At 42.1% G+C, this 243,793-nt stretch overlaps 1 protein-coding gene across 1 annotated transcript; it reads left to right on the top strand.

Moving 5' to 3' along the window:
- Positions 1 to 461: 461 nt before the first annotated feature.
- On the top strand, positions 462 to 132,278 carry fhit (fragile histidine triad diadenosine triphosphatase). Its single transcript, NM_001141592.2, is given in 5 exon segments — positions 462 to 473; positions 4,644 to 4,729; positions 15,759 to 15,849; positions 112,976 to 113,204; positions 131,817 to 132,278. A coding segment is annotated over 1 exon segment (129 nt). The 5' UTR covers positions 462 to 473; positions 4,644 to 4,729; positions 15,759 to 15,849; positions 112,976 to 112,991; the 3' UTR covers positions 113,121 to 113,204; positions 131,817 to 132,278.
- Positions 132,279 to 243,793: the final 111,515 nt, after the last annotated feature.

Below are 243,793 nucleotides of genomic sequence, written 5' to 3'. Positions count from 1 at the left end.
CCTTCCGACACACCCACTCCCCAATACTCCGGTCGCCATATTGGGCTGCAGCTACCCATACTTGTGATTGGTTGACAATAGAGCTTCACACATTGCAGGCGATGGCTGTAGGATGAAGTTGGTGAAGAGCAACAGCAGAACTTGCAGTCAAAACTTCATGACCTTTGATCACATTAATTTTGTAAAGGTCATGCAGTCGACATGTAGGCGCAAGTCGGACATTTTTTCCCCCATAATGCTACCCTCTTTGAAAGGTTGGTCACCGACTTGACAAAAGGGATCCGCTCAAACGTGCCCAATGTATGACGTTTTAGGGATTCAGAACGTACATACAAGCGCATGTGGCTACACTCATTGTGGAACTTGTAGTCACATTAACATGTTAGAGAGGCACTTCCAGCACCATTGTGCATCACCAGAACTACACTACCCATAGATCATTCGGGTTATCAAGACTGTCTCAGACACGGAAGGTGAGTGCTCCTGTCATTTTCATTTCATGCAACGAGGACGAAATAAAGCAGCTATATTGTTATACGTTTTAGCTGTATTGGTTGAATGTATTGATTTAAGAATTTTAAGCGAATGAAGATGATTAGCTAAAATATTTTATTTTTCTCGACGTTTATAATGTTTATTTGATAGGAAACATGTCAATGAATGTGCATTAGGCTACAGTCACCAGTCAGTTCAAAGATCCGACAACCTAATTGCGGAAAATAGACCTACATAATATTTCGCTGTGAGCGAAAGCAAACTACTTGCGTTCAAAACACGGATGCGTTTTTATCTAGTTAAACCTAATAGAATGGAGCTTTGCCTTGTCCACGCTACGCGGTGGTCTCTTTAACATTGTTTCATTACGGAACTGTTCATTTTAGACACATTTTTAGCGCGAAATAATGTGCCAAACAGTTTTTCAGAGAGTTACGTTTCATGGGCATGTCGTGTTATGTAAAGATCCAACATGAAATTGCAGACGGGGATTATACAACGGAAATTAATAGACAATAAGTAGGTCTATTAGATATTGCCGTTTTTTTGTATTTAACTCAACTTCATGAATTATTCTTATTTTAACCTAATAATAGTCTGATGCTGTTACCATTGTCATTACTGTCTTTTTTTGTTTAATTTTTACACTGGGGCTTGTGTCTCCTTCAACTATGCTGGTGACTGACAGCTGCAATAAGGGCCTTTTAATCATAAAGATCCACCAGAACTATGCCTGCTTTTAGTCTATCAGCATGTATGGTTATATAATGTTCCAATATGGATGATTGAAGATCTGTTCTGGCCATATTAGCCTATACTTTTCCCATGATGAATAACCAGAAAAACACTAAATCCCTCTCATCTTCTTCACTTTCAGTCTAAACTCCTCAAAAAGGCCCAGTTGGCTTCTCACTCTCGTTCAGCGTCAAACCCTGGGGATGTACACATTTTAACGATCGTGAAAACAAAGTGACAGTGTAACAGCGGCACAGTCCCACCATTCAGTGTATGGGAAGAGTCAAGAGATAATTCTGAAGTCTACACGCTTGGACATTAATGATTGTATTGTATTTTACTGGGTGTGACTGACTGATGTAGACGTTGTGTTGTGAGGCGGTGTCATTCGTAAATAAAGCTTAGTCTTTACAAAAGAAACCCAATGAACTTAGTGACCTAGGCATGGCCTATCCCTACATAACATACTGTATCCTGTCCTTACAAAGTATTTTTCATTTAACCTTTAACTATGCAAGTCATTTAAGAACAAATTATTATTTACAATGATGGCCTACACCGGCCAAACCCGGACGACGCTGGGCCATTTGTGCGCCGCCCTATGGGACTCCCAATCACGGCCGGTTGTGATACAGCTTGGATATAGACCATATATGTATAGTTCTAACACAGTACAAGTAGGCCTAGTTATTACAACTGAAACCTGTTTTCAGTTTGTCTGTACAAATGTATATTTAGTGCAAACATTAGATTTGCAATAAAGCTCGATTAAGTATGTTGAATCCTGCTCTCACTCTGGAATTACTGTTTGATGAAATTAGTCAGAAATACTGGGCTTATGAATTTGTTTACAAATGACCTTATACAACTCAGGAACAGCTATAACAGAATATATAACAGCAGCCATAACAGTGCTATAACAGCTTTAATGTAAACTCTTTTTAGCCAATTTATACCTATTTGCATGGTACACTACAAATCTATAGTGTATTCGGAAAGTAATCAGACCCCTTGAATTGTTTCACATTTTGTTACATTGCAGCCTTATTATAACGTGGATTAAATAGATTAATAGTTTTCCCCCTCATCAATCTGCACACAATACTTCATAATGACAAAGCTGAAACAGATTTTTTGATTTTTTTGCTCATTTATTAACAAATAAAAAACAGAAATATCACATTTACATAAGTATTCAGACCCTTTACTCAGGACTTTGTTGAAACACTTTTGACGGCAATTACAGCCTTGAGTCTTCTTGGGTATGACGCTACAAGCTTGGCACACCTGTATTTTGGGAGTTTCTCTCATTCTCTGCAGATCCTCTCAAGCTCTGTTAGGTTGGATGAGGAGAGTTGCTGCACAGCTTTTTCAGGTCTCTCCAGAATTGTTAGATCGGGTTCATGTCCGGGCTCTGACTGGGCCACTCAAGGACATTCAGAGACTTGTCCCAAAACCACTCCTGCATTGTATTGGCTGTGTGCTAATTTAATCAATTTTAGAATAAGACTGTAATGTAACAAAATGAATACTTTCCAAATGCACTGTATGTAATTGCTTGAACTATGCTTTAACCTTAACTAAGTTTCAACTACATTGACTACATCTGATGTACTAGACACTTCAGACACTTCACACCCTCTGACCCTCCGTTAGTCTTCTCAGACCATCCAGAGGTGGAGGTTGTGGGAACAGTGGGAGTCCAGAAGTGACCAGATGGATTTTTTAATATGCCGAATTTGATTAAATACATTTTAATGATCTGGTTCTCAGTGGTGCTGTTTAGGGATGTCACATGGCTCCTCCTTGTAATGTGGACCATCTGTCTCCTCTGCAAAAATAAATAATGAAATAAACAGAGAAATCTTCTTGTCTAACACTCACAGGACACCTACTCCTATGAACCCCTGCTGAACTAAGCAGTACACCTACTCCTATGAACCCCTGCTGAACTAAACAGTACACCTACTTGGAGCTGCAAGTTATTTGAACCCTAACCTGAAACCGATGCAAAAGAAAGGGTCCATGGCAGTATGTGCCAGGTGCTCTCCCAGATTTGGATGTGCTTGGTTTGAATTATTCTTGATGAATCATACACACACTTCGCCCACCTTAATCACAAGACAGTGCAATAATTATACATGCTACTGCATGCAGCCTTCTACTGTATATCTTCAATACTTCCTACTTAAAGGAAAAGTCATTATGATACAACATGTTGGTGACACTTTGCTTCTTGAAAGTCCAATATCTTGAGAACTTGACTGCTGACATGCAAAACATTTTTGGACTGTATCAACAGTGGACTAATGAAAAAATATATAGTTTTTGAGTTGAGCTTTCCTTTAAGCATCCTTTTGATGTTCCTGGCTCTCCATACATCCCTCTAGTTTGTCTTCACAATAGCACTTTAACATACAATAAAACCAGTGTGGATGAATATATCAGTGATACTTGTCCGCAGCTTTCCCTGGTTCCAAACTTCATTTGGAGATTTGTGGACAGGGATGCATAATGCAAGAGAACTGGCTTCAATGATACACTGTTTATTCATACCACAGCAATACTTCATTGATTGGATTCTCTTTGCTTAATGTTGAATTAAACAGCCATAGACCTGTGTTAATTTCTCTATCCTGTATTTCCCCAGCATGTCCACCGTGTATCGTGTTGTTCAGTGTGTTGTGTGCATCATTAATTGTGCCCATCTAACACACACAGAGGCTATTGTATCATGTAGAGAATGCACAGGACTATATCTATTTAGCAAGTTCTAATTAGGATTTGAAAATCACTTAAAAAAGCATTTAGGTAAAGTACTGTATATAACAGCCATGCTCCAGGATGTATTCCTGTCCTCATTGACATTCATTTAGTGTTATATAGCAGTGTTACACAATGTAGTTCTGGAAGTGGGATATGAATACAAGCATGACTCTCACTTCCTAAAGTCATAACAAAATTACATGTTCACATTGTCTTATAAAGCAACCTTGTACTGTATTCAGGTCAGTGTTCTCCCACATTGAAAGTCAAGTGACCTACAAAAACACACCGAGTTCATCCAGTCATCTCTGACTGTTCCTTGAGTCCTTGATACTTTCCTAAAAGAAGAGCAGGAGGAATAGAGAGAGTGGTGATGCTGACAGAACCAATGGCTCCTCAGGTGTGTGTGTGTGTGTGTGTGTGTGTGCGCGTGTGTGCGTGTGTGCACTCTGAGGTCAGGCTGTGTGTGTGAGGGCTGCAGAGAGAAGACCTGCCGAATGATTTTCAAAGAGAGGTCGTAAAGGTCACCACCATAGTGCGGTGGAAGGTGCCCAGACCCTCAGCAGAATATCAACTCTCCACTTCTCTTTGCATTTCTCTTCGATTTACATGGAGCCTCATGTCCGTACTGATCTCTGCCCCTGCAGGTAAAGAAAAGTGAGGTACCGTAGAAGATCAGAGAGGAGTTCACACTGCATCAAGTCTAAAAGTTGTGATCTGCTCTGCAGTCCAGGTACATTTATAGACAGGTAAGTATGATTAAACAAGACAAGCACACAGTGTACAGTATCTGACTAAACTCTTGGACAGTCTGCAGTGCAGAGGGAAAGGACAGCTGTTATGTAAAATGGCAATACATTTTGTTGTGTCTATAAATACATGAATTAAGATGGTGACATGCTATAGGGGATGACCTCACTACTGTAGCTAGGTTTCCATCCAATTAGTGACAGATTTTCATGCGAATATTCAAAAATCTGCATAAAAACAAAATCTGCATTTTGCCAGAGATGGGTTTCCATCAAATTGACCTGTTGTGAATAAAAGGCTGTGCGTAATGACAGTGTACATAAAAAATATATATATATACAGTGGGGGAAAAAAGTATTTGATCCCCTGCTGATTTTGTACGTTTGCCCACTGACAAAGAAAGGATCAGTCTATAATTGTAATGGTAGGTTTATTTGAACAGTGAGAGACAGAATAACAACAAAAATATCCAGAAAAAAAGCATGTCAGAAATGTTATAAATTGATTTGCATTTTAATGAGGGAAATAAGTATTTGACCCCCTCTCAATCAGAAAGATTTCTGGCTCCCAGGTGTCTTTTATACAGGTAATGAGCTGAGATTAGGAGCACACTCTTAAAGGGAGTGCTCCTAACCGCAGCTTGTTACCTGTAAAAAAGACACCTGTCCACAGAAGCAATCAATCAGATTCCAAACTCTCCACCATGGCCAAGACCAAAGAGCTCTCCAAGGATGTCAGGGACAAAATTGTAGACCTACACAAGGCTGGAATGGGCTTCAAGACCATCGCCAAGCAGCTTGGTGAGAAGGTGACAGCAGCTGGTGCGATTATTCGCAAATGGAAGAAACACAAAAGAACTGTCAATATCCCTCGGCCTGGGGCTCCATGCAGATCTCACCTCATGGAGTTGCAATGATCATGAGAACGGTGAGAAATCAGCCCAGAACTACACGGGAGGATCTTGTCAATGATCTCAAGACAGCTGGGACCATAGTCACCAAGAAAACAATTGGTAACACACTACGCCGTGAAGGACTGAAATCCTGCAGCGCCCGCAAGGTCCCCCTGCTCAAGAATACATATACATGCCCGTCTGAAGTTTGCCAATGAACATCTGAATGACTCAACTGGTGAAAGTGTTGTGGTCAGATGAGACCAAAATGGAGCTCTTTGACATCAACTCAACTCGCTGTGTTTTGAGGAGGAGGAATGCTGCCTATGACCCCAAGAACACCATCTCCACCGTCAAACATAGAGGTGGAAACATTATACTTTGGGGGTGTTTTTCTGCTAAGGGGACAGGACAACTTCACTGCATCAAAGGGACGATTTACGGGGCCATGTACCGTCAAATCTTGGGTGAGAACCTCCTTCCCTCAGCCAGGGCATTGAAAATGGGTCGTGGATGGGTATTCCAGCATGACAATGACCCAAAACACACGGCAAAGGCAACAAAGGAGTGGCTCAAGAAGAAGCACATTAAGGTCCTGGAGTGGCCTAGCCAGTCTCCAGACCTTAATCCCATAGAAAATCTGTGGAGGGAGCTGAAGGTTTGAGTAGCCAAACGTCAACCTCGAAACCTTAATGACTTGGAGAAGATCTGCAAAGAGGAGTGGGACAAAATACCTCCTGAGATATGTGCAAACCTGGTGGCCAACTACAAGAAACGTCTGACCTCTGTGATTGCCAACAAGGGTTTTGCCACCAAGTACTAAGTCATGTTTTGTAGAGGGGTCAAATACTTATTTCCCTCATTAAAATGCAAATCATTTGATAACATTTTTGACATGCGTTTTTCTGGAGTTTTTTGTTGTTATTCTGTCTCTCACTGTTCAAATAAACCTACTATTAAAATTATAGACTGATCATTTCTTTGTAAGTGGGCAAACATACAAAATCAGCAGGGGATCAAATACTTTTCCCCCCACTGTATGTACTTTTTACCCCTTTTTCTCCCCAATTTTGTGATATCCAATTGGTAGTTACAGTCTTGTCCCATCGCTGCAACTCCCGTACGGACTCGGGAGAGGGGAAGGTCGAGAGCCATGCGTCCACTGAAACATGACGCCGCCAAGCCGCACTGCTTCTTGACACACTGCTCGCTTAACCTGGAAGCCAGCCGCACCAATGTGTTAGAGGAAACACCGTACAGCTGGGAATCGAAGTCAACCTGCATGCGCCCGTCAGCCACAAGGAGTCGCTAGAGTGCGATGGGACAAGGACATCCCAGCCGGCCAAACCCTCCCCCTAACCCGGACGACACTGGGCCAATTGTGCATCGCCTCATGGGTCTCCCGTTCGCGACACAGCCCGGGATCGAACCTGGATCTGTAGTGACGACTCTAGCACTGCGATGCAGTGCCTTAGACCGCTGTGCCACTCAGAAGACCCACAAAATACCTTTTGCGGTTAAATTCCCATGTACCGAATAAAACATTTTTTAATGGGTTTCCATCGCATTTCCAACTCTACTGATGGTTTTGTCAACAAAAAAATGGTGCGTTATATTGCGCATGTGCCCACTCTGGTCTTGGCATGTGCGCTCTAGCCAACAGCTTGACATACAGTGTGCGTAAAAAAGCCTACGTGATGAGATTATTTTGGACAGAAGAGCGAGATTATTTGTCAAAAGGCAGCCAAGCATCGATCATCATGTCTCCATAATAAGAATCTTGATATTTATTGGAGAGGAGCATCAATCACCGCGTGCACTTTCACAACCTTGTAAAGTTCATCATAACTTATCTGTAGCCTAATAAACTGCATTATTTCCCAATGAGTCGTACTGGGTGGACCACACAACATATCATCATGTGACTCCAAGTTTACTTCCATATGATTGTTATTATATCAATATTTGTGCAGAATTGTGCAATTAATGTTACAGACACAAAAAGATCCCACCTAGCGTATTTGTTTTATAGACATTTGGAAAGTTTGCTGACAAATTTGCTGAAATTTTTTATGCAATGTGTACATTACTCGCTTAAAAAGGTTGGATGGAAACCTGGTTAATGACAGCAAAAATGTAATGAGCATAAATCAAGTCATTCATGACCTTTTGATTATTGTAAGTCAATATATGTGCTGTTGCATGGTAGAAGCCTTTAAATGTATCATCCCCTATGCTTATTGTGATGCCCTTCAACACTGCCTATCCTGTTAGTGTTGTTTCTGGTCATGTCTCAACATGGGGCTTAGTGTACGTCAACGTCAATGGCAGAGCAACAAAGGAGCGGAGCTCCAACGCATGGTGCCCAGTGGATGACATTTATCCCCACTCTGTATTTCTGCTGTTAATCCGATTGGAGACAAAGGCCTTCATTCCCAATCACATTAACCAGTTGGCATCTCTTCAGTCTCTTTCACTCTTAATCCCATTCAATGCGAGCAAAAATGTTACTTGATCTGATTGGGCACAACAGCAATCTGATACTGTAAGATAATTGGTCATATCTGATTTGGGGAAGCGGGGGAAAAGAAAACATTTAGAGGTGGGGGAAGGGGGATGGGGAAAAATAAGTGAGGGAAGTGGGTGGGTGGGAAAAGAGATAGATAGTAGGATGAGCAAAAGGAGAGTTGAGCAATGATCTGTCTGAGCAATGATGGGGCTCCTTGTTTTTTTGTTAGTCATCTTGCCTGGGGATATGAACGATTGTTGGTCAATCCTTTAAACCAGGTAGGCCTACAACTGAACTGAATTCTGGAGATGTGTGTCAGCCACTTTTAGATATATTCTTTGCCTTACCACTAAGTAAAAGGATCACCCTTCCAGAAATGAGATATGTGTTCAATTTCACCTTCTAATTTCACCTTTCAATCTCCTTTATCCTCTCTGGAAATGTGCTGCTTCAATCCTTTGACAAAGAGCTTAGCCACCCAAAGCCACCAGTGATGGGAATTGGCGTCTCTACTGTGTTACTACACACTACCCCTAGGGATCTCTTATGTGTCTCATTACCATTCACAGAAACACTATGAGAAATTGACACAGATGTGCTTACAAGTGTTAATGTCTGCCTGCATTGTTTTTATTTTGTCTCTCACTTACACTCTGTGCTGTAGACCTATAGCCTACATAATTACAAATGTTTAGGCACTGTAGGCCCCGAAAATTAAACTCTGGACCATGGTTACCAAATCATTCTTCACCTCTAATTAGGGACTGTTTTAAACCTGGGACACCAGGTGGGTGCAATTAATTATCAGGTAGAACAGAACCAGCAGTAATCCGGACCTTGTTGGGTAAGATTGGAATACCCCTGCTCAAGGCTATGCATTACTGTATATTCCAATAATTACATGTTTTGAATAATTCTCAAATTAAAGCAGTCACAGCAATGCAGAAACATTACATTCTGTGTGGCTACTGCATGATTATAGGAGTAGGAGTGCCTGTGGCACTCCAAGAACAGGGTTGTTTATACCCCTGCCATATATCCTACGGCTACTTAGAAAAAGGTGCCTACACAATAGTTGCCTACATTATTAGAAAAAGGGATCCAAAAGGTTTTTTGGCCCACATATGCTGAGCACTTGTTGGCTGCTTTTCCTTCACTCTGCGGTCCAACTCATCCCAAACCATTTCAATTGGGTTGAGGTTGGGTGCTTGTGGAGGCCAGGTCATCTGATGCAGCACTCCACCACTCTCATTCTTGGTCAAATAGCCCTTACACAGCCTGGAGGTGTGTTGGGTCATTGTCCTGTTAAAAAACAAATGATAGTCCCACTAAGCGTAAACCAGATGGGATGGTGTCGCTGCAGAATGCTGTGTTAGCCATGCTGGTTAAGTGTGCCTTGAATTCTAAATAAATCCCTGACAGTGTCACCAGCAAAGTGCCATCACACCTCCTCCTCCATACTTCACAGTGAGAACCACACATGCGGAGATCATCCGCATGGACTCATCAGACCAAAGGCCAGATTTTCACCGGTCTAATGTCAATTGCTTGTGTTTCTTTCCCCAAGCAAGTCTCTTCTTACTATTGGTGTCCTTTAGTTGTTGTCACTTTGCAGCAATTCGACAATGAAGGCCTGTTTCACGCAGTCTCCTCTGAACAGTTGATGTTGAGATGTGTCTGTTACTTGAACTCTGTGAAGCATTTATTTGGGCTGCAATCTATGGTGCAGTTAACTCTAATGAAATTATCCTCCTTTCCTTTAGCGGTCCTCATGAGAGCCAGTTTCATCATAGAGCTTGATGGTTTTTGTGACTGCACTTGAAGAAACTTTCAAAGTTCTTGAAAATGTCCGTATTGACTGACCTTCATGTCTTAAAGTAATGATGGACTGTCGTTTCTCTTTGCTTATTTGAGCTGTTCTTGCCATAATATGGACTTGGTCTTTTACCAAATGGGGCTATCTTCTGTATACCACCACTACCTTGTCACAACACAACTGATTGGCTCAAATGCATCAATATGGAAAGAAATTCCACAAATTTAATTTTAACAAAGCACACCTGTTAATTGAAATGCATTCCAGGTGACTACCTCATGAAGCTGGTTGAGAGAATGCCAAGAGTGTGCAAAGCTGTTATCAAGGCAAAGGGTGGCTACTTTGAAGAATCTCAAATCTCAAATATATATTGATTTGCGTAACACTTTTTTTGGTTACTACATAATTCCATATGTGTTATTTCATAGTGTTGATGTCTTAACTATTATTCTACAATGTAGAAAATAGTAAAAATAAAGAAAAACCCTTGAATGAGTAAGTAAGTGTGTCCAAACCTTTGACCTGGACCAGCGCTAGTGCGGACTACAGCTAGTCGGAAGTTTACAAACACATTAGCCAAATACATTTAAACTCAGTTTTTCACAATTCCTGACATTTAATCCTATAAAATTCCATGTTTTAGGTCAGTTAGGATTACCACTTAATTTCTTTCATCACAGTTCCAGTGAGTCAGAAGTTTACATACACTCAATTCGTATTTGGTAACATTGACTTTAAATTGTTTAACTTGGGTCAAATGATTTGGGTAGCCTTCCACAAGCTTCCCACAATAAGTTGGGTGAATTTTGGCCGATTCCTCCTGACAGAGCTGGTGTAACTGAGTCAAGTTTGTAGGCCTCCTTGCTCGCACACGCTTTTTGAGTTCTGCCCACAAATTTTCTATAGGATCGAGATCAGGGCTTTGTGATGGCCACCCAATACCTTGACTTTGTTGTCCTTAAGCCATTTTTCTACATTTTTACATTTTTTACATTTTATCATTTAGCAGACGCCCTTATCCATAGCGACTTACAGTAGTGAATGCATACATTTCATACATTTTTTTTCTTTTTTTTCTCCGTACTGGTCCCCCGTGGGAAGTATGCTTGGGGTCATTGTCCATTTGGAAGACCCATTTGTGACCAAGCTTTAACTTCCGGACTGATGTCTTAAGATGTTGCTATTATGTGAAGTGCACCAGTCCCTCCTGCAGCAAAGCACCCCCACAACATGATGCTGCCACCCCCGTGCTTCGGCTTGCAAGCATCCCTCTTTTTCCTCCAAACATAACGATGGTCTTTATGGCCAAACAGTTCTATTTTTGTTTCATCAGACCAGAGGACTTTTCTCTGACATTTCTCTGACACGTGCAGTTTCAAACCATAGTCTGGATTTTTTTATGGTGGTTTTGGAGCAATGGCTTCTTCCTTGCTGAGCGGCCTTTCAGGTTATGTCGATATAGGACTTGTTTTACTGTGGATTTAGATACTTTTGTACCGGTTTCCTCCACCATCTTCACAAGGTCCTTTGCTATTGTTCTGTGATTGATTTGCACTTTTAGCACCAAAGTACGTTCATCTCTAGGAGACAGAATGCATCTCCTTCCTGAGCGGTATGACGGCTGTGTGGTCCCATGGTGTTTATACTTGCGTACTATTGTTTGTACAGATGAACGTGGTACCTTCAGGCATTTGGAAATTGCTCCCAAGGATGAACCAGACTTGTGGAGGTCTACAATTATTTTCTGAGGTCTTGGCTGATTTCCTTTTCATTTTCCCATGATGTTAAGCAAAGAGGCACTGAGTTTGAAGGTAGGCCTTGAAATACATCCACAGGTACACCTCCAATTGACTCAAATTATGTCAATTAGCCTATCAGAAGCTTCTAAAGCCATGATTTTCGTTCCACATATTTATGTAATCCGTGAAAACTATGCAATACATCAAATAACTGAAATCTATGAAATAACAAACCGTGATGCAGAGGAGAAACAAACACTACTCACAAATAATCACCCACAAAATATACATATTATACCTCTGGCCCAGCGTGTTAGAGCGCGTGCGCTTTGACATTAGCAGACTAGGTGCCCTCAAAACACAACATTTGCAGCTGGATGCTTCTCACCCGCTTTGACATGAAGTGACTTAAATTGACAATAGTCTGCATTTTCAATATGTAGCCTACTATCCCAGGTTTCCAAGTAGGCTTAAAAGCCCTATAGCTCAAATGTCAGTGTTGGTTCACAGACAGCGAGAGCAGAATACCAATTGTCATTCATTAGGAAAGAAATAATGACATTTATGACGGCCAATTTTGAAACTATTAGGCTTTTTAATGCTCTTCGCATTGTTCTCACTCTGCCTCTCCTACCTCAATTATGTTATGTGTGTTGGTGTCTCAGTCCATTGCAACTTCCTAGCTCAGGCCGTCCGTCCCTTGGGAATTTATGGCGGGGAATTGATCTGTTATCATATTTGTGCATTATCTCCAGCAGCTGGTGGATATGCATGGTGCCGTGAGCAATGATAGAAAAATATTAGCCCCAGTAAATACCACGTCTTTATATCGCGTCAGAAACACCTAACCAGAAGCTATAAATACAATGGAGCCTGTCTAGCATGTACACATGTGCACATTACTTATATTTGGTCACAAGGAAAAAAGCGAGAACATCGTTATTAATTAGATGAATTGGATTATAATGCAAGTAGATTCTGGGGGGCTACTTTCTGAATCTACAGCTTTTCTACAGTAGTTTTGAAGTAAAGGACACACAACACATTAGACTGTCTGTCCTCAGTCTTGTGCTCTGATTCTTGGGTGCGAATGTGTGGATTCCCATTCACAGCTAGTATAGGAACAAGGTTTTAATCAACTGAGATGTTTACGAAACAACCTTCATCATTCATGTGACTGGAAGTTGGATCAACGTGATCCACTATCCAACGTGACTCATGCTGCCTTGGGTTGTGTTCTGTTGGTTCAAATCAAAAAGTTATCCTGCTGTTACTTCTCCTTCCATCTGTCAAAACCTTGTCATGTACAAATGGTTAAATGCTGTTGTCTTTCTGTCGTGCTACCATTGTGTATGCTAGGGCATATGTACAGAGAGATAAATATGGAAATGCATCATAATGCTTTGTGTGCCAAGAGGAATCTCACAAAGCACTTACTGTCATTGTAGAAATATACAGCAACTGGCAGTTCCTTTTATCTAATGTATTTACTACAAGCAGTAGAATCAACAAAATATTTTAATTTTGAGTTATCACATTAGCTGCTCTGTATGAATTTAATGAATGTCAGTTTGTATTTGGACGTAAAGAACACAATGTCAAATTAACTTCACTCTAAGATCTGTCCAGTGTGTCTCCCTCATTAAAAGTGATGTGTTTGTTTTTGGCTTCAGTTTTCGGATGCTATTGCAATTGAAGTTCAGGTCTTTGAGTTGTTACCCCCTCTGGGCAAGCCCGAATTAGACGAGTGGTACTAGACGGCTAGACTAATGTATAAAAGTGCTGGATTTTGTAGAGTGAGGCTTCCTCAGGTCACTGCATGTGTGAGGCCAGGGGTTTAAGTTGAAAAACCTCCAGGAGTTCATTTAGTTTTCCCTGCAGGTTTGGCTGTGAAGTGATCATCTGGTTCTGATGTCTCTTTGGGAAGTATTGGCCAGTGGTAATAAACAAGATATCTGGGCAGCGAACACCAGGACTTCTCTTTACCGATAGCCTATTTGTCCCTAGATCCAGTTGTGCTCTTTGTTGCTTTTGCATTTTCATCTACACATTTGAACTTAAATTGAGTTATTAGACTGCTGGTAGTGACTGTTTGTGAAAGTCAAATGCAATAGACAAACTTCACCTTCAAATATTCAGATTTAGATTGTTACTTCCAGCTTTACCTCTTGGGCATTGAATCGAATGGGCAACCATCATTCCCGCAGAATTACAGTTTTCCAGGTTTTCTATGATGGCAGCCCTCTAGAGATTTTGCCCCAATTGAAGTGACTTGCGGAGAAAGGTATTTATCTGGCTCTCCTGTTAACTCGAGAAGTGATCTAACATGATTCCTGTTCTACCGCTCTCGCTCCCTCTCTCTCCTGAACCTTGTTTTCTCCCTGGATGTCTGCCTTCCGTCACTTTAATCAACCCTTTTAATTACCGTCACTATCAGTCGCCCTGCGCCTCATTGTCACCTCTGGGACATTCTGCCTGCGAAGGCAAAGCAGGGGGAAACTCCTAAGGGAGTCAGAGGCTTGTGCTTGGATAATAGCAGGAGGCCTTTGCCAGTCCGTCAGCTGTATTGCCAGCTCCCATCTCTCCCTGCCCGCCGGGCAGCTCCAGAGATGTCGTGATAAATTGATGTTCGCTTCAGCTCAACTGTGCCCTCTTAAGTAGAGGAGAGACTGAGGGTATTTGGGCTTCTGTTCAATCAACACTTCCCCAATAGAATTAATCTTTTACAAGGAAAAACAAAGTTCAAGCTTGAGCCGTCTCTTTCATTAAAAATGTACGCCGAGTTGAGAGACAAAGAGAAATAGGGTCCAGGCATCCAGGGAAAGGTTACACCATCTAACAATTTATTTTGCGCATCAATTACATGTCTTTTACTCACAGGTCTTTTTATAATCTTTGTTTCTTTCCATCCCCTCTCATCACTGTTCCAGGTAGATATGAGCTATTGTTCTTGTCTCTTATTACGTCTTTAACTACCCCCTTGTAACGATGGACGTTGTGGGTGTGGAGTCAGGCGCAGGAAACAAGAGCGTTTACTATAGTGCTTTATTAGACGCACCACCAAAAAGAGTATACACCCAAAAATACAACAGGGCGTAATCAAAATACAGAGTCTCATACAAAAACACGTTCCACTACACAACACACAGTGTGAAAGAACGAAACAAGCCCGCACACAGAACAGGTGGGGAAACGGGCTTAAATACCCAACTAATTACTAAATAGAACACAGGTGCACTAAATAAAGCCAAAACCAACAGAAAAGGAAAAAGGGATCGGTGGCAGCTAGTAGACCGGTGACGACGACCGCCGAGCGCCACCCGAACAGGGAGAGGAGTGACCCTCGGCAGGAGTCGTGACACCCCTGCCTAGTCATTAACATGTTAAACAAACAGTGATATTCCAAGGTTATCTTTGCATTCCTACACATGTCCTTTCCAACATGCTTAGCTTTTTATCCAATGCCCTTATGCTTTGATCTGTCATAGAACCTCAACACAATACATACATCTTGATGCAATTTGAATTATAGAAACACTTAAGGTAGCTGAAACTAAATATTTAATCTGCCCCACTGCTGAACCAAATCCAATGTTAATTGTTTATGGCATTCATTCGGCATACCACTTGAACATTGCGACATGAGATGTCAAAAAATAGCTATACGTTACAGTTTTTGGTTTAAAATTGTCATAATGGCAATGTTTCAATTTACTTTGAAACATCTTTATTTAGAGGTATTGCAATCAATGTCAGACACCTTAAGATACATTGACAGTAAAGCATACATTCATAAACCCAAGTCCTATATCCCTTATTGAAAATAAGCATTATTATAACAGTATTATAACAGACCTCCATACAGACCAACAACCTCTGTGTTTTTTCTCACATACAGTATCTATATTCAGATCTGCAGTATCCCAATCCACGGCCAATGTGTTTACTTACAGGCATCTTTGAGTTAGTGTTTTGAGTGACAGAGGAGTATCATTAGACCGAGGCTGTCTGCAATGAAACTCATCATCTTGTAATCTTCTCCTCCTTGTGTTCCAGCCTCCATCTGTCCTTCTATCCCTCCCTCCTTCCATCCCTCCCTTCTCTAATTACCAGACCCTGGGACCGTGAGAAGCAAGCGAGGTTGAAGGTAAGTGTATTTATTGCTTCTCTTTGACAATAAAGTTGGCCTGGATCATTGATTTCCCTCCCCTGCCGTTTTTCAGGGGATGTAAGCATGTTGATTACAGATAAAGCCAACAGCAACATTTGTGTTGCTACTGTTGACTTGTTTTCTTGCTGCTGACTGTATGTAGAGAACACTGGGCTAGATAAGTTCAGCCAAGAGGTTGTTTGCTCTGCTCAATGTGTTTCTGGTCATCCTCTCTGCCTCAGCTGCCTCCTACGTAGAGTTACACAGCACTTACACAGGAGGGAGAATAATGCTTTATTTTTCTTTATTGAATCACATGTTTTAAACTAAACCAGTTTCAGTTTGTTTTGAATTACTTTTATTTGCTGATGTGAATGCTGGCGACAGCGCTGCTTTGCAAAGCCCTGTATCTTAATAGCAGGCTCTAATAGAACGTGCTCTCTCTCCCCTCACAGGAGAAATGGGAGAGATGTGGATGCATATCTGATGTTGGGGATAACAGGGAATGGAAGTTATTAATGAATAGTGTCATAGGGTGGGTGCTATAGCATGTTAAATCATCATCTGAATGGTGTGTGTTGGTGGTGCTATATGCCACTCTCCATGGCCTGTGCTAACTACTGCACAGCTGGTCTTCAATCCCCTGCCTGTCCAGAGGGAGCCATTTCTTAAACTAGCTCTGGTGGATCCAGGCCTAGCCGTGGCGCTGGGGTAGGCCCAGTTAACAGATGTTTGATTTGGACATCTGCCCCTTGCAGCAGTGTATCTTAACCTCCCTCAATGTTTTATTTGCCTAGGCCTGCAAATGAACACATCTGGCTGCAAGGCTGTTACCCTCAGGACAACTACAGATTAAAATGTACTACTTAGTCCATGAGAAACTTTAAGCAAATCAACCATTGTCATTAATGTAGTCAGAGTTATGTGCACAAGATTAGGTCTTGTACGTTGTGTTTTGCACAGCAGAACTGATTAAAAATGGGCAATAATAGCCTGTTTTACTAATCACTGATTGCTGTGGTACATTGGAGGGCTCTTGAAATGTTTACTGCAAGGGCCCTAACTGGGGTAATTATCACTCATTTAGTGCATTTTGAAATCATAATGGGCATAATAATTTTCATGCAGGAATGCCTTTCTAGGAAACATTTAACTATCACTGTAATATTTAGGGGTTTTATAGCCATAAATTACGCCTGCCCAGATTGAAAACCATCACTGCTTGATTCATATAGGCTGTAGTTTATTATTATTAGCAGAATGTGCAGCTTGGGTTAACATAGAGAGTTGGATTAAGATATGTTTGCCAATACTGTATGTGTTGGAATGTCTGTAGAAATCTCTTTCCTTTCTCCCATTCAGGAGCTCAAATAATCCTAGGGTGTTATTTTCTTTACCCAGGGACCACCAATGCTGCCTGACTAATTTTGATTAGTCTATAGTACATCCCCCTTTGGAGAGCTGCGCTCTGTCTATTGACATTAACTTGTATTGAGAAAGATGACATTGTCCAAAGCTATTATTTACCCATGCAATACATGTCAGAGACTAAGGCTAAGGATTTGTTATTATACCTCTGTTAGCGTCAGAATGTTAACTGATTATTGGTTGTGTGTGTGTTTTGCATCTGTGTTTCCGTGTGTGTTGACTGGAATGGACTGCTCCCACCTTTATTCTTGAGATGATGGGGATAATCATTTCCCCTCTGCTATGTCTGGGTAATTGCTCATGCCTGGGTGATGGGCCGGACTAATGCAACACCAACATCTGGGAATCGAGGGGGACTTTTACCCACTTGAATAACCTCTTAGACGGCAGCCTCAGTGCACCACAGTTCTGTTTGATCGCTCCAACAGGTCATGTTGACACAACCTGCCATTTCTTTATTCCTGGATTGTACTTCAAGTATATGTTTAAGAGCATGTCATGTCAGTAATAGTAGTAGATGTCCCAAAATCTAAATTCAATTTGTTATTTTTTGTAATTTAGGTAAGGACAAATTGTTCTAACGTAATGCTGCATGGAAACAGGATTCCAAGGCTCATCTATAGATCTACTCAGGCCCCAAGTACAATCTGTTATGAGAGCACTAGACATTCAACACCACTGAGAAATGGCAGTATTCCATGAATGCACCATGTTGGGTGTTTTTGATGTGGCAGAAAGTGTGTTTAGAGGTACTGTAGTGCAATGGCCGTAACAGGCATTTGAGAATATGATCAGATTCAAAATCACTTTCCGTTGTGTTATTTATCACTATAGCTTTTTGGAGTGGTAATAGATCATCTATAGACATTATTCTGTGTCATGATACATTCAGGAAAGAGATAAAGAATATCCTTGGGGACAGTCAATGGCTCTTTTTACTTCACTCAGATGTTATTATTTCAAAGTTAGTTTGGACTCTTAAGATTAGAATGCTTGACAGCTTTATGGCCGGTAATTCCACACTTATTTCAAATGGATCTCTGAAGGCTTCACTTTTATCTATTTTTTTTCTCCATTAAACCTCCCTTATAATACATTGAAAGCACATCCAAGTCATTATGTAAAACAGGAGTATGTCTTAAAGTGTAGTTATTAAAATCACCACTTTTAAGTAAAAGGAGATTAAACTTGGTTCTGGTGTCAAATAGGTGGTTTATGCATTAACGGCTGCAGCACTTAAATTACGACTAAAAGCTTTCTCCAACTCCAGCAGAAATTCAGATTTTCTATAGAAATGTCCATCGCCTAGTGAAAACAACATTTTTAACACTCTTCCAGCACATGAAATTAGAGCTGGGGGATTTAGTTTAGGTAGAGGATTTTCCAAAGAGGTTTCAGTATTTGCAGATGAGTGAACGGATAATACTGTATGTATTCAGCAATTTTGTTTTAAACTAAACCATGTGTAACTAGTAGGCTTTTACACGTGGATACTTTCAGTTTTCATTTGAAGTTCAGGGAGGCAGCCTTTACTTTCAGAGAACACCCATCTGTTCAAAAACAAGCCTACAAGTAGTCTCTTTCTGTCATGTTCTGTAACCGAGGACACCATCACATTTCTCTGCTTTCCCACTGCGAGTGCAGTTACAGTAATGCTCCTGTTCTCTGCCCAAAATACAATTATTTGTATTGGGAATAATTGTATTGAGAATGTCCAATCTGTGGCCTTTATCCTATTAACTCTGTCAATAATCCAACAGACACAGACAGAGTGTCAGGCCGAGTCAGGGAAGGACAGCGAGAAGGAGCGGGAGAGGAGAGGATGGGACATTACAGGATAATATGGCCTTGACACAGCCTTCTCACATACACACAAGTCATCTGGAGTGACTCACCAAGACTCCAGGAAGAGAAATGTCTGGCATGCAACATGAAAGCCAAGTGATACTGTACAAACACAATGACCAACCTTTGTTGGCCAGATCTGGGAAATATCAATTATTTTCAGTCAGTTCCCCTAAGCACTATTACTATGAGCAGAAGGGGTCTGGGAAAAGCACTGTACATAGACAGATTGGCTTTAGAGATAACCTTGGTTTCATGCATGTTAACATTAGAAGCCTCCTCCCTAAGTTTGTTTTATTCACTGCTTTAGCACACTCCGCCAACCCGGATGTCCTAGCTGTGTCTGAATCTTGGCTTAGGAAGTCCACCAAAAACTCTGAAATCTTCATCCCTAACTACAACGTTTTCAGACAAGATAGAACGACCAAAGGGGGCGGTGTTGCAATCTACTGCAGAGATAGCCTGCAGAGTTCTGTCCTGCTATCCAGGTCTGTACCCAAACAATTTGAACTTCTAATTTTAAAAATCCACCTCTCCAAAAACAAGTCTCTCACCGTTGCCGCCTGCTATAGACCCCCCTCGGCCCCTAGTTGTGCTCTGGACACCATATGTGAACTGATTGCCCCCCATCTATCTTCAGAGCTCGTGCTACTAGGTGACCTAAACTGGGACATGCTTAACACCCCAGCCATCCTACAATCCAAGCTTGATGCCCTCAATCTCACACAAATTATTAATGAACCCACCAGGTACAACCCCAAAGCCGCAAACAGTGGCACCCTCATAGATATCATCCTAACCAACGTGCCCTCTAAATACACCTCTGCTGTTTTCAACCAAGATCTCAGCGATCACTGCCTCATTGCCTGCACCCGTAATGGGTCAGCGGTCAAACGACCTCCACTCATCACTGTCAAACGCTCCCTGAAACATTTCAACGAGCAAGCCTTTCTAATCGACCTGGCCCTGGTATCCTGGAAGGATATTGACCTCATCCCGTCAGTAGAGGATGCCTGGTTATTTTTTAAAAATGCCTTCCTCACCATCTTAAATAAGCATGCCCCTTTCAAGAAATTTAGAACCAGGAACAGATATAGCCCTTGGTTCTCCCCAGACCTGACTGCCCTTAACCAACACAAAAATATCCTGTGGCGTTCTGCATTAGCATCGAACTGCCCCCGCGATATGCAACTTTTTAGGGAAGTTAGAAACCAATACACACAGGCAGTTAGAAACGCCAAGGCTAGCTTTTTCAAACAGAAATTCGCTTCGTGCAACTCCAACTCTAAAAAGTTCTGGGACATTGTAAAGTCCATGGAGAATAAGAACACCTCCTCCCAACTGCCCACTGCACTGAGGATAGGAAACTCTGTCACCACCGATAAGCCCACTATAATTGAGAATTTCAATAAGCATTTTTCTACGGCTGGCCATGCTTTCCACCTAACTACCCCTACTGCATTCAACAGCACTGCACCCCCCACAGCAACTCGCCCAAGCCTCCCCCATTTCTCCTTCTCCCAAATCCATTCAGCTGATGTTCTGAAAGAGCTGCAAAATCTGGACCCCTACAAATCAGCTGGGCTTGACAATCTGGACCCTTTCTTTCTAAAATTATCTGCCGAAATTATTGCAACCCCTATTACTAGCCTGTTCAACCTCTCTTTCGTGTCGTCTGAGATTCCCATAGATTGGAAAGCAGCTGCTGTCATCCCCCTCTTCAAAGGAGGTGACACTCTTGACCCAAATTGCTACAGACCTATATCCATCCTACCCTGCCTTTCTAAGGTCTTCGAAAGCCAAGTCAACAAACAGATTACCGACCATTTCGAATCCCACCGCACCCTCTCCGCTATGCAATCTGGTTTCAGAGCTGGTCATGGGTGCACCTCAGCCACGCTCAAGGTCCTAAACGACATCGTAACCGCCATCGATAAGAAACATTACTGTGCTGCCGTATTCATTGACCTGGCCAAAGCTTTTGACTCTGTTAATCACCACATCCTCATCGGCAGACTCAGTAGCCTTGGTTTCTCAAACGATTGCGTCGCCTGGTTCACCAACTACTTCTCTGACAGAGTTCAGTGTGTCAAATCGGAGGGCCTACTGTCTGGACCTCTGGCAGTCTCTATGGGGGTACCACAGGGTTCAATTCTTGGGCCAACTCTTTTCTCTGTATACATAAATGATGTCGCTCTTGCTGCTGGTGAATCTCTGATCCACCTCTACGCAGACGACACCATTCTGTACACTTCTGGCCCTTCTTTGGACACTGTGTTAACAACCCTCCAGACGAGCTTCAATGCCATTCAACTCTCCTTCCGTGGTCTCCAACTGCTCCTAAACACAAATAAAACTAAATGCATGCTCTTCAACCGATCGCTGCCTGCACCTGCCCGCCTGTCCAGCATCACTTCTCTGGACGGTTCTAACTTAGAATTTGTGGACAACTACAAATACCTAGGTGTCTGGTTAGACTGTAAACTCTCCTTCCAGACTCACATCAATCATCTCCAATCCAAAGTGAAATCTCGAATTGGCTTCCTATTTCGCAACAAAGCATCCTTCACTCATGCTGCCAAACATACCCTCGTAAAACTGACCATCCTACCAATCCTCGACTTCGGCGATGTCATTTACAAAATAGCTTCCAATACCCTACTCAACAAGCTGGATGCAGTCTATCACAGTGCCATCCGTTTTGTCACCAAAGCCCCATATACTACCCACCACTGCGACCTGTACGCTCTCGTTGGCTGGCCTTCGCTTCATAATCGTCGCCAAACACATTGGCTCCAGGTCATCTACAAGACTCTGCTAGGTAAAGTCCCCCCTTATCTCCGCTCACTGGTCACCATAGCAGCACCCACCTGTAGCACGCGCTCCAGCAGGTATATCTCTCTGGTCACCCCTAAAGCCAACTCCTCCTTTGGTCGTCTCTCCTTCCAGTTCTCTGCTGCCAATGACTGGAACGAACTACAAAAATCTCTGAAACTGGAAACACTTATCTCCCTCACTAGCTTTAAGCACCAGCTGTCAGAGCAGCTCACAGATCACTGCACCTGCACATAGCCCATCTATAATTTAGCCCAAACTACTACCTCTTCCCCTACTGTATTTATTTATTTTATTTATTTTGCTCCTTTGCACCATATTATTTATATTTTATCTCTGGACTTTCTTCAAACTACAAATCTACCATTCCAGTGTTTTTCTTGCTATACTTTATTTACTTTGCCACCATGGCATTTTTTTGCCTTTACCTCCCTTATCTCACATCATTTGCTCACATTGTATATAGTCTTATTTTTTTATTATTTTTTTTTATTCTACTGCATCATTGATTGTATGTTGTTTTACTCCATGTGTAACTCTGTGTTTTTGTATGTTGTCGAACTGCTTTGCTTTATCTTGGCCAGGTCGCAATTGTAAATGAGAACTTGTTCTCAACTTGCCTACCTGGTTAAATAAAGGTGAAATAAATAAATAAAAAATAATTGTGTCTGCTGTGAAAGGATGGTGGCTGGTTTTAAGAGTGCCTCGCATTTGGAAAACACTGATTGTCACACAAGGAGGGGAGGAGTTTTCAGAGTGTGATGAAATTAGAATGGATGGCTCTTCCTGTTCAAGGAAGTTAGATGACTGTCACTAGCTTCCCTGGTGCGTTTCTACCTCAGCTTCATATGGGGCATTCTGGAGAGCTGAATGGAGTCTGAATATCATTACATAGAAAAAGCTCACGCCGTTTCTGCATTGTATTTTTTAAGGCATTTGATCTGAGGCGAACTTCAACATACCATTTCATATGCCTTACATGCATGCATATTTTTGCGGGTGTCACTTTGAAATCTTGCTTGGTTACACATTATTCACAACATACCTGTATAATTAGTAGTGAAGACATCAAAACTATGAAATAATACATATGGAATCATGTAGTATCCAAAAAAGTATTAACTTCTATGGGGACCTGCGGGACACAGCCAGTGAAATATCAGGGCGGCAAATTCAAAAACAACAAAATGTCATAATTCAACTTTCTCAAACATACAACTATTTTACACCATTTTAAAGATACACGTCTCCTTGATGTAACCACATTGTCTGATTTCAAAAAGGCTTTACAGCGAAAGCAAAACATTAGATTATGTTAGGAGAGTACATAGACAAAAATAATCACACAGCCATTTTCCAAGCAAGGACATGTGTCAATAAAACCCAAAACACAGCGAAATGAAGCACTAACCTTTGACGATCTTCATCAGATGACACTCCTAGGACATTATGTTACACAACACATGTATGTTTTGTTCGATAAAGTTCATATTTATATCTAAAAACAGCATTTTACATTGGCGCGTGACGTTCAGAAAATATTTTGCCTCCAATACTGCCGGTGAATCAGCACAACAATTTACAAAAATACTCATCATAAACGTTGATAAAATATTCAACTGTTATTCAAAGAATTATAGATGAACATCTCCTTTATGCAACCGCTGTGACAGATTTAAAAAAAGCTTCACGGGGAAAGCACACTTTGCAATAATCTGAGTACTGCGCTCAGAAAAATACACTAGGCAATACAGATACCCGCCATTTTGGAGTCATCTAAAATCATAAATAGCATTAGAAATATTCACTTACCTTTGATGATCTTCATCAGAAGGCACTTCCAGAAATCCCAGGTCCACAATAAATGTTGTTTTGTTCGATAAAGTCCATAATTTATGTCCAAATAACTCCTTGTTGTTTGTGTGTTCACTAAGCTACTCCAAATGTAGGAAGCGCGCCGAAAATTTCACGACAAAAAGTTTTATTTACGTTCGTTGAAACATGTCAAACGTTGTAAAACATCGATCTTTAGGGCCTTTTTAACATAAAACTTAATATTTCAACCGGACGATTCCAATGTCTTGAAAAACGTTATGGAACACAGCTACCTCCTCACGTGAATGCGCGTAATTGTGGCCTGTCATTCTCTCGGTCATCAGACTCCAGGAGGTCTTGTTCGCTCTCTGTTGACTGCAAAAGCCTGAAACACGTTCTAAAGACTGTTGACATCTAGTGGAAGCCTTAGGAAGTGCAAATTGAACCCTAAGTCACTATATACTGAATAGGCCCAGTCTTGAAAAACTACAATCCACTTCCTGGTTGGATTTTTTTCTCAGGTTTTTGCCTGCCATATGAGTTCTGTTATACTCACAGACACCATTGAAACAGTTTTAGAAACTTCAGAGTGTTTTCTATCCAAATCTACTAATAATATGCATATTCTAGTTTCTGAGCCAGAGTAGTAACCTGTTTAAATTGGGTACGTTTTTCATCCGGCCGTGAAAATACTGCCCCCTAGCCCAGACAGGTTAAACAAATCAAAATATATTTTAGAATCTTTAAAGTAGCCACCCTTTGCCTTGATGACAGCTTTGCACACTCCTGGCATTCTCTCAACCAGCTTCATGAGGAATGCTTTTCCAACATTCTTGAAGGAGTTCCCACTTATGCTGAGCATTTGTTGGCAGCTTTTCCTTCACTCTGTGATCCAACTCAACCCAAACCATCTCAATTGGTTTGAGGTTGGGTGATTGTGGAGGCCAGGTCATCTGATGCAGCACCCCGTCACTCTCCTTCTTGGTCAATTAGCCTTTACACAGCTTGGAGGTGTGTTGGGTCATTTTCCTGTTGAAAAACAAATGATAGTCCCACTAAGCGCAAACGAGATGGGATGGCATATCACTGCAGAATGCTGTGTTAGCCATGCTGGTTAAGTGTGCCTTGAATTCTAAATAAATCACCAACAGTGTCACCAGCAAAGCACCATCACATCTTCTCCTCCATGCTTCAAGGTGTGGAACCACACATGCGGAGATCATCCGTTCACCTATTCTGCATCTCACAAAGCCACAGCGGTTGGAACCAGAAATCTCAAATTTGGACTCATCAGACCAAAGAACAGATTTCCACTGGTCTAAGGTCCATTACTTGTGCTTCTGGCCCAAGCAAGTCCCCCCCCCCCCCCCTTTTGTTGCTGGACTCTGGCGCGTTGGCTCATAAACAGAGGGAAGTATCCTCTCTTGACCACGGCTTAAGTGAAATCACTGTCTTCCCTTTCATGAGCGGCCACATTGTTTTCTGCTTTGCCTTTGATGCGGGTGCTCTTTGTGGAGGATGCAAGCGCAGCCCCACCTGTAGAGCTGTCCAGATAAATGGCAAGAGCCAGGAGTGGGCGTGCGTCCTCTCGCCATCAGCGTGTTATCTGTGAGGACACCCCTCTGCTGCGGGGCATTGTCCGTACCATCTCCCTCAAGGAGCTGAGCCAGGCGGACTCCACCGAGCCTCAGGTGCTATTCACACTACTACCAAATATTTTTGTAAGTAAACCAAGATAAACCACAGCCTGTTGTTTCAAATGGGAACAGATTAGTCATAGTGCGCAGAACAAGCAAGTAGGTGGGCAGAGCCAGTCACGAGCTAGGGAGATCCTATTGGCACATTCTAGCAAACATTTGCATATTTCCGTTAGGGAACGCCTACTCTGAAGTGTGCGTGGGCAATAACTCAATTCGCCTTTGCACTCCTTCCAAACAATGCTTCTTTTTTTTTACTTTGGCAAAGGGTAAAGTTTGCAAAACTAGTCCACTCTGTTCATAACAGATTCTAGTTTTGTGAACAGAACTTTGAGATCAAATGTTTCATTGAGGAGAAAATGTGCAGAATGTCGGCCAAAATCCATCTAAGTTCCATCTTCCCCACTGTCGGCCACTGGGCTACTGTGTTCTGTATTCGGAGGGGATGTAGGCTTATAAACATATGGATGGATCACTCACTGTGAGAAGTAGTCTGCACATGAATTGCAGTTAAATAAAGAGAGCAGTTGTGCATCATTCCATGTCAGCTCATTAGAAGATGGTATGAAACCATACAGTCCTATACACCACAATTTTGGACATGCATATGATGTGAGTTTATATTCAGTCACTTTCTCTTTCTCAGTGGCATAGATGAAATGTAGATGTGTAGAATTGTGAAAACTGTGACTCAGTTAAAAAAGAGTTGTCCTGGGTGTGTTTTATTGTCCCACTGTTGTTATTTGTAGGAGAGGACTATGCAAAAGATAATCAACGAGAGGCTATGCGTTCTATGGAAAATAATGAACAGGTGGAAGCCGTATTCCACAATGTGCTAGCGGAGTGAAACTCATTTTCCAGAGAACGCATAGAGCCACGAGTTGAATATCCCTTTTATACCATGGCTATAATTTAACACATGTGCCACTAGAAATATGTTCATTGGCAGGTAGAAATGTGTTCAACATCCACTGAAGTAGCTAGCAAGTTTACTAAATAGCTATAGTAGTTGCCTTGGTAACTAAACAAACAGACTTGCTAGTTAGCTAAGCAAACTTTTTTGGGGGGAGGGTTGTGTCTTTTTTTGGGAGAGTAGTGCATTTTTCCCTGGTTTACATTTGCTCTGCTGCTCATATTTTCCCTATAAACACAGGGCAGCCAACTTTTGAAAGCTTTGAGTGAGATTTGCTATGTGAATGTCATTGCCCCCTAGCACAACACCTAGACGGGGGAAAATTTGACTATTTTTTTAAAGCTAATTTCCTGCAATTCTACGTATCTTTACATGGCTTAGGCCTATGACCAGGATGGACATTTTTTTTAAGTAAAAACCACAGGTCAGGTGTATTCAGGATGCTTTGAACATTAAATTAACACTCAAAATTGGACAACTTTGTTACTTTGCGATTTTCGGGAATGAAATTTAAAGTATGCAAAAAAAGTAAACTTTTTTTTTTAGGTGGTTTAACAATTTATTCAGACAGTAATGAAATGAGATGGAGATACCGGCAAATGCTAGAAACAGTGGGAGGGTTGGAAGCAGGGATTGATCCCTGTTCTCAGGTGGAAAGTTGTGGAAAGTGCGGGGAGTGTTACCACTACACCAAGGCTTTGCACAGGAAATATTAATAGTTGATGGCAGCGCGTCACCAAATCATAGATTGCAATCTCCTTGTCCATAGACTGATTTCAAGGTAAGGACACAACATTTTGTATTTATTAATTTGGGTGAACTATCTCTTTAAAATAGGTCTGGAAGAAATTGCTGCTTGCTCTCCAGGAGGGTTGGCCACCCCTGGTCTATGTTTACCAAGTGCTGGGTGTTTGAAAATGTTCTTGTTATAACAATGAATTTCTCAAAATCACCAAACCTTCAAGAAAAATCGAATGGATCAATGTTCCGGTGGTTTATGCCTACTAGTTAAAGATCCTTGACATTATCTTACTCTACAAAGACAAAATATGATGCATTTAGGAGTTGCATGCTAGGAGTCTAGCATGTGCACAATACTAAAATGTCCAAAATTATGTTTGATTCCTGGAGCATTTAATATCCAATGCCTATGTGTATGACATATTCAAAACTGTCCACGAAGGCCTGCAAAAATACATAGCCTCATATAATTCATTTTCAAAGACACAAGTAGGCATATGAGATTTCAAATATGTGATTACACTGGCAAAATTGGAAAGAAGTGGAATAATAAGTGTGGGGAATAACATTAGTGTTCTTGCTGACAAGCACAGTAATTACCATATATTTTAGCCCATTAAGAATGAGAATTGTTCCACTGATCAGACTAAATAAGGTAAATAGATAATACCATCTCCAGAAGACAAGATTACATACATCTGCCCCTACACCCTAACCAAATAAATGTTATATTTATTATATAGAATCAAACTTACATTTTTGGGTTCACAATCTATTTGATTAAATCATTTTAAATCATTCTGTATGTTGTTACCTGTATAGCAGACGCAGTATCCATCTGACATGAAGAAATGCATGTTGGTGTTGCAGCATGCCACCGGCATATCTCTGGGGTTAGGCCTTCCCATATATAGGCTATATATACAGTGCATTCAGAAAGTATTCAGACCCCTTTACCTTTTCCACATTTTGTTTAGTTACAGTCTTATTCTAAAATGGATTAAATCAAACGTCAATCGACACACAATACCCAATAATGACAAAGCAAAAATGTTGATCTGTCCCTAACTATAGCCATTGAATTCTACCGTGCTGATATACCGTGTGATATAGGGAAATAATGTACGCTCTAGAATGCCCTTCAAGGCAATCAGAAATGAGTATTCAACAATGCCATGGTATAATTCTACATTGAGTGCTAGCATCAAATGTCAAGGCTGTCAGCGTTGTCCTTCCTCTTTTGCTAGTCAGGGCCTTAAGTTATGAAGATGAAAAGCACAGTTGGCAGAGGAGCGCAGTTGTAGCTGTCAGACTGGCTGCGGTTAAAATAGGACTGGCTTTATGAATATTAAACAACAGCTTTCAGCAGATAACTATACAATGTGTTACTTCCTCAGCACTAGAGCTCCTCGTTACAGAACAGACGAGGACGTGGCTGTTGTTTCAATGCAACACATTTGAGCAGGGCCTTTTCCCATTGTTGTGAGTTCCACTCTACAGAAGATGTCACTTTTCCTTTAAGGAATACAGTATTGTTATAAGTTGCACTTAAACAATGTTTAGGCATTAACTGGATGGACTAAAGACATACAGACCCAGTTCCAGTGTTCATTGTTGAGGATTGATGGGTTGAGACAATCCCTCACTATTCTCAAATGTACTGTAGTTATGTTTGGTTGGACTCTTGGTGCACTTGGTACTTCTGTGTTACATTACACGTGTTTTAATTAAACAGTGATATTTTCCTATGTGAAATAATGGAGTGCACATCTTTACATTTCAGACAGTGTCTGCTAGTCTCTCTTGCACTGTGTGACTCCCATCCACTTTTTTTATTTGCTGAACAAATTTGCTTTAAAACTCTGCATTAATGGTCAAATATGGATCCTTTCAGTCTAATATCCAAACTGCTCCTCCAATTAGGGTGAATGGGTAATTATATAAAGTGTAAAGAGAGTGGTCTGCTCCACAGATGCAGCTCAGGTCAAATCAATAGGCTTTGTCTGATGGTGATGTGTGCCTTTAGTAACATGACTCAGCCAATGGATTGATTACCACTCAATGTGTATCAGCCTATGGACTGCAGTCAGACAGAATGTTGTTATATTCGGAATGCGCTTTTCCCTACAATTTACACTACAGTAATGTCTGGACAACAATGTAAGCAAGTTATTTTTATTAGAAAAAAATCAACATTCCAGACTTAGTAACTTGAGAGAGAAGGAGAGCAGCGGTGATAGTTGAGCACCAACTTGTCCTCTTCTCAACGGGAAAGGACACAGAGGGCAGGCGGGAATGTTCCCCAGGGTCTCCTCCCACAGAGTTGTGGGTATCACAGGCACACAGTCAAGGCGCTTGGCCTCTCACTTGTAATAGGTTGCATCTATATAATGGATTGCATTTATATAGCCCTTTTCACATGGTCTCAAAGCGCTTTATAGTATATTGTGAGGGGAAAAGTGGCCTCAACAACAATGTGTAACACCCACCCTTAGACCCACGGTGGTTTCCTGCCCTTTCCTCAGATGGAGAATTCTGAGAATAGAAACTCAGAGGGAAAGAGATAATCACAGAAAATAACATTCAAACATTAAGCTTCCCCTTTGCCATGGATTGATTTCAGTGCACTGTTTACATTAGACTAAGCATTTCAATAGGATTCTAAAACACTTAGTTGTCTAGTCCTTTAGGGGGAAAGGTGTGATTGACCAGTTGACTTGATCTCCACAACACACCTGTGGAGATCAAGTTCAACATTTATTGCAGACAGGTCGCTAATATGGTGTAATTGTGGCTCTGTTGAGGCCCAGTTCCCTACGGCATCACTGTATCACCACACTACACTGTTTATTACAGTCTGTACAGGCTAGGCTGCACACATTTCATACCGTCTCTTCACACACAAAGGAAATGGATCTCAAAATGCATCACCTTTATGGTTACGTTTTGCTTTCTCTATTTGTAAGACAATGGTTTTATTCTTCATAGAGAAAAAAGTACTGTGATCGAATTACTGTTGTGTATAAAGTAAACAACCGTATATTATGGCAGAGGGTTTCCATGCCCCCTATCAAGCACCCTCAGGCCTTTTAGCAGCATACAGACAGGTCTTATTGAACTGATGTTGTTTATGTATTTAGTTGCACTACAGTTCTAACCACCACTGAACTGTCATCCTTCTGATTTTGTGACTGTGAATACTTTATTCACATTTTCATGCTTTTCATTCTCGATAAATTCATTCTGTGATATTGTCTACAAACAATAATAATTGTTGAGCCATAGAATAGAAGCTCTCTATGAAATCATTGATACTTTCAGTGTTTGTCAAACCAGGGTCCTGGGCATCAATGTTATCCATGAAAGGTTCTGTGTGGTGTAAATGTCATTTTGTTCTAAAACTGCATCAAGGTTTTGTCAGCCTTTGTGATAGCAGACCCTTGTACAGGAGGTGACAGTGTAAAGGCAGGTGAATGTGCCTGAGGGTGTACCCTGGTTAAATAGGTGCCAGTGGGCCATCCTCAGGGAGAGCTGATGTACTATAAGCTGTCAGTGACATTTTAAAAGCCCCTACACACACACACACACACACACACACACACACACACACACACACAGCATCTCATTACAAAGCTGGGTCTGTGTGTTGGACTTGGAGGTGTCTGGGTGAAAGCCTTTTGTCCGAGTCTGTCCTCGACAGCTGGGCTGTCTGCCTCTGCAAAGTCAGGGAGGGAGCTATTCTGAACAAAAATATAAACACAACATGCAACAATTTCTAAGATTTTACTGAGTTACAGTTCATATAAGGAAATCAGTCAATTCAAATAAATTCATTCGGCCCTAATCAATGGATTTCACACGACTGGTAATACAAATATGCATCTCTTGGTCACAGATACCTTGAAAAAAAGGTAAGGGCGTGGATCAGAAGACCAGTCCGTATCTGGTGAGACCACCATTTGCATCATACAGCATGACACATCTCCTTCGCATAGAGTTGATCAGGCCGTTGATTGTGGCCTGTGGAATGTTGTCCAACTCCTCTTTAATGCCTGTGCGAAGTTGCTGGATATTTGAGGGAACTGGAACACGTAGTCTTACACGTCGATCCAGAGCATCCCAAACATGCTCAATGGGTGACATGTCTGGCGAGTATACAGGCCTTTGAAGAATTGGGACATTTTTAGGTGTACAGATCCAATTGTTGTTTGTGTAGTAAACAGTGCATTCGGAAAGTATTCCTATTTATTTATTTGTTTATTTTTTTTGCCCCACATTTTGTTATGTACAGCCTTATTGTAAAATTGATTAAATAAAAAATATTCCTCATCCATCAACACACAATACCCCATAATGACAAAGCGAAAACAGGTTTTAAACAGAAATACCTTATTTACATAAGTATTCAGACCCTTTGTTATGAGACTCGAAATTGAGCTCAGGTGCATCCTGTTTCCATTGATCATCCTTGAGATGTTTCTACAATGTGATTGGAGTTTACCTGTAGTAAGTTAAATTGATTGGACATGATTTGGATATGCACACACCTGTATATACAGTTGAAGTCGGAAGTTTACATACACTTAGGTTAGAGTCATTAAAACTTGTTTATCAACCACTCCACACATTTCTTGTTAATTAACAAACTATAGTTTTGGCAAGTCGGTTAGGACATCTACTTTGTCCACGACACAAGTAATTTTTCCAGCAATTGTTTACAGACAGATTATACTTATCATTCACTGTATCACAATTCCAGTGGGTCAGAAGTTTACATACACTAAGTTGATTGTGCCTTTTTAAACAGCTTGGAAAATTCCAGAAAATGATGTCATGGCTTTAGAAGCTTCTGATAGGCTAAATGACATCATTTGAGTCAATTGGAGGTGTACCTGTGGATGTATTTCAAGGCCTACCTTCAAACTCAGTGCCTCTTTGCTTGACATCATGGGAAAATCAAAAGCAACCAGCCAAGACCTCAGGAAAAAATTGTAGACCTCCACAAGTCTGGTTCATCCTTGGGAGCAATTTCCAAACGCCTGAAGGTACCACGTTCATCTGTACTAACAATAGTACGCACGTATAAACACCATGGGACCACACAGTCGTCATCCGCTCAAGAAGGAGACGCGTTCTGTCTCCTAGAGATGAATGTACTTTGGTGCTAAAATTGCAAATCAATCACAGAACAACAGCAAAGGACCTTGTGAAGATGCTGGAGGAAACGGGTACAAAAGTGTCTATATCCACTGTCGTGTCTTTGGCTATGCCGGATTAAGTGATATGACATGCTAACTTATAAAATGATTTCTCTGTAATTAATATTACCTGATTAAGCTAATCATGTAAATGTAATTAACTAGAAAGTCGGGGCACCACGGAAGAACGTTTATAGAGCTGTTATCTTCCGAATAAACTCTTAAAATACTTTGTAATATTTTACCTCGATAGCAGTCAATATTAACCCTTGTTTTATTTTCAGTCTCATAATGAAAGTTGTAAATTCTTGGTTATCTTCACGAACCCTGGCTAACAAGTTGAATCAGCAATACAAAATTGGGTTTAATTATTTATTTACTAAATACCTAACTAATCACACAGAATTACAAATACACAGAATACAATGATGTCATACAGAAAACGTCCCGGTAGACGGAACAGATATGACGGCTGGTTACACAAAGGAAAGGGGGTTGGGCTTGAATGAAAGAGCGGGAAGATTTAGGAACAGAGAAACAGCAGCTATGCTATCGTAAATACATTATCTTATGCATTCTAAATTACCGCCCATTTGGAAAAGGAAAATGCAATAAATATTTACTCTGAGCTGCGCTTCGGTAGATTGGTCGTAGATGCTGGCCGGGTTGGCCAACAGATCTCCCTGTTTTCGGAAGAATGTCAATGGTGGTCGATTGGATACGTGGTGGTATCTTCGTCTGGTTGTTAGACTGGATCCGTCGTCCGTCCTTTCCTAGCCCACGTAAGCAGCGGCCGCTGCTAACTCAACGGCTAGGAAGTAGCACTTCTGTAGTGAATAAGCTCAAAGTTCATACCAGTTCATACCATAGCTCACGCCGAGGTTGGCTTAGTTCTGTCCTTGACATTTGTGTCCTTCTAACGTAGAGGCTGCAGACCTCCCGTACTGGAACTACTTGGTTATCTTTTCGTCAAAGGATTATATAGTAGAGAGGGGGAGGGAGGTGTTTCATCGTTTATAACCCCTGTCTCTTCACAGGGTTGGGCCACTGATCGAGCAGGGCACTTTCCTTATGAAAACCCAATTCTCTCGTTTGGAAGCTAAAATTACATTTCATCTCCTAACAAACATTTTCAATATCAAACATTTCAATTGCATAACAATTCCATGTGACTCTGATAACTAGAGGGTGGATACTTTCCCAGGTACAGTTTATGTCGTCCTGTCATCAATCATAATGTCTCAGATGACAACTGAAATGAAATCCATACTCATTACGTTATCAAGCATATTTCCAACTGGTTTTATTAACAAAATATGGTTCCTTTTCCCCATTTGTTTGATGTTCCCAGACTCTCTATATTTAACACAGGCTATTCACGTCCTTCAGTAGATTCAGAGAGGGGAAGAGAGGAAGGTATTTATGGGGGGGGGGGGTCATAAACCTTACCCACAGGCCAACGTCATGACACCACAGTAAAACAAGTCCTATATCGACATAACCTGAAAGGCTGCTCAGCAAGGAAGAAGCCACTGCTCCAAAACCGCCATAAAAAAGCCAGACTATGGTTTGCAACTGCACATGGGGACAAAGATTGTACTTTTTGGAGAAATGTCCTCTGGTCTGATGAAACAAAAATAGAATTGTTTGGCCATAATGACCATCATTATGTTTGTATGAAAAGGGGGAGGCTTGCAAGCCGAAGAACACCATCCCAACCGTGAAGCACGGGGGTGGCAGCATCATGTTGTGGGGGTGCTTTGCTGCAGGAGGGACTGGTGTACTTCACAAAATAGATGGCATCATGAGAAAGGAAAATTACGTGGATATATTGAAGCAACATCTCAAGACATCAGTCAGGAAGTTAAAGCTTGGTCGCAAATGGTTCTTCCGAATGGACAATGACCCCAAGCATACTTCCAAAGTTGTGTCAAAATGGCTTAAGGACAACAAAGTCAACATATTGGAGTGGCCATCACAAAGCCCTGACCTCAATCCCATAGAAAATGTGTGGGCAGAACTGAAAAAGCGTGTGCGAGCAAGGAGACCTACAAACCTGACACAGTTACACCAGCTCTGTCAGGAGGAATCGGCCAAAATTCACCCAACTTATTGTGGGAAGCTTGTGGAAGGCTACCTACTATTATTCTGACATTTCACATTCTTAAAATAATGTGTTGATCCTAACTGACCTAAGACAGGGAATGTTTACTAGGATTAAATGTCAAGAATTGTGAAAAACTGAGTTTAAATATATTTGGCTAAGTTGTATGTAAACCTCTGACTTCAACTGTATAGGTCCCACAGTTGACAGTGCATGTCAGAGCAAAACCCAATTGTCCGTAGAGCTCCGAGGCAGGATTATGTCGAGGCAGGTAAAGGGTACCAAAAAATGTATGCAGCATTGAAGGTCCCCAAGAACATAGTGGCCTCCATCATTCTTAAATGGAAGAAGATTGGAACCACCAAGACCCTTCCTAGAGCTGGCCGCCTGGAAAAACTGAGCAATTGGGGTAGAAGGGCCTGGGTCACTCTGACAGAGCTCCAGAGTTCCTCTGTGGAGATGGGAGAATCTTCCAGAAGGACAACCATCTCTGCAGCACTTCACCAATCGGCCTTTATGGTCTTTATGGCCTTTATGGCCAGACAAAAGCCATTCCTCAGTAAAAGGCACATGAAAGCCCACTTGGAGTTTGCCAAAAGGCACTTAAATGACTCGCAGACCATGAGAAACAAGATTCTCTGGTCTGTTGAAACCAAGATTGAGGTCTTCGGCTTGAATGCCAAGCGTCACATCTGGAGGAAACCTGGCATCATCCCTACGGTGAAGCATGGTGGTGGCAGCATCATGCTGTGGGATGTTTTTCAGTGGCAGGGACTGGGACACTAATCAGGATCGAGGGAAAGATGAACGGAGCAGAGAGTACAGAGAGATCCTTGATGAAAACCTGCTACAGAGCACTCAGGACCTCCCCTTTCAACAGGACAACGACCCTAAGCACACAGCCAAGACAACGTAGGAGTGGCTTCGGGACAAGTCTCTGAATGTCCTAGCCAGAGCTAGGACTTGAACCCGATCGAACATCTCTGGAGAGAGCTGAAAATAGATGTGCATCGGTTCTCCCCATTCAAACTGACAAAGCTTGAGAGGTTCTGCAGATAAGAATGGGAGAATCTCCCCAGATACAGGTGTGCCAAACTTGTAGCGTCATACCAAAGAAGGCTTGAGGCTGTAATCGTTGCCAAAGGTGCTTCAGCAGAGTGATATTTCAGTATTTTAAATTTTTTATTAATTTGCAAAAATGTCTAAAAACCTGTTTTTTGATTTGTTGTTATGGGTTATTGTGTGTAGATTGATAGGAGGGGAAAACAATTTAATCCATTTTACAACGTAACAAAATGTGGAAAAAGTCAAGGGGTCTGAATACTTTCCGAATTCACTGTATAAGGAACCATTATATACTACACTGCTCAAAAAAATAAAGGGAACACTTAAACAACACAATGTAACTCCATGTCAATCACACTTCTGTTAAATCAAACTGTCCACTTAGGAAGCAACACTGATTGACAATAAATTTCACATGCTGTTGTGCAAATGGAATAGACAACAGGTGGAAATTATAGGCAATTAGCAATAAAGGAGTGGTTCTGCAGGTGGTGACCACTGATCACTTCTCAGTTCCTATGCTTCCTGGCTGATGTTTTGGTCACTTTTGAATGCTGGCGGTGCTTTCACTCTAGTGGTAGCATGAGACGGAGTCTACAAACCACACAAGTGGCTCAGGTAGTGCAGCTCATCCAGGATGGCACATCAATGCCAGCTGTGGCAAGAAGGTTTGCTGTGTCTGTCAGCGTAGTGTCCAGAGCATGGAGGCGCTACCAGGAGACAGGCCAGTACATCAGGAGATGTGGAGGAGGCCGTAGGAGGGCAACAACCCAGCAGCAGGACCGCTACCTCCGCCTTTGTGCAAGGAGGAGCAGGAGAAGCACTGCCAGGGCCCTGCAAAATGACCTCCAGCAGGCCACAAATGTGCATGTGTCTGCTCAAACGGTCAGAAACAGACTCCATGAGGGTGGTATGAGGGCCAGACGTCCACAGGTGGGGGTTGTGCTTACAGCCCAACACCGTGCAGGACGTTTGGCATTTGCCAGAGAACACCAAGATTTGCAAATTCGCCACTGGCGCCCTGTGCTCTTCACAGATGAAAGCAGGTTCACAATGAGCACGTGACAGACGTGACAGAGTCTGGAGACGCCGTGGAGAACATTCTGCTGCCTGCAACATCCTCCAGCATGACCGGTTTGGCGGTGGGTCAGTCATGGTGTGGGGTGGCATTTCTTTGGGGGCCGCACAGCCCTCCATGTGCTCGCCAGAGGTAGCCTGACTGCCATTAGGTACCGAGATGAGATCCTCAGACCCCTTGTGAGACCATATGCTGGTGCGGTTGGCCCTGGGTTCCTCCTAATGCAAGACAATGCTAGACCTCATGTGGCTGGAGTGTGTCAGCAGTTCCTGCAAGAGGAAGGCATTGATGCTATGGACTGGCCCGCCCGTTCCCCAGACCTGAATCCAATTGAGCACATCTGGGACATCATGTCTCGCTCCATCCACCAACGCCACGTTGCACCACAGACTGTCCAGGCGTTGGCGGATGCTTTAGTCCAGGTCTGGGAGGAGATCCCTCAGGAGACCATCCGCCACCTCATCAGGAGCATGCCCAGGCGTTGTAGGGAGGTCATACAGGCACGTGGAGGCCACACACACTACTGAGCCTCATTTTGACTTGTTTTAAGGACATTACATCAAAGTTGGATCAGCCTGTAGTGTGGCTTTCCACTTTAATTTCGAGTGTGACTCCAAATCCAGACTTCCATGGGTTGATAAATTGGATTTCCATTGATTATTTTTGTGTGATTTTGTTGTCAGCACATTCAACTATGTAAAGAAAAAAGTATTTAATAAGATTATTTCTTTCATTCAGATCTAGGATGTGTTGTTTAAGTGTTCCCTTTATTTTTTTGAGCAGTATATAAATGCTTATAGCATGTTTTACAGTTCACCGTGAGGTGATAGGCAGTAGTCCTAGGATAGGCGCTGCAAGCGTGTTAGTGCATTATAAACAAGAGGCTCATAGAAGGGTTACTGGAATATGCTTTTTATTTGATTCATTTGTTATGCTCTACTGATTCACTACTGAGGGTCATGACAAAACCAATACAGGAACATGTGTATTGTATCTGTGTCTGTTCCCTTTAGGGTGTCAATATGGTATTTCATACACGTCAGATCGACAGGCTCGTATTAATCTAGACTGTACTTCCACATTCCTATTTCATATAATCCTTTCAGGCATACAATTGGACTGAAAGTAGCCCTATGGGTCATGCCACAACAATATTATGTGGTCAGTTTTCTAAAGGTATGAATAGGCTTTTATTGTGCAACATAATGCTCTCTTGCCTAGTATATCAGAAAACAGGACAAGTATCATAGATTGAATGTGGGCATGTTCACCAAGGTCACTGCGTCCATAAAAAGGTTGTTTCAGGAATGCAATCTGCAGCAAACAACATGCATAGGTTGGTTAGTGACCTGTTTAATTGTCTAATGCTCAGGCTTCATAAACCACGTCTGTCAAGCCTCTTTACTATCTGACTAGCAATTACATTTAATCTATTTTAACCAGGTCAATTTCGATACTTTTAGTAGTAAGAAGGTATGTGTTAGCGACAGCAGCACCATGTTCTATGAACAGAATATCTGTTTGTATTGCATTTGCATGTATAGCATTCAAGTCACTATGACTTTTGAATGTTTAGCCTACAGCAAGTTACACAATAAACCATGGATGAAATACACTTTGCATGCATTATAAACAGGGGCGCAACTTTGGTTGGTTTTAGGACAAACAGCCTTCTCGACCGCTCGGAGGCGTCCGCATGGTCATAAAGCACACCATTGCCTCGTTTGGTATCACATTCCATTGATAAAACTAGGGGGGACAAAAATTACATTTCAGGATGTTTTTTATTTATTTATTTTACCGTTATTTTACCAGGTAAGTTGACTGAGAACACATTCTCATTTACAGCAACGACCTGGGGGAATAGTCTCAGGGGAGAGGAGGGGGATGAATGAGCCAATTGTAAGCTGGGGATGATTAGATGGCCGTGATGGTATGAGGGCCAGATTGGGAATTTAGCCAGGACACCGGGGTTAACACCCCTACTCTTACGATAAGTGCAATGGGATCTTTAACCTCTCTGGGACGCTAGCGTCCCACCCGCGGTACACACTATCAACATCCAGTGAAATGGCAGGGCGGCAAATTCAAAACAACAAAAATCTCATAATTCAAATTTCTCAAACATACAAGTATTATACACCATTTTAAAGATAAGATTCTCCTTAATCCAACCACAGTGTCCAATTTCAAAAAGGCTTTACGGCGAAAGCATAAAATTAGATTACATTAGGACAGCACCGAGACAAGAAAAACCACACAGCCATTTTCCAAGCAAGGAGAGGCGTTACAAAAACCAGAAATACAGCTAAAATTAATCACTAACCTTTGATGATTTTCATCAGATGACACTCCCAGGACTCAATGTTATACAATACATGTATGTTTTGCTTGATAAAGTTCATATTTATATCCATAAACCCCATTTTACATTGGCGCGTGATGTTCAGAAAATGTATTCCCTCCAAAACCTCCGGTGAATGAGCACATCAATTTACAAAAATACTCATCATAAACGTTGATAAAATTTACAACAGTTATTGAAAGAATTATAGATACACTTCTCCTTAATGCAACCGCTGTGTCAGATTTTAAAATAGCTTTACGCCGAAAGCACATTTTTCAATATTCTGAGTACAGAGCTCAGCCATCAAAGCAAGCTATACAGTTACCCGCCAAGTTCTGGAGTCAACTAAACTCAGAATTAGTATTATAAATCTTCCCTTACCTTTGCTGTTCTTCGTCGGAATGCACTCCCAGGACTCCCACTTCCACAAGAAATGTTTGTTTTGTTCGATAAACTCCATATTCATGTCCAAATACCTCCGTTTTGGTCGCGCGTTCAGATCACTAATCCAAAGGCATAACGCGAGAGCGCAAAACCAGAGACGAAAAGTCAAATAGTTCCATTACCGCTCGTAGAAACATGTCAAACGATGTTTACAATCAATCCTTAGGGTGTTTTTAACATAAAACTTCGATAATATTCCAACCGGACAATAGCGTATTTGTTACAGAGGAAAAAGGAGTGGCGCGCTTGTGTGCTCGCGCAGTAAACAACTCACTGGTCCCAGGCAGTCCACTGATTGACTGAGCTCCTATTCTCTGCCCAGTAGCAGTAGAAGCATGAAACAAGTTTCTAAAGGCTGTTGACAGCCAATGGAAGCCTTAGGAAGTGCAAAATGACCCCACAGACACTGTAGTTTGAATAGGGATTAGATAGAAAAACTACAAGTCACTTCCTGGTTGGATTTTTTCTCAGGTTTTTGCCTGCCATATGAGTTATGTTATACTCACAGACATCATTCAAACAGTTTTAGAAACTTCAGAGTGTTTTCTATCCAAATCTACTAATACTATGCATATCCTACCTTCTGGGCCCGAGAAGCAGGCAGTTTAATTTGGGCACGTATTCATCTGAATTTCTGAATACTGCCCCCTGTCACCAAGATTAATGACCTCAGAGAGTCAGGACACCCGTTTAACTTCCCATCCGAAAGACGGCACCCTACACAAGGCACTGCCCTGGGGCATTGGGATATTTTCTTTAGACCAGAGGAAAGAGTGCCTCCTACTGGCCCTCCAACACCTGTGGGGAGAGACATGTCCCCCCCGTCCCCAGTGAAAGTTGCACCCCTGATTATAAATACAGGTAGATACCAACACTTTTTTATTCACTCTTTCATGTTGGACTAAGCAGGCCCTCCTTTGCTTTGTGAGTTTCCCTGCCCATCAGTATTTAGGCTATTCATAGCCCTAATCAGCCAAATGGATGTGGAGTGGCTCTCTGTCTACCTGGATAATGACCTGTAATGCACTGTACAACTCACCTATTTAGTCACCCTGCCTCACACACACCAACTAGATGTATCTGAATCCAGCTGAATACATGCCATTGTTTTATATTCCCCATTGTTTGCAAGAAAACGAAAAGCATATAAACGGATTAAAATAAATGGATGAACATGAAGTAAATCTGATGAAGGTGTTGACTTTTTTAAAAGAGAATGTATTTATTTAACAGTTTCAACATCTCTCAGACCTATGATTACTTCAGGGAAAGAAGGGTGTTGCATGGTAAATTATTAGAACAAGTCCATGGAGAGAGCTCTGTTCTGTGTATCTGGGGTCCATACCGGACTGGGCCAGCAGAGGGAAGAGCTCAGCTCAGTGTTGATTGACTTGTCTTTCATCTCCCTGTCACTGCAGCTTCTCTCACACACAGTCACTCCACACTGTCACTCAGCCCAGATTACTTTCAGCCATAGCTCATGTGTGAGTGAGTCATGCTTATACAAACACACTTCCGTTGGTATACATACATACTTTTTGAGTCACCACACATTCTGTGTGTCTGAACAGGCTCTTGGACTATGAGTAAAATGTTATAGTTGTCTTGAAACATTCATACTGGCACATTCCAGTCTGTATCCTTGGACTTTCCTTCACTTTCAAAGCCCTATTATCCAGGGGAACTATACATCTCTGGATCATTAGAATGTTAGTTTTGTTATCACTCTTTGAAACTTTTGCACAGGATTTTTGATGCACAATGGAAACATAGTTTTGGACACACCTACTCATTCCAGGGTGTTTCTTTATTTTTTGTATTTTATACATTGTAGAATAATAGTGAAGTCATCAAAACTGTGAAATAACACATATGGAATCATGTAGTAACCAAAAAAGTGTTAATCAAATCAAAATATATTTTATATTGGAGATTCTTCAAATTAGCCACCCTTTGCCACCCTGCCATCCCTTCATGGCAGCAGTGTATCCATCTGCAAATTGATTTGTTCAGCACACTCAGTGTATATTTTAATGATGTACAGTGAGCTCCAAAAGTATTGGGACAGTGCCAAGTTCTTTTGTTGTTTTGGCTCTGTAATCCAGCACTTTGGATTTAAATGCAATGACTATGAGACCAAAGTGCATACTGTCAACTTTGATTTGATGGTATTTTCATCCTCATCGGGTGAACCGTTTTAGAAATTACAGCACTTTTTGTACATAGTGTCCCCATTTTAGGGGACCAAAAGTATTGGGCCAAATTCACTTATGTGTATTACATTAGTAAAAAGTTAAGTATTTGGTCCCATATTCATAGCAATCAATGACTATATCAAGGTTGTGACTCTACAAATTTGTTGGATGCTGTCACATCCTGACCATAGAGTGCTCTTATTTTCTATGGTAGAGTTGGTCAGGGTGTGACTGGGGGGGTTTATCTAGTTTCATTTTTCTATGTTGTGCTCTAGTTTCTTTTTTCTATGTTGTGTTCTAGTTTCTTTTTTCTATGTTGGGGTTTTTGTATGATTCCCAATTAGAGGCAGCTGGTCATCATTGTCTCTAATTGGGGATCATATTTAAGTAGTTGTTTTTCCCACCTGTGTTTGTGGGAGATTATTTTGAGTTAGTGCATGTTGCACCTCTGTCGTCACGGTTTGTTGTATTGTTTATTGTATGTCTTGCATAGTTTCACATATTAATAAAAATGTGGAATGATACGCACGCTGCACCTTGGTCCGTTTCTACACACATACGTGACAGTTGAGTTTACTTTTGGCAGCTCCACGCACCAGGCTGTCAGTACGTCTCCTCAGCCCGGTGAGACCTGCTCCAGGTACGAAGCCTCCAGTGATGATCCATGGTCCGAAGCCTCCAGTGATGATCCATGGCCCGGAGCCTGTAGTGATGATCCATGGCACGAAGCCTCCAGTGAAGTTCCATGGCCTGTAGCCTCCAGTGACGATCCACGGCACGGAGCCTTCAGGGACGTCCATGGCACGGAGCTTGCAGAGACGGTCCACAGCCCGGAGCCTCCTGAGACGGTCCACGGCCCGGAGCCCCCTGAGACGGTCCACAGCCCGGAGCCCCCTGAGACGGTCCACAGCCCGGAGCCCCCTGAGACGGTCCACAGCCCGGAGCCCCCTGAGACGGTCCACAGCCCGGAGCCCCCTGAGACGGTCCACAGCCCGGAGCCTCCAGAGACGGTCCACAGCCCGGAGCCTTTGGCGACTATTTCTATGGTAGAGTAGGTCAGGGCGTGACTGGGGGGGTTTATCTAGTTTAATTTGTCTATGTTGTGTTCTAGTTTCTTTTTTATATGTTGGGGTTTTTGTATGAGTCCCAATTAGAGGCAGCTGGTCATCGTTGTCTCTAATTGTGGATCATATTTAAGTAGTTGTTTTTCCCACCTGTGTTTGTGGGAGATTATTTTGAGTTAGTGCATGTTGCACCTCTGTCGTCACGGTTTGTTGTTTTGTTTATTGTATGTCTTGCATAGTTTCACATATTAATAAAAATGTGGAATGATACGCACGCTGCACCTTGGTCCGTTTCTACACACATACGTGACAGTTGAGTTTACTTTTGGCAGCTCCACGCACCAGGCTGTCAGTACGTCTCCTCAGCCCGGTGAGACCTGCTCCAGGTACGAAGCCTCCAGTGATGATCCATGGTCCGAAGCCTCCAGTGATGATCCATGGCCCGGAGCCTGTAGTGATGATCCATGGCACGAAGCCTCCAGTGAAGTTCCATGGCCTGTAGCCTCCAGTGACGATCCACGGCACGGAGCCTTCAGGGACGTCCATGGCACGGAGCTTGCAGAGACGGTCCACAGCCCGGAGCCTCCTGAGACGGTCCACGGCCCGGAGCCCCCTGAGACGGTCCACAGCCCGGAGCCCCCTGAGACGGTCCACAGCCCGGAGCCCCCTGAGACGGTCCACAGCCCGGAGCCCCCTGAGACGGTCCACAGCCCGGAGCCCCCTGAGACGGTCCACAGCCCGGAGCCTCCAGAGACGGTCCACAGCCCGGAGCCTTTGGCGACTATTTCTATGGTAGAGTAGGTCAGGGCGTGACTGGGGGGGTTTATCTAGTTTAATTTGTCTATGTTGTGTTCTAGTTTCTTTTTTATATGTTGGGGTTTTTGTATGAGTCCCAATTAGAGGCAGCTGGTCATCGTTGTCTCTAATTGTGGATCATATTTAAGTAGTTGTTTTTCCCACCTGTGTTTGTGGGAGATTATTTTGAGTTAGTGCATGTTGCACCTCTGTCGTCACGGTTTGTTGTTTTGTTTATTGTATGTCTTGCATAGTTTCACATATTAATAAAGATGTGGAACGATACGCACGCTGCACCTTGGTCCGTTTCTACACACACATGTGACAGATGCGTTTGCTTTTGTTTTTTTTTTCAGATTATTTTGTGCCAATATAAATGAATGTCATTTTAGAGTCACTTTTATTGTAAATATGATTTCGAATGTTTCTAAACACTTCTACATGAATGTGGATACTACCATGATTACGGATAATCCTGGCTGAATCGTGAATAATGAAGAGTGAGTAAATTACAGAGAAATATCATACCCCCCCCCCAAAAATGATAACCTCTGTTATTATTGTAATGGTAAGAGGTTAGCATGTCTTGGGGGTATGCGTCTAACTTTCTCACTCATCATTATTCATGATTCATTCAGGATTATCTGTAATCGTGGTAGACTACAGAGCCAAAACAACTAAAACTGTGTCATTGTCCAAATACTTTTGGAGGTCACTGTATGTCACAGACATGAGCAAAGAATAATGTATTGTACACTCTTTTTCAATATGGAAAATAATTCACTGTAACTCCAGTTAGGAAAAATAATATCATATAGCATCACTTCTTTTGATTCCTCAGTTTTACAGGGAACAATAGAGTATGTCTTTGTCCTGGTAGCTGTCTAAGTGGATGAGAGGGCAGTAAACAGCCTCTGTTGTGGGCGTCGGAGCCTGTGCTTGGACATTAGCTGGCCTTTGTTTTATAGCGCTTTAGGATGCAGATACAGCCATGACTTTAGCAGACCTTGATGACCCCTTTTACATGCTAATCATTTGAAATCCTGCTTGCTAGAAGAAGAAAAAAAAGATGGAGGGTGGGGAACAGCGGATGAAGGAAAGAATATGAGAAGAGGAGATGCTCTTTTTGGTTTGGCAATGATAAAATTAATGCATGCTTTTCGGTTTCTAAGCTGCCCATAAAATTTGGAGGAAACAACAAGCACACTGCTAGGAGATTAGCTCTGCAAAAGTGTAACTAATTATTTTCTGCTCCACAAGCTGTGCCACACTCCAGTGTATCAATGAATACCATTAGATGAGCCTAAGTTAACTGAGACGTGTGGCTCTCCATCACCCGTTCTGCTCTATGCAAAAGCACCACCACACTCTCCTCCAATTCTGTATGAGGTGCAGGGCATGGAGGAGAGAAGGAGAGGAGGAGAGAGAGGGAAAAAAAGCGAAATTACAAAACCAATAAAGTAGCCGTGTGAAGTACTCTGGAGGACTGGAATTACATCTCCATCCCAATGAATGGACTGCAGCTCTCCTATACCTCCGCTATTATTGTCTCCTCCTCCAACTCCCCCCTGACAAGTTTTTAATTGCCATAAACTCATGCATATTCATGCCAGGTGTCACCCCTCTTTTGTTGGTAGATTTTGGTAAAAGGCTGTTTTGCATAGCAATGATGAGGTTTATTTATTTGGTTATACCTACTCCCTCCACCCTGACAAAATGCTGTTGTTGTGCTTCATCTGTCTACTTAGCAGCAGTATATGATGCTCAGTAGAGGTTGCCTGTGCGTATGCTGTATTGTGTTCTTATCTCTGTCAAATAACGACCATTAAGTAAGGTAAAACCCTCATTAGCTGTGATTCAAATAACATTACAAGTCCAAGTAAATCTTTAGGTACCAGTATGGATAAAATGGAAAAGTGTCTTTGGCTTCACCTCAACAAACTCAATGACAAACAGATTACATAAGTCCTCATGTGACATTCGTCCTTTTCTATTCTGCTGTGAACTTAACTGCAAAACGGTCAATATCCCCATGACCACCTCAAGCTCGCAGAGAAGGGTTCAGTACCCAGACCTGCAGAGTGCAGGCGTTTTCTCACCCCTTTTAGCTCGGGGATTATATTTCATTCACTGGACCACACACACACTCCGCTGCTCAAGGAGTCCTCTTGACATCCTGTTTTACCGAAATCAGCTGATATTTTCACATCACGATCAGTGGAACCCCCCCCCCCCCCGATCAATTGACCATGGTGCATTGCTTTGAAAGGGAATAATGTAAATTCTACTAAATCTAATTCTATGGTGCTAATTCACCTGAATCCGGATATTTGTTATTCAGCCTTTAAAGTATTTACATGTGAACAAGCGCTGCTACAGTTCACAACCTATCTTGAACTTGGTTGCTCTATTGAATTAGACACTGACTGGTGTTTTATTTGTTTTTGAATCTAGTGTTGGCTGCATATGTGTACGCTATGTGTGTCATTCATAACCCAAGATCAATTGAAAATCTATGAGTCTTGAAAATGAAATATGAATTCAGGAGTTTGTCTAAGAGTTATGCACTTCTTGTGTATACAGTTGAAAAATCTATGTCTGTACGATACATTTCAAAGCTTTGTATGCATGTCATGTTCTTTCTTATCATCAAAAACTTGCAATGTGTTAATTAGTTTCAGTTTGTTGCGCTGAACATCATTTTACACTAACAATTTGTGATTTGCTTTACGTAAAAAGCACAGCTTTCAATATCACAATTTTCATTCAGTTTGTCAGACAGCATATTGGCCCTTGTGATGGTTTTTATTTGATTATATTTGCGATTGCTTTGCACCAACGTGTACAACAGTTTAATGAAAGGAGGAGTAGAGCCTGAATGCCAACATCATTTAGAGTAAATTGAATTGTTGTATTTGCTCAGTTATGTTGCCCTGTGGGTGTACTCTATATTTCATTTTACACAGTCAAACTCCTGAGAGAGCAGCTTTCAGAGCTGACAGCATTTCAGTTACACAATCAAACTCCTGAGAGGGCATCTTTCAGAGCTGACAGCATTTCATTTACACAGTCAAACTCCTGAGAGAGCATCTTTCAGAGCTGACAGCATTTCATTTACACAGTCAAACTCCTGAGAGAGCATCTTTCAGAGCTGGCAGCATTTCATTTACACAGTCAAACTCCTGAGAGAGCAGCTTTCAGAGCTGGCAGCATTTCATTAACACAGTCAAACTCCTGAGAGGGCATCTTTCAGAGCTGGCAGCATTTCATTTACACAGTCAAACTCCTGAGAGAGCAGCTTTCAGAGCTGGCAGCATTTCATTAACACAGTCAAACTCCTGAGAGGGCATCTTTCAGAGCTGGCAGCATTTCATTTACACAGTCAAACTCCTGAGAGAGCAGCTTTCAGAGCTGGCAGAATTTCATTAACACAGTCAAACTCCTGAGAGAGCATCTTTCAGAGCTGACAGCATTTCATTTACACAGTCAAACTCCTGAGAGAGCAGCTTTCAGAGCTGACAGCATTTCATTTACACAGTCAAACTCCTGAGAGAGCAGCTTTCAGAGCTGACAGCATTTCATTTACACAGTCAAACTCCTGAGAGAGCAGCTTTCAGAGCTGGCAGCATTTCATTAACACAGTCAAACTCCTGAGAGAGCATCTTTCAGAGCTGACAGCATTTCATTTACACAGTCAAACTCCTGAGAGAGCATCTTTTAGAGCTGACAGCATTTCATTTACACAGTCAAACTCCTGAGAGAGCAGCTTTCAGAGCTGGCAGAATTTCATTTACACGCGCACACACAGGCATCCACGTACATACAATCACGGACAGCACGCACGCATGTACACACACACACACAATATTTATTTAATTGCATCAGTGACATGCTTTTATGAAACCCCTAGGCATGTGAAATTAAAGCCTTTTACTTATTCATTAGATGCATTGTAGTTTAATAAGTTTACTTTACCCACTGCACCATCAAAAAAAAAATACATTTGAGAAAATAAAATAAATCCAAATCAATTAGCAATTTTGTATTCAGATGTGGACAGATGCTGAGATACAAGTGTGTATTCTCTCTAAGGCCTACTTGTTTCTCAGGCCGTGGAAAGTACCCTGTCCCTGGCTGTCGTGTGCTTATTTTATTAAAACATTTTCTAGGGGGTCACCGTGTTTATTTAGTTTGGACTTCAGTAACAGGCAGAGTGACTCAATATCAAACCTTTACCCATGAAAGAGGAGACGCAATAGGGATGATGGGTTCACATAAACATGCCTGTTCGAGTGCTGGGCAGTTTGTCTGTATCCCCTCTGCCTCTTCATCCCTTGTCAGATCCTCATTGGATACATCCTGCTAGCTCTCACTGACACCCCCTCCCCCCTCCTAGCTTCTACCCCCAAAGAGGTCAGAGTCATGATGCTGCTTTCTGCAGCATCATTAAGGCCTGTTTGAATCCTTTCTCTTTTTTCAGCAAGCGATTGTTATGTCTCCCAACTCGGTTCAACCATTTTTTCGGGGGGACAGCAACAAGCAACCCAGAGGTCTCTTTTTTAAACCGCTCCCCAAATCCTAATGGGCCACAAACGTTATTATTTGAAATTAACAGCTTTGCCCCATGCTATTCTTTTGACATTAATATCTTAAACGTTTCATATAATTGAATCAGCCGATCTGAATTCAGATTGGGTTTTCACGGTAACTGGGACTATTGGAAGTTTCCTGTGTCAAAGCAGAGCAGGTTTACCAGGGATTGAGTGTTCTATTTGTTGCTGAGAGAGCTGTTGCTCTTTAGTGCCAATGTCACTGTTCTCTGAATGTTTGTCTCAATTAGTTTTCCTTCCAGACCTTGTGGGAGGGATTTGTCTCACCTACTTTGTAAAAGAATTCAACACCCACTCACAGCCGCTAGTGCATAAGAACATATCACTTAGCTTTTTTTGTACAGCCAGCTATTTACCTGGTAAAATACTCTTAGTAGAATTGCTACAATTCATTCCTAAGTACGTCAATCGAATAACGTAATACGTGTAAACAAACATTTGCTCGGCTACAGTACCCAGTTAACCAATTGAGCAGATTTTTTTTTTTAATGAAAAAACAGAAACTGCCTGCAGTAAACCACATGATTTCTCAATAGTCATAAACACCAGCAAAAAAAAGCCTGTCAAATTAAGTTCTAGCCATCCTTTCAAGTCTGTGTTGAATTCCTCAAGTGGCAGCCGTGAACTATCTTGGTTCTCAGTATCTAAATTATTTAAGCGGATATGGTTGAGACTGCGTAGCACAGGCCTATATTGTGTTAAAGCCTTTTTCCATGTAGTTAATAGCTGAACAAACCTTGGGCTCTATCCTGTGTGCTTTCCATTACAATTGTGTTGGAATATGTAGAAATAATGGTGTGTTCCATCTGACCTTCAGTGAACTGAACTAATTATGTATCCTATGTGGATGGGGCTATTGAATACCATCCAAATATAGATGCAAGTATCAAGCTTACATAATAAAATAGTAGAACATTAGGGACATTAATAGATTTCACTGCTAGTTAACCCTTTAAAAGGGTGTGGTATTGTACTGTAGTTGCAAAGCTTGTTGATTTCTTCATGGGTTGAACTCAATTGTCTTTAGAATGACTTTTAAGGCTGCTTTTATATGCTTTATGAGTAGGCAAGTTACTGTGTTGGAGGCATTCAGTAGTGGGCACATATTTTGGTGAATGCTTGTTTAGGTTGGGATTGGGGTTTGCGAGTTTCTCTCTGAGCAGTGCGAAGGTCCAGAGGGAGGAGACGTCTGGGGGAAATGCTAACTGTACCTTGAGAATATTAGCATTCACCCCAAGTCAAGGCCGCTGGTTCACTGTCTGGCCATCAGGCATGCGACTGTTAAAGAAGACTTGAGGGTAACACTGCACGATCATGTCACTACTGTATTACACTGGTACAGTAGCACATGTTCACCTTCCAAAACCTTATCTGCATCAACATACACTTAGGATTTGTTTAGTATGATCTGTTGGATTCAGTCATAGTGTAGCATCATCAACAATCCTCTTTCATAGTTTTTGTTTTTAATTAACTAAGAAGTAAGTTTTAAGTAACAATAGGCATTAGTCTGAAGCCGAAAACATTTAAACTATGGATATTAAAAACAACAAAATATGAGCACCACAATGCATTTTTCACCCATGCTCTACGAAGGTTTTCCAGCACACAGCTTTGACCTACTAGAGTAGCTATGTTGGTATTGTACGTCAAACTATGTGTAGGCAGGTTGCTTAGGATTCAAATCTTCTCAAACAGCCTAATTCATACTCTTAGAGGAGGTGCTTCCACAATCATGTAATTTGTACTGCATATAAGGTAAAGCATTGAATTATTCACACACCACAGTAAGACATTATCCCGTTATGCTACATTTTAAAGATTTTTTTTGTATTAAATGAAAGCAAGATTTGCTTTTATACTTACAAGACCATCAGGCTTGACTAAGCTGTTTGTCTTGTAGTAATGTGATGCATGCCTGTATTTCCTTAAACCTTTATTTTAGCAATGTATATCATTGACAAAAATGTATCATAATAACATCATTTTTTGGTCAGTAGGTGCCCAACATAACAACAGGTGGTGGTGTGTTGGACACAGTAGCTCAGATAGTTAGAGCCTGTCTGCATTCCTGATTTATGTAACTGTTAGCTTACATAACACTGAATTAAGCTCAGAAGCACTTGTGTTTCAAACATGGTCCTGTTTTATCAATTGTTGTGCTGATCAATGGACAGTTCATTACCTCTGTCAAAATAACGTGTAGCTTAAAGTTATGTTCGTACTTGTATTTCTTTTTACAATAAAGATTGCAATGCAACAGTAATATATTTGCAATATCCCTACAGTGCATTCGGAAAGTATTCAGACCCCTTCAGGCCACAATTGCTCTTGACAAGCAGGTTTATGCAGGCTTTTTGTTCAAGCCCAGTTCTACTACACCTGATTCTACTATTAATGGTCTCAATGTGCAGCTGAGGTCTTATTGAACAGCTGAGTAGTAGAATCAGGTGTGGTAGTGTAACAGTATTGCTGCTTCCGTCCTTTTCCTCACCCCAACCTGGCTTGAACCAGGGACCATCTGCACACATCGACAACAGTCACCCTCGAAGCATCGTTACCTATCACTCCACAAAATTAGCAAGGGAAACAACTAATTCAAGGTCTCAAAACAAGTGACGTCACCGATTTGAAATGCTACTTATGGGTCGGTTATTGACTGTCACATTAGCCGGCTCGGAGAGCGAGGCATGAAGTGTCACGAACTGCTCAGTGTTCTTCGTCAGCAGAACGCCTGTGGTACTTCTCCCCCTGACATCGTAGTCATCCACCTAGGTGGAAACAACTTGGGATACATCAAGGGGACGGCACTGGTGCGGCAGATGCACAAGGATTTAGAGGTAATCATCCGAATGTTCCCCGGTACAAAGGTGGTCTTCTCAGATATCGCGCAGCGGATGTTCCAGTGGGACCAGAAGTTAAACAAGTGCATAGAGAGGGCCCGGCGTGCCGTCAATCAGCTGGTGTACGCATTTCTCTGTGACAGGGACATGCACACAATCTGCCATTAAGCAGTGTTTCCCTGGGATGTACCATAGGGATGGAGTGCATCTGACGGATGAGGGCAACGATGTATTCCTTGAGAGTTGGTTTCTCCACTTTTCTCTCCCCCCGTAGTAGTAGCAAGACGTGCGCAGTAGTACACACACCACACTCCCTGTCTATTGCCACTGAATGATGCTCAATGAACCTACAATCTATTTTAATGCAAATAAGCAATGTGTCAAACTATACACTAAAGAGAATGGTCAAAATGTATCCTCCGAGAGGCAAACCGAGAACCTTTAGTTCCGAAAGCGGAGACACTAAAAGCCAATTTATGCTTGATCCGAATATGTGGTCGGAGGCTCCGTATGGAGGGTGTGATGGAATTGCGGAGTATCCGGAGACATGCAGAGGCCAAATTGGGCTCCGTACCGCATTGCCGTGGGCCTCCCAAATTTTGTAACAATGCGGAGGGCTCCGTATAACTCTGCATTGACATGCTTGGTTGACGGTACGTGGGGGCGGGAGGTCCTGTGCAAACACAAACTCACTTCCTTTACAACTTAATTCACAACAGCTCTGCGCTACTCCAAGGAGCGCAAGAAGTATGAATGCCCTGACTTCTGCACTGTAAATACTGCATGGCCAATGCAGACGTCGGACTGACCATGCAGCGCCTTTTACCGTCACGCTACGAACCTTGTTATAAACACGTCAACTTCAAACACTATTTAACTGGAAAGTGTGGTGAATACACAAAGCTTTCGAAGCTATTGTTCATTCACTCAGTACTGATTGAGCGTTTATTTCTCTTGCTTGGTTAAAAATAAATTGTCTAAAAAAGTTAAACAGTCTAATACAGTTAGGTCGTTTATAGAGTTAGCTCTAACCAAGTTAGCAAGCATGGTGTTTTCTTTTGACTGTGCACAGGTTCGGTTGCGCTAGCAAGCAATGATGATGTTGTTTTAACTGGGTGCACATGTGCACTCGAACAAAGTGCTACATGTGTGGATGGCAAATTCAGATTTTTGGAAACACACTGAAAAGTAACATTTAACACTGCATTGATCAGTCAGAGAAAATGTTGATTATAATGACAAGAAGACTATTGCATTGAGAAAGGAGCGAGTGTACTGAATTAATGCATAAGCTAAGGTCTGTAACATTAGTTAACATTAAATTGCTTTGTATGGTCGAAAAGCAAAGTGTCTGTCTAGTGTCCTAGCTAGCAAATTTTTTCTTTGCAAGTTTGTGTTGTAAAAAGCATGGCTGATCTTGGTCGAGGTTAGCTAGCTAGCAGCTGTTATGTTATAAGCTGAAATCTGGTTGCATACGTAACATTAGCAAGCAAACCAATTTGACTGTATGGAGTCCTTAACCACTTCTTATCATGGCTGGCTGCTGCCTGGCTGGTGCAGGCAGCGAGCTGTTTGTGTTGTCTAGTTGCTGAGCGACCGAGTTGCTGGCCCGGTAGAACTCGGCTGAAAAAATATGTTAGCATTGTCAGAAATGCTACATAAAATGTAGCACATTGTTGTTTCTTAATGGATGGAAATGTGAAAGTGATAAATTATCAGTTTAATTAAAACTGTTGCACCTACAAACTTAGTCATTCCTCCATTTTTTAAGTCCAGTAGTCACTTTATTAATGCTAAAGTCTCTTTTTAATCCGACGAATTTGAGCTTGGTAGCCGCAAGAAATACTCATAAAACTCAATTGCTAACGACCCTATTAAAAAATATGGTATGTGTTTCACGGTAAAGGACGGACAGCTCATGACCAGAGGCGGGGACTGTGTTGCGTACCTCCAATCAAGTTGATTTGCGAATTTTCATCGAGATTGGTCTCATATTGGTTTAGATATGACGGGAGGGAGACTTGTTGCGTCTATAACCATTTGAAAGGCAAGTGTTTTGGTTTTCTGTGGAAACACTGATGTACTGTATAACCATGGCAACGGTGTAAAGAAGAGGATCTGTGTGTTTATATACATATTTTAGTTTTATTTGTGATACTGTGCTTTTTGGATAAACTGCATTCTTATAATCCTCCAGTTTCATTCAAGTCATTGGGATGCCACCAATACATTAGCATGCACTAGATCCCTATTATTCAGATTAGAGTCAGATACTGTATTGCAGAGTTGCAGAGCCAATGGTGACATGGCTGCTAATTTGAATGGGTTTACTGCTGACACAAACACAGACTATACTCTACCAACCAGGAATATGCACCATAACTCACTTCCACATCTCAGGCAAAATCAGTATAAATAAATTGACCCCAAATGGCTATGCATTTTTGGTTTTCAAGAAAGGAAGGAGAAGTTAAACCTAAAATCTTACTATTGATTAGAATTAAAACAGAAAATGTAAATACTAAACTTTTTCTGCATACACAGTAGATACAACTGAATGCAGAGTGCACATATACAGTTGAAGTTATACGTTTCCAAACACTTAGGTTAGAGTCATTAAAACTTGTTTATCAACCACTCCACAAATTTCTTGTTAATTAACAAACTATAGTTTTGGCAAGTCGGTTAGGACATCTACTTTGTGCATGACACAAGTAATTTTTCCAATGTTTACAGACAGATTATTTCACCTACAATTCACTGTATCACAATTGCAGTGGGTCAGAAGTTTACATACACTAAGTTGACTGTGCCTTTAAACAGCTTGGAAAATTCCAGAAAATGATGTCATGGCTTTAGAAGCTTCTGATAGGCTAATTGACATCATTTGAGTCAATTGGAGGTGTACCTGTGGATGTATTTCAAGGCCTACCTTCAAACTCAGTGCCTCTTTGCTTGACATCATGGGAAAATCAAAAGAAATCAGCCAAGACCTCAGAAAAAAGATTGTAGACCTCCACAAGTCTGGTTCATCCGTGGGAGCAATTTCCAAACGCCTGAAGGTACCACGTTCATCTGTACAAACAATAGTACGCAAGTATAAACACCATGGGACCATGCAGCCGTCATACCGCTCAGGAAGGAGACACGTTCTGTCTCCTAGAGATGAACGTACTTTGGTGCTAAAAGTGCAAATAAATCCCAGAACAACAGCAAAGGACCTTGTGAAGATGCTGGAGGAAACATGTACAAAAGTATCTATATCCACAGTAAAACGAGTCCTATATCGACATAACCTGAAAGGCCGCTCAGCAAGGAAGAAGCCACTGCTCCAAAACCGCCATAAAAAAGCCAGACTACGGTTTGCAACTGCACATCGGGACAAAGATTGTACTTTTTGGAGAAATGTCCTCTGGTCTGATGAAACAACAAGAAAACTGTTTGGCCATAATGACCATCGTTATGTTTGGAGGAAAAAGGGGGAGGCTTGCAAGCCGAAGAACACCATCCCAACCGTGAAGCACAGGGGTGGCAGCATCATGTTTTGGGGGTGCTTTGCTGCAGGAGGGACTGGTGCACGTCACAAAATAGATGGCATCATGAAGAACAAAAATTATGTGCATATATTGCAGCAACATCTCTAGACATCAGTCAGGAAGTTAAAGCTTAGTCGCAAATGGGTCTTCCAAATGGACAATGACCCCAAGCATACTTCCAAAGTTGTGGCAAAATGGCTTAAGGACAACAAAGTCAACGTATTGGAGTGGTCATCACAAGGCTTTGACCTCAAGCCTATAGAACATTTGTGGGGGGCCTACAAACCTGACTCAGTTACACCAGCTCTGTCAGGAGGAATTGGCTAAAATTCACCCAACTTATTGTGGGAAGCTTGTGGAAGGCTACACAAAACGTTTGACCCAAGTTAAACAATTTAAAGGCAATGCTACCAAATACTAATTGAGTGTATGTAAACTTCTGACCCACTGGGAATGTGATGAAAGAAATAAAAGCTGATATAAATCATTCTCTCTACTATTATTCTGACATTTCACATTCTTATAATAAAGTGGTGATCCTAACTGACCTAAGACAGAGAATTTTTACTCTGATTAAATGTCAGGAATTGTGAAAAACTACGTTTAAATGTATTTGGCTAAGGTGTATGTAAACTTCCGACTTCAACTGTATATCCCAGTTCTTTTTTATTATACTGTATCAATGGGAAAAAGTTTGATGCTAGGATCTCACATCACACTCATCAATTCCATCAAGATTAGTGTAAGCCCTCATATAAGCTTCAGTAATTAGTGCTCCTCCAAGCAAGACAAGCTTAGCATCCATCCAGAAATAGGAGGTATAGCGTATGGCTTAGAGTAATTGCCCTACTCTATAAATCTCCATTTCTCTCACACTTCACGCACAACATAGAATTGAATAAGGCAATTAACATTCAGACATTTCACACAAACATTTTTCTCCACCCTAATCCCTGGGCATCATGCTACACAATATAGAAATGATATACCGACTCTTAGCATTGGCCACACTGGCTATACTTTATGTATGCATGCATACATAGAGATCTGATAAAGGAAGGCTCAGCAAGTTCCCAGTATCTATCTGCTATTGATGCTGTGTGTTGGAGCAGTGCTAACAGTGCATATTAATGCCTTTGTGGGTTTATGCTTATGCATACTATTATGCATGATTGGCAGCACTAAAACATGATCTCACTCAGAGCTGACAAATTAAATACAGTATAGTATGAACGTTACTTGATCTATCTGTTGTCCTCCCTTTTTGACCTTTGTAAATAATTTGAAGTATTTGGAATGTTTACTAACCTAAAATGTTGCTTGTTGTCTAAACGGTCTAGATCTTGTCTCAACACCATGCCAAATTTGAGTTACTGCAGATTAAACCGTATAGATTCTTAGACCATGGCACTACTGACCTGCTGGGTTCTGACTCATTATGCCTTCCCATGATGCCCTGGGTTTTATCCTGGCCCTGGAGAGTGCTGTTGGTGTTGCCTCGGGATTATGGGTTGTGTAGTCCAGCCATAGAGCAATGATACTCTCCCCACTCAGGACTTGCATTGCTCCATCTTATAGAATGTACTACATTTGTGCCTCTATGTTGCATACACATTGTCTGTGAATAGTAAAGTACAACTAGATTTAGCTTACCAACAAAAATAATAGTATGCCAGCATAGACAGTGACACATTGAAGATTCCCTTATTATTTCACGTAACATGCTTTAGCAATGTCCTTGAATGCCAATTTTAACACTTTTGTTGCTATCTGGCAAGGTATAAGTACCGTTATGCACAATTGTCCAGTTACTTAAAGTATTAAATAATACAAATATAGCTTTCAATTATTGCTGATAAATAGTCAATGAAAAAATAGTAAAAAAAAAAATATAGAATTGTTTTCTATTTATCTAAAATATCTTAGCACTAACCAAAGAAAGATGGCGCCGACAGAGATGGTCGCCTCGCTTCAGGTCCTTAGAAAACTATACAGTTATTAGTTTTTTTTAATGTTTTATTTCTTACATTGTTAGCCCAGAAAATCTCAAGTGTTATTACATACAGCCGGGAAGAACTATTGGATATAAAATTGATGTCAACTTACCATCATTACGACCAGGAATACGTCTTCCCGAAACGGATCCTTTGTTCGGACCTCCACCCTGGACATGCGATCTTATCCCAGAGGCCGACCCAAAACAACGTGGTCGCCGCAGGAGAGGCAGACGGAGCGGTCTACTGGTCAGACTCAGAAGGCGAGCACACCATCCACCGCTTCCGAGCATATTACTCGCCAATGTCCAATCTCTAGATAACAAGGTGGACGAAAATAGGGCACGAGTTGCCTTCCAGAGAGACATCAGAGATTGTAACATTCTCTGTTTCACGGAAACATGGCTCACTCGGGATACGTTATCAGAGTCGGTACAGCCACCCGGTTTCTTCACGCATCACGCCGATAGAAACAAACATCACTCTGGTACAAAGAAGGGCAGGGGTGTATGCCTTATGATTACGAGTCATGGTGTAATCACAACAACATACAGGAACTCAAGTCCTTTTGTTCATCCGACCTAGAATTCCTTACAATTAAATGCCTACCGCATTATCTTCCAAGAGAATTCTCTTTGTTTATAGTCACAGCTGTGTATACCCCCCCCAAGCAGATCCCTCGTCGGCCCTGAACGAACTTCACTGGACTCTATGTAAACTGGAAACCTGGAAATCCTGAGGCTGCATTTATTTTATTGTAGCTGGGGATTTTAACAAAGCTAACCTAAGAACCATACTTCCTAAATTCTATCAGCATATTGAATGCGCAACAAGAGCTGGTAGCTTTCTGGATCATTGCTACTCAAACTTCCGCGACGCATACAAAGCCCGCCCCTGCCCTGCCTTCGGCAAATCTGACCATGACTCCATTTTGTTGCTCCCAGCCTATAGACAGAAACTTAAACAGGAAACACCCGTACTCAGGTCAATACAACGCTGGTCTGACCAATCGGATTCCACACTTCAAGATTGCTTCGATCACGTGGACTGGGATATGTCCCGGATAATCTCAAACAATAACATTGATGTATACGCTGACTCGGCGAGCAAGTTTATTAGCAAGTGCATCGGAGATGTCGTCCCCTCTGCCACCATTGTTCCTATTTCCAAGAAAGCTAAGGTAACTGAACTAAATGACTATCGCCCCATTGCACTCACTTCTGTCATCATGAAGTGCTTTGAGAGACTAGTCAAGGACCATATCACCTCCACCCTACCTGATACCCTAGACCCACTCCAATTCGCTTACCACCCGCTGATCCTCAACACTGGGGCCCCACAAGGGTGCGTTCTCAGCCCTCTCCTGTACTCCCTGTTCACCCATGACTGTGTGGCCATGCACGCATCCAACTCAATCATCAGGTTTGCAGACGACACTACAGTGGTAGGCCTGGTTACCAACAACAACGAGACAGCCTACAGGGAGGAGGTGATGGCCCTCGGAGTGTGGTGTCAGGAAAATAACCTCTCACTCAACGTCAACAAAACAAAGGAGATGATCTTGGACTTCAGGAAACAGCAGAGGGAGCATCCCCCCCATCCACGGGACAGTAGTGGAGAAGGTGGAACGTTTTAAGTTCCTCGGCGTATACATCACGGACAAACTGAAATGGTCCACCCACACAGACAGCATGGTGAAGAAGGCGCAACAGCGCCTCTTCAACGTCAGGAGGCTGAAGAAATTTGGCTTGTCATCTAAAACACTCACAAACTTTTACAGATGCGCAATCCAGAGCATCCTGTCGGGCTGTATCACTGCCTGGTACGGCAATTGCACCGGCCTCAACCGCAAGGCTCTCCAGAGGGTAGTGCGGTCTGCACAACGCATCACCGGGGGCAAACTACCTGCCCTCCAGGACACCTACACCACCCGATGTCACAGAAAGGCCAAAAAGATCATCAAGGACAACAACCACCCAGTGGCACACTGCCTGTTCACCCCGCTATCATCCAGAAGGCGAGGTCAGTACAAGTGCATCAAATCTGGGACCGAGAGGCTGAAAAACAGCTTCTACCTGAAGGCCATCAGACTTTTAAACAGCCATCACTAACATAGAGAGGCTTCTGCCTACATACAGACTCAAATCTTTGGCCACTTAAATAAACAGACTTAAGGTATCACTAGTCACTTTAAATAACGCCACTTTAATAATGTTTAAATATCCTACATTACTCATCTCATATGTATATACTGTATTCTACACCATCTACTGCATCTTGCCTATGCCGCACGCCATCGCTCATACATATATTTATATGTACATATTCTTATTCATCCCTTTACATTTGTGTGTATTTGTGTGCATAATGTAGTTGTTGTGAATTTGTTAGATTACTTGTTAGATTTTACTGCATAGTTGGAACTAGAAGCACAAGCATTTCGCTACGTTCACATTAACATCTGCTAACCATGTGTATGTGACCAATTAAAATGTTATTATCTTTTATCTACTCACAGTTATACTTCGTATTCAGTGAGAGAGTGTATTTGTGTAACCCTCTCTTCCTGTGCTGCCGCCCATTACATGCAATCCCATTTTGTTCTGCTGCATTCTGAATAGAGCATCTCTGGCTCCCCCGGGCTGAGAGATTGCTTGGTTATCACCAGGAGGAGATTATTTCTGTCTCACATTCAATGTGCTGTGGCAGCTATCCAATGGGAGGCTCACATGGCCATTGTCTAAAGGCCTGAAGAGGAGACAGCTCCAAAATACAGGCCTCTGTTGAAAGGGACACGCAGAATTTTTTTTCAAGGGCCCGGGGTTTTTAATAGTTTCACTTTGTACACTCCACACGGAAAAGAAGCGTGTTATCCATTTCTTTGGTGTGTACAGGGACGGGGCCTAATTCTATGTAAAGCAGCGCAAATGTTTCACCAGCAGTCCAAATGCTGGTGAAGGACAGACTCGGAAGCGGACAAATTTTAGCATTGGAATAAACATGCTGCTATAGGTCTGTGCAATGTGAACAAACCAATGGCAATCTGACCATGGCCTTGACCTGGTGGGTTTGTTGACCTATAATCACATCAATTATGTTGTTCATCTTGCCTCTGGCTCAAAAGGCATGCTGTGTAGGCCTATTAAAAAAATCTATAAATGTGGACTGAAGTGTTATGGTGACATTCTAGCCTTTTCAAGTATACTGATAAATAATATATGTAAAAAGTAAGGAATGCACCAACAGTTTTAGTTGTTGTTTACATCAGTGTGTGGATTATTGGACATGTGTTTTGTTAATGTACTGCCCACAATTAATAATATTTAATAATACCTAAGCCTGTAATTTCATGCTAGAGTAGAGTCAGGGAGAAAATCAACCAAAGTCAACCAATCACCTTGATAATTGCAATTTAACAAGTTTCATGGCTATCGCAGTCTAACCAAGAGAGTGTGAGATGTACATGTGTAGGATCTTAATTTGAGCCAGCATGCTACAGCAGGGAAATAATCCTGCAGCAACAAGATATGTTAATTATTATGTGGATTATAATTAATGGACATTTTTGTAGAGGTTGATATATTTTTTGTAAGGGAACATAAAGTCTGACATTTCAAAGTGAAAAATACAGTCTTCAGAAGCTTTTTTAAACCTCAAATACACTGCACAGTTCACATTTCCTGTTATTCTGCAACAGGGTGATCAAATTAAGATCCTACATCTGTATTAGCTGCACTGACACATGCCTTTTAGCATCCTGCCTTAGTGAGAATGATCCTAGCCAGTGATCAGGAGTAACCCTCTTGGTTGTACATGCCCTTGAATGCTGAAATCAAGGATATGGATATTTACGAGGCAAGTGGGTGCACATTTAATATCATGTGGCAGCAAACCATATTCAAAAAGGGGTCTCTCCTTGGGTCTTCAATACTTTGGGCTTTTATTTGTGCCATAAATCCAAGACTCAAGTTTGTTGGGTTTTAAAAAGGCCCTATTATTCATGTCAGGGCTGAGGGATTGTAAATATTAGAGATAACAAGACTAATTTATGCTGATGTTGCGCAATAAACTATTTACGGAGGCTGTTAGCAATCACCAGGTTTATGTTGACGTCCCAGGAGCCATAAACAATCGAAAAAACATTTAAGGTGAACATCAAAAACAAACAGGCAGATGCAACAAGCTGCCCAAGGTTATGGCGCTAGTTTACTATGCTTGGTTTTTAAGACCACCCTGTCTGCCCATCACATCCATCTTGTAATCTCATGTTTCATGATGAGTCCTTGACGTCCAGATCTCCAGTTGTTTAAGCGCTCCCAGAAGAATGGTGTGTTCAACCACCTTCAGCCTATCAAATTCCCCATTCACAGGAAGAAGTTTCTCAAACTTTCTTATGTTTCGAAGAATGTCTGTGAACCTTGTCCATTCCATTGGCTATTATCCATAGCAATCGCAAACTCTTCAATGTTTAATATTGGTATCTGAAGAGGACTTTGTGCACGTTCAATATACACTGTGTAACACTGTGTTGCTAGTAGAATTTAGATTTAAGTGACCTTGGCAAACAGTTGGTCTCTCTAATGCAAATCATCAGTATTCGTCCGTAGCACCAGTTGGCTGGATTGATTTCTAGTCCGATTCCCTTGGTTGTAGGTTAGAGCTGAGGATCCCTTAGAGGCTTGTCCGAAGCCTGTGGATGCAGGGATTGACTTTGGACTGAGGCTTTAGCTGACAGAGAGTGCAGCTGGATCCATACTCTACCCACATGTCCATCACTATCCCCTCATCCCCCCGAGCTCACACACTCCTTCCAACAGGGAGGCCACAGACGGCTGAGCTATGGGAAACTGTTGGCCAATCACATTTCACTGTTACTCGGCCCTCTTTTCTCCATCTTGGCAAACTACTGGAGTTACATCAGCTTCCCTCTGAGACATGCTCCGTATCTCCATTTAATATTCAACAAGTTAAGCAGATGCTCTCCTCCACCAGTGAAACTTGAGACCCGTTGGAAGTCTTGCCAAGTCTGACAAGGCCATGGCCAGCATTGATTTGTCATTGCTTTCAAAATGAATGACTCATGTTGTTTATTTTCACTCTTCAGAAAAGTTAATTGAAACATAAACCAATGTGTTTTGTCCTTTATTATTTTTATAGAGTCATTGATTTAACTAAACACCCACACTGTGTATTAGCATGTGATGGCTTGACATCCACCTACTTTGTGTAAATAAGTCTTTGTTCTCCTCAGTTTATGCAATGCAACTGATCTTGAGATATGCAGTACCTGCCTCATGTTTTAGAACAATAAAATATTTTGAGTTGTATTTTTTCTTCCTCTATATCCCTAAATAATATTTTATTCAAATAGAAGATGAGCAAACCATCATCAACATTATGAATTATGACTCATACCAAAGACTTAATGAATAAGAATAATGCAAATGTTATAATAAATATCATTTTAGGGGACCCATCATTGTCTTCTAGTGATTGAGGTCGATGTAATTGTAAATGATGTGTTAGTCAGATCGTGTATAATTGTAACGGCCGTCGTCAGATTGAGACCAAGGTGCAGCTGAGGACGTGTTCATATTAAGGATTTTAATAAACGAATGAACACTATACAAAAAGAAAACACGACAATAAATGACAGCCAAACAGTCCTGTCAGGATTAACAAACCTAGACAGAAAACATTCACCCACAAACCCCAAAGGAAAAACAGGCTGCCTATGTATGACTCTCAATCAGCAACAACGATCTACACCTGTTCCTGATTGAGAGCCATACCCTGCCGAAACAAAGAAAACCACCAACATAGAAAAAGAAACCTAGAACGCCCACCCATGTCACACCCTGGCCTAACCAAAAATAGAGAACAAAAAACCGTCTCTATGGCCAGGGCGTTACAATAATGTATATCCCCATCATGTAGGTGTGATGTCCTAAACAGTTCCCTAGCTTTTAGTATTCACTTTGTATTACTTATCTCTGTGCATGACTACATTTTTTATCAACTTAAAAACAATGTTTAAAGATACCTGTGTTGTTTAATTAAGCAGACAGAAAATATTAAAACCCAGTCCCAGCAGGACTCAGACAAACTCTGTCTGGAATAAATGTGCTCATGTTAAAATATCTCATCTGAATTTTATATGAATACAAGTCAATGTTGTCTCCAAAGGTTGGGGTGACATAAACTACTAAAACAACTGTTTGTCTGTTTCATGCCAGCATTTTATTATTTTTATTCTGTGTGCAAAAAAAGGTGTGAATGAGATGTACTGTATGACAGGGGAGCCAACAATCACGCTCTGTATAAATTACTTTGTGACATTTAATTTACTGAGAATAAAAAGGTATTTAGTGAATAATACTGTTGTTGTGAGCTCCTCATTCTAATAATATATGCCATTTAGCATAAGCTTTTATCTAAAGTGACTTACAGTCATGCATGCATACATTTTACGTATGGGTGGTCCCGGGAATCAAACCCACTACCCTGGCATTACAAGCGCCATGCTCTACCAACTGAGCTGTTGTAATGATCACCACACAGTAATTTGGTGAGGCCTACTGTCTCATATACTATTATGGGAAAACCTCATGAATTGTGGGAAACTTATTGACAAAAAAACTGCAGCAATCAAGAAGTCTATGATCTTGATTGTCAGTTAACGTCAAGTTTTGATTTTCATTTGGCATTTGCTGTGAATGGCAATTTAAAATGTCATCATATATTAGGTTGTATTTATTTCAAATTATAATCAATGATGTTCACAGTCACAGTTTCGTGTTCATTAAGATATTTACATAGGCTTACATTAGAGTTAGGACTTGTGTTTTAAGGAATGCTTGAATGTCTTTCTTCTTCTAATAATTTAGGTTTTACTAATAGAGTAAACGGGACCTGGAGCAGTGAGCATCTCTATAGCTGTGCAGTAGACCGCCCATTAATATCACCACGCTGTGTTATTCTCACCTTGGCAACACATTGCTTTTACTCATTTAGATTACACACCTTAAGGTTGAGGCTGGTATTCAGCTTGGAATTAATTTAAATAAATGACTAATTCAATTCCCTTCTTAAGGGCACATCGTTGGATTTGGTGTAATATTTCATTTATTACTATTGTGATTATGTAGAAAGATGCAGTAGGTAGTGAGCTATACAGATATATATATATATATAGAAAGACATAGATAGATAGAGACTAATATTTTGAGTGCTGATTCAATGTAATTTATAGGTGCTGTGGGTCAGGCCCCTTTCAGACGACACCATGCATTCAGCAGCAATTTAGACTGGTGTTGTATGGTGGTGGAGCCATCCTTGACTCTGCTCTCCCTCTCTCCCTGTGTACTAGCCTCCTCCCTGGGTGCCGAACTGCTCCTCTCATTAGTGGAACAGTTAGCGACCCCAGCGCCTCAGGGTGCCTCCCAAGTTCGGCTCCGATTCTTGTTTCCATCATAATTGCTTAGCCAATTTCACCTTGAGTTCACAGTGTACCCTCTTCCTGTCCCTTGCCGGGAAAGATTCTACGGTCTTTAAGGTGTGTCCTTTTTTTAATTGGCTGCTGCGCTCTGTTCAGCTGTGTTACTGGAACAACCTCCCCATCTCCTACTTTATCACACTCTCCTTTAAGGAAAAGTATATTCTTTTATACTAATACAATTACTTAGAGAAAGAGATTTTGTTTAACAAATATTAAATGTTTTCTAAAAAAGATGGAGGTAAAGATTATTGCCACCCCTGTTTTCAATACATTTCAATACCACACCCTGCAAGGATAACAGCACAGAGCCTTTTTCTAAAATATTTTATGAGATTTGAGAAAACATTGGGAGGGATTTTTCACTATTCCTCCATACAGAATCTTTACTTTGTCTGCGCTAATGGACTGCACTTTTCAATTCAAACCACAGGTTTAAAATGGAGACATAGATGGCCATTGCAAAATGTTGATTTTGTGGCCAATTAACAATTTCTTTGTGGATTTGATGTGTGTTTGGGGTTATTGTCTTGCTTGAAGATCCACTTTCAGCCTCCTGGCAAAGGCAACCAGGTTTTTCAGCTAAAATGTCCTCATACTCGGTAAAGTTCATAATGCCGCCAACCTTAACAGGGCCCCAGCACCAGTGGAAGCAAAATAGCTCCATTACAACAAAGATTCCCCACCATATTTTATTGTAGGTATGTTTTTTTTAATGCTTATGCATTCTTGTTTTGACACCAAACTCACCACTGGTGTGCGTGGCCAAAGAGCTCTATTTTCATGTCACCTGATCATAGCACTGTTTCCAATACAAGGCAATGCCGTTTAGCAGACTCCCAGCATTTACAGTTGTTGGATGACACGAAAATAGAGCTCTTTGGCCACGCACACCAGTGGTGAGTTTGGCATCGAAATAAGGATGCATAAACAGAAAATAACCCCATACCTACTGTAAAATAGGGTGGTGGATCTTTGATGTTATCGGGCAATTTTGCTTCCACTGGTCCTGGGGCCCTTGTTAAGGTCAACGGCATCATGAACTTTACCCAGTGCCAGGACATTTTAGCCAAAAACCTGGTTGCCTCTGCCAGGAGGTTGAAACTTGGCCACAAGTGGATCCTCTAGCAGGACAATACCCCCAAGCACACATCAAAATCCACAAACAAATGGTAAATTGACCACAAAATCAACATTTTGCAATGGCCATCTCAGTCTCTGTTCTTAAAACCCATTGAAAACCTGTGGTTTGAATTGATGACGGCAGTCCATTAGCACAGATGAAGGATATCAAGGATCTGGAAAGGTTCTGTATGGAGGAATGGTCGATTCTTCCCAATGTGTTCTCCAATCTCGTACAACATTTTAGAAAAAGGTTCAGTGCTGTTATCATTGCAAGGTGAGGTAAACAGGGGTGCTGTTGAACAAAATCTATTTCCCAGAGCAATTGTATTAGTATAAAATGATTTCATTTCCCAATTTTTTGGAGCATACAATATAGCTCAGTATTGTATTATTTATTTTATAATGTATTTTTTGCTCATCTTTATCAAGGCCAATAATTTTGGACCTGACTGTATATCCGGATGTCTTGGAAGACATGGTAATTCAATTACATTTGCTGATCTGTACATTGCATTAGGATTTATGACCCACATTAAGCTTGCTGTAGTGACTGCTCCCAGTGTCATAAGAGCTCTCCTCTTTGGTAATTGCTTATGTATATTAAACATATCTCATAGGTTGATGTTTATTCAAAGACTCAAAGACCTATTAGTGGCCTCTCATAGTATAGGCATGAAGAGGACCACAGCACATTGATACACAGCAGCACTAAACGAGAGCCTGGTCTGAAGCACATTCATTAATTAATAGGATTGTGATAGGAAAGCTTGAGAGGGAGTGGACAGATACATACACAGCCATACCAAGCTATTAGATTACTGATCCAGTGCACATTTCTCGTTTCCAACTTGGGCCATTACAGTATTGCACTGTATCTACTATATTTTACCATTATTTTCCCCTCCTTGGCATTAAACTAGGAATGACGCTCAGAGGGATGGATGGACAGGAGAGGTGCTTGAATCATTTCTCTCAGTATTGTTCTCTATGAAAATACACTGCTCAAAAAAATATATGGAACACTTAAACAACACAATGTAACTCCAAGTCAATCACACTTCTGTGAAATCAAACTGTCCACTTAGGAAGCAACACTGACAATAAATTTCACATGCTGTTGTGCAAATGGAATAGACAACAGGTGGATATTATAGGCAATTAGCAAGACACCCCCAATAAAGGAGTGGTTCTGCAGGTGGGAACCACAGACCACTTCTCAGTTCCTATGCTTCCTGGCTGATGTTTTGGTCACTTTTGAATGCTGGCGGTGCTTTCACTCTAGTGGTAGCATGAGACGGAGTCTACAACCCACACAAGTGGCTCAGGTAGCGCAGCTCATCCAGGATGGCACATCAATGCGAGCTGTGGCAAGAAGGTTTGCTGTGTCTGTCAGCGTAGTGTCCAGAGCATGGAGGCGCTACCAGGAGACAGGCCAGTACATCAGGAGACGTGGAGGAGGCCGTAGGAGGGTAACAACCCAGCAGCAGGACCGCTACCTCCGCCTTTGTGCAAGGAGGAGCAGGAGAAGCACTGCCAGAGCCCTGCAAAATGACCTCCAGCAGGCCACAAATGTGCATGTGTCTGCTCAAACGGTCAGAAACAGACTCCATGAGGGTGGTATGAGGGCCCGACGTCCACAGGTGAGGGTTGTGCTTACAGCCCAGCACCGTGCAGGACGTTTGGCATTTGCCAGAGAACACCAAGATTGGCAAATTCGCTACTGGCGCCCAGTGCTCTTCACAGATGAAAGCATGTTCACACTGAGCACGTGCCAGACGTGACAGAGTCTGGAGACGCCGTGGAGAACGTTCTGCTGCCTGCAACATACTCCAGCATGACCGGTTTGGCGGTGGGTCAGTCATGGTGTGGGGTGGCATTTCTTTGGGGGGCCGCACAGCCCTCCATGTGCTCGCCAGAAGTAGCCTGACTGCCATTAGGTACCAAGATGAGATCCTCAGACCCCTTGTGAGACCATATGCTGGTGCGGTTGGCCCTGGGTTCCTCCTAATGCAAGACAATGCTAGATCTCATGTGGCTGGAGTGTGTCAGCAGTTCCTGCAAGAGGAAGGCATTGATGCTATGGACTGGCCCGCCCGTTCCCCAGACCTGAATCCAATTGAGCACATCTGGGACATCATGTCTCGCTCCATGCTCCAATGCCACGTTGCACCACAGACTGTCCAGGAGTTGGCGGATACTTTAGTCCAGGTCTGGGAGGAGATCCCTCAGGAGACCATCCGCCACCTCATCAGGAGCATGCCCAGGCGTTGTAGGGAGGTCATACAGGCACGTGGAGGCCACACACACTACTGAGCCTCATTTTGACTTGTTTTAAGGACATTACATCAAAGTTGGATCAGCCTGTTGTGTGGTTTTCCACTTTCATTTTGAGTGTGACTCCAAATCCAGACCTCCATGGGTTGATAAATTGGATTTCCATTGATTATTATTGTGTGATTTTGTTGTCAGCACATTCAACTATGTAAAGAAAAAAGTATTTAATAAGATTATTTCTTTCATTCAGATCTAGGATGTGTTGTTTAAGTGTTCCCTTTATTTTTTTGAGCAGTATAGTTTAAAGTGAGGTTGGGGAATGTAGGCATATCATCCCCTACATCAGGGATCATCGACTAGATTCAGTCGCGGGCCGATTTGTTTCTTGAGCGGATGATCAGGGGGCCGGAACATAATTACAAATCATTTGTAGACTAAAAATGTACTGCAAGAAGCCCAAACAGATATATTTGACTAAAACATCATCATTTTAAATCTTGCTTACGTTTGTATATGATCACATACAGTATATCTCGCTAATATGCGTGGGAATACTTTGGAACAGATTTCCCAAATTAATTAAAATCACTTGGAGCTGATTTGCTGTTGATTTTTCAGTATTTTATGTCCAACACTGAAAAAATATATACTTTCTTGCCCTGAATACTTGGGGGGCAAAATAAATCAAATGTGGGCTAAATTCGGCCCGCAGACCTCCAGTTGGGGAAGCCCTACATGACACATGTATGGCCGGATAAAAATAGCTTTGGGTTATTTTGAATGTTTGGCAATGATAGGCTAAATGTGTCACGCCTTGACCTGAGAGAGACGGTTTATTTCTCTATTTTGTTAGGTCAGGGTGTGGGGTGGGCATTCTATGTCATTATATTTCTATGTTTTGGCCAGGTATGGTTTCCAATCAGAGGCAGCTGTCTATCATTGTCTCTGATTGGGAATCATACTTAGGCAGCCTTTTTCCCACCTGGTTTTGTGGGTAGTTGTTTTCCGTTTAGTTGTCTGTTACCTGACGGAAATGTTTGCTTTTGTTTTGTTCCTTTGTTTAACTGTTTCATTATAGTAATAAATATGAGCACTTACCACGCTGCGTTTTGGTCCCCTTCTCATTACGACGAAAGCCATTACAAAATGTTTCTGCTTGCTGTGAACATTTGTTATTGTTTTTCATTTCCAGCTCAAGTAATGTTATACCAGTTCTTATTTACTTGTTTTTTCCTTGGCCTCTGAAATTGCACAATAGTTGTGTTTTCAAGGCCTTTTAGTATTTTTTATTTTATTTAACCTTTATTTAACTAGGCAAGTCAGTTAACAACAAATTCTTATTTACAATGGCGGCCTACCAGTAATAACATGAAACAGTAGCACTAAAGGGATGAAATACTCTTTCATTTGTTCCCTCATGAAGAATCACATTTCACTTACAATCGATTATACCATGTGTTGTGGACATATGCTACTACATCTCAAGTCTCACCATCAGAGTGAACACACACAAAAAACCCAGTTCCATGTAAATCCATTAGTTTGATGGATGAGTCTCAGTGTTGCTGCTGTTCTGGATCTGTTGCTCCATGACAGATGGCTCTCTGGTCTAATGTAAGCACAGTATTTTTAATTGAATATGAAAATACTATATAGAGCAAGTCTCTATCATGGCAAAGGTCAGAGTGGCACATAATCAACAGTGCTGCTGGGAGGAGGCTGGGAGCCCTGAAATGACTGCTCTGGCCCTGGTCTTAATCTTCTCCCTGCTCGTTTAGTTGCCCTTTATCCTCAGACGCTGTGCCCACCTAATCTCATTTCCGCTGCTAATGCCTGTTCCGGGAGATGGTGTGCTGACAAGGCACATCATGATAATGATTCATGTACACAACCGAATTGGATCTCTCAAACACTTCTGACTTAGGGAGGAGTCTTTGATAAAATTGGTTGAAACTCTGCTGACAGTAATGGTTTTAAATCAGCATGTGTAACGACTCGCGATGAGGTTCTGTAGATGTGTATGGAACCGTGTTACTTTTTATTATAAACTAGGTGGGTTGAGCCCTGAATGCTGATTGGCTTACAGCCATGGTATGTCAGACTGTATACTATGGGTATGACAACCCCCCCCCCCCCCCCAGTGCCTTATAGCTTAAATATACAATGCACCAGTGCCAATAGATGCAGTGTTGTACTCTTTCAGAAACTGTATGTTGTCACGTGCCATGTAAAAACACTGTAGGTATACTTTTGGTCTTCATCAAATAGGACGTTAACTCCACCCAAACGTCATACAGTAAACCAATGATTTTAACACCACAAATAATTATTTTACATTTTTTATTATGTGCTTTTTGTAGTATAAAGCTATGTTTCTCCCGAGAGAGAGAAATACAGTACCATGCAAAAGTTTGGTGTGTTCAGGTCATGTAGATGAGGGTGTGAGGTACATTGACTGGACACACAGCATGGATACAGCTGAGTTGAGTGAGACCCAAACAATGAAATTACTTCACATAATGCCAGTCACTCCCAAATATGCATAACTTAAGGTTTTCACAGATGAAGTCCAGAACTCCTTTTAGTTCTCTGATAACATCCTCAAGACTAATACAGAGAGAAGCAAAGACCGTGCAATGTTAGAAAGGGGCCTTGTAACAGGGTTGCAAAGCTCCCGGTGAATTACCAAAGTTACCTGGAATCTTAGGTAATTTTGGTAAATAACCGGTAGTCTATGGTAACTTTGATAATTTATACTCAAATATATATTTTTTTCATATATAGTATTAATTGTGTATAACTTTGTCCATATTGTTCATGACTTTCTAGTAGATAGACCATATGGTTGAAGAGAAAATTGCTTAATTAATGAAAAAAGCATCTGATCAACAATGTCAATATTTTCAATTAACAGCAACTCTTCAACTATTGACTTTTTTCACAACTGCCACCAGTTTGGTGCCAAAACATTTAAAACAAAGACATAATACTGACATAGTAAAATAAAAGTGTGTGAAAAAAAATATAAAGGATATTTAATGCCGAAACCCTTTTATTAAACGACAAAGATGGTTTATACTCTATCTAGGTTAATGTATTTTTTTTTTTTTTTTTTGAAAGTTACCAAAATGCTGGTAGTTTACTGGTAAACTATGAAAGTTTCCATTAAAATATACCCTCCCTTTGCAAGCCAAACCAGGGCCTTTAACATAGTCAGCACCACATGAAATTACTCTTGACAAGTTATTATGTTGTTGAGAGCAGAAGTGCACTTGGCCTTTTCAGCTCTACAGGACCATTATCCTGACCACTCGACAGTTCCCAACAACTTCTCATTCACTAATTACACGTTTGGATGGGTGTATGCAAGCACTTATTATTCCTGTTGGTCTTCTGTGAAGTGGTTGAGCCCATATTTTATTTAGATTTTTGATTGACAGCTTGGGCTCATAGGTCTGAGTCTGACAGGGTTTGTCTAGACAGACTGTGCTGTATCATCATCAGATTGACAAAGCACTTCATCCCTCTCAGAAGCCTGTTGATTTACAGGGAAGTGGAGTTTCCTCTGAACAGACAAACAGCCTTTTCCTGAAACATGTTGTCAGGGTGACATTTCTGTCCACTAAACAACCATATCACTCATAATACTTGTGAGATTTATAGAAAACATCTTGTTTTATGATGCCAATGACATTAGCAACAATATGGTAGTATCTACAGAGAAGAGTGATGGCAAGTGGTACTAATGCACCAAGTCTGGAACCAACAGGACCCTGAACAGCTTCTACCCCCAAGCCATAAGACTGCTAAACAAGACTGCTAAATAGCTAATCAAATGGCTTCCCGGACCACCTGCATTGACTATATTTTGCACTAACTCTCTTGCACTGACTTTATGCACACACACTCGACTCTACCCACTCAACCATACTTACATGATACCCCAACACACACACACTACATATGCCCACATACACATAACATGTACACCAATGCATGCTGATGCCACACACTCACTCAAACACACTTTCACACATTATCTATCCTGTTGCCTAGTCACTTTACCCCTACCTATATGTACAGTACATAACTACATCAATTACCTCGTACCCCTGAACATTGACTCGGTACTGGTACTCGGTACTCCTTGTATATACTGAACAGTGCATTTGGAAAGTATTCAGACCCCTTCATTTTTTACGTTACTGCCTTTTTCTAAAATTGATTTGTTTTTTTCCCCCTCATCAATCTACATACAATCACGCACAATGACAAAGTGAAAACAGGTTTTTAGAAATGTTTACAAATGTATTACAAATAAAAAAAACAGAAATACCTTGTGATGTGACTCATTAATCTGATGACTGTTATTTATTTAATACACTAACTATGTTTAATTGTTACCCGATTTAAATTAATCATGTAACAATTAACTCATTAGGATTTGGGGCACCACAGAATAAGTTGTTTAACGAGTTACCATCTCCTGGATTAAACTCTAGAAGATGTATGTTTTATATCGATAATAGTTACTTATTAATCATTACCTCATATCAATTCTCATTCTGAACAGTCATAACTTTCTTGGATCTGCAAGAACCCAACCTTGAGCATTATTCAGTACTATACAAATTGGTTTAATTATTTATTTACTAGCTAACTAAATAATAACACGGCATACACATACACACTTACATGAGACAAAGATCCCTAGTGGACTGACAAGATATGACGGCTTATTACGCAGAGATGGAAAAGGGGGTGGGGAAAATAGAGAGATAGAAAAAAGGGACAGTTATCGTGGATACATTCTAGGACTGTCCTCACATTAATCATATACCTTGCACACGAACAGCCGCCCGTTTGAAATAAGAAAATAATGTATTTACGTGTTGAATGCCGTCCGTTCCTTGTTTATCTTAGTCAGAACCAAGCCCTCTCGGAAAGTTGTTTTGGTGAGCCTTTCCTGTGGGCCACTTGTGCATGCTCTGATTGTCCACCAGAGGTCACAAAGTCCTCCATCTTAGTTGTCCTGTCTCCAATGGGATGTTTCTTATAAACAGCTACTTAGCCGTCCCAGTGATTGTCTTAGAGGGGAGTTTTCTTCTCCTCTTCCTCGGGGAGATAGTCTGAATTCCAAACCACTTTACACACACAGCTGCAGACTGCTGGTGTCCTGGTCTGCTAAGTTAATTTTCTTCACCTCGTGTTGAGAATTTCAGAGTTTCTAACTATTTCAGCATGTGGACCATGGTCTCACGTCTTTCTGGTCTAATGTTAATTTGTCTCCCAATCCTTTTAAGCACTCTGGTTGAAAAGGGCGGTTACATCATGCTGACAAGCTCTCTGACCTCACTTGGGGCGTGGCTACTTAATGTACAAAGGATATGATCAGAAGTTATCTCTTATGACTCCTAAAATCACATTCCGGTCTTAACAAAAATACTTTCATCCATGTTCATATCACATAGACAATGTATTGGATGGAAACTTGACAGATAAAAGGGGTATTACAGTATTTGGTTCATACAGTTTTTAATAACATCACTAAATGAAAAGCAATATGACAGTCGTTTTCTGCATCTCCCCATTGACCATTTCCCACATTCTTTATGATAGAATTATTGTTCCATTATCCAGTTTTTGGACGTTAGAGTTTTGGGCTGGTGAAAGTCTTCTGGAGATAAAGACATTCCTTTGGTTGATACAAAGGAGCCAGAGAGTCCTCTGCTGCATAAAATGTATGACCGGTGTATGGAGGTGTCAAAACCTCAACCGTTCCCTCCTCCCCTCTGTGGGAGAGAGTGGTCTGGTAGAAGTTGATCTTTGGATCCTCACAGGAGAGTCATGACACTTGCTTTGTCATTATGGGGTATTGTGTGTTTATCACATTTACATAAGTATTCAGACCCTTTACTCAGTACATTTTTGAAGCACCTTTGGAAGTGATTACAGCCTCGAGTCTTCTTGGGTATGACGGTACAAGCTTGGCACACCTGTATTTGGGGAGTTTCTCCCATTGTTCTCAAGCTCTGTCAGGTTGGATGGGGAACGTTGCTGCACAGCAATTTTCAGGTATCTCCAAAGTTGTTAGGTCGGGTTCAAGTCCGGGTTCTGGCTGAGCCACTCAAGGACATTCAGAAACTTGTCCCGAAGCCACTGCATTGTCTAGGCTGTGTACTTAGGGTTGTTGTCCTGTTGGATGGTGACCCTTCGATCAGTCTGAAGTCCTGAGCGCTCTGGAGCAGGTTTTCATCAAGGGTCTCTTTTTCCTTTGCTCTGTTCATCTTTCCCTCAATCCTGACTAGTCTCCCAGTACCTGCCGCTGAAAAACATTCCCACAGCATGATGCCGCCACCACCATGCATCACCATAGGGATGGTGCCAGGTTTCCTCCAGACGTGACGCTTGTCACTAAGGCCGAATAGTTTAATATTGGTTTCATCAAACCAGAGCATCTTGTTTCTCATGGTCTGAGAATCCTTTCGGTGCCTTTTGGCAAACTCCAAGTGGGCTGTCGTGCCTTTTACTGAGGAGTAGCTTCCGTCTGGCCACTCTACATTAAAGGCCTGATTGGTGGAGTGCTGCAGAGACGGTTGTCCTTCTGGAAGGTTCTCCTATCTCCACAGACGAACCCTGGAGCTCTGTCAGAGTGACCATCGGGTTCTTGGTCACCTCCCCGACCAAGGCCCTTCTCCCCCATTTGCTCAGTTTTGCCAGGCGGCCAGTTCTAGGAAGGGTCTTGGTGGTTCCAAACTTCTTCCATTTAAGAATGATGGAGGCCAATGTGTTCTTAGGGACCTTCAATGCTGCAGTAGTGTTTTGGTACCCTTCCCCAGATCTGTGCCTCACCACAATCCTGTCTCGGAGCTCTATGGACAATTCCTTCGACCTCATGGCTTGGTTTTTTCTTTGACATGTACTGCTTATATACAGTCGTGGCCAAAAGATTTGAGAATGACATAAATATTAATTTTGACAAAGTCTGCTGCCTCAGTTTGTATGATGGCAATTTGCATATACTCCAGAATGTTATGAAGAGTGATCAGATGAATTGCAATTAATTGCAAAGTCCCTCTTTTTCATACAAATGAACTGAATCCCCCCAAAAAACATTTCCACTGCATTTCAGCCCTGCCACAAAAAGACCAGCTGACATTATGTCAGTGATTCTCTCGTTAACACAGGTGTGAGTGTTGACGAGGAAAAGGCTGGAGATCACCCTGTCATGCTGATTGAGTTCTAATAACAGACTGGAAGCTTCAAAAGGAGGGTGGTGCTTGGAATCATTGTTCTTCCTCTGTCAACCATGGTTACCTGCAAGGAAACACGTGCCGTCATCATTGCTTTGCACAAAAAGGGCTTCACAGGCAAGGATATTGCTGCCAGTAAGATTGCACCTAAATCAACCATTTATCGGATCATCAAGAACTTCAAAGAGAGCGGTTCAATTGTTGTGAAGAAGGCTTCAGGGCGCCCAAGAAAGTCCAGCAAGCGCCAGGACCGTCTCCTAAAGTTGATTCAGCTGCGGGATCGGGGCACCACCAGTACAGAGCTTGCTCAGGAATGGCAGCAGGCAGGTGTGAGTGCATCTGCACGCACAGTGAGGCGAAGACTTTTGGAGTTAGGCCTGGTGTCAAGAAGGGCAGCAAAGAAGCCACTTCTCTCCAGGAAAAACATCAGGGACAAACTGATATTCTGCAAAAGGTACAGGGATTGGACCGCTGAGGACTGGGGTAAAGTCATTTTCTCTGATTAATCCCCTTTCCGATTGTTTGGGGCAACCGGAGAAAAGCTTGTCCGGAGAAGACAAGGTGAGCGCTACCATCAGTCCTGTGTCATGCCAACAGTAAAGCATCCTGAGACCATTCATGTGTGGGGTCACTCACAATTTTGCCTAAGAACACAGCCATGAATAAAGAATGGTACCAACACATCCTCCAAGAGCAACTTCTCGAAGAGAGAGGCCAGTGGAAATCCCATCGGAGATGCATAAATTGATGCATGAATTGCGCAGGAAGGGAAATGTAGTGAAGATAAAAATGGATAAATTAGAAGTTAATTCATAAACTGGGCAATTAATCCAGTATTTGTGTGCAATCCTATACAAAATATTAGGCCTACAGTAGGCTACTACGATGAATATATGTGACCACCACCTGTGTTATGCAAGCCAGAGACAACTAAATATTTTTGTCTGACACGTTTTGTGCCAATGAATTGATGTTGAACATCACCATATGTCAGTTGAATTAAATGTTTAAATAAAAACGTATTTAATAAAAACATGGCTGTTGAAGTAAGAAACAAAATCACAAAGAGAATCCCCATTCCCCACTGACCTCCGTTTTGGAAATGGCAAATTCACTTTCTCATCCATTAACGAATATCAAGTGCAAGTGCGTTGTCCAGCAGCTCATATAAGCAGGATGGGGGGCCTTTTCATTAGGAGGAACGTCTAACGTGGATTGCTAAAACAGTGATTATGATGACTTTTCCTCAATTTAAAAATTAAACCTATGGGGAAACCTATTTTGGCAGCCAAGCATGAGTGATCATTGTAGCCTTTTATCATCTAGACATTATGTTGAAATATCTTCACAGCTACAATAAAAACCACCAGGCTTCCATCATAGACTGTATTACACTGAACAAAAATATAAATGCAAACATTTTAAAGATTTTACTGAGTTACAGTTCAAATAAGGAAATCAGTCAATCAAAATAAATAAATTAGGCCCTAATCTATGGATTTCACATGGCTAGGAAAACAGATATGCATCTGTTGGTCACATATACCTTAAGAAGAAGGTATCGCGTGGATCAGAAAACCAGTCAGTATCTGGTGTGACCACAATTTGCCTCATACAGCGCTACACATCTCCTTCGCATAGAGTTTATCAGGCTGTTAATTGTGGAATGTTGTCCCACTTCCCTTCAATGGCTGTGCAACGTACAAATCAAATTTTATTTGTCACATGCGCCGAATAAAACAGATGTAGACCTTACAATGACATGCTTACTTACAAGCCCTTAATTAACCAACAATGCAGTTTTAAGAAAAATAAGTGTTAAAGTATTTACTAAAATAAACTAAAGTAGAAAAAGAAAAAGAAATAAGAAGAAAATAACAAATCATTACAGAGCAACAATAAAATAACAGTAACGAGGCTTTATACAGGGGGTACCGGTACAGAGTCAATGTGTGGGGGCACAGGTTAGTTGAGGTAATTAAGGTAATATGTACATGTAGGTAAAGTGACTATGCATAGATTAACAGAGAGCTGCAGCAGTGTAAAAATGGGGTGGGGGCACACGGTCAATGCAAATAGTCCGGGCAGCCATTTGATTAGCTGTCTTATGTCTAATGGCTCGGCGGTAGAAGCTGTTAAGAAGCCTTTTTGACCTAGACTTGGTGCTCCGGTACCGCTTGCCGTGCGGTAACACAGAGAAAGGTCTAACCTATAGGGAGGAGGTCAGAGACCTGGCTAGGTGGTGCCAGAATAACAACCTATCCCTCAACGTAACCAAGACTAAGGAGATGATTGTGGACTACAGGAAAAGAAGCACCGAGCACGCCCCCATTCTCATCGACAGGGCCGTAGTGGAGCAGGTTGAGAGCTTCAAGTTCCTTGTTGTCCACATCAACAACAATCTAGAATGGTCCAAACACACCAAGACAGTCGTGAAGAGGGCACGACAAAGCCTATTCCCACTCAGGAAACTAAAAAGATTTGGCATGGGTCCTGAGATACTCTAAAGGTTCTACAGCTGCAACATCGAGAGCATCCTGACCGGTTGCATCCCTGCCTGATACGGCAATTGCTCGGCCTCCGACTGCAAGGCACTTCAGAGGGTAGTGCGTACGGCCCAGTACATCACTGGGGCAAAGCTGCCTGCCATCCAGGACCTATACACCAGGCCTATACAGAGGAAGGCCCTAAAAATTGTCAAAGACCCCAGCCACCCCAGTCATAGACTGTTCTCTCTACTACCGCATGGCAAGATGTACCGGAGTTCTTGGTCAAAAAGGCTTCTCAACAGTTTTTACCCCCAAGCCATAAGACTCCTGAACAGGTAACCAAATTGTTACCCGGACTATTTGCATTGTGTGCCCCCCCCCCCCAACCCCTCTTTTACGCTGCTGCTACTCTCTGTTCATCATGTATGCATAGTCACTTTAACTATACGTTCATGTACATACTACCTCAATTGGCCCGACCAACCAGTGTCTGTATATAGCCTATCTACTCTTATTTTCAAATAAGAGTAGTCCCTAATTATCTTCTTTATCTTGATAACGTTGAGGGAGAGGTTGTTATCCTGGCACCACACTGCCAGATCTCTGACCTCCCTATAGGCTGTCTTATTCTTGTCGTTGATCAGGCCTACTACCACTGTTGTGCCGTCTGCAAACTTAATAATGGTGTTGGAATCGTGTTTGGCTGTGCAGTCATGGGAGAACAGGGAGTATAGGAGGGGCCCCCGTGTTGAAGATCAGGGTGGCGGATGTGTTGTTACCTACCCTTACCACCTGGGGGCGGCCCGTCAGGAAGTCCAGGATCCAGTTGCAGAGGGAGCTGTTTAGTCCCAGCGTCCTTAGCTTAGTGATGAGCTTTGTGGGCACTATGGTGTTGAACGCTGAGCTGTAGTCAATGAATAGCATCCTCACGTAGGTGTTCCTTTTGTCCAGGTGGGAAAGGGCAGTGTGGAGTGCAATAGAGATTGCGTCATCTGTGGATCTGTTGGGGCGGTATGCAAATTGGAGTGGGTCTAGGGTTTCTGGGATAAGGGTGTTGATGAGAGCCATGACCAGCCTTTCCAAGCACTTCATGGCTACAGACGTGAGTGCTATGGATTGGTAGTCATTTAAGCAGGTTACCTTGGTGTTCTTGGGCACAGGGACTATGGTGGTCTGCTTGAAACAGATAAAACTGTCCAGTTTGAGTGTTTTTTTGCAGCTTGTTCCAGTCGCTGTTGCAGCGAACTGAAAAGAGGAGCGACCCAGGGATGTGTGTGCTTTGGGTACCTTTAACAGAATGTGACTGGCAGAACGAGTGTTGTATGTGGAGGATGAGGGCTGCAGTAGGTATCTCAGATAGGGGGGAGTGAGGCCTAAGAGAGTTTTATAAATACGCATCAACCAGTGGGTCTTGAGACGAGTATACAGAGATGAACAGTTTACAGAGGAGTACAGAGTGTAGTGATGTGTCCTATAAGGAGCATTGGTGGCAAATTGTATGGCCTAATAGTAAAGAACATTAGCCGCTCGAGAGCACCCTTAACTGCCGATCTATAAATTACTTTATAGATCGGCAGGTCATCTGAATCAGGGTTAGTTTGGCAGCTGGGGTGAAAGAGGAGCGCTTACGATAGAGGAAACCAAGTCTAGATTTAACCTTAGCCTGCAGCTTTGATATATGCTGAGAGAAGGACAGTAAACCGTCAAGGCATACTCCCAATAACTTGTATGAGGTGACCACATCAAGCTCTAAACCCTCTGTGGTAGTAATCACACCGGTGGGTAGAGGGGCATTCTTCTTACCAAACCACATGACATTTATTTTGGAGGTGTTCAGAACAAGGTTAAGGGCAGAGAAAGCTTGTTGGACACTAAAAAAGCTTTGTTGTAGATCATTTAACAGAAAATCCAGGGAGTGGCCAGCTGAGTATTAGACTTTATCATCTGCATATAAATGGATGAGAGAGCTTCCTACTGCCTGAGCTATGTTGTTGATGTAAATTGAGAAGAGCGTGGGGCCTAGGATCAAGCCTTGGCGTACTCCCTTGGTGACAGGCAGTGGCTGAGACAGCAGATGTTCTGATTTTATACACTACACTCTTTGAGAGAGGTAGTTAGCAATCCAGGCCAAAGACCCCTTAGAGACACTAATACTCCTTTGCCGGCCCACAAGAATGGAATGGTCTACCGTATCAAAAGCTTTGGCCAGGTCAATAAAAATAGCAGCACAACATTGCTAAGAATCAAGGGCACTGGTGACATCATTTAGGACCTTTAAGGTTGCGGTGACACATCCATAACCTGAGCGGAAACCAGATTGCATACCAGAGAGAATACTATAGACATCAAGAAAGCCAGTCAGTTGATTATTGACAAGTTTTTCCGACACTTTTGATAAAAAGGGCAAAATAGAAATTGGCCTATAACAGTTAGGATCAGCTTGATATCCCCCTTTAAATAAAGGATGCACCGTGGCTGCCTTCCAAGCAATGGAAACCTCCCCAGAGAGGAGAGACAGGTTGAAAAGGTCAGAGATAGGCTTGGCAATGACAGGGACAGCAACCTTAAAGAAGAAAGGGTCTAAACCACCTGGCCAAGATGGATATTTGGGGTCAAGTTTAAGGAGCTCCTTTAGCACCTCGGACTTAGTGACCGCCTGCAGGGAGAAACTTTGTAGCGGGCCAGGGGAAAAAGAGGGAGGAGGATCGGGGCTAGTCGCATTAGAAGGGGTGGAAGATGAGGAAATGTTGGACGGGCAAGGAGGCATGGCTGAGTCAAATAGGAATCCTGACTTAATGAAGTGGTGATTAAAGAGCTCAGCCATGTGCTCCTTGTCAGTAACAACCACATCATCAACATTAAGGGACATGGGCAGTTGTGAAGAGGAGGGTTTATTCTCCAGGTCTTTAACCGTTTTCCAGAACTTCTTGGGGTTAGACCCACAGAGAGAGAACTGCTTCTTAAAGTAAATCATTTTGGCCTTCTGCATAGCCTGAGTGCACTTATTTCTCATTTGCCTGAATGAGAGCCAGTCAGTCTGAGTATGCGTGTGCTGAGCCTTTCACCAAATGGAATTCTTGAGGTGGAGTAACTCTGCCAGATCATGGTCGAACCAATGGCGAACCTGTTTTTAATCCTCATTTTCTTTATGGGGGCGTGTTTGTTAACAATACCACTGAAAATATATATTTTTAAAAGGTCCAAGCGTCTTCGACAGAGGGGATCATGTTGATTTTATACCAGGTCATGAAGGCTTGCTCATGAAAGTGTTTTAGCCAGCGTCTATGACAAATCAGGACAGGTCGTTTCACTAAACAGCCATTATAAACTCAGACTGTAAAACAGTGATCACTAAGGTCATTACAGAAAACACCAACAGCATCAGATCTGGAGATTGTACAAAACCAGTCCCTATAAAGCAGTCAGATACTCGGGCTGTTCGTTCAGTTTTAGGATTCGCTCGGCATTCCTGGCATTCTCTCTCAGTAGATCCATGTTAGCGTTGACATTCTCCTTCACTCCTCGACTATGTCTGGGAAGTAGATGCCCTCCATCTCCATACCGAAGTTCTCCATGTACAGTGCATTCAGAAAGTATTCACACCCCTTGACTTTTTCCAAATTTTTGTATAAATTGAGATTTTGTCACTAGCCTACACACAACACCCCATAATGTCAAAGTGGAATTATATATTTTTTAAATGTTTCAAAATAAAAAGCTGAAATGTCTTGAGTCAATAAGTATTCAACCTCTTTGTTATGGCAAGACTAAATAAATTCAGGAGTAGAAATGTGCTTAAAAAGTCACATACTGCTAAAGTAACACTCGAGTGGTTTAAGGGGAAACATTTAAATGTCTTGGAATGTCCAAGTCAAAGCCCAGAACTCAATCCAATTGAGAATATATGGTATGACTTACTGATTGCTGTACACCAGCAGAACCCATCCAACTTGAAGGAGCTGGAGCAGTTTTGCCTTGAAAAATGGGCAAAAATCCCAGTGGCTAGATGTGCCAAGCTTATAGAGACATACCCCAAGAGACTTGCAGCTGAAATTGCTGCAAAAGGTGGCTCTACAAAGTATTGACTTTGGGGGGGTGAATAGTTATGCATGCTGCAGTTTTCTGTTATTTTGTCTTATTTCTTGTTCGTTTCACAACAAAAAAATATTTTGCATTTTCGAACTGGTAGGCATGTTGTGTAAATCAAATGATACAAACCATATCAAAATAAGATAGTACAAAAAAACAACTAAATTACAGCACAACAAAAATATCTAGAAAAACAGCCACATTCCTCAGCGAATAGTTCCCCAGTCAATATTTGAAATTGCCCAAGAGGCATCAGAATGTCCAATTTCAATGTATTTTGTCAACAAAGTTAGGTAAGTTGGAAGCTTGTGTAGTAGGGCTTTGGAAACAAAAAGGGATTAATGATCTACAGGACTTTAATGAGGACCAGACAACCTTTTGCTACAGGATTCATTAAAACTGTCACCAGAGATAAACGGATGGCGCTATGGTAGACGGCATCCAAAGGTTTTAGAGTAGTGGCTGCTGCAATCTGGTAAACGATCTCACCATAATAATCAAGAACTGGCAGGAAGGTTGAGTGTACAATCTGCTTCCTGCTATTTAGGGAGAGGCAAGATCTATTAATAAAAAAGAAGTCACTTTAAATCTTAGCTTTTTAACTAGCTCATCAGTATGTTTTTTTTAACATGAAGTCTTTGTAAATCCAAAATGCCCAGATATTCGTAGGCAGGAACCCAATCAATGGGTGAACCATCCAATGAATAAATATGTAGTCCATCTGAAACTGAAGAACAAGATGTATTTAGTCTTGCTCACATTAAGTAAATTCAGTTTTAAACCAACCAGGGTTTCTGTAAGGTAACAAGCTCAGATTGCAGCTCTAACATAGCCTGGTCAACAGTGGGGACAATGGCATAGTGTCGTCTGCATACAGATGAATATTACACATTTTAACAGATAGACCAATATTATTTATATAAATAGCAAAGAGAATAGGTTCCAGTGCCGACCCCTGCGGTACACCTTTTGTAATATTCAGGAAACTAGACTTAACACCATCAGAGATCACACATTGAGTCCTGTCTGATAGATACTTTTCAAACTACTTGGAAGAAGCCTGATCCAGGCCTATTTCAGTCAACCTTTGAATAAGAATGTGATGGTCAATGGTATCGAAGGCCTTGGAAAGGTCTATAAATAAGGTAGCACAGTGATTTTTATGATCCAAGCGTAGTAGCTGAAACTGCTATGTCGAGGTCTCAAACTGGATGGTTGCACGTTAAGAATCGAGTGAGAAGTTAAAGTTCTTAGTTGAAAGTTAGTCAGGGATTCTAAAACTTTGGAAAGGTACGATCATTTGGTAATAGGATGGTAGTTATCTAAGTCAGAAGGATCTCCTCCTGTATGTAGGGGGAGGACATGTTTTGCTTTCAAGATCTTAGGGATAACACCAGAAACAATTTTCAAGTAAAAAATATAGGTCACTGCAATAAGTCGGGCAGAGAGCTGCAGTAAGAAGGGATCAAGTGAATCAAGTGATCAAGTGAAAAGCAATTTGAGATTATAGTGCTGTGGCTACCATTTAAACTAGCCAGGGTTTAATTGAGGCTGGCCCTGGGTTTACTGTAAGGGAAGTCAAAGCACCTGTGTCTCAAATACATTCTTTACCAAAGCCTCTGAATCACCAATCGCCATTACTAACACGCACAACCCATCGCCATTCTCTTACCTCTGTTAAAACAGCCATATGGGACCCAAGACATAGTAAGCATCAAGTAGAATACAGATTGAGGTGTTTTTATTGTGTTGCTGGATGACTATTGGGCATAGTATCACTCAAGAATGTGCCAATTCCATTCAGGTCAATGCTTGAGGTTGGATTCCCCTCAGAAATATCAATGACTGAACCAGAATGACTTAACACAGACCATTCAATACTTTGGTCTTTACTTCATATCTTTGTGATGACACTGGTAGGCTTTTTTTTACATTTCATGCTTTACTGAAACTGCCTTTACCTTGGATACATTGAATCCCAGTGTATCTTTTGAAGAAGTGCAAATAAGTCTGTTTCATTCTTTTCATTGCGCTACAGGGCTTGAATTCTTTGGCATTGCTGTTATGAGCACCAGGGTCCAATCTGGCCAATTCCAGTGTGATAATCAATAGCCATTTCCCGGCCAGTGTGTAAAACTGTGTGTGGCAGTGATTTAGTCGACCCCCTGACTTAAGAGGTCAGATCATACTCGTGGGATCTAAAGCTACACTCTTGCTGATTGGAGGGAAAAAGGCTCATTAAGAAGTGTGTCAAAAAAAGTATTGTTGATATGCTGATGTGTTGATTAAGTATTCTGTGAATGTCCTAAAGGATATTTTTGATTCTGAATGAAATTGTGTTGTTGATTGGCGAGTCGAAAGCAAAATTGTCTTTGATAATAATAATGATAATGTGCTCTGGAAATGTCCTTCCACAACTTTAATGGTTTTGAGAAAAAAATATTGCTGCATTCAAATATGGCTGCACTGTACCTATAGATACGCATTAGCACATATGTGACTAATTTCAGGAAACTAGGCGTATGTCGTGTGTCACTACTTCACAGGACGTAAACTTTTTATTTATTTCTGGAACATGTATTCTGGAACATGTGAACTTTCATTTCATCAATTCATTCAGCTGCGGTCATCCCCCTCTTCAAAGGGAGACACACTCTTGACCCAAACTGCTACAGACCTATATCTATCCTACCCTGCCTTTCTAAAGTATTCGAAAGCCAAGTCAACAAACAGATTACCGACCATTTCGAATCCCACCGCACCTTCTCCGCTATGCAATCTGGTTTCAGAGCTGGTCATGGGTGCACCTCAGCCACGCTCAAGGTCCTAAATGATATCTTAACCGCCATCGATAAGAAACAATACTGTGCTGCCGTATTCATTGACCTGGCGAAGGCTTTCGACTCTGTCAATCACCACATCCTCATCGGCAGACTCAATAGCCTTGGTTTCTCAAATGATTGCCTTGCCTGGTTCACCAACTACTTCTCCGATAGAGTTCAGTGTGTCAAATCGGAGGGCCTGTTGTCCGGGCCTCTGGCAGTCTCTATGGGGGTGCCACAGGGTTCAATTCTTGGGCCGACTCTCTTCTCTGTATACATCAATGATGTCGCTCTTGCTGCTGGTGAGTCTCTGACCCACCTCTACACAGACGACACCATTCTGTATACTTCTGGCCCTTCTTTGGACACTGTGTTAACTACCCTCCAGACGAGCTTCAATGCCATACAACTCTCCTTCTGTGGCCTCCAACTGCTCTTAAATACAAGTAAAACAAAATGCATGCTCTTCAACCGATCGCTGCCTGCACCTGCCCGCCCGTCCAGCATCACTACTCTGGACGGTTCTGACTTAGAATATGTGGACAACTACAAATACCTAGGTGTCTGGTTAGACTGTAAACTCTCCTTCCAGATTCACATCAAACATCTCCAATCCGAAGTTAAATCTAGAATCGGCTTCCTATTTCGCAACAAAGCATCTTTCACTCATGCTGCCAAACATACCCTCGTAAAACTGACCATCCTACCGATCCTCGACTTCGGGCGATGTCATTTACAAAATAGCCTCCAATACCCTACTCAATAAATTGGATGCAGTCTATCACAGTGCCATCCGTTTTGTCACCAAAGCTCCATATACTACCCACCACTGTGACCTGTACGCTCTCGTTGGCTGGCCCTCGCTTCACACTCGTCGCCAAACCAACTGGCTCCAGGTCATCTACAAGACCCTGCTAGGTAAAGTTCCCCCATATCTCAGCTCGCTGGTCACCATAGCAGCACCCACCTGTAGCACGCGCTCCAGCAGGTATATCTCTCTGGTCACCCCCAAAGCCAATTCCTCCTTCGGCCGCCTCTCCTTCCTGTTCTCTGCTGCCAATGATTGGAACGAACTACAAAAATCTCTATAACTGGAAACACTTATCTCCCTTACTAGCTTTAAGCACCAGCTGTCAGAGCAGCTCACAGATTACTGCACCTGTACATAGCCCATCTATAATTTAGCCCAAACAACTACCGCTTCCCCTACTGTATTTATTTATTTTGCTCCTTTGCACCCGATTATTTCTATTTCTACTTTGCACTTTCTTCCACTGCAAATCTACCATTCCAGTGTTTTACTTGCTATATTGTATTTACTTCGCCATCATGGCCTTTTTTGCCTTTACCTCCCTTATCTCACCTCATTTGCTCACTTTGTATATAGACTTATTTTTCTACCATATTATTGACTGTATGTTTGTTTTACTCCATGTGTAACTCTGTGTTGTTGTTTGTGTCAAACTGCTTGCTTTATCTTGGCCAGGTCGCCATTGTAAATGAGACCTTGTTCTCAACTTGCCTACCTGGTTAAATAAAGGTGAAATAAAACAAATTAACATTTTTTGCCGTAATAACAAACTTGTATGTCATCTGTAAATATTAATCAAATGTTTTAATTACGAGCCTAGTTGGTTTAGCCACAGAAAAAGTGAGCAACCTTCCCGCTATCCATGGTTGGCTGAGATAATGACTGGGCTGGACATCCCGAGAGATGAGTTTGGATTGGTCTGCCATGTTGCATGCTTCTGTTTATTTGAGCTGGTCAGTATGTGTAGGTTATCCTGTCTAACGAGGCTTTAAAAAAAATATTTGGCGTAGTAGAACTGCATAAGTGTTGCTCTCCACTTTCTGGAGGACCGAGTTTTTAAATCAGTGGAATTAGAATATGATAGCTAAGGATATGTAGAAAACACCTTTCTCCGGATTACATCTTCAAACTAAGGGCAACCATAGCATCCGTGACAGAGAGTGAGAACTATCCATCCATGTATATGGGTAAGATAGTCTAGCTAGCTACATTTTCATATATTACACGCTTCTGATTTTGTCAGAAAGTAGTTTTAATTTCATTAAAGTGTACTGTTAGCTAGCTAGCTAACTTTAGCTGGCTGATCTGTGTAGTAATATTATTCATATCTTAGAGCCATTTGCTTTGCTAGTTATAGGCTGGTTGGTTAGCTATATGCAGATTCATGCAGGGTAGTAATGTCATGAGTTGGGATTATGGTTCATTGTTTAGCTAGCTAGCTACATGTTTTAACAAAGTACTCCACTATGCAAGTAACCATTTCAATAGAATGTTAATGATGTCACTGCGAAAACTGTTGATAGACATAGCTGGTAAATTCGCTCTGGCTATATACTCTCGTCTGAGTGTGCCAGAGCGCAGAATAAATTACGAATTTACGAACGCTCAACACCTGTTGAATATGTCCAGTGTCAGTAAACATTGGCAAAAAAGCGTAACTTGTTGCCAGCAGCACAGTTGCCGTCACCAACGCTCTGGATAACATAAAAACAGCCTAACCAGCTCTGCTAGTAAAATGGTCAGTGAGCTGTTCTCACATTTGTGTCTGGAAGTAGCTAGCAAGCTAGCCAACGTTAGCTAGTTTGCTTGGGTGCTTGACTGCTGCTGATAGGACAGAATGCTCGGATCAACCCTTAAAGAGATGGGTGGGGATATAGCTTAAGAGGGTGTGAACGATGCTGAATGGGTGTAGCGAAAGAAGGGTTCTCCAGTAGTAGTACCAAAACATTCAAAGGCCATTTTCTCAAAAGTGAGGTTACATGTTTTATCAACTTCCAAAGCAGAATTACTTTCCCATTGTTCCTCAACTGTAGTGTATGATATACCATTTTCTAGCTCAGAGTCTATTTTTATCCAATGTAAAAAACACAATTTACAATTTTGCTACATAAGACCAAATCGAGCCAGTCGGTCACGTCAGTTAAAAATAGTCTTCTGATAAACCATGAATCAGATTGACTCCAGATTTGGTTTATAGACTCAATGAATTAGCCTCTAATGAATTTTGGAAAGATAACCTTGTGGTATTGAGGGATAAACATGGTAATGTTTTCACTGATTGCACATAAAGGAATGTAGTTCCTACGTGATAGGGTGCTCTCTTTGTTATCCAACTGATCTTTCTGTCATCCTGTGAACCCAGTTTATATTTGTAACATGCTTAAAAAAAATGTACATGATGAAAGTGGGCATTTTAGGCCCTTTTTAGACCTATCACATTAACTTATTCAACATATTAATATTGTAAAAGTGCCCTTTTTGAGTTTGCTTATTTTTAGACATATTGTTTGGAACAATAAACTCTTCAAACACATCAAACTTCAAGAGTGGGCTCTCTGCTACTTTTGAAGAAATTATCGATTTTAGACATAGAAATTGATATTATAGGTCATAAAAAAAGAAATATAATAATAATAAAAATGTGGGGGTTCCACATTCGACAAATCACCAGCAGAGAGAGTTCCCTTTTTATATCCATTTTCCCATTCACTGTGTTGGTGGGTGCTCATAAAATGTATCATAACTTTAAAAGTTGCAGAGAAGCCACTCTGGAAATGTGATGCATTTGTAGAGTATATTGTTTAAAACAATATGTCTAAAATGTACTAAATCAAAAAGGGTACTTTTGAGATATTAATATTAATAGTTTTAATATTGAATAAAAGCATGTTTAAAATTGTATTTTAAAATGTAGCGAAACTCATATTTTCAAGCACACTACAAGGAGTGTAATGACACCAAGGTGTTTCATCATTGGGTCTTTGGGTCTTACATGGGGGCCTGAAATTGCCAATTTCATCATGATTTTCTCAAAAATGGTTTGTAATACAAATGTAAAAAGCATGTTGAACATCCTTCCTCCCATTTAAGTTTTTATGTGAGAATTGCTAGAACAATCTGAGATATCAAATATATTTTCCTCCCGTGCCTGCATGGAATCGTCCCATTGCCAGTCCCTGATTCCCCATTCCCGGTCAGATAGCATAATCCGCACACAGACCTCACCACAACAAGGAGTAGAATCCTTCACAGTATCCCTACCAGGACACAGCTCAGACATCAGCTTCTGTGTGCACCTGACATTACACAGTCATCAAACACACCTCCAGAGCCACTTCTCATGATGATTACCACACACTGGTTCTGAAACCATCTTTCTGATGGGGGCTAAATGCACTCATTTCAAATAAATCAAATGTTATTTGTCACATGTGCCGAATACAACAGGTGTAGACATTACAGTGTAATGCTTACTTGCAAGCCCTTAACCAACAATGCAGTTTTAAGAAAATACCTACAAAAAAGGTAAGAGATAAGAATAACAAATAATTAAAGAGGGGGGGCAATACAAATAGTCTGGGTAGCCATTTGATTAGCTGTTCAGGAGTCTTATGGCTTGGGGTAGAAGCTGTTTAGAAGTCTCTTGGACCTAGACTTGGCGCTCTGGTACTGCTTGCCGTACGGTAGCAGAGAGAACAGTCTATGACTAGGGTGGCTGGAGTCTTTAGGGCCTTCCTCTGACACTGCCTGGTATGGTGGTCCTGGATGGCAGGAAGCTTGTCCCCGATGATGTACTGGGCCGTACACACTGTCCTTTGTAGTGCCTTGCGGTCGGAGGCCGAGCAGTTGCCATACCAGGCAGTGATGCAACCAGTCAGGATGCTCTTGATGGTGCAGCTGTAAAACCTTCTAATGATCTGAGGACCCATGCCAAGTCTTTTCAGTCTCCTGAGGGGGAATAGGTTTTGTCGTGCCCTCTTCACCACTGTCATGGTGTGGTTGGACCATGTTAGTTTGTTGGTGATGTGGACGAAACTTGGCTCTCAACCTGCTCCACTACAGCCCAGTCAATGAAAATGGGGGCATGCTCGGTCCTCCTTTTCCTGTAAGCCACAATCATCTGCTTTGTCTTGATCACGTTGAGGGAGAGGTTGTTGTCCTTGCACCACACGGTCAGGTCTCTGACCTCCTCCCTATAGGCTGTCTCATCGTTGTCGGTGATCAGGCCTACCACTGTTGTGTCATCAGCAAACTTAATGGTGGTGTTGGAGTCGTGCCTGGCCGTGCAGTCATGAGTGAACAGGGAGTACAGGAAGGGACTGATACAGGAGGGCAAATAGTACATCTAATGAACAGCCAGTCCATCTGCATTAAAGACTGATGTAATGAGTCTAAATACAAAATGTGTATGGTTCATGAGGAGAAGATGATTGCAGATGATTTTGAGCATTAGCGTAACATATGCAAAGAATGAGTTGTTAATAGTTTCCTTGTTTTTTGAGATATGAATACCAAATTAGGGATGTCCATGATAATGATTTCAAGTTGATAAGCCACTATGGAATGGATTTACAGTGGTTTAACCCTTTGACGTGTACGAGTTCATGTATGTGATCATTCTACAGTGGTCCCTGCAGCATACGCTCAAACCAGTGTGATTAGAACACTTCTTTAGAATGTCTAGTTATGATTGATGCAACAGTCAGTGTTTGAGCTGGGCACACTGTTTTTTCACTGAAACATTTTCCACAAACACTGTCTTTACAACTTTATGTCCTCAATGTGAGCAGTTTATTTTTGGATGTATAATGTTCACACATTAACAGAAGATGCAACAGCATGACCCAATTTTCATCCAAACTGGAAAATGTAGGCTACATTAGTCCTAGTGCTTACTGAGCGAAGAGTAGTGCTGAGCGATTAATCAAACCGACATCAGTTCATTTATTTGAATTTAATTTTGTGCACGTACGATGTAGTAGGGAGTTGTAGTTTCCAACAGGCCAATGTTCTACATAGTTTAGTGCAGAATACGTGATAATTAACTATACTGACCATAATCCATTGCGCAGCTACTTGTCCGGTCTGTGTTTCTTTTACACCTGATACATAAGAGACAGAAGAATGTGCGCTCAAGAGGGGATACATAGAGAGCAGTTGCTTTGCAAGGTATTGGTATTCAGAAGTCATTAAAGTATGCCAGATTTACTTTAAAGAACTACTAAAATAAAGATTTTGTCAGACAGCAGAGGCAGCACCTCTGTAGAGATGAGATGATGACTTGGAATGAAATAATAAAGTCACCAAATAAAACAAATGTAATATTGGCTACACAACAACTGAGATATTGTACTGAAGTAAATTAATGTGTACAACCGATGATTAATAAGTGATTAGCAGTCATGGGCTGCAGTCACTACCATCATGGAATTTTTATAAATTGTTTTATTCTGTATTGTTACATCATTCAACCCACATAATGCATAGTGCATTTAACGTTGATAGAAATGATCGAAATTGAAAATTGTGCTTATTTGTTAATAATCAAAGCAAAACCGAACCGAACTCAACAAGCACTAATGGCTCAGCACTAGGAAAGTGTGACCTAACACAAGCAGTCAACTCTGTCAACTCTCGGCTGAAAGAAACCATAATGTGAATTATCTAATAGCAATTACTATTTACAATTCAGCAAAATGTAGGTGAGCTCACCAGTGATCGAAATAATTGAGTAAAACACTTTCTAAAAGTCTAAAGTAATCCGATGGTTTGTTACGCGCTGTCATGTTTTCATTTTTTTGTGTCAACCAAAGATAACAAAAAGTGATCATATGATTTGGGTCTGTTTGCAATATGCATGTTGAATGCAGTGCGTCGTCTACCGTCATTCACTTTCCATCACTCACTTCTGGAAGTTTACTCGAAGGTCAAGTGAACTGTCCCTTCATCTCGTTTTGTTATAACATCTTTGGTCTGGCAGACATTTACACCAGCAGCATACCACCCTGCATCCCACTGCTGGCTTGCTTCTGAAGCTAAGCAGGGTTGGTCCTGGTTGGTCCCTGGATGGGAGACCAGATGCCGCTGGCAGTGGTGTTGGAGGGCTAGTACTGTAGGAGGCACCCTTTCCTCTGGTATAAAAAATAAAATATCACAATGCCCCAGTGCAGTGATTGGGGACATTGCCCTGTGTAGGGTGCTGTCTTGAGGGTGGGATGTTAAACGGGTGTCCTGACTCTCTGTGGTTACTAAAGATTCCATGGCACTTATTCTAAGAGTAGGGGTGTTAACCCTGATGTCCTGGCTAAATTCCCAATCTGCCCCTCATACCATCATGGTCACCTAATCAGCTCCAGCTTACAATTGGCTCATTCATCCCACTCCTGTGTAACTATACCCCAGGTCGTTGCTGTAAATAAGAATGTGTTCTCAGTCAACTTACCTGGTAAAATAAAAATTGTAAAATGCATGACACCCAGAATGCATTGTATGATGTCAACAAACATGGCTTCACAACATAGCTGGCAATTAGCTTAGCATTAGCTCATCATAATCAGTACAACCTTCAAAAAAGTATTTTACACACGTGTTCATTACAATCTATGCAAGAATTGGAATGCATGATTTGTCACCAGTTCTTGAAAACATGTGACTAAAACAGTAAATAAATCTATTATTACCACAAAAAACATTTTGTAATAGTGATTTATTAATACAAGTGATGCGTGCCGGCAGTCAATCACATAACCTCTGACACTCACTCAGAACCATTTAGTGTTGTTGTTTATGTATGTAGCTACTGGGCTAAGCTGTAGCATTAGCAATGTAATTCAAAAGGAGACAACTCACAAATTCTGAAATTCTGGAGATTTAATTAGGGATAGGAGTCCCGCTAGCGGGACAACTTTCGGTGAAACTGGAGGGCGAGCAATTCAAATAAAAAATTATAAATATTATGGATTTTAAACATTTATGTACATATATAAGTGTCTTATATTGGCTGAAAGCTTAAATTCTTGTTAATCTAACGGCACTGTCCGATTTACAGTAGCTATTACAGCCAAAACATGCCATGCGATTGTTTGAGGACGGCGCCCCACATCAAAATATTTTTCCACCGGCACAGGTTTTATACATTCACAAATAACGATTAAATATTCACTTACTTTTTTAAAATCTTCCTCTGATTTTTCATCTAAAGGGTCCCAGCTATAACATGTAGTGTCGTTTTGTTAGATAAAATCCTTCTTTATATCCCAAAAAGTCTGTTTAGTTGGCGCCATCAATTTGAGTAATCCACTCGTTCAACATGCAGAGAAAGGAATCCGAAAATCTACCACTAAACTTTGTTTCAACAAGTCAAAATACATTTCTATTTACTCCTCAGATACCCTAAAATGTAATCAAACTATAATATTTCTTACGGAAAGAAGTATGTTCAATAGGAAACCCATTTTAGCAGGTAAATAATGTCTTCATGCGTGCGCAAACACGACATTCCAAGCCTGTGTCCTTCTGCCAAAACTGATATGTCTTATTCGTTTTTGAAGTTACAAGCCTGAAACCTTGAACATAGACTGCTGACACCCTGTGGAAGCCATAGGAATTGCATCAAGGGAGCTAATTTTCAATATGATCTTTCTCTTGCCTTTCTAAGAGGATGGTCTCTCGCCAAATAATATTCTGGTCAGTTTTCCTTTGGATTTTCTCCTACCATATCCATTGTGTTATATTACCCTACATTTTTTAAACATTTCTACAAACTTCAAAGTGTTTTCTTTCCAATGGTACCAATTATATGCATATCCTGACTTTAGGGCCTGAGCAACAGGCAGTTTACTTTGGGCACATCATTCAGACAGGAAGTGGAGAAAAAAGGGGCTTAGCCCTAAGAAGTAAAGTCTAAGTATGAAAGTCAGGAATCAGATTCTGACAGTGACAGTGATGAGCTGCCCCCCAACTTTGTGGCCATTGAGAGCCCTGAATCTGAGGACTCCTTGCCCACCGACAAAGTTCCAGCTCCCTCTGAAGATGCTGGTGGTGATGGATGCAGGACAACTGTAGGCGAGGTACGGGAGGTCTGCGGTAGCTGGAAGGCCGCCAGCCATTTCACCCCTCCTGGACCTGCGGTTGGCTTTGATGAGTCCTAGTCTGGAGTGCAAAGCCCCTTGTCATCTCCCTCTGAGGCAGAATGCTTCAAGCTGTTTCTGACAGAGGAGTTGGTGGGAGATAGTGGAGGAGATCAATCGCTATGCCTTGGAGCTACAGGAGAGAAGCGAGCCAGGACTGAGGGAGAAACTCACTAAATGGGTGACAATCACAATTAGTGAAATGTATACCTTCCTGGTGACAGTCTTTCTCATGTGAATAGTGAAGAAGAACTCCCTAAGGAAGTACTATGTTTGCAACTAACCTTCTTTGCCACTCTTTTTTCCCCAAGACCGCTTTTCCTAGTTCTGCTGTGATGCCTGCATTTAGTCAACAATACTACTGCCAACTTAAATGACCCCTTACACAAAATAAGAAATGTTCTTACCATCCTGACATCAGCATTTGGTTGGGTCATTGTGCCATACAAGGACCTAAGCATTGACAAGTAGGGTAGGCTGGCGTTCTGTCAATATATTCCCTCCAAAAGGCACAGGTTTGGGGTCAAGTTCTTTGTTATGTCTGATGTGAAAAAAGGATTTGTCGAAGACATTTTAGTCTACACAAGGTCCACCACTGACATCCAACATTATGAGGGGCTTGGGATGTCTGGGTCCATGGTGATGATCATGCTGGCTCCTCATCTCGGGAAGGGCCACACTTTGTATGTGGACAATTGGTACAGCCATCCCACACTCTTCCAGGCTCTGCTCTCCAACTGAAATTATTCTTCCACATTTAACCCAACCCCTTTTAATCGGAGAGGTGCAGGGGGCTGCCTTAATCGACATCCACGTCTTTGGTGCCTGGGGAACAGTGGGTTAACTGCTTTGCGCAGTGGCAGAATGACAGATTTGTACCTTGTCAGCTCGGGGATTCGATCCAGCAACCTTCCAGTTACTGGCCCAACGCTCTAACCACTAGATAAGGCGGGACGTGATAAACAGATTTGTGGAATGCGCTTGGAAAACTACCAAGTGGTATAAGAATATATTTTTCCATCTGATTGACACTGCTGTCCTCAATGGCCACATAGTTCAACGCCAGCTAACAGGTGAGATCAAATTGTATTTGTCACATGCACCGAATACAACCGGTGTAGACCTTACAGTGAAATGCTTACTTACAAGCCCTTAACCAACAATGCAATTTTAATAAAATACATTTAAAAAAAGTAAGAGATAAAAATAACAAATAATTAAAGTGCAGCAGTAAAATAACAATAGATGGGCTATATACAGGGGGTATGGGTACAGAGTCAATGTGCGTGGGCACCGGTGTTGAGGTAATATGTACATGTACTGTAGGTAGAGTTACTATTAAAGTGACTATGCATAGATAATAACAGAGAGTAACAGCGGTGTAAAAGGGAGGGGGGGGGAAATGTGAATAGTCTGGGTAGCCATTTGAGTAGATGTTCAGGAGTCTCATGGCTTGGGGATAGAAGCTGTTTAGAAGCCTCTTGGACCTAGACTTGGCGCTCCGGTACCGCTTGCCGTGTGGTACCAGAGAGAACAGTCTATGACTAGGGTGTCTGGAGTCTTTGACAATTTGTAGGGCCTTCCTCTGGTATAGAGGTCCTGGATGGCAGGAAGCTTTGCCCCAGTGATGTACTGGGCCGTTCGCACTACCCTCTGTAGTGCCTTGCGGTCGGGGGCCGAGCAGTTGCCATACCAGGCAGTGATGCAACCCATCAGGATGCTCTCGATGGTGCAGCTGTAGATCCTTTTGAGGACCTGAGGACCCATGCCAAATCTTTTCAGTCTCCTGAGGGGGAATAGGTTTTGTTGTGCCCTCTTCACGACTGTCTTGGTGTGCTTGGACCATGTACGTTTGTTGGTGATGTGGACACCAAGGAACTTGAAGCTCTCAACCTGCTCCACTACAGCCCTGTCGATGAGAATGGAGGTATGCTCGGCCCTCTTCTTCCTGTAGTCCACAATCATCTCCTTTGTCTGATCACGTTGAGGGAGAGGTTGTTGTCCTGGCACCACACGGTCAGGTCTCTGACCTCCTCTTTATAGGCTGTCTCATCGTTGTCGGTGATCAGGCCTACCACTGTTGTGTCATCGGCAAATGTAATGATGGTTTTGGAGTTGTGCCTGGCCGTGCAGTCATGAGTGAACAGGGAGTACAAGAGGGGGCTGTGCACGCACCCCTGAGGGGCCCCTGTGTTGAGGATCAGCATGGCGGATGTGTTGTTACCTACCCTTACCACCTGGGGGCGGTCCGTCAGGACGTCCAGGAACCAGTTGTAGAGGGAGGTGTTTAGTCCCAGGGTCCTTAGCTTATTGATGAGCTTTGAGGGCACTATGGTGTTGAACACTGAGCTATAGTCAATGAATAGCATTCTCACATAGGTGTTCCTTCTTTCCAGGTGGGAAAGGGCAGTGTGGAGTGCAATAGAGACGGCATCATCTGTGGATCTGTTGGGGAGGTATGCAAATTGGAGTGGTTTTAAGGTTTCTGGGATGATGGTGTTGATGTGAGCCATGACCAGCCTTTCAAGGTACTTCATGGCTATAGACGTGAGTGCTACGGGTCGGTAGTCATTTAGGCAGGTTACCTTAGTGTTCCTAAATGACTACCAACCTGACTACTGACCCGGCCCTTTATGCGCTGCAGTGGTTGCTAGCCGTAGCTTATGCTTTCAGTACTAGATTCAATTTCTGATCATTTGATTGGATGAACAAGATGTCAGTTCATGCTGCACAAGCTCTGATACTGTAGGTTAGAGGACATCTTCCGGAAGTTGTCATAATTACTGTGTAAGTCTATTGAAGGGGGTGGGAACTATGAGCCTCCTACTGTAGGTTTTGTATTTAAGTCAATGTACCCAGAGGAGGGTGGAAAATAACTGTCCCCCGGCTACACTATTTGAGGCTACTATAGACCTTCATTGCAAAGCAGTGAGTATTAATCCATTATTTGTTGACGTGAATATATTTAGTGTAGTTTTATGTAAAAATGACAACTATTTTAATGTTACTTTTTCAGAATTTCTGAGTGGGATGGTCCTCCCCTTCCTCCTCTCAGGAGCCTCCACTGACACACACACACACACACACACACACACACACACACACACACACACACACACACACACACACACCACACACACACACACACACACACACACACACACACACACACACACACACACACACCCCCCCCCCCCCCCCCCGTGGTTTCAATGTTGCCAAACTTAAAGGGCTATAGCATTTTAAAATAACTTTGATGAAAATGGTCCAAAGCTAATGTTAATTGGGTCATTGCTGTGTGCAATAAACTAAATTCTTTATTCACATTTTTTTTGGTGGAATTGTTGGAGTCCATTTGGAATATTAATGCAGGAGACAGCTGGTGAGCTTATGTGTGAATGTGTCTGCTGGGACCAGTTCCAAATCCACCCAGGGCTCAGCTTCTCTTTTTCTCAAGTTCCATCTTTCTTTTGCTTCTCTCCTCTCTATGTGTGCTTACTGTACCAAAGGCACCATGTTGCAGTGCAGAGAGTGCGGAAACGGAGAGAGTGTGACGGAGACGCTGAGAGAGAGAAACACAGCATGATTATCTCCAGGCCTCAGCCCGTCTCCTTAGTCTCCTCTCCCATGCAGCCTCTGTTGGGCCACAGAGCCCTCGGAGACAGGCCCGTGTAATCGCTTAGGCCTCATTTAACCTCATTACAATAAGTAATTCACACATTTCAAAAGTGGATCCTCACAGTCATTAGGTGTAATTAAATTGAGCGGTCACAGAACGTTTTTAGAGAGGGATGCATCCTAGAGGATTTTTTGTTTATTTTTTACTCTGGTAATTTTACGCACTCTGTGCTTCTGAATTTCATTTTCAGCCTCAAAGTCATGTATTTGTGTAGGTAGGCCATTGGTGCAGACTATACCACAGCACAGTATGTAGCCAAGGATTTTGACATACTAGTCTAAACAGGAAACTATAACTGGGCCCTAGTTATAGTTTAGAGAGAGTTGCAATCCCCTCCAGTTACTCAAGAATAAGATGGATGAGCTTCGTTCGAGAGTCTGCTATTAGAGAGACTTCAAAAACTGCAATATTATATACCTTGCAGAAACTTGGCTGGCTCAATCTATGAACATAGTTCTCAGTGGTTTCTCCATGCAGCGGCACGATCAGATGACCGCAGCCTCAGGCAATTCCAAAGTTGGAGAGGTGTGCCTCTTCATAAACAACAACTGGTGCACTGCTTCCAGTGTGAAGGAAATCTCAAGCTTTTGCTCACCTGATATGGAATACCTCATGGTAAGCTGCAGTCTTTTTTTTACCTACAAAGAGAGTTCTTATCTGTAATTATTATCACAGCTGTCTACATTCCTCCACAAGCCAACACCACTTTGTCACTCAACAAACTGTATTGGGTCATAAACAAACAAGAAACCACACACCCAGAGGCAGCGTTTCTGCGTTTCTACCTCACTTCTACCAACACGTCTCCTGCGCCACTAGGGATGCTAAAACTCTAGACCACTATTATTCTACCCACAGAACTACATACAAGGCCCTCAACCTCTTTTTCGGCAAATCATACCATGACTCTATCCTCCTGCTTCCTGTTTACAAACAAAAGCCCAAACAGGAAGTACCAGTGACGTGCTCAATACAGAAGTGGTCTGATGGTCTGATAAAGCAAACACGAGGCTACAAGACTGTTTTGCTAGTACAGACTGGTAAATGTCCTGGGACTCATCCGATAATATTGAGTAGTTTACCACATCAGTCACGGGCTTCATCAATAAGTGCATAGACGACGTCTTCCCCACAGTGACTTTACGAATGCTTTTTATGTTCACTTTGAGGAAAACAATGCAGAGTCTTGCATGAAAGCCCCTGTTGTTCGGAATGACTGTGTGATCTCGCTCTCCATGGCCAATGTGAGTAAAACTTTTAAACAGGTTAACACTTGCAAAGCCGCCGGGCCAGATGGAATACCAGGGCTCGTTCATAGAACATGCACAGACCAGCTGGCAAGTGTCTTCAATGACATTTTCAATCTCTCCTTGTCCCAGTCTGTAGTCCCAACATGTTTCAAGCTGACCGTCATTGTCCCTGTTCCTGAGAACTCCAATGTAATATACCAAAATAACTATCACCCTGTAGCACTCACATCTGTAATTATAAAGTGCTTTACATGGCTGGTCATGACACACATTAACACCATCAACCCAGACACCTACTCCAATTTGCATGCTTCCCCAACAGATTCACAGAAGACAGCAATCTCAATTGCACTTCACACTGCCCTCTCCCACCTGGACAAGAGGGGACATTTCTATGTGAGAATGCTGTTTATAGACTACAGCTCAACATTCAACACCATAGTCCCCTCAAAGCTCATCAACATGCTAGGGTCCCTGGGACTGAACACCTCCCTCTGCATCTGGATCCTGGACTTCCTGACAGGCCGGCCCCAGGTGGTGAGGGTAGGCAACAACACATCCGCCATGCTGACCCTCAATACAGGGCCCCTCAGGGGTGCGTGCATAATACCCTCCAGCACTCCATGTTCACCCACGACTGCATGGCCACGCACAACTTCAACACCATCATCAAGTTTGCTGATGAAACGGGAGCCTACAGAGAGGAGGTCAGAGACTTGCTTGTGTGGTTCCAGGTCAACAATAACAATAGCTGATCGTGGACTACAGTAGAAAGAGGGGAACGCATGCCCCCATCCACAATGATGGGGCTGTAGTGGAGTGGGTCAAAAGCTTCAAGTTCCTTGGCATACACATCACTAAGGACTTAACATGGTCCACACACACCCGCAAAGTTGTGAAGAGGGCACTACAGCGCCTCTTCCCCCTCAGGAGGCTGAAATTATTTCACATGGGCTCTCTGATCCTCAAAAAGTTCTACAGCTGCACCATCTAGTGAATCTTAACTGGCTGCATCAAAGCTTGGTATGGCAAATGCACCGCCCTTGACCGCAAAGTGCTACAGACGGTGGTGCGGATGGTCCAGTAAATCATTGGGGCCAAGCTCCCTGCCATCCTGGACCTCTATATCAGGCGGTGTCAGAGGAAGATTGCCAAAGACTTCAGCCACCCAAACCACAGACTGTTCACTCTGCTACCTGTTCGCTCTGCACTCTGCTATGTGCACACACACACACACACACACTTTTACACTCATCATATGCTACTGCTACTCGGTTCATTAATTTACTCTTATAATTATCTATCCTTGTGATTAATGGGTTAATTCATATTGTTACTTGTGTGCATGCACAATTTGTGTGCATACTTGTGTGCATGCAAAATTCAGTTGGTGGTACAGTAACCGAAAAAGTTTGGGAACCACTGTGCTAGAGCATGAGGGCAGTTGAGAACATGACTACTTAACACATTGAAAATAACCTACAAATAACCTACAAATAAAAGTATCTTATATTTAACTATAACCAAGGCCATCACATGGTGTCAGAAGTAGACTTTGTGTAGCCGACCATCAAATCTAACAACGAGGACGACTAAAAAGTTAAACCCGCCAAAGCAATTCAAGTTCGAAAGCCCCGCAGAATGGCCGGAGTAGAGACAGAGATTCTGCCGTTTCATGACTGCAACAAAACTGGACAAAGATGATGGAGTCGTCCAGGTCAGTTCACTAATCTACGGAATGGGCAGTGAGGCAGAGAAAATACTCAGCTCATTTGAATTCGCTCAGGAGGAGGATGAAACAAACTTTGATATAGTGTTGGGAAAGTATGACAACTACTTCATTCCACAACGGAATCTCATTAACGAGCGCGCATTTTTTTTTTACCAATGCAGCCAAAGAGAGAGAGAAAAGGCAGAATGTACTGTACATCAGTACAACTGTGATTTCGGTGCTAAAAGGGAAGAACATATCCGAGACCGTTTAGTAGTGGGCATCACAGACAAAGAATTCAATCAAAAGTTACAGTTGATGCCGACATTGACGTTAGCACAGGCTATTCAAAAAGTGCGGCAGTCTGGGGATGTTGCTAAGCAGATTAGTTTGCAGATGGGGGAACCGCAGCACGGCCTAATACAGTATGTAGCTAGCAGCATCTCCGATAGAACGAGAGCAGGCTATGGGGAGAAAAGGGGCATGAGTCAAGGATATGGTGGCACTAAAACAAGCCACAATGCAAGGAACTGTGAAAGATGTGGTAAAAGCAGACATGCTAACCGGGAAAATGCTCAGCATTCAAAAGAACTTGCAACAACTAAAATAAGAAAGGACATTGGGAATGTGTGTGTAAAAGCAAACCACAATCTGTGACATCACAGAAGAGATAGATCAAGTCCATGTTCTGGGCTCAGTTAGCAAGGAGGCTAGTGAGAAAAACTGGACTGCACTGCTCAACATAGGGGGCACCCCTACAAGCTTTAAAATAGACACAGGCGCAGACGCAAGCATTATTAGTGAAGAGACTTTTAACCAACTCTCACTGAGGAGAAAATTGCACCCCGCTGAAGTGCATCTGAGCAGCCCAGGGGTCGAGTTAAAGTGTCTAGGTCAGTTTCAGGCTAACACTAGTTACAAAGGACAACAGTACAGATTCCTTGTGTATGTGATACCAGGAGGGGGTGTCAAGAATCTGCTTAGCCGTGTAAATGCTGTAGATATGGGCCTGGTTAAATGCAGAAATAAGGTCAGTGATGTTTTCGGGTCCTGCGGGAAGCTAAAAACTGAACCAGTGAAAATAGTCTTAAAAGAGTATGCCCAGCTATACGCAGTACATGCAGACAGGTGAGTGCCGCTAATGGTTAAAGTGAAAAGGGAGCTAAATCGCATGGAAAATGAGGACATAGCGATAAAAGTAATAGAGCCGACAGAATGGTGTGCTGCTATGGTGCCAGTGCTATTTTGCTAGAGCCAAATGACAACATACCAATCTGTGTCGATGTCACACCCTGAGAACCAAGGGCTCTCTAGGGTGTTGTAGGTCAGGGCGTGACTAGGGGTGTTCTAGTCGATTCATTTCTATCGACTTGCCATGACCGGAGCCTTCCTCTGTGCCGGTGCCCAGTCCAGGCACGGTGTCCAGTCCCGCTCCCTGGCAGGAGCATTCCTCTGCGCTGATGCCCAGTCCAGGCATGGCTGATGCCCAGTCAGCCCGTCGCCATGGCCGAATCCAGGGTCTGGGCGGGGGGGTACTGTCATGCCCTGACCATAGAGAGCCCTTGGTTCTCTATGGTGTTGTAGTCGATTCATTTCTATGTTTGGGATTGAGTATGGTTCCCAATTAGAGGCAGCTGATTATCGTTGTCTCTAATTGGGGATCATACTTAAGGTGTCCCTGTTCCCACCTGCTTTTGTGGAATATTGTTTTGTGTGAGTGCATTCAGCACGACGTAGTTGTATGTTTATTGTTTTTCGTTTAAGTTTTCACTGCAAATAAAGATGTGGAACTCAACACACGCTGCGCCTTGGTCCGTCCATTATCACGACCATGACAGTTGATCTAAAACCACTGAACAAAGTAGTGAAAAGAAGGAAATTGTGTCAAAACTGTCAGGAGCCGAAGTGTCCACCTCGCTAGATGCAACTAGTGGGTTCTACCAAATCCTTCTTCATGAGGAGAGTAGCAAGCTGACTACTTTCTGACTGACTACTCACCCCTGTTTCAAACTTCTCCTGTTTGGGATAACCAGTGCCCCCAAGATTTTTCAAAGGAAAATGACGGAAACTCTGCATGGCTCGAGGGTGTGGCTATATACATGGACGATGTACTGATCTATGCCAACTCTGAGCAGAAACATGACAAGTGCCTGGGAAACGTGCTCAGTCGTTGAAGCAACAGGCCTCAAGCTCAATAACCACAAGTGTAAGTTCAAACAAAGCCAGCTTTTCTTCCTGGTGCACATCATTGACATAAACAGAATCAGGCCAGACCTGGAAAAGGTCATGAGGATAAGCAACTTCCCCCAGCCTCAGACCATATGCGAGCTGAAGCGTTTCCTCAGGATGGTACAGTATCTGGGGAAATACATTCCGGAGCTGTCTACTGTGGGGCAGCCGCTCTACGAGCTCCTCAAAACAAAGGTAGAGTGGGCCTGGGGACACACACAGGAGGCAGCATTTCAGAGACTTAAACACTCACTAACCACTGCTACTGTGTTAACTTATTATGATTCCAGGGAGCCTACAGCAATGTTAGCTGATGCCAGCAGCTGCGGAGTAGAGGCGTCCTACTTCAACAGCATGGTGAGGACTGGAAACCAGTCGCGATAATGGCCCCCAGTTCAACAGCATGGTTAGCAATAATGGCCCCCAGTTGGCAAGTACAGAGCTAAAATAACTCAGTAAGGAGTATTACTTCATACATTTGACAAGCGGCCCCACTTCCCACAGAGTAATGGACATGTGGAGAGAGCTGTACAGACAGCCAAGTGGATGCTCAAGCAGACAGACCCTCTGCTCGCTCTGCTGACATACAGAGCCACTCCCTCAACATCGACAGGTTTCAGCCCGGCTGATCTACTGATGGGGAGAAGTATCAGGACAACCCTCCCTTCATTGGAAGAGAATCTGAAACCAACTGGCCTGACCAGGAGGTCAGACAGGCAGACGCTGCTGCAAAACGGAAGCCAGCGTTTTACTACGACCGCATGAATGAAGTCAGAAATCTTCCATCACAGCCCTGGGGACACAGTGCTCATGAATCTTGATGGACAAAACACTGGATGACACCAGCTGTTGTTCAAGGCCCCAGCTCCACCCCACAGTCATACCGGGTGGAAACTGCCCAAGGAGGGCAGTTCAGAAGGAAAAGGCACCATCTACAGTTAGTGCCAAGCACAAGGACACCAGATCAGATCACAAAGAATGTGCCCATGACCTCTGAGGTGTCTGGTGAGTCAGGGGAGACACAAACTGTTTCTCCTCACAGGGATGTGACTCTTCCAGGAATCGGGACTAATGTCACATGTTCAGGACGAGTGAGAAAGCCAGTAGGGAGACTGGACCTGTAAAACTTTGAAAGAAAGATCACTTCTCTAAAATAAAAAAGAAGGAAAAAAAAGATCATGGTTTAAAGATACATTGAATGTTGTTTATTCTGTTTATGAGCGTGCTTGTTGGCTAGCCAAAGCCAGAACAGTTAAGGTTAACTGTGGTGTTTAACATAGTTACAGGTATAGTTTTGAGAAGATAAGAAGTTACTTTATGGGTTATGCTCACAGTAAAGGTTCAGTTGTGATTGTAAACTGTCCCCTTGATAGATACATTATGTAATAACAGTAGACAGAGTTTGAATGTAAACATACCGTTGATAAACGATTGGGCAATGTTTTATTAAAGAGGTCGATGTGATGAATGGGTTAATCCTTCAAACATTCAACCTCCAGCTGCGTATCCGCTCTAACACCAGGGTCAGTGAACTCTCAAATATTGTTTTTTTGCCATCATTGTAAGCCTGCCACACACGCACTGTACGATACATTTATTAAACATAATGAATGAGTGTGAGTTTTTGTCACAACCCGGCTCGTGGGAAGTGACAAAGAGCTTTTATAGGACCAGGGCACAAATAATAATATAATAATAATCAATAATTTTGCTCTTTATTTAGCCATCTTACATATAAAAGCTTATTTGTTCATCGAAAATTGTGAATAATTCACCACAGGTTAATGAGAAGGGTGTGCTTGAAGGAATGCACATACAGTTGAAGTCGGAGGTTCACATACACCTTAGCCAAATACATTTAAACTATGTTTTTCACAATTTCTGACATTTAATCCTAGTAGAAACTCCCTGTCTTAGGTCAGTTAGGATCCCCACTTTATTTTAAGAAAGTGAAACGTCAGAATAATAGTTGAGGGAATGATTTATTTCAGCTTTTATTTCTTTCATCACATTCCCAGTGGGTCAGAAGTTTACATACACTCAATTAGTATTTGGTAGCATTGCCTTTAAATGTTTTAACTTGGGTCAAATGTTTTGGGTAGCCTTCCACAAGCTTCCCACAATAAGTTGGGTGAATTTTGGCCCATTCCTCCTGACAGAGCTGGTGTAACTGAGTCAGGTTTGTAGGCCTCCTTGCTCGCACACACTTTTTCAGTTCTGCCCACACATTTTCTATAGGATTGAGGTCAGGGCTTTGTGATGGCCACTCCAATAGCTTGACTTTGTTGTCCTTAAGCCTTTTTGCCACAACTTTGAAAGTATGCTTTGGGTCATTGTCCATTTGGAAGACCCATTTGCGACCAAGCTTTAACTTCCTGACTGATGTCTTGAGATGTTGCTTCAATATATCCACATAATTTTCCTGCCTGATGATGCCATCTATTTTGTGAAGTGCACCAGTCCCTCTGCAGTAAAGCACCCCCACAACATGATGCTGCCACCCCTGTGCTTCACGGTTGGGATGGTGTTCTTCAGCTTGCAAGCGTCCCCATTTTTCCTCCAAACACAACGATGGTTATTATGGCCAAACAGTTCTAATTTTGTTTCATCAGACCAGAGGACATTTCTCCAAAAAGTACAATCTTTGTCCCGATGTGCAGTTGCAAACCGTAGTCTGGCTTTTTTATGGCGATTTTCGAGCAGTGGCTTCTTCCTTGCTGAGCGGCCTTTCAGGTTATGTCGATATAGGCCTCGTTTTACTGTGGATATAAATACTTTTGTACCTGTTTCCTCCAGCATCTTCACACGGTCCTTTGCTGTTGTTCTGGGATTGATTTGCACTTTTCGCACCAAAGTCAATTTAGTGTATGTAAACTTCTGACCCACTGGAATTGTGATACAGTGAATGATAAGTCAAATAATCTGTCTTTAAACAATTGTTGGAAAAATTACTTGTGTCATGCACAAAGTAAATGTCCTAACCGACTTGCCAAAACTATAGTTTGTTAACAAGACATTTCTGGAGTGGTTGAAAAACAAGTTTTAATGACTCCAACCTAAGTGTATGTAAACTTCCAACTTCAACTGTAACTCTGCAAGATGTTTTGTACACTATAATGAAAATGGTTAACTTTGTTAAAACAAGGCCCCTGAACTCTCGTGTCCTTTCTGTATTATGCAATGATATGGTCAGCGACCATGTAACCCTTGGTGTCCAGTCCCGCTCTCTGGCAGGAGCCAACTGCTTGCAATCGCGTTACCACTCCACTATGTCTCCCTGTCATGGCTTTTGCGCCATCAGTACAGATACCAACACATCTTGACCACCAAAGTCAATTTGATGTCACAAAGCTGTCCAGTACTTAAAAAATATCCTCTCCTGTTCTCCTGGTTTCCAGTGGTTTGCAGAAGAGGATGTCTTCCTTAATTGACCCCCCTAAACGTAACGACATATACCAGGAGCTGTGCCAGATCCGCCACGTCTGTTGACTCATCCTGCTGTAATTGTTTCAAAACATCTCCTGCCATGTCACTGATGCATCGTGAAATGGTGTTGTTAGATGAAGGCATTGTCTGTATAGATTTGTTGGGCCTTTTCCCCCAGCATTGTCCCAGCCATATCCGCGGTAGCAGGAAGAATTAAGTCCTTCACAATAGTATGGGGCTTGCCTGTCCTAGCCACTTGGTAGCTCACCATATAAGTCGCTTTGAGTCCCTTCTTATTAATGGTATCTGTTGCTTTTATACATGTCTTACTACTCAAAAGTCGTTTTAATTCTCACAAAATTCTCCAAAAACTCCTGTGCCTTATTTTTCAAATTGGCATGTTTTGTTTCTAAATGTCTGCGCAAGAGTGAAGGTTTCATCGAGTTGAGAGATAGATAGTACTTTTACACAAATAACACACTGTGGCTGAGGAAAGACACTACTCCAAAAATAAGTGAACCCCAAATCAATGTGCAGTCATGGCCAAAGGTTTTGAGAATGACACAAATATTAATTTTCACAAAGTCTTCTGCCTCAGTTTGTATGATTGAAATTTGCATATACTCCAGAATGTTATGAAGAGTGATCAGATGAATTGCAATTAATTGCAAAGTCCCTCTTTGCCATGCAAATGAACTGAATCCCCCAAAAACATTTCCACTGCATTTCAGCCCTGCCACAAAAGGACCAGCTGACATCATGTCAGTGATTCTCTCAATAACACAGGTCTGAGTGTTGACGAGGAAAAGGCTGGAGATCACTCTGTCATGCTGATTGAGTTCGAATAACAGACTGGAAGCTTCACAAGGAGGGTGGTGCTTGGAATCATTGTTCTTTCTCTGTCAGCCATGGTTACCTGCAAGGAAACACGTGCCGTCATCATTGCTTTGCACAAAAAGGGCTTCACAGGCAAGGATAATGCTACCAGTTAGATTGCACCTAAATCAACCATTTATCGGATCATCAAGAACTTCAAGGAGAGCGGTTCAATTGTTGTGAAGAAGGCTTCAGGGTGCCCAAGAAAGTCCAGCAAGCGCAAGGACCATCTCCTAAAGTTGATTCAGCTGCGGGATCGGGGCACCACCAGTACAGAGCTTGCTCAGGAATGGCAGCAGGCAGGTGTGAGTGTATCTGCACGCACAGTGAGGCGAAGATGGATGGATGGCCTGGTGTCAAGAAGGGCAGCAAAGAAGCCACTTCTCTCCAGGAAAAACATCAGGAACAGACTGATATTCTGCAAAAGGTACAGGGATTGAACTGCTGAGGACTGGGGTAAAGTCATTTTCTCTGATGAATCCCCTTTCCGGTTGTTTGGGGCATCCGGAAAAAGCTTGTCCGGAGAAGACAAGGTGAGCGCTACCATCAGTCCTGTGTCATGCCAACAGTAAAGCATCCTGAGACCATTCATGTGGGGGGGTTGCTTCTCAGCTAAGGGAGTGGGCTCACTCACAATTTCGCCTAAGAACACAGCCATGAATAAAGAATGGTACCAACACATCCTCCGAGAGCAACTTCTCCCAACCATCCAGGAACAGTTTGGTGACGAACAATTCCTTTTCCAGCATGATGGAGCATCTTGCCATAAGGCAAAAGTGATAACTAAGTGGCTCGGGGAACAAAACATCGATATTTTGGGTCCATGGCCAGGAAACTCCCCCGACCTTAATCCCATTGAGAACTTGTGGTCAATCCTCAAGAGGCGGGTGGACAAACAAAACCCCACAAATTCTGACAAACTCCAAGCATTGATTATGCAAGAATGGGCTGCCATCAGTCAGGATGTGGCCCAGAAGTTAATTGACAGCATGCCAGGGCGGATTGCAGAGGTCTTGAAAAAGAAGGATCAACACTGCAAATATTGACTCTTTGCATCAACTTCATGTAATTGTCAATAAAAGCCTTTGACACTTATGAAATGCTTGTAATTATACTTCAGTATTCCATAGTAACATCTGACAAAAAATATCTAAAGACACTGATGCAGCAAACTGTGTGGAAATTAACATTTGTGTCATTCTCAAAACTTTTGGCCACGACTGTAGTTCTCATCATATTTGCGCCTCTTCGATAGTCCAACGTCCCTGTCTGTTGTTTGGTGCTTTCCCAGGTAAGGGGACAGTAGCTCTTCGGCTGCATCAGATTCACAACTGTCAGTGTCCATGCTTGCTGGGCTAACAAGAAATGTAGAAATACTGATGCTAGCATTGGATGTGCTCGTGGAAACAGAACAATTTGTGTCGTCGACAGATGCAGGTGTAGTACTGCTGGTAGTAGCAGTACTACCAGTAGAGCTGGTATGTGTCTCTATGGAGGTGGGCCTTTTTTAAACAATTAATACATTTGAGGAATTGGAATGAGCAGCAGCTACGTTTGGCTATATACGGACCATTAATGGAATTCCCGCGAGAGAGTAACAGTTAATGTGATTGGATGTTAATTATTTGACTAGGCTAACTGTATTTGACATTGTGTTCTAATTTCGCTGAACACTAGACAGATTAATTTTATTTTTGGCAGTGAATTGGGGCTACTCAGGTGAGAAAAAAACCTCACCCAAATGTATAACCCCGTTGGATTTTAGGTTTTCATTTTTTTAAATGTGAATCACATTTGAATTTGGCGTACCCCCGACGTACCCCAGTTCGGGAATACCTGCACGAGAGCATAAGGGAAGTTGGGAACATGGCTACTTAGCATTCAGTTGCATGTCGTTTTGTTACTTGACATTTATGTTATTAAATGTGGTCACACATTGAAAAGAACCTACAAATAAAAGTATCTTATATTTAACTATAACCAAGACTATTACAATCCTCATGCCTAGTCACTTTACCCTTCCTTTATGTACATATGAAGAGTTTATTTCCAAAATGCTATATACACCAATTTTTTTATTTTAGTTTTTCATCAGAAATTATTGCTTATGGCTACTTTCATTAGCGTGTATAATATAACTGTTATCAGATTTGTAGTTAATAGGTTTTAGATTTTTTTTAAATAAAATCCTATATATCCGTTGTTTAGCTGGAATAGAAGGTTTATATCCTGTATATTTGACTGTTGTAACGCCCTGGCCATAGAGAGGGGTTTTTGTTCTTTATTTTGGTTAGGCCAGGGTATTAAATTGGGTGGGCGTTCTATGTTTTTGTATTTCTTTGTTTTGGGCCGTGTGTGGCTCCCAATCAGGCACAGCTGTAGTTCGTTGTTGCTGATTGGGAGTCACACATAAGGACCCTGTTTTTCCTTTGGGTTTTGTGGGGGATTGTTTCTGTTTAGAGTTTTTCCTGACAGGACTGTTTGGCTGTCATTTTTGTTTATGTTTGTATAGTGTTCTCTCATCATTAATAAATTCCTGAAGATGAACACTAACTCCGCTGCACCTTGGTCTACTCTCTCTTCAGACAGCCGTTACAGAATCCCCCACCAACAACTGACCAAGCAGCGGAGGAAAGAGAAGCACCAGAAGAGGGGAAATATGGACTTTGGAAGAGATGGAGAGGTGCGTTCAGGATTCCTGGAGATGGGAGGAATTGCTCGACGGAGGTGGACCGTGGGCTCAGGCTGGGGAGTATCGCCGCCCGCAGTGGGAGATCGAGGCGGCGATAGCTGAGAGGCGCTGGTACGAAGCGAGGGAGCGCAACAGGCACGAGAGGCGGCCCAAAAAAATGTTGGGGGGGGGGGGGGCACACGGGGAGTGTGGCGGAACCATGAAGGAATTCTGGGCCAACTCCCCGTGCTTACGGCAGGCAGCGTGGTACTGGTAAGACACCGTGTTATGCTGTGAAGCGCACGGTGTCTCCAGTGCGCGTGCATAGCCCGGTGCGCTATAGGCCAGCCCCCCGCAAGTGCCATGCGAGTGCAGGCATCGAGCCAGGACGAATTGTGCCGGCTCAGTGCCTTTTCAGTCCAGGTTATCCTGCACCGGCTCTGCGCACTGTGTCTCCAGGGCGCTGGGAGGGTCCAGTTCGCCCAATGCCTGCGCTCCGCCCGTGCCCGGGCCAAAGTGGGCATTCAGCCTGGAGTGTGGGTAAATAGCCTAAGTACCAGAACTCCAGTGCTCCCCCACAGCCCGGTTTATCCTGTGCCTCCTCCCAGGACCAGGCCTCCTTCATGTCTCCCCAGCCTGGTGAATCCTGGGCCAGAGCCGCCAGAGCCGCCCACCAGCCCGGGGCCGCCAGAGCCGCCCGCCAGCCTGGTGAGTCCTGTGTCTGCGCCCAGGGCCAGGCCTCGTTCATGTCTCCCCAGCCTGGTTTGTCCTGTGCCTGCGCCCAGGGCCAGGCCTCCTTCATGTCTCCCCAGCCTGGTGAATCCTGGGCCAGAGCCGCCCGCCAGCCCGGAGCCGCCAGGGCCGCCCGCCAGCCCGGAGCCGCCAGGGCCGCCCGCCAGCCCGGAGCCGCCAGGGCCGCCCGCCAGCCCGGAGCCGCCAGGGCCGCCTGCCAGCCCGGAGCCGCCAGGGTCGCCCGCCAGCCGGGCGCAGTCAGGGTCGCCCGCCAGTCCTCCCGGGCGGCCAGGGGCGCCACCTAAGTGGGCGACACCGAGGGTGGAGCGGAGGCCACATCCCGCACCTGTGCCGCCGCCGTAAGAAGGCCCACCCGGACCCTCCCCTTCAGAATCAGGTTTTGCGGCCGCAGTCCGCACCTTTGGGGGGGGGGGGGGGGTACTGTAACGCCCTGGCCATAGAGAGGGGTTTTTGTTCTTTATTTTGGTTAGGCCAGGGTGTTACATTGGGTGGGCGTTCTATGTTCATTTTTCTATGTTTTTGTATTTCATTGTTTTGGGCCGTGTGTGGCTCCCAATCAGGCACAGCTGTAGTTCGTTGTTGCTGATTGGGAGTCACACATAAGGAGCCTGTTTTTCCTTTGGGTTTTGTGGGGGATTGTTTATGTTTAGAGTTTTTCCTGACAGGACTGTTTGGCTGTCGTTTTTGTTAATGTTTGTATAGTGTTCTCTCGTCATTAATAAATTCCTGAAGATGAACACTAACTCCGCTGCACCTTGGTCTACTCTCTCTTCAGACAGCCGTTACAACTGTGATATGTGGTTGTCTCACCTAGCTATCTTAAGATGAATGCAAGTTGCTCTGGAGAGGAGCATGTGCTAAATGACAAAAACTTGAAATGTTTTACATACAGATCTCATATTATTGTATTGAATAATATATAATAATCATGTTATTTTGCACTCTGCAATGTATCCACCACACTCTCAGAGATATAAGTAGTACTGATAGGTTTTACAGAGTCAAATGTAACAAACAACTAACTACATGTTTAATTAATCTAACCACATTGTTCGATTTTCAAAGAGGCTTTACGGCAAAAGCATAAAGTTAGATTATGTTAGGACAGTACATAGCCACAAAAGTACAAACATCCATTTTCAATTCAAGGTCAGGCGTCACCAAAAGCAGAAACCAGCTAGAATTATGCACTAACCTTTGTCAATCTCCATCAGATGACACTCCTAGGACATTATGTTATACAATACATGCATTTTTTGTTCCATCAAGTTCATATTTATATCCAAAAACAGCATTTTACAGTAGCGTGAAATTCAGATTTTTTTCTTCTCTGAAATGCTTCCGGTGAACATAACAAAATTACTATTCGAAAACATTGGTAAATTATAATATTGTCATTCAAAGAATAATATATTATCATCTCGTAATTGCTACCGAATGGCCAGATCTCAAAATAACTTTACTGGGAAATCACAATTTGCAATAAACGGGGTGCTATGCTGAGAACAATAAGCTATGCTATACAGTTAGCATCATCTAATATCGATAATAACATTGTAAATATCCCCTTACCTTTGATTATCTCCATCAGAAGGCACTGCCAGGAATCCCAGGTCCGGAACAAATGTGGTTTCTTTTGACAAAGTTCATAATTTATGTCCAAATAACACCAAGTAGTTAGCGTTCATTATGCTCCCACAAAACGTGGTGGGGGGGGTTGTAAAATCACGCCGAAAAGCTAAAAAAAACTAGTAAATAATCTATTTACGTTCGTTCAAACATGTCAAACTTTGTTTAGCATTAATCTTTTGGTCCATTTTTAACGTTAAACATCAGTAATATTTTCACACAACCTATCCTATGTCTTGATAAACAATTAATGACAAACTCACGCTTCTCAGATTTATGCGCAGGCGCAAAAAAATGAAATGACGACATGTCAACTTCCTTGCATTCTAATTTGCTCTCTGTTTATCATAGACGCTTCAAACAACTTTATAAAGATCGTTGACATCTAGTGGAAGCCGTAGGTGTTGCGAAATGAATCCTTTCTCACTATGGTATCTATAAAACAATGACACTAAATAGTACAGTCACAAAATTCACATTTTTTTTAATCTATTTTTCACAGGTTTTTGCCTGCAATATGAGTTTTGTTATACTTACAGACACCATTCAAACTGTTTTAGAAAATTCAGAGTGTTTTCTATCCGAATGTGTTAATAATATGCATATCCTAGCTTCTGAGTTGGTGTAGGAGGCAGTTAAAAATGGGCACATATTTTTTACAAATTTCTCAATACTGCCCCCGAGCCCCAACAGGTTAAGGAGATGTTTATCTTTTAAATTGTGTAAAATAGTTGATTGTTTGAGAAATTGAAATTATTAGATTTTTGATGTTTTGAATTTCCAGCCTTGTTAGCAATCCCGACTCGGGGTTCATTGCTAACCTGTAGCCCCAACAGGTTAAATGAAGGTTAAATAACAAAAATAAAAAAGTATTCATTTTTTTCTCTGAGTGTGGCGGATACATTGCATTTTGCAAAATAACATGATTATTTGTCTCTCTGAAAGTAAACCATCAAGTGATTAGATTGTAAACAAGTACATGTCTGTGAAACTCTTCATATCTAGCTCAAATACCTCGTACCCCTGCACATTGATCTGGTCCTGGTACTCCCTGCATATAGCTTCATTATTGTATGTTTTATTCCTCTTCAGTTACTATTTGTGTTTGTATTATAGTTTTTTAACTCTGCTTTGTTGGGAAGGGCAAGTGTTCATGGTAAAGTATATATTATTTTATGTTTTTCCCCCATGTCTAATTGAATGCTGGCCAATGCTGGCCAATGCTAATTGAAACCTGGATTCCTGTATAGATGAAGAACAATTATTCTAGTGTGGTACTTACAGAAACATAGACAGATAACTTTCAAATATTTTATGTTTGCAGTAATAGATTTTTCCAGCAGGGATATCTGTGACAGTCGATAGAGAGGGCTTGGTCATATGTGACGTCATCTTGGCAGTGCTCTTGATATCTGTGACACACTCCGATGAGAGGACTCATCATTTCACAAACCCAATTTCACCAAGCGAACTGCTGCAAATAGTGACAATCCTTTTTGTTTTAACTAGCTTTAAAATGAGCAATTGGCTCCAGTGAAGCGCATGGTTTAGTATCTCAGTATTGCTCATTACTATGTTTCTCACACTTGGGTATTCTTTCATTTCTGTTATGATTGAGACTTTTCGATACAAAGAGACCAGTTTGAAATTTGTAGATGATGACACACATTTCATGCTTGTTTGTCAGACTTCTCTACCTTGAAAGCTGTTTCATGAACGGTTGATTTTTTGGAAAGTGGTACTTTGTATTGTCCTTAGATACTTTCTGCAGTGTGATTTGCTGAACACCCAGTGAACCCTAACAGACAGCCCTGCAGCGGTCTTGCCTCAGTTCACCTTATTTGAACACTTCTTCCCTCTTTCAGGTCTGCAGTCATCACCATGTCTACATTCCGTTTTGGACAGCACGTCATCAAGGCCTCAGCAGTTTTTCTACAAACTGAGTTGTCCTTCGCCCTGGTCAACAGGAAGCCTGTGGTGCCTGGACGTATCCTTCAATTATCACTTTAACAGGACCTAACAGGGACGCTGCTTGTTAGCTGGGGCTGAAGAGAGGAAACGACTGAACCATCCTGAACCTTAGTCTGGACACAGGTAGGTCACAGCTCTCTCTCTCTCGCTGTCTCACCTCACTAGAACATTCTGTGCTCAATTTAGCAGTTCAACAGTTTGTCTCTTTAGTAAGGTGGGTGTGACCTCAACAATAGGCCAAGTAAACAGCTGTTTACCACAAAAACAGAAGGAATAAAAAAGAAAACAGTGTCCCGCAATATGTGGACAATGGGATTTTTTAGATGGTATAAAGTTTAGTTGTGTGTCACGACATAACTTTTAAACATATGTTTACCTCATAATGGATATAGGCAGAGTGGGATCAGAGGGTTCATGAATCTTTGTCAGCTCTTGCCTTGCATCCACTCTCCTCTCTCTTTGGGTGAAAAACGCAATATTTTTTTCTATTAATCATCGTTTTCAACCAGCAAATGCAAACCTTGCATTCATTTGCATGATTTCCATCGCTGATTTGCTTGAATAATGTGCTTATTCTCTTTTTGGTATAATAATCAGTCCTTGGCTTTGTGCTTGAGTTCCTCAAGTGCTGTTCTGCATTGCATAACTTCTCTGTGTTTAGATTAACTTTGGACTTGGGGAGATTTTTCACCGCATTATAGGGCATTGCTGTATAATCCTTAAGTCTAAAGAAAGGGAAAAATGTTCTCAGGTTCTCAGGCCATGAGGATACATTAGCATTATTTAATCATATACTTTTTTGTCCTACAGGGAACATTATAATAATGCCAGAAAGCAAATTCACTGAGTAGACACTGATTATCACTCCAGTGTTAAAGGGCACTTTTTGTTTCCTAAAGTGTGTGTCTGTATGTGTGCGTGTGTGTGTGTTTGGTGCCATACTACTGTCTTTATGCATGTGTATTTGAGTCGCTGTCTTTATGGCTATTGGTGAATCTACAGCCACAATGGGTCCGTGTTGTTGAATATGCATTGGCACATAGCTCTACTGTTAGATGTGTTTTGTAGGCTGTGTGAGGGCTTAGATCAAAGCGCTATTCTTTGCATTCATATCTGTACATGTTGTGGTGTGGAGAGGTAAATAGTACTTAGAGCACTTGGCTGAAATCTGAAACATTAAATTGTTGTCTGTCAGTCCCAGGGATATTATGGGATATCTTTCCAGGGAATGCTGGGATGTAGGGTCTGTTGTGCAAAAGGACAATCCCTGTGTGTTTACACGGTATGCATTAAAGTCTGTAGGAAAACCCAACGGACATATATAAACTCCTATCTCTTTCCTTTTTCTCTCCCTCTCGGTCTCTCCAGTGGCCCACCGTTGATTTTGTTAGTCACTCTCACTCAGATATCATATTAACATGGCATAAGTCATTGCAAAATGTGTAGAACTGCACGAAATGCTCACTTTCACTTACTTAGCAAGCAAATGCAGCTAGCTAGATTAGCCTACTCAAACACCCAATACAAACAGAGAGGTATGCTATGTTAGCTAGCTGGCTATGTCTATCCAACACTGGAACTCTTCCAAGTCAAGATAAGCTTTTGGTTTTATTAATTTATTGCCACTGGGGCCTACCGGTGTAACTGCTAAACTGCTTGCTGTACACTGTTCTTCATGATTGTAGCGGGTTTACTAATGCATTAGTTCTAGTAGCTACACTACATGACCAAAAGTATGTGGACACCTGCTCGTCGAACCTCTCATTCCCCCCTTTGCTGCTATAACAGCCTCCACTCTTCTGGGAAGGCTTTCCACTAGATGATGGAACATTGCTGCAGGGACGTGCTTCCATTCAGCCACAAGAGCATTAGTGACATCGGACACTGATGTTGGGCTATTAGGCCTGGCTTGCAGTCAGCTTTCCAATTCATCCCAAAGGTGTTCTATGGGGTTGAGGTCAGGGCTCGTTGCTGGCTTGTCAAGTTCTTCCAGACAGATCTCGACAAACCATTTCTGTATGGACCTCGCTTTGTGCATGGAGTCATTGTCATAATGAAACAGGAAAGGGCCTTCTCCAAACTGTTGCTGCAAAGTTGGAAGCACATAATTATCTAGAATGTAATTGTATGCTGTAGCGTTAAGATTTCCCTTCACTGAAACAAAGGGGCCTAGACCAAACCATGAAAAACAGCCTCAGACCATTATTCCTCCTCCACCAAACTTTACAGTTGGCACTGCTCCAGAGTCCAATGGCGGCGAGCTTTACACCACTCCAGTCGACGCTTGCCATTGCACATGATGATCTTAGGCTTGTATGCGGCTGCTTGGCCATAGAAACCCATTTTATGAAGCTCCCATTTTATGAAGCTCCCAGGCTGTTTAGAACTCGGTAGTGAGTGTTGCAACCGAGGACCAAAGATTTTTACATGCTTCGTGCTTCAGAACTCGACGGTCCCGTTCTGTGAGCTTTTGTGACCTACCACTTTGTTGCTGAGCCGTTGTTGCTCCTAGACATTTCCACTTCACAATAACAGCAGTTGACCGGGCAAGTTCTAGCAGGGTCGAAATTTGACGAACTGACTTGTTGGAAAAGTGGCATCCTATGACGGTGCCATGTTGAAAGTCACTGAGCTCTTCAGTAAGGCCATTCTACTGCCATTGTGTGTCGATGGAGATTGCATGTCTCTGTGCTCAATTGTATACACCTTTCAACAACGGGTGTGGCTGAAATACCCGAATCCACTAATCTGAAGGGGTGTCCAGTAGGGATGCAACGGTACAGTGGGCCCACGGTTCGGTATGTATCACGGTTTGTGGGCCACGGTACGGTTTCACTATCTTCATATTTAACAAAAGTGTGCGCTTGTATGACTCTCATACAGGGGATGAGTTTGCAACACGTAGCTCTTCATCTCCCAGATCAGTACATAGTGAAGTAGTGAGGTAGCTTTGAGTTGCTCTGGAGGTCCAACTATCAGTGGAGAGAGCTAGATAGGTTGTCTGTGTCAATTAGTTTTCAATTTCTCTCCGTGATGTTTCATAGAGTTTGGGAATTACTTTGCTGCTGAAATGTGTGCGGGAGGGGACATTGTAACACTGTTAAATAATTTTCATCAGGTGACGAAATCCTGAGTCAGTATCCACCGAATAGGGCTGCAAATCTTTGGCTATGAATACTCCCACTGTTTCGTTATTTCTTTATGTTTTTCTGAATTTGTCGCAAATTGTTGTTGGAAGGCAGCAGCGAAAGATTGTTGTGTTTTCACTAACGAGTGGACTCTCCTTGCTCCAGCTCCACCTGCATGGGATACGGCCGGGTGATGGCGACGTAAATGACAAATCATATTAGAAGTGTTTCCACTCGAGTAGCCGACAGTGGCAAAGCAATGCTTGCAGACTGTACTTTGTTTGTTTACGGTCTTCTTACCCTCGTCATCGTATTGAACGCTGAATCCAAAATGTTCCCACACAGCGGATTTGAAAAACGAGGGTGCCTCTTCAAATTTGCTTCTCTCTGTCTCGCTAGCACTCGCAATTGTCACGTTGGAGCTGGGAGAATATTTGTTTTTAGTTTCCCATCTCTTCATGGGTCCCCTTTAGGGAGGTTTCCTACTGAGATGTCATTGCAAATCGTCCATTGGTTGTTTAAGGGGGAGGGGGTTGTGGTCACTGCGGTTGCCACATTTTGAGACATTGCTGTGGAGTAAAGTTTGTCAGCCCTCAGGACACCCCTAACGGCCTTGTGCCCCAAGCAGTTGCCTGCCAAGCCTGTTCACAAACTGCGCATCTGGTCCTGTGGATCTGAATGTACAAGGTGCGTGTAGTCTGCAGCGCAATAAGCAACTTTCGGAAATTATAGGAAAATGACAGGCATATCGTAATTTCGCGGTTCACGTGTGCGTATTGAACCGTAGGGCGCGTACCAAACCATTCGACAACATGCTGTGTACCGTTGCATCCCTAGTGTCCACATGCTTTTGTATATATAGTGTATGTTGACTATGACGTTAATATGGTGACAACGATGTAGGCTGTGTGTAGCGGTTATGGTTTGAAGGTTCGGCTTGGAAAGGTTTTTTCATCACAGATAGCTGTTGTATTGTGAACTGAAGTCCACAAGTGAAAGGAAAAGGTGAGAGGAGGAGAGAGCGTAGATGCGAGAAGGAATTATGTATACAATGAGCAAAGTGATCATGCTGTTTATGTGGCTGCTAGTTCTGTGTTTGCATGTGATCAGGGGTGCATTCATTCTGCCGATTCTATTGGAGTCTTATATCTCCCTCATTAACTTTAAGCATCAGCTGTCAGAGCAGCTTACCGATCATTGCATCTGTACACAGCCTATTTGTAAATAGCCCACTCAACTACCTCATCCCCATATTGTTTTTAGTTTTTTTGCTCTTTTGGACCCCAGTATCTCTACTTGCACATTCATCTTCTGCACATCTATCACTCCATTGTTTCATTGCTAAATTGTAATTATTTCACCACTATGGCCTATTTATTGCCTTACCTCCCTAATCTTACTACATTTGCACACACTGTACAGTGGGGGAAAAAAGTATTTGATCACCTGCTGATTTTGTACGTTTGCCCACTTACAAAGAAATGATCAGTCTATAATTTTAATGGTAGATTTATTTGAATAGTGAGAGACAGAATAACAAAAAAATCCAGAAAAACGCATGTCAAAAATGTTATATAATGATTTGCATTTTAATGAGGGAAATAAGTATTTGAACCCTCTGCAAAACATGACTTAGTAGTTGGTGGCAAAACCCTTGTTGGCAATCAGAGGTCAGACGTTTCTTGTAGTTGGCCACCAGGTTTGCACACATCTCAGGAGGGATTTTGTCCCACTCCTCTTTACAGATCTTCTCCAAGTCATTAAGGTTTCGAGGCTGACGTTTGGCAACTCGAACCTTCAGCTCCCTCCACAGATTTTCTATGGGATTAAGGTCTGGAGACTGGCTAGGCCACTCCAGGACCTTAATTTGCTTCTTCTTGAGCAACTCCTTTGTTGCCTTGGCCGTGTGTTTTGGGTCATTGTCATGCTGGAATACCCATCCACGACCCATTTTCAATGCCCTGGCTGAGGGAAGGAGGTTCTCACCCAAGATTTGACGGTACATGGCCCCGTCCATCGTCCCTTTGATGCGGTGAAGTTGTCCTGTCCCCTTAGCAGAAAAACACCCCCAAAGCATAATGTTTCCACCTCCATGTTTGACGGTGGAGATGGTGTTCTTGGGGTCATAGGCAGCATTCCTCCTCCTCCAAACACGGCGAGTTGAGTTGATGTCAAAGAGCTCCATTTTGGTCTCATCTGACCACAACACTTTCACCAGTTGTCCTCTGAGTCATTCAGATGTTCATTGGCAAACTTCAGACAGGCATGTATATGTATTCTTGAGCAGGGGGACCTTGCGGGTGCTGCAGGATTTCAGTCCTTCACGGCGTAGTGTGTTACCAATTGTTGTCTTGGTGACTATGGTCCCAGCTGCCTTGAGATCATTGACAAGATCCTCCCGTGTAGTTCTGGGCTGATTCCTCACCGTTCTTATGATCATTGCAACTCCATGAGGTGAGATCTTGCATGGAGCCCCAGGCCGAGGGATATTGACAGTTCTTTTGTGTTTCTTCCATTTGCGAATAATCACACCAAAATGTTGTCACCTTTTCACCAAGCTGCTTGGCGATGGTCTTATAGCCCATTCCAGCCTTGTGCAGGTCTACAATCTTGTCCCTGACATCCTTGGAGAGCTCTTTGGTCTTGGCCATGGTGGAGAGTTTGGAATCTGATTGATTGCTTCTGTGGACAGGTGTCTCTGTTACAGGTAACAAGCTGCGGTTAGGAGCACTCCCTTTAAGAGTGTGCTCCTAATCTCAGCTCGTTACCTGTATAAAAGACACCTGGGAGCCAGAAATCTTTCTGATTGAGAGGGGGTCAAATACTTATTTCCCTCATTAAAATGCAAATCAATTTATAACATTTTTGACATGCGGTTGTCTGGATATTTTTGTTGTTATTCTGTCTCTCACTGTTCAAATAAACCTACCATTAAAATTAGACTGATCCTTTCTTTGTCAGTGGGCAAACGTACAAAATCAGCAGGGGATCAAATACTTTTTCCCCCCACTGTATATAGATTTTTCTATTGTGTTATTGACTGTACGTTTGTTTATCCCATGTGTAACTGTGTTGTTTGTGTCACACTGCTTTGCTTTATCTTGGCCAGTTCTCAGTTGTAAATGAGAACTTGTTCTCAACTGGCCTACCTGGTGAAGTAAAGTGAAATAAAAAAAATATTGAAAAACGTTTCTTAAATGGAAGCAAATGGACCGAAACAGGGATAAACATACCTGAATTTGTTCAATTGAAACTCTCGTTTGCAACTGTTGGATGTTTACAACCTAGATCAGCTAGTGGCTAGATGCAGGCAAGAGTGTGCAAGACGGTATTGAATGTGTCACTGTCTGTCACCTTGATTACTCAAATATCTCTCGACCTGTGCACCTTCGTTGTAAACTTTCTTTCGTAGGCTAGGTTGTAGCAACCTGATGATGGGTACAGGGAAAATGTTAGTATCATGTAATAGTCTAAACCTATTGATGTTACATTGAGTTGGGTGAATGGAATATGAATGACAGTCATCCAATATTCTGTAATAGAAATAAGGCCATTCCCGCCCCCAACATTTTTTTGGGGTCCTCCCTCATCTTAAACGGCACCGACTGCCACTGGTACATGCTCACATGCATTCACCAGGGATTCCATTAGCTGGTAATTGGCTAACGTTGGAAAAAAATATGAAAAAGCGAAAAGCCGACAAATAAAGTTGTTGCAGGCCAAATTGACCAGGAGAAAAAACAATCCCATTGCAAAATAATGCTTTTTATTCAGCGATGGAAATGCCAGTCGATCTAAACACCCTTGACGGTCATGCTTATCGGTCTATAAATTAATTTGCATTACTTAGTGGAACTAAATCAAATCAAATGTTATTGGTCACATACACGTGTTTAGCAGGTGTTATTGTCGGTGTAGCGAAATGCTTGTGTTTCTAGCTCCAACAGTGTAGTAATATCTAACAATTTCACAACAATGCACACAAATCTAAAGTAAAGGATTGGATAGCATACAGTACATAGCCTGTTTTGAGCAGAATATCACCTCAGCTCATTGCTGCTGGAGTGAAACATGCTTTTATATAAGTACAGTTATTGTTCAACAATTGTAAATGCAATTGCGAGTTAAAAACAGTTTTAATGGTCACAATTAAAAAGAGCTACTATTTTTATTACTCAACTGGTAATTGAAGCGCGCCTCTCATTCGCTATTAAAATGCATAGGCAACAGTAGGCAGGCTATCAGCGCATCAACGATCATTTTGCAATGTGAGCTGGAGGCAGTATGCATTTTGAAAACGGATACTTCATTGTTTGAAACCTGAACATTTTACTTCATATTATAAGGTATGTTTTACCTTGCTTCAAAGTAACTATTTATATTTCTAAATACTTCTTAATATGTCATTGTAACCAGCATTTATCTCCTGTTCGGTTGGTTTTATATGAACTTTTTTGGGTTGTCCAGAAGCCAAATGTAAGGACCGACGCTGGAGTAGAGAAGCAGGGATGGGGAGTCAACATTTAATTGGAACAGACATGGAACAGGACAAGAACAGCGTCAGAACCGGTAATACACAGACGTAAGACAATCATTGCAGCAGCGGGGAACAGAGCTGGGGAACTGACAAATATAGGAGAGGTAATAAACAGGTGATTGAGTCTAGGTGAGTCCAATAATTGACTAATGCGCATGACGAGGGAAGGCAGGTGTGCGTAATGATGGTGGCAGGAGTGTGTAATGCAGGGCAGCCTGGCGCCCTCGAGCGCCAGGGGGGAAGAGCAGGAGCAGGCGTGACAGTACCCCCCCTTCTAGGGATGCCACCCAGCGTCCCACCTGGGCGAGCCTGACAGGCCGGCCGAGGTACGGGCGCTGGACAAGCCGGCTGGGTGTAAAATCCCGAATACCTGGCAGAAGCGTGGTAGCCTGGTGAGCCAGCTGTGGCATAGGAGCCTGACGATCCGGCTGAGGCATGAAAGCCTGTCGATCCCACTGAGGTGTAGGAGCCCAATGAGGCGTAGCCTGGCGTGGGACGGGCGCCTTCTGAGACAACCAGGGAAAGGAAACCTGTCGAGCTAGCTATGGCATGGAAGCCCGACGTTCCAGCTAAGGCATCCCCGGTTCCATAGGCGGCAGCCCCCGGACCCGATGTCACCACCAACCGAAACGCCAGCATTCCCCGATGCTTCATTTGATGGCTGCTGCATTCTGTAAGGACTGAAGCTGGAGTAGAGAAGCAGGTACGGGGAGTCAACATTTAATTGGAACAGACATGTAACAGGACAAGAACAGTATCAGAACCGGGTAATACACAGATGTAAGACAGTCAATTTTTATTAAATTTTTTTATTTCACCTTTATTTAACCAGGTAGGCTAGTTGAGAACAAGTTCTCATTTGCAACTGCGACCTGGCCAAGATAAAGCATAGCAATTCAACACATACAACAACACAGAGTTACACATGGAATAAACAAAACATACAGTCAATAATACAGTAAAAAAAATAAGTCTATATACAGTGAGCGCAAATGAGGTAAGATAAGGGAGTTAAGGCAATAAATAGGCCATTGTGGTGAAGTAATTACAATATAGCAATTAAACACTGGAATGGTAGATGTGCAGAAGATGAATGTGCAAGTAGAGATACTGGGGTGCAAAGGAGCAAGATAAATAATTACAGTACGGGGATGAGGTAGATAGATGGGCTGTTTACAGATGGGCAATGTACAGGTGCAGTGAGCTGCAGCAGCGGGGAACAGAGCTGGGGAACTGACAAATATAGGGGAAATAATAAACAGGTGATTGACTCCAGGTTAGTCCAATAATTCGCTGATGCGCGTGACGAGGGAAGGCAGGTGTGCGTAATGATGGTGGCAGGAGTGTGTAATGCAGGGCAGCCTGGTGCCCTCGAGCGCCAAGGGGGAAGAGCAGGAGCAGGCATGACACCAACGGCACCATCCTAGTCATATTAGCAAACCATCCTAGTTGTTGCATCTTTAGTGTCCCCTTCTTTTTACATTTCTAACAGAGATTTTCATCTCTGTCACATATGGAACCACACGCATCAGGTGTGCTGTACAGAATTGTGTTTTCTGCAAATTGCATTTTGGCAAATGTTTGAAAACAACGTTTTATTGGCTGCTTCATTACAGGAGTTGCATGTTCTGTTAAGATGAATTACCATCATCTAAATTTGATTGCTGCCATTCTGAGCAACATTTTTCTTTTCTTTTTTCTTTTTTCACCTTTATTTAACCATGTAAGCTAGTTGAGAACAAGTTCTCATTTACAACTGCGACCTGGCCAAGACAAAGCAAAGCAGTGCGACACAAACAACAACACAGAGTTACACATGGAATAAACAAGCGTGCAGTCAATAACATAATAGAAAAAAAAGTAAGTCTATATACAGTGTGTGCAAATGGCGTGAGGTGGTAAGGCAATAAATAGGCCATAGTAGCGAAGTAATTACAATTTAGCAAATTAACACTGGAGTGACAGATGATCAGATGGTGATGTGCAAGTAGAAATACTGGTGTGCAAAAGAGCAGAAAAGTAAATAAAAACAATATGGGGATGAGGTAGGTAGATTGGGTGGGCTATTTACAGATGGGCTATGTACAGCTGCAGCGATCGGTTAGCTGCTCAGGTAGCTGACGTTTAAAGTTAGTGAGGGAAATATAAAAGTCTCCAGCTTCAGCGATTTTTGCAATTCGTTCCAGTCATTGGCAGCAGAGAACTGGAAGGAAAGGCGGCCAAAGGAGGTGTTGGCTTTGGCGATGACCAGTGAGATACCTGCTGGAGCGCGTGCTACAGGTGGGTGTTGTTGTCGTGACCAGTGAGCTGAGATAAGGCGGATCTTTACCTAGCAGAGACTTATAGATGACCTGGAGCCAGTGGGTCTGGCGATGGATATGTAGTGAGGGCCAGCCGACTAGAGCATACAGATCGCAGTATAAGGGGCTTTGGTGACAAAACGGATGGCACTGTGATAGACTGCATCCAGTTTGCTGAGTAGAGTATTGGAAGCTATTTTGTAAATGACATCGCCGAAGTCGAGGATCGGTGGGATAGTCAGTTTTACGAGGGTATGTTTGGCGGCGTGAGTGAAGGAGGCTTTGTTGCGAAATAGGAAGCTGATTCTAGATTTAATTTTGGATTGGAGATGTTTAATATGAGTCTGGAAGGAGAGTTTACAGTCTAGCCAGACACCTAGGTATTTGTAGTTGTCCACATATTCTAAGTCAGAACCGTCCAGAGTAGTGATGCTAGTCGGGCGGACGGGTGCGGGCAGCGATCGGTTGAAGAGCATGCATTTGGTTTTACTAGCGTTTAAGAGCAGTTGGAGGCCATGGAAGGAGTGTTTTATGGCATTGAATATCGTTTGGAGGTTAGTTAACAGTGTCCAAAGAAGGGCCAGATGTATACAGAATGGTGTCGTCTGCGTAGAGGTGGATCAAGGAATCACCAGCAGCAAGAGCGACATCGTTGATATATACAGAGAGAAGAGTCGGCCTGAGAATTGAACCCTGTGGTACCCCCATAGAGACTGCCAGAGGTCCAGACAACAGGCCCTCCGATTTTACACACTGAACTCTGTCTGAGAAATAGTTGGTGAACCAGGCGAGGCAGTCATTTGAGAAGTCAAGGCTATTGAGTCTGTTGATAGGAATATGGTGATTGACAGAGTCAAGCCTTGGTCAGGTCGATGAAGCCAGCTGCACAGTACTGTCTTTTATCGATGGCGGTTATGATATCGTTTAGTACTTTGAGCGTGGCTGAGGTGCATCCGTGACCAGCTCGAAAACTGGATTGCACAGCGGAGAAGGTACGGTGGGATTCGAAATGGTCAGTGATCTGTTTATTAACTTGGCTTTCGAAGACTTTAGAAAGGCAGGGCAGGATGGATATAGGTCTATAACAGTTTGGGTCTAGAGTGTCACCCCCTTTGAAGAGGGGGATGACCGTGGCAGCTTTCCAATCTTTGGGAATCTCGGACGATATGAAAGAGAGGTTGAACCATAGATACGAGAGGTTGAACCATGGGTGGCTGCCTAATGCATTACGCACCCAATGCATATACAGTACCAGTCAAAAGTTTGGACACACTTACACATTCCAGGGTTTTTCATTATTTTTACTATTTTCTACATTGTAGAATAATATTGAAGGGAATTCCAAGAGTTTTCAAAGCTGTCATCAAGGCAAAGTGTGGCTACTTTGAAGAATCTCAAATATAAAATATATTTGAACACTTTTTTGGTTTCTACATGATTCCACATGTGTTATTTCATAGTTTTGATGTCTTTGCTATTATTCTACAATGTAGAAAATAGCACAAAAAAAATTTGACTGGTACTGTAGGTCCTGGAAATTTCTGGAATGGCTGGTAAATTAAAATCTTCCAGGTCACGTTATCTGGCGCCAACTTTTCCTAATGGAAACCCTGGCAACACACACTCAAAAACACACATGGACACGAACACACACAAACACCATGAGAGATGACGTGCTGCGTTGCATATGTCACTTGACATACAGGTGACACTGTTACTCTGGAAAGAACATCTTGGCTTTTTCAATAATGTTGGGTAATGAGAAAGCAGGTGTCACTTCCAGTCGATGAGATGGACAGTTTGGTGAGATATTTGAGGGAGAAAATGTGTTTTATGTTGCCGTCAGGCCTGCAGTGTTTCCCTACCTAGCGTGGTTATTGATGGAGCTTCCCGGCAATGGTTTTTCTGGGTAAATTAACAAGGCTGTCCAAGAGTCTGAACTATATGTTCCGTAAAGTGCCTTACCTTTTACAGAACATGATCCAGTTATTGGGTAATATATTATTTGATTTTGCTTAATTAGCTCTGGTAAACAACACTGAACTGCAGTGGCATAGTTGAAGGAGAACAGGGCTCCTAGACCCAAGACCAGCTATGAGAAGTTTACTCAAGAAAATGAGGCAAATGACCTATTAGCGTTGCATGTGCCATCCAGGCCTGGGTAATATGTGCTAAGTTAAATTATCAATGTGCCTCTAATGACCATGTTTCAACAAGGCAGAGCTATGTACATTGAAATTGCGCTCATGAAGATTCTAATTGATTATGTTTTCTATTAGAATTACAGTATACTGTTTGTAGAATGTATGCTTGGCATATAGTAAATCACTTTTGCATTGCACTGCATATAGCATAGTAGTACAGCAGTCATTAATGATATAAACTTCCTGAGTTTACACTGTACAGTAAATTAAATAATTTTTAAAGCGGAGATGTTTACAAATTGGTAGAATATGACCCCCAATTTATCATGGTATCCTTTTTGATGTTTACTGTTTATAGCAACATTACTCTAATTGGAGTATTACTACCTTTAACACATCATTACCCTTTTAATCAGTGCCAGTGATCTACCTTTTTTTGATCTAGTGAACCCGGACCAAACTTACAAAGAATAAGTCTCAGTAAGTCTTGGTGTAAATGAACATCAAAGACAAATTGTGTATGTCTGCCTTCTACTATATGCCACTGATTGGACAGCCTAATCATGTTGTCCGTTGGTGTCATGTTACTTTGCTCAGGCAGAACATGGCTGAAGGTCAAGCTTAAAATTCTGCATAATATCTTGTCATATCAGCGTTAAACATGCCCACTGCCAAGCCCTTTAGGGCCCCTGCTACAGCTCAAATCCCCCCGTCACAGGCATGCAAATCTTTCTGACAACACAAATCACACCCTTTGATTAAACATCTTTTTGGATAAATTCGTCATTAGTGAGATACTCAGAATAGTTGATTACATAGATCTAGTAATCCTATTGAAATGCATAATTAGCAACATTTTCCCCCCTCACCCGAGGTAGCAAATGGAGGGAAAGAAAGAGCTGTGATTAGCACGGCACAATGATCTCTCATTATCGTTCAATCTAGCAACACACATTAACAGACACACAGGCCGGGATTACCACTGTATTATGGCTTAGTTCTGGAAATAGCCCCTAGGTAACTGTTTGAGAGCTGTGTTGTCATTGAGGTAAATGTCAGTGGTTGACAGATATGTTCTTCACATTGCATTCTCAAGGAGATCAAACAAATGTGACAGACATCGGAGGTCGCACCAAGAAGGTCAATGATTTCTCAGACCTTTTTATGTGAATCCCCTTGAATATTGCTTTGTCTTTTCTATTGCCAGCCTCTCCAGAATCACTCAGATCAGAGTTTCTGCTGTGACAGTCACAGACCACTGTGGTGGAGAGAATACACTAGTCACGCTTGAAGACAACAGAACCACACACCATATGGACCACACACACCATATACTGTCTACAGTAAATCTTCACTTAGAGGGAAGACTGAAGGGATGGTGATGTTCTCCCCTGTCCGTTTTCTAGGCATATTTTTTTATTGTAGGCTAAATAGAGACAAAGGTTTATAAACTCAGCAAAAGAAGAAACGTCCTCTCACTGTCAACTGTTGTTTCAGCAAACTTAACATGTGTAAATATTTGTATGAAAATAACAAGATTCAATAACTGAGACATAAACTAAACAAGTTCCACAGACATGTGACTAACATAAATTGAATAATGTGTCAAAAGTAACAGTAAAAAAAAGTAACAGTAACAGTAAAAATCTAAAGTAACAGTCAGTATCTGGTGTGGCCACCAGCTGCATTAAGTACTGCAGTGCATCTCCTCGTCATGGACTGCACCAGATTTGCCAGTTCTTACTGTGAGATGTTACCCCACTCTCCCACCAAGGCACCTGCAAGTTCCCCAGACATTTCTGGGGGGAATGGCCCTAGCCCTCACCCTCCGATCCAGCAGGTCCCAGACGTGCTCAATGGGATTGAGATCCGTGCTCTTTGTTGGCCATGGCAGAACACTGACATTCCTGTCTTGCAGGAAATCACGTATAGAACGAGCAGTATGGCTGGTGGCATTGTCATGCTGGAGCATCATGTCAGGATGAGCCTGCAGGAAGGGTACCATATGAGGGAGGAGGATGTCTTCCCTGTAACGCACAGCATTGAGATTGCCTGAAATGACAACAAGCTCAGTCCGATGATGCTGTGACACACCACCCCAGACCATGATGGACCCTCCTCCTCCAAATCGATCCCGCTCCAGAGTACAGGCTTTGGTGTAACGCCCATTCCTTCGACGATAAACGCAAATCCGACCATCACCCCTGGTGAGACAAAACCGCGACTCATCAGTGAAGAGCACCTTTTGCCAGTCATGTCTGGTCCAGCGATGGTGGGTTTGTGCCCGTAGGCGACATTGTTGCCGGTGATGTCTGGTGAGGACCTGCCTTACAACAGGCCTACAAGCCCTCAGTCCAGCCTCTCTCAGCCTATTGGGACAGTCTGAGCACTGATGGATGGATTGTGCGTTCCTGGTGTAACTCGGGCAGTTGTTGTTGCCATCCTGTACCTGTCCCGCAGGTTTGATGTTCGGATGTATCAATCCTGTGCAGGTGTTGCTACACGTGGTCTGCCACTGCGAGGATGATCAGCTGTTCGTCCTGTCCCCCTGTAGCGATGTCTGAGGCGTCTCACAGTACGGACATTGCAATTTATTGCCCTGGCCACATCTGCAGTCCTCCTGCCTCCTTGCAGCATGCCCAAGGCACGTTCATGCAGATGAGCAGGAACCCTGGGCATCTTTCTTTCTGTGTTATTCAGAGTCAGTAGGAAGGCCTCTTTAGTGTCCTAAGTTTTCATAATTGTGACCTTAATTGCCTACCGTCTGTAAGCTGTTAGTGTCTTAACGACCGTTCCACAGGTGCATGTTCATTAATTGTTTATGGTTCATTGAACAAGCATGGGAAACAGTGTTTAAACCCTTTACAATGAAGATCTGTGAAATTATTTGGATTTTTACAAATTATGTTTGAATGACAGTGTCCTGAAAAAGGGACGTTTTTTGTTGTTGCTGAGTTTAGGTCTTTGCAATCAGCACCATTTTCTCAGATTGTAGCATGTACATTGACATTGGCGTCATGCCAATAGGGGGCACAAGGGCACATGTCCCCTCAGATATATCCAGTTCATTTTTTATTTTTCAGATGTTAAATTAATTTCGAAACATTTTTAAGCCCACTTTTTTACATAATTGTTTCTAATAAAATCTGTCAGCTGTATTTTGTGGAAGGGGACACACTGACTGGACCAGGCAAAGAGTTCCTCCCTATTCTCCCTAGTAAGTGGTTCCTTACAAGGTGCACAGAGAAAATATACACTAGATACTGTAATGCAGTATAGTCAGTGGAGGAGGAGAGAGTGTAGAGTGACACACAGCATTTCATTTGATTTTAGCTGCCGGTGATGGGCAGGACTCGCTGGAGGTATGTTTGTTTATAAATTAATTTGATCAAGCTATGTAGCCTATTGATTCATTGTTCATGAATTTTTAAAAATCAATGTTCTCTCTATAATACTAGCCACCTATCAATTTCTTTAGTTAACCAGCTAGATAGGTTCCCAATCTCCCAACATCATAACTAGCTACCAAGCCATTTCAGGCCATCAATAAAGTTAGAGTAGCTTGTCTATCTATCTTAGCTGGCATGCCTGCTGGCAAGGTTGCTAGAGTTTAGAAAAGCAAGCAATTACAAGATGTACTGAAATAAAACGTACATTCTGTCATGTGCGTCGTAAGGGACAGACCAAGGCGCAGCGGGTGTAGTGCTCATCTTCTTTCTTTATTTCGAGAGAACACTCAAACAAAATAAACAAACGACGAAACAGTTCCGTAAGGCTCACGGCTATACAGAAAACAACCACACACAAACCCAAAGGAAAAAGGGGCTGCCTAAGTATGGCTTCCAATCAGAGACAACGAAAGACACCTGCCTCTGATTGGAAACCACACATAGAAAACGAACATAGAAAATGAAAACTAGAACAAATCCCCTCTAAATAAACCAACCCCAAAACAACAACCCCCTGCCATGCCCTGACCATACTACAATGACAAATGACCCCTTTACTGGTCAGAACGTGACACATTCCTTTCAATCTTTTAGCTGGATTTTAGCAGAGATGCAGAGAAGCATAGTTTCTTAAACAATTTAACCACCAGTCAGAAAGATACATAATCTGGCACTTTACGATAATATCATGATATACCTACAGTATGTGTGTATTAATTATGGTGCCATGATATGTTTATTGATGATTGATGTATTGATGATGTGGATCTGCTACGGGGGACCAGTACGGAAGGGGGGAAAAAAATGTATGAAAATGTATGCATTCACTACTGTAAGTCGCTCTGGATAAGAGCGTCTGCTAAATGACTAAAATGTAAATGTATGTGTGCTTTGATCCAATGTACTGTGTTTTAATATGGATATAATATCCTAGACATTTTAGTGTAGGATATTGAGATGTGTGATTTACAACAGTCAGAATGACCCCCTCTGGAATGTGTAGAATAGAATAATTCATAATGATTACGCAGTAAAAAGCTTGCAGGAAAAAGCTAAAAAATTCGAAATTCTCCAACTTCCAGGTGCCCAGGCCCACTCTTGACCACCCCTCCTCCATCCTCACATACGTCATGCTCGCTCTAATAATCAATGACACCCCTGTACATTGATATAGCTCCTTCTCAATTAGTGAGCTCTTAATGTCTGAAATGATCTCTTCCAATTTCAGACAGCCTTTCTACACAGCCCTGTCTTTGATGTGATCACATTAAATGTCACAACGATGGAAGAATGCTTTGAGCCAATGCCACCCCTAAGCTTTGGCATGCTAGCCTATATATCCAAAAGGTTGAGTAGGCCTACAGGGTAATGTACACTGAGTATACCAAACATTATGAACACCTTACTAATATTGAGTTTCACCCCCCCCCCCCACCTTTTGCCCTCAGAACAGCCTCAATACATCGGGTATGGACTCTACAAGGTGTCGAAGGCATTCCACAGGGATGCTGACCCATGTTGACTCCAATGTGTCCCATAGTTGTGTCAAGTTGGCTGGACGTCCTTTGGGTGGTGGACTGTTGTTGATACACACAAGAAACTGTTGAGTGTGAAAAACCCAGCAGCGTTGCATTTATTGACACAAACCGGTGCACGTGGCACTTAATACCATAACCCTTTCAAAGGCACTTAAAACTTTTGTCTTGTCCATTCACTCTCTGAATGGCACACATAAACAATCCATGTCTCAATTGTCTCAAGGCTTAAAGATCCTTCTTTAAGCTGTCTCCTCCCCTTCATCTACACTGATTGAAGAGGATTTAACAAGTGACATCAATAAGGGATAATATGTATACTCATTGATCACCGGCATTGTGGAACTGGAACCCATTACCTGTGTTTTCTAAAAAAAAAATCAGGATGAGCGCTTATTCTGTTCACAAAATACTGTGATGTGATTTGCCTGTCTGAACAATTATGTTATCCAACTGAGAGTTAGCGTCACATATTTTTGGAGGTTAAAATAATTCTCATAAAATAGGTTTGGCTTTGGGGAGCAAAATCAATGCTATCTTATTGTTAGCTTGCAGTTTTGACTTGACAATTTGCCATATTTCTACAATTTGTCTCGCCTTTATATTCTGTATAATTCCATTATTGAGCCAATAAAAGGAGGATTGATTCTAGCCTATTTCGATTTTTGATTTGATTTGTAAGGACAGAGAACATTTCACTGTGTTATCAGGAATAGAAGAGAAGCACTGATGCTTTAAGAAATGTGTTCAGAATCTGGAATCTGTAGATGTGTTGTTTCAGGACGTAAAATACGTTCTGATTCTGGAATATAGATACTAACTCAAAAGACATCCTTCTTTCCCAAGTTTGTGTTGCTGACGAGTTAAGTTTCTCCGTCATAGCCAGAAATAAAATATGCATCAGCAACAAGAGACATTGATTTATTAAAGTCTTGTTGGGGTTTTTAACCCTCTACAAACTTTTCCATTACCCAGGACAAAAGTGAAAGAGTTGAAGCAACTTCTTCATTGAGTGTTAGGCCTACATTTTCCTCTTCTGTTTTTAAGACGAGGTAGACTTTTGCATTATCGCATAGAATATTTGGCCTTTCAATTTGAATGTAAGCTCAGTCAAGAAGATGTACAGTGACTATAAAATGATTTATTATGGATAGTGGATCTGCTATAGTTCCTATCACTGTATGCATTTGTCACCAAGGTTCCATGGTTTATCTTCTATGTTTTATGTGATGCACTGTGCTGTATCTGGTTCTACCCTCCTCTTGGAAAGGGTTGTATGTAGCTTCTTTACTGTGATGGCATTTGACAACTCTCCTAACCCATTCCTCGACTGTCTGTTAGAATCCTCCTTTAAAACATCTCCCTCTCCCTCTTAACTGATACTCTACTCTATGATCATATCTCCTCTCCTCCCCTTTCCTTTCCTCCCTCCTCCGGGCCCATGTTCTGCTGATAGTGCAGTGAAATTCTCTGCTCCTGGCGACTGTAGCCCCTCATGTCCAGCCGGCTGGCTGCATGGATCACTGTGCTTCCACGCCGGCAACCATACAAGAGAAATCAGGTCATTGAGTATTCTGAGCTGCAGGAGGCACTAAGCCTCAACCTTTTTATCTCTATCGTGTTTACGTCCATGTCTGTTCAGGGATCCACAGCCTGGTGGGAATGGGGCTCCAGCAGGACCCCCTGCGCCACAGCCCACTCAGAGGACACCGACGGCTGGCACTGCCAAGGCCAGGATGGGGGTGGGTGTGACAGGAGATGGAGGGTTTTGAGTTTTACCCTGCAGTGATACGGCTCGTCTGGATGTCTTCCCAGTCCACTTTTCATCCAACACACACACTCACACACACAAAGAAACACACATAAGTCATGAAACATTTCTCTCATCATGCATGTTTGTCCATGGAAAGTAAGGTAATGTTTCACATATAGTTTCAGTTAAGATTCTGGAAGGGACAAATAAAACAAAAGCTTTGCATTTTTAGAAAAGTCAGCCTCTTGAATATAATATTAGACAAACAAAAAATGGCCTACTTTTTAGTTTTTTACTAAATCTGAATTATTGCAAGCCACTACACATCTCCAATTAAACATTTGTATGCACAGGTTCTTTTTCTTTTGAATTTTCTTTGATGATGTTTTATTTCATGTACATTATCACTACTAAATGACTTGCCTTACAAAATTATTCCTTGTGCCATCTTACACAAAGCTCTGGTTTCATGTCTAGCTCCTCATCATGGTTCTCTATGGGGGCCTTAGTCTTGTTTAGGGTTGATGCACAATATATACTGGTCTGCTCTTTCTCCGCCCTAGTCATCAATAAATTAAGTTCTCACCTAAAGACTTCTCCCTCGAAAAACAAGCATTTGACATCTGGAGGATCACTGAGTTTTTTGGCCATAATGTTAAGTAGGTTGTTCTGTTGGTTTTCCACCCAACCGTTGCCCCATTAGATTGAATCTTTCCTTTCATGTCTGTCTAACAGCTGTACTTTTCCGTTTATTATCAACACGAAGATGTTATTGCCTAAATGCATTTGTGGTCATTGCATTTAGTCTCACCAACATATGTACATTCTTCTCACCTGAACACTACTTCAAAGGTAGTAACTTGCTCTCTCTCTTTTCTCATCTCACATGGAACCACCCCCATGCTTGTTCTGACATGCCCTTTTCAATCTAAGATCAAAAATATAATGAACAAAAATATAAATGCAACATATAACAATTTCAAGGATTTTTTCATATAAGGAAATCAGTCTATTGAAATAAATAGACATTAGGAATGAATCTATGGATTTCACATGACTGGGCAGGGGTGCAGCCATGGATAGACCTTGGAGGAAATAAGCCCACCCACTGGGGAGCCAGGCCCGGCCAATCATAATGACTTTTCCCCCACAAAATGGCTTAATTACAGACAGAAAACACCTGTCAGGTGGATGGATTATCACAAATGTGTACACAAAATTAGAACGAAATTAGCTTTTTGTGCATATGGAACATTTCTGGGATTTTATATTTAAGCTCATGACACATGGGACCAACACTTTCAATGTTGTGTTTATATTTTTGTTCAGTGTATTGCATGTAAACATCTTAAAGTAAAAATATTTGTTTATAAGAACTAACAGCTGCAAATATAGTGCATGTGACCATCTTTAAGTAGACCACACTGCAATGTCAGTATTCCAGGAACATAGGCCAAGCATTGCACAACATGTTTTGCTAAATATCTACAGTACAATTGATTGACATTGTTTGCTTAAATGGCACTGTGTATTATGAAAACCTGTTGTAGGAACTGCACAATTATCTTCTGAGAGCTGTAATTAGTCTTTTTAAACCATTTTGGAAACAATTATTTTATTGGACAATACCTGAGTGGATGATGACAGTGGGGCAGAGGACAGTGTGGGCTACTTTTCCCAACAGTCGCTTATAGGCCTATAATCAAACAATTGTAGCCTCTTTTCAGCAGATGCATTTTGAGAAGCATGTTTACACCTGGATTCTCTCTTGCTGGGCAGCAATGACATGGACAAATGCAGTTGTGTTTTGTCATTTCTCCAAAGATGTTGCATGTCTCTTATGGAACAGTTTATGAAACATAAGTCTATTTGTGCCATTTCGGCATAGTCTGTGAAATGGCAAAATTTAACTGTACATTTTTTTCTTCTATAAATAGCATTGACTTGGAATCCGAGAAAGCATCACATCTTTTGTTTCCAAGATGTTGTAAGATCTCTCTTTTATTGTCCAGACAAGGTGGACAAAAAAGTGGAAAATAATCAGTTTATCAGGGGCAAAAAATAATATCCAAATAATCAACTGCCAGTGACAATGGAAAGAACAGGGGAGAATTATGTCTGAGTAACTCTTATATAGATGAACATGACCGACCATTATGAGTGTGTGTGTGTGTGTGTGTGTGTGTGTGTGTGTGTGTGTGTGTCTTTCTTTCTGTCTGTATTACTGTGTGTCTGTGTCTGTGGTTTTGTTGATGTGCAGGACAGTGGGGATCCCAAAGACTTTGATTGCCAAGGCAGATTGAGGTTTGGCCTCCTTTTTTGAGTTGAGGGACTTGTTTCATAATTAAAAGCGCTCTCCCATAGGCCTGCTCCAGATGTGATAGTGAACTTGCTGGCCTCTTCTATGCCACTGAGAGAGATGCTGGAGACAGCCAGACATCTTTAAATGTTGTACAGAGGCCTTGGTACCAAGGCATATTTCAATTATTTTGAATCCCCTCAAGATTTATGTGGACCTTAAAATAAACATGGTATCTGACCTGCCTCTGTCTAGTATCTATAGTGCAGTGTTTGGTATTAACTGTAAAGGAACTCTAAAAAGCAACAGATTGGTGCTTGTAGTGTTCCAATCAATTAGCATGTCAAAAGTATCATTATTCATAATTAACTTGTATTACATCAAGTAGGCACTTAAAGTGTGCCTACGCTCTTTATTATTCCAAAGTTTGTTATTTTTTTTTGGGGGGGGGGGACAATTGTTTGTGTGTGTGTATGATTACATGTGTGCGTGATTGCATATGTGCGTGTGCATACGTGCATGGTTGGGGAGTAGCTGATTACATGTAATCTGATTACAAAAAAACTGTAATCAGATTAGAGATACTTTTGAAAAATGAAATGATTATTTATTGGATTACTGTTAAATTCAGAAAAGCTGTTTGCAGGGGGAAAAAAGCATTACGACACCTTTCTGTTTTCTCAATGACATTCAATTCAGCATTGAAAAAGGCGCAATTTTAAATTGGTTTCTCCTGAGCGAGTGTGACCACAATTCAGAGATCACTATGACACCAAATAGGTTTGATGGATCCTTTTTGTCTTCTTCGAATGCCTCTTAAGGAAAAAGTGATCAAAAAGTAAGTGAAAGTAATCAGATCATGTTACTGAGTTTGTGTAATCTTAAAGTTATGTTACTGATTACAATTTTTGGACAGGTAACTGGTAATGGATTACATTTAAAAAGTACCCAACCCTGCGTACATGTGTGTGGTTAGCATATCTCTGTGTGTGTTCAGTATGTGATATATTCAGGTCTTTGTGTGTATGGGTTTGTGTTGTGTGTGTGTGTGTGTGTGTGATAAAGTGCTGTTTTTTTTTTTATTATTCTCCTTCACATTACAGTCCCAGAGACAGATGACAGTCGTAGTTGGCGGATGATTCAGTGAGTCTCGCTGGGAAGTTATCCGTGGAAATAGCAATAATGAATTTATGAGCACTAACTATGCTACTTGTAAATTCTAATTTCTGAAAGATATACTGCACTGGCCTGTACCGCCATCCTCACTCACTTTGATTCATATCAGTGGCTGAATACAGGATTAGAAACCACTGATTATTTTATTATTCTATGGAGCCATAGGCAGTCAGGGCTGAATTAGACTAATGTTTGGACATGACTGCCAGAGAATAGGGGAGTAGGAGCAGAGAACAATATTGGCCTCTACTGATCTTTTGAAAGATTTGTATAGGACAGCATGCCTTTAGGGGTGCCATCAATAGTATGTAAAGTAAATGAACTGTTATTGCAAACACAGTAAACAATATGCATTTCAATGGACATAACACCATAACTGTCAGTGGTGGATTTTTTTTTAAAGCATTTAAGGGTTAAGACTCTGCTGTGGATGTATGCCCTACCTTGCCTTCAATTAATCACATGTAAACTCATTAGTATGACTGTTAGATTATGCAGCCTGTGAGAATGAATACATTGGTGGCATCGTATACTGTAGCTGGTCGTTGTGCTTAGCATGTTCTTGATATGGTGTCGGAGAGCATGCGCATGTCTGTGGGGATGTTAATATATCATGTGCCAGCTCTACCTCATTCAACTTCCTCTGTACACTCTTAGAAAAAGTGTTCCAAAAGGGTACTTCGGCTGGCCCCATGGGATAACCCTTTGTGGTTCCAGGTAGAACCCTTTTGGAGAGATCAACTGATCTACTGGTTTATCTTTGTGGATTGTCCGTTGCAATCAAGAAATCCAGTGGTATCCTGCAGGAGCGAGTTAAGTTCTGCCTGTTCATTACAATCGAACCCAAGTGTTTGTGCACCCTTTTATAAATTAAAATAGCCCTACTCCACTGTCCTCTAAAGTCCAATGTTTCATATTAATGTAGGAAACGTGGGGTCATCTGTTATAGAGTTGGAGGAGTAGAGCTGTCTGGTCTCTCCTCATCTCTCCTCATGTTCTTCCGTGGAGGACCCATTATGTGCTTGGCTCGCACAAAAGAAAACAGGCCCTGTGTGGCTGCATTATTAATTTCTTAATTTCACATTGGCAGAGTAATTGAGAAATAATGTAAGGGTGGGAGATACCTGGACAGAAAGCAAATGAAACGCTCTATTCTCATGGAAATTATGGAAGTTTACTTTGGTGGTGAATAACAAAATGTTAACTCTCCTACCCCACCCCCACACCACACTTTGCTTTTGTCTGCCAGGTTTACGGAATCTTCTGGTTTTCTCTACTGGAAAATATGACATTTTCCAGAGTGATCACTTTCCTTTGCATGACTGGTTGTGTGTCATTTGATGTCCTTGAGGGAAAGCAGATGATAAAGCTGGTTGTTTAAAGACAGTCTAAACACAAAGCTCCTCCATGACAGATCCACACTGACTCTAAGGCTGATTGAATAACTTTCTTTAGCTTTTTGTATCCTTTCCATGTGATTTCATTTATTAAGCATTGCTAATTGAAAATATATATTCATACCATCTCTCGGATCAAAGTACCATCCTAATGACTGGTAATCAATAAATGAATATTAAAAAACGATCACAACGGTCATTTTTACTACATTTCTGATAATGATTTAATTAAGCATATGACTAATAAGGTCCATATGCACAAGCTGTGGTGAATTCTCATCTACGTAAGTAAGGGATAATCAACGAGGGGCTATGCGTTCTATGGAAAATAATGAACGACGTGGATGTGTTCCACAACGTGCTAGCGGAGTGGAACTAATCTTCCACAGAGTTGCATTATTTTTCAGAGAACGCATAGAGCCACGAGTTGATTATCCCTTTTATACCATGTCTATACTTCAAATTTGTCTCTAAAAGTGTGTTCAACATCCACTGAAGTAGCTAGGAAGTTAGACAGTAGTTGCCTTGGTAACCAACCAAACAGACTTACTAGTTTAGCTAACCGAACCATCAGTCCTAGCTTGCTATTATGACAATCGAATTCAACAATGCCAATGATGTTTTCAATTCGACTTTTGCTTTCAAAAGCAGCTCAAACATAGAACATGTAAGAATTAACTATAGCCATTGAATTCTACCATGCAAATATACTGTGCGTTATAGGGAAATAATGCACGCTTTAGAATGCCCATCAAACCAATCCGAAACAAGTTTCAACAATGCCATGGTATAATTGAGTGACAATGCCCTCGAAGCCGGTGTTTGGAGGATGTTCGTCGAGGGCCTGAAAAACCGTGCCAATATATCCTCCAAACACCGCTTCAAGGGCATTATCACTTTTATACAACTGGTTACCAGCTATTCAAATAATGATTTACATATTTTAATGATCACGTTATTTTGATTAATTTATTAATGTTATTTCATCCTTCCATAGATATAGTTCCGACACAAATCTAGGGTTGCTACCCAAGCCGGCTGGTCATTCGTTCTATCGGTTCGGTTGCCAGAGACGTGTCCCAGTCGTTGTCTTTTTGTTCTGTATCTATGGACGCGACCCTTTCGTTCGTTTTAAATGTTCCATTGCCATACTGGTTGGTAACGTTCTTATCCCTTGCTTGCTTGCTAGCCAACTACGGCTAACTTACAGTCATGTCAAACATTGCAGACAGAATAACAACGGTAGCTGCGTTTGCATTTGTTGAAGCTGTTTTCTAGTGACATTTATTTGGATACATCCATAACAATGAGCTAATGCGGTGCAATTTCGCCTGGCATAGAAAATGTGCTCTCTCGTCAGTAAGCTGTTGTTCAGAGTATCTAGCCAGCAACACAACTAACACAATCACTTCAAACTGAAGCTGGAAAGACCGGCTGCACTTCGTTATGTTTTACCTTTTTTCAATTGACATTTCTTTGTTCATAAAAACGATGCCAGCTGATTCATGAGTTCAACTGACTGAGAAACGCCTGTCTGTCTCATCCCGACTCCCAACATCTTCATTACTATGGGACAGCTGGAGATCGAATTTGAATATTAACAATGTTGCAAATGTTGGAGAGACAGACAGCAAGGTTTATACAAATCTCTGCTGTTGAAAACTAAATGTTAGTCTAAATGAAATGTGAGATAATGTCTAGATGCTTTTTATAGTAGAGCCAAGTTTGTAAATTGCCTGGCTTGGCTGATGAGACAGTGGATTGCACAGTCAGATGGAACAGAGTAAATAGGCATTTTAATGTCATAGATTTAGCGGTCATAACTTGTCAATAGACACTGGCTGGAATGCAGTTTTAACCAATCAGCGTTCAGGATGAGACCCACACGTTGTATAAGAATATTTATTTAATTGTTCCTTTCACTTACAGCAAGGCCATACACCCCATTCCAACCATGCTGCCTCAAGTTTGATTTAAAAAAATAATTAAAAAAAAATCAGTAAATATGATACCTAGGGTCTTTATTCCCTCCCGTCTTGACACCAAATCTACACATTATAGTACAATAACTTGAGAAATTATTTCCACAATGTTTGGTTATCATGTAGAATGTTGCCAAATGTATTGTACACAGACATATTTAGCAGATGTTGTTGTGGGTGTAGCAAAATGCTTGTAATTGATGTAAATGCCATCCCATGTATTATTCTTAATACAGGAGAGTGACACAATAAGCTCCAATAGATGTTATTTCATTTTTTACAAATATTGCAAAGAACCAAAAGGCCCCCAAAGATATAGATATTCATTAAACTGAAAATTAAAAATATACTCTATTCATGGGTTCCATAATGCAAATTCTATTAAGATGGTACCTTAAATAAATACATTTCCTGATGGCTCCCTACAGTCCCAAATTATATGTTTTATTCTTGTAATCCAAGTGAAATGACTTACTTGGAGCATTCATTCATTCTGCTTGGCAGGCACATCTCGCCAGTGAATGCAAGTCTGAAATACAATACTGCTGGTAATTAGACTTTTTAATGAGCAGGGCACAACTATAAACAGGTCAGACGGAGCAATTATCTTACAGTTAAAGACTATTAAATGGCTTAAACAATCACATTCACAGCATAAAGACTTTGACTGACAATTTCTACTAATGACCTATGGATATTCTCTCTAATGTAAATGGAACATTGGAATAGTTATTAGAATGATGCACATGGCACACAGCCCTAGGAAATAAAGAAATAATTTAAATTGTGTCATGTCTTTTCAATTATCAAAATGTGTTATTCGAAACTGCAGGAAATGGTTATGTGTATCCAGCGAGAGCGTGTGTGAGTGTGAGTGTGAGTGTGAGAGAGAGTGAGAAAGTTGTGCTTGCACGTGCTCTTGTGTGGCAATGGTCTAATGCCCTTCCCGCAATGGGCTCTGTCTGTGGGGGGCAGCGCTGCTGATTGCTCCTCTTTCATCAGCCTGTCATGGCTGGACCTCAGGAGGACCTCACGCTGGCCCAGTGACCTCCACTTCTCTATGTAAATCTTCCCATCTTCTAGAAACTCCTCTTCCTCTGGACAGCACAGGGAAAGTTCACCTTGTCTCTCTTAGCAGCTGTTTGAATCAAACTCAGTGTGTTGATTTTTATGTTGGGGTCAACTTGGCTCAGTATATCCAACCCATATACTGTACCCCGCAACCAAGACACTCATTAAATGTGACTCAATCATCCATTCATATGTCATAACATTTATAGATGTACACTTAATTACTATTGATATGTACAGTTTATTATTAACATTTGCAGTGCAGATCCATTATGTCTCCTCACATACAGTATTCCAGTGCAGTGCAAACAGACATCCATTTACCGGTGCTATCGTCAACGAGACAGTGAGTGAGCTGACCACTGGTCTGCTTTGTCAACTGTCAACGCCAGGGAGATTCTACTAAGCAGAGAGGCCTGAGGTTATTGAGTCTTTTTGATAGTGTCAGAGCATGTAAGGCCTGTAATCTATCTCTTCAGCTTTTCACTGGGATAGGCTCCTCACCCATCTCTCAGTCCCAGGCCTTCTGGGCCAGTAGTTAGTTAATCATGCTAGCTAACTCCTCTGTTACAGGCTGCTACAGTCTCATTTTAGCAGAGTTGGGTCAATATGACTAATGACTTCGTCACAATAGACTGTCTGACATCTAAAAGTGACAGTTACTTTGGAACTATGTTGACAGATTAGAAGAGTGTTATTAGAGCCTTTGAAATTGACCCCAACCCTGACAGGTACTGTACACAGTATAGCTATTTTGTTTGACAAATGTGTCTGTGAAAAATAATCTCTACAGCCTAATTGTATCGTTGATTTGTCGTTTTTGCAGAAGTTAACATCTCGGCTCTACTTTTGGTTTTGGTTCTGTGACCTTTAGAGTAGAATCGTGAGGTGGTAAGGGATCATAATGAGAGACTAGCTGTATGCTTTATTACTAGCATATCTCTTAGCTCTTCAGACGCAACCCGGTGATTGGGCACTCTTTACTGTCACACTCCTTCATGCTAATTAGCATGGATACTTATATATATATATATATATTGTGGCAAACCTCTTCTAAGTTAGGAGCATTTGTCACAAATTAAGTGGGAAACTGTCACCAAAGTCAGCCCAGAATGAAAGTTCTTTCGAACATGACAGTACCTGTGTGTTTGTTTCACTGTCCTGGTCCACCCAGGCCGCAGGTAAGGTCAAGGATAGCAGGGTTCGGTACACAAATCTGGTTCTCGGTAGGTCCAGGTCTAAACGCCAACAGGTAAGTCCAAAACAGTCCAGCTCGTACACGGTAAATCCAGCCAATGTAGATTGTCTCTTTCTCTATGGTTCATAGATCCTTCCCGCCCTCTCTCTCTCTTCCTGGTTTTTCTTGACCTTTTATCTGTGGGTCGGCTCCACCTTCTGAGGGTTCCCCTTGCTTCTGGGAATTGTAGTTTTGGCAGTCGGCCATTTTGTGATCTGTAGTTCTGATCGGGGTGGCCATTTTAGTGATCGGGCAGAGCCCGTTTATTAGTTCTGCCCTCAAAAATCTGCCATTTATCACTCGACCCCCTTCTTTGCCACAATATATATATATATATATTTAACCATTATTTAACTAGGCAAGTCAGTTAAGAATTAATTCTTATTTACAATGAAGGCCTACCCCGGCCAAACCTGGACGACGTTGGGCCAATTGTGCACCGCCCTATGGGACTCCCAATCAAGGCCGGATGTGATACAGCCTGTGATACTACAGTGCATTCGGAAAGTATTCAGACCCCTTGAATTTTTCCATATTTTCCATATTTTTACGTTACAGCATATTCTAAAATCTACACACAATACCTCCTTAATGACAAAGTGAAAACAGGTTTTTATACATTTTTGCTAATTTAAATAATACAAGTAAATACGTTGTTTACAGAGCAACAACTAAGCCACAGCAACAATCAAGCCATGAGGTCGAAGGAATTGTCTGTAGTGCTCCAAGACAGAATTGTGTTGAGGCACAGACCTGGGGAAGGGCACCCAAACATTTCTGCAGCATTGAAGGTCCCCAAGAACACAGTGGCCTCCATCATTCTTAAATGGAAGAAGTTTGGAACCACCAAAACTCTTCCTTGAGCTGGCCGCCTGGCCAAACTGAGCAATCAGGGGAGAAGGGCCTTGGTCAGGGAGGTGACCAAGAACCCGATGGTCACTCTGACAGAGCTCCAGAGTTCCTCTGTGGAGATGGGAGGACCTTCCAGAAGGTCAACCGTCTCTGCAGCAGTCAGGCCTTTATGGTAGAGTGGCCAGATGGAAGCCACTCCTCAGTAAAAGGCACATGACAGCCTGCTTGGAGAAATGCACCTAAAGGACTCTCAGACCATGAGAAACAAGATTCTCTGGTCTGATGAAACCAAGATTAAACTCTTTGGCCTGAATGCCAAGCGTCACGCCAGGAGGAAACCTGGCACCATCTCTACGGTGAAGCATGGTGGTGGCAGCATCATGCTGTGGGGATGTTTTACAGTGCCTGGGAGACTAGTCAGGATCGAGGGAAAGATGAACGGAGAAAAATAGAGATACTTGATGAAAACCTGGTCCAGAGCGCTCAGAATCTCAGACTGAAGGTTCACCTTCAAACAGGACAACGACCCTAAGCACACAGCTAAGACAACGCAGGAGTGGCTTCGGGACAAGTCTCTGAATGTCCTTGAGTGGCCCAGCCAGAGCCCGGACTTGAACCCGATCGAACATCTCTGGGGAGACCTGAAAATAGCTGTGCAGCGACGCTCCCCATCCAACCTGACAGAGCTTGAGAGGATCTGCAGAGAAGAATGGAATAAACTCCCCAAATGTAGGTGTGCCAAGCTTGTAGCGTCATACCCAAGAAGACTTGAGGTTGTAATCGCTGCCAAAGGTGCTTCACAATGTACTGAGTAAAGTGTCTGAATACTTATGTAGATGTGATATTCTGTTTTCAATTTTTTTCTCATTTAGAAAACATTTATGAAAACCTGTTTATGCTTTTTCGTTATGGGGTATTGTGTGTAGATTGATGAGGAAAACACAAACAATTTAATCAATTTTATAATAAGGCTGTAACGTAACAAAATGTGGAATAAGTCTATGGGTCTGAATACTTTCCAAATGTACAGTACATACAGTGGGGGAAAAAAGTATTTGATCCCCTGCTGATTTTGTACTATTGCCCACTTAGAAAGAAATGATCAGTCTATAATTTTAATAGTAGGTTTATTTTAACAGTGAGAGACAGAATAACAACAAAAAAATCAAGAAAGACGCATGTCAAACATTTTAGAAAATGATTTGAATTTTAATGAGGGAAATAAGTATTTGACCCCTCAGCAAAACATGACTTAGTACTTGGTGGCAAAACCCGTGTTGGCAATCACAGAGGTCAGACGTTTCTTGTAGTTGGCCACCAGGTTTGCACACATCTCAGGAGGGATTGTGTCCCACTCCTCTTTACAGATCTTCTCCAAGTCATTAAGGTTTCGAGGCTGACGTTTGGCAACTCGAACCTTCAGCTCCCTCCACAGATTTTCTATGGGATTAAGGTCTGGAGACTGGCTAGGCCACTCCAGGACCTTAATGTGCTTCTTCTTGAGCCACTCTTTTGTTGCCTTGGCCGTGTGTTTTGGGTCAATGTCATGCTGGAATACCCATCCACGACCCATTTTCAATGCCCTGGCTGAGGGAAGGAGGTTCTCACCCAAGATTTGACGGTATATGGCCCTGTCCATCGTCCCTTTGATGCGGTGAAGTTGTCCTGTCCCCTTAGCAGAAAAACACCCCCAAAGCATCATGTTTCCACCTCCATGTTTGACGGTGGAGATGGTGTTCTTGGGGTCATAGGCAGCATTCCTCCAAACACGGCGAGTTGAGTTGATGTCAAAGAGCTCCATTTTGGTCTCATCTGACCACAACACTTTCACCAGTTGTCCTCTGAGTCATTCAGATGTTCATTGGCAAACTTCAGACGGGCATGTATATGTATTCTTGAGCAGGGGGACCTTGCGGGCGCTGCAGGATTTCAGTCCTTCACGGCATAGTGTGTTACCAATTGCTTTCTTGGTGGCTATGGTCCCAGCTGCCTTGAGATTATTGACAAGATCCTCCCGTGTAGTTCTGGGCTGATTCCTCACCGTTCTCATGATCATTGCAACTCCATGAGGTGAGATCTTGCATGGAGCCCCAGGCCGAGGGATATTGACAGTTCTTTTGTGTTTTTTCCATTTGCGAATAATCGCACCAACTGTTGTCACCTTCTCACCAAGCTGCTTGGCGATGGTCTTGTAGCCCATTCCAGCCTTGTGTCGGTCTACAATCTTGTCCCTGACATCCTTGGAGAGCTCTTTGGTCTTGGCCATGGTGGAGAGTTTGGAATCTGATTGATTGATTGCTTCTGTGGACAGGTGTCTTTTTTTACAGGTAACAAGCTGCGGTTATTGAGCACTCCCTTTAAGAGTGTGCTCCTAATCTCAGTTTGTTACCTGTATAAAAGACACCTGGGAGCCAGAAATCTTTCTGATTGAGAGGGGGTCAAATACGTATTTCTCTCATTAAAATGCAAATCAATTTCTAACATTTTTGACAAGCGTTTTTCTGGATTTTTTTGTTGTTATTCTGTCTCTCACTGTTCAAATAAACCTACCATTAAAATTATAGACTGATCCTTTATTTGTCAGTGGGCAAACGTACCAAATCAGCAGGGGATCAAATACTTTTTTCCCCCACTGTATCTTCCTCTGTGTATTTACTGATGGACAGTAAATATTACATTTTCGGTCCTCATTGACAAATTTTAGTGTTTGTGTAAAAGTAAATGTGCATATGGTTTCTATCTTCAGTGAGAACTGTGTGGTGTAGTGAAACTCATTGTGTGGAGCCATCCCCCTACCTCCCCCTCCTCTTCCCGTGGCCAGCAGATTGTACCATGTTTGATTAGAGTATTAATAGCCACAGACAGTCTTGGCAGTCACAGCAGTTATTGATGGGAAATTATGAATCTGACCTCTCAGCTTTTTAGCTGATTGCATTATGTTTGATTAGAATACAAATAACCCAGAAACAGATTTTTTATTCGATAGCAACATTTTTGTTGAATGGCATATTTTCTTAGTGTAATCAGGAAATGTTCTTTATCAGGAAATTCTAAATATTCAGGGTTTTCACCATCCCACTCAGACACTCAGACTCCATTCACTAGGTCCATCTGGTCCCAGATATTCCTGTTATTAATACAGCCACAGTCAGTTTGAGTCAGTCAGTACCAGCACTGATATTGCATTCATCAATAATGAAGCAAAGTAATAAAGTTGTACAAATCAGAGTTGGAAAGAACAGCTGTTAGCCTATTCATAATGTTGCTACATATGAACCCCAAACTGAGATGAATAGGCAGAACCAGTAGGATACACAGAAGCTCAAAGGACACAGTTGGCAAAACCCTTCCAGCTCTGTTAGTCCCTCTGTCTCACATGAGGCACACTGTTGGCCGGTACAAATTATCCCAAAAAGCTTCCAAAATTCTGTTATCATTGAAGGTTTGAGAATAGGGCAAGTCCACGGAAACAGAATGATGCTGAGACTCTGCTTTTTCATTTTAAAGTGTTTGTCAAACAAAAACGATTGCACAAGGACTAGTTTTAACTATTCCCAATGAAAATGTTACAAAAACACATTTACTTGAACAGATGCAAAGTTTGGTAACAGAATGACGGTTTGTGCTGTTTGTGCCGTCATTCTGGAAATTGTTAAAAGTCATCCTTGTGCAAAGATGGTTTGCACAAGGATGGTTTGTTTGACTTTGCAATCTTTGGTTTTTGTTTGACATACATTTTAAAGATAAACATCTGAGTCTCAGCATAATTATGTTACCGTGGAATTGCCCTATAGCAAAAGAGTGAAAGAATGAATAGGTGACTCCTATGCTTATATGTCATCTCTTTCCTGTCTCCAGGGATCAGGAATCTTTAAAGTGATCAGGTTGCGATGCCAGTTCAGCTTTAAAGGGAAGCTCAGTGGTGAAAGCTCCCCTCTCCCTTGACAGAATCCATGTACAGTGCTTATGAATATGACTGTGACAGCGTGTAATTAGGTTTTTATGGACAGCGTTGTGGGTCATAACTTAGAACACCAGAGTGCTCAAAACTTTTTACTGCCTTCTCTGAAGTTTAACAACCTCCCACCTGTATTCCTGCTGGACTCATCTCGTACCTTTTCAGTTGTCATAAAGGTGCTCTTCTCCTCCTTAAACTGGCCTCCTATGGGGGGAACACATGGTTAATAAACCTCTTCCCGTCACACACAGGTGTTGGGCCTGAGATGGGCCTCGCCTCTGAGCAGATTTTGCAGGAGCCGATTGGAACAGTAGCATTAATCAATGGTATTTTGGGCTGTGTATTAATTAAACTGACACATGGCACAGAACCGCATGGGCGACATGCTGGCTTCACTGTGTGCCAGGGATATAAAAATCAGTCTGGGATATTAAAATCAATCTGGTTGGGTTTATTTCTCCTCAGACAGACAGAGTTCCTTTAGAGAAGCATTTCAACTCACTGTGTGAATAACTGAATATTTCTAGCTGTTTACTCCTTTTTCCTTAACATTTTCCAGGGATGCATGATTTGTCATATTTCAGTAGTGCATTTGCAACAATTTCAACCATGCTCTGATTCTACATCTGTCATTTTTTATTTCATATTGCTAAGGCCCCTTTCACAGAGTATGACACAGATGGAATGGGATATCATAAGAGCTGTTTATTGTACGTATGCAAATGCTTGTGACTGTGTTGTGTAATGCAGGGTAATCTCTCTTCATTATGAGTCCGGAGGAATTGCAGTTTTGGCAGTTCGCTCTTCACTGGTTTGAAAAACGCATGTATGGATTTCTATCCGTCTGCTGTTCTTGTTAATGTATGTTATTTTGTTCTAATGTCGGTATAATTCATTTTTATGTGCAGCAACAAGCACTCTCCAATTAATCAGTTAGCTTTTCAAAGTGCTATACAGTGCAACTTAACAGAATGGAAGTCCATAATGAAGTGCTTTGTTATAGATTTTCTAATTTGTCTTTCTTCTTGCTTTTCTCTTTTCCTTTCAAGCTGCTGAGAAAAGAGGGTTCTTTGATATACATCCAGAAAAACATGAGCATCTGGGAGATGCAGAGATACAAAACACCATTTGAATTATTTGCCTTTGAAACTCCTGTCTGTGAAAGTCAACAAAGTACCACCGAAGTTGACATGAGTTGTGTCTGGAGACTTTGTATTTAGGGGACCCTTCAAACCGAACTGACCAGACACCCGTGTGTGTGCATGCAGGGTGTGTCTTTGTGTGTGTTCGTGTCTGTCTGTGTGCGTGCATGTCTGTGAGCTTATGTGTGTGTGTGTGCATGTCTGTGTCTGTGCGCGTGTTATCTGGTTTGTTTGGATGGCGAACATAAAGCATTCAGCCACCAGCCCGATGCAAGGTGCCAGGGTAGATTGCTTTGGCATGGTGAAGCATAATGCCTCTATTGGGCAAAATTATTATCACAAGCTGTATGCCTGTGATAAGCTGATCATAAATGGAGGGATTTATGATACTACATTAAGGAGCTGCATTTATTCATTCAACTATTATTTAGGATATAATGAGGAGTGGAAGATTTTAAGAAAAAAACATTCTAAAGTATAGCAGCAGGAGGTAGCATTTGACAAGACAGGGAATGACATGACTCTTGGTTTTATTTGGAGCTTGGAGCGGATTTATTTACTGAACTGAGGAGAGATACGGGAGGAAGAGAAACCGCAAATGATCCAGAATCAAAATCATCTTTTTGTCAGCAGACAGATGAGCAGTGTAATATAATTATACATGTAGGGCTAAGCCGATAACGTCTCACTCGCTCCCTGAGGCTGTGTGAATCTGTTTTCACAAATGGAGCTACTGGTACCTACTGCATGTTTGCATGTTTCTACCCATTGCTTCCTCAGAGTTAATCACTTAACCCAGTTACTGCAATGCTGTATTATTATCTCATTCAAAAGTAGAGATTTGGACTGGTTTTTATACCTTTGGTTTGCATTCAGATACAGCATAAGGGCCTTTGGTAAGCTCTGTTGATGGCAAAAACAAGCAAACCTCTCATAAGAAGTCCTGACACCATAATTTTCGGACTTTTTGGCAACAACAAAGAAACTAGAGATAAAGATAGCATAGATAGCGATCACAGCAGGATTTTGTGAAGATTGTGAAAGGACTGTTAAAATAATCAGATAATCATTTGTTTCTGACAATGTTCAGTATAGAAACTTAGGACACTCCTCCATACATGAAAGCCTACACATTTTTGTTTTCATTATGTGGGAAACAACATTGCATCCCTGCAGTCCTCTGCATCTAACCTGCTGAATAGATCCTTAGCAAACTTGGTGGGTGTATTGTGATGAATGCATTGTTGTTTACATAAGACCTTTTTAAGCCACTGAATAGTACATACTTTTGTCACTGATCTCTCTTGGGAAATGATGAATAGGTAAATAAAGGCCTGCTGTCATTGCAGAGATGTTATCCTCTGTGAGGTTTGCATAGTGCTAAAAGATAAATTAACAATGACTGTATTGAAGAATAGACTGCTTTATTTGTACCAGAAGGATGTTTGAAAGACTAGAACCCTGGGCATGATCACAGAGGAAAAACCAGACTTGAGGATTAGTGTAAACAAAGTAGAGATTGCATCACTGATCAATCCAAATAGACAATTTTGGTTGGCCCCCTGACGTGCAAAGCAAAGGCCATTTGTCAGCTGACAATGAGACAACCCCTAGTGTTAGCCAGCTCAACGGTGACCACCTCAGACTGCTAGTGCTGATATTATACAAGGCTCCAGATTTCTAACTGAGTCCGTCTGACAGGCTAATTGCCCTGACAGCTCTTGTTAGAGATGTTTTATGGGTGTGCAGTGGAGGCGCCCAGAGTCCGGTCCACGTGACTCCATGCCAGGCAGCCTGCTGGGCGGAGGGGGACAGGGAGGGGGGCGGAGGGGGACAGGGAGGGGGGCGGAGGGGTTCAGGGGCAATCCCCAGGACGGAGGGTGGGGGCGTTGAGCGCTGGGATTGTGCTTGGCGGTGGTCATAACAATGGTCAGCAGCTGGTGGGATGTTGGCATGCTGTCAGGTCCTTGTGTCCCCTTGACCCCACCGCTGCACGGTGCATGTAGATGAGGTAAGTGGCGCAGCAGTGAGAGGTCACGAGGCACTGTCATTAGAAGGGAGGTCAGAGAGCAATAATCGTTTACATCTTAAAAAGGCTGCTTCCTGACAGCAGCACCACAGGTAGTCATACATCATGGGACTGGCTGGCTGTTGAAGCCTGTTTACCCTCCCTCCCTCACTGTCTCTGGGCATTGTGTGAATCCATGCAGCACTGTTACGCTGCAATATATCCACTTATAGTGGAAGAAATTGAGCATTTTTATACATGATAGATGTTTTAACTTATATTATGGATGGCTATTATTTATTTAGCTGATTTTTTTAAAAGAAATGTTTGAACTGGTGTCCTGGTTGATCATGCTGTGTTTGTATAATCTGTTAATGAATAATCCTGTGGTGTTAACAGGAATGAGAAGTTAGGATACACAGACGCCCCATTATAAATGATGTCTTAACAGGTTACACTTCGGTTTTACAGCAACCACCTCTGTTATGAAAGCATCCATTTGGCTTATCAATAAAATATAAACAGGGTTCTACTTGCAGTTTGACTACCGTTGGGTCTTCTCTCTAGCATATTCATTCAACTAAATGGGTCAGATGTTGAAGAAGGTTGTGTGTGCGCGTGCTCATGTGTCTGTGTGACTGTGTGTATTCTTTCTCTGTATCATCTTTCACAGGTGTTCATTCAAAACTCGCTTTGTTTTCTTACCTCCCTGTGTCTCCCCTGACTGGCTAGGATAGGATAATTGGTATCTGAGAGACTGTGTTTTCTCCTCCAACATGGTGAGCAAAATGTGCAACCCACAACAGCTGCTGTCTAACAAGCGGTGTGTGTGAATGTTGCTCTGTCTCAGCCTGTAGAGGTTAATGGGTTGGTTGGCTATGAAGCAAGACTGCGCCGCTTCTGAGGAGCCACTGTTTATTAATTGTGACCTCTCACATCCAGGGGTTCATGCCTGATGATGTATTACATGCATTAATGGAAGATGGACCCATTTCGCCAGCCCTCCTCCCGGATGCTTTCAGGGGTTGGGCGTGCATTTGTGTGTGTGACAGGCATTATTGGAGAGACAGTGCGCTAATTCGCGTAACACGACAGAACGAGATGGAACGTAACGAGAGGAATGTGGCGTGGCGTCTCCTGACAGGCCTGCTTGTGGAAACGCCCGGCATTTAGTGAACAAATCTGGGGATGTCACTGACAGACGGCAGATAGCCTCTCTCTAAATGGTTTAACGTGACATGGGCCACCTCTGTGACAAAGGGATTTAAAAACAGACCCCCGTCTCTCATCAATAGTCATCCATTGTTTTTGCAAAATTAACGAGAGCAACCACATTGTTCGTTCCCTTGCTATTCTCTGTTCTCCTCCAGGGCTGTTCCTCCATGAGAATGGGTCTATTAGACAGAGCCAATGTGGTTTGATGAAGAACAGTGCTGTCTGTCGAACTGGAGGAAGTGATCCTGACATGTATGCCCACTGGGAAGCATTAAGAAGGCTGCTCATTTAATTAATTCCCCACAAACACAGCGATTAATTAACTTATTATGAATTGTTCCTGCTGAAATTATGCTTCTTTGTTAGTGGCACCTAAATCAAATCAAATGTTATTTAACACAAATGCTTACAGTCCTTTTCCAACAATGCAGAGTTAAAGATAAACAAAAATGTGTGTGTATATATATATATATATATATATATATATATATATATATATATATATATATATATATATATATATATACAGTTGAAGTCGGAAGTTTACATACACTTAGGTTGGAGTCATTAAAACGTGTTTTTCAACCACTCCACAAATGTCTTGTTAACAAACTATAGTCGGTTAGGACATTTACTTTGTGCAGGACACAAGTCATTTTTCCAACAATTGTTTACAGACAGATTATTTCACTTAGAATTCACTGTATCACAATTTCAGTGGGTCAGAAGTTTACATACACTAAGTTGACTGTGCCTTTAAACAGCGTGGAAAATTCTAGAAAATGATGTCATGGTCTTAGAAGATTCTGATAGGCTAATTGACGTCATTTGAATCAATTGGAGGTGTACCTGTGAATGTATTTCAAGGCCTACCTTCAAACTCAATGCCTCTTTGCTTGACATCATGGGAAAATCAAAAGAAATCAGCCAAAACCTCAGAAAAAATTTTTGTAGACCTCCACAAGTCTGGTTCAAACGCCTGAAGGTACCACGTTCATCTGTACAAATAATAGTAAGTATAAACACCATGGGACCACGCAGCCGTCATACCGCTCAGGAAGGAGATGCATTCTGTCTCCGAGAGGTGAACGTACTTTTGTGCGAAAAGTGCTAATCAATCAGAGAACAGCAAAGGACCTTGTGAAGATGCTGGAGGAAACAGGTACAAAAGTATCTATATCCACAGTAAAACGAGTCCTATATTGACATAACCTGAAAGGCCGCTCAGCAGGGAAGAAGTCACTGCTCCAAAACTGACATAAAAAAGCAAGACTACGGTTTGCAACTACACATGGGACTGCACATTTGGAGAAATGTCTTCTGGTCTGATGAAACAAAAATAGAACTGTTTGGCCATAATGACCATCGTTATGCTTGGAGGAAAAAGGGGGAGGCTTGCAAGCCGAAGAACACTATCCCAACCGTGAAGCACTTCCCGAAACGTTTGACCCAAGTTAAACAATTTAAAGGCAATGCTACCAAATACTAATTGAGTGTATGTAAACATCTGACCCACTGGGACTGTGATGAAAGAAATAAAAGCTGAAATAAATCATTCTCTCTGCTATTATTCTGACATTTCACATTCTTAAGATAAAGTGGTGATACTAACTGACATAAGACAGGTAATTTTTACGAGGATTAAATGTCAGATATTGTTTAAAACTGAGTTTAAATGTATTTGGCTAAGGTGTATGTATATATATATTTTCACATGTTGTTATGTTATAGCCTTATTCTAAAATGTATGAAATAAAAAAAATCCTCATCAATCTACATACAATACACCATAATGACAAAAAGGGTTTTAGAAATGTTAGCAAATTTATAAAAAAATGTATAAAACAGAAATACCTTATTTACGTACAGTACCAGTCAAAATTTTGGACACCCCTACTCATTGAAGAGTTTTTCTTTATGTTTACTTTTTTCTACATTGTAGAACAGTAGTGAAGACATTGACTTTGAAACATCTCAAATATAAAATATATTTTGATATGTTATACACTTTTTTGGTTACTACATGATTCCATATGTGTTATTTCATAGTTTTGATGTCTTCACTATTATTGTAGAATGTAAAAAATAGTAAAGATGAAGAAAAACCCTTGAATGAGTAGGTCTTTCTTGCGTGCAGGACTTCTCGTGTCACTCTCCCAGTCAATTTCTGTAATAATCTTATCCAAACGTGTATACTTGAAGTTCAATTTAGTGTTTATTCTTTTAGTAGCCATGTTGTACTTTTTAAGCGCTGTGTAATGTAAATTCCCTTGATCCTGTGGATTTTCAATGAAGAATAATTCATGTTTCAAACAGCCATAGGACAATGGCCGTCACATACGCATGTAAACCCAGCTCATTGGCTATCTAGCTAGCTTTCAAAACAATAGCTGGTCATTGGATCAAGAGACTGTCAATCTACTGAACACCGCCCGTCTCATTGGTGCGTAATGATGGCTGTCTTTCGTGGGCTAATTGATGTGTTTTGTAGCCAATATGTAATGTAGAATGATTAAACAAAGTTTGCTTGCCTTCTAGAGTGTCTGAGGATTTCACAGAAACCGAACTTGACCGGGTGAAACGAGGTTTAGCTGGTTAGATTTCATAGATTGTTTTGTTGCCAGTTGAAAGAGTCGGAATTCATGCGAAACGCTGTATACAACATGGATCGTCTAAGGATATAAAAATAGATTTTATCAAACAAAACTATGCTACATTTTATCTCTGGAACCCTCAGGATGACAAATCAGTGCACGATTACTGAATGTAAGTACATTATATACCGTCAGAGTTGAATGTATCAAATTAGTTGCCTTGATAAAAGTGTTTTGCTGTTGTGCACTATCCTCAAACAATAGCATGGTATTTTTTCACTGTAATAGCTACTGTAAATTGGACACTGCAGTTAGATTAACCACAATTTAAGCTTTCTGACCATATAAGACATGTCTTTGTCCCGGGAAGTTGGCTTTTAATTACAATGCCATTCTAGTCAAATATTGCATATTGAGCAGCAACTTTCCCGATTTCGGGACACTGATCCAGTAGTTAAACCAGGGAGAAACACTGGCTCTCTTGGAATGCCATGTTTTCTCAGTGTTCCACAGTGGTAGATGGGTGGGGGGAGTGTACTGTATCCCAGCTGTGGCTGGTCCTTGTAGACCATCTCCCCTCTCTCTGTCTGTTTCTGGTGGACATCGCTCCAGGCTACAAACTTCAGACATGGATGCCAGTAAATCTACAGAAACAGCCTGTCAGGAAGAAATGCAATTTCACACACACACACACACACACACACACACACACACACACACACACACACACACACACACACACACACACACACACACACACACACACACACACACACACACACACACACACACACACACACACACACACACACACACACACTCACACACACACACACACACACGCACACACACGCACACACACACTGCCTCTGGGCCTCTGCTTCCTCAGTAGCTCCTGATATGAGCCACACTATCGGGTAGTGAGAGTGTGGTATGGTTTTGTCTGGTGTGGTAGACTCTGCCTGGGTGTCTGGCATTGTTGACAGGCCAGGCGCTCTCTCTCCTCCCCCACATTGCGGGGGGGGGGGGCATCTGGATGTCCGCTCCCGTGTCCCCACTGCATCTCATCCCTGTCTGATTACGGCGGAAGGCGCGGCGGCGGTGGCTGTCCAATTGATCTCTCGTTATCTGAGGGGACGCGCTGGTGATTGATGAGCACATGCAGGAGGTGCCTGCGCCACAGCCCCGGCTCTTATCTGGCCTCTGCCGCCGCCGGAAACACAGCCGGATCCTCAGCCTGAGCCTCAGTGTGTGGCAGAAGGGGCCGAGGGGAAGATGATGGACTGCCTGCCTGGTGCCCCCCTCCCTCCCCTGTCTCTGGATTAGGCTGGGACTGGAGTTGTGTTTGGGGCTGGAGCTGGAGGCACAGAGGCGACTGGAACTGCATTTGGGGCTGAGGATGAGGAATGGGGAGTGGTGGAGCAGGAGGATAGAGTATTGAGCTGGACCACTCAGGCTGGTAGGCAGGGAAACAGCCACGGAGGCTCGGAGGGAGGCAGGGAGGCAGTGAGGGAGAGGGAGAGGGTGGGAGGCAGGCAAGGAGGGAGGCACTACAAGCCCTGCAGCTGTGTCTGCTCATAAAAGACAGACCCTCCAGCCACAGATTGGCTCCCTGCGATACACAAACACAATTTGCACTAGCTAATTACTGTTAATGGAGGGCCATGGAACCGGTGGGGATGGGGAGTCTGCTGGGATGGGGATGGGGGCTCTTTATGGGCCAGTCCATGCTGTGCTGGGTTGTTTTTTTTTATCAACAGTGACATTGTTGATTATCCTGGCTCTGAAGCTCTATTTAAATTCTCTGAAATAAATTGCTCCGGGATCATCTGATGAAAGGGAAATCAAAACGGGGGAAGGACAGAAGGACTGTCTCTCCAAATGATATACGGTTGGCACATTACGTTGGCAAGTTGTGCTAACTGGAGACAGGATGATTGAGAGAACAGACAATGACAACAGCTCCATAATGAAGTGTTGCTACATTCCCTCATTATGAGAAGAGGAGGCTAAAAAGTGCCAGGAGTGGACCACACCTGTCCAGCACTACGCCTCTGAGTTTAACAGCTGCAGGGCTGTGGAATCTAGACTCTGAATCCAGCATCTCTGTCCAGCTCTGTGAAAGAATAGGAAGGAAGTTGGATCCATAATGACGGGTTACTCAGAGAGCAGATTCTTAAATCAATTCAAAACTACATACAGATGACATGTCGTTAGGACTTTCCACGGTCATCTTTACAATCCTCTCTCTCTCACTCTCTCACTCTCTCTCACACACACACACACACACACACACACACACACACACACACACACACACACACACACACACACACACACACACACACACACACACACACACACACACACACACACATATCTTTGTTTGGTTGTCCATGCTTCTTTCTCTCCCTCTGTCCAGCATATCTATCACTCCCTCTTCCTTTGTCTATGATCTAGCAGAAAGAGCACTGCGGTAACTACACTGAACAAAAATATGAACGCAACATTTTGATTCCATGTTTCATGAGCTGAAATAATCCATACGCACAAAAAGCTTATTTTTTTACATCCCTGTTGGTGAGCATTTCTCCCTCGCCAAGATAATCCATCCACCTAACAGGTGTGGCATATCAAGAAGCTGATTAAACAGTATGATCATTACACAGGTTCACCTTGTGCTGGGGACAATAAAAGGCCACTCTAAAATGTTCATTTCTCTACCATAAGCCACCTCCAACATCGTTTTAGAGAATTTGGCAGTATGTCCAACCGGCCTCACAACCGCAGACTATGTGTAACAACACCAGCTCAGGACCTCCACATCCAGCTTCTTCACCTGCAGGATCGTCTGAAACCAGCCAACCACATAGATGATGAAACTGTGGGTTTGCACAACTGAATAACCCATTATGGGGTATTGTATTCTGCACAACCTGTTAGAAATCGTCTCAGGGAAGCTCATCTGCGTGCTTGTCATCCTCACCGGGGTATTGATGGTTTCAACTGTACCGATGGCAGACAGCGTTTATGGTGTCGTGTGGGCGAGCGCTTTGCTGATGTCAACATTGTGAACAAAGTGCCCAATGGTGGCCGTGGGGTTATGGTATGAGAGGCATAAGCTACGGACAATGAACACAATTGTGTTTTATCGATGGCAATTTGAATGCACAGAGATACCGTGATGAGATCCAGAGGCCTATTGTCATGCCATTCATCAGCAGCCATCATGTCATTGTCATGACGTTGGCCTGAGGGGGGAGGTTTATGACCCCCATAAATACATTTCCCCTTTTTCTTCTCTCTATTCTACCGATGGGACTATTGAAAATCCCTTTGTTAACATTGAGATAGAGTCTGGTGACATCAGAAGATGGGAAACGGAACCATATTTCGGTAATCCAACCAGGTGAAAATATGCGTTGGGACTTAATGAATATGATGTCAGTTCAGTTGGCGTCTGAGACATGATTACTGATGATAGCACGACATAAAGTGTATCTTGGAAAATCTACACATTCTAATTATCAGATTCACATGGAATTGTTGTGCAATTTAAATGTTTAAATATGAGACCATTTGTGAAAAGATTAAATGTAATTTTTAGCTTCTTAATGAGAGAACGGTTTGTCAGTCCCCAGTCCCCACGTTGAAAGGACAAAGAACACCTACAGAACTAAGCCAACATCAGCAAGAACCTAACGCAATTGGCATCGAATTTCAAAGTGAAGGTGACGACCTACACACCGAAAGGATGAATTTAGACTATCCCAGCCAGAATATAGCATGAGCTTTGAACTCTTATTCACTAAAGAAGTGCTACCCCCTCCTCCCGCTAAACGTGGGCTAGGAGAGGACGGACAGAGTATCCATTCTACCACGCTCCAGTTCACCACTAGACAGTCTTCAGAGGACCAGAGATCCATAAAGGACAAACCGGCCTTCCATCGACGACCAATCTACCGAAGCGCAGCTCAGAGTAAATATTTATTGCATTCTCCTTTTTCAAATGGGCGGTTATTTAGAATGCATAAGATTCTGTATTTATGATAGCATAGCTTCTCCCTTTGTTACTCAGTCTTCCCGCTCTTTCACTCAAACCCAACCCCCTCCCTTTGTGTAACCAGCCGTCGTATCTGTTCCGTCCACCAGGGATGTTTTCCTTTATGACATAATTTGTAATCAATGTATGATACATTCTGTGTCTAGGTAATTCTGTGTGATTATTTAGGTATTTAGTAAATAAATGATTAAACCAAATTTTGTATTGCTGATTCAACTTGTTAGCCAGGGTTCGTGAAGATAACCAAGAATTTACAACTTTCAGATGAGACTAAATAAAGTGACGATTAAATATTGACTGCTATTGAGGTAAAAGATTACTAGGTCTTTAAGAGTTTATTCGGAAGATAACAGCTCTATAAAAATGTTTTTGTGGTGCCCCGACTTTCTAGTTAATTATTTACCTGATTAGCTTAATCAGGTCATATTAATTACAGAGAAATTATTTTATAGAATAGCATGTCATATCACTTAATCCGGCATAGCAAAGACACAACATCATGTTTCTCCATGATAATGCACGGCTCCATGTCGCAAGAATCTGTACACAATTCCTGGAAGCTGAAAATGTCCCAGTTCTACCATGGCCTGCATACTCACCAGCAATGTACCCTCTATGCATTTCGCTATACCCGCAATATCATCTGCTAAATATGTGTATGTGACCAATGAAATTTGATTTGATTTTTAGCTGCGCACAGTAGCCCTAGACTGCAGCACATTCAGCCACAGAGAGAAGCACGAGATTGAACTTAACTAAACTTTCTAGAGGTGTGGTCACCAACGATATCCAAGGCATTCCTAGTCGATCACCAAACATTTATGTAAAAAAACTCTGATAAAGCCTTGTGTTCCTATTTTTTTATTGTCTCAGGCTGTTGGCGGTAGGTGCACCCGATTCAGCTGTCCTGCACGCCGGGTAGATGAATTATTGCCATTTTGAACCATTTCATGTGTCTGAAGGTACGAACTATGCCTTCCCAGCGGGCTCAGAGAGCAAATCAAGTGCACTGTACTGTAGGTCTACCGCTGACCAATCGGATGGCTCAGATGACTGTGTCTGCAGGAACGTAGCAGGAATAAAAGAAAGCTACAGCAAAGTTGATACTGTGAGATTGTTTAAAATGTTTAAAACGATGACTAGAGAGAGACTGTCAACAAATACAGCAAAGAAATGCTGTTTTTATAAGTGAGTTCATGTTTCAGTTCTTACTCAGCCCTGTCAACACTTTGTATTCAAAATTTTTAGAAGCCATAAAATATGCGTTCTTCCTATTTCCACTCAGCGCTACAACAAGCACTGCAGCAGTAATGAATGAGTAAGAAAGTGTATCTATAGGCTTGCGTTATTCTTATTATTAGCGGCTTGGGTCTTTTTTAATATCGAGGTATATTTCACTTTCTCGGTTCATAGGAGTAGCAACTTGAATTTGTGCATGAGGCAGAAATAATGCGCTGCGACTCAAGATTCGCAATCAGCTGGAAGACGGTGTCCCCTTTTGGTCAGTGTCAGTGGAGGAAAGCGAGAGCGGAGGGATGTGGAGAGGCAGGCCCTCAGTCTGCTGCTCTCTGTCTCTGCTTAGACTGACCATCAGATGTAGGCACCATCAGCCCAGTAAAATAAAAAGCAAATAATATAAATGTATGCTCACTCAACGGATCTATTACCAGTGTGATCATATAGCCTACCTCAAATGTTGAAATATAATTTAAAAAAATGGCCTGAACAACAATGCATTGGCAAGGCAAATCAAGCAAAGCCAATATGCAGTGATATATGCAGTGATAATGTATTAGACCTATAGCTTACTACACAAACCTCATTGCTACAGTACTGTTTTTAATTGGTTAATGTTGCATAAGCTTACATTTTTTTTTGTCATGTTAAAAAAAATCTGAGCGGTAGACCTTGGCTTGCATTTTGACTCAAAGTGATCTTGACTCAGAAAAGGTTGGTGACCACTGTTCTACAGTTTTCCCTGTTAACACTATCAATTTGTCTCTACTGTGGCAATTGTGGTCAAATCAACGCAATATTCTGTAAGCCACTTTCAATGCAAGATATCGAAACAAAACAAACTATGTAAGAGATTTTGTTGTATCAGAGTAGGATTCTATTGCATTGATACGCACTACTCAACCTGTACTCCACACAGACCAGTGTGACATTAAACAATCAGAGCTGCAGTAGGCCTATATGCAATTTTGTATATATTTTGTATTTTAAATTTAACCTTTATTTAACTAGGCAAGTCAGTTAAGAACAAATTCGTATTTACAATGACGGCCTACACAAATAGACTATTGCCGTACATACAGTAGATCTGTGCCATTTACTTTGAACTGGACTGTGTTTACAGCGTGAGCGGTCGTGAGTAGATGCACTTGTTTTGAGATCAAACCGGGAGCTGCACCTGTTGACATTTTGTTCATATCATTTGCTAGTTAGTGAGTTATTAGCCCAGTTATAGATCATTTATAGTCAGCAATAGAGCAATGATTCCTACAAGAGCACAAATGTATACATTGCTGGACATCTTTGAAAAGTGAGTCAGGTAAAGAGCTTTTTTTTGTGTTAAAGGGGCAGTGTTGTATTTTGAGAAAGGCTTGAATAAGCTAAGTAGCCAATAGGCAGAGGTTGATTATCTGTAATAATTATTTGGGAATAATAATGCATTTTAATTTGTAAAGTGGTTTCTTGCATCAAACAACACAACAACATTTTCAGTCACCTCCTTGTCTGAAGGACAAGTGGATAAACAGGTTAATGTAAAGCCCTGTATGTTTTTTTAATCAAAAGTAAAATGTAGGCCTACATTGAACACCACACATTGTCTGCCTCTAAAGGCTGAATGATAGAACAGCTATTTCCATGTTAAAATGTTATGGGATGCATGTTTTACGTTGTTTTGATGGTAGGCCACTCTGGTAGGCCTACATTATGACCAAATAGTTACCGTAGCCTACATGGCCACTGTTAAAACTGTAACTTAAAGTGGGTACAGCCTCAGTGTTCACAGTAAACGCTGGCTGAAAGTTGCACAGAATTTTCACAACATTCAAGTTTGCGCTCAGCAGACCTGAAATTTGCTCAGTGCCCCCCAAAAATGAAGGGAACATTTCTCAACAGACATGTCACCTATTGAGCATATTTGGGATGCTCTGGATCGACGTGTATGACAGCGCGTTCCAGTTCCCGCCAATATCCAACTTCGCACAGCCATTGAAGAGGAGTGGGACAACATTTCACAGGCCACAATCAACAGTCTGATCAAATCTATGTGAAGGAGATGTGTCACGCTGGCAGGTTCTTCAAGGTGGTGGCAACAGATGTGGCAGCTCTGCTTCTAGCTCCTCAGCAACTTTGAAGTATTTTTTGGGTTTGTTATTTTCCACATTGATAGCCCAGATTTCTTTTTGTGTTATTACATATAGCCGGAAATAACTTTTATCAGAGCAACGGTAACTCACCAGCATTACGACCAGGAATACGACTTTTCCAAATTGGATACTTTGTTTGTACCCCCAGGGCAATTTAACTTATCCCAGAGGCTACTCCAAGACACTGCCGGCGGAGAGGAGGTACTTGGAATGGACTTATAGTCCGACTCAGGAAGCATGCACACCATCCACCGCTTCCGAGTATATTATCCCATCCCTATATATACAATTTTCCGATAAGATAGAACTGCCACAGGGGGCGGAGTTGCAACCTACTGCAGAGATAGCCTGCAGAGTTCTGTCATACTATCCAGGTCTGTGCCCAAACAATTCGAGCTTCTACTTTTAAAAATCCACTTTTCTGCAAACAAGTCTCTCACCGTTACTGCTTGTTATAGACCCCCTTCAGCCCCCAGCTGTGCCCTGGACACCATATGTGAATTGATCGCCCCCCATCTGTCTTCGGAGTTCGTACTGTTAGGTGACCTAAACTGGGACATGCTTAGCACCCTGGCCGTCCTACAATCTAGGCTAGATGCCGTCAATCACACACAAATTATCAAGGAACCTACCAGGTACAACCCTAAATCCGTAACCATAGGCACCCTCTTAGATATCATCCTGACCAACTTGCCCTCTAAATACACCTTTGCTGTCTTCAACCAGGATCTCTGCAATCACTGCCTCATTGCCTACCTGCGTAATGGGTCCGTGGTCAAACGACCACCCCTCATCACTGTCAAACAAGCAGGCCTTTCTAATCGACCAGGCCCGGGTTTACTGCCAGGATATTGACCTCATCCCATCAGTAGAGGATGCCTGGTTGCTCTTCAGAAGTGCTTTCCTCACCATCTTAAAAATGTAGACCTAAGAACAGATATAGCCCTTGGTTCACCCCAGACTTGACTGCCCTTGGCCAGCCCAAAAACATCCTGTGATGTTCTGCATTAGCATCGAATAGCCCCCGCGAAATGCAACTTTTCAGGGAAGTCAGGAACCAATATACACAGTCAGTTAGGAAAGCTAAGGCTAGCTTTTTCAAACAGAAATTTGCTTCCTGTAGCACTGATTCCAAAACGTTTTCGGAGACTGTAAAATCCATGGAGAATAAGAGCACCTCCTCCCAGCTGCCCACTGCACTGAGGATAGGAAACACTGTCACCACCGATAAATCTACGATAATCGATCATTTCAATAAGCATTTTTCTACGGCTTGCCATGCTTTCCACCTGGCTACCCCTACCCTGGTCAACATCTCAGGACCCCTGCAGCAACTTGCCCAAGCCCCCTGCTTCTCCTTCACCCAAATCCAGACAGCTGATGTTCTGAAAGAGCTGCAAAATCTGTATCCCTACTGATCAGCTGGGATAGACAATCTGGACCCACTCTTTCTAAAATTATCCACTGAAATTTTTGCAACCCCTATTACTAGCCTTTTCGACCTGTCTTTTTGCTGTGGTTATCCCCCTCTTCAAAGGGGGAGACACTCTAGACCCAAACTGTTATAGACCTATATCCATCCTGCCCTGCCTTTCTAAAATCTTCGAAAGCCAAGTTAATAAACAGATCACCGTCCATTTCGAATCCCACCGTACCTTCTCCGCTATGCAATCTGGTTTCCGAGCTGGTCATTGGTGCACCTCAGCCACGCTCAAGGTCCTAAACGATATCATAACCGCCTTCGATAAAAGACAGTACTGTGCAGCCGTATTCATCGACCTGGCCAAGGCTTTCGACTCTGTCAATCACCACATTCTTATCGGCAGACTCATCAGTCTTGGTTTCTCAAATGACTGCCTCGCCTTGTTCACCAACTATTTCTCAGACAGAGTTCAGTGCGTCAAATCGGAGGACCTGTTGTCTGGACCTCTGGCAGTCTCTATGGGGGTGCCACAGGGTTCAATTCTCAGGCCGACTCTTTTCTCTGTATACATCAATGATGTCGCTCTTGCTGCTGGTGATTCTCTGATCCATCTCTACGCAGACGGCACCATTCTGTATACATCTGGCCCTTCTTTGGACCCTGTGTTAACTTCTTGGGGCTATGTGGGACGCTAGCGTGCCACCCGTGGTGCACCCTATCAACAGCAGGTGCCTTTCAAGAGCGGCAAATTTGAAACCAAATAAATGTCAAAATTCAAATTTTTCAAACATACAACTATCTTACACCCTTTGAAAGATAAAATCTCCTTAATCTAACCACATTGTCCGATTTCAAAAAGGTTTTACGGCGAAAGCATAAAGTTAGATTATGTTAGGAGAGTACATTGACAATAGCTGTGTGTAATGTTTTGTCAATTCAAAGACAGGCGTCACCAAAACCATAAAACCAGCTAAAATGATGCACTAACCTTTTACAATCTCCATCAGATGACACTCCTAGGACATTATGTTAGACAATGCATGCATTTTTAGTTCTATCAAGTTCATATTTATATCCAAAAACAGCGTTTTACTATGGCATTGATGTTGAGGAAATCGTTTCCCTCCAATAACCGGCAGTCAAGTCAGCACCACAAATTAAATAATTAAAATTAGAAAACATTGGTAAAATATTATATTGTCATTTAAAGAATTATAGATTTACATCTCTTGAACGCAATCAACTTGCCAGATTTAAAAATAACCTTACTGGGAAATCACACTTTGCAATAATCTGAGCACTGCGCCCAGAAAAATATGCTTTGCTATACAGACAAAGGGCCATGTTGGAGAGATCTAAAATCGAAAATACTATGTAAATAATCCATTACCTTTGATTCTCTTCATCAGATGTCACTTCCAGGAATCCCAGGTCCATAACGAATGTTGTTTTGTTCAAAAAAGCTCATCATTTATATCCAAAAAGCTCCGTGTTGTTAGCACATGATCTAAGCCAGCCGGACTTCTCGTCATGAACGAGGGGAAAAATATATATTTACGTTCGTTCAAACATGTCAAACGTTGTATAGCATAAATCATTAGTGCCTTTTTTAACCAGAACATGAATAATATTCAAGGTGGACGAATGCATTCTCTTTTATAACGTATTGGAACGAGGGTACCCAACATGAACTCGCGCGCCAGAGTCTAATCGGCCATCACCGTTCCATGGCTCTTGTTCGGTCAGATCTCACAGTAAAAGACTCAAAACACTTTGTAAAGGCTGGTGACATCTAGTGGAAGCAATAGGAAGTGCCAAAACATTAATCAACCCCTGTGTGTTTCAATGGCATAGGCTTAAAGGTAATTCAACACATCAGGTATCCACTTCCTGTCAGAAAATGTCTCAGGGTTTTGCCTGCCAAATGAGTTCTGTTATACTCACAGACACCATTCAAACAGTTTTAGAAACTTTAGGGTGTTTTCTATCCATATATAATAAGTATATGCATATTCTAGTTACTGGGTAGGATTAGTAACCAGATTAAATCGGGTACGTTTTTTTATCCAGCCGTGAAAATACTGCCCCCTAGCCCCAACAGGTTAACAAACCTCCAGACGAGCTTCAATGCCATACAACTCTCTTTCCGTGGCCTCCAACTGCTCTTTAAATGCAAGTAAAACTAAATGCATGCTCTTCAACCGATCGCTGCCCGCAACCTCCCGCCCGTCTACCATCACCACTCTGGACGGTTCTGACTTAGAATATGTGGACAACTACAAGTACCTAGGTGTCTGGTTATACTGTAAACTCTCCTTCCAGACTCACATTAAGCATCTCCAATCCAAAATTAAATCTAGAATCAGATTACTATTTCGCAACAAAGCATCCTTCACTCATGCTACCAAACATACCCTCGTAAAACTGACTATCCTACCAATCCTTGACTTTGGCGATGTCATTTACAAAATAGCCTCCAACACTGCTTCATGCTTCAAGATTGTTTTGATCATGCGGACCGGGATATGTTCCGGGTAGCCTTTGAGAATAACATTGACATATACACGGACACGGTGACTGAGTTCATCAGGAAGTGTATATGGGATGTTGTTCCCACTGTGACTATTAAAACCTACCCAAACCAGAAACCATGGATAGATGGCAGCATTCACGCAAAACTGAAAGCGCGAACCACTGCATTTAACCATGGCAATGTGACTGGGAATATGGTTGAATACAAACAGTGTAGTTAAACAGGCAATCAAACAGGAAAACAGGCAAAACGTCAGTACAGAGACAAAGTGGAGTCGTAATTCAACAGCTCAGACACAAGGCTCAGACACAACAGCTCAGACACAAGTAGCACTGTGGTAGGGTCTACAGAAAACCAGCCACGTCGCAGACATCGTTGTCTTGCTCCCGAACAAGCTAAACACCTTCTTCGCCCGCTTTGAGGATAACACAGTCCTACTGACGCGGCCCGCTCCCCTGGACTGTGGGCTGTTGTTCTCCATGGCTGAAATGAGTAAGACATTTAAGCGTGTTAACCCTCGCAAGGCTGCCGGCCCAGACGGCATCCCTAGCAGCGTCTTCAGAGTATGTGCAGACCAGCTGGCTGGAGTGTTTACGGACATTCTGTCCCTATCCCAGTCTGTTGTCCCCACTTGCTGTACCCAAGAAAGCAAAGGTAACTGAACTAAATGACTATCGCCCCGGTAGCACTCACTTCTGCTTTGAGAGGCTAGTTAAGGATCATATCACCTCTACATTACCTGACACCCTAGACCCACTTGAATTTGCATACCGCCCCAATAGGTCCACAGACGATGCAATTGCCATCGCACTGCACACTGCCCTATCCCATCTGGACAATACAAATATCCATGTAAGAATGCTGTTCATTGACTATAGCTCAGCCCTCAACACAATAGTACTCATCACTCATACAAAAGCTCATCATTAAGCTCGGGGCCCTGGGTCTGAACCCCACCCTTTTCAACTGGGTCCTGGACATCCAGATGGGCTGTCCCAGGTGATGAAGGTAGGAAACAAAACCTTCACTTCGCTGATCCTCAACACAGGGGCCACACAAGAGTGTGTGCGCAGCCTGCTCCTGTAATCCCTGTTCACCCATGACTGTGTGGCCATGCACGCCTCCAACTCAATCATCAAGTTTGCAGACGACACAACAGTAGTAGGCCTGATTACCAACAATGATGACAGCCTACAAGGAGGAGGTGAAGGCCCTGGCAGAGTGGTGCCAGGAAAATAATCTCTCCCTCAATGTCAACAAAATGAAGGAGCTGATCATGGACTTCAGGAAACAACAGAGGGAGCACCCCCCTATCCACATCAACTGGACCGCAGTGGAGGTGAAAAGTTTCAAGTTCCTCGGCGTACACATCACTGACAATCTGAAATGGTCCACCCACACAGACATTATGGTGAAGAATAATCAACAACAAACAAATCCCTTCGTCATTATGGGGTAATGTTTGTAGATTGATGTGTGTAGATTTTTATTTATTTATTTCATTTTAGAATAATTCTGTAATGTAACACAATTTGGAAAAGGGAAGGGGTCTGAATACTTCCTGAATGCACTGTATGAACTGTGTCTCAGTAAAATCTTTGAAATTGTTGCATGTTGCATTCATATTTTTGTTCAGTATATTAGCTAAAGGTTATTTCTGAGTATGAAATGGATCTGAATCAACGGGTATGCCTAGTCTGCAGTATGAAAAACCCCATTCCCTTTGTCTTTGTCTTCATGTCAATACATATGACTACACATGCACAGATGTGTGTGAGTGCACAAAATAATCCTGAATAGTATTTTTTGAGACTACAAACTGCCAAAAGAAGCACTGAAGTGCTCAGAACACCTGTGAGAATTGTACTGTAGCTAGACTGCTTCAAGCTGAACTAGAGTATTTTCCATGTCTGGATACTAAAGGAGCCTGAGGATTTGGCTTTTAATAGCTTTTTTTTAGCTTGTGTCAAGTGGTGGTTCAGGCTTCAATTTTGTTATTTCACATGATCTTAGTGTAACTTCAAGCGGTGGCCTTAAATGTAAGTCCACCTCCTCGAACTTGTGTTGAAACAGTACATTAATACAGCATTGTACTCTTCTAAGTCCCAAGCTTTCTGTGTTGCTTTAACCCAAAGACAAGGGAGTTCTCAGGGCTCCTGTATGAATGATTTATCCTTTTCTCTTTGAACTTCACAGACAAAGCACGGCTTGCAGATTCCCTGCAAGGAATCTGATTTTTTTCCCCACCATCCTTAGTGTGAGAAATAATACAAACTGCTCTATTTTTATATCTGTGTGTGTGTGTGTGTGTGTGTGTGTGTGTGTGTGTGTGTGTGTGTGTGTGTGTGTGTGTGTGTGTGTGTGTGTGTGTGTGTGTGTGTGTGTGTGTGTGTGTGTGTGTGTGTGTGTGTGTGTGTGTGTGTGTGTGGGAGAGAGAGAGAGAGGTGTATAAGGGGGGGTGATGAAAACAGAGAGAATATTATTGTTGATGGAGCATTGTATTCCATAGTTCATTAGCAGGAGGACACATTATTTACACAATATTACAGTGAGACATAATGGCTGCACTGATGTGAGATGATGGCCCTTGTCTTATTGCAGGGATGATAAACAACCACTCCCTCTCCCAGTCCACTCACAGCCATTCCAAACCGATCATATTGCAGCTCCCAGGCCGCCCATGGATCAATAACATTTTCAGCAGGACTGTTTTTCTTCCCCTGATTTCATTTTCTCTCCATTCCCCTGCAATGGTCTCTGTTCTTGGGGCTTCAGCTGTGCACGCCTGGGGATGATGCTCAGTCATAAACAATAAAGCCCCTTCTCCTGCCCCGTCTCCCCCAGCTCTGGCACCGAGTAAATCTGTCCACCGCATTCATTTATTTAAAGGAGTCCGGCTGGGCTCCACACACTCTCTCCTCAATGGTTTGGTGCACGGTACGATACACGGTACGTGTGTATGGTGTGTGGTAGAGCCTGTGCTGAGCCCTGCTGCATTCCCGGTATTGATCCAAGGTTATGAGCACGGAGAGAGCGTGAGCCCGGCCGGCCAGCACACAGCAGCCCAGTAAGATGAATGAAAGAGTAATTGACTGAGACAATACAAATAATTTGTGGCTGTAGGAGAACATCAAGATTGATGGCTGCTTTGGTTGCGTAGTGTAATAGCTCCTAGTTTTAGTAGTGCAGGTTCGACTGCTCCCAGGGAAGCGTTTGGAATGAGGGAAAAGACTGTAAAATGTATGGCAGTGAGAGAGACTGGAGGGAGTGAGAAAGAGGGAGGATAGAGAGAAGGGCAGGGAATAAAAGTGAGAGGGATAGAGGGAGAGGGAGAGAGCGGAGGAGAGAATACCGCTTCCATGAAGAGAAGGAGAAAAGTAGGGCTGATTCACCTATAGAGGGCAGGCTCCTCCAGCTCTAATGTACACTGAGTATACAAAATATTAAGAACACCTGCTCTTTCCATGACATAGACTGACCAGGGGAATCCAGGTGAAAGATATGATCCCTTATTGATATCTCTTAAATCCATTTCAATCAGTGTAGATGAAGGGGGGGAGACAGGTTAGAATTATTTTTAAGCCTTGAGACAATTGAGAGATGTATTGTGGTGTATGTTTGCCATTCAGAGGGTGAATGGGCAAGACAAAAGATTTAAGTGCCTTTGAACGGGGTTTGGTAGTAGGTGCCAGGCGCACCGGTTTGTGTCAAGAACTGCAACACTGCTGGGATTTTCACACTCAACAGTTTCCCATATGTATCAAGACTGGCCCATTGGAGTCAACCTGGGCCAGCATCCCTGTGGAATGCTTTCGACGCCTTTGTAGAGTCCATACCCCAACGGATTGAGGATGATCTGAGGGCAAAAGGGTGTGGGGGTGCAACTCAATATGAGGAAGGTGTTCCTAATGTTTGATATACTCAGTGTATGTCATCCCTTGTTTAAAATGTATTACATTAGTCATACATTATGCATTGTATACTGAAACTGTAAATTACTTTTGAAATTGAGAAATATGTGAAGACTGACATTGCACTCGCTCTCGGATTGATCTTCTTACAGGAACATCAGTTTAGAAGTAATAGTTTCACCCCAGAATTTGTGAAGAACAGTACTGTAGATGCTGACTTCTCATTTCAATACATTATGTACACAAATAAACATTGTTAGATACTACACTCACATATATATATTTTTACATTATTAAATAATCTCATTCTCATACAGAAATGCATAAAACCACATTTTTGAATTCAGGAGCTTTCATGTTTAAAACATTGTGTAGTCATTAATATTTTGACCCTTCCTAATCACATGGGATGTTATGAAAGCCACTGTAAGTGATGGGATCTCATTATGCCTCAGTAGTTTCAGGTATTCTCAAGCCATCATTCAAACTACGTGCTTGTTTCCACCTGCTCCTGTGATGTCAGCTGCTTCATTTGTAATCCTCCAAACTTTTGGTACGTAGCTGTATAGCATCTTTTAATACCTGGTGAGTGTGTCATCTGACAGCTCCCCATGGGCCAGATAGTCAGAGAGAGCCTACATTATTAATAAGTCCCTCACATCCACACAGGGCCTTGATCATCCCACTAATAATGTTGATGTATTCTAAAAAGTCTTATCTTAATCGTGATTAATGTGACAACAACACAGGGAGATGTCACATTAGTTTCAGATGTACAATACAGAATGCTCTCTTTCTACCAGGAGCAGGGTTGTCTGAAGTGTCATGATTGTGTGCACTGGGGCTTACTCCGAGAGCCAATTACATAGGTTGTTATTTGAAGGAGACACATCGTCACGTGACATGCTCTTGTGGTAGAAACACTGGATTCTCGTCTACTCAGATGCTCCCTGCATAGTTTTCCTGTTCCTGTATGATAGCATATCTAGATCTATTAGAGCTCTTATCCACTGCATCCATTAGTGAAACAGGCTTTGTTAAACACAAAGGTTGTGGGCTTCCTAATGAAAGAAGATCCCATTGGTCTGTGGGCTGTGTTACGTGCAGTGTGAAACTAATATATATAGTGCTGTGTACATAGGGGAGATAGCGGCCCAGAGTGAACTCTTGATTTATAGTAATAATCTGTGGAAGGTAAGAGATCTGTGCTGGAGAGAGCTGGGCCATATGGTTGAGGAGTCCCTGCTAATGTATTAAAATTAGATAGGAGAAAGCCTGTATGGGCAGAAGAGACGAGAGGAGAGAGGAGCCAGGATCAGTGAAATGCCAGTTATCTCTCCTGAGTGAGAAGCAGAGTTGTGATTTGGAGAGAGGTGAAGGCTCTGACAAAGACGGAGACAAAGACACCTGGCTTACACCACCGATCAAACGTTTTAGAACACCTACTCATTCATGAGTTTTTCTTTATTTTTACTATTTTCTACATTCTACTCTCCGTGTAGAATAGTAGTGAAGACATCAAAACTACAGTGGTTTCTCAACTAAAGGTTTTGAGATTATGCTGTGGTTTAGTACGGTACCCCTGCGTCAAAACTATGAAATAACACATATGGCATCATGTAGTAACCAAAAAAGTGTTAAACAAATCAAAATATATTTTATATTTAGATTATTCAAATAGCCACCCTTTGCCTTGATGACAGCTTTGCACACTCTTGACATTCTCTCAACCAGCTTCATGAGGTAGTCACCTGGAATGTATTTCAATTAACAGGTGTGCCTTCTTAAAAGTTAATTTGTGGAATTTCTTTCCTTCTTAATGTGTTTGAACCAATCAGTTGTGTTGTGACAAGGTAGGGGTGGTATACAGAAGATAGCCCTATTTGGTAAAAGACCAAGTCCATTTTATGTCAAAAACTGCTCAAATAAGCAAAGAGAAACGACAATCCATCATTACTTTAAAACATGAATGTCAGTCAATCTGGAAAATGTCAAGAACTTTGATCGTTTCTTCAAGTGCAGTCGCAAAAAACATCAAGCGCTATGAGGACTGCCACACGAAGACCCAGAGTTACCTCTGCTGCAGAGGAAGTTCATTAGTTACCAGCCTCAGAAATTGCAGCCTAAATAAATGCTTCACAGAGTTCAAGTAACAGACACATCTCAACATCAATTGTTCAGAAGAGACTGTGTGAATCAGGCCTTCATGGTCAAATTGCTGCAAAGAAACCACAACTAAAGGTCACCAATAAGAAGAAGAGACTTGCTTGGGCCAAAAAACACGAGCAATGGACATTAGACCGGTGGAAATGTGACCTTTGGTCTGGATTCCAAATTTTAGATTTTTGTTTCCAACAGCCGTGTCTTTGTGAGACGCGGTGTGGGTGAACGGATGCTCTCTGCATGTGTATTTCCCACCGTAAAGCATGGAGGAGGAGGTGTTATGGTGTGGGGGTGCTTTGCTGGTGACACTGTCTGTGATTTATTTAGAATTCACACTTAACCAGCATGGCTACTCAGCATTCTGCAGCGATACGCCATCCCATCTGGTTTGCGCTTAGTGTGATTATCATTTATTTTTCAACAGTACAATGGCCCAACACACCTCCAGGCTGTGTAAGGGCTATTTGACCAAGAAGGAGAATGATGGAGTGCTGAATCAGATGACCTGGCCTCCATAATCACCCAACCTCAACCCAATTGAGATGGTTTGGGATGAGTTGAACCACAGAGTGAAGGAAAAGCAGCCAACAAGTTTTTAGCATATGTGGGAACTCCTTCAAGACTGTTGGAAAAGCATTCCATGTGAAGCTGGTTGAGAGAATGCCAAGAGTGTGCAAAGCTGTCATCAAGGCAAAGTGTGGCTATTTGAAGAATTTCAAATATAAAATATATTTTGATTTGTTTAACGTTTTTTTGGTTGCTACATGATTCCATATGTGTTTTTTCATAGTTTTGATGTCTACACTGTTATTCTGCAATGTAAACAATAGTTAAAATAAAGAAAGCCCTTGAGTTGGTGTTCTAAAACTTTTGACCCGTAGTGTGCATAGTCAATCCTCATACCATGCTGGCATTCATAGCTCACAACATGGACAGAAATAGGCCATTTTAATTGTATTCTCAAAATTGATTGCAAAATACATTAGTTATTTGGTATGTTACATGGATACTGGTAATAACTCATGAATTTAAGTGATTGTGGGATTATTATGCATGTTCATTAGTTTCATGATATTGGTGGTCTTAGTCCATTGCGCTTGCGTTTTCTGTTTGCTTTTGAAATGACAAGGCCACAGAAAATACACACACACACACACACACACACACACACACACACACACAACAAACATATACACACACAGGAAAAGCAATCTGACAGCATGCTTCATTAGCAGGGTGAGTTGTGTTTACGTGGGTCTGTGGGAAACCAACAGAAGGAGTAACGTGCATTAGTCACATCTCTGCTCCGCTCCTCTCTCTCTGCCTTCTCAGGGTAGGGATTGTTAAGCACACGGCTAGTCGGACAGACACTCTGACAGCTTTATCAATATTCCCTCTCATCAAATCGCTCAGCCAACCTATGCCCCCGAAAGGCCACCGCCACGCACCTAACTGTCTCATTAAAAAGTTTGGAGGGGCGTCGGGGGATGTTTGGGGCTCCCGGGAGCCGAGGTTGACACTGCTCAGGTCCCCCAGGCATTGGCCCTGGGGGCCAGATTAGAGATCTGCTTTCACCCAGCACCTTGACCCTCCACTGACCTCATCTATTTACACCCTGTCAAGACTGCTGACAGAAGTAACCCACTGGGCACAGACCACAATTCAACGTCTATTCCACGCTGGTTCAATGTAATTTCATTGAAATGATGTACAAAACAACTTTGATTTAACCAGTTTATCTCCTCTCTCTGTCTCCTTGGTGATGATTCACAACCACAGATAGAGAGCAAAAAAGAGAGAGAGGGAGAGAGAGAGTGGGAGAAAGATGGAAAGAGAAAGTGGTGAGGGACAGGTAGAGAGAAAGAAAAAGGGAGCGAGAGAGAGGGAAATCAGAGCAAAGTAAGGGATGAGAGAGGGAAAAACCGAGGGAAAAATGATAGCGCAAGAGAAAGGGGGAGATGAAAGAGAAAGGGAGGGGGAAAAATGCAATTAGCATTCAGTAGGGGCGACATGTGGCTGAGCGATAGTTTTTTTCCCCATGGTGCTCAGGTAACGACGTTGCTGATGGCCCATCATGGAGAGATGTGGTGGGAGAGGGGGAGTAAGAGTAGATGGGGGAGGAAGGGGTACGGGGCTTGCAGGGGGAGAAAGTGAGTGGGCGCAATGCAAAACAATAATGCAACGGCATACCTGATAAAGAAAATTGAATTTTAAAGCGTCTATTGGGAAAAAGCCTGCTCTGAATTGTGTTCCTGGAGGGCTGGCGTTGGGATTGCTCTCAGCACAGCCATAAACAAGGCACAATCATAATGCAGATCTCTCTGTGCATTATTGCTGTCTTTATGGCTGAAAAAGGCAAACAGTGCCTACTCCTGCTCCCAGAATGAGCTGCCGAAAGGCTGAAACAATGCTTAGCTAGTTGAGAGAGAAGGAAGAGGATTTTTAGGGAAATCCTGAGTGAGTTAGTGGACAGCTTGTTCTTCTCTCTCCTCTGATGCGTTGGCTGAATGTTCACCAGATGGGCGATGACAGTAGTTTTTTAATGAGGTTTCACTGGTGCGGATGTTAACCTGCACCATTAGGGAAAGAAACACATGGCTAACTATTCCTCAACGCCCAAAGAACGCTACAGAAATACCCACATTTATCAATTACAGCAATCTATTCCATGAGGCTTCACGGAAGAATACAGTCACATAACTAGCTGGACTACTGCAGGAACAGAGGTGTAAAGTAATTAAGTAAAAATACTTTAAAATACAGGGCCTCCCGAGGGGTGCTGCGGTCTAAGGCACTGCATCGCAGTGCTAGAGGTGTTACTACAGACCCGGGTTCAACCCCAGGCTGTGTCATAGCCAACCGCGACCGGGAGACCCATGAGCCGGCGAATAATTGGCCCAGGGTCATCCGGGTTAGGGGAGGGTTTGGTCGGCTCGGGATGTCCTTGACTTGTAGTGACTTGTTGTGGCAGTCCGGGTGCATGCATGCTGACTCGTGTCACCAGTTGTACAGTGTTTCTTTAGCACATTTGTTGTGACTACTTTCATTAACCCGATGACTGTTATTTATCTAATCAACTAATTATGTTTTATTGTTACCCGATTAAATTAATCATGTAACAATTAACTCATTAGGATTTGGGGCACCATGAGAGCAGTTCTTTAAAGTGTTACCATCTCCAGAATTAAACTCTAAAGGTCTTAACCTATTACATCCATAAACAGTCAACTTATTAATCATAACCTCGTATCATATCATCATTCTGAACAGTCACATCCTCCTTGCATCTGCAAAAATCCAAGCCTTACTTATGATTCAGTACTACACAAATTGGTTTAATTATTTATTTACTAGTTAACTAAAGGATAACACAGGATAAACATACACACTTAATACATTAGAAACAGGTCCCTAGCGGACTTACACAGTATGGCGGCTTGCTACAAAAGTCACAGAGAGGGCGAGAGAGAGACAAGGACACTTAACGTTGGTACATTTTAGAATCTACTCTCACATCACAGTAGTCATGCACTTTGCACACGAACCACCGCCCGTTTGGAGTAAGAAATCATGAATGTATTTACGTGTAAATGCCTTGGTTCGCTGTGTATCTCTGTCGGAACCAGGCCTTCTTAGAAAGAGGGTTGGTTGGGCCTTTCCGCAGCACGCTTGTAAGGCTCTGATTGTCCAAAAGGGGTCCCCACCCGTCTCCTACTGTTGTTCTTCTCTGCTGTCGTCCGGTATCCGGTGACTTGTCGTGTAGTCCTGAACAGAATTACAGAGTTTATTCTACTTTCCATTCGCTCCTGAAGCTGCCTCTTTGAAGATAGGCTAGCCATCCGTGTCAATGGTTCCCATTGGGTGATGAGAGTGGAGTACTACAGTGATTTGAGATGAGTAGTAGAATGGTCCCACTTAAATTTGATTTTATAGATACTTTACTTAGGATAGCTAATCAGCCGTACCAGTGATTGTCCGGGAGGTGACTTGATTGTCTCTACGTCGTGTTGAGATTCAAAAGTTTTAACCACTTTAGACGCTGCAGCTCATCTTTCTGGTCTGATATGTTAATTCTTAATCCATCGTTTTATACAGCTTGTTCAAAAGGGGCATTCGTGAGGCTGACACACTCTATGACCTCACTCAAGGGGGCGGTTCTTGTCCTTGATTTACAACAGGGTGTGAGCTGTCAACGCCCCCCCCCCCCCCCCCATGGGTGGGAGAGGGTCTGGTTGAAAGTAATTAACTGCAAAGCTGATCTGACCTATTTGGATCCACATTGGTGTGAGCATTGTGTCAAGAAGCAGGGTTGTGTTTCGGAGGACACATGGCTCTCGACCTTCGCCTCTCCCGAGTCTGTATGGGAGTTGCAGCGATGGGACAAGACTGCAACTACCAATTGGATATCACAAAATGGAATGCTTCGCAGGACAGGAGAATTGTCAAATTCACACACTTATCAAGAGAACATCCCTGATCATCCCTACTGGACTCACTAAACACATATGCTTCGTTTGTTAATGATGTATGAATGTTGGAGTGTGCACCTGGCTATCCGTAAATAAAAAAATACAAGAAAATGGTGCCATCTAGTTTGCTTAATATAAGGAATTTTAAATAATTTATACTTTTACTTTTGATACTTAAGTATATTTCAGCAATTACATTTCAAATCAAAGCTTATTTGTCACGTGCGCCAAATACAACCTTACAGTGAAATGCTTACTTGCAAGCCCTTAACCAACAGTGCAGTTTAAGTAAAAAGTAGGTATTAGGGAGACAATAGATAAATAAAGAAAAATAAAAAACAGTAAAAAAAATTATAGTATCGAGGCAATATACAGGTGGTACCGGTACAGAGTCAATGTGCGGGTGCACCAGTTAGTCGGGCTTTTTGAGGTAATATGTACATGTAGGATTAGTTAAAGTGACTATGCATAGATGATAAACAGAGAGTAGCAGCAGCGTAAAAAAGTGGTTGGCGGGGACGGGGGGACGGGGGGACGACGACGACGACGACACAATACATAGTCCGGGTACCCATTTGATTAGCTGTTCAAGAGTCTTATGGCTTGGGGGTAAAAGCTGTTGTGAAGCCTTTTGGTCCTAGGCTTGGCGCTTACTTTTGATACTTAAAAATATTTAAAAAATATATATTTTTAGACTTTTACATAAGTAGTGTTTTACTGGGTGTCTTTCACTTTTATTTGAGTCATTTTCTATTAAGGTATCTTTACTTTTACTCAAGTATGACAATTGGGGACTTTTTCCATAGGCCTACTTATAAGCTAAATGCTACAAATCTAGGACCTGATTTGAAGCATGCCTGTGCTTTTAGCTGATGGTAGTCAGCAGAAGGAAGGGATGTATGGTTAACATCTTGTCTTAAAGTGGGACTGGTCTGAGATGAAGTTATCCTGCTCAGAGGCCACTCAGTGTGAGTGTGGGGGGCGACAGATTTGGTCGGTGGGAGAGTTAGTTGGCATGGGTAGGATGTTCTGAGGAGACACATTAGAAATCTGCACACAGTGTAAAACATTATACAATAATTATCTGACAAATCCTGTAGTTAGGAAATATGTGACCGACCACCTTGATTTGGACTTATGTAGCAAAATTTTAATTAGTTTTTTTTACATTGGTTAAATGTAGAGTCTCCAAGATACACAATGGTATATCATACACCGCATTTGAGGAACAATGGGAAGTTATTCTGCTTTGAAAGTTCTTCACATTAACGTATTTGGTAAACACACACTATATCAAATAAAATGTATGTTTATTTGTCACATGCACAAGATACAGAAGGTACAGAAATATACAGAAGATGCATAAATGGTTACTTGTATAGTAGCAATATTAAAAATAGAAACTGTCCATATAAAAATATTTTATAATTATTAGATGATGCTTACCCAGACACACTTGTCCAAATTGATAGGTCACTATTGTGACCCATCTACTTAGACATGTACACATGTACACATGTTCATGAAATACAATAGATGGCCGTAACCAGACACATCTGGCTAACTTGATGGGTCATGTAATCATCTGGCGAAGTGGAGTCTTTTGTTTAGACATGTAGCTAGCTAGCTAAACAATGAACCATAATCCCAACCCATAGCTAAAGTATAACCATAGCTAGCAACCATGCATGAAATGCTGTAGTATGAATCTGCAGGTAGCTAAAGCTAACCAACTAGGTTCAATGTTAGCTAGCAAGCTAACATTAGGCTATAACTAGCAATGAATAATATTAGATATGAATAATATTACTAAAAAGATTACACACGTAAAATTAGCTAGCGAGCCAGCAACCTAACGTTTCCAAGCTAGTTAACAGGACGCTTTAACTTGCAATAAAAATTTGTTTGAAAAAATGTATAATGTCTGAAAATGTAGCTAGACTCTTACCCGTATACTTGGATGAACGCTTCATGGCAGACTGGAACCACTTTAACTAAGGCGTCCTGGGTCTTTTCAATTTTGTTTGTAGCTACAGTGAGGGAAAAAAGTATTTGATTCCCTGCTGATTTTGTACATTTGCCCACTGATTTCTCCGAACCAAGGTGAAAGCACTGTCTTCTCTCTTTTACTGCAATTATCATCTTTAGACTTGAAGCCCTTCCGACTTCTACGAAGTGTCACAGTTCACTTAGAGTTAAGATAGTCAGTGTGGAGGCAATGGCTGAAAGAAATTATCAGTCTATAATTTTAATGGTAGGTTTATTTGAACAGTGAGAGACAGAATAACAAAAGAATCCAGAAAAGCGCATGTCAAAAATGTTATAAAATGATTTGCATTTTAATGAGGGAAATAAGTATTTGACCCCTCTGCAAAACATGACTTAGTACTTGGTGGCAAAACCCTTGTTGGCAATCACAGATGTCAGATGTTTCTTGTAGTTGGCCACCAGGTTTGCACACATCTCAGGAGGGATTTTGTCCCACTCCTCTTTGCAGATCTTCTCCAACTCACCCAAGATTTGACGGTACATGGCCCCGTCCATCGTCCCTTTGAGGCGGTGAAGTTGTCCTGTCCCCTTAGCAGAAAAACACCCCCAAAGCACTGTAGTTACAACTTGATTTGCTGAACGTGGTAAGCAACATACATAACTATCATTAGCCTCTCTAGCATGGTAGGGAAAAATTGTCAAGTCACTCCAGTTCACACTGACTATGTGCAGATAGTAATCCATCACAACTTTTTCCCACTGATCTTTGCCGATAGAGCCTGCTATATTCAGGGCTGCAATGTTGTTGAGAGCAGTAGCAACCCTTTTTCAGTTCCCCATGGCTAACGTTATATCTTTAAAAAAAAGCTGCGGTAGCAAGGATTATCTACACATACTGAGCAGCTCATGTTATAGTGTAATGGTTTTCTTTAGAGAAGTAGAGGAGTCAGGCGCAGGACACAGGGATAAATGTAAACAAACGTGTTTACTAAAAATATCAATAAATCTTCTCATAGGAAAATACATCGTTTGGAGAAACATCTCCAACTACACAAAACAGGAAACAATCACCGACAAGACAAACAGGAAATGCAGAGGTTAAATAATGAACATAATTAGGGAAATCAAAAACAGGTGTACACAATAAAGACAAAACCAAACGAGCAGTGAAACATCGATCGGTGGCAACTAGTAAGCCGGTGACGTCGACCGCCGAACGCCGCCCGAGCAAGGAGAGGGGCCGACTTCGGCGGGAGTCGTGACAGAAGCGTACTACATGGCAGACCAATCCAAACTCATCTCCCATCCATTATCTCAGCCAATCATAGCTAGCGTTAAGTTTCCTGTCTTTTTCCTTGGCTAAACCAATTAGGCTTGTAATTTAACAATGCTATTCATATTTACAGATGGTATACAACTTTGTTATTAAGGTACATGTTCCAGAAGGCATTTCTGACAAAAAACTTTCAAATGCATCTCTTGTGAAGTAGTGATGTGCGACATACGCCTAGCTTCATGAAACGGGTCACATATATCAGATCAGAACTAGCTTTAACTCTTCACACAGGTTATAGTTTATGATATTATTTGTTTCACCTCAGTCACAACTATAAGTTGTTCAGCTGTCAGCCAATTCCCATCCATTTAGCTCTGTCCAACAGACATGACTCACCTCACATTGTAGATGACATCCAAGATATGCCACCATTTTGTTTAACTGCTAATTAGTCTTAATACATGTATGTAGTCATGTCAGCTTGTTCAGTTAGCCATTGTCAGTTATGATAAGGCGCAAGCTGTCGTTTTCCACTTTCGACATTAATCATATGTGACTTGAACAAATTGTTCTGAATACATGTCATATTTAACTGATGTTGCCACGGTTTCTGGAGCATTGGCAATTTGCACTGTGTCGCATTTAATGGCCTTCTCCCATCTAAGCTTCTGTTTGTGACATCAATAATTATCCACTGTGTTTCTGAGACCAGGATAAGGTTCTTTGTCACGCTAAGGGTTTAAGGAGAGTTCAATCCAGGGGAAAGGGACAGGATCATCCAGGATGTTTCTCTCCATCTCTCTCCTCTGGCATGACCTCCCAGGCCTCATCATGCAATTGTATCTTCTAATCTGGTGTCACCGTTTCCATGGCAGAAGGTTTGGGAGGCGTGGAGCTGCAGAGGTAATGATGGAAATAAATACAGTAGGGTGGTGGCTATGCAGCCGTTGAGGTCCACTGTACTGAAGGTGTGGTTTTTACCCCATCCATCTGTCTGTCCTTTTTGAGCTCTGCACATAAATTCTGTCTTTCTCCAGGGAGCGAAGAGGGGAGGTGAGAATCTTAGTGTCTCATTAAGACCCAAATTAATTGATAAGCAGGCAATGCTCCTAGGCTTGTAGGTGCCTTATTAAACTTCTTCAAGCTTAAGGTCTGCAATTCAGTGCCTACTTTGATCAGTAATTGCCAACAACTTTCCCACAATTAATTGATTACTCTGGGGAAAATGGGTTGGAGATACTGTAAATGTCTTTTGGATTTCTCCGAACCAAGGTGAAAGCACTGTCTTCTCTCTTTTACTGCAATTATCATCTTTAGACTTGAAGCCCTTCCGACTTCTACGAAGTGTCACAGTTCACTTAGAGTTAAGATAGTCAGTGTGGAGGCAATGGCTGAAGGGTAGGAAATGTACAGAACACAGTAGTTCCATGGGCCTCACTCTCTCATAGCTGGAATCACTTATTTTCCCCCAGGACTCCAAGGCCCGTCCAGTGACCAAAGGGTCATCAGCTTCCCAGGTGTCGGAAATGATCTAAGAGCAGCTTCAGAGAAGTGGAATGCTTCATATGAACTCACTCCTTTAGTGGCTCCTTCTTGTTAGTGCGACTCCATAACCAAGTTGCTCCATTCAATGTTGAGCTTGAGTCTCGATAGAGGCTTGTTATGTTGTTTTTCACTATAATAAAAATGTGTTTATCTATGTATTTTTCGGAAAGCGGGCATGGTGAAGTTATATTATCTCTCGGTAAGCCAGTCTTTCTGACTCGTTATCTCACGCCTCGCGATGATTCAGTGATTCCCTACAAAATATCAGTTTAATGAACCTCTGGCCCACTTTGTTATGTTCATCATGTTGTGGTTGTTGTAAGTAATGGCAGTCATCCATTAAGTAAATTAGTTTCTGTGTGAGCAGAGGAATGGTAGCGGGGGAAGGCAGCGCATAGTTGTGTGTAATGAGACTCAGTTTGAAGGGCTGGGCCACACAAAGAGAATCCAATGTGTCACTGCTGAAGCACTTAAATAACAATAAACCTCATAATGACTTGGCTTGGTGCAGTGGGGGTCAAAGACAGCAATATAGGACTAATGTTGGTCTCTTTTAGATAGTTTTATATATTTGTTTATGTATTTATCACTTATTTTACCAGGCAAGTTGGCTGAGAACATATGCTCATATTCCACTACTGCCTGAATAAGAGGGGTCAATGAGTGGGGTGCTGGGGGTGCTATGTACATGAGGGGAGGATGGTGAGTACTGTATAAACATTAGAGTGTGTAACTGTCAATATCAGTTGCTCAAGTACTTTTGAGTAGAGAACGACCGATAATTGGTCTGGACGATAATTATCCACGCAGCCGATGTCCTCTTTATAATGCCTCGTGTCAAATTGCTACAAGATAGCTGCCTCACTGCATTGCTAGCTTGCCTGTCCTGAGGAACCTCTGGAATGCATCTCTTGCTACAGTGGTTCTTCCTTTAAAAGTTTTGAGCTTATGCTCTGACCGTTTGTGGTAGATGGTGGCAGATTGTGGTAAATTGCGTCATTCTGGCAACAGTGGCTGACACTTAAATAACGTGCCATAGAATTCGGCGGCACCCCGCAAGCTGTGCTGCAGTACGCCGCAACTTTTAAAGGAAGAACCACTATAGCTTCCCACTCATGCTAATATCTGCTCATCCTTTAACTCACTTGAATAATGCAACATGGCATGTCAAAATGTTGAAAGTGCTAATTAAATTACTGATTGGCAAAAAAAAATCCATACAGGCTACAACACTTTAGAAAGCAAGAAGATACTGGTGGCTTGCTAGCTAGCTAGCCAGGTAAGAGCCCAAATGTCCACCAGATGGTGCTATTATTCCCGACGTTTGTCATCTAAAGTCCAAACTTAACGTGCCCAGCTGGTGATACATTTGTGGCCCCCTGGCGACCGGCTTGTACATAAAACAATCTCCATTCAGGCTACAAAGGCCGAAATTAATATATATATAAAATTCCACCATAATGCTAGTGGCTAATGCTACTTCCGGATGTTGCGTACAGCCCTCAGAGCAGGAGTAAACAATAGACTGCTGCAACCTGATTGGCTGAACGTGGTACGCAACATCCAGAAGTAGCATTAACCTCTCTAGCATGGTAGGAAAAAAATGTGTTTTATTAAGATTACTCATATTTTCCCAGTGAGTCTGGACGGAGAGTTTACAGTCTAACCAGACACCTAGGTATTTGTAGTTGTCCACATATTCTAGACCAGAACCGTCCAGAGTAGTGATGCTAGTTGGGCGGAAGGGTGCGGGCAGCAATCGGTTGAAGAGCATGCACCTAGTTTTACTAGCATTTAAAAGCAGTTGGAGGCCATGGAAGGAGTGTTGTATGGCATTGAAGCTCATTTGGAGGTTTGTTAGCACAGTGTCCAAAGAAGGGCCAGATGTATACAGAATGGTGCCGTCTGCGTAGAGGTGGATCAGAGAATCACCAGCAGCAAGAGCGACATCATTGATATATACAGAGAAAAGAGTCGGCCCGAGAATTGAACCCTGTGGCACCCCCATAGAGACTGCCAGAGGCCCAGACAACAGGCCCTCCAATTTGACACACTGAACTCTATCTGAGAAGTAGTTGCTGAACCAGTCGAGGCAGTCATTTGAGAAGCCAAGACTATTGAGTCTGCCGATAAGAATGCGGTGATTGACAGAGTTGAAAGCCTTCGCCAGGTCGATGAATACGGCTGCACAGTACTGTCTTTTATCGATGGCGGTTATGATATCGTTTAGTACCTTGAGCGTGGCTGAGGTGCACCCATGACCAGCTCGGAAACCAGATTGCATAGAGGAGAAGGTACGGTGGGATTCGAAATGGTCGGTGATCTGTTTATTAACTTGGCTTTCAGAGATTTTAGAAAGACAGTGCGCAGGATGGATATAGGTCTATAACAGTTTGAGTCTAGAGTGTCTCCCCCTTTGAAGAGGGGGATGACTGCGGCAGCTTTCCAATCTTTGGGGATCTCAGACGATACGAAAGAGAGGTAGTAGGGGTTGCAACAATTCCGGCGGATAATTTTAGAAAGAGAGAGTCCAGATTGTCTAGCCCAGCTGATTTGTAGGGATCCAGATTTTGCAGCTCTTTCAGAACATCAGCTGTCTGGATTTGGCTGAAGGAGAAGTGAGGGGGGGGGGGGGGGCTTGGGCAAGTTGCTGCAGGGGGTGCTGAGATGTTGGCCAGGGTAGGGGTAGCCAGGTGGAAAGCATGACCCGCCGTGGAAAAATGCTTATTGAAATTATCGATTATCGTAGATTTATCGGTGGTGACAGTGTTTCCTATCCTCAGTGCAGTGGGCAGCTGGGAGGAGGTGCTCTTATTCTCCATGGACTTTAGTGTCCCAAAACTTTTTGGAATTTGTTTGAAAAAGCTAGCCTTAGCTTTCCTAACTGACTGAGTATGTTGAATCCTGACTTCCCTGAAAAGTTGCATATCGCGGGGCTATTTGATGCTAATGCAGAACACCATAGGATGTTTTTGTGGTGGTCAAGGGCAGTCAAGTCTGGGGTGAACCAAGGGCTATATCTGTTCTTAGTTCTACGTTATTTGAATGGGGCATACTTATTTAAGATGGAGAGGAAAGCCCTTTTGAAGAGCAACCAGGCATCCTCTACTGATGGGATGAGGTCAGTATCCTTCCAGGATACCCGGACCAGGTCGATTAGAAAGGCCTGCTTGCTGAAGTGTTTTAGGGAGCGTTTGACAGTGATGAGGGGTGGTCGTTTGACCACGGACCCAGTACGCACGCAGGCAATGAGGCGGGGATCGCTGAGATCCTGGTTGAAGACAGCAGAGGTGTATTTAGGGGGCAGGTTGGTCAGGATGATATCTAAGAGGGTGCCCATGGTTACGAATTTAGGGTTGTACCTGGTAGGTTCCTTGATGATTTGTGTGAGATTGACGGCATCTAGCTTAGATTGTAGGATGGTGGGGTGTTAAGCATGTCCCAGTATTCAGACACGGCTAGGACATACGGGTTGGCGGAGTGTGCTAAAGCAGCGAATAAAACAAACTTAGGGAGGAGGCTTCTAATGTTAACATGCATGAAACCGATGCTTTTACAGTTACAGAAGTCAACAAATGAGAGTGCTTGGGGAATGGGAGTGATGCTGGAGGCTGCAGGGCCTGGGTTAACCTCTACATCACCAGAGGAACAAAGGAGGAGTAGGTTAAGAGTATGGCTTATGGCTTTTACTCTCTGTTCGGAACAGAGAGTAAAAGGATCAGGTTTCTGTGCGTGGAAGAATAGATTCAAGGCATAATGTACAGACAAGGGTATGGTAGGATGTGAGAACAGTTGAGGTTAGCCTAGGCATTGAGTGACGATGAGAGAGGTTTTGTCTCCAGAGGCACCATTTAAGCCAGGTGCGGTTACCGCATGTGTGGGGGGTGGAACATAAGGGCTAGCTAAGGAATATTGAGCAGGGCTGGAGGTTTTACTGTGAAATAAGTCAAAAATTATTAACCAAAACAGCAATAGATAAGGCATATTGACATTAGGGAGAGGCATGTGTAGCCGAGTGATCATAGGGTCCAATGAGTAGCAAGGCGAGCTGGAGGCATGGCGATTCAGACAGATAGCGGGCCGGGGACAGCAGCAGGCTAGCAGATGGGCCTCAGGGGGATGTCGCAACGGGAGGGTCTGTTGAAACCCCCATGGACGGATTACGTCGGCAGGTCAGTCGTGATGGATCGGCGGGGCTCCGTGTCGGCAGCAAAGTGTCCAGGCCAATTGGCAGAAGAGGAATTGAAGCCCAGGGATTATCTGATGGAATTCTTCTGCTAGCCGGGAGAAGGGCCTAGCTCCAGGCTAGCTTCAGGCTAACTGGTGCTTTCTTCGGGACAGAAATGTTATTGATATTGTTCTTGTACATACTGTATATTATTTTATTTTGACACTATCTATTTCTGATATTGCTACTCTGCAAGTAACCATTTGGCTGTACGGTTTACACCTTCTGTAGAGACCCATCCACTTAGCAAGACTTAGCAAAATATTGATATGTGCGGTCGTAACATGATTTTGTGACATACCACAACAATATCATGTGACCGTATCAAGTGTCCACCACATTATTATATGGCGCATCCACATAAATATATGGCATGCATCTGTTTATGTACTTTATATGTGCACTTCACTCAGGTTTCAACTCAGGTTGCATGGCCTTAACAAACGTATGTAATGCTATGTGATAAGTGTGTGTGTAACAGTATATAAAGTTTGCTAATGTACTGGTGTGAAGGCATTTGGGCAGTGGTCAAATGTACTTAAGTTTTTTTAACTTTATTATTTATATTTTTTTTAACTTTTACTTTTACTGCACTACATTCCGAAAGCAAATAATGTACTTTTTACTCCATACATTTTCCCTGACACCCAAAATTACTTGTTACATTTTGACAGGAAAATTGTCCAATTCACACACTTATCAAGAGAACATCTTGATACATCTACATCTGATCTGGCAGACTCACTAAACCCAAATGCTTCGTTTGTAAATTATGTCTGAGTGTTGGAGCATTAAAAAGCATTAAACAAAAATGACAAATTTAATACAAAATAATTCAGTTTTGATATAATAATTTGAAAATGGAAATAAAAGGGAAAACACAAGCAGAATAATCAACGTTAAAGATTATTGTGCCAAGGTTGTGTGTGACGATCACATGATCAATCCCTGGCTATCCGTCAATAAAAAAAAAGTGGAAAATGTGCCGTCTGTGTTAATATAAGGAATTTGAAATGATTTATACTTTTACTCAAGTATGACAATTTAGTACTTTTTCCACCACTGGATTTGGCTGGGGGTTATAGCATTTCTTTCACATGACCCATCAAGTTAGACAGGTGTGTCTGGGTAAGCGTCATCTAATATTTATAGAATATTTTTATCTGGACATTTTCTGTTTACCTGGAATGTTTCCTTAATGTAGGCTACTACCGCTTTTAGCCTTAATCTTTACTACACTACTCACTGTTTAGCACATGACCTCATGTGGATCCTTAAAGAGATGGGTGGGGTTGGCTTAAGAGGGTGTGAACAATGCTGAATGGGTGTAGACAAAGGAGAGCTCTCCAGTTGGTACCAAAACATTCAAAGGCCCTTTTCTCAAAAGTGAGTTTACAAGTTTATCAACTTTCAAAGCAGAATTACTTTCCCATTGGTCCTCAAAAAATGCTGTTTATGATATACCATATTGTCTCTCTGAGTCTCTAATTTTATCTAATGTAAATATATATATAGCCTATTGGATTAAAAAATATATATATATTTTTTTTTTGCTACATAAGACCGAATCCAGGTGATAAGACACATATTTCCACACTATGAGGTTTAAATAATACTCTGAAATTAATGATAATGACCTTTTAGTGTAAGAGCTGTTTGAAAAGACCGCCTGAAATTTCTGCCTGTTTTGGGGGGATGGAGTTTTGGCCTGCCTGGTGAAATCACCAGGTGGTAAATTAGTTAGTAGACCAATAAGAAAGAGACTTCCAAACCACTCTGCCAATAACAGCTAATTTTCAGTTTTCCCCTTCCCACTCAGACCACTCCCAGCCAGTCCTAGCAACATTTTTGCTTGAGAAATTTCTCTTTGCTATTTTTGTTTCTTTTTGACCATTTTAATTGAAAACAATCACAGTAAGGTACCTAATTGTTACCCATGAAAAACAACGTCAGGAATAATAGTGCCAGTCAGGAATAATAGTGCCATCTGGCAGACATTTGGGCTGGCCAGGTAATATACAACATTCTGCTTTCACATAAAGCTATCTTTCCTTGCTAGTTTACAGCTTAAGCTAACATCAATTCACTACCCTATAACTTTATTTGTGATACCATAATGCAAAATATTATGATTTCAAATGTGGTTATCACCAACAACTTTGGTAATTCACTGGTTAAAACATTTGGCGAATTCACTCAGTCTGACTGTGCATGCAGAATGTCTGTGCCATTTTCTTAAAGGGACAGCCCACAATTTTATGAAAGAAGAAATTAGACTACTTCCAGGGGCGGATTGGCCATCTGGCATTTCAGGAAAATGCATTGATGGGTTGGTCTATTTTTTGGGCCTGCCTAACTTGGGGTTTTAGCATTAAACTGTCATTAACTGGCAAAAAAATGGGTGCCCCATGGGGAAAAAAAGGACCGGTGTGGGGGCCTTGCGGAAAGAAATGGGTCGGTGTGGGGGGGCTCAAGGATAAAAATGGGTAAGTGTGTTAGAAATGCCAGGGACGATTTCTGGTCCCAGTCCTCCCCCGGCTACTTCTATGCAAAGGTTGTTGATCAGTAGTATAATATCAGTCCCAAATGGAAAGGAAACTAATTGTTTGTCATCTGTAGCCCCATATACTCCACTGAATGCAAACACTCCTATTAAATATGCATTCACCTGTATTGTTAGTAGGCTTAGACTACATCTTGATTTACCCCGTTTATCAATAGTGATTTACCATTCAAATAAATTATTACCATTGTTATGTAGTTAGATTGGTAAAAACAAAGTCGAATTGATTGTATGATTGTATAATTGATTCATTATTGCATACATGGCTATCATTGGGACATTTTGACATCCAAAAACTATAATTTAAGTATACTGAACATTGGCATAAAACCGGTCTCCTTGGCCCCCCAAAAAACGGTATCGGCATCGGCCCTAAAACATATCGGTCTTTATACAGATCCTTTATAGGGAAACAAAAATGATAAAATAAATTCCAATATCATAAGTAATGCATTAGAATAGTTGGTCAAAGTGTAAAGTTACTGAAAAGGAACAAATATGTGGTAATTGGATATATTAAGAAGACGGATATTAATTGGATTAATCATAGGATTATTAATTGATTTAATGCCATAATATTATACCAGACAGGTCGTGCTGGAATTCAATTAAGTGAAATAGACAAAGAAACATTTGAGAGATTTGCCTGTTTTATAGAATATGATTCATTTTTAATTTCAATCATAAAAAAAGTTTGTTTCTGAGGTTGTTTTGGGGTTGTGTTTACTGGATATTTCATTCATTAAGGATGTTCCGAGTCCTCCTATGAATTGAAGGACAAGCTTTTGAATTTCACATGAGATCTGAATGATACATTATTATTCATTATATGCAATTCATTTGAAAGAAATCTGTTTCATACTTGAGAGGAGACCAAGAAAATGATTAAATGTATACATACGCTCATGCAAATATAGAAATGGAACTGGACAAAAAAAATATTATTGCATAACTGCATGGTATTTGCAAACAAAATGACAGGACATCAACCATATGAGTTATATATCCTTTTTATCAAATTTTTCAGTTTATGCCTTAGCAGTTTATGTAGATGGTAAAATCGAAATGGTTGAATGACATGTTTTGGCCTATTTTTGGAAGAAAACAAAACACATCTGCTCCCGTGTGTTATTGCTGACTTGGACTGTATGGTTTGAAAACCTTAGATGAAAAATTAATGATAGGTCTTTGACTAGAGCTTTGCTTCTCCCTACCCACAGAGATAAAGACACACCAGAGCTCTCAGCTAGATTTGCCTACATTTTTTGTCATGCCTTTGGTGAAGCGCACACACATTCACAAATACAACAGAATCAGACTTAAAGAACATTGTAAAGCATGTGCGCTGGGTCTGTTGAGAGGGACCACTATTTTGTGATGGAGTGTTGGCACTGCATTGTGGGATGCGGTAGGGGGTTCTGTGTGTACTGGGGAGGATCCACACACACACACACACACACACACACACACACACACACACACACACACACACACACACACACACACACACACACACACACACACACACACACACACACACACACACACACACACACACACACACACACACACACACACACACACACACCCACACACACACAGAGAGAGAGAGTCACCATGGCCTGTCGTGGCACAGCTGGTGGTGGTTTATAAAGGAAGTTTCAGCCCCTCTTTGTGTGTCACATCCAATTGTGTTAAACACACAGATGCTTTTCACATGACATTTAAATCAACACTTCAACAGAACTGCAGCTCTAGTGGAGGCGTCTTCAGCTCTCTACAGTACTGTAGCTCTGGGCTCTCCAGAATGCTGGATGACTGCAGAATGCAGAATGCTGGATGTGGGAAAGTAGACAGACTACTGTACTGAGTATGTTAATCAAGGATGTGTCTGCCCTTTTCTGTTTTAGGCTATACAGGATGCAGTCAAGTCTCCATTAAGCCACAGAAGAGAGGACTGTATGTTTTGGTATTCATGATGTACATTTGTGAATGTGCTATGGATGAGGAGAGTGTGAGAAACCCACCCTCTCATTTCTACTGCCACTCACACCACAAGGCCAAGCCACCATCTCTCCTGGAGCCAAGTGGAGCCTGTTCTGGCTGTTGACATACCAACATCTGTTTTCTGAAGTGGCACACAGCATCTGTTAAAAAGCACAAACCCCAAAAGTACAACCCCCCCTCGCCTCTGTTGACTGTGTGTATTTTATTTTTTTGACAGTTATTGTGATTGTGAACCCCATCTCGTCTTCAGGACTTGTCAATCTCTGAACCTGTCCACTCAACCAGTCATCTCCTAACATATAATTTCTGTCTGACAGTGATGTGTTGGTAATAACATAATATTATACCTTCAGTCCTCTCTGCACACTGGGTCCACAGACCTCACCCAGACTGCAAACACAGAGATCTCTCTGATAGTCTCTGTCAGGAAGTCGACAAGCTGTCCTCGCCTGTATTCTCCTGTGTACTCCATGGGCTAAGGAGCAATGTATCGCCACTTTATTTATGTAATTTGTGGTTGTTTATCATGGCTATATATCAGTTCAGACACAGTATTTCATTTACAGTGGCTATTTTCAAATGCTTTCTAAGGCCGCATGACCATTGCAGTAATACAGTTAGGGCTGACCCCATTTAGTCGACTGGTCGATTGTTTGGCCCATAGGCTGTTGGTCGACCAAGAGTTTTTGTTGTTGAGCAGTGGCAAATATATAAAAAAAAATTATGGCACACGAGATGACTGATTCATGCCTGTCTGAGTGGACTAATCCAGGGATGGCACACCAGTATCACAAGTAGTACATTTAGCCTAGCGCTAATTCCCATCATTTCTAATCTAGTGTTTGTTTGGTTACGGTAATTTCTGTTATTGCATTCATATATTATTATTACAGTCTTACCGTTGTCTTTGTAGGAGTGGACAGTTCGTTTGAAGAGCGCACAACCTAGGCACTTGTGAGAAAAAAGTTTTGGTTTATTGCATTCCATTTACGAGTTGTCAATTTATTCATTGACTTTTGTGTGGAGAGCTCCTATCAATCTTGAGTAAGAACACGCACCTGATTACGCATAGAAGTAGGCCTAGGCTACCAGGCCTGCGTGCAAATGTAGGCCTATGTGACTCACCACCTGGATTCAGTCTTATGTAGCAAAATTTGAAATTGTGCTTTTTACATTGGATTAAAGTAGAGACTCAGAGCTACAAAATGTTATATCAAACTGCATTGTTGAGGAACAATGGGAAACTAATTCTGCTTTGAAAGTTGATACACTTGTAAACTCACTTTTGAGAAAATGGCCTTTGAATGTTTTGGTATCTAGTGAAAAGCTCTTCTTTGTCTATACCATTCAGCATCGTTCACACCCTCTTAAGCTTTAGCCCCACCCATCTTGTTTCGCCCTTTGAGCGTTCAGAGTGCACACTTGACGCTCTGGCCGATGATTTGTTTACCTTTGGATAACATGAAAACAGCCAGCCTCTGCTGGCAACAATTTCATTACGCTTCTTTGCAGATGTTTACTGACACCGGCCATATTCAACGCGTGATGTACACTTTAGCTTAAGACATGTAGCTAGCTAGGTAAACAATGAATCTAGCTGGGTAAACAACGTGTAAAATCACACACGTCACGTAACATTAGCTAACAAGACAGCCAGCTTGTTAACCTCTCTAGGGTAGGTGGGACAAAATCGTCCCACCTACTCAACAGCCAGTGGAATCCCGTGGCGCGTTATTCAAATACCTTAGAAATGCTATTACTTCAATTTCTCAAACATATGACTATTTTACACCATTTTAAAGACAAGACTCTCGTTAATCTAACCACACTGTCCGATTTCAAAAAGGCTTTACAACGAAAGCAAAACATTAGATTATGTCAGCAGAGTACCCAGCCAGAAATAATCAGACACCCATTTTTCAAGCTAGCATATAATGTCACATAAACCCAAACCACAGCTAAATGCAGCACTAATCTTCATCAGATGACAATCCTAGGACATTATGTTATACAATACATGCATGTTTTGTTCAATCAAGTTCATATTTATATCAAAAACCAGCTTTTTACATTAGCATGTGACGTTCAGAACTAGCATACTTCCGGTGAATTTACTAAATTACTCACGATAAACGTTCACAAAAAACATAACAATTATTTTAAGAATTATAGATACAGAACTCCTTTATGCAATCGCTATGTCCGATTTTAAAATAGCTTTTCAGTGAAAGCACATTTTGCAATATTCTGAGTAGATAGCCCAGCCATCACGGGCTAGCTATTTAGACACCCACCAAGTTTAGCCCTCACCAAAGTCAGATTTACTATAAGAAAAATTGGATTACCTTTGCTGTTCTTCGTCAGAATGCACTCCCAGGACTTCTACTTCAATAACAAATGTTGGTTTGGTTCAAAATAATCCATAGTTATGTTCAAATATCCTCTGTTTTGTTCGTGCGTTCAAGACACTATCCGAAGGGTGACGAAGGGTGACGCGCCCGATGCGTTTTGTGACAAAAAAATTCTAAATATTCCATTACCGTACTTCGAAGCATGTCAACCGCTGTTTAAAATCAATTTTTATGCTATTTTTCTCGTAAAAAAGCGATAATATTCCGACCGGGAAACCCTGTTTACGTTCAAAGACAGAGAAAATAAAAACATGGTGTCGCCTCGTGCACATGCCTCAGTCTCATTGTCCTCTGATCGACCACCATCCAAATGCGCTATTGTTTTTCAGCCAGGGCCTGCAAAGACATCATTCAGCGGTTTGCCGCCTTCTGAGAGCCTATGGGAGCCGTAGGAAGTGTCACGTTACAGCAGAGATCCTCAGTTTTCAATAAAGAGAGTGTAGAAGCCCAATAAATGGTCAGAGACGGCACTTCCTGTAAGGAATCTTCTCAGGTTTTTGCCTGCCATATGAGTTCTGTTATGCTCACAGACACCATTCAAACAGTTTTAGAAACTTTAGGGTGTTTTCTATCCAAAGCCAATAATTATATGCATATTCTAGTTTCTGGGCAGTAGTAATAACCAGATTAAATCGGGTACGTTTTTTATCCGGCCGTGCAAATACTGCCCCCTATCCCCAACAGGTTAAACAACAATGAACATAGTGCCAAATCATGTCGTCACTACACTGCATGAATGTGCTGGGAGCTAACTAGCAAAGCAAACAGATCTGGGATACGAATAATAGCTAGGGAGCCAGCCAGCTAATGTTAGCTAGCCAAAAAACTCATTTTGATTTAAAACATGTTTTTACATTCAAACGGCTCTCCTGTGAAGTCGTGACTTGCGACATACGCCTAGTTTCCTGAATTGGGTCACACATGTACCCACTTGGGGATCTTATAGTATTTCTGATTTGTCTTAACTCACCATCACCGTGGAGCTTCTCAAAGTATTTTTTTCATTGCCTCAAACAGCAAGTAAACTAAATCTGTTTGTGCATACATTGAGAATGAAAATATTTCCTCAATGTAGCCTATTTGAAAAATATTTCCAGCTCTTTCCCTTTCAATAACCACTCAGTATGAAAGGGGAAACAAATGTAATGCTCTGATCCGGTGGAAACGTCATAGAATAGGCCTACCCTATTACTTCTTATCCCTTGCGCAAAGAGCCTACAGCTGTGTCTGTCTCTCCGGAGCTCACTAGTTCCTTGCATACGGGCAATGCGTAGCCAATGTGATTTATAAGATATGTTATCTGGATATTTTCTACCTGTGGGCTGCAATGTTTTTATTTGTTGGCTTCATGTAGGCTATTTTTACATATTGGCAATGGCAAAATAAGTTACTTTTAGATTTGTATAATTTTAATTGACATTTAATTTTGATTAACCACATAACATTGATTTTGAGATATGAAGACTTTATTGTAATTGAAATGAAACTGTTCCACGAAAATGTGCATATGAAAATCATAGCTGGCACGCAGATCAGTAGAAATGGTTCGATACCTTGCACTCCAAATGGGAAAGGTTGCCGACCTCTGGTGTAGCCTATTACCAACATTCAGGAGCATAACTTCAGAATCTGCGAAGGCCAGCAGCAGCGGGCAGTAGGAGGAGGGTCGGGAACCGGTTTCTTTCTCTGGTTAGGCTATATTGATCTCTGGCTCCCTCTTGAGGAATTTGTGTGTCTTTATTTTTAAGCACAGTGCTTAAAGCATCAGACAAGCTCAGTAGCCTACATATAATTGATTTTATTCAAACATAGGGTGTGTCTATATATGGAAAGATACACGTTTAAAATTGTTGATTGGTTGAAAGAACAGACGATTGGTCGAAGAACAGAGAACTCTCAGTCGGCCAAGATTCTTTTTAGTCGGGGACAGCCCTAAATACAGTACTGTGCGATTGAACTGGCCAGATCAAATACCCATTTACAATCTAGCACCTGGTTCCTTAATTCTTGTTGCAGGGTGACGCCTGCCTCACTGACCTTGGGTTTGAGCACTGCGACAGATGCCCTTGACTCCAGTCCCAGTGAATGTAAATTATAGACTATTAAAGGATGTTGTGGTGTGTGCTGCACTTTGCCGGCTCTGTGCAGCCAAATTAAAAGGACATACATTTTAATAGGCAGTGCCAGCATCAGTGGCAGTTACCACTATCTGATTAATGGTGTAGAGTACTCATTTCAATAAGACATTAATAATTCTGCTTTAGTCCCAAAGTCATGATAAAGTGTGTTCATTGAGAAAAAGAGGGAAAACATAGACTTATTAGAAAGTTGGTTGTGAGGGAGGCAGCCATTGTTGTGAGGATGAGGTTGGGAAAGGGGAAGTGACCATTGATTTTGCCTGTGTATTGGCTTGGTTGCTGCCAGGGGACAACGACTGCACCCTCTCATTGAAGCCACTGAAGTTTAAGGCCGACCGTGATAGTGCAGACATTGTGTGTAGAAAACAGGATCCCTCATTATAGTGAATAGAAAAATGGCAATCTTCGTAGTTAATTAATAACACAAATATTATCTATTGATTTATGTACAGTACCAGTCAAAAGTTTGGGACACACCTACTCATTCTAGGGTTTTTCTTTATTTTGACTATTTTCTATGTTGTAGAATAATAGTGAAGAAATCAAACTATGAAATAATACATATGGAATCATGTAGTAACCAAAAATATTGTATATTTGAGATTCTTCAAAGTTGCCACTCTTTGCCTTGATGACAGCTTTGCACACTCTTGGCATTCTCTCAACCAGCTTCATTAGGTAGTCACCTGGAATGTATTTCATTTACCAGGTGTGCCTTGTTAATTTGTGGAATTTATTTCCTTCTTAATGCGTTTGAGCCAGTCACTTGTTTTGTTACAAGGTAGGGGTGGTATACAGAAGATAGCTCTATTTGGTAAAAGACCAAGTCCATATTATGTAAAGAACAGCTCGAATAAGCAAAGAGAAACAAAAGTCCATCATTACTTGACGACATAAAGGTCAGTCAAACTGGAAAATTTCAGTGCAGTCGCAAAAACCGTCAGGCGCTATGATGAAACTGGCTCTCATGAGGACTGCCACAGGAAAGGAAGTCCCAGAGTTACCTCTGCTGCAGAGGATAAGTTCATTAGAGTTAACTGCACCCTAAATTGCAGCCCAACTAAATACTTCACAGAGTTCAAGTAACAGACACATCTCAACATCAACTGTTCAGAGGAGACTACGTGAATCAGGCTTTCATGGTCGAATTGCTGCAAAGAAACCACTACTAAAGGACACCAATAAGAAGAAGAGACTTGCTTGGGCCAAGAAACATGCGCAATGGACATTAGACCAGTGGAAATCTGTCCTTTAGTCTGATGAGTCCAAATTTGAGATCTTTGGTAGGTGAACTGATGCTCTCCACATGTGTTGTTCCCACCGTGAAGCATGGAGAAGGTGTTATGGTATGGGGGTGCTTTTCTGGTGACACTGTCTGTTATTTATTTAGAATTCAAGGCACACTTAACCAGCATTGCTACCACAGCATTCTGCAATGTTACGCCATCCCATCTGGTTTGTGCTTTTTGAGACTATAATTCGTTTTTCAACAGGACAATGACCCCAAACACACCTCCAGGCTGTGTAAGGGCTATTTGATCAAGTAGGAGAGTGATGGAGTGCTGCATCAGATGACCTGGTCTCCAAAATCACCTGACCTCAACCCAATTGAAATGGTTTGGGATGAGTTGGACCGCAGAGTGAAGGAAAAGCAGCCAACAAGTGCTTAGCATATGTGGGAACTCCTTCAAGACTGTTGGAAAAGCATTCCTCATGAAGCTGGTTGAGAGAATGCCGAGAGTGTGCAAATCTGTCATCAATGCAAAGGGTGGCTACTTTGAAGAAACTCAAATATAAAATATATTTTGATTTGTTTAACACTTTTTTGGTTACTACATTACTATAATACAACAAATATTATGTTTAAACTGAAATATACAAATTTATATATTTTTTTAAACGTTAAAATATACAGTACCAGTACAATTTTTTTACACACTGACTCATTCAATGGTTTTTCTTTATTTTTACATTTTAGAATAATAGATAATACATCAAAACTATGAAATAACACATATGGAATCATGTATTAATCCAAAAAGTGTTTACTCAGTACTTTGTTGAAGCACCTTTGGCAGTGATTACAGCCTCGAGTCTTCTTGGGTATGACGCTAGAAGCTTGGCACACATGTATTTCAAATCAAATCAAACTTTTTTTTGCCACATGCGCTGAATACAAGTGTAAACTCTACTGTGAAATGCTTACTTACAAGCCCTTAACCAACAGTTCAGTTCAAGAAGAAGAAAATATTTACCAAGTAGGCTAAAATAAAAGTAGTTGAGGCTAGTTGAGGTAATCTGTGCATGTAGGTGGGGGCGAAGTGACTATGCATAGGTAACAAACAAACAGCGAGTAGCAGCAGTGTACAAAAGAGAGGAGGGGGTCAATGTAAATTGTCCGGTGGTGATTTTTATGAATTGTTCAGCAGTCTAATGGCTTGGGTGTACAAGCTGTTTAGGAGTCTTTTGGTCCTAGACTTGTTGCGCCGGTACCGCTTGCCGTGCGTTAGCAGAGAAAACAGTCTATAACTTGGGTGACTGGAGTATCTGACAATTTTATGGGCTTTCCTCTGACACCGCCTGTTATATAAGTCCTGGATGGCAGGAAGCTTTGCCCCAGTGATGTACTGGGCCGTTCGCATTACCCTCTGTAGCACCTTACGGTCAGATGCCGAGCAGTTGCCATACTAGGCAGTGATGCATCCGGTCAGGATGCACTCGATGGTGCAGCTGTAGAACCTTTTGAGGATCTGGGGACCCATGCCAAATCTTTTCAATCTCCTGAGGGGGAAAAGGTTTTGTCGTGCCCTCTTCACGACTGTCTTGGTATGTTTGGACCATGATAGTTCGTTGGTGATGTGGACACCAAGGAACTTGAAACTCTCGACCCGCTCCTCTACAGCCCAGTCGATGTTAATGGGGGCCCGTTCGGCCTGCCTTTTCCTGTGGTCCACGATCAGCTCCTTTGTCTTGCTTACATTGAGGGAGAGGTTGTTGTCCTGGCACCACAGTGCCAGTTCTCTGACCACCTCCCTATAGGCCGTCTCATCGTTGTCGGTGATCAGGCCTACACTGTTGTGTCGTCAGCAACCTTAATGATGGTGTTGTGGAGTCGTGTTTGCCCACGTAGTCGTGGGTGAACAAGGAATACAGGAGGGGACTTAGTACACACCCCCGAGGGACCCCGTGTTAAGGATCAGCATGGCAGACGTGTTTTCGCCTACTCTTACACCTGGGGGCGGCCCACCAGGAAGTCCAGGATCCAGTTGCAGAGGGAGGTGTTTAGTCCCAGAGTCCTTAGCTTAGTGATGAGATTCGTGGGCACTATGGTGTTGAACGCTGAGCTGTAGTCAATGAGCAGCATTCTCATATAGGTGTTCCTTTTGTCCAGGTAACAAAGGGCAGTGTGGAGTGCGATTGAGATTGTGTCATCTGTGGATCTGTTGGGGCAGTATGCGAATTGGAGTAGGTCTAGGGTGTCCAGGAGGATGCTGTTGATGTGAGCCATGACCAGCCTTTCAAAGCACTTCATGGCTACCGACGTGAGTGCCACGGGGCGGTAATCATTTAGGCAGGTTACCTTCGCTTCCTTGGGCACAGGGACTATGGTGGTCTGCTTTGAACATGTAGGTATTACAGACTCGGTCAAGGAGAGGTTGAAAATGTCAGTGAAGACACTTGACAGTTGGTCTGCACATGCTTTGAGTACACGTCCTGGTAATCCGTCTGGCCCAGCGGCTTTGTGAATGTTGATCTGTTGAAAGGTTTTGTTCACATCGGCTACTGAGAGTGTAATTGGTTGCACAAGATCTTATGTAGGGGCTTCATAGCAAAGGGGTGAATTCCTATGCACGCATCACTTTTCCGTTCATTTTTTAATCAAGTTGTTTTTTCATTTCACTTCCCAATTTGGACTATTTTGTGTACAGTGAGGGAAAAAAGTATTTGATCCCCTGCTGATTTTGTACGTTTGCCCACTGACAAAGAAAGGATCAGTCTATAATTTTAATGGTAGGTTTATTTGAACAGTGAGAGACAGAATAACAACAACAAAAATCCTGAAAAACTCTCACTCAGAAAGATTTCTGGCTCCCAGGTGTCTTTTATACAGGTAACGAGCTGAGATTAGGAGCACACTCTTAAAGGGAGTGCTCCTAATCTCAGTGTATTACCTGTATAAAAGACACCTGTCCACAGAAGCAATCAATCAATCAGATTCCAAACTCTCCACCATGGCCAAGACCAAAGAGCTCTCCATGGATGTCAGGGGCAAGATTGTAGACCTACACAAGGCTGGAATGGGCTACAAGACCATCGCCAAGCAGCTTGGTGAGAAGGTGACAACAGTTGGTGCGATTATTTGCAAATGGAAGAAACACAAAAGGACTGTCAATCTCCCTCGGCCTGGGGCTCCATGCAAGATCTCACCTCGTGGAGTTGCAATGATCATGAGAACGGTGAGGAATCAGCCCAGAACTACACGGGAGGATCTTGTCAATGATCTCAAGGCAGCTGGGACCATAGTCACCAAGAAAACAATTGGTAACACACTACGCCGTGAAGGACTGAAATCCTGCAGCGCCCGCAAGGTCCCCCTGCTCAAGAAAGCACATATACATGCCCGTCTGAAGTTTGCCAATGAACATCTGAATGATTCAGAGGCCAACTGGGTGAAAGTGTTGTGGTCAGATGAGACCAAAATGGAGCTCTTTGGCATCAACTCAACTCGCCGTGTTTGGAGGAGGAGGAATGCTGAATCTTTTTTTTTACATTTTATCTTCCACTTTGACATAAGTGTTTTGTGTAGATCCCCCCCCCCCCCCAAAAAAAAGACAATTCAATCCTTTTTAATTCCAATTTGGAATTGGAAAAAGGGCAAGGGGTGTGAATACTTTTTGAAGGCACTCTATAATGGTTTGGGACAACTGGGAATGTCACGTGACAAAACCTCCAGGGGACCAACCGGGAACTAGACAACGCCTCCAGCGGATCATAACACAACGTCCCAATTAGTCCTTGTGGACATCCCAGGGACAAACAGAACTAGACAAAACCTCCAGGGGAAAATTACACAATGTCCCAAGAACGTCCTAAAAATAACCCCGGGGCAATACCTGGAACTATAAAAAGAACCCCAGAGAACGTTCCCTTGGTACAATCACGTGGCCTCCTAAGGACTAGTAAAATGAAAGACGTCCTATTAAGGTCCTGACATGTCCCTCAGTGAAGTCCTGGTAAATTGCATGGAACTACATAAAGGTCCCCAGAGAACGTTCCCTTGCAACCATCACGTGCCATTCTTAGAACAATTTCAGAAATGGAAGAACATTGCACCGAAATCCTTAAGGGATCTAATGGGAACCTCAACGAATATCGTCAGGACATCCCCTGTTTGCTGGGAAGTACTTTTACCTTTATCTGACAGAGGTAAAAACAACAAATTAAGTCATGGCACATTTGACATGTTATTTTTATGCAGTATTAAACATGTATCACTGACTAACCCTTTCAAATAAGGTTAATAAAACAGCTTCAGCAACAGCAAAGACGTAAGTAATAAAACACATAAGCAATACAACACAAATCTATCAGTTCACAGCCAGCCAGCCAGCTTGGGTGTGTGTGTTTCTGTTCAACCAAACAAGATTCTCTTGTTTATGTTCAAGAAGGCTTGAAGATAAACATGCTGTGTTCGACTCACTCTCTCTACATTTACATTTTACATTTTAGTCATTTAGCAGACGCTCTTATCCAGAGCGACTTACAGTAGTGAATGTATACATTTCATACATTTTATTTTCATACTGCTGTCTCTAACTCTGAATGATCGGCTATGAAAGCCAACTGACATTTACTCGTGAGGTGCTGACCTGTTGCACCTTCTACAACCACTGTGTATCAAGGCACAAGGCGAGACCCAGATGCAGACACAGGAGGCAGATGGTTGGAGTGTTACAATGTTCATTAATCCAAAAAGGGGTAGGCAAGAGAATGGTCATGTACAGGCAAAAGTTCAAAACCAGTTCAGAGTCCAATAGGTACCGAAGGGCAGGCAGATTCAAGGTCAGGGCAGGCAGAATGATCAGGCAGTTGGGAAAACCGGGAAGACTAGCAAAAGAGAATAGAAAAGGAGTACAGGGAAAACACGCTGGTTGACTTGACTAAACATACAAGACGAACTGGCACAGAGAGACAGGAAACACAGGGATAAATACACTGTGGAAAATAAGCGACACCTGGAGGGGGTGGAGACAATCACAGGGACAAGTGAAACAGATCAGGTCCAACTTGGAAAACATGGTGGCCCCCTGGAGAGGTTCAAACGCCGAGGAGGGGCAGGGGTTAACGATTTTGTAACAGTAATGTCGTTAAGTCCCCAGTAGTCAATTCACGGACAAAGGGTCTTGTTCTTCTCCGCAAAGAAAAACCCTGCGCCGGCAGGAGATACAGACGGCCCCAGTGACCAGAGACTCCTCTATGTACTCTTCTATAGCTTTGGTCTCTGCCGGACAGAGAATACAACCGACCCTGAGGTGGTGTAGTACCTGGGAGAAGATCAATGGCACAATCATAAGGATGGTGCGGAGGAAGGGAAGTAGCACGTGCCTTACTGAACACTTCCAGGAGGTAATGGTATTCAGTGGGAATAGCAGAGACATCCACAGTTTTGCTAAAATCCTGAGGAAGACGACTTGGGGAAGGTTGTGCTGCTTGAAGGGAGTGGGAATGGCAAAATGGGCTCCAACCCAGCATGGAGTTTCTGGTCCAGTCAATCACAGGATTGTAATTTTGGAGCCAGGAAAATCCCAAAACAACCGGAACATGGGGAGATGCAATGAGGAGGAACTGTATGGTCGCACTGTGGTTACCAGAAACCCGTAATTGAACGGGCACAGTACTATGGGTGACTTCCCCTATAGAGCGGCCGTCCAGTGACCTAGCATCCATGGGAACAGAGAGAGGCTGAGTGGGAATACCAAGCTCCGATGCAATAGTGGCATCCATAAGACATTCATCAGCCCCAGAATCAATGAGCACTCGGAGAGACTTAGATTGGTCTCCTCACAGCACAAGCATAAAAAAGTGTGTGCGGGTGATGGGAATTAGGGAACTCCCAGTGACTCACCATAGTGCTGGTACCCACTAGAGACAAGGGTTTCCTAGTAGGGCAGGTAGCTATAAAAATGTCCTGCCCCTCCACAATACAGACAACAGTTACTATTCAAACTTACGGATTCTCTCGAAGGTGAACGAGCCATAGCGGGTGCAGGAGTGTGCCCGAGACCAGACCTCCTCTCACTCTTGCAGGCCCTTAGGCGTCCGTCGATTTTAATGGTTAGGGCAATAGGGGAGTCGAGGTCCACCGACAATTCCCGAGCAGCTAGCTCATCCTTTTCCTCCTCAGATAATCCGTGCAGAAAAGTATCGAAAAGAGACTCCGGATTCCAGACACTCTCGGCGGCCAACGTGCGAAAATCAAACGCGAAGTCTGCCACACTCCAGGAGTTTTGACGCAAGTCAAGCAGTTTACTGGCCGCCTTTCTCCCAGATACCGGAGACTCAAATTCCTTTCTCACCTCTGCCATAAATTCCTCCAGATGACCACAAATGGCAGATTGTTGCTGCCAAAACTGCCATAGCCCGGGAGAGTGCCCTTCCCGACATTAGCATAATAATATATGCCGTCTTCGATCGGTCTGAAGGAAACAAAGATGGCTGTAGCTCAAAAATAAATAAGGTCTGTCTAAATTCTATGAGCATATCGACTGTTGTACTCACACTGCCAAAACACTAGACCACTGTTACTCCAACTTCCGGGATGCATACAAGGCCCTCCCCCGCCCTCCTTTCGGCAGATCTGATCACAACTCCATTTTTCTCCTTCCTTCCTATAGGCAGAAACTCTAACAGGAAGTACCCGTGCTAAGGACTATTCAATGCTGGTCTGACCAATTGGAATCCACGCTTCAAGATATAGCCCGACAGAGCATCCTGTTGGGCTGTATCACCGCTTGGTACGGCAACTGCACCATTCACAACCACAGGGCTCTCCAGAGGGTGGTGTGGTCTGCACAACGCATCACCGGGGGCAAACTACCTGCCCTCCAGGACAAATACAGCACCCGATGTCATAGGAAGGCTAAAAAGATCATCAAGGACAACAACCACCCGAACCACTGCCTGTTCACCCCGCTATCATCCAGAAGGTGAGGTCAGTACAGGTGCATCAAAGCTGGGACAGAGAGACTGAAAAACATCTTCTATCTCAAGGTCGTCAGACTGTTAAATAGCCATCACTAGCTGGTTTCCACCCGTTTACTCAACCCTGCAACTTAGAGGCTGCTGCCCTATATACATAGACTTGGAATCACTGACCACTTTAATAATGGATCACTAGTCACTTTAATAATGTTTACATACTGCAATACACATCTCATATGTATATACTGTATTCTATTCTACTGCATTTTAGTCAACGCCACTCCGACATTGCTCAATCTAATATTTATATATTTCTTAATCCCATTCTTTTACTTTTAGATTTGTGTGTATTTTTGTGAATTGTAAGATACTACTGCACTGTTGGAGCTAGGAACACAAGCATTTCACTACACCCGCAATAACATCTGCTAAATATGTGTATGTGACCAATACAATTTCATTTGATTTTGTAATGATCATGCTGTTTAATCAGCTTCCTGATATTCCACACCTGTCAGGTGGATGGATTATCTTGACAAAGGAGAAATGCTCAACATGGATGTAAACAAGTTTGTGCACAAAATTTGAGAGAAATAAGCTTATTGTGCATATTTCAGCTCATTAAACATGGGACTCTCTCTCAACATAATGCGTTTATATTTTTGTTCAGTGTATAACCCCATTGTATAATAGAATGATGAGCTAATAGACAGACAGGCTCATGGGTTCTGACAATCCCAGCTCTCCTCTCTTAGCCTGTTAATGCCCTGTGAGCCATCTCTATAGTGATATTGGATGAATAAATACATATGATTCAGCGCAGAGGCAAGGGGCTTTGAAAATTATACTTAATGCACTGAAATGTGCCTTGGAAGAAATGGGCCCTGGATGAGTGTGAAGAGAGATAGGGCCACATCATCCCCATCCCTAGATCTCCCATCATCAATATTCCTGTGTTGCTGTTTTCCTTTAGTAGCACATCCACAGCCATCACTGAACACCTCCATCACAATGAGTTCATTAGAAAGGCCCACCATCTCAATCATTTACATTGTGCGATACGGCATTCAGAATCGTTTATAAAAAATGAAATGCCTGCCTTACCTGTTTGGTGTCATTCACTGTAATGCATTTTGACATTCAAATCAAACATTCTTGTTCAAGGACTGCATGCTGTGGTTACTAATTATCCACCATTCTGTCTGAACGTAGACAATAGGTACACAGTGACAGGGAGAGATGTTGCTGCTACAGCCATAACGCTGTCCTCTCTGGATGTCTGATGGTATCTCTTTATCTGATGTTGGCAGGGATTTGGTGTTCATTTACTCAGGCACATACAGATGTTCAAACAACCCAACCCGTGACGTCCTTCAGGTCCCATTGAGGGTTTGTTTTGTTTCTGCAGCTAGCGCCTTGTTTGTTATTGTTTTCTCTGTTATCTGGTTGGTTGCTAGCTGGCGCTGCACGCTGACCTTTACCTGCTCCTCAGTGAACCTCACAGTACTGCCTGATCCTCTCCGTGCCAAAAATAAACCCTTCTCCGCTCCTGCCTACTGAAGCTTGTGTGGAAAAGCCATCGCATTTCCAAGGTCGACGAGTATCATTCTCATTAAGGTTCACAATAACATAGCTGGATGGAAGAGCGATGGCAATAACATATTTCAGATTCAGTGTGCTGTGACCTTGCTGGGTTAGGGGCATCTACCTGAACCTTTCTGATAGGAGTCATTTGGCGTTTTATCTGCTAAATCTACTTCACTTTATTTTACCCGACTATATCCTTCTGGGGCTAGCCATTCCCACAGTCCTCATAAACACAATGAGCAATCTTTAGACACACACACAGACAAACACACAAACAAGCATTACATCAAATTCTCCTCATAACCCTGAATAATCCCCTTTTCCATTTGATCAAGGCCCTCCTCACTTGTGTCACCAAAGGGTATTAGTGCTGGGATCCACATTCGCTCTTCATCAGAGATCTGCTTTCCTATCTATCTCCCATTGCTTATACAGGCTTCTACAGGCTAGCACTTTGATAGATGAAACACAGCAAGACCTTGATCAATGGGTAACCAATCATTAGCAGCACCCTTTAAACCAGCCTGGTGCGACAGATGTTCAGTGTAAATGCTCATAATCATTCTGCCCAATGATTTGTGGAGAGGCATGCTCAAATGATTATTCAAATATGAAACCCACCATCAGAGAAAACAGCAACCTCTCAATCACTGCACAATGTGTAAAGAAGGTAAACTAGAGACTAGCTGATTTCTATGTGCAAAATGGCTGTAAAAGTTCCATGGCGTGTCAAAATAGATTGACTGTACAGTACAACACTTGCTACACTAAAAAACAGGTGGGCTAGAATTGAGGGTATCCACCTGGAAGCAATATGTCTGTAGTCTACAGGGTGAGAAATGTAATTTGAGTCATAGAGGTGATGGTCAGTGGACATAAGAGTTCATTAAAGTCAAGTGGTCAAATATATGAGCTAAATACTTTTTGTCCAATGCTTATTGGTTGAGTGTATATTTCATGCCCATATATAGAGTACCAGGTTCTTTAAGCAGCACTGTTGCTGCCTGAGTGTCCAACCCCGTACATTATCTTTTTAAACAAGGCATCAAACTATATATTATTCATATACCCAAAGCATGAAATATGCATGAATATAAAAGTACAATGGGATAAAACCACTTTACTGACATGTAAGTGTCTCTTTTCTCAATGCGAAATTAGAGATCTATAAACAGGTGAAAATATTCTTACTTATGGGGCTACGTGACAATACTAAAACCCCTTCATAGATCAAATCTGACAATGGTTTCCAAAGATGATTTAATTACTTATAAAATGTTGTATCACTTAATTTGTCCATATACTGTTAGAATACAGGACACTCTATTATACAGTAATACAATATCCTCTCTGACCCGTGTCATATCAGCTGTTGAAAAGTCTTAAATATAATGTGCCTCTTCCTTTTAATGGTGACTATTTATAGAAAGACATAACTCATCTGTCATGTTTTTATTGTATCAAGGACTCTCATGCTGCATATAGATGGTCAAGGGGGACTATAATGTTTCACAACAGTGTATGAAGTATAATACGTAATGGCTGAAGAATTCTCGCTCAATAGGTTCTTGTGTAATGATATTTTTATGATCAATACCCTTTGGCTCTAAAAAACATACTGCAGATTGCAGATGGTTACATCAAATAGACTTGAACATCTATAGATCTTGGAGCTAAAGAGAACAAACACACACAGTGTGCATTATGGGGACTGTACTGTGTGTGTAGAAAGGATCGAGTGAGTGGTGATGCAGCTCCTACATTTTTATTGATGTGTTTCATGAAAACATCTTTCCGTGAGTGAGAAAAAAAAGAGCGAGTCACTTTGCATTTCTTTACATTTCCCCCACATTTCCATATCTCAAGAATGTCCCCAAATTGACGTCTTGAAGAAAGACCAAATAAGAGCTCGGTATCTTTGTGCCTTGTTTGTGCTGTCTATTTTGAGAATAGAGGACGTATCTGTCATTCAGGAAGTCCTTGATATCTGAAATAAATGAAAAAGGGGAAGGGACGGGGGGAGAGGCAACAAACACATTCTAAGTCACGCCAAAGCACTAATTGAGTTATGCAGATAGTGGGAGCTGATTGCTGGCGTTTTGAGATGCTTTGCTGATGCTCCTCGGGGAGTCGAACAGGAAGAAATAAACATCATTAATGGAGAGGAGATGAAACATGCTCAAACATTGCCTCGACTTTCTGGCAGGCGTTTGTTTACCCAATTTGAATAATAAGAAGATCCATCATAGAATATGAGCTGAAGCCATTACCAGTTAGGATGATTCTGTCTTGAATTCTGCCATATTTGGAGTTAAATGGAAGTCTAACTTAACCAGCATTACCGTAGCCACTCTATTGTACCAAATCCTCTTTAGAAACAAACCGAACTGAATCTGAATGGGACGTTTAGTCTATATTTCTCCTGGATACAAATGTTAAATAGTTTTAGCAAACATTGATAGCTGTATCTAAGAGTCAAATCAAATAACAAAAGTGAGACCCTCACACATTTCACAGGTCCTAAAACAACCATAACCCTCTCCAAGATTATTATAGTGAATGAAAACTGAAAATAGAATAATAACTAAAATTGGAAAAACTTAAAATTTAGTAAACTGAAATAAAAAACTAAAACTATACTGAAACTATTATTGTTGACTGCAAACCAACTAAAATAAAATAAAAACCATAAATTCTGTTAAGTTTGAGTTTTTTTCTTCGAAACTTTAGGCAATAATCAAATGTGGTTTTCAAGCTTTTTTCCGAGCTTCTGAATCTGGTGGGTAAATGCTGCCAGTAGATGCCGATGTTTCAAATAGGCTTGTGCATCACTATCACTATCTATCACTAGCTAACAAATCAAATCAAATTCAAATCCAATTTTATTGGTCACATACACATGTTTAGCAGATGTTATTGCGGGTGTAGCGAAATGCTTGTGCTTCTAGTTCTGGCAATATCTAACAAGTAATATCTAACATTTTTCACGACATATACACACAAATCTAAGTAAGGAATGGAATTAAGAATATAGAAATATATGGACGAGCAATGTCAGAGCAGCATAGACTAAGATACAGTAGAATAGTAGAAAATACAGTATATACATATGAGATGAGTAATGGAAGATATGGAAACATTATTAAGTGACATTATTAAAGTGACTAGTGTTCCATTTATTAAAGTGGCCAATGATTTCAAGTCTGTGTATATAGGCAGCAGCCTCTCTGTGCTAGTGATGGCTATTTAACAGTCTGAAGACCGTGAGATAGAAGCTGTTTTTCAGTCTCTCAGTCCCAGCTTTGATGCACCTTTACTGACCTCGCCTTCTGGATGATAGCGGGCTGAACAGGCTGTGGCTCAGTTGGTTCATGTCCTTGATTATCTTTTTGGCCTCCCTGTGACATTGGGTGCTGTAGGTGTCCTGGCGGGGAGGTAGTTTGCCCCCGGTGATGCATTGGGCAGATCGGACCACCCTCTGAAGAGCCCTGCGGTTGCAGGCGGTGCAGTTGCCGTACCAGGCGGTGATGTACTGAGAACCCAGCTAGCTGTATGGACGGGGACAGTATATCCAGAGAGACCCATGTTTCCGTTAAACAGAGTATGTTACAATCCCTGATGTCTCTATGGAAGGAGATCCTCGCCCTGAGCTCATCTACTTTATTATCCAGAGACTGAAAATTAGCGAGTAATATACTCAGAAGTGGTGGATGGTGTGCACGCCTCCTGAGTCGGACTAGAAGTCCACTCCGAATACCTCTTCTCCGTCGGCGGTGTTTTGGAGCAGCCTCTGGAATAAGTTCAATTGCCCTGGGGAGTACGAACATAGGATCCAATTCGGGAAACTCGGATTCCTGGTCATAATGCTGGTGAGTTACCGCCACTCTGATATCCAAAAGTTCTTTCTGGCTGAATGTAATAATACAAAACATTTTCTGGGCTAATAATGTATGCAATAACACACACAAAAACTAAATACTGCAAAGTTGCTTACGAGCTAGAAGCAGAGCCGCCATCTTACTATTTCACAGATGCACCTTGTGGTGGGGACAATAAAAGGTCACTACAATGTACAGTTGTAGGTAACACAACACAATGCCACAGATGTCTCAAGTTTTGAGTGAGTGTGTAATTGGCATGTTGACTGCAGGAATGTCCACCAGAGCTGTTACCAGAGAATTTAATGTTAATTTCTCTACCATAAGCCGTCTCCAACATCGTTTTAGAGAATTTGGCAGTACGTTCAGACCACGTGTATGGTTTTGTTTGGGTGAGCGGTTTGCTGATGTCAACGTTGTGAACAGAGTGCCCCATGGTGGCAGTGGGGTTATGGTATGCTTATGCAAAAGATACGGACAACAAGCACAATTTCATTTTATCGATGGCAAATAGAATGCAGAGATATACCGTGTCCCAGTTATTCTATGGCCTGCATACTCACCAGACATGTCACCCATTGAGCCTGTTTGGGATGCTGTGGATCGACGTCTACGACATCGTGTTCCAGTTCCCGCCAATATCAAGCAATTTTGCACAGCCATTGAAGAGGAGTGAGACAACATTCCACAGACCACAATAAACAGCCTGATCAACTCTGCGAAGGAGATGTGTCGCGCTGCGTGAGGCAAATGTTTGCCACACCAGATACTGACTGGTTTCCTTATATGATCTCAGTAAAATCTTTGAAATTGTTGCGTTTATGTTTTTGTTCAGTGTAGTGGATCAAGTCCCTTTAGCGGGATCGATTTCACAACATCCGGTGAAATTGCAGAACGCCAAATTCATATTAAATTACTATAAATATTTAACTTTCATGAAATCACAAGTGTAATACATCAAAATAAAGCTTAACTTCTTGTTAATCCAGCCACTGTGTCAGATTTTAAAAAGGCTTTACGGCGAAAGCAAACAGCACCCAGCATACAAACACATACAAATCATATTTCAACCAGCCAGGTGCGACACAAAAGTCAGGAATAACGATATAATTCATGCCTTACCTTTGAAGATCTTCTTCTGTTGGCACTCCAAAATGTCCCAGAAACATCACAAATGGTCCTTTTGTTTGATAAATTCCTTCTTTATATCCCCAGAATTTCCATTTATTTGGCGCATTTGATTCAGAACTACACCGGTTCCAACTCGCCCAACATGACTACAAAGTATCTAATAAGTTACCTGTAAACTTGGTCCAAACATTTCAAACAACGTTCCTAATCCAAACTTAGGCATCCTAAAACGTAAATAATCGATCAAATTTAAGACAGGATATACTGTGCTCAATACCGGATGAAAACAAGGTGAAGCACGTTCCAGGTCGCACGCAACAAAAGACTTGAGTCCATCTGAGTGACACATGGAAAGGAAAGGAATACTTCTTAATTTCTCAAAAGAAAAACATCAACCAATTTCTAAAGACATCTAGTGGAAGCCATTGGAACTGCAACCATATTTCTATTAAAAAGGGCTTACCATAGAAATCTAATGGAAAACACATTGAGCTCAATAACATTTTTCCCTGGATGGATTATGCTCGGGGTTTCGCCTGCCAAATCAGTTCTGTTATACTCACAGAAATTATTCAAAGTTTTAGAAACTTCAGAGTGTTTTCTATCCAAATCTACGAATAATATGCATATCTTACCTTCTGTGCCTTAGTAGCAGGCAATTTACTTTGGGCACGCTTTTCATCCGGATGTGAAAATACTAACCCCTAGCCCAAAGAGGTTAAGAGATTATAGATATATAAACTGCTCAAAAAATAAAGGGAACACTAAAATAACACATCCTAGATCTGAATGAATTAAATAATCTTATTAAATACTTTTTTCTTTACATAGTTGAATGTGCTGATAACAAAATCACACAAAAATAATCTATGGAAATCCAATTTATCAACCCATGGAGGTCTGGATTTGGAGTCACACTCAAAATTAAAGTGGAAAACCACACTACAGGCTGATCCAACTTTGATGTAATGTCCTTAAAACAAGTCAAAATGAGGCTCAGTAGTGTGTGTGGCCTCCACGTGCCTGTATGACCTCCCTACAACGCCTGGGCATGCTCCCGATGAGGTGGCGGATGGTCTCCTGAGGGATCTCCTCCCAGACCTGGACTAAAGCTTCAGCCAACTCCTGGACAGTCTGTGGTGCAACGTGGCGTTGGAGGATGGAGCGAGACATGATGTCCCAGATGTGCTCAATTGGATTCAGGTCTGGGGAACGGGCGGGCCAGTCCATAGCATCAATGCCTTCCTCTTGCAGGAACTGCTGACACACTCCAGCCACATGAGGTCTAGCATTGTCTTGCATTAGGAGGAACCCAGGGCCAACCGCACCAGCATATGGTCTCACAAGGGGTCTGAGGATCTCATCTCGGTACCTAATGGCAGTCAGGCTACCTCTGGCGAGCACATGGAGGGCTGTGTGGCCCCCCAAAGAAATGCCACCCCACACCATGACTGACCCACCGCCAAACCGGTCATGCTGGAGGATGTTGCAGGCAGCAGAACGTTCTCCACGGCGTCTCCAGACTCTGTCACGTCTGTCACATGTGCTCAGTGTGAACCTGCTTTCATCTGTGAAGAGCACAGGGTGCCAGTGGCGAATTTGCCAATCTTGGTGTTCTCTGGCAAATGCCAAACGTCCTGCACGGTGTTGGGCTGTAAGCACAACCCCCACCTGTGGACGTCTGGCCCTCATACCACCCTCATGGAGTCTGTTTCTGACCGTTTGAGCAGACACATGCACATTTGTGGCCTGCTGGAGGTCATTTTGCAGGGCCCTGGCAGTGCTTCTCCTGCTCCTCCTTGCACAAAGGCGGAGGTAGCGGTCCTGCTGCTGGGCTGTTGCCCTCCTACGGCCTCCTCCACGTCTCCTGATGTACTGGCCTGTCTCCTGGTAGCGCCTCCATGCTTGGGACACTACGCTGACAGACACAGCAAACCTTCTTGCCACAGCTCGCATTGATGTGCCATCCTGGATGAGCTGCACTACCTGAGCCACTTGTGTGGGTTGTAGACTCCGTCTTATGCTACCACTAGAGTGAAAGCACCGCCAGCATTCAAAAGTGACCAAAACATCAGCCAGGAAGCATAGGAACTGAGAAGTGGTCTGTGGTCCCCACCTGCAGAACCACTCCTTTATTGGGGATGTCTTGCTAATTGCCTATAATTGCCACCTGTTGTCTATTCCATTTGCACAACAGCATGTGAAATGTATTGTCAATCAGTGTTGCTTCCTAAGTGGACAGTTTGATTTCACAGAAGTGTGATTGACTTGGAGTTACAATGTGTTGTTTAAGTGTTCCCTTTATTTTTTTGAGCAGTGTATATTTTAGTGGAAATAAGGTTACATTATGAATGAAATTCATAAGCCTATTGAGGTATTGTAGGTAGGTCAGCTAGCCTGCTATATCCTGTGCCTTTGCTTTTAAGGGATTCACAGTTGAAATGATATCTAATATCCTTGCTGTTATTATTAGCATCAGCCATACGTTATGGTTATATCATTATCATCTGTTGAATTGCTAAGCATATGTAATGCCGATGCCAGACCTTTTGTATGCAATTTGAGGCTGGGCTCGGTTTAGTGAGGTTTGTTTGTTAGTAGGCATTGCATGGTAGGATCAAGACAGAGATGGAGTGGCTAAATGGACTCTGTCTGATAAATGAAGGATTGGCGATACTGCCTTGTTGACGCACCAGATGTATAATGTAGCCGGCTGGTTGGCAGGGCCATCTAGACCCATCTGGATATGAAGCACCAAGGCTATTATATGACATTCAGTATGCTCTAACCAGCAGGCTCTAAGTGATTTCTCTGGGTGTGGATAAAAAGAAAAACACTATTTGCCAGCCATCCATTTTACTCGCCCATTTCCAACATCCCACTCCCTCAGAATTGTTTCAACCATTTAATATTTTCACTTGCTTCTTTCCCACCATCCCATGTTCCAGAGCCATGTCTTAACGGTTTTCAGCATAGTACCTGAAATCATTAGAGGGCAAGTCAGCAAGGAAGTTATCTGCCATTTACATGGCTTTTCATCCTGTTTCAGAAGTACTGTTCTGGCCTCCTTTTATGACTGAAGAAAAAGTATAATTCAAAGGCTCAACGGTTGTGGTCGTTAAGGTCACTTTGATGAGTGTAGAGTGGAGCAGACGTGAAACACAATGAGCAGTGGCTAATTTGGTGCATGCTAATGTTGCAGAATGAGGAGTGATCGGGGTCAGAGGCATGGGGGACTCCTCGGTAGAATTGATTCTGTGTGGATCTCTCTCCTCTCTCTCTCTCTCTCTCTCTATCAGTCTGATGGTATACGAATCTCCTGTTCTGATATATTTTATTTACAGTGTATCTACAGTCTATGCCTCATGTCCTAGGGTGCCTCATTCAAACTTCACTCTGTCATATCAACATGTTAGCCAAGCCTCTTGACATTACACACAGTCTGTTAGTGACATCCATCAATTTACCCATGGATTATGTATCAACCCACAGATATTGCCACTGTCCCTTCGACATCTCATTAAGTTACTGTATGTTCCTTACACAGGGTCACATATATACTATAGAGGGTGTCCCACTGTCTTTGAGCCTGGTAAAGTCAATAGGAGTCAGCCTCCCCTGAATGCGTTATTTAGCCTGCGCACACTAATGAGCTACTTAATTGATTTAATGAAGTCCAAATGTCACTCATCATTCCTACACCTCCCACAAGGAGGAGGGAGATGGATCCTGACTCTCTGTTGATGCATAATGATTTTAATCTGCTCTCATGGAGCTCCAGTAATGGCATGTAATAGGACAGTACTGGAATTTGTTTGGTTACGTTTTTCACACCCAGATGAATTACTTCACTCCCATGGAGAGTGGGAGGACGGGAGCAAGGGAGAGAGAGTGAGAGAAAGAGAGAGAGAGGGAAAGAGAGAAACAGGTCGATGGGTGTGTGGATAGATGGATAGATACACTGGCAGTATGAAATACATTTATAGAATACCTGATCACCTGTGAGGGAGAGTGATAGTGGCTTGGAGCTCATTAGTAGGCCTACTTGAGATGAGAAATTCAGCTCTTTCTCATATGAACTGGACACAGCCCTAAATGAAAGGTTATGTCTAAGGAGCCAACCTAATGAAGCAACATGTAGCTGCAGTATGTAAGAAGGCCCTTCACATGATTGGTTCATCTCTGACTTTTATGTCTGACATTTAAACTATCACAAAGGGCACTTACGTGATTGTGGCTTTGTTTTTGCCCATTAAATATGTGGAACATACATTTTTGCTTTAATCCAGTCCCATACCACTTCACCCAGTTCAAAACCCAGATCATTGTCTGAAGTCATGCCAATGGTTTACTATCACACCTACAAGACAGTAAGAAATGGGTGTAATGGTAATACATGTACAGTGGTCTAAGCAGGAGAATAGGTGGGTACTTTAGACCTTCTACCTTATACCCCCAGGTGTTAATTATAGATTGTATAAATCTATATGCAGATTATGGATGATAGTCATTATTAAATAACACTAACCTGTCCATCAAAGGCAGAGTCACCTGGAACTTGGAACGTTTTCCCCAAAGTCCCCCGCAACGATATGCCTCCTCAGTCCCAGCCATGCAAATCACCAAGAGGACACGCTGAAGTATTTAAATATATTTAAATTAATTTAAATGTATTGAGATGAGCGGTGCTGCCTGTGAGCCAAATCCGAGTGATTGCAGCGTATTCATAAATGCTGTTCATAAGTGCTGTTCACTCTTAGGAGATTCTCAGAGTCAAACACCTGCAGACAGCCACTTTTTATTTGACTTCTACTATCGTTAGACACTACCCAGCAAACGAAAATAGTTTCTGTGAAAGTTCTCAGAACACTCGTTAGGTCGTGGCAAATGTTCTCATCACACAAAAACTGTCCAGTCATGTGGCGATGATTATAGGATGTTTGTATAAAACATTTGCCTGATGTTGCAAGAACGTTCTTAGAACACATTTCATTTGTTCTTTAAAGGTTTCCAGAATGTTTCATTAGGTTGTGGGAACAGTCTGCTGAAAACATTGTGAGCACATTACAAAAGATAGGTTCCCGAAACACAAACATTTTCCAGTTCTGCGGATGATTCTACAATGTTTCTTTTAGGGTGCAAAAAACATTCACCTGATGTTACAAGAACGTTCCCAGAACACATTTTGTCTGTTCTTTAAAGGTTCCCAGAATGTTTCATACGGTTATGGGAACAGTATGGTGGGAACATTGTGGGGACATCACAAAAGATTCACTACATGACCAAAAGTATGTGGACGCCTGCTCGCCGAACATCTCATTCCAAAATCATGGGCAGCCGGACGCAAGCCTAAGAGCACCATGCGCAATGTCAAGCGTCAGCTGTAGTGGTGTAAAGCTCGCTGCCATTGAAGTCTGGAAACACATTCTCTGGAGTGATGAATCATGCTTCACCATCTGGCAGTCCAACACACGAATCTGGGTTTGGCGGATGCCAGGCGAATGCTACCTGCTCGAATGCATAGTGCCAACTGTAATACATGTACAGTGGTCTAAGCAGGAGAATAGGTGAGTACTTTAGACCTTCTACCTTATACCCCCAGGTGTTAATTATAGATTGTATAAATCTATATGCAGATTATGGATGATAGTCATTATTAAATAACACTAACCTGTCCATCAAAGGCAGAGTCACCTGGAACTTGGAACGTTTCCCCCAAAGTCCCCCGCAACAATATGGCTCCTCAGTCCCAGCCACGCAAATCACCAAGAGGACATGCTGAAGTATTTAAATATATTTAAATTAATTTAAACAGACTGTTCCCACAACCTAATGAAACATTCTTAGAACCTTTAAAGAACAGACAAAATGTGTTCTGGGAACATTCTTGCAACATCACGCAAATATTTTAAACAAACATTGTATAATCATCAGCATAAATGTACAGTTGTTGTGTTATGAGATAATTTGCTGCATCCTAATGAATGTTCTGGGAACTTTCACAGAACCAATTTTAGTTTGCTGGGAAAACAGTACTGGTACATTACCTGGAAACCTAATGAGAACTTTTGGGGAATGTTCTGTGGTGTTTGTTACAGATGTTGTCCACAACATTTTAGTGAATGTTAGGATAACATTCCATGGACATTATACAAAAATATATTTTTGAAAAAATTGTATTTGAATGTTTTTGGGAATGTTCTGGGAATGTTCCCGGTTTGCTGGGTATGCTACACATTTTCTGTCTCTGCTTCTTTTCATGATGCTTTGTCCAGATGATATACAATTCTGATTCTCCTCTCAAAAGAACAGGCAAAGGTTATTGTGAAGACATTTTTAATCACACTGTTTAAACCTTTGTTTTACCACTTGCCATGTGGCACATGAAGAGCTTACCTGACTTTCTAATAGTTATTAGATATTGCATTAGAATTATTAAGCTAATGTTATTTCTCTAGTCTTTGGTCTTCTGGCTGAAGCCTGCCAGGCAGGGGATAAAAGCTTGACTTTAGAGGATTTAAGTTCCCTTAATCGTTCTCATTGAAAATAGGCAGGAAATGGAGAATTTAATTCTGAAGATTCTTTTGAAGTCAAGCTTTAATGGTTGTTTGAGTACAATTCAGGAAGCTGCTAAGCCACTTACATTGTATATAAACATACTCGATCAGAGAAATATTCAACTTTAGTTTCCTCTAATTAACACACAATTGTACAGAAATCTACCTGATACATGTGAATGGAAATGCACTGAATCGTGGGGAGGAAGAAATTAAATAGGCCAAAGTACACTTACTGATTTAACCATTATTTTTTACATGATTTCAGCCTTTTTGGATACAGGCCTTGTGACAGTGCCTCCATGTGGAGTTAGTTTCAGTATGAATACTAAATAAATACTACTTTAATGCACTTGAGTAGGTACGAAACGGGATTGTGTATTTTTGTGAATGTGTGTTTCTGTGAGCATGTTTGTGTTTCACCTTTGTACATGAGTGTAGGAAATGTGAAGTTTAATCTATAAAATCAGGAATTGACCCATCATCCCCTCAGCATCGTTCATTTCTTGTAAGAAAAAAAAGAAGGTAAGAAAAAAACTGAAAGAATTATAGTAGTGGGCAAAATGGAGGTGCTGGTCCTGATCAGTGAGAGAGGCCGTGGCGGCTTGGGGTTGATTTCCTGTCTGGAGAGGACTAACGTACAATCTCTGCCATGTAATCCACCAGCGCAAAGGTTACTAAAGGCTTGCTCCCCCAAACTAAAAGGGCCAATGTGGGAGAAACACAGTGAGATATTACTTGAAAACTCAGAGGACTTAGAGTATATGGAAAGAGCTAACCTTTATTTGTTCTAGGACTAGCTGGGTTTGTACCTACTCTCCTTTCTTGTTTTAGAAGTTCACTGGCTGTGTTCAATGGAGGGGCTCACTCAATGACATTGAGTAATATTGTAATCATAATCCATAGATACTGTACATCCGGCATCTGCACTTTCAGTGTGAACTCAGCATTGATTAACTCCTTTGTTTGTTTGACTGCTTAACAATTCTAGCCAATTCTTTTCTTTGCACAGTCAATATGTAATACTACTGTATATGGCAGTGAAAGCGAACAACATTGGAATGGAATGTATTATTTTAAGAAAGGAGAAACATATTTCATGGATATTAAGTAGTCAGTTATGGGCCATATAGCAGAAGGTTTGTGGGCTCATAGTAGTTTATTCTCTGCCTTATTAAACTTAATTACCTTACCAAGCAATATATATATATATATATATATATATATATATTTATATATATATATAGTACAGTAGATGTCCTAACCGACTTGCCAAAACTATAGTTTGTTAACAAGAAATTTGTGGAGTGGTTGAAAAGCGAGCTTTATATATATATATATATATATATATATATATATATATATATATATATATATATATATATATATATATAAAAAGTTGAATACAGTTGAAGTCGGAAGTTTACATACTCTTAGGTTGGAGTCATTAAAACTCGGTTTTTAACCACTCCACAAATTTCTTGTTAACAAACTATAGTTTTGGCAAGTCGGTTAGGACATCTACTGTACTTTGTGCATGACACAAGTAATTTTTCCAACAATTATTTACAGACAGATTATTTCATTTATAATACACTGTATCACAATTCCAGTGGGTCAGAAGTTTACATACACTAAGTTGACTGTGCCTTTAAACAGCTTGGAAAATTCCAGAAAATGATGTCATGGCTTTAGAAGCTTCTGATAGGCTAATTGACATAATTTGAGTCAACTGGAGGTGTATCTGTGGATGTATTTCATGGCCTACCTTCAAACTCAGTGCCTCTTTGCTTGACATCATGGGAAAATCTAAATAAATCAGCCAAGACCTCCACAAGTCTGGTTCATCCTTGGGAGCAATTTCCAAACGCCTGAAGGTACCACGTTCATCTGTACAAACAATAGTACGCAAGTATAAACACCATGGGACCACGCAGCCGTCATACCGCTCAAGAAGGAGACGCGTTCTGTCTCCTAGAAATGAATGTACTTTGGTGCAAAATGTGCAAATCAATCCCAGAACAACAGCAAAGGACCTTGTGAAGATGCTGGAGGAAACAGGTACAAAAGTATCTATAGCCACAGTAAAACGAGTCCTATATCGACATAACCTGAAAGGCCGCTCAGCAAGGAAGAAGCCACTGCTCCAAAACCGCCATTAAAAAAGCCAGACTACGGTTTGCAACTGCACATGGGGACAAAGGTTGTACTTTTTGGAGAAATGTCCTCTGGTCTGATGAAACAAAAAGAGAACTGTTTGGCCATAATGACCATCGTTATGTTTGGAGGAAAAAGGGGGATGCTTGCAAGCCGAAGAACACCATCCCAACCGTGAAGCACGGGGGTGGCAGCATCATGTTGTGGGGGTGCTTTGCTGTAGGAGGGACTGGTGCACTTCACAAAATAGATGGCGTCATGAGGTAGGAAAATTATGAAGCAACATCTCAAGACATCAGTCAGGAAGTTAAAGCTTGGTTGCAAAATGGGTCTTCCAAATGGACAATGACCCCAAGCATACTTCCAAAATTGTGGAAAATTGGTTTAAGGACAACAAAGTCAAGGTATTGGAGTGGCCATCACAAAGCCCTGACCTCAATCCTATAGAAAATTTGTGGGCAGAACTGAAAACGCTTGCTAGCAAGGAGGTCTACAAACCTGACTCAGTTACACCATCTCTGTCAGGAGGAATGGGCCAAAATTCACTCAACTTATTGTGGGAAGCTTGTGGAAGTCTACCCGAAACGTTTGACTCAAGTTAAACAATTTAAAGGCAATGCTACTAAATACTAATTGAGTGTATTTAAACTTCTGGCACACGGGGAATGTGATTAAAGAAATAAAAGCTGAAATAAATCATTCTCTCTACTATTATTCTGACATTTCACATTCTTAAAATAAAGTGGTGATCCTAACTGACCTAAGACAGGGTATTCTTACTTGGATTAAATGTCAGGAATTGTGAAAAACTGAGTTTAAAAGTATTTGGCTAAGGTGTATGTAAACTTCCGACTTCAACTGTGTATGTATGTGTGTTTATTTATATATATAAAACTCCAGCCTCATCCCTCTTCATTGAATGCTCATCTGCATGTTGTTGTTGTTTCTGTTTGCAGCTTCAGGAAAGGGGAATGGGAGTAAGATTAACGGGAGCTGTTGGTGACAGTCCCACGAGCCCCACAACTAGCAGCTCTTGACAACAGCAGAGTTTTAGCAGCTGCGTGAGGGACAGACAGAAGGGAGACTGGGGAGAGATGGGGGATGGAAGGGGCCTCAGGTTCCTAGGCTCAGAAGTCCTTGCGGGACCCGACGATGTGAGGAAATGAGCTGAGTTCTTGACAGCTATCTACTCCATCCCTCACCTGGGACGGCAGTGCCAACATGGCACAGGATGGGCGCTGATAACCCGGTAATCACTTTTGATTGTGTTTATTTATGAGCGACAACCCACAGGTGGATAAATGTTTTAATTTGCTGTATAATTGTGTTCGCGGTTAAATGGGGCACAGTCTAGATTAAATTTAAAAGTCAAATGGTTTGTTGCGGGGAAAACCTTGTTTACAGTTTGCAGGGCAGCGCTCTGAGGTTGTTAGTCAATGTTGACTTTTTGAACTTTTAATGACTTTTTGAACTTTTAATGAAACATGTGTTGCAATTTGGGTGTTTGGGTTTGGTTGTGCCTTCCCTAAAAAAGATTACGTGTGTTATTTATGTGTTTGTGCACAGTGCCGGGCCTCTGTTTGTCTTGTTGACCACACAATAAGCCACAGCGAGTAATGGTTCACGGCAAATTAGTCAGCTTGATTAACTCTCCAATATACATCTTGTCCTCACAAATTGTGTGTTCCCTTCACCACTAATAGTCTCCAAAGACCTGTGTGGACTTAGCTCACTGTGACTGTGGTCTATGTTCCTGGAGCCGGCTGCTATGAAGGGAAACGTCTATACATAGGCTGCCAGGTCTGAAATGTGGTTAATGGTTTGGAAGACAAACTCATTGTCCGCTGTGACTTACTCTGAATGATGATGTGGCCGTCTTTGCCTTGGCTGGAGGAGCAGAGAACGATCCTAGAGGGCAGAGAGACACAGAAACGATGTTAGTGACTCCTCACAGGCTCAGTCTGCTCATCCGTTTGACTTGTCAGCCAGACATCTGGGGCGGACTCCCAAGGCATGGATACTGATCAGTCGTGATGGGGTGTTTCCAAGATACGAGCCATTTAAGTTGATACACAAATAACCTAAGCCATGGCTTTTCTCATTAGAGTTTCTGTGTGTGAGTGAATCTGTTTTGTTTGGAAATAGATATAAGCTGCAATAGTTTTGCGATGTTTTGCTTTTAGTTTTTCAAGCTAGTGGTTGGGTTGTCATATAAACTGCACCTCCGGTAAAGGCATCTTAAATTCACTTTCAGTATTTCACTGTGTATCAATATTGAAGTCGGGCTATGGTAAAGGCTAGGTACAGTGCTATGCTGCCCTTGCAGGCATTTAAAGAGTCCTGTTTTATTCATAGAGGCATGAAGGAGCTTGTATGATAGTTTATTAAAGCGAATCTCGCTCGGGGACCTCCATGGCCTTATTGTTACTGCTATGGCTGTCAACCATGTTTCATTGTCAGCACTGGGATTATAGTACACAAATAAATGCTCTAATTCTGTCCTAGCCAAAGCCTATTACAGGGCAGGAGACCAGGTTCTGTGAAAGGATGCACATTTTAAGATCTAAAATCACTGGAGTAATTCGGTCTTAATTGGATTTAATTACGGAGTTCATTGGGAAACATGAGTTAAAGCTTGTTTAGAGGCTAGTCATTTCAACTGCCACAAGTTTTCCTAAGATAAATGTGTTGCTGTTCTTCTTTCTACTTCTGACAAGGAATGAAGAAGATCTTTTAATAAATGATACAGCCACGCTGACTATGTATTCCTTCTACTCCTCTTTGTATACTTCCATGGGTACCAAACCTGGAAAGGTAGATTTATTTCAGTAGTGCCACCTCAAGGTATGAAAATTTGCAGTGTAACAGGAATTCTAATTAAGTATTAATATCTCCCTGCCTCAGGCTGACGACAGAGGAGCCTTCATTAAAAATCATTAAAGCATCAGCAGGATGGGAGCAAAGTTGGCCTCTCATCCTGCTTCCATGGTTTTAGGCCCTTACTTCAGATCCTGTGTTTAAAGGCGTGCTGCTTTGGCTTCCTAAAACCCAGCCCAGCAGGCTGTCTGAGGACACTGGCAGTAACAGCCTGCCCATCCCTCTACCTCCTCTCTGCCTCCTACCTCTCAGGCACCAGATGCTTGGTCTGGGTAGTGGAGAGGAGTGTGAGTGCCCAGTGATAGGCAGGCAGGCTGACTGTGGCCAGCACTTCAGACAGGAACACAGACACACGGCCAGGAACACAGACACAAAGCCTGGGGAGAGTGGAGAGCCATGTGAAATGAGATTTTTGTGTGTACAGCACAGTGCCTTCGGAAAGTATTCAGACCCCTTGACTTTTTCCACATTTTGTTATGTTACAGCCTTATTCTAAAATGGATTAAATAAGCAAAAATCCTCAGCAATCTACACACAATACCACATAATGACAAAGTGGAAACAGGTTTTTAGAAATTGTTGAACATTTATAAAAAAAATTGTATTCAGACATTTGCTGTGAGACTCAATTTTTAAAAATGTATTTCGTATTTAACCTTTATTTAAACAGGGAGTCACATTGAGTTTAAAAAAATATTTTACAAGAGAGCCCTGTATACATTACAATAAAACAGAATAATAAAACATACACATATACACTACTGGTCAAAAGTTTTAGAACACCTACTCATTCAAGGGTTTTTCTTTATGTTTACTATTTTCGAACTTTGTAGAATAATAGTGAAGACATCAAAACAATGAAATAACAAATATGGAATCATGTAGTAACCAAAAAAGTGTTAAACAAAGCAAAATACAGTTTATATTTGAGATTCTTCAAATAGCCACCCTTTGCATTGATGACAGCTTTGCACACTCTTGGCATTCTCTCAACCAGCTTCATGAGGTAGTCACCTGGAATGCATTTCAATTAACAGGTGTGTCTTGTTAACCTCTCTGGGCAAGGTGGGATGCTTGCGTCCCTCCTAGTCAACAGCCAGTGGAATCGCGTGGCGCGAAATACAAATACCTCATAAATGCTATAACTTAAATTTCTCAAACATATGACTATTTTACACCATTATAAAGACAAGACTCTCGTTAATCTAACCACACTGTCCGAGTTCAAAAAGGCTTTACAGCGAAAGCAAAACATTAGATTATGTCAGGAGAGTACCCTGCCAAAAATAATCACACAGCCATTTTCAAAGCATGCATATATGTCACAAAAACCAAAACCACAGCTAAATGCAGCACTAACCTTTGATGATCTTCATCAGATGACACTCCTAGGACATTATGTTATACAATACATGCATGTTTTGTTCAATCAAGTTCATATTTATATCAAAAAACAGCTTTTTACATTAGCATGTGATGTTGTAAAAAAAAAAGTATGATGTATGTAAAAAAAAACATATGAAATGTATGCATTCTCTAATGTAAGTCGCTCTGGATAAGAGCGTCTGCTAAATGACTAAAATGTAAATGTAAATGTATATGTTCAGAACTAGCATACCCACCGCAAACTTCAGGTAAATTTACTAAATTACTCACGATAAACGTTGACAAAAAACATAACAATTATTTTAAGAATTATAGATATAGAACTCCTTTATGCAATCGCGGTGTCAGTTTTTAAATCAGCTTTTCGGTGAAAGCACATTTTGCAATATTCTGAGTACATAGCCCGGCCATTATGGCTAGCTAATTTGACACCCACCAAGTTTGGCCCTCACCAAACTCTGATTTACTATAAGAAAAATTGGATTACTTTTGCTGTTCTTCGTCAGAATGCACTCCCAGGACTTCTACAACAAATGTTGTTTTGGTTCGAAATAATCCATAGTTATATCCAAATAGCTCCGTTTTGTTCGTGCGTTGAGGTCACTATCCGAAGGGTGATGCGCGGGCGCATTTCGTGACAAAAAAATTCAAAATATTCCATTACCGTACTTCGAAGCATGTCAAACGCTGTTTAAAATACATTTTTATGCTATTTTTCTCGTAAAATAGCGATAATATTTCAACCGGGCGACGTTGTATTCATTCAAACACTGAAAGAAAACATGGAGTCGCCTCATGCACGCGCGTTCCAGTGTCATTGTTCTCAGCAGGACCACTCACAAAAACTCCTGCTGTTTTTCGCCCAGAGACTGGAGAGCTCTCATTCCACTTTCTGGCGCCTTCCTAGAGCCAATGGAAGCCTTAGAAAATGTCACGTTACAGCAGAGATGCTGTATTTTTGATAGAGATGCCCTAGAAGGAGAACAAATTGTCAGACAGGGCACTTCCTGTATAGAATCTTCTCAGGTTTTGGCCTGCCATATGAGTTCTGTTATACTCACAGACACCATTCAAACAGTTTTAGAAACTTTAGTGTGTTTTCTATCCAAATCTACTATTTATATGCATATTCTAGTTTCTGGCAGGAGTAGTAACCAGATTAAATCGGGTAAGTTTTTTATCCGGCCGTGAAAATACTGCCCCCTATCCCAAACAGGTTAAGGGAAAAAAAGCTATCCTAACCTTCATGGCCCTATGTGCCCCCCCCCCCCCCCCCTTGTTAAATCATGAATTTACTGTGGTTAATCACATTTTTTGGAAAGCTGAGTTCAATTTCACTAGCCACACCCAGGCCTGATTACTGCCAGACCTGTTGAATTAAGAAATCACTTAACCTCTCTGGGCTAGGTGGGACGAAATCGTCCCACCTACGCAACAGCCAGTGTAATCCCGTGGCGCAATTTTCAAATACCTTAGAAATGCTATTACTTCAATTTCTCAAACATATGACTATTTTACACCATTTTAAAGACAAGACTCTCGTTAATCTAACCACACTGTCCGATTTCAAAAAGGCTTTACAACGAAAGCAAAACATTAGATTATGTCAGCAGAGTACCCAGCCAGAAATAATCAGACACCCATTTTTCAAGCTAGCATATAATGTCACAAAAACCCAGAAGACAGCTAAATGCAGCACTAACCTTTGATGATCTTCATCAGATGACACACCTAGGACATTATGTTATACAATACATGCATGTTTTGTTCAATCAAGTTCATATTTATATCAAAAACCAGCTTTTTACATTAGCATGTGACGTTCAGAACGAGCATACCCCCCGCAAACCTCCGGTGAATTTACTAAATTACTCACGATAAACGTTCACATTTTAAGAATTATAGATACAGAACTCCTTTGTGCAATCGAGGTGTCCGATTTTAAAATAGCTTTTCGGTGAAAGCACATTTTGCAATATTCTGAGTACATAGCCCAGCCATCACGGCTAGCTATTTAGACACCCACCAAGTTTAGCCCTGACCAAACTCCGATTTACTATTACAAAAGTTTGATTACCTTTGATGTTCTTCGTCAGAATGCACTCCCAGGACTGCTACTTCAATAACAAATGTTGGTTTGGTCCAAAATAATCCATCGTTATATCCAAATAGCGGCGTTTTGTTCGTGCGTTCAAGACACTATCCGAAGTGTAAATAAGGGTCACGAGCATGGCGCAATTCGTGACAAAAAAATTCTAAATATTCAATTACCGTACTTCGAAGCATGTCAACCGCTGTTTAAAATCCATTTTTATGCCATTTTTCTTGTAAAAAAGCGATAATATTCCGACCGGGAATCTGCATTTAGGTAAACAGAGGAAAGAAAATAAAGCATTCGGTCGACTCGGGCACGCGCCTAAGCCCACAGTACTCTGATCGGCCACTATCCAAACGCGATAAAGTGTTTCAGCCAGAGCCTGCCTCGATATCCTTCAGCTTTTTCCCGGGCTCTGAGAGCCTATGGGAGCCGTAGGAAGTGTCACGTTATTGCAAAGATCCTCAGTCTTCAATAAAAAGAGCCAAGATAAAACACAACTTGTCAGACAGGCCACTTCCTGCATGGAATCTTCTCAGGTTTTGGCCTGCCATATGAGTTCTGTTATACTCACAGACACCATTCAAACAGTTTTAGAAACTTTAGGGTGTTTTCTATCCAAAGCCAATAATTATATGCATATTCTAGTTACATAGCAGGAGTAGTAACCAGATTAAATCGGGTACGTTTTTTTATCCAGCCGTGTCAATACTGCCCCCTAGCCCTAACAGGTTAAACAGAACCTGTTTGACAAAGTGAAGTAGGCCAAAAGGGGCAATTACTTTTTCACAAAGGTTCGGATAGCTTTTTTCCTTTAATAAATAAAATCATCACTTAAAAACTGCATTTTGTGTTTACTTGGGTTATCTTTGTGTAATATTTAAATTTGTTTGATGATCTGAACCATTTAAGTGTGACAAATGCGCAAACAAATTAGAAATCAGGATGGGGGCAAATACTTTTTCACAGCACTGTATGTAAATGTGATATTTCAGTTTTAAATGTTTTATAAATTATTTAAAAAACATCTATGTCATTATGGAGTTTCAATCAACAATTTATCAATTTTAGAATAAGGCTGTAACCTAATAAAATGTGTAAAATGTCAAGGGATCTGAATATTTTCCGAAGGCACTGTATGTGTATATATACACCTGTATATCCAGGTGGTTTCTGTAGTGGTTCAGCTTTACAGAGAGGCATGTTGACATTAACAAGTGACAGGTTTCTATAGTATGTTTGAATTATGTTTTCATAAAGTAAATACATATATTAATGTGTTTATAACACATTATTGTCCACCCAGGAGCTAAGGGCTTAAATCAAATATTGATATAATAATGAGCTAGCAGCTAGATCTTATTGATTACTAATACAGAATACATTCAGGTATCCCTGTAGTGCCAAAAATCCCCCCCACACACTATTTTTCATTTATCAGAAAATAAGATAATGTCTCTCTCAAAGCTTTAGTGAAAGAAAAAAATATTATTTAACAATAAGATTTTATAAAAAAAATTGAAGTGGTGTTGTATTATAACCCAAGGCTAAGAGAGTCTTTATTTCTTCACTGCACAATATACATCAGAGACAGCCGAGCCGGTTGTACGTTTATTGGAACATTTATATAGAGAAATATCAAAACAACAGACACATTTTTTTACATTTTGTGAAAAGACGAAGCAATTTTGCAAGAGTGTAGACTCAAAACAGATGTAGACAAACCAACACATACCCCACATAACTTGATATTTTCTGTTATTAAGTGTGAGAGGGATGAAAAACAACTTTGAAAAGACACATACGGTATAAAAGCTATTACTGGAATTCAGATAACTCTTAAAAAAATCCTAGTAATTATTTATTCTTTGATCATGTTAATGTTATATGAATAAATATTTGGGCGCTCTTATAACGCTCTCTCGCTCTCTATCTTTCTCTCTAATTTTCAATTTCTGTCTCCCTGCTTCTGTATCCATAAAATTATGGTTTTAGACCATGCACCGCTGATATGATTGTTGAATGGGTGCAGTGATAGTACAGATTATCACACTACTGTAAATCGTTGGTGACTGAAGACCAAAACAAACCCAAAGCAGCTCTGGTACTGCGAAGATATGATAGCATATCAGTTTGGTGTTTATTCAAAAGTTAAATCACTTCATTCCAACTTTTTGGCTTCAATAATTTTTCCTTTTTCTCACTTCACTTGTTTCTTTACTTGTAGTCTAGGCAATATGTGAAAATAATGATCCGTTTTTCATAAAAGCATGAAACTTGGTACACTTGTATAGTTTTGGGTCCTGGATAATTTCCGACAGGGAGCCATCACATAAATGCTTCTTGGCGACCATGGCAGCCATTTCTTATTTTCCACTATAGCCGAACAATGTATTTTCCTTCATATCTGATGAACCAAACAGGATCATGCAGAAAAGGTGTCTATCCCTACGTTTTGAAGGTCAAGGATGACAATGGTGCCATGTAAAAAAAGAAAGATGGTGCTGCAGTGGCAGCCGTCTGTCACGGATCCCCCCCGGTACTGCTGCTCATTCCGTTCACCAGCTCCGGAGGTCTACGTCACCAGCCTTTTAGGCATCACTGAACTGGATTCATTACCACCAACCCCGGACTGTCTTGTCTCATTACGCACACTTGGTTCTCATCTCCCCTCATCAGAACCATCATCAAACAAATGCACGGGGCGCAGTACTTCACGAAACTGGACTTGAGGAGCGACTACAATCTGGTGCACATTTGTGTAAGTCGCTCTGGATAAGAGCGTCTGCTAAATGACGTAAATGTAAATGAAAGTGACGAATGGAAAACGGCCTTTTCCACAACCACGGGCAATTTCGTGTTTTGAGACATGCTGGTACGGGGCGTATTGTTTTATATAGACAACATTTCTAACCTGCTGACCGCGCCCAGCATGTCTCGTTAGTCAGGTCTGTGCTGGGAAAACTGTTGAAGCAGGATCTACATGTTAAACAAGAGAAGTGTTTGTTTTTCCAGCGGTCCATGTCCTTTTTAGGCTACCTCATATCCACAGAGGGAGTGGAGATGGAGGATCAACGCGTCAGCAAAGTCAGGTCATGGCCCAACCCCAACTCCGTGAAAGCAGTCCAGCGATTCCTGGGGTTTGCCAACTAATTCTGAAGGTTCATCCGGGGCTTCAGCATGGTGGGTGCGCCTCTTACCTCCCTGCTGAGAGGAGGTCCCCAGCGGCTTCATTGGACGGTGGAGGCGGAGAGGGTGTTTGAGACACTGAAGGCACGCTTCACCACTACTCCTGTGCTGGCACATCCGACCCCTCACTTCCCTTCATCGTCGAGGTGGATGCCTCCAAAGAAGGAGTCTTGGCAGTGCTGTCCGAGCGCACCAGAACCCCCCCAAAGCTGCGGCCCTGCGTCTTCTACTCCAAGCAGCTGAGCCCCACCCAGAGGAATTACGGCGTAGGGTACCGGGAACTCTTGGAGGTCAAGAAGGCTCTGAAGGCGTGGAGGCACTGGCTGGAGGGGTCTAAACACCCTTACCTGGTGTGGATGGACCACCTCAACCTGGAGTACATCAGGGCAGCGAAGAGGCTAAACCTGAGACAGGCCTGGTGGGCTCTGTTCTTCGCCAGGTTCCAATTCAATCTTTCTTATAGGCCAGGCTCGAAGAAGGTGAAGGCGGACACCCTGTCTCGCCTCTATGACACAGAGGAGAGAGAGGGAGAGGAGACCCCCCTCATCCCTCTGTCCCAAATCATTGTGCAAGTGGTGTGGGACATGAACGCCAACATACAGCATGACCTGTGCACAGAACCCGCACCTGCACAGTGCCCAGAGAACCACGCCTATGTGCCCTCGGATGTGTGGGACTGCCTCCTTACGTCATCCTGGAATAAGCCGTACAATCGCCTGCCTGACTGAGAAGTACTGGTGGCCCACCTTGGCTACAGATGCCCGTCTCTTCCCGCTCCATCTGTGCCCAGTCAAAGACATCCAGACACCTCCCTTATGGAAAGCTTCTTCCCCTGCCGGTTCCATAACGACCCTGGTCTCACCTCTCAGTGGACTTTGTCACTGACCTTCCCCCCTCACAGAGGAACACCACTGTTCTTGTCTTTGTGGACCGGTTTTCCTAAGCTTGTCGCCTTCTTCCTCTGCCTGGGCTCCAGTCGGCCATGCAAACCGCAGAGGCTCTTTTTACGCACGTCTTCCGGCAATACGGGTTCATGGAACACCTGGGGGGTCACGGTCAGTCTCACCTCCGGCTACCGTCCTCAAGCTAATGGGCAGGTGGAGAGGGTCATACAGGAAGTGGGCAGGTTCTTGATGTGTTACTGTCAGGACCGGCCAGGGGAGTGGGCAGATTTTCTACATTGGGCTGAGTACGCACAGAATTTTTCCCACCGCCACTCCTCCACTAACCTCACTCCTTTCCAGTGCGTGTTGGATTATCAGCTGGCCCTGGCACCTTGGCATCCGAGCCAGACCGAGGCCGCTGCGGTGGACGAGTGGTTTCGGGGCGCTGAGGAGACCTGGAACGCTGCGCTGAGGAGACAAGGAACAGGCCAACCGCCACCGCTTTGAGGCGTCTTCTCTCCAGGCGACCAGGTCTGGCTCTCCACCCGGAACCTGCCCCTCCGCCTGCCCTGGCAGAAGCTGAGCCCGCGGTTTGTTGGGCCATTTAAAGTCCTTACGAGGGTTAATATGGTAACATACTGTTTGCAACTCCCTGCTGATTACCGCATTAACCATCGACTAGGAGGTGTACGGCCCAGAGTGGTGCTGGGTTCCTGTGGTGGACATCCTGGACGCTTCGCTGACCAGGGATTTTCACCGTTGGTGCCCTAACCGTCCCGTACCGTGTCCCTGTGTTCGTCCCCGAGGCCGGTGTCATCCCGCTGCTTGTGCAGCGTGTCGGGGGGGGGGGTACTGTCACGGATCCCCCCTGTACTGCTGCTCATTCCGTTCACCATCTCCGGAGGTCTACTGTACATCACCGGCCTTCTAGGCGTCACTGAACTGGATTCATTACCAACAACCCCGGACTGTCTTATCTCATTACGCACACCTGGTTCCCATTACTATTTTGGTACATAAGATCTCTGCCATTGACAGAAAACAGCTTCTGGACATTATAACATCAATAACCTCGATTTGGATGAACATTTATACTTCAATGAGTCGGCAGCTCTGTACTTTCTGCTTACTCCGGACCAGGCTATAATCCCCAAAAGAGGAAGCGGCGGTGAAAGAGAGGCAGGCGAGGTTGCATCCTGACGAGACTACGTCGGCGAGCAAATAGACTGCCATTGCCCTCTGTTCTATTGCCGAACGTGCAGTCACTAGCGAACAAATTGGATGAGCACCTGTTCGAGACTATCCTATCAACGGGACCTGCAAAACTGTTTTGCTTTGTTTAACACCTTTTTGGTTACTACCTGATTCCATATGTATTATTTCATAGTTTTGATGTCTTCACTATTATTCTACAATGTAGAAAATAGTAAAAATAAAGAAAAACCCAGGAATAAGTAGGTGTGTCCAATCTTTTGACTAGTACTGTGTGTATATATATATATATATATATATATATATATATATATATATATATATATATATTATACACAGTACTAGTCAAATATATATATACACAGTACTAGTCATATATATATATATATATATATATATATATATATATACGAGAGAGAGAAATTTTTTACATATTTTATCTTTAACTCTGCATTGTTGGAAAATGACCCATAAGTAAGCATTTTCCTGTTAGTCTACATCTGTTGTTTACATAGCATGTGACAAACACCATTTTTAAAAATGTTATTTGTACAACTTTAAAAATCACCACCTGGCGGCTGTAGTGGCTGTTGCTATTCCGCCATAACCGGACAATACATTTTCATTCATATCTGCTGATCCAAACATGATAACACAGAAATGGTGGTGTCTACCCCTATTTTTATGGTCAAGGATTACAACGGTGACATGTACAACATCATACACTGTTCAGATTATTATATAATGGTGGACTGCCATGGTAAACCATGCAAGGAAATCCCAACCTTTTCTTTGTTATCATGTTTGTTTCAGCACATATGAAGGAAAATATATTGTCTGGCTATGGCGGAATAGCAAAATGGCTGCCACAGCCACCAGGGGGCACACAGCTGGTAAATGTGGCTTGGTTTCTGCAAATATTCTTAAACTTGGGGGGTCGTTTGGCACATATGCAGTTTTGAAATCATTATCTGGCTAAAATATGGATTGCTTTCCTGGGGCCCCGGGGCCCCTGGGGATTGGCGTCACACCACCAGACGAGGGTGGCAGTGATCTGGGGGCCAGCACAGCTCTCGGATCACTCTTGCTTCCTCTTTATTATTGTTGTTTTTCCACGAGGGAACACAACATGCTCCAGAACGCCAGAGAACCACCAGGGACCTTTCTCTTTCTTGATTGCAGGCTGAATGCTTTGATCAGTGTTGCGTTCCCTTGCAGATTTGCCCTTTGCCTCTGAGCAAAAACAAAACTGTGTCACTGCTCAGAAAGAAGTTGCATCTAATGCCAATGAAATGGCTAGGGGGCAGTATTGACACGGCTGGATAAAAAAACATACCCGATTTAATCTGGTTACCACTCCTACCCAGTAACTAGAATATGCATATACTTATTACATATGGATAGAAAACACCCTAAATTTTCTAAAACTGTTTGAATGGTGTCTGTGAGTATAACAGAACTCATTTGGCAGGCAAAACCCTGAGACATTTTCTGACAGGAAGTGGATACCTGATGTGTTGTATTGCCTTTAAACCTATCCCATTGAAAAACACAGGGGCTGAGGAATATTTTGGCACTTCCTATTGCTTCCTATTGCTTCCACTACAAAGTGTTTTGAGTCTTCTGGAGGGAGATCTGACCGAACAAGAGCCTTGGAACGATGATGTCCCATTAGACACCTGGCGCGCGAGTTCATGTTGGGTACCCTCGTTCCAATACGTTATAAAAGAGTATGCATTCGTCCACCTTGAATATTATTCATGTTCTGGTTAAAAAAGGCCCTAATGATTTATGCTATACAACGTTTGACATGTTTGAACGAACGTAAATATATTTTTTCCCCTCGTTCATGACGAGAAGTCCGGCTGGCTTAGATCATGTGCTAACAAGACGGAGATTTTTGGACATAAATGATGAGCTTTTTTGAACAAAACTACATTCGTTATGGACCTGTGATACCTGGAAGTGACATCTGATGAAGAGAATCAAAGGTAATGGATTATTTACATAGTATTTTCGATTTTAGATCTCCCCAACATGACGTCTAGTCTGTATCGCAACGCGTATTTTTCTGGGCGCAGTGCTCAGATTATTGCAAAGTGTGATTTCCCAGTAAGGTTATTTTTAAATCTGGCAAGTTGATTGCGTTCAAGAGATGTAAATCTATAATTCTTTAAATGACAATATAATATTTTACCAATGTTTTCTAATTTTAATTATTTCATTTGTGACGCTGACTTGACTGCCGGTTATTGGAGGGAAACGATTTCCTCAACATCAATGCCATAGTAAAACGCTGTTTTTGGATATAAATATGAACTTGATAGAACTAAAAATGCATGCATTGTCTAACATAATGTCCTAGGAGTGTCATCTGATGGAGATTGTAAAAGGTTAGTGCATCATTTTAGCTGGTTTTATGGTTTTGGTGACCCTGTCTTTGAATTGACAAAACATTACACACAACTCTTGTAAATGTACTGTCCTAACATACTCTAAATTTATGCTTTCGCCGTAAAACCTTTTTGAAATCGTAAAACGTGGTTAGATTAAGGAGATGTTTATCTTTCAAAGGGTGTAAAATAGTTGTATGTTTGAAAAATTTGAATTTTGACATTTATTTGGATTCAAATTTGCCGCTCTTGAAATGCACCTGCTGTTGATGGAGTGCACCACGGGTGGCACGCTAGCGTCCCACCTAGCCCATAGAGGTTAAGGAGGAAGTCATGTTCATTTGTTGAGCAACCTTCTTTCTCTCAAGTGTTAAGTCAAACTCTGATGGGGAGAGATGGTTTACAATATTCAAATCAAACATGTGTAGACCTTACTGTGAAATGCTTACTATCCCTTAACCAACAATGTAGAGTATTTTTTTTAAGTAAGAAAATATTTGTTAAAAGATTAGTCAAGGTAATTGAGGTAATATGTACATCTAGATATTAAACAGCGAGTAGCAGCAGCGTAAAAAGGGGGTCAATGCAAATAGTCCAGGTAGCCATTTGATTTACTGTTTAGCAGTCTTATGGCTTGGGCGTAGAAGCTGTTAAGGAGCTTGCTGTGCGTTAGCAGAGAAAACAGTCTATGACTTGGGTGGCTGGAGTCTTGGACAATTTTTAGGGCCTCAAGTGAAAAGTACCTTTGTAATATTCAGCTCCTATGCATATTTCACATGGATCAGCCAATTTCATAACACATACAGTACCAGTCAAAGGTTTGGACACACCTACTATTTCAAGGGTTTTTCTTTATTTTTACTATTTTCTACATTGTAGAATAATAGTGAATGGAATCAAGTCAAATGTATTTATATAGCCCTTCTTACATCAGCTGATATATCAAAGTGCTGTACAGAAACCCAGCCTAAAACCCCAAACAGCAAGCAATGCAGGTGTAGAAGCATGGTGGCTAGGAAAAACTCCCTAGAAAGGCCAAAACCTAGGAAGAAACCTAGAGAGGAACCAGGCTATGAGGGGTGGCCAGTCCTCTTCTGGCTGAGCCGGGTGGAGATTATAACAGAACATGGCCAAGATGTTCAAATGTTCATAAATGACCAGCATGGTCAAATAATAGTAATCACAGTGAACAGCAAAAGACATTCAAAACTATGAAATAGCACTTATGGAACCATGTAGTAACCAAAAAAGTGATATTCTTCAAAGTAGCCACCCTTTGTCTTGATGACAGCTTTGCCGACTCTTGGCATTCTCTCAACCAGCTTCATGAGGTAGTCACCTTGAATGCATTTCAATTAACAAGTGTGCCTTGTTGAAGGAATTTCTTTCCTTCTTAATGTGTTTGAGACAATCAGTTGTGTTGTGACAAGGTAGGGGGGTGTACAGAAGATAGCTCTATTTGGTAAAAGTATAAGGGTACAGGGCGAGACACCGATGCAGACACAGGAGGCAGATGGTTCGAGTCTCTGATATTTATTATAATCCAAGGGGTAGGCAAGAGAATGGTCATGGACAGGCAAAAGGTCATAACAAGGTCAGCGTCCAGGAGGTACAGAGTGGCAGGCAGGCTCGAGGTCAGGGCAGGCAAGGGTCAAAACCGGGAGGACTAGCAAAAACAGAGAAAAGGAAAAAGCAGGAGCACGGTATAACACGCTGGTTGATTTGACAAACAAGACGAACTGGAAACAGCCAAACAGGGAACACAGGAATAAGTACCCAGGGACTAATGAGGAAAACAGGTGACACCTGGAGGTGGGTGGAGTCAATCACAAAGACAGGTGAAACAGATCAGGGCGTGACAAAAAGACCAAGTCCATATTATTGCAAGAACAGCTCAAATAAGCAAAGAGAAACGACTGTCCATCATTACTTTAAGACATGAAGGTCAGTCATTCTGTGCAGTTGCAAAAACCATTAAGTTCTATGATGAAACTGGCTCTCATGAGGACCGCCACAGGAAAAGAAGACACAGAGTTACCTCTGATGCAGAGGATACATTCATTAGAGTTAACTGCACCTCAGATTGCAGCCCAAATAAATGCTTCACAGAGTTCAAGTAACAGACACATCTCACCATCAACAGTTCAGAGGAGACTGTGTGAATCAGGTCTTGATGGTCGAATTGCTGCAAAGAAACCACTGCTAAAAAAGAATGGTGCTGGAGGAGATAGCTGCCGTTTTACGGGCTCTTAACCAATTGTGCAATTATGTGTGTTTTTTTGCGTTATTTGTAACTTATTTTGTACGTAATGTTTCTGCCACCGTCTCTTATGACCGAAAAGAGCTTCTGGATATCAGGACAGTGATTACTCACCTCGTACTGGATGAAGATTTTTTATTTAACGAGTCGGATGTGAAGGATTTACTTCAGACAAGGCTAACATGCCCATCATTCGCAGGAGAAAGAGACAGAGATTTCGGGGACGTAGGTCGGGGTGCCTTGTAATGATCCAACGGCGAGTGGGTAATCTGCCTCTACCACCAGTCCTATTAGCCAATGTACATCATTGGATAACAAAATAGTTGAGCTACGATCATGAGTATCCTACCAACGGGACATTAAAAACTATAATATCCTATGTTTCACCGAGTCCTGGCTGAACGACGACATGGATAAAATACAGCTGGCGGGGTTTATGCTGCATCGGCAAGATAGAACAGCTGTCTCTGGTAAAACAAGGGGTGGGCGGTCTGTGTATATTTGTAAACAACAGCTGGTGCACAAAATCTAATATTAAGGAAGTCTCAAGGTTTTGCTCGCCTGAGGTAGAGTATCTCATGCTAAGCTGTAGACCATACTATTTACCAAGAGAGTTTTCATCTATATTCTTCGTAGCTGTCTATTTACCACCACAAACTGAGGCTGGCACTAAGTCCGCACTAAATGAGCTGTATAAGGCCATAAGCAAACAGGAAGACGCTCATCCAGAGGCGGCAATCCTAGTGGCCGGGGACTTTAATGCAGGGAAACTTAAATCTGTTTTACCTCGTTTCTACCAGCATGTTAAATGTGCAACCTGTCACTAAGACGGGTAGAAAGCTCTCCCTCTCCCTCCATTTGGCAAATCTGACCATAATTATATTCTCTTGATTCCTGCTTACAAGCAAAAACTAAAGCAGGAAGCACCAGTGACTCGGTCAATAAAGAATTGGTCAGATGACGCAGATGCTAAGCTACAGGACTATTTTGCTAGCACAGACTTGAATATGTTCCGGTATTCTTCTGATGGCGTTGAGGAGTACCACATCAGTCACTGGCTTCATCAATAAGTGCATCGTTGCCGCCGTCCCTACAATGACCGTACGTACATACCCCAACCAGAAGCCATGGATTACAGGCAACATCCTCACTGAGCTAAATGGTAGAGCTGCCGCTTTCAAGGTGTGGGACTCTAAACCGGACGCTTATAAGAAATCCCGCTATGCACTCAGACGAACCATCAAACAGTCAAAGTGACAATACAGGACTAAGATTGAATCGTACTACACAGGCTCTGACGCTTGTCGGATGTGGCAGGGCTTGCAAACTATTACAGACTGCAAAGGTAAGCACAGCCGCGAGCTGCCCAGTGACCTTTAACTTCTTATGGGCAGGTGGGATGGTAGCGTCCCACCTGGCCAACATCCAATGAAATTGCAGAGCGCAAAATTCAAATTCAAAATTCAAATTTATAATTCACAGAATTATAAATATTTAACTTTCATAAAATCACAAGTGTAATACATCAAAATAAAGCTTAACTTCTTGTTAGTCCAGCCGCTCTGTCAGATTTCAAAAAGGCTTTATGGCGAAAGCACACCATGTGATTATCTGAGGACAGTGCCCCGCAAAAGCATGAAAAACATATTTCAACCAGGCAGGTGCGCCACGAAAGTCAGAAATAGCGATATAATAAATGCCTTACCTTTGATGATCTTCTTCTGTTGGCACTCCAAAAGATCCCAGATACATCACAAATGGTCCTTTTGTTCGATAATGTCCTTCTTTATATCCATAAAAACTCAGTTTAGCTGGCGCGCTTCAGTCAATAATCCACCCAGTTTCCCTCCATCAAAATGCATACAAAATTAATCCCAAACGTTACTAATAAACTTTTCCAAACAAGTCAAACAATGTTTATAATCAAACCTTAGGTACCCTAATACGTAAATAAATGATACAATTTAAGACGGAGAATCGTTATTGTCTTTACCGGAGAAAAATACCAAAGAACGCTCTCTCTTCCACGCGCTTGGGAACACTACAGCCAAAATGGGAGCCACCGAGAAAAACTACAATTTCTGGCTAATTTTTCCAAATACCAGCCTGAAACTCTTTCTAAAGACTGTTGACATCTAGTGGAACCCCTAGGAACTGCAATCTGGGAGGATTTCGATTTTTTTTTGGGGGGGGGATGGTTTGTCCTCGGGGTTTCGCCTGCCATATCAGTTCTGTTATACTCACAGACATAATTGTATTATTTTATCATTTTTAATTATATGCATATCCTAGCTTCTGGGCCTGAGTAACAGGCAGTTTACTTTGGGCACGCTTTTCATCCGGACGTGAAAATACTGCCCCCTACCCAAGAGAGGTTATGAGGTTAAGAGAGCATGTGCTGACCAACTGGCAAGGGACTTCACTGACATTTTCAACCTGTCCCTGACTGAGTCTGTAATACCTACATGTTTCAAGTAGACCACCATTGTCCCTGTTCCCAAGACCACCAAGGTAACCTGCCTATATGACTACTGACCCATAGCACTCACGTCTGTAGCCATGAAGTGTTTTGAAAGGCTGGTCATGGCTCACATCAACACCATTATCCCAGAAGCCCTAGACCCACTCCAATTTGCATACCGCCCCAACAGATCCACAGATCATGCAATCTCTATTGCACTCCACAATGCCCTTTCCCACCTGGACAAAAGGAATACCTATGTGAGAATGCTATTCATTGACTACAGCTCAGCGTTCAACACCATAGGGCCCTCACAGCTCATCACTAAGCTCAGGACGCTGGGACTAAACACCTCCCTCTGCAACTGGATCCTGGACTTCCTGACGGGCCGCCCCCAGGTGGTAAGGGTAGGTAACAACACGTCTGCCACGCTGATCCTCAACACAGGAGCCAATCAGGGGTGCTTGCTCAGTCCCCTCCTGTACTCCCTGTTCACCCATGACTTCACGGCCTGGCACGACTCCAACACCATCATTAAGTTTGCCGATGACACAACAGTGGTAGGCCTGATCACCGACAATGATGAGACAGCCTATAAGGAGGAGGTGAGAGACCTGGCCATGTGGTGCCAGGATAACAACCTCTCCCCCAACGTGATCAAGACAAAGGAGATTATTGTGGACTACAGGAAAGGAGGATCGAGCACGCCCCGATTCTCATCAACGGGGCTGTAGTGGAGCAGGTTGAGAGCTTCAAGTTCCTTGGTGTCCACATCACCAACAAACTATCATGGTCCAAACACACCACGACAGTTGTGAAGAGGGCACAACAAAGCCTATTCCCCCTCAGGAGACTGAAAAGATTTGGCACAGGTCCTCAGATCCTCAAAAATGTCTACAGCTGCAGAATCAAGAGCATCCTGACTGGTTGCATCACTGCCTGGTATGGCAGCTGCTTGGCCTCCGGTGGTAGCTGCTTGGCCTACAGGTGGTAGTGCGTACGGCCCAGTACATCACTGGGGCCAAGCTTCCTGCCATCCAGGGCCGCTATACCAGACGGTGTCAGAGGAAGGCCCTAAAAATTGTCAAAGACTCCAGTCACCCTATTCATAGACTGTTCTCTCTGCTACCGCATGGCAAGCAGTACTGGAGGGCCAAGTCTAGGTCCAAAAGGCTTTTTAACAGCTTCTACCCCCAAGCCATAAGACTCCTGAACAGTTACTCAAATGGCTTTACCCAGACTATTTGCATTGTCCCCACACCCTCTTTTATGCTGCTGCTACTCTCTGGTTATTATCTATGCATAGTCACTTTAACTCGACCTACATGTACATATTACCTCAATTACCTCGACTAACCTGTGCCCCCGCACATATACTCTGTACCGGTACCCCCTGTATATAGCCTTGCTACTGTTATTTTACTGCTGCTCTTTAACTATTTGTTATTTTAAAAGTGTACTTAACACTTATTTTTCTTGTTTCTTGTTGGTTAAGGGCTTTTAAGTAAGTTTTTCACTGTTGTATTCGGTTCATGTGACAAATACAATTGGATTTGATTTGATTTAAAGCAAACCAATAAGAAAAAGAGACTTGCTTGGGCTAAGAAATATGAGCAATGGACATTAGACCGGTGGAAATCTGTCCTTTGGTCTGATTAGTCCAAATTTGAGATTTTTGGTTCTAACCGCTGTGTTTTTGTGAGACACAGAGTAGGTGAGCGGATTATCTCCACATGTGTGGTTCCCACTGTGAAGCATGGAGGAGGAGGTGTGATGGTGCTTTGCTGGTGACACTGTCAGTGATTTATTTATTGTTCAAGGCACACTTAACCAGCATGGCTCCCACAGCATTCTGCAGCGATACACCATCCCATCTGGTTTGCGCTTAATGGGACTTTCATTTGTTTTTGAACAGGACAATAACCCAAAAACACACCTCCAGGCTGTGTAAGGGCTATTTGACCAAGGACAGTGATGGAGTGCTGCATCAGAAGACCTGGCCTCAACCCAATTGAGATGGTTTGGGATGAGTTGAAGTGCAGAGTGAAGGAAAAGCAGCCAACAAGTGCTCAGCATATGTGGGAACTTCTTCAAGACTACTAGAAAAGCATTCCTCATGAAGCTGGTTGAGAGAATGCCAAGAGTGTACAAAGGTGTCATCAATGAAAAGGGTGGCTACTTTGAAGAATCTCAAATATAAAATGTATTTTGATTTGTTTGACCAACTTTTTGGTTACTACATGATTCCATATGTGTTATTTAATTGTTTTGATGTCTTCACTATTATTCTATAATGTAGAAAATAGTAAAAATGAAGAAACACCTTTGAATGAGTAGGTGTGTCCAAACTCTTGACTGGTACTGTATATGTTGTTTCTATCCTGTCATTGTGTTCTGTCATTGTGTGTTCAACATTTGAATAAAGAATAGCATTCTTACATTTCATATGCTTTCAAACCATATAGGTGGTAAACATTGTCTTCACATCAATAATATAGTGGGTATGGGAGACAGGGATCCTAAAATGGTTTGTTTGCTTCATAGATGATGGATACCCACGCAGACAAGAAACATCTCAGTGGTCTTTAAAGTTACATCAATCTAAACGTTCTCACTTTATATCTTCTCATGTGGGACCTTCCATTGAACAAATTTGCTGTTCACATGTTCTTCCTCTTTTCTCCTGCATCCCAGTTGGCGTGTGGCTGATAGTTACAGAAAAGGCAAATATAATTCAACTGAAAAAGACAGCAATAATGGAGACTTGAGAGCCATTTCTCTACTTGTGTATCAAGTATATCAGACATCATTCAATTGTATTTGTCATAGCTTGGCGCAGCGGTCTAAGGCACTGCATCTCAGTGTTAGAGGCATCACTACAGACCCTGGTTCGATTCCAGGCTATATAACAACCGGCCGTGATTGGGAGTCCCATAGGGCGGCGCAAAATTGGCCCAGCGTGGTCCGGTTTAGAGTTTGGCCGGGGTAGGCCGTCATTGTAAATAAGAATTTGTTCTTAACTGACTTGCCTAGTTAAATAAAGGTTAAATACAAAAAATATATATAAAACATTACTCCAAAAGGAGTTTGGCCTGATTAACATTTGTGTAACCAAATAAAGCAATTATAGATGCATTTGACTATTGTGTACATCATGATACTATAACTCTAAGATTATACTGTACCAGCAAAAAAAGGACATTAGTTCAAACCAGGTATTAAATGTGTATTAGTAAATAGAATTGGCACAAGTACAAACATAATCGACAATATATTTACCAAAATACACAAACAGACCTTGCACCTACCACTGCATTTGATCCCTCTAAGCTTCTCCACAATGTACACAAACACAACAGTTCTCTTTAAAACCAAAATCACTTCAGCTAAATGTCACAAATCATAATGTGAATGGATATCCTCCACAGCTTATGAAACCTGGTCAGAAAAAAAAAAAATTCATACTGAAAGAGATTTATTTGTTGTCACCTCAGTATTTTCCTCCGTGTTCCTGCTTTCGTCAATCCTTCATCTTTGTGTGGCTCCAGATGGGCAAAAACAAAACACAGGGAGACATTTTGTCATCCCTCACAACTGCTTCCACAGAACAAACGGCAGACAGACAGCCATGCTCCAGTTGTCTATTATCATCACACAGAAAATACACACAGAAAACAGACTACTGCAACTACTTCTCAACTGTTTGGGTAGAAACAATAACTCCTTAAAGAGTGATGCTGCTTTGTTGATAGCATTTTCCTGGAACAAACAGCACCTGACAGAGTCAAGTAACCCCCGACAAAACAAGACCTCAGGATCAGACCTCACAAGACACATCAAGGTCTCATCAAAATGCTCTGCCTGCACTTATTATACAGCTACAATGGATCATATTCCGCTCTACAATCTGATTATTGCTGAATACAACATTTCATGTTCCACAAATTCCCTCAGAGAAATGTTTTATTTAATATGTGGAGCCGTATCATTTCTTTTTGAGCTCCATGTCTGCTGCAGCCCGTATCTTGAGGATGTTCTGAGTCCAATGATGGACACACCATCTGAACTAGTCAGCAAGATGTGAGCTGAGGGCGTTTCAGAGGGCCTGTGTTCTCCAGAAAACTGAAAGGCTTAATGCTTTGACAACTCTCTGTCTCCAAGTCCCTGGCTTTCCTACTGCTACAGTATAAAAAATGGAATGGTGAAAAGCAACCAGTGCTCCCTGACAGTCGCTACATCTCATAGGAGAGACAGAGAGATGGAGAATCCACCCGAGTAGTGTGATCTTGTCTTAAAGCCCCCCTGTTTGGAAGTATTTACCACAGATATTGATTTATTCTCATCCCCCCATCCCTCCACCCCGTCTTTGTTTAATCATATCAGATTTGGAGGTTGGTTCAGCATTGATAGAATTGATTGTCCTAGACAAAACTGACAATTCCTGTCCAAGGGTTGTTTCTGAGACGGAATGTTTGTACGTAGAGTGCTTGAATTTAAATTGACCTGACAGAATCAATGTGTATTTGAGAATACATCAAGGGGGGATTGGAAAAACTTTGATTAGTGCTGATGTCTGTTTGTATTGATGGACCACTTTAATATACATCCCATTATTCAATTTCAGCATGCTTAATTTTATGAAAATCCACTTTGTAAATTAGGCTTTTATATGTCTCTCTATTTTCACTATAAACAATTAGCTACTTCATCACTGGCAGATAACATAAACTGTTCTGTCTAGTGAAAAAAAAAACACTACGGAATTTCTGTCTGTGTAATGCTTTGATATGGAACAATAAATCCTACTGTACATTGATTGCTATGTAAATCACGTGGATGTTTTTATACAATACATTCTTAGTTCATTGGAATAGGTGATGAGACAATATTAGGTGTACTTTATCTTGTCTTTGTGTCCTTGTATAGTTTGTAAGTCGCTCTGGATAAGAGCGTCTGCTAAATGACGTAAATGTAAATGTCACCTATTGTGAAGATTGAAAGAAAAGAAAGTGTATCCATTGTTTCTATTCCATACTTCTATAGGAAAGGTTCACTGGGCGAGCTTTCCCTCAGTCTTCTGATGGTGGTGTAACTATATCTGAAAGCATCATTAAAGCCTTTACACCCATACTCTGGCTGTTTAAAGCCAACCATGATCCTGTAGGGATAAGGAGTTAGAGAAGAGAGTTGCATTTGTTATCCAGAAGAGTCCTACGGCTTTACTTTACCTTTCTACATTCTCTACATCTATCCATCCAGAGATGTACTCCTAAGAGTGCAGATGTCACAGGATATCGTCTTGGCTTTTTCTTTTTGTTGCGGATCGCTCAGGGCGGCTTACGACTGTCTAATCCTAGCTGACAGTTAAGTGATAATTGCAGAGGTAAGCTTTGCCCAAGACACTTGGTATTGAATGAGAACTGCACTAGCTATTGACAGGAGAGAGGGGAAATCCTATCTTTAATGATGAAAGCCTGGTAAGCGTGAGAAATCGTATTTCTAGATCTTTCTCCCTGCACACCCCTCAGTCAACCACATGTTGCTGAGGTATAGTGCCTTGTATTCCGAGAAGAGCTTATTGAAGATTGAAAAATAAACATTTTAGATTTTCGGTCACAGTTGACATCGCAACCATTGTGTTTTTGAATTGGGATTTGTTTATAGAATCTTTCAATATGACAGATCATCTCTTGATCTCCCACCTATGCATAATACGGACATATCCTGTAAATTGCTTTTCATGCCTCTCACTATGAACTGTATGGATACTCTCATTGAAGACCTGCAGTCAATCTGTCATTAATTAAAGTTTATGGACTGAATATGAAGTTGTCCAGACCTGCATCTCCCCTAATATTATTATTTATTGTTCAGTTCCGGTATGTTCCAGGCCGGGGGATATCCCTGTCGTAAATCTCCAAAGAGACCCAGCACTTCACTCACCCAAGATGGGTTGGGGTATTTGCAAAGGGGTGTATTGGCACACTTGCATGCCCTTGTGTTTAGGTAGAGGTTCTATCTATACCATATATCACTTATACAGCCCCTGGCACAGAAGCGCTAAACCGCTTTCACACGACCCACACACCAGTGTGTGATTTATGTTTGATTGGGAGGTTGGAGCTGATTTGATTTTGGCTTTTTTCTGAACTGGGTCGCACTTTGACTTACAGATTCCATAACATTGTAAGGTGGATGTGTGATTGATAGAACAATTATATAGTAGAAAATAGAGCTTGATTGGTTCACCAACAGTATATTTTATTATGAGATGATAATGGACTATAAATTTAGGCAATCAGTCAAGCTATAAGAAAAAAAGTGTTGGGTTTGTGAATGGATTGAGTCCTTTTTTTACTCACGTTTTCTATGACAGATGTATTGTAAGGTTCTCTGAACTAAGGCATATTGCTTGAACTCTTGCATGTCTTGTCCAGTCTGAATGCACACAAAAAGTGACTCAGCTGGAACCATGCAATCCTTCCTGTATGAAGATCTACAGTCTTAGAAAAAAGGGTTCCAAAAGGGTTCCTCAGGTGTTCCCATAGGAGAAGAGTTTATGGTTTCAGGTAGAACCCTTTTGGGTTCCATGTAGAACCCTCTGTGGAAAGGGTTCTTCATGGAACCCAAAATGATTTTACCTGGAACCAAAAAAGGTTTTTTCAAAGGGTACTCCTATGGGGATAGCCGAAGAACCATTTTAGGTTCTAGATATACACTCTTAAAAAAAAGGTGCTATCTGTTTCCTGCCAATGGCTGTTTTCCCATGAATGGATTAATCATGTGTAAAATAGACTCATGCACACACAGTACTACAATACCTGTCAAATAGCCCGACGGAGGGTATTAAAATGAAATTCAGATGTTTTTTTCTTTCTTTTCCTTTCCTTCCCTGTTGTTTTTGTGTTGCCTCAAAGTATGTATGTTTTAGACTGGATGTTAAAATGAGCAGACATTTTGTGCCAGAGGCAGCCTCTGCATAGCACAACAAGGCTTTGTTCTTCTGAAACATGATGGGTAGCACTTATTCCTCTACCATTCTCCCATTGTCTCTGCACTGCCTGTCAGCATTGAGTCTTCCATGCATATACCCACTCATTGTCAGTGTACACACACCTCTCTCTGCTGCTGTTTCTTACTGCTCCCTTGCAGCCAATACCCCATTTTACAAAATAACACATTGAAAAAAAGGAAAAGGTAGTAATGATACAGACAAGTCTATTGTTTACAAATAAATAGTGGTTGGCTATTGAATGTGGCGTCACAATTCAAACTATCAGCTCACCTTGCAGTGCTTTTGCAGAACAATGGGTGAGCTGTCTGGAAAATTATTTCAATACATTAGTGTGAATAGATATGTTTAGAAATTCCAAATGACTGAACAAAGAAAGAGCCAGGTTGGAGGCATGTTGGGCTCATTTTAGAGGATAGTGATTGGTTCTGGGAATGTTTTCTTATGAGGTAAGCAAAAAATCCCATCCAATCCCAGGCTTTGCTGACAACATCTGCTTCTCTCCATATACTCACCCTGTCTCAGCCCTTCTTTCAGATCTCAGGCTCACTGACATATCATAAATTGCCACATTCACTGTAACACCAAACTCCCCCATCCAAGTCTACCATCCACATCTATAGTAAATGTCCTATTCTTTAAGCCTTGTAAGAAATGAGCATCCACTCACAAAACCACCGGAGGCACCACAACATTCACTGCATCAACTCTTGCAATAAATATCTCCAACTAATGAAAAATAACACATTCTGGAATAAAGTGCCCCTTGCCAACGCGACAGGGGGCCATACTTTTTACAGAACACTTCATATTACATCAAGAGTTCTCCAGCCTAAACGGGATGCCATGTTATATTTCTACCATTGGTCTTCCCATTTTTCTCCCTGTAATCATCAAGTGTGGAGGATGGTGTTGTTGAGGCCAGGGCATGTGTCCATCACAGTGGGAATCAGACAGAGGGCCTTGGACCTTCCAAAGAATGAATGTTCCCATTAACCTCATGGGCCCTCCTGACTGTCCTGACAGCATACCACTGGACAAGGGGATTACATCTGTAACAGCTGTCTGAAGAGAGAGTAGACCAAGGTGCAGCGGAGTTAGTGTTCATCATAGACATTTAATTGACCAAAGAACACTATACAAAAAAACAGGAAAACCGACAGCCAAACAGTACTGACAGGTAACACACTGAACAGAAACAATTACCTACAAAACCCAAAGGAAAAACATGCTCCTTATGTGTGACTCCCAATCAGCAACAACGAACTTCAGCTGTGCCTGATTGGGAGCCACACACGGCCCAAAACAAAGAAATACAAAAAACCTAGAAAACGAACATAGAACGCCCACCCAATGTAACACCCTGGCCTAACCAAAATAAAGAACAAAAAACCCCTCTCTATGGCCAGGGCGTTACAACATCATTCCTTTTTTTTCTTAAGGAGAGTATTGAGAGACATCCTTGAATTGTGATCCAGCAGGGCCTTGGTTGTTGAGCAGTCCTGCTGTGAAGGGTTAAAAGTGGCCAATCTTTTCTTTGGAGAGCATTTGAAGA

This window comes from Salmo salar, chromosome 12 (assembly GCF_965601325.2).
Source record: "Salmo salar chromosome 12, fSalSal1, whole genome shotgun sequence".
NCBI classification, from domain to species: domain Eukaryota; kingdom Metazoa; phylum Chordata; class Actinopteri; order Salmoniformes; family Salmonidae; genus Salmo; species Salmo salar.
The sequence above is the reverse complement of the archived record's forward strand: the minus strand, read 5'-3'. Positions and strand labels throughout refer to the sequence as shown.